General features: G+C 43.9%; 2 long non-coding RNA genes and 1 other non-coding gene across 3 annotated transcripts; 2 read left to right on the top strand and 1 right to left on the bottom strand.

Annotated features, from left to right (window-relative positions):
* Nucleotides 1–12,665: 12,665 nt before the first annotated feature.
* Nucleotides 12,666–12,742, bottom strand: Trnat-ugu (transfer RNA threonine (anticodon UGU)). Its single transcript has one exon. It is a non-coding gene; the product is annotated as a tRNA-Thr (tRNA).
* Nucleotides 12,743–130,610: 117,868 nt separating this feature from the next.
* LOC110599453 (uncharacterized) lies at nucleotides 130,611–234,101 on the top strand. Its single transcript, XR_005735889.2, has 3 exons — nucleotides 130,611–130,839; nucleotides 134,814–134,872; nucleotides 227,185–234,101. It is a non-coding gene; the product is annotated as an uncharacterized LOC110599453 (long non-coding RNA).
* A 4-nt stretch (nucleotides 234,102–234,105) lies between these two features.
* Nucleotides 234,106–252,129, top strand: LOC144375022 (uncharacterized). Its single transcript, XR_013434313.1, has 2 exons — nucleotides 234,106–240,829; nucleotides 242,099–252,129. It is a non-coding gene; the product is annotated as an uncharacterized LOC144375022 (long non-coding RNA).
* Nucleotides 252,130–288,358: the final 36,229 nt, after the last annotated feature.

The following is a 288,358-nucleotide window of genomic DNA, read 5'->3' as shown; positions in this document are numbered from 1 at the left end:
ATGGTTCCTGTGGTCCAGCCACATTCCTACCTTTCTCACAGTTGGGCTGTTCTGTTCTTCCTGGGGTGTCTTCTGCTCCCCACTTTACCATTCCTCTGACCCACCTTCTGTTGTTTATTTGCTTGCTTAAGTCTGAGTTGCTAAGCAGTTCCAGAGCCTTCTCTTTCAGCTGACTCAGCATAGCACATGAAGTTAATTTCCTGTGCTACATGGATGGCAGATAACTGTATTTGATGGTGGCAGTGAATCAATTGTTATCGGTTCAAGAAGAACATCCTAGTATGAGTGTCTGCATGCTTGTGCTCTGGCTATTATGACCTGACTCCACAGGACAAAGTCCATGGTGGCTGGACAATAGCACGGTGCTAGAACTTTCTGAGGAGTTATGTATTATGTTGCTGATGAATTCAGGCTAATGAGTAGACAGATGAAGACTGGTTTTCCTGACAGCTTCTGTCATTCTTTTGTATTGGAGACAGTAAAGATGTAGGTCTGAAAATAACCTAAGAAATGCAAGCCATGCACCCCCCTCCAAAAAAAAACCAAAAAAACAACAAACTCGTCAATGCCTCAATGCCCTGGATAGCTCAGAGTTCTTAGCCTGCTTATGAGAATAGAATTCAAAGAATTTGTGAACATGCATAGAAAAAGCTATCTCTTCATTTTTACTAACCTCTACCTAAAAGTTGCATTTGTGTTAATTATGCACATAGGTAACAAACCATACTTTAAACAGAAAATTGGAAATTATACCTATAGAAAGCACAGATATTTCTGTATCTGTGTTCTTCTCAGGGATATTAATGGGATATTAAAGTATTCCAGATACCTCAAAAAGTTATTTGAGCTCATCATACTCAAATTTACAGTAGCTACTAAGTCCTTTGTTAGATTCTATTTCATATATTCCTCTATCAAAAGTTTCAATATTTTGGTAAGCACATTGCTAACCTAATGAGTGCATTCTATTTTATGCATTCTAAGAATAAGAATGGACAAGGATTCATCCAGGTGTTCCATAGTTTAAAAAAAAAAAAAAAGCCAAGAATTCCTAGTTTATTTGGCTGTCTTGGAAGAAGATTACATAAGAAATAGAAGTTTGGAGGCTGGGGTTGTAGCTCAGTGGCAGAGCACTAGCCTAGCATATGTGAGGCACTGGGTTTGATTTTCAGCACCACATAAAGTAAATAAAATAAAGGTCCATTGACCAGTAAAAAAAATATTAAAAAAAAAATAGAAGTTTGGTAAATATACTATGAATGTGACCTATTGCTCCATAGGACAGATTTTATTTACAATGTTATTCTAATTATACATTGCAGATAACATGATACTTTGAGGCTTAATGTGTTAAAAAAAACAAAGTGGTTTATTTTACACCTGAGTCTTCAATTTAAGCTGCCTCCTCACTACTCCATGTGGCAGCAGCTAGGGGAGCTTGACTATGGCTGGAAGACCCACTTCCAAGATGACCCCCTCACCTGGCCATCAAGTTGGTGCCAACTTTTGAGTGACAACAGCCAGGGGCCACTTTCCTTGCCACATGGACCTGCCAGCTGACCACTGGGTTCCTGACTACATGGTGTCGGTTCCAAAAGAAAACTGGAGATACTGGATGGCTGCCAGTCTCTTAGGACATTAGACTGATAATTGGGACAGTGTACCTGTCCATTATCTTTTCTTATTTAAACAGTCAAAGAGCCCAGTCAGATTCAGACCCAGACCCCTGTCGGGATGGGAGGAGTTTCAAACCATCTGCAGCTATCACTACGGCAACATGAAATAAGTTTGCCCTTGAAATTGCTTCTTTATAAGACTCTAAGTGGAATCTTTTTCATATAACCTTTATTTTATTTATTTATTTTTAAGGATCAGGTCCAGTGCCTCACACGTGCTAGGCAAGTGTTCCACCACCGAGCTACAGCCCCAGCCCCTCTAAGTGAAATCTTTAAGATGGATAATTTAATGGCATTTTGTAAATAAAATTTTGTTAGTGTGATGAATAAAATTGATCTGTGCCATGTCCTTCTTTGCCCCCTCCCCATGCATATTTCCATCCTCAAGTTTCCTCTTCCCTTACCTTTTCCCCTTACTTTCCTCCATTGTTTTAAATCTCCTTCAACAACTAACTGATGGTAAAAATAAAGGAGGAGGAGGAGGAGGGAGAGAAAGGAGAACTAGGAGGAAAGGAGGAAGGCAGAAGAAGTGGAAGAAAGTAGGAGAGGCAGGAGAAGGGGGGAGGGGAAGAAGGGAGAGAGGGGGAGGGGAGGAAGAGTGGGGAGGGGAGGAAGAGTGGGGAGGGGGGGAAGAGTGGGGAGGGGGGGAAGAGTGGGGAGGGGGGGAAGAGGGGGGAGGGGGGGAAGAGGGGGGAGGGGGGGAAGAGGGGGGAGGGGAGGAAGAGGGGGGAGGGGAGGAAGAGGGGGAGGGGAGGAAGAGGGGGAGGGGAGGAAGAGGGGGGAGGGGAGGAAGAGGGGGGAGGGGAGGAGGGAAGAGGAAAGAGGAGGGAGATCAGTACCCCCTTGTGGAAAATAAGCTGAGGAGTCATCTTGCAAATATGTGTGTGTGAGCCAAATACTGGAACCTTGTATTTTTTTTTTCAATATTTATTTTTTAGTTGTAGTTGACAGAATACCTTTATTCTATTTATTTATTTTTATGTGGATCAAACCCAGGGCCTCTACCACTGAGCCACAACCCCAGCCCTGGAACCTTATATTTTTAAAGGAGACAAAGTTACAATCTCACTGTTCATTCATGGGGGTCCCTGGGAGGCAAATTGTGTGTGTGTGCGAGCACACACCCTCACTACTTGATGAACCTGTATTTGTAAGTGTTTACTTGATGACATTTTTTAATAACTTTGAAATTAACACTTGTGCTTTTGAGATTATTTGTGAATTTATGCAGAGCATAAAATTTGAGTTGTCCTGTGTGTGTTCCTGGATGAAGTTAAAGAGGGCAATGCTCTGCCTTTTTCTTTCATTTCTCAAGCTGTAAAGAGGGTCCTTCTCAGGGATATTAAGTGCAGTGTTATTGCATCTCTGGGCTCATTGTTGGTGACTTTGCTATTTTAAATGGCCCCCAAGAAGAGCACTGAACACAAGAAAGCAGTCTAGTGTCTCCAGGTGCAAGAAGATTGGAGAGTATCTTATGGAGAGGGTACGAGTGTTGGGTAAGATTTGCTCAGGCGTGAGTAACCATGCTATTGGCTATTGAGTTCAATGTTAATGAATCAGCACTGCATATAAAATGTCTTTAAACAGAAACACACAGAGTTATATTTGATATATAGTTGTTATATAGTTGACTGAAATGTGACCAGAGTCTTATGGAACCTAACCCCATGAATGATGGTTTGCTTTTGTAACTTAGTATTTGCAGCAACTTTATAGAACATAACAGCTCAGTTAGTAAGAGACAATTGTATGTGTGTTTGCCTATCTATAGAACCATTAAATATGATGTCCAGCCATTTTTTTCCCCTACATCTTTATTGGCGCATTATAGTTATACATGCAGATGGAATTTGTTGTTACATATTCGTACATGCACACAACACACAGTACAACAATGTAATTTGGCCAATATCACTCCCCAGCACTTTTCCCCTATCTCCTCCAAGATACCCCTGGATCCCTTTTCCCTACTGATCTCCCTTTGATTTTCATAAGATCCATTGATCTTATGAGTCTGATTTATTTCACTTAACATAATGGTCTCTAGTTCCATCCATTTTCCTACAATGATCTAATTTCATTTTTCTTTATGGCTGAATAGAACCCCATTGTGTATATATATGCCACATTTTCTTTATCAATTCATCCATTGATGGACACCTAGATTGGTTCTATAGTTTGGCTATTGTGAATTGTGCTGCCATTCTGAAATTTGGAAACAGAATAGAAGCTGAATGTGTTAATAAAAATAGTAACAAAAGAAAAGAACAATAAGATACTATCTTCAAAAGGTTAAGAAAATACAACTATTAACATGCAATTCTAAACTACTTTGACCCATCATCAAAAATAAGGATGAAATGCAGACCCATGCATGGGTATGCATGCATCACTTTAATTCTTCAGGATAAATACTGAGGAGTGGTATAGCTGGGTCATGTGGTGGTTCCATGTCTAGTTTTTTGAGGAACTTCCATACTGATTTCCTTAGTGATTGTACCAATCTATAATCCCACCAACAGTGTAAAAGTGTTTCTTTTTCTCTACATCCTCTCCAGCATTTATTATTATTTGTATTCTGGATGACTGCCATTCTGACTGGTATGAGATGAAATCCCAGTGTAGTTTTGATTTGCATTTCCCTAATTGTTTATGATGTTGGACAGTTTTCACATATTTGCTGGTCATTTGTATTTATTCTTTTGAGAAATGTCTGTTGAATTCATCTGCCCATTTATTAATTGGGTTATCTGATTTTTTTTTATAAAGTTTGAGCTCTTTAGATAGACTAGATATTAATCCTCTATCAGAAAGAGTAGCTAGCAAAGATTTTTTCCCCCATTCTGTAGGTTCTCTCTTTACATTCCTGTTTCCTTTGCTGTTCAGAAGACTTTTAATTTGATGCCATCTCATTTATTAACTCTCGGCATGATTTCCTGATCTTTAGGGGTCCTATTAAGAAAGTCATTGCCTGTGCCTTGATGCTGGAGTCTTGGTCTCACATTTTCTTCTTGGAATTGCATAGTTTCTGATCTAATTCTTAGGTCTTTGGTCTGTTTCGAGTTGACTTTTGTGCAGGCTGAGGGATAAGGGTCTAATCTCATTCTCAGCACTGTTTGTTAAATACGCTATCTTTTCTCCAAAAGATAGTCACACTATAGAAGAATTCAAACAACGTTTAAGTATTTAAACTAAAATTTAAAAGTCCTCTTTTATTCAAATACATCACCAGTCTTACCTCTTCAACTCACATATTCCACATCTTTCTCCCATTTTTTTTTTTTAAATTACGTCATTGTTAAAAGTTTGTATATGTCTTTTAGGACCTTTCCCATGTATATCTTGGTCTGTACAATTTTTTATTTACTATTTAAAGCATTTGAATGTAGATAAAAATTTTACCTTGGAATGGAGTTAGACTACCTAAAGGCATCATTTTGAATAAATATTTTTAAATATTTTCTTTCTTCTTGGCACCTTTGTCAAGGATCAGATGACTGTAGATGTGTGAGATATTTTTCGGTGTCTTGTCTTCTGTATCATTTTTCTATGTGTCTGTTTCTATGCCAGTACAGTGCAGTTTTTGGTACTCAAGCTCTGTAGAATAATTTGAAGTCAGTTATTGTGATGCCTTTAGCATTACTTTCTTGGCTTAGAATTGCTTTGGCTATTCTGTATCTTTTATTCTTCCAAAATGAATTTTAGAACTATTTTTTTTCTAGTTCTGTGAAGAATATCATTGGTATTTTGATGAGGTTGCATTGAAATCTACATTTTGCTTTTAGTAATATGCCCATTTTGACAATATCAATTCTGCCTATCCATGAACATGGGAGGTTCAGCCATGTTTATTGACAGAGATGGTAGCCTGGCATATGTGTGGTAAGGTCTCACAGAGAACTATCAGAATGGGTTATTTGCTAGTTAATAACAGTTATCTTTGATTGATGAGGTTTAAGGTGATTTCTAATACTCTTCTTTAGAATTATCTTTATTGCTTGAAATCTTCACTATGAATTCATGTCATCTTTTATTATTCAAAAAAGTAGATGTTTTCATTCTGGAAAAAAAAATGAACTGTAAGACTACAGGTTAACTCTTTGGAATCTGAAAGAAAGAACTAGAAGATCCCTTTTTTAAAAAATTTTTTTTCTTATTTACATACCACATTAGTACTGAGAACCTACTTTGCTCTAAGCATTGTTCTCTCTCACTCATCCAGAGAAGAAAGCTCAGTTTTAATGTGGTCTAGAGCTGAGCAGGGCTGTCTGCGAAATACTCCCTCAGCTGGAGTCTGACCATCTTCAGTCTGGATGTTCTCAGGTCCTCCTCACCTCCAATCCAGGTGGTGGCTTTACAAAGTGGAGGTCCAAATTGGGGGCAGAAGAACAAAAATCTTTAAACCACACTGAAGCAATAAGCAAGAGCCAATTAATTTAAAATAAGTGCTTACTCTTCAATAAATAAATAAATAAATAAATAAATAAATACTTACTCTTCATCTTGGTATTAACTCTTCCAAGGATGGAAATATTTGTAACAAAAATAGAATGGCCCAATATTTTCTTCATTTAAAAACCTCATAACGATCTCTGAGAACAAATATAATACTGAGTAATGGGTACCAAGGGAGAATTATTTTACTATTCTCTCTACTTTGGGGTAATATTCAAAAGTTTCCATTAGAAAAATTATAACATCAATGTCATTTTGGTAACATTTCTAGGGTGACTAGCAGAAATACAAATATATCCCAGAACATGTGGTTAAGCCAGGCCTCATAAAATTTTCACAGATACTCTCTGAAAATGAGCTCAAAATTCAGAATTACAAAATTCATAAGAATCCAAAATATTAAGAGTGAATTGGTAGGAAAAAAAAACACACAACTCAGCGGCACAGAATCCCAATTATTTTTAGATAGGAAATATGTTTAAAATATTTTAAAAATAAAAGAAGAAATAGAAAATATGAGCAAGGAACAATGCACTATCAAAAAAGTACTTTCATATTTGAGTAAATAACCAAATAGAATTTCTAGAATTTGACAATGTAACTATAGAAATTTAAATCTCAGTGGTTAGGTTGAATAGGAAATTAAACATAGCTAAAGAGAGAACTAGTAAATTGAAAGACAAAAGAACATAATACCAAGAGACAAACAAGTGGGCAAGAAGAAAGAGTTTTAGAGACACAAAGGAACAGCATGAGAAAGTCTAATATATATCTAATTTTAATTCCAGAGATAGGAAAGAGGCAAGAGCAATTTTATTCCGATAGATAAATAGGATTTATTTCTTTCACCAGTTTTGGAAAACTCTCTGCTAAGATTCAGAGGACACAATAAAATCTGCATAGCAAACTTAAAAAAAAAAATTGGGAGAAGTCCAAAGATAAAACAAAAACTTGAAAGCAAGCAAAGAGAAAAATGGATTACCTATAAAAAATAGCTATGAGACTAATAATAGAGCCCTTTTGTTAATAAAAATAGTAACAAAAGCAAAGGACAATAAAATACTATCTTCAAAAGGTTAAGAAAATACAACTATTAACATGCAATTCTAAACTACTTTGACCCATCGTCAAAAATAAGGATGAAATGCAAACATTTATAAACTAACAAAATCTGAAGGATTTACTTCCTAGAAACCTGAACCTTAGGAACTTGAAAGGATATTGTTTTGTAAGGAAATGAAACTTGGAAGAAAGAAAGAATTGAGCAGCAAAACAGAATGGGGCTTGAGGAGTTGGCTCACCCGAGACTGCCAGATGTGAGGCTGCACATCTGGGATGGCAGGTACATTGTTTATTATATACTCTGCCATCGTGTGGTGTATGTACATTATCCAATGAATGTTTTCTTCCTACAGATGGACATAAAGTATTTTGAAAAAGAAGCACCTTTTCCAATTTGCACAGAAATACTATATGCTGCATCCTGGCACAAACATGTGGGTAAAACTCAATAAATATTGACTATGTAGAACAACAGCAATAGAGGTAATAATTTGTGATATAAAAGGAAACGGGGAGGAAAAAAAAATCCTGGATAAAAATAACATTAAAAAGGGACAGGTTGTTAAATTGAAAACATTCTAAGGTCCTTCTGTTGTCCTAGAGTAGAAAGAGATTTGTAAAGGTTGTCTATTTGGAAGAAAAAGGGGGAAAATTAAAAAACAGCTTTTCATTGGAACATTTGGAAACAGAAGCTGAATGTGCAGACTGCACATGCTCTGTTAGGGCAGGTACCTGCATCTGCTTCTCACCACTTAAAGGACACAGGATGAAGAATAGAAGGTGGCATCCAACTCCTGTGAAGGCAGAGAGACAGACAGGTGGAGCTCTCCACCTGGAGCTGCTTCTGCCAGGGCTCCTTGCATACCTCTGAGGCTTCTCTGTCTCTACCTGAGCTTCGTTAGCTCCTGTTCAGTCTTTTCTGGTGGCTCTGAAGGCATCTGTCCAGGGTCTCTGGCAACCCCAGATCCCATCTGGATGCCTGGAGGGCTGAAGGGTCAGGACACTGCAGCCCAGCCCCAGTGAACCACAGCACACCATGCAGGAAGCTCTGTGTGAACCAGAGCCACATATGAAGAATGGATTATTCTCCAAAAACAGATTGTTGAGCACCAAAGTTACAGAAGTTTGCATACATATGTCACTTATTTGAAGTTTAAAAACATGGAAAACATAACTATATGTTGCTTTAGGATATATGCATATGTAGGAAATGTATAAAGACATGCAGGGAATTGATTGGCAAAACTCAGAATAGGGATTGCTGCTAGTATATGGGAAGGAAAATGTGGCTGGGGGAGGTAAACACAGCCTTCAATTGTGTGTGCCATGTTTTATCACTTACACTGAATGATGAGTGCGTGTATATTTATTGTATTATTCTCTATGCTTTTTGGTCAACTTGAACTGCTTTCTAATAAATCAAGGCAGATACAAGAATTTAGATTGGAAAAACTCATCACATACCAACCTGTGTAAGTGATAATATATTGAAACCTTGGCACAGGATAATGGAATAGGAGACCATTAGAGATGGAAGAAAAAAATCTAAACACCATCAGAGAGTAATTGACAAAAAGAGAAGCAAGAACAAATAGCATTAGCCTTAATAAGACATAGTTTTAGATACATAATTTTAAAAAGCATTTGATAATTGAATGCGTATATTCCAAAAATTTTGTAAATTAAAATATTAGCAACTAAAAAGTATAGATAGACTCAAGCAAAAGTTGGAATGTTGATCCATGGAATGCTGGTAGTCAAAGATTCCTTGAAGATTTAGAAAATGCATCTGGTATCCTTAAAAGTGGGGATATTTGGAAATTATAGACAAAAATGTTTCAAAGAGTGCCACTTCCCCCCCCCACTGGATAATATGATCTTAAAAAAATAGACAAAGAAAATACAAGAAAACAAAATGATATACCAAATTCACTTATGAATATCAATGAGAAGTCTGCTCTGAATTTTTTACTATCATCTGATGCCTACATGATCAGGCTTCATAAACACCTCAAAATTAAGAGGCCCAAAACCATCTCTTGGTTTTTCCACTGCTCTCCCATTTATGTCTCTTTACTCTTACTCACTCTGGTTGATGACCTTTTTCCATTTTTTTCCTTTTTTCAGACCAAAGACTCCTCTCTCTTCCTTATACCTCATATTCTCCTCTTCCATTGTGTGAAAGAGATTGTGTAGAATTATTAATGATTTTTTTTTAAAGTTTGGTAAAATTCTCCAGTGAAACCATGTGGGCATGATGGTTCCATTTTGGAGAGAATTTAAATTATGAATTCAAATTTTAATGGTTTCATTCAGATGATGTCATCTTGAATGAGCGTGCCTTTTCTTCTTAAGTTGTCAAATCTATGAACACAAGTTCATTTGTAATACTTCTTTATTTTCCATTTAATTTCTCCAGGATCTGTAGTGGTAGCTCTCATTTCTTTTCTGATGTTGGTAATGTGTGTATTCTCTCTACTTTTGTTAGTCTTTTTTTTTTTTAAGAGAGAGAGAGAGAATTTTTTTAATATTTATTTTATTTTTTTAGTTTTTGGTGGACACAACATCTTTGTTTGTATGTGGTGCTGAGGATCAAACCCGGGCCATACACATGCCAGGCGAGTGCGCTACTGCTTGAGCCACATCCCCAGCCCACTTTTGTTAGTCTTCCTAGAGGTTTTTTCAAAGAATTGCCTGTTGGTTTCACTGATTTTCTCTATTGTTTTATCTCATACATAATATGTATTTAAGTCTTGCTCTTTAAATCCCATTGAAAGGTTTTCATTATTTGATAAGTAAATATATCCTACTGTGTTTCATTTGCAGGACAGAGGATTTGGAAATGTCATTTTAGGTTATGCTTTCTGTTTTTAATCATTCAAAGTAGTCTGTGGTCTCTTAATTTTGCTCATGTGCACATATTTTTCCCTGTAAGAATTTGGGATGTTGAGATTTAATCTATTTTTTTTTCTAATAGTGCTATAAAACTACCTTAGAGTTATATGCAATAACAGACTCATTTTTAAAATATCCCTTCTAGTAGTATCTATGTACTTCCCAGTATGAAATATGAGTAATCATCACACTGTACTTCTTTCTACCTTCCCTGTGTATACCATCCATTACTAGATTGGTGTTAAGTATATTATTATTTTAGTTAATGCTATTTTATATAAGATGCTTATTTTATATATTTGAACAGCATACAAACACCCTGGTTAGTTAGCATGCTATATGTCTCTGGCTTGCCCCTGTGAAATCTGAAGAAAATCAGAGTACTTATGCTCCTATGTACCTACCCCTGGATCTTTCCCTCCACCTCTCAGTTTTTTTAAATAACTTTATTTATTTTTTATGTTGTGCTAAAGACTGAACCATTGCCTCAAGCACTGTACCACTGAGCCACAAACCCAGGCCCACTTCTTAGTTTTTGTTAATAAAATTATTTCACACTCTCATGTTTTTTAATACTGACCTTCTGTTCTGTAACTGACATGTCCCTAGTTAAAGCTGAATACAATAAAGAACTAAGTTCTATGGCTCCAAGCTTCCCAATAGTCTTTTCACCTGGGTTTTTCCATTTGTCTCTTAAAAAGCTGATTGAATAAGAAAGGACTTATTCTATAATTTAGTATGTTTGAATATAATTTTGTGTGGCATTTACTCTCAAATGACACTTTTGCTGGAATAAGTTCATGGTTACATTTTATTCCCTTAATGACTTTATGGACTCTGGCCCACTGTCTTCTAATATTGAATATTGTGTCGACAGATATAAAGTTAATTCTCCTAACACATGACTCCATGGGGAAAAAAATTTACATGCACATAAGCATCTCTTTTGGGGTGTGTGTGTGTGTGTTTTCTATAAGTCCATAGGATTCTTTTCATACCTCTGAATTCTAGCAAATTTAGTAGGATATGTCTTTGGAATGATCATTCATTGTCATTTTTCCTAAAGACATAAGCTTTAAAAAGGTGACGTAAGGAACTGGGATTGTAGCTTGCCTAGCATGTGTGATATACTGGGTTCAATTCTCAGCACCACATTCAAACAAATAAAATAAAGGCCCATCAACAGCAACAACAACAACAAAAAATTTTAAAAGGTGAAGAAAAATCAGTAAAATAGAATAGTTTTGAAAGGTTTTTAAAAGAATCAAAAGCTATCAAGGACAAAGAAGAACCAACACATGCATAATTAGTGTTCTTAAAAAAAAAGACTACAAAACAGTCAAAGTTATATAAGAAAACATAACTAAATTAAAGGAATGTTTGAATCTGGAGATTTAAAACCTTTACCATATTCTCCTAGCCCTGTGCTTCACAGTGATCCACTTTTTAAACATTTTATTTCTACTTTTATTTTTGTAATGCTTTTTTTTCTCTTCTATTGTTTGCTGACATCTGCCACATCAAGTTTCGTATTTTTTGTTACTTATCACCCTTCTTTGTATGCTTATTTTTTTCTTTTGAGCTTTCTTTTCATTTGTGTGTGCACACACATTGAGTGTGTGTATTGTTGCTTTGCATGGAGAAGCATTAATCCATAATTAACTCCTGTCCATTTCATGTTTTCTTGCATGAATTATTTACTTTTAAAGAATTATTTGTCATGTTCATATCATTATTTCACTTGTAGCACTTTGAATCAGTACCATGCTATTTCCTTTCGTATTATTTTTACTGAAGGCCAATATTTTTTCAATCTTTCTGGTAGAAGTTAGCAGTGTGTGGAGGGGGAATCATGGGAATAAACCGGGTCTCACAAGCTTCTCCTGGACTCACAGGCCACCTTGTTTGTGTCTCTGGTTGTGACACTGCTATCCCAATATTCTTTCTCATATCTGCTTCCTCTTCCAGCTGGCCTGGCAGGTGCTAGAAGGAGTCCCTTCAATACTACCTAGTGGGAGGTTCCTTAAGATATGGTCATTCTCCAAGCCCCAGGTGCCTTTACCCAACATTCCTTACGCCACCCTGGGCGGGGGTGGGGGGTGGGGGGGGTGGGGGGGTGGGGGGGGTGGGATTTTACTTCCTGGAAGCTTTTTGTTCTTGAGGTAGTAAGGAGGCTTGGCACCTTCAAATAGGCCAGCTATTTTATTCCACTTCTAGCCTGCATGGTAAGCTAGCATGGCATTCTTTCCATTTTCCTCTTCTCTGTGGGAATCAGAGTCAGTAGATGGGGTTAGGTCTGTTCTTTGGAGCCATGCTACAGAAATAATGGGGAGGAAACAAGTGGTTTCCCTAAGGCACTGTGACTGAACTCAGCTTTATCAGGGAGGCTGCACTAAGGAAGCTGGTTGCAGATTATGGCTGTTATTGAAGAGATATCTCTTCCCATGGGTGTATTTGATCCAGAATCCTGGAGGGGATCAGAGGATAGAAGTGTGGGGTGTAGATACAGACATGAGAACTAATTGTTCAGAGTTCAGTTTTTTTTTTATTTATTTTTAATTTTATTTATTTATTTATTGAATGGGCTGGGGATTGAACCCAGGGCCTTATGCATACAAGGCAAGCACTCTACCAACTGAGCTACGTCCCCAACCTCAGAGTTCAGTTTCTGAAGTCAGAAAACCTGACGCCTTCCCTGTCAGGTGCAAATCTGTGAGCAAGTTATTTGACTTCTCTAAGCCTCAGTCCTTCCTGACTTTTCATCCGAGTATTAATGTTGTTACTGGGGATTGAGTCCCAGTACACAAAATGTTCAGTAGCTCATATGACGATCAGAATTTCCCCAAGTCAGACTTTGTTGCACCATTTTAACCAATATTTAAAGCAATCAATCTCTGTTAATAACTCCACACACCTTTCTCTCCAGTTATCTATCACTGTGGGACATGAATTAAGTGTTAGGTGTAGTCTGTCAGAAGGCAGAGAAAATCTTTTGAGCTATTTCTATGTCCTCTTTCCCCGAACTCTTATCTCTCTTGTCATTTTTAACCCCCTCAGATAGGCAGGATACAAAAATGGGTTTGGGTTTAGGGCAATGTGCCATCTCACAGAGCTGGAAGTTCAAAACCAAGGGTGGGTTCAGGAGTTGGTTGATTTCACAGCTCTGTGATGGCATTGAGGTTTGGGCTCTTCCTGTTTCTGGGGTCTACCCTCCTCAAGGGTTGTCTCCATAATTTGGCTGACGGAAAGATGGCAGTGGTCATCCCAACCATCATTCCGTATAGATGTCCAGATGGAGAATAAAGACAAACTTTTTCCTGTGTGGCTGATTGAAACTCACCCATCTTTTCTTCTGTCTCAGATCTGTCATTGACCCTTCTAGCGAATTTTTCATTTTCAATGTTACCTTGTGATTTCTTCTTTAACCAATGGGTAATTTTGAACTGGTCTGTTTCATTTTCACGTATTTGGAATTTCCCAGATGTCTTTCTGTTGTTAATTTCAAATTTAATTCAAATTGGTCAGGGAAAAAAAAATCATCCATATTAATTAAATTCCTTTATATTTTTGAGACTTTTTAAATGGTCCAGATTATGATCTAATTAGAGGATATTCTATGTGCATTTGACAAAAATATACAATTGTTGGGTGGAGTGATGTACAATTGAGTCGAGTTGGTTGGCAGTGTGTTTCAAGGCTTTCTTGGTCCCATGGATTCTGTCTACTGAGAGGAGAGTTTTGAAGTCCTCCATTGTAATTGTGAGGTTGTCTTAATTCTCTTTTCAGTTCCATCTGTCCTTGGTTTATGTATTTTGAATGTCTCTTATTAGGTATGTATACATTTAGGACTTTTATAAATTCTTGATTCTTTTATAAATTCTCGCTCCCTTATAATTATGAAACTTCCCCCATTTGACCCAATAACAATTGCCCATACAGAATCCTAATTTGATATACATTGAACTCCCCTAGCCTTGTTATGATTATTAATGTTTGCACGGTATCACGTTTTCCATCCTTTAACTTTGAACCCATCTGTGTCTGTGCTTTTCAAGTATGTTTCTTGTAAATAGCACATAGATTAGAATTTTAAAAGCAAAGCTCATCTAACAATCTCTACCTTTTAATTGGAGTGCTTAGACAATTTACATCCAACGTAATTATCTGCATAGTCGGATTTAAACTACCATCTTGCTGTTGACTTTCTATTTGTCCCATCTGTTCTTTCTTCCATTTCTTTCTCTTTTTCTAACTTCTTTTGGATTGAGTGTGTGTGGTTTTTTTTTAATGTTCTGTGATATTGTCACCACTGGCTTATTAGTTAGACGTATTTGGCCTTTCTTCCTTTCTTTCTGAGCATTGTTTGTTTTTGCTTGAGTTCACAAAATATACCTTCAGTGTATTCCAGCATATCTTTCGACACTGCTAAATCGCTTCAGGTATAGTGTAAAAACTTCACCCCAGCATATTTTAATTTTCTCCACCTATCCTTTGTAATATTATTGTCATATATCTTTCTCCCATACATACTATAAACCAGAGAAAATATTAGCACATTACTTTATGCAGTCAATAAAAATGAGAAAAACAACCCTTTCTATTTACTCATATATTTACTATTTCCAGCTCTCTTTATTCCTTTGAATAGAGCCAAATGTCTCTTCTTATTTATCTCTGCCTAAAAAGCAATCCCTAGCATACTCCTGTAATGCAACTTTACTGGTGACAAATGATCTTTTGTCCCTCTCTGAAAAAGTCTTTCTTTTACTTTCAGTTTTAAGACATGAGGCAGGGTGCAGAATTCTAGGTGGATTTCTCACTTTCAGTATAACCAGGTCACACTTAATGTCTGGGTTCGTAGTCTTATTCTTCTCCACTTAAAGTGTTTTTCCCCTCTGGTTGTTTTTAAGATTTTCTTTCAATCATTCATGTGCAAAAATTTGGTTATATTGTTTGATACACTTTTCTTGTGTTACCCTGTTGGGTGTTCACTGAACTTTGTGGATCTATAGGTTTATAATATTCATTAAATTTGGAAATTTGGGGATACTTCTTCAAATGCTTTTTCTATCTGTTCCATCTTCTGGGACTCTTTTACACTTGTTAGATGGCTTGGTATTGTCCCACAAGTCACTGTTCTATTTTTTAAAATTTTTTCCTGCTTGGTGTGTCATTTTGGATTATTTCTATTACTATGTCCTCAAGATTGGGGAACATTTGGTTTTCAATATCTAAGTTGCTACTAATTCCTTCCCATCAGATATGTTATTTTTTGTCTCTAGTTTTCATTTGATTTTTCATCTTTCTGTTTCAATTCTTCATGTGTTTCTGCCTTCCTTTGAATCCTTGAAAATATTTGTAATTCATGCTTTAAAGATCTTGTCTGCTGATTCCACCATCTCTACCTCTTTGCTCTGGTTTCCACTGTCTGAATTGTCTGTGGGTATTGGGTTACACCATTCTGTTCCTTAATCAAACTTAGTAAGTTTTGATTGGATGCTATGCACTGTGAACTTGACATTGAGTTCTGGATTTTGTAATATATCTTTAAAGGGTATTGGACTTTAAGGGCTGAGGTTGTGGCTCAGTGGTAAAGGGCTTGCCTAGCATGGGATGAGGCACTGGGTTCAATTCTCAGCACCACGTAAAAACAAGTAAATAAAGGTTCATTGACAACTAAATATATATCATTTATATATATTTTTTTTAAAGGGGGGGCGCATTGGATTTTTTTTTAATGGCAGGCAGTTAAGTTGCTTGCAGATCACCTGGATTCCTCTGAGGTTTGGGAAAACCTCAGTTGTCTTAAGTTATAAGTAACCTTAATGCTAAGATTCACTGAGCCTCACTAGGTAGACCTGACTCACCTGGGGTCTGCACTGAAGGCCTGAGAGTCTGAGGTCTCTCTACTGTAGCTGTCGGAATTTCTCTCTTCACTCTATGTTTATATGCTTTAGTGTTCAGCAACTGATTCAAGCGATCCTTGTGGAACTTTCTGGAACCATTTCTTTAAATAGCTCCTTCCTCCCTAGTACTCTGCTCCCCTCAGCTTTTCTGAACCAAAATTTCTGTCTCTTCAATTCCAAAAGAGGCACTCTCTGCTCGGTCTACCTCCCCAGTAGGAAGTACCTCCAGAAACACAGAGTGATAATTGCTCACTTTCTTTCATCTTTTTCTTAGGTATTGATATTGTCCAACATATGAAAACTTTTGCCTTGTATACTTTGTTTTTTTTTTTTTTTTTTTAGCTAACAGTGAGAAGATAAGTTTGGTCCCAGCTCTTCTATCATGGCTACCAATAAAACCACTCTTTTTCTTCTGTACGTTTTAAATTATTTTCTTAATCACACAAATGTATGGGATGCCACCCAACAACCCATAGCACTACCCATAAGTTTGGTGACACAGTTAAAACACCGTTGAATAAGATATTAAAACATTTATTGACTGAATTACTCCTCAAAGAATCCATGCCTTTGTGTTTTCATGACATGGTACTAAGCACATGGAAGTTTGCGGTTCGTGGAATAATCTATTCCTAAAAATTCCTCTGATTAAAATTTAAGATAGATTAAAATGTATTCACAAGAAGCACAAAATTAGATCAACTGTGCATAAAAGTGTGGTTTAAATGCATTTAAAACAAGTCCCACTTTCACAGGCATTTAAATAAGTCTGATGGGGTCTCACAGGAGGTGAGAGAAGGGGATGGAAGGAAGTCATGTTGGTGGCAGAAGGGAACAGGGAGTCAAAAATTGTCACTCATGTCCATAGACCGTCATCCAGGGGAATCTGTAAAAACCCTATTCCAGAAACGTTAATCTACTGTATTAAATATTTCTTCACAGATTCTGTCAGGATGTAGCTTTATGTGTTCCGAGGGACCTGGTGTGGCTATAGCAACAGCCCGTTTAACAAGAAAGTTTGCTGACATATTCTTGGAAACATTTGGAAGGTTTTAGTTTTTGCTTCGTCTAGGAGTAAACAGATACTATGCGAATGCTTAAGAACCACCTCTCTTTTTGTATGTTTTTAATTATTTTCTTAATCATACAAATGTATGGGGTGCCATGTGATAATTAGATACATTTGATGGAGTGTGATAGTCAAATCAGGTTAATTAACATTTCCGTCTCCTTAAACACTTGAAAAATTTGGTTAGCACATAATAACTCCATATTTATGAGGTGTAGTTTAATATTTCAATACATGTATACAAAATGTACTCATCAACTCAGAATAATTAAGATTTCCATGTCCTTAACTTTGCTTTGCGATTGGAGCCTTTGAGCTGCTCCCTAATAGTTATTCATAAAATATACAATGGGTTATGGTAAGTTATATCCCCCTATGATTCTGTAGAACACCAGAACTTACTTCTAACTCAAAACCTCTTTTCTGTAGAAGGAAGCAGATGTGACTGTTTCTTCTCTGAAACCACCCCAAATTCTTCAGTGTCACCTGGCCCCAATTGTATCTCCCGCCTTCAACTCTTTTCCCTCATACCCACATATAGCTGGTCTTAGGACCTTTGCACATGCCTGGGGGGGAAAAAAAATCTTCCTCGCCTGTTCTTACTTTCTCTTCTTACTTGGATAGTTCCTTGTAATTTTTTATGTTTCACCTTAATTGCCTCAAAGAGGCTTCTCATGATCATTTATTTAATCAATTTATTTTTTTTTAGAGAGAGAGAGAGAGAGAATTTTTTTAATATTTATTTTTTAGTTTTCGACAGGCACAACATCTTTGTTGGTATGTGGTGCTGAGGATCGAACCCGGGTCGTATGCATGCCAGTCGAGCGCTCTACCACTTGAGCCACATCCCCAGCCCCTGATCATTTAATTTAATAGCATCCTATCTTTCATTCTCCCCTCAAGACTGTTCTCCTACTTCAGAGAATGAACACTGGCATGAATGCCCTCTGATCTCTCCCTGCTCTGGACTCTGGTGGATGATCCCTGTGATGGGAGTTCCCAAATCCCGGTTCTCCCTTCCTTTTTGAATTTGGGAAAAGCCTGAGCCTAAAGGAGATCAGAAAGACAGGAGGGGAAAAAGTGGGACCCCACACACACACACACACACACACTCTCTCTGGGGATTTCCATCTTACTTTCACCAGGGCTGAAGATCCCTGGAGCCTTCCACTCACACCAGCTCCCCTCTGGGCTTCCACTCACACTGGCTAGACCTCACGGAATGGCTCCCCTCTTGATTCCAGTCCCCCCCACAGGTGATCCCCAGGCCTGGCTCAGATAACATCCCCTGCTCTCCTGGCCTCTTTGCTGAATGACTTCCTGCTGGTGGTTATTTCTGGATTCTTCACCGTCTCAGGCTTTCTCAGCATTTTATCAGCCACATTAAGTAACCCAGTCCCTGTGTTCTCGTCTCTCTACACACTTCTGGTGGTTTCTGACTTTCCAGTCGAGCTCTCACTGACACCAGATGTGTCTTGACTCTCTTGAATTGTGGATCATCAATTGTCTTTTGCTTACAATGTCTAAACACTCTCCCACCCCCTCACATACACACTCCTTCAGAACCAAAAATCAAGCCACTACAGAATCTCCAACACCCAGCAGAGGGCTTTGGGAGGCTACCCAATAATATTTGTAGAATAAACACTCAAAAGGTGGCTGCGATTAGATCAAATTTACCATTAATCCAGGCGACAGAGGATATTTTTCTATCCCAGCCTAGGTCCTGCAATTGTCATGAGCAAATCATAGTGAGCAATCCTTTATGGTTATGCAAAGAAAAAGTTTTACTGTGGGGAGGCCAGAATGCTCAGCTCTGCTGCTATTATTATTTTTTCTTTTTTCTTTTTTTTTTTTTTTCAAATTCAACTTTGGTGGAAAGAAAACTTTCTCATTTCCCATTTCAGCTCACTGAATTATTCATCAAAAATGTTCTGCTGGTATTTCCTCCTCTGTCAAGAGTTCTGCAGTTCCAGAAACACTCTGCCCTGGAGTTGCAATCAGAGCAATTAGCAGCCCATTACACGATGCAGCCTGCCCTTGCCCTCCGGTTCCCAGCCTGGGGCTGTACTGATGGAGAGACAGCCCTGCCCTGGAGTCTGATTTCTTTTTTTTTTTTAATGGGGTGGGGCTGGCCTGAGCACCTAATCCCATTGAAACCCAGCAGGATTCCCGGGCTTCCTTTGCAGGATTAGATAATCAAATAGCCTTAAAAGTGAATGGCTCAGGAGTCCAGGTAACAGCATCTTCATGTCTGACTATCTGCTTCCCTCTGCCTCAGCCCTTGCCTACCTGCAGGGCAGCTCTATCAGGACCACCGTGACCCCCACTCTCTCCACCATCCCGGTTCCAATGGGCTTGACTAATTGCATCATTTTGCCTGGAAGTATAATTTCTCTCCAGAAGGCATTTCAGTTTTGCTTCTCAGGAAGGGAGAGCTGAGTCTGCCTTCCTGATGGTGTCTCTCATCTGCCTCTGTCCTCATACCCATTCTCAAGCCTCAATCTGTGTCCTGGCCATGGCACTGAAAAAGGAAAACTGCACCTCAGCTCTTTTCCCTCTGTCATAGATCTCTCTGGGCTTTGTCGCCGGAGGGGGGTGGGGGGTGCATGTGGTGCCTCTAGCTAGAGGACACTATGTCTTTGGGCTCCAGCCCCAAGTTCCTGTCCTCTGCTCAGCGGTGCTGGGCAGGGGCTCTGCAAACACAGCTCCCCTTTTGCCAGACCCTTTCCGGATAGGCTCTGCCACTAGGGGGCGATGGCGAGAGTGGAAGGCTGGAGGAGGCAGCATGGACCCCTTTCCTCCCTCTCTGCTCTCTGCTCCTGTGAGCAGCATCCAGAAACTCCTCTTCCTGGCAGCACCAGCTCCTTCCTAAAGCAGATGATGAATCTACATTGCGGTTTTCCCATTTTCCATTTTGCAGAGCTAGCTGCATCCTTCACTTTCTGGCCAGAGGCACTGCACAAGCTGCCCAGCATCCCCTTTGCAGAGGTTTGTGGGTGCCCAAGCTCACAGACAGGAACACCAGCCAGATAGCGGAATCCAAGCTTTGCCAGGTCCCTCCCCAAAGCTTCTAGGCATTATGGTAATTCTGACCTCTTCCCTTAGTGCCCCCCTGACTCACAAGTCGTGGCTGCTCCACATAATTCTACCTCTGTTCTAGCTTAGAGCTGTCTTCCTGCCTCTTAGATTTCATGATTAACAATTCTGCTTTTGTTTTTGTTTCTGTTTCTGAGATAGGTTCTTGCTTTGTCGCCCAGTCTGGTCTTTAATTCCTGGGCTCAAGCCATCCTCCTGCCTCAACCTCCTAAGTAGCCGAGACTACAGGTACACCACCATGTCTGGCAACGATTCTTTTTTATGGGGGGGTGGGTGCCAGGGATTGAACTCGGGGGCACTCAACCACTGAGCCACATCCCCAGTCCTACTGTAGGGTCTCACTAGTTGCTTAGTGACTCGCCATTGCTGAGGCTGGCTTTGAACTCAAAATCCTCCTCCCTCAGCCTCCCAAGCTGCTGGGATTACAGGTGTGCATTATGGCACCCAGCTGGCAATGATTCTTGATATTAAACTCTTTCTGCTTGAAGAACCGGTAGTTTCTGTCTCCTCGTGGAACACTAATTGGTCCAGAAAAGGAAGCCAGGGGTGGAGACAGGGCTACTACAAGGCAGGAGACGGAGCCTGTGGTGTGCCCTGGTTAAGGGTCAGAGTGGGAGGAGAGTCCTGGCCGCGTCAGGTGGCGGAAACCACAACTGAGATGCCTTCCAGGTAGTGCCTCTTTACCCATCCATCCACCCATTCATTTATCATCCATCAGAACTTAGCAGGAGCTTGATAAGTATTATTGAGTGAATGAAAGAATGAATAGATGTCTGTATGGGTGTATGTATCGATTATACATACAAGTACCTTAAAACAGAAAGGCAGGTGGTCTGGGGTAGGACCATCTAGCTGATTCTTCTGGAGTTGTTGATATCTAACATACCGTCATATGCTTAGGACTGGAATAGAACAATAAGAAACTGTATAGAGGAAGGAAATGCTAGAACATATAAATAAATGATCAGGAGATTTGGATTCTAAACCAATGTGCTCTTTCTGCTTCCTGGCACCTGCTCCTAGTGTCTGAAATTCATCCCCACAGATGTTTCCCTTGGTTCGACATCACACACTCTTACAGTCCTCTTGTGACCTGGCTTCCACAGCAGTTGTGACCCCCAAGTGGCTCCCGGATAGATGGAGAACTTTCTCCCCTGAAGGGGGGAATCACAGACCAGGGGAGTTCTGGGGTCACTGATGGGAAACAGACAAGCCCTGGGGGTGGGGGGGCAAGTGGGGTTGACAAGAAGACAATCCACTTTGGGCCACATCTGCCTGGGCTGAGGGATTGTCATATGGGACAGATCTCTGTAATCGCACATCACATCATTCAAAAGCCACCCTGTAGGTTCAGGCTTTGATACACAAGGTGAAGAGCTGTAGAGAACCCGAGGCTTTGGCCTGCTGCTCCACTCAGGGGCCTGGAGTCAGGACTAGGGCCTGCAGCAGGTCAGACTCCCAGGAAAGCATGCAAGGAGGCTCTGGGTAGTGTGCAGGACTTCATTAGGGATGCTCTTGGGAAGGGATGGAAACAGGGCTGGGCAGAGGGAGGAGGTTCCTGTGGGGCTCTGGAGTTGAGCGACCTTCCAGAATGTTCTGAATTGAGGGAGGTGTGGGCTGGTGTGACTGTCCTGAGGAGCCTTGGGACCTTGGGCGAGTCCTTGTTCCTCACTGAGGCATCTCCAGGAAGGCCAGTTGGCCTCTGAGGGTATGTTCAGGTGCCACCTGCCAAGGGACAGCTGGGGAAATAAACCTTCAACTCTGAAAGGGGTTGTAGGGGCATCTTGAAGAAATGTGTGTCACATGTCCTGAAGAACGTAGTGCAGAGTGTGGTCCCTGCAGTGCCGTCCCAGGTCCCCCAGAGTCTGGGTGAAGTCCCTCTCTGCTCTCCCACCCTGGGTGGCCCTCCCTGGGATCCCCAGTGCCCCGTGCTGCCTCTGCAGCCCTGCAGTCCTGCAGCCTGCATTGCATTAGCAGCTGGCTTCTGCTGTCACAGTCTCCGGGAACATAATCTATCCGGAAAAATGCGTGCGAATTACTAAATCAATAAACACTGCCAACCTTTTGATTCACTGCTTCTCTGCAGAGAGCACCTCAGCTCAGAGCTTCTTGCTTCAATATGAGGCAAGCAGAATGTGCTTAGTGGGCACAACCCACGGGCCAGCAAGGGAGGGGCAGTCACCTTCATGATTAGCAGATGCCCTCCCCGCCCCCCATATTTTCCAAGTTTCAACATGCGCAGAGGTGAGTATAAGAAAGTGTGGGGCCTACCATGAGCTCTCACCACCTTTTCAACCCTAGCCCCAGGTAGACATCACCTTAAAGACCCACCTGGGATCCCATCAATGCCAGGTCTTGCTCTTACCAACTCAGGGAAAAGGTACAAACTTGTTTTGTTGAAAGCAGGAAGGTTTGTCTGCTCACCCAAGGCCAATTCACAAAAGGGAACCATTTACAACATGCAAATTCAAATTATAAAGAGATTCCTTTAATGTTTGATAATAGCAACAGCTAAGACCTGCATGGTGCTGATTGCTTAATCCCTGTGGAATTTTCTCTTAAACTCTCTACATTAACTCACTCCATATGGCCACTCTACAAAGTGGTTATTATTGTGATTTTGTCATCCCCATTTTACAGATGGCAAAAAAAGAGGTACAGAAAAAGTTAAATAACCAGCCTGAGGTCACACAGCTGGAGCATGGAAGAGTCAGAGTTTGAACCCAGAGCCCACACTCCAAAAGGGCCAGTTCTACTCAGCACACATGGCAGCAAGATAACATAGAAGTAGGGCTGGGGATGTAGCTCAATAGCAGAGCACTTGCCTGGCATGCCTGAGGCCCTGGGTTCAATCCCTGGCACTACCTCCCCCACCAACCAAGAAAAAAAGAGATATTCATTATTTCCTGCCTCTTCCCACTTTAAGAAGGTAACAGGGCACTTTGAATTTCCTCTCCTGGGAGCTTTTCCAATCTGCTCCAAGACAACCATGGCTTTTGCCTTTTAGACAAGGTGCAGGGGAAATAAAACCCATACTTTCCTACTGCTCATCTTGGTGAATAAAAAACAAAGGCTGGAGGAGGAGTATCCTTAAGTGTAGGGATTCCAAAGAGCCCAACCCTGCATCCAGAACCCAGACTGTTTACCAAAGAGTTGCCCTTGGAGTCCAGTGTTGCCAGCACAAACAATAGCCAGAGGTGTCCCATAGGCAGCCCTGAGCAGAAGGCGGATGGTTGGTGGTGGAAAGATGTCCCTGGTCTCTGACTGGGAACGCTCTGTGATGTGACCTACATACCCAGCCCCCTCCTGTCCTCACACCCTTGTTTGACCTGATCTCTTACCCATTCCCCCTTCTGCATTTTCCAGGGTATGCTTGTGAATAAAGCAAAGTCTCCCAAGTCCTCCCATCTCCCTGTGCTTCTGGGAAACCTTGCCTAAGACACCAGCCTGAAAGGGCTGATGGTCAGAGAGGAAAGAGCATCTTCAGGGACCAGCAGAAGCTGGAGCTGGGAAGAGGGACAGCAGTAGCCAGGGCACTAGGGGAAAGGGAGGGAGTCTTTCAACCTCTCTCCTGCACCCTGGGTTCCTGCCAGGGCCAACCACTGGCTAAACCCTGCTCAGAACTGGTTCAAGGTCAATTCCACAACATCCTATAGCCAAAGCAAGTCACAGGTCTGTCCAGATTCAGTGGGTGGGGGAAATAGACTCCAGGAAGCCTCACAAACTTGGTGCCATTTTTGCAGGTACCATACTGTCCCCGTCAATATCCTTGCAGTCTTTCTGCTCTCAGTTTCAAAACATCTGGCTTGAATAATTTAAGTTAACTAATGGCACCCAGCTAGTAAGTGGAGTCCTGGGGAATGTATTCCGTGAGGTCTGATGGCCCCACTGGGGTTCTAAACCCACCATGGGCTGCTGTCTTCCTGCATGCCCCCACTCACCCCAAGTATACACTTAGCACACTGTAAGTGTGCGGTGCTTTAAGTTTGCCGCTACAGGTATGCAGGAAACGACTTATTTATTCTTAAAGAAATAAATCTAGACCGAGCTCCCACAGAGTTGAAGAGAAATTCTAACCCCTCCCCCACAATCTGGTGGGTGTTGGTTTGAGTAGAAGAATGTAGGGGTGCAGGGTCTCCTAGGTCAGGTTCCTCAGAAGCAACCCTGGGGCTTAGATTCTTGTGCAGGTGACCGATAGATTCTTGTGAGTGGCTGGGGAAGGAGCATAAACAGGATGTGTTTTCAGCCAGGGTCTAGGGCTTAAGACTAAAGGCCCAGGCTGAATGGACCAGGGTGGGCCAGACTCCTACCCAGGTGCTTCCTGCTCAGCGGGAGGGAGGCAATTCTATGAGTAGCCTGTCAGCAGCGGCACTCACTGCAGCTGGGACTGGGGTCTGGCTGACTTTCAACAGCCTTTACTGCCTATCTAGCACAGAGTCATCCTGACTCTCCCCCTCTGGCTGGTCTGATTGGCCAGTGAGCAGGAAGCCTGGGCTCCTGAGGCCCTCAAGAGCATCCTAGATGGACAGAGAGATGCTCTTCCCAGATAGGAGCAGTTGGAAATGGTGAGCGTGTCCCCACAGGGAGAGACATCAGGGGTCCTGTCTCTGACCTTGTAAAAAGTGACAAGGTCTGAGGGAAGACCTCACAAGGACACACTGACTAGAGGATTTTCTGGGTGACTTTAGAGGCCACCTACCTGCCCTGCTTCACTCCATCAAGGTTGGAAGGGCAGCTGGGATCTCACAGGGCATTTAACCTGTGGGTCTGTGGGGCAGCCTTGGGCCCACGTTTCATTGTTAAAGTTTAGGCCTGAAATTAACTTTGCCTGCAAGAGAATCCTCTTGCCTTACTTCCTGCCTCTCCAACTCCTGAGTGCCAGGCCTCCAGGTCTCCCACAGAGCCCCACCTGAGCCTGGGGACACCACGGAGTGAGGGATTGGAGGAAAAGGCTGAGATATGAAACCTGATGGTGCTTTTGGGCAAGTCGCTTTCCTCATTCACAGTCTGGACCCAAAGTTGGGCCCCCAAAACCCTGTGGAACCAGCATGCCCCCCATCACAGAGGAGGGGACTTAGTCCTGAGGGTCTTGCCTAGATCATACAATTGGAAGTGGTGGACTAGAATTGGGACGCCAGTCAGCTCTGAGTGGCTGGCGCTTAGCCAGTCGGCTCTGCATGCTCCTGGGGCTGTTTGGAGGGTGGAACTAGATGTCATATTTGGAAATTTCATGTCCTGGTGCATATAGTAGGGAGTAGGGGCCTAGCTGCTCATCTCTTTCCCTCCAGGTGCACCCTGTGCTACAACCAGCAGCCACAGTTGCCAGCTCCTGCCTGTCTATGCAGCACCATTTCTCATCATCCCTCCGAACCAGCCAAGGCTTCTCAGGCTTCCAGGCTCTGCGGCCCCTTGTTCAGCTAACTCCCACCCAGACATTAACTCCAGTTACACCCAGTGCCACCCCTCCACCTGCTGCTCTGGGCTCGTGCAGCATCCTGGATTCAGCCTGCCAGTGTTCTGGCCAGTCACGTCCATGCATACAGCTCTCCTGCTAGATGCCCTGCAGAATCCAGCACAGGAAGTACCCAGCACACAGCAATTCCCCCATGACCCCTCCAAAACATAAAGAAATGGCCAAGCTTAAGAGCCTTCAGTGTCCCTGTGGGTCTCAGGGCTGGGGGCCTCTCAGAGGAGGAGAGACCTTCAAGGTACTCCAGGTAGTAGCCAGTCTCAGAAAGCTGTGTGCACCGTCTCTGGGCTAGTGAGCATCCAGGAGGGGCAAGTCTCATCCTGCTGATATCCAAGAGACCCTCGAGCTTTGGGAGGAAAAGCAGAAAGAGGGAGAGAAATCTTAATCTTGGCCTGGCCCATTCTGGGGTCATCATCTGACCCACCAGGCCTGAGCCAAAGCCCCTCCGTGCTCTCCGGAGCATCTTAAGCTACATTTTGAAAGCTGACATCTGAACTCTTCTGTGATTTTTTTTTTTTTAAGGAGGTCGTTGTTATTTTTGGTAATTTTTGTTCCTGTCAGTATGGAGAGCTTCTGACCAGACTCTGCAGGAGTAAAATGGTTTTGGAAAGAAGGAAGAGGAGAAAGGGAGGGAGACAGAAGAATCAAACTGCTGGGTCCTCAAGGCTCCGAGATATCGTCCAACCCAGTTTCCCTATTTGGCAAATGAAGGAACCGAGGCCCCTGAACAGGAAAAAGCTAGCCCGTTTATCCTCAGTCACCCAAGGACAGAGCCAGTGCCCAACCCAGCCGGCGAACGCAGAGCACCCTAGCAGCCAGACAGAGTGAGTGGGCTAAAACCCCTGGGTCAGAGCCAATGGACCTGTGAGTCCACCCCACCCTCTGGAATTTGCTGCTGGAAAGACCAGAGGGTGAGGTCACCACACCCCACCCCCATCACCCCAGCAGGGTCCACCGTTTCCCACCTGTCTGAGCACAGCAAAAAGCTCACTCCTTCTCCTCCCATCCTCCCCGGGAATTTATACACCGCCCCATCACCATGGAGGTTCACAGAGCACAAGACACACCTGCTCTCTGAGGAAAGACAAATGGAAGGTTAAGAACAAAGAGCTCTCGAGTTCCAGCCAAGGTGTGGGCTGTAATGGAGGCTGTCTCCTGCCAGGAGGTGATGGCTGTATCTCAGACCACACTGGATCAAAATTCTGCTGCATTTTGAAGTCCATTTCATCTTATTGCTTGTTCAGCTTCTTAATGCATTAATGATAAAACGTCAGAGTGAATATGTATTCCAAAAAAAAAAAAAACACACAATTAATCAATACTGCACTTATTCCATTTGGCTGGGACTAAGTGGTAAACAGGAGTTGGGCAGGCTGGGGAGCACAGGCTCTTCTTGGTGTCTAGGCCTTTCCCGGCAGAGCTGGGCCCTGAGGGCCGCCTACTCCCAGGAAGGAAGTGGCCGGATGGCTAGAGAACAGTCAGGCCTTCCAAGGAGAACCAGTACCGTGAGCTGGGACCGGGAAAGGTCACAGACCCACTTCTCTCTCTGGCCTTCAGTTACTGCCTGCAATTATTCCTCTCAATGGGGCTGTGACATTTGTCCCATGTCCCAGAGTGTCCAAGTGCCTCCAACCCATAGAGTACCATCCTAATCAGCTCACCTGATCTTACCTAACTCTGAGAGGTGCTTGATCAATGTGTGTGTCATTGTAAGAATTAAGTGGGGTAATAAGATTCCCCTGGTCATAAGTGTGCTGGCTGTGGGATGTGTTCCACGTGAGCGGTGGGTCATTAGAGTTCCCACCCACTCCCACCTCCCTAGCCCCAGCCTCTTCAAGCAAGCACTGCTCACCTGGATTCAAGGAAGGCCCAGGGCAAGGGCTTCTGGGGGAGTCTTAGCTTATCCTTGGGGAGATAAAGGATGAAAGCTCAGAAAGGGTAAATCATTTACTCAATGAGACACAGCTGGTTAGAGGCAAAGTTCAGTCTCCCCATCCTGGAACTCCAACCCCCAGCTATGTCTGATCTAAGTGATGGGAGGTGGGGCGGGGGGTGACAAAGAGCAGGTCCCCTGAATCAGATATTCTTCAGACATTTGTTCAACATCAATTTCTGGGCAGCTGGAGAAAATGAAGAGGAATGTAATTAGTAGTGACTACTAACTCAGCGACACCGGAGCCCTTCGTTGACATACACACATCTATCTGCCCAGGTGGCACCTTAGACACCTTCAGTGTTTCAAGCATTTCCTCAACAGATTCTTACCAGGCGGCTACAGCGTGCCCCAGGGGAGCAGAGCTTCCCCTGTTCCACCAGCAACTTATCAAAAGATTCATTTCCAACACATGCTGCTTGGCATCTCTGCTCCCTGAAAATTCTGGTAAATACAATTTACTCCATTCTGTTCCATCTCAAGCGCCTCTTATGGCTTGGATCCCTGGGCCCTGCTGGCATGATCTGTCTCTTCACCTGATTCAACCCCTGGGCACCTGCTCCACATGAACAAAGGCACATTATACAAGGACACCTTCATTGACCAGGCTGTTTGGGGGTTAATAAAAGGTATTCTGGAAAATCCAGGGATGTGAATAGCTCTTGGGGGTAATTAGATGCTTAGTAGATGCTCAAGAAAGCCTTGTCATTCAATGTCCTTCAAATGGTTAAAGACTGGATCCATTTCCCCCTGTGAGGCAAACCCTCCTGCAATCCTCCCTTCTTCGTCTCACGATTGCTGTATTATCTTAGATCTCACTCCAGCACCATTTCCAACCGGTCCATCTCCAACCATGAGCCTTTCACCCCCATTCCAGCTGCCATCCAGAAGGGTGGTGGCTGGGTGGGGAGCATGTCACAAGATCAAGTTCTCCACTGCTACTAGCTGAGGGCCAGAGGAGAGGTGAGTGGGCAGCCCACAGCCTCCTACTGTGCCTTCTGCCTGGACCCCTGCCCCATGGGCCTGCTGCAGCCCAGTTCCTGTCCAGGGACATCCCAGACAGGCATTGAGCTCCAGCTCTTTCTGAGCCAGTTGCCAGGCTGACAGTTTAACCTGCCCATTGGCCTTGGGAGAAAACTCCAGGCTCAGGGTGCTGCTGTCAGCAGAGTGGCCTTCCCTGGGTGTGGCCGCCTGCTTGCGGTGAGCCCTCAGCAGCAGGGTTAAGTCTCGCCCTGTGCTTCCAGGACCCAGCTCAAGGCAGCCAAATCCATTTGCAGAGGAGGGGCTGCCAGAGTTGCTCTGTGTCTTCCGTAGCTCTGCAGCGTCCTGCATTAGAGCCTCGGCACGCTTCCAGGGAGCCTCGCTTTTAACTTTATTATAGTGGTTGGGCAACTTGGGAAATCTGAATTCCATTGACACATTTACAATCCTCTTGCCTCTCAGCTTGTGGAGAAAAAATCCATCTCCTAGACAGCCACAAGGTCCTCCTGTGCTCAGGGCCTCTTAAAGGGCAAAGCCCACCATCTTGCAGGGCTGGATCCTGGGCACAATGGCGCCTGACACTGAGCACTTTTTCTTTGGGTTTCTTCTCCTCTTGGCTTTTTGCTGAGACAGTGATGGTCTGGAGGAGGCAGTCCCTGGCCACCACTCTTTGGGATGCCTGGTTTACTGAGGTTCCCACCATCAGATAATTTTCTTCACACGTCCCAGGAGCTCTCCAAGGGCTGCAAAAATAAATGTTCCAAGGGCTGAAGGCAGGGGCTGGGGGGATATTGGCCACACAAGAAGAAAACTGTTTGGAGTTAACATATAGTTGTTTTAGTTAGCTTTTGAAGCTGTGACTAAAAGACTTGACAAGAACGATTAGAGGAGGAACCGTTTCTTTGGGGGCTCAGGGTCTCTGAGGTCTCAGTCCATAAATGGCCAGCTCCATTCATGGGGCTCGAGATGAGGTAGAACCTCATGGTGCAAGAGTGTGGTGGAAGAAAGCAGCTCAGGACGTTGCCAGAAAGCAGAGAAAGACTCCACTCACCACATACAAAATATACACCCCAAAGGCATGTCCCCAGTGCCCACCTCCTCTAGCCACGCCCTCCACCCTACAGTTACCACTCAGTTAATCTTCATGAGCGGATTAATCCACGGATTGGGTCGATATTCTCATAAACCCATCTGAATGTTCTTGTATCGTCTCACACATGAGATTTTTGGGGGACACCTAATATCTAAACCATAACAATGGGTAAATAGCTACAAAACATTTTGTCAGCGAGGTCAACTGCACCTGAACATGTCCTCATTTTATGTGCAGGGGCTGAGAGGCCACACTGGCCAACATTCACTGAGGATAAACAGAACCCAGGCCAGGTATTCGAGATGAGGAGATTCCCAGTGAAAAGGAAAGAGATGCAAGGGAGAAGGAGACGGTGAGACAGCCCAGGGCTGAGCTATGCTGGAAACTGCCTCTTTGGGTCAGAGGGGTCAAAGGTCAGGAGGATGTTCCTGGACCCAGCAAGAACTTGGAATGACAGTGGCAGGCCCTGTAGAGAGGAAGGGCTACACCCCTGGAGGACACATAGATACCAGCCAGAGCAGCAGGAACGATAGAGAGAAACACCTGGCATCTTCCTTCCTCACCTCCTCTGATCTCTCATTGGAATCTGACAAGAGCCGCACCTAGCTGGACACCAGCCAGCAAGAGCTCCAAGAGACACTGGTTTGTAAGGTTCATCCCTCTATGATACGGGGAAGACTGAAGGCAGGACCTGGAGGGCTAACAGGCAAGTAGCCCTGACTGCTGTCAAGTGGGAGTGTGCTTGTAGGAGAGTGACAAAGGTCACAGGGGACTCAGGTGCTGATCAGGTAAAGGCAGCACAGGAACCATGAGTGTTAATTGCACATAAATCTTCAGAGCCCCATCTAGGCAATCTTCCTTTCAGAGTGTCCAGAGAGGAAGTGAGCTTCTTAGGAGGCAGTAAGGGATGGAGACTAGAACAGAGGAGCCATCATATAATCTTTTAACCCATTTATTTCTTCCCTGAAATCATGGTGTACTCTGCCACCATGGTGCTGAGAGCTGGGCCATGCGGCACTGCCAAGACTAGAGTGCTATTACGTGCTATTACAAGCAGCAGTGAGAAGTTTCTGCTGCTATAACAAATAGCACCAACAGCTCAATCACCTACAACAACCACCACTGATTTTGTGCCCATGGGGTGCTATTCAGCTGTGACTTGGTCCATCTTGGCTGGACTCAGCTGAGTCTAGATGAGCCAGGATGAAGTCTAGGCTTCAGGCTGTGATCAGGTCTGTCCCATAGGTCTTTATGCTTAGGCTCAGGCTGAGAATCAATGGCTTCATGAGCATGCTTATTCATGGCAGAGAGTGGAAACTCGAAGATGGTTGGCAGAAATGTGCCAGCCCACCTAAGTTCTGGGATCAGAAGGGTACACTCTTTCCATTGGCCAAAGCAAGTGATATGGCCAAAATCGTATGGTCAAGCATAGGAGATCTGCCTGTAGAAAAGTCATATCAAAGGAAGAAAGAGGGAAGTAACAATTTTAGACAAATAATATGATGTCCGATGAATAACAAGAACCTTGTCACAGTGGTGTGGCAGTATGGCAGAGCAGTTAAAAACACAAACGAATATGGGTTTGAGTTCTTGTTCTGCTACTTCTGAACAAAATGACTTTAGGCAAACTCTCTGGGCCCCACTTCCTCATCCAGAAAATGGGAATGTTATTATGCAAACCTTACAGTGCGGCTGTGAGGCTGGATGAGAAGACAGAAAATGCTGAGCTGGGTGCCTGATGTCTAGTAAGAGCTTAATAGATGCTGGCTGGTACGTTGCTAGGAAGAATCTTTTGAAAATCGTGCCTTCTGGGGACAAGGCATGCAATAAGATGAGGCGAGAAACATTTCAGGGAAATAATTTGAAATCTCTGCATGGTAGGCTCATGAAAAAAGGAAATACCTCAGTCACTGAGTCATCCCCTGAGCTCTGGGAACAGAAATCCTGCAGACTGGCACTGTTCTCCACTGCAGAGTTGACAGCTTGTTGGAGGAGGAATGGTACAAGGTGGCAGTGGTGGGGAGGGGCAGGGCAGGGAGTGGAAGGATTGCAGATTTTTCTCTTGCATCTACGGGCTCTGGTTCAGCCACAGCCTATGCACACAAAGGTCCAAATTCTGGAAGCACCCTCGGCCAGCTTGTGAAAATGCTGGGTACCAGGAACTGCCACTCGCAACTGGAGGATTTAAATATATGTAGATACTTCGACTTTTCTTTTAAAGATAGATACAAATCCTTCCAAAAATACATCAGCCTCTATTACTTCTTTATGCTTGGGCCTACCCAAATTAAACCTTAAGCTGTTGAAAGGGAGAGAGCCATTAATAGGGAAAGAGACTCACAAAAACCAAATTGAAATCCCTCCAGTTATGAGATGCCTTTGGTTGGGTACCAGAGAGCAAGTGTGGATGGCTGGGTGTCTATGTGGTCCAGTGATTAGAGGGTTCCCGGATGTGTGACTGGATGAACCAGGACCCACTATTCAGAATCCTCACCCTTTGCAGGGGGGGGCAGGGGGTGGGGCGGGGGGTGGGGTGGGGAATGGGGTAATGACATCTCCTTCCTCCCAGGGAACTGCAGGTCTGAGTGTGAATCTGATGGCTCTTGAAGCACTGATTAGGTTGTGGCCACCTGCATTTGTTTTTCTTTGTGAATGATCAACACAGTTGATAAGCACTCCATTAGCCAATGTTAGGAATTTTATTCCCACAAGGGAAGTGGAATGCTTGCTAGGAGGAAGGACCAGGAGGTGTGGGGGAGGCATGCCAATCAAACAACCACAGGCCAAATTCAGCCCCAAGGCACCAGTCTGCTGGTCTTCCACTTTGGAGACGCAGCATTTGGGTTTCTTAGTGCAACCCTTTTAGGTGGGTTCCCCAAAAGCAGACCCTAAGATGAGGATTTTTCTAGAAGCAGTTTATTAGGGAATAATATTCTTAGCAAGCATTTCCTGGAAAACCTGCTAGGAGAGTGGGGGAGTGGGATTAAGAAGCAGGAGTGTGACCACAAGTCCGGAGGGTGACACTGGGTCATTCCCACAGGGGAGCTCTGGGGACAGTGCAGGTCCTCCTCAGGGACAAGGGAGCTGAAGTAGGTATTAGTGTTTGATTCCAGGGGATCCCAGGAGGATGCCAGGTTTGGGCATTTCCAGCTCCTGGTGCACATAGGTCTAGTGGGTCTCAGTAGCCACCCTTAGGGGCTGGCTGTTGGAGAGAAAGCACCAGGGGCTGGTGGGCACAGAAATGGTAAAGGGACCTGGGCGGAAGGGCAGCAATTGGTATCATGTCCAAAGGTGGCTGTGTGCTGGGAACAGGCTTGTGTGATGCAACTCCCTACAAATGGCCATGTTTCCAGGGAGAGAGAGAGAACCAGCCTGCGCTCCAGCTCTCATGCCCAGGATCATCAGTCTCCAGAGAGGAAAAACCTCAGCTAGGATCAGAGCAGCAGGTGAAGATGCGCTCATAGCCAAGGCTCAGCGGCAGGCTTTTATGCCTGAGTCCTGGAGATGCTGTGGTGATAAGAAAATGACAGGGGTGTTCATGGGTCAGGACCCCACATCATCCTGCCAGCGCTGAATGTCAACACTCCAGACACAGCGGGCCGTGGCACGGACTAGTAAGACACATTCTGTGTCTGGAAATGGGAAGTTTCAAATCCTGCCTCTTTCCTGTGCCATCCACGTAACCTCTCTGAGCCTCATCACTTAAGACGTGACGGACATGGCTGTTGCCACACGCCCTGTGGGGTGGATTCAGAGCCAGTGTCCCAGACCTCCTCTCCCGTGGAGAGTCACGGGTACCTGTTCTATCTTCGGGGACTGTGGCTCTGAAGATGAGTGACAAAAGCGGTGCCTGTGTTCTCCCCTTACCTGGCCTCCTATGTTTTGAGGCTCCCTTTCCCTTTTCTTTGTGAGGACAGAGAGGTTCATCTCAAGCTTCTCTTCAGTGAGTGTCCCCTGAAGCTGCCCACTGGGGATCTCAGCCCAAGTTGCCACATCCCTGCCCTGCCCCACTCCCAGCACCCTCTGCCATTCTCCCACCAAACATTGCTGATAGCATGCTCTTGTGATATGGAATTTGATAAGTCTTAGGAGAAACCAATGGGGATTATGATAGAGCACCGAGCAGAAAACTCAGTGTAGTCCTGGAGATGACCAGGGCATGACAGCAGCCTGCTCTCCCTGCTATGGGCAGGGGGACTTTCAATCACCCTTGGTTTCCTCAGGACTCCCCCCACTTCCCGCCATGGAGTCCCTCTCCTGAGAGAGGCTCCTCTCCAGAGCACTGCACCCCTGGGGTCCTCCCTAACACTGATGTCCCAGGGTAGGTCTCAGTGCCAATAACTCTGTCATGAGGCCATTGCAGCAGTTATTGTAATTTCCTCTTTCTCTCTGGTCCAGGGACAAGAGACTCGGTTTTCTCATCCATAAATAAATAAAAGAAAATAAGAGAATGAAAGGAGACTCCCCCAATTTTTTGTTTTGCTTTGATTTGATTTTTGTTTTAGCAGCGCCTAGGAGGCTAAGAGGACTTTGTATTTTTCCAAGATGCTTGGCTCAAAACAACAGCTTGGTTTTTCCCAAGGGCCTCTCTCTTCCCATGTCCTATGGATGCTGCCATTCCAGGTGCAGTGCTGGGCCCTGGTCCCCTCCTCCTGTATTGTCACCGTTCTACACACACACACACACACACACACACACACCCCAACTCCATCTTTCTCTAGCTCTTGAACTTCTCCAGTTACCGGAAGTCTGCTGCTGCAGCCCTCCTGCCTCTTTAAGGTGACTTGGCATTTCTCTGTGTGGATCCATTTTTGCTTGCTTTATGGTTTCACTGGCAGAGCTGCGTCTTATTTCCTGATTTCCGACCTCTCTCAGGCACGTCTTGGTGGCCTCTCCCCGACTCACCCCTCCCATGGTGCCCAGAGCTTGTCTGCAGTGATCAGCAGTGACTCCATTCCCACTGCCCTCCTGCTTTCAAATGCCACCCTTGGGTTTTACCCCGTCCATCACATGCAAGGCTCTGGGAGGTTTTGAATATTTTAAAGCCTTTTTATTACAAGAAGAATACATGTGCATTGAAGGAGAAAAATTTAAAAACGTAGGTAAGCAAATATAAGCATTCCCCCGTGCAGAAACAGAATCTGGTAAGATTTTGATAAATATTGCCCCAATGATGATTTTGTTTTCCATGAATATGCATGCCTCTTCATCAGGACTCTCCTGGTTGCAGGGGTCGGAAACTGAACTCAAACCCCTCATTGTAGATGCAGTTATCCTTCACCCACCTCATATTCCAAGCCAGGACCTAGGTCCTCCAGATGTGACTAAGTTTGGAGACAGAGTCTGTAAAGAGGCAATTAAGTTAAAACTGATACTGGTCTTGAAAGATCAGGATGGGGCCCTCCTTCCCCCAGGGTTGAAGATTAAACACTTGAGAAATGCTGAGGCAAGAGCAGAAAGTAAATTTTATTTAAGAAACAGAGTGGGGGAGAGCAAGAGCGAGAGCGAGAGCTAGAGAGAAAGAAGACAGGAGGAAGGAGCTGAGACCCAGAGCTGGTGCTTATGGGAGTGGGGGTGTCTTGCCCCATTATATATTACCTTTCTTCTCATGCCCCCTCCTTCTCTTATCTTGCCTACAGGACCAAAGGGCAGGAAAGAGTAACCCCAGGGGGTAATGGCTTGTGTCTTCCTCCCCTGGAGATGTTTCCTTAGGGTTGGTGAGGAAGTGCTATCTACCCATTTCCTTTCCTTTGTTAACAGCTATTTGTCCTTTGCCTTGGCTCAAGAGGAGGTCCTTAGGGTGGGCCCTAACCCTATATGACTGGTGTCCTTATAAGAGACTAGAGAGGGAGGACTCGTGAAAGACAGAGGGAGAAGACACTTCTGCAAGCCAAAGAGGAAAGGCCTCCGAGGAAACTGACCCTGGGGATACCTTGATCTCAGACTTGCAGCCTCCAGAACTGCGAGTCAGTAATTTCTGCTGTTTAAGTCGCTCCTTGGTACTTTATTATGGCAAATTCTAGCACAATATACATCCTTCAAAACCACTGTAGCCCAAAGGGGAATTAGCCCAAAAGGGTATTTTGCCCCAAGGATCATTCAACTGCCAGACAGGCTGAGATGCAGCTCGGTCACATAGGACACCTGGATTCAGGGTTTGAAAGCCACCAGGAGCTCTCAAGTGTCTTCCATCTCTGCCTCTCTTTGTCTCTGTCCTCCTGGCTTCCTGTACGTGGCAGGAAACAGCACCCCCATTTCCAACCTACTGCTTCACTACCAAGAAAAGCTGGCCTTTTGTCTCACTGCTAGTTTAGAAAATCCTAGGAAAGAATTTTAACCAGCCTTATCAGGTCATAAGAAGGACATGTTTGTTAATTTGCTGAGAGCACTCTGTCAGGTGCAGGTAGGGACCTTGTCCCACATCACTCGGGCTGTGGGGGCTATCACTGACTCCAATGTCGGGGTGGCCTGTGAGGACACCTAGCAGGCCCTTCGTAAACCAAGTGAGCCTGTACCAGTCTCCCCACACTCCTGTAAATCTTGCCTCATCTTCAAATATTCTCCACTGTGCAGCTACCCTCCCCGACAAAGCTTGCCTTCTGAGACGTGAGAAAAGGCCAAGGTCCTTTTCATTAGAAGGTGGCAAAGGCCAATGCTAAGAGAGGCCAGCAGGTGGGAACCAATCCTAAATCCAGAGCCTAGGAACCCAGAGAACCCCATCCACCTGCTCTGTCCAGCTGGCCTGCTGTGCGCCCCAACTGGACAACAGAGGGACTTAGCAGAATGTCTACAGGGTGGTGGTTAATTTGTTTTCCATCTCTCTTTTCTCTTTCCTCCTTCCTTCTCTTGTAACTTGTGACTGAAGGCAGGGGTCCACTCTCATGTAACCCGAGAAGCTAGCACTCCTGGGGCTAGCATGGCCACCAGGACTGGTGCTGCCTCTCAGGCCACTGACTCTCTACTTGGGGTGTCTACAGGCTTGGGAAACTGTGCAGCAACCTTGCATCTCAGGGATGCCCTTTCCTCTTCATGGAGGCCTCCCCAGTCAGTAAAGATTCGTTGTATTTATGCTTTTTGTTTGTTTTGTTGTGTGGAGCTGGGGATGGAACTCGGGGCCTCACCCATGCTAGGCAAGCACTGTGCCACATAGCCACATCCCCATCCCTATTCAGGTTTTCAAGGTCATGCAGGGAAGCAGGACTGCCCATCACCATCCTATCATGCCCAGTCCTGCTAGTTGGACTCTGTCTCCGCAGGGATTATTCAGGTCCTGCTGCAAGATAAATAACATTTTCATTCGATATTTTGAAAAATCAAATTGGCAAACTGCGGCCCATGGGCTCTCTGCCTGTTTGATAAATATAGTTTTATTAGGACACGGTCGGCCCATCCATCCCGCAGCACTTTGCTGCTATGACAATAGAGTCGGCCAAAGAGGAAGGGAGCGGCCCTGAGACAGCTCCTCCCTTGGTTTGGAGATGCATCTGTCAGGGTTCTCCAGAAAAACACTACCCACAGCAGGAGAGAAAGAGAAGAAAGGAGGAGGAGAGAGAAGGGAGGGAAGGGGAGAGAAGAGGAGATTTTAAGAAATGGGCTTATGTGAGTACGAAAGCTTAGAAGGTCCCACATCTGCAGGGGACTGGCCGGCTGGGAAGAGTTCAAGTCCACCAGTGCTCTGCTGACCAAATTTTCTTTCCTCTTCTCCCAGGAAGGTCAGTCTTTTTTTTCTTAAGGCCTCATCCATTTGGATCCCGCCTACTATATGAAGGGTATTCTGCTTTACTTTAAGTCTAAAACAAAACAAAAATACCCTCACAGGAAAATCTAGAATAGCATTTGGCAAAAACACCTAGGTATGGTGGCCTGGCCAAGTCAACCCAGAAAATTAACCAACATAGATACCTTCCATTATTATTATTAATTATTAATTATTATTATTATTATTATTATTTGGTACCAGGGATTAAACTCAGGGGTGCTTAACCACTGAGCCATATCCCCAGCCCTATTTTGTATTTTATTTACAGACAGGGTCTCACTGAGTTGCTTAGCCCCTTGCTTTTGCTGAGGCTGGCTTTGAACTTGCGATCCTCTTGACACAGCCTCCTCCTGAACCTCTGGGGTTATAGGTGTGCGTCACTGTGCCTGGTGATACCTTCTATTATTATTGAATTTCTGATTGCCATTTTAAAAAAAAAATGGTCCTCTCAAGAAAATGTTCTCCTCTTGTTCCAGCTTGTGCCTTAAAAATCAGCCTCTAGCACTTGACCTTCGAGAGTACTCCATATATAAGGAATCAAAGCCCCCAGCACTCTTCCTCTGTGGAATGTAAGGACAATTCCTTTTATAATTTTTTCTTCTAAGACTTAATCCTAATAATAATAAACGTGATTTATCAGATTAAGACACTAATTAATCCTGTCTGAACAATTTGATATTATCATGTTTAATTTCAAATTTAATTATTTTGGTATTTAATTACAAAACAGTTAATTACTTTATTGTAATTATTTATCTTTTTAAGTAGAAAGAGGCAAAAAATCCCTGATAATGGGCTACCCTGAGGTATAGCCATTTCCTAGTATATCTCCAACACGTATCAGCCTTGCTTCTTGATTTTCCTGGGACTTAAGCTTCTCTTTTAAATCTTTTTCAATTTCTCACTTCCAATGTGGTTTTAGCCTCTTCTTTATGGTCCTAGAACCAATATCCAAAGCTACATTCTCCTCTTTGCACTGATTTCTGCACCGAGGCCCTCGTGAGCTGTTTTGTTTGAAGAAATGGCCTTAATTGATGTCTTTCTGCTCTCTCCATCTTTTCAGAGCCAGGAGCTTGAAGGGTGTGACATGTGACACTTGAAGGGTGCCCACGCTCAGGATGGGGCAGACAGTAACCAAGTAGGCATAGAGTTAGGTCACGGCTCTGCTCTGGTGCTGCTGGGATTGTCCACTTTCCCTCTTGGAATGAGGGTCCTAGGGAAGGCACAGGATGGCTGATGTCACATGGGCTAATTTGTTCACTGGCACAGAAGTATTTCAACATTTTCACTGGTAAAACTTCACCAGAAAATAACTAGCTCTGTCTCCCCCATTGCCCACCAGGGCCAGGTAAGCTAAGAAGATGCTCGAAGCAGGCCAAAGGCTGTGCATGTGTGGGAACAATAGGGGACCTGAGAACTGTACCCCATACCTGGGAAATAGCCTGGTGATGTTCACACCTGGAGGTTGTTTCTAGAGAAACTAAAAATCAAGATTTGGGGTGAGAAGATTTCAGATTCTAAAATATTCAATGTCTACTTAGGTCTGGGTTCAGACACCTGTGGGTCTACCAAAATTTGACTGAGACTGGAGCTGGCCCATGGTGGCCCTCCCATTTTAAGTCGTGGCTCCTCCAGCCAACACAGGGTTCTGTCTTTCCATCTTCTGTTTAAAAGGAAGGATGGTTCTGTGGCTTCTGCTTAGGATGTCTAAAGCCGGAAAAGCATCATTCTCACCTAACAGAAAAAAAAAAAAAAAAAAAACCTTCACGTGGGGCAAATTCACAACTTTTTCTTGAAGCTGTGAGACCGCTGAGGCCACATGGTAAACAACTAACCGAAAACCTAAAAAGTAACAAGGATTTGCAAAGAAAGATGCGATGTAAGTACCTGTTTACCCAGAGCTGATGTTACCAGATGCTGTACTAGCCAGTAAGAAGAAGTTACCTAAAATTTGTAATGATTCTCTAAAGTGGTGGAAGTGGGAGAATTTAAAACGGAGCCACAGGGGCTGGGACCTGAATATTTCTATCCTCCCCAATTCATATGCTGAAATCCTAACCCCACTGATACCTGGTGGTGGCACCTTTAGGAGGTGAGTGGGTCACAAGGATCCTTATAGAGAGCTAGCTTCCCCTCTGCCATGTGAAGACACAGCGAGAAGACAGTTATCTGTAAGGAATAAGCCCTCACCAGACATTGAATCTACTGGTACCTTGATCTCAGACTTCCTAGCCTCTAGGGCTGTGAGCAATTAATGTCTCTTGTCTAAGCCACCTTGTCTATGGTATTTTGTTATAGCAATCCTAACAGATATGTATATGCATGCACATGCACACCACCACCGCCCTCCCCTCACACACAAGTTCTTTTCAGCAGGTACAGAAGGACCACAGCTGAGCCAGTTCTCAGACAGTGGCCCTGGCTAAGTGGCTCTTGCAGTGGGCTGGGGAGCGGCAGTTGTAGCAGGAAAGGCAAGACATCCTCTTCCCCAGGACAGCAAGGTCAAGCTGCCATACAAGAGGTGAGAAAGAGGCAGAAATGCATCCTGGACCCAAACCACAAATGCTCTCCTACAGATGGGGCCAGTGCAGAATTACCAAGAAGGCCTTACTTCTGAGACATGGGGACACAGGACTTGCCTACTATCCACTAAGACTGAATTAGAGAACCGAGGATGCTCTCTCCTCCTCCCCTATGCTAGGATAGGCCAGGAAGTGTCAAGTGACAAGTGACAGCATCCATTGCAAGGATGAGGCAACAGCATGGAAAGATATTGCCTCTATGCAAAGGAAATATCTGAAGCCAAGGGTAGAGCAGACTGGAAATAACTCAATGTCCTATAACTGGGGAATTGGGGAATGGATAAACAAACTAGGTACATCACACAGTGGCATAAGAAGCACCAGCATAAGGGACTGAACTATGGATACACTCAACCACATGGAGGGATCACGTGCATGGTGCTAATTCCTACATCCTGTAGGATCACATTTATGTGACATTCTTGCAAAGGTGGGACAGCACATAGATCATTGGTGGCCAGAAGCTGGGATGGAGGTGAGGTGGTGATGGTGATTCCTGACTCTATACTTTTCTCAAGACTTACAGATCAGTATGCTAAAAAGGGAGAATTTGCTCTGTGTACATCTTAATCCAATAAATGGGGGAAAATGGGGATGATGAAAGGATCAAATAGCCCATCATCCCCTTTCTTTTGACTATCTTTTATTTGGAGTTAAGAAAGTTGTTCTAGGGGCTGGGGATGTGGCTCAAGCGGTAGTGCGCTCGCCTGGCATGCGTGCGGCCCGGGTTCGATCCTCAGCACCACATACCAACAAAGATGTTGTGTCCGCAGAGAACTAAAAAATAAATATTAAAAATTCTCTCTCTCTCTCTCTCTCTCTCTCTCTCTCTCTCTCTCTCTCTCTCCCTCTCTCACTCTCTCTTTAAAAAAAAAAGTTGTTCTAAGAATATTAGATAACGGTAGCAAAAGATAAGCACATGGATAGATCAGGACCCTTGTACTGTAAATGGCAGAAATGCAACTCAGTGGACTAAAGCAACTCTTAGGAGTAATTTGATGAGAGAACTGCCTATAAGGCTCACAGGCTGGCAGGCTGGGCTCCTGGGATGATGGACACCAACCCATTTCTGCTCCCTCATCTCTCTTCCCTCACTGGGTACATTCTCACCTCACATGGGCTTCTTCTATGTGGAGGTAAACATGGTTATATGCAGTTCCCCAAACCTCACCTGCCACCGCTTCATCAACAGCGAGGAACTGCATCCTTTATTCTAATGCTAGTTCAAAAGATCCAAGGGAAGCACTCAGATTGGCCCAGCTGAAGCCAATCAGCAGTGACCAAGAGGAAGCTATCCTGTGATTGGTAACTTCTATTCCACACAGTTGGGGCAGGAGTCAGAGGCTCTGCTCCGAAGGAGGAGTGCTATGCAGGCAAATTATGAATCATTAGTTGGAGTTCATCATCATTTTAATGCAATACATTTACTTTTTTGTTCTCCAAAAGAAGTTGGAGTTGCCCTCCTGACTATAATTTATTTCAGTTTTGTTTGACAAGTAACTACCATTATTCTGCTCCAAGCTGAGAGGTGGAGAAGCAAAGACAAGGACAAGGTCCTTTGCCTCAAAACCCCCATCACAGTTCAGTAGGGGAAATGGATAATAAATAGCTCATTGCTGAACAAGTGCTGTGAGCTCAGCAGGAGGGGAGATAAGCCTGGGTCTCACATGAGGTTTCCTGGAGGAGCCAATTTTAGGCAATTTTGAAGGTCGAGAAGGAAGATGAAGGGCATTCAAACACAAGTGTAAAATTGGATGAATACAGGGGAATTACTTTCACAATCAATTGATTGTGAATCCCTCAATGGGAGAGGTCAGGTCTTACATGAGAAAGATCCAAAACCTTTTTTTTCCCCTTCTTTAGCACTTTTTCATTTTCAGAACACTTACAAATTCAGTTTTCCCTTTCTAATAGTCTTACTAAACAGAAATGTTATCAAAAACAGGAAAATAAGAACAAAACAAACTTTGTAGGAAAAAATGGGTGGATTTTCCACACCGTGCTCAGCCGCCACACACTCCACCCCAGGCCCAGGTATGGAACTGACTGGCAGGTAGGTTGATTGCTCCAAGGTTGGGGATTTGCAGGTAGGTATTATGGAATCTGAAAATGTCCAGGTATTTCCAAGTTGCTAAGCAATGCATCATGGGACCTAGATTGAGGCAGGAAAGTTGAATGCAGGCCTGGGAAAAAAAGGAAATATGGGAGTTTTAATGAAGAAGAGCCAAAACCCTGTAATAAGGGCACAAAGAATTGGAGGAGTAGAGATTGAAATGTGAGAAGGGTTTCTGAGACTGTGTAGTTCCAGAAGGTGGCCATGCAAGTGGCCCGCTGTGTGTGGGGCCATAGTGTGTGGTCATGTGAGTGGTTCGCTGAAGTGGGTTGGAGGGATGGTAGTTAGCAGTGGTGAAGAGGTCAAGGGACTCTGAGACAAGATGTTAGATGGACATCAACACGAAAGCTGAAGCTGTTAAGGTTTATGGATGAACCTGGAACAGAGAGAAAAGCCAAGAGGCAGATGCTGAAGTCTTCACGGGATGAGAGGGAGGGATCAGGAGTTCGATGAACCAGATGGCCACTGGGAGGAGAGAGGGAAGCAGATCTCACTGTCAGGAGCTTCAAGAAAGAGGCATTGGCATGGGAAGAGCGTGCCCATGAGCAGTTGCAGAGACAGCGGGGACAGCCATCACACCGCTGGCCTGAGGCGGAAGAGCTGGAGAGAAAACGAGCAGCAGCCCATGCTCAGGAAGTACAGGACACAGCCTTGGCCCGGGTTGAAATGCCAATGCAGCAAACATTCGCTGTATGCTGGACACTGCCTGCATATGAAGACGAGCTCGGTATCCTTCCAAGTGTAGCACTGCACCATTCATCATAGCTGAGATGATGTCAGTTGTTCTGGAACGTTCATCTCCTCGATTTAACACCAATAATTCAAGATTAAGGCACCTATTTGTGTGTGTGTGTGTGTGAGCGCGCGCGCGTTCAGCATATTTGCCTGGAGAATTCACAAATATTACTGCTTGAATACAGCTGAGGTTTAAAAGGGTGTCAATATAAAGAAAAAATGCCAGCTAAATAAAAAGACAGGCAGCAGAGATAAGGGGGAAAGGTTGAAGGTTATATGCAAATGCCTAAAATGTGCCAAACCCTGGGTTGTCTCATTGACTCTTTATAACACCTCAGTGAGTGAGATAAAGCTGCCACATCAGTTTGTGTGTCGGGACAGAGAGGCCTGGGATGCCTCTCTGCAACTTTCTTAATAACCAGGAAAAACACAGCGGGGGCAGCGGGGCCTCACAGGTTCCACATCTGATGTTGGGACGCCCTGCAGCTCCAGTTCACACCCAGGAAAGAATGCCAGAGTGGAGGGAGGTCACCGCCAGTCTTGGTCCTGGATATTCTGAGATCCAGTGTGTACTTTTTATATTGTCGTAGTTTAGATATTGGTTCAACCCGATTTCTTCCACAAAACGTAAAAACCCAAAACAAAATCGTGGCCTCACCGTATCCATAATACATAGGCTGTCTTAGGTTCTGTCAATGGACTGTCCACCACCAGGCCCGGCCTCTGCACTGAGAGGCTCCGGGAAGCAGCTCAGAGCTGTCTCTGGCATGGGGTCTGGCTTTCCTGTCTCCTGAAAGAGCCAGGAGATGCAGCCCAGAAGACAGTGGAGCTAACTAACTCCCTGAGAGGACACCCTCCACCCCTGGGGGATGAGAGATGGGAGAGAGATGCAGACCAACGTCCTCTCCACCCTCCACATTTGTTCTGAGATATCCCACAGGGCAAGATGAAGAGAGATGCTGACGCTCTTCTTGAAGCAGGGCCTGCTCAGCTCAGCACCACCTTGCCTTTTCCCCAATCCCTGCCTGCCTGGTTTCCTCCACCCTCCCTCTCTCTCTCTCTCTGCCCTGGAGCAAGATCTTCCAATAGAGTCAGAATGCCCCAGTCCTGCCTCTCTCTTCCCAGGCAGGGAAGTCTGGGCTATGGGAAAACAGGTAGGGACTCCTCCCACTGCCCCAGAACCCAATTCTCAGCCACAGACATTTTAAAAGCTAATTCCAAAAATACAGTGGGTTGGTTACTGTCCTCATGCTCAGACTGCCTAGAGGAGCTGGGAGGCTGCTGCCAGGGGCTGAGAGGCAGACCAACTGCTTGGGCAAAGGGTTAGCAGCACTGACTGGGCTGCTGGGCAGCATTTGGTGTCCAATGGGGCAGACCACGGCCATCAGATGTGCACAGATGACAGCTGGACACAACCTAGTAAGGGCAAAAGGAGCGGCCATGCTGTGGCCTCGCCACCACCTACTCTCCCTGGCCCTGTGGGCTGGGTGGTAGACTGGCAGGAAAGCCCCCAATATTCCTGTTAGGTGGAGGAGGGGAGCACCTTGTGGAGTGAGCACTTTGAACTGGCCAGTGATTGAGTCCCTGGATTAGGCTAACATTTTTATTGAATTAGACTGGGCTCTGCTCGAGTGGGCTGAATTCAGGGTTGCTGCTGCCAAGTGAGAATGAGAGCTCATTAAAGAAAGTACATGCGATTATTATTATTTTTTAAGTGCAGTTGGACTCTCCCAGGCCCCATTTTAATTTGGCCAGGAGCCCTGCCCTTGAGTGTGAGCCCTGAGGAGAGCCAACTAGACTCCAGCACTTGGACAAATGGGGTTTCTGCTTCTGTGTCTGGGATAACAAGGCCTTGGGTGAACCACCAAGATGCCGCTATAGTCTGGTTGCAGAACCTGTTGACAGGAGAGGCCCGTCCAGGTGCTCTGGGCCCCAGAGACAACAGGAATGAATGCAATGTCCACACTCGAGTATGCTGTAATATGCTCTTTACTGTTTGTATTCATGGTGAACACAGCCCCAATATCACAGCTGGTTGGTTTTTGTATAAGTGGTGTGTGTGTGTGTGTGTGTGTGTGTGTGTGTGTGTGTGTGTATGTGTGAAGTGATAGTGAAGAGCTATGAGCAGACAGACTTGGACTTGAGGCCCAACTCCATCACCTTCCAGCACTGGAAGCTGAGCAAATCCTCCACCTTTCCATAGCTGGGCCTGTCATCTGTTCATTGAGGATCATGCATATTCACCTCATGGCCTCATGAGGGAATCCAGACTCCTGCCATCACCTGCCACCTTTGTTCCTGCCACACATCCCACCTTATGCTGGCTTCTCTCTGTTCCTACCCTGTCCCAAACTGGATCCAGTCTTTGCCCAAGTCTGTACCTTGGTGGAGGCTGATCTTTGGACTCTAAAAAGCCTCTAACTGGGGACAGGAGCAGGGATGAGGGTATAGGAGGAGGAAGGCTCTGGTGTTTCTCACCACGCTCCTCACTTGGGTGCCCCGATTCTGTCCATAGCTGTGCCCTATGTGGAGGCTGCAGGTCCCACTGGACTCTGGTTCCCTTCTTCGATCCTTCCAAGGGCTACTCTCTGGGGGCTTCTGTATTCTTCAGGACTCCATTTACCCTGCCTCATGGATCTGCAAATGTCCCATCACCGTGTCTTGCCATAGGTACTGTCAGGGAGGACTTTATTTTCTATCTAACCTTGAGTAATACTTCTGGATTTTGTTTAATGGATGTTTTTTTCTCCAACTAACACTCTTTTAAAATATCTAAACAATTTGTCTTACAGGAATGTTATATCTCCGTGATGCTGTGGACTTGATATGCTGACTTTAACCTTTCCTACTACACATTAAAATAAATATGTAACATGTAAAATTAAGCGTTCAGCCAGTTCCACCTAAAATCACCTCTGGTACCCCATGGCCAGTGCAGCCCACTTCAAGAAGGACCGAGTCACTACATGTGAAGCTCTGTGCTTAGCAACACACTCTTACTATCTGAACACTATCCTTAAAATGAGGACCACATAGTCCCATGACCCCCAACACAGCTAGATGGTAAATGTTCTTTCTCTACCTACACTATGCACATAAAACATGACTTACTATGTTGTTGATCGTAAAGTGCCTGCTACTTCATGAGAACTGTCCTTTTTCTTTTGCAGAAGATACAGGAGTTCATTTTGAAAAAGAAATGATGGCAATTGCTCCTGTCCAAACATAAAGTCTTCCTGATGTTCATCTTCAAACGACAAGCATTTAAAAATACACATGTTGGAATCTCACGGGGATTTTCATACCATGAATAGTTAAGACAGAATATATCACTCTTCATTAAAGAATAGACTCTGCCAGAGCACAGAGCTCAACTTCCTATTGCCCCAGCTCCGCCCACCCCACACCCAGACACACCAGCACATTCACACCCACATACTGTGATTCCCCCCCCCCCCCCCCCCCGTCCTCCCAGTCAGGGGGCAGGATGGGGCACGAGCATATTTGTGCCCAGTAGCACCAGGAGACTTTCTGATTTTTGTGCAAATTGCTTCTGGAATCAAGTGAGCTGGCCTGGGGGAAGAGTCTGCCACATCTGCAGCGGAGGGCTGCTAGGATCAAGCAAGATGGATGGAAAAACTTATTTTTGAAAATCCTTTTGCTATTTAAGTCACATCGAATGATGAACTACACTGAGACACCCAGAGGGGGTACCTTGGTGGGTAGGGAACAACCTTAGTTTGGTTAAGGAAAGTAGGGAGAGAGAAATGACACTGAGACGAGAAATACAGCGTGGTCACCCAGAATCTGATTTTCTCTTAGTCTGAAGCAAGCCTGTCTGGTGTCCAATCCAAGAACCTCTGAATCCCTTCCAGGATGGAGAAAGCTGTACATGTGCATTCATGCCACGTTGAAACTTAGGAAACTCCTACCCCAAGGTCAGGGGGGCCTCCCTGCTCCATCAGATGGAGGTAAGGGGACCACAGACCCCTGATTAATAGTGAAGCATCCCAGCTCACACCCTGGCATGTGGGTGTGAATATGCTGGTGTGTCTGGGTGTGGGGTGGCAGAGCTAGGGCAATAGGAAGTTGAGCTCTGCACTCTGGTATCTTCTATTCTTTAATGAAGAGTGATATATTCTGTCTTAATTATTCATGGTATGAAAATCCCAAATCTTCTTAAGATTTCTGTGAATTCCCAGCCCTCTCAGCACCTGAAATCCAGGATGCTGCCTCTTTACCCTCAGCAACCCATGTACATGCAAAATACCAGTTCACTGATTCCCATGAAATAATCCATTCTCACCAGATACAACTCTCCCCTCCCCCCCACACGTCATCCTCCATATATTCCCCAAACAGGGCATAAGTTCCCAACCGCATGTTTCACTGGACAACCTTGAATTCATTCCAATGCATTTAAGATGTAACGGTTTTTCACATAAATAAAATCCTAATCAGAGAAATCCCTAGTTGTAGGTGAAAAGTATAGATCTCTTACTTTAAATACCAGTCATTTATTTCAATAACTACAGCAGCAGCCAAACCATTCCACATCAAATTTTCCTGTGCACTGGAATTTTCTCCAGTGAAGTCCAGAGTTACAGTACATTCTCTCTGAGAGCAAAACACAGCAAAGAACAAAACCAAACTCCAACAGATGTTCCAGTGGGGTCGCTCCTGAGTCAGGAGTGAGATGAAGTTACAGCTTTTGTAACTCACCTGTCAGTTTATTGAGAAGAGCCAAGGGGCCTGGGGACAGGAATGGGAAGAACAGCTGAAAACCCTGTGCCCAGCGTGGTGCTCAGCATTGTTTTAGAATTTCATTTTATTTCTATCAAAATAGTGCACAAACTTATTTTTAAAAGATAAATAATACTATAAGGCTCTTGAGAAAAAAAATAGGTTTCTCCTTCTCATACCTCCCTACCCCAAGTCCCAACTCCTTGCAAATAATTTTCATATTTACTTCCATTTTCCTAAGTAAAAGGCATATACTATTCAGTCTGGATTTTTTTCACTGTAGATATAATCTTCTGACTTCCTGCAATGAGAAATGAAGGCTTAAGTGAATACACGTTCAACTTATCTACTTTCCCTCCTACATCTTCCCCATATGGTCATCATATTGCATTTTTTGTTAAATCAATATTCAATGAACATATTTTTCTAAGCAAACATCCATCAAGCGGCTCCAGGAAAAATATTACACTTCTCTTTGTATGTGACTTTTTGTTTTCCCAGGAGTTAATAATTGACTTCTTTTTTTTCAATTGCATAATTCCAATATCTATGGATAATTTTCCCCACATACTCTCTAGAAGATGTAAAATTTCCCTCAATATATTTAAACATATCCTTCCCATCTGTAGTTTGGAGACGTACTTCCTGAAACTGTCCTTCCTTCTCCAATTAGAGCTGGTGGTTCATCACCCTTGCTACCCACCAGTTATTCAGGGCTTCACTTCCCTTTGACTCTTCTCTTGAATCCATCTTCTGAGTCATATAGCTTATTTTTTCTTTGCTGACTCCCTTATTTCAGAGAGTACGAGCTTCCAGACACCAGTCTGAGTGACTTGACTGGATACAGAGTTCTAGGCAACAAATATATTTTCCTCAACATTTTCAAAGTCTTTTCCTTTTACCGTACTATATTTCCGTGTTACTGAGGTGATTAAAGCCACTCGGACTCCTAACCGTTTGTGTGTGACCCCTGATCTGTTATTCCCCCGGCCCACAGAGGAGTTTTTAGATCTACTCATTAACCCTGAAATATTTAAATTTCATGAAAACGTGCTTTAGATGGCTTTCCCTTTCCCCCTTCAAAAAATAAACATAAAAAGTCAATTGTGCTGGGCACTTTGAGGGCCTATTTATTCTGGAAAATCATATTCTTTTTGTTCTGAAGTGTTTTAAAAGACTTGTTTATTTTTATTTTGAGACGGGTTCTCACTAAGATGCTTAGGGCCTTGCTAAGTTGCTGAGGCTGGCTTTGAACTTGTGATCCTTTTGCCTCAATCTTCAGAATTGTTGGTATTACCAGCATGTGTCACTGTGCCCTGTATAAAAGACTGCTCACATATGGTGCAACTCTATGTCATTACAACCAGAGAAATGAAAAGTTGTGCTACAATTGTGTACAATGAATCAAAATGCATTCTGCTGTCATATATATCTAATTAGAATAAATAAATAAATATATTTTTTAAAAAGACTGATAATTTCTCCATTTTTTTTTCTCTCTGGAATTTCCTATTTTATATTGAGCCTCTAATAATTGACCTAAAGGTTTTTAAAAACACTTTCTGAGACATGACCTTATCTTTAGCTCCATCCTTTTTTATCACATCTTATTTCTACATTTGTAGGGTTTTTTTTTTTCTTCTCATTTTCAATACCTCTACCAATTCTCAAATAGTTTTGTCTTGGCGGGTGCAGTACCTTCTCTCTCTTCAAGGGTTGAACATCATGTTTACTTCCTCAGTTTCTTTTCTTGCTTGTTTTGGTTTCCACTGAAGTTTTTTCTTGTGATCTTTGCCTTTCCATTTATATTAGGAAAGTGGCATCATGTGGTGATGGCTTGTCAACAGGGTGTTTGCTGAGGATGATCAGACAGGGTCCTGCTGTTCCTTTGGAAGATTCCCCAAAATTCAAATGAGTTTCTGCTCTTTACTCTTAGGGAGTGCACAGCCGAGTTCTGGGGGCCTGCCGGGGAATGGAGACTGAAGTAGGAAGGGGTCTTACAGTCTCCCTGGCCCATTTCTGGCCAGAGTCTCACCTCCAACCCCAGCTGTGCCTAGCATCTCTGAGTTGGCAACTGCCCGGGGTTATTTTGTCCAGAGGGTAAACCTCCAGATGACTGCTGCAATGGAAAGGACCTGGGCTCAGCTGGGCAGGGACTTATCCAAGCTCCTTCCTTCAGCTCCTCCACTTACCCCTTCTTTCAGACATACCTGGTCCTTTAGTTCCTGAGTTTTCTAGGTGTGCATAGAGATTGTTTCTTGTTGGCGCCCCTTCTGCAGGCTCTTAAGAGACAGAGAGTACCCATTGGATCTACTCCTTCCCTTACTCTCCCTTGGGTATATATCACTTTTATTCTTTGAATACAAGCCCTAGTAACTAAATTCCTTGTGTTTTCTCTTTGATCCATTCTTGAGATCCATTCTTTGTGAAGCAGGTACCATCATCAACCCCATTTAGAGAGCCCTGAGTGGGTCAGTAATCTCTGTTATAGCCCTCTGCTGTGCTTTCAACCCAGCTTTTCTGCCCTGAAGCCCTTATTCTGTTCAGCTTGTTAGGCAATTTCCTGGGGGTGCAAAGCCAGAAGATGGGCGGGCATGTGTCAGAGAAGAGTGATTCTAGAAACTTCTCTGAATGCCTGCCATTGATTTACGTTTTCCATTGAGTTTCATGGTGGATATTTGTTGCACGGAAGCTTTCAAGGATGCGGAGCTGTGCCTTTGTGGGAGAGCTCTGTTTGGTGAAAGTAGCCAACATTGTGGCCAGCCCAGGCACATCACAGTGTCTGGGGTTAAACATGGCTTGAAGAGGGACACGTTCTGATCAAGGGTTATCAAACTTACCAAACATGGTAACCGCCTGAGCCTCTGAAAATACAGATGCCCTCCCTCCAGAAACCAAAGAAGTTAGAAGCCCTAGGAATGGGACTCAAGAAGCAGCATTTTGTAAAGCTCCCCCAGGGGATTCCCACGATGTGCAGCCAGATTTAGAACCAACTCTGTAGAGCAGCACGTTACAAACTGTAAAGTGTGCCTGCATCATCTGGGAATCTTGTGAAGTCTACATCTAAGTCTGCATGGGGATGCAGACTCCGATTCACTAGGCACTGTGGTCTCAATGTTGGGGCCCACCCCCACTCATATGTTGGAACTTGATCATTGATGTGATCATGAATGAGATCAAAGCCCCTATAAAAGAGGCTTTGTCTCTTCTACCATGTGAGGACACAGCTCCAAGATACTCTCCATGAAAAACAAACCCTCTCCAGGCAAAGTATGCTAGCACATTGACCTTGGACTTGACAGAGGAACCCCCCCCCCCACCAAAAGAATAATACATTTCTTTTGTTTCTAAATTACCTAGTATATTTTGTTACAGCATCCTATATAGACTGAGACACCAGGTTATTCAGCTTCCAGATGGTGCTGCGGGTCCAGCACCAAACATGTACTGAGGCTATAAATGACCTTGTGCTGCTAAGAAGTTCTGGCCTGGAAGGTGGAATCCAAGGCTGGCAATAGGTGTGAATTTCAAGTTAGTGGTTAGCTTCTTTTCTATAATTGCTACAAAAATTCACATATTGCAAAAAGGAACATTAAATTTTATAACAGAGTTCTTCTAAAAAAATGGAAGGAGAATATTCATTAGCTAAAGAATCTATGATTTTAAAAGCATAGATGTTACTGAAGATTTCATAAAGGGGGTGAGGCAGTGGTGGTGTTCATCTCACATAGTTTTATAACCTAAGCAACCAGGTGAGCATCCCTATCCTCAGCACATCCAGGAGTACTGTGGGGCTTTATGTCCATTCAACTCCTCCAATCTCTTTCCTGCAGAAGTCCCTTCAAAAGCAACACAAATCCCCTCTCCTTGAAAGAAAAAATAACCTACTCTCTCCCTTGGAAGCACCTATCTTGACATCCCAAACAGATCAATACCTGTTCCCAAAGATAGCACTGTTTCTTAAAGGAATTTTGATGTTGAATATTCCTGCTTCATCAGACCAGAAGACATCTTGGCTTACAAAAGTCATTATGTTTTTGTGCATTTATCAAGAAACTTCTGGGGCTATAAAATGACCTTCATTTGCTTAAGCCACGCTTCCTCCCTTCCCCACCAGGCCTCTCATACTCTCTCTGCTCTTCTTCACCAGCCGACATGGGTATCACATATCAAAGAGAAAGAATAGTTCAAGAGAAAATCTGTATTGTCCTTATTTCATAAATTGGGTTTAATAATTCATCTAAAAGAGAATTTTTAGCAACGAGGTTTGCATATAAAAAGAGAATGTGCCTTTCCTAAATAGGCATCTGTTACTCTTGTTGCAATGCTGAGTGGGGAGAAAAAAGGCCAACTGGGTCCAAGTGCTTCTCTCAGATTGCTAAAGACATCATGGTCTCCAGCCGGCTAGGCAAAAGTGGTTTCTAAAGCAAGTCTTGCAGGGAAAGATATTTAAACCACACCCTAAAAGTCTCTTCTTTGTCACTGCAGAAATCCACCTAGAGGTCATTTTGATGAATGCATATTCCGAAAACATCTGCAAATTGTGCGTCTGTTCAGTTCTTGGTCATAAAATGCCACCTGCCCAGACCCCCACCCTGGCCTCAAATACCAAACCAAGGCTGTCTTATGAAGCAGTTGGTGGCAGGTTTGGGGTCTGCAGGTCTCCGAAGGCATACACAAATCTGTTAAGAATGTCAAGAAAATCAGTCATTCTCACAGCTGAGCTGCTGATGCATGACAGGCTGACTTTAAATATTTGTCACTCCAACTTGCTGTTATGGGGGGAGGATGGGAAGCCCGGAGAAGGAAAGGGGAAGAAAATTAACAGAAACCTCTAATTGCCCAGGTTTACTGCCTTGAATATTTCTGCAGTAGCTCTGCGGCAGTCGGCACCAGCAATGTTTTCAGACCCGACAATGGGAAAGTTGCCAGGGAGCTGAGGCCCAGCAAAAGCAGCAATTAATACCTCCTCTTTCATTTGACAGACAGCATCTGTCTCCCTGCCTTGGGGGGGGGGCTGTTTTGAGGATTAACTTTCCTACTTTCTTTTTCCAAAATGTCCCTATTTCACCATGCCCTTTGCAGAGTCTCGTTCAGTTCTAGGAGTACCTGAATTTCCCCAAATGTTTCAAATACCTGCAACCATGTAAAGTCTTTCTCTGGAAACTCAGCACGTTGCAACATTACCTAGCTTTTTTTTTTTTTCCTTCTTCTTCTTTAAAGATGTAATGCAGTTGCCGGAAGGGGCAGAGGAGGCATATGCCTATTCCAGCCACTGTGCAGGAGAAGGAGGGGTAGCCAAGATAGGAGGATCACAAGTTTGAGGCTAGCCTCAGCAATTTAATGAGACCCAGTCTCAAAATAAAAAACAATTCTAAAAAGGAACTGGAGATGTTCCTTTTTAGAATTGTTTTTTATTATTGTTTTTAGCTCAATGGTGGAGCATCCCTGGGTTGAATCCCAAGTACCAGAAAGAAAAAGAAAAAAAAATTAAAAAAAAAACCAAAATGTGTTTATTAATGAAAAGTCTCTCAAGCAATGAGACCAAAATTGAAAAGAAAAATGGGCATATTTATTCTACCTGGAGGTGTATGGACTGAGACCAGCTTTCTGGAGAATAATCCGACCCCTTGAAAAGTATGCTCTTGTTTGATCTGGCAATTCCATTGCTATCCATTTGTCCCAGAGAAATAGTCATGGTATTTCAAAGATTGCATTTTATAATGGCAAAAAAAATTAGTGAGAAACTGAAATGTCAAAATATAAGGCTAGTGATGAGTTAAATCATGGCAAATTCATATGATGAAATATTGTGCAATCATTAAAAACAATTGTAGAAGAATATTTGATATGGGGAAACGATCATGTTGTCCAGTTAAGAAAGATCATAAAAAAATGAAATCTATATTATGATACTGTTTTAAATTTCTTACAATAAATTCATTTAAATTTATTATAATGTATATTTTGGGGAAAAAAATGACTGCAAAGATTTTCAACAACATATAGTACATGATGATGAACGCTGAGATTAGAGGGGCCTTTATGCTCTCCTGTATTGTCCCAATGTAACTCATCACAGTTAGGGGGGAAAAAAAAGTCAGAAACAAAGAATAGATGAGTTATCAGAGCATGTGTATCCCTGCATTTAAAAGATACAGTTTAAAATGCAGGCACCCTTTATTCCAAGAAGTGCCATTTAAGAGATTCTACTTTTGCATGCCAACCTTAGGGGCTTCCATGTTTTCTGTGCCTTTGAGCAGCCTCTGGGTTTCAGATTAGCTGAAATTAGGATGTTTTATGAAGAGAGGTGAAAAGGATTCCTTAAGCAATGCCTTTCAAAGAGGAGTAGGGAGGAGGTCAGGGTGTGTGTGTGTGGTGGGGGATGCTCTCGTGTTGAAGAAATAAGGAGTAGTGGGTTAAGATGTAGATTCTGGAGCCAGACTGTCTGAGTTCAAAGTCTCCTAATAGCTGGGCTACTTAACCTCTCTGTGCTTCCCTTCCTCGTCCGGAAATTGAAGATAATAATAGCACCGACCTTCCTCGGTTGTTGTTGGGGGGTCACCTAAGTGAATCCGACCACAGAGCTCGGATGGGTACCTTGACATACTATAAGCTGGCAGTATTCAGTAGCTCTCATTAGAAGCTGAAAATCTCCCCTCTGGTCTAGCAGAGGCGCCTGAAGTCCTCACAGCACGCTCAGCTCAGCACAGGGATAGGGCATGCAGGTCCCCATGAAATGCAAAGTGCTCCCTACCTCAGTGCCCACTGGGGACCCTGCTGGAGGTAGAAACAATGCGCGCGCACACACGCCCCACGTGCACGTGTGCACGTCCCCGCTACAGAAGGTGTGCGCGCCCCACGTGCGCACACGCCCACTTAAGCGCGCGCAGGAGCCTGCAGACAGCCGCGCTGCGCTCCGCCACCCACCTTGGGTCCCCGAGGCGGGCCTTAGCGGGTTTCAGGCTCTAACTTACCAAGCCACCGGCAGCCGGCAGAAGGTGAAGGGAAAATAAATTAACTGCGACGAAATAAGACAGGTCCTTCCACAGTCTGTCGCCTCTAACAGCCACTTTGTTCCCGACGCATTCTCACAGTCACCACCCCACAGGGAAAAGCCAGGAAAGATGGTCAATGAGAAAGGGGAAAGAAAAGGGGATGGGGAAACAATGGGGGAGCCAGAGACAAAAGTAACCTCCTCTACTACCCCCAACCCCACCGTGCTCCACGGGACACCAGGCGCCCCGGGTCCCCGTGAGGGGCCTGCAGCTCCACCAAGGTGCCCAGGCTTGTTAATGGGACGTGGGTGCCAGAGACCCTGCTCAGCGACCTTCCAGAACTACTGCACGGAACAGAATGACTCCCTGGGCTTCTTCCCAGCCAGTCCGCAGCCACAGCCTCAAGGGACAACTGGCGGCTGGATCTTCTGTTTCCGGCCTCCCGGGAGACAGCAGTCAGCCCCAGGCGCCATCTCCTCGGTCCAGGATTTACCCTGATGATTCAAGAAGGCCTTTTGAAAGAAAATTGAACTTGTCATTGAGAACACTTATACGAAAAAAAAAATTGATAATTGATTTTCGTTTTTATGCTAGAAATATCAGGTACCCCCAAATCACACACACACGCACACACACGCACAAATTTATGTAGGCTTAGGACTGCTTTTTCTCAGCAACCCAGAGATCTTTAAAAGTCAAAATAAAAACAATCCAATTTTTTTCCCTTATGTAGCTTGGGAATGCATATTGCAGTCCTAAATGCCAAAACTCCTGTGGAATTTTAATTATCAGGTGAATTGTACCAACTGGACAAACTTTGAAAGCTACAGACAAAAGTAAAATGTGGATGAGAATTTTAAAAGTGCACTAAGTAATTTGGTAGCTGCTGAGCCCCTGCGTGAAACCATTTTCTTATCCTTTTTCCTCTTTGTCCCCACCCCTAACCCACACATTAGAGTTTCATTGATAAAAGGGTCTCCCTTTGGAGCTGATTTGATCCCACTCTCCTTTTGGCAAAACTTTTATTTGCCTTTTCCTTGTGTTACCAACAGGTCTGTATACTAACAACATGCCTCATTTTTTTTTTTTTTTTTTTTGGCATAGCAGCCTCATTAATTATATCATCAGAGAGCTGGCACGGGGGCTCCTCAGTGCCTAGTCATTCCTCTTGCCTCCCTACTGGGTTTGCTGCCTCCCAACCAACAGCAGTGTTTCCCCTCTGCCTTCCCAACCCCCTGGGCTCCCAAATACCCTCTGGCCCAGCCTGCTCACTTCCCATTCTGTAAGAACAGAGCATGAGGTCCCAGAAGAATGACACAGCAGAACTCTATAAGCAGGAGTAGGATTCTGCCTGAAAGTGATGAATTTCCTAGGCCAGGATCCCAGGGTCGTCTGCCAGTCTTTGATAAGGGAGCATGGGAGAGGAAGAAAGTGATTACCACTTATTTAATAATTACTATGTACCAGCCTTTGAACTTACAAATATATATATATATATATTTGCAGTCCCCTCTTTGACAATATGAAGCAATGCTGGCGGGAAAAAAAAAGTGGCCAGGGGCTAAGAGATGTGCAATTTGGAAGTTAATTCCCAACGTTGAATAGCAAGTGGTGCAGTGGTCAAGCAGAATGTCAGGGAGGGCATCTCTGAAGATGTCAGTTGGGCTGCCACATTCCAGCAAATCGTTGTTAAAGCGAAAACAGGGCTAGGGATGTGGCTCCATGGTAAAGCGCTTGCCTAGCATTGCATGAGATTCTGGGTTTCATGTCCAGCACTACCAAAAGCAAAACCAAGGCAAACCCCTGATTGTGTTGTTAGTTTTTGTTTCCCAAGCTGGCCGAAAAATTAACTGAGATCCTGGTCAGTACTTTTCTCCTTCAAATCTCTTATGCCTTACCCAGTGACTAGATAAGTAGGGCACAAGTGTATTCACAGATATCACTCCTGATTTTTAGCATTTCATAACATAATAGGTGACCACATTCTCTCCCAACCACATCTGGCAACTGGGGCAACATCTGGGTGAAAGCCCTTTGAAGGATTCAGAGCTCCGTTCCTAACTCCCTGAGGACCTGCAATGGTTGCCATATTCAAACAACTCAGTGATCATGAGGAGTCCTGTTCTAGTCAACTTCTTGTTACTATAATAAAATACCTGAGGCAATTAACTTGTAAAAAGAAAATGTTCTTTAACACATGGTTCTGCAGGTTCCAGTCCAAGATTGGGAGGCCCATGGCTTTGGTACCTAGTAAGGATGTTAGATGATAGTAGTGGGGAATCTGTAACTGCTCAGATCGTGAGCCAGGACCTGGAGAGAGACTGAGAGACTGGGGTCCCAAAACCCTCTTTAAGGGCATGCTCCCAGTGACTTAAGCACCTCCCATAAGGCCCCATCTCTCAAAGATTTGACCACCTCCCAATCATGTCACCCTGGGGACCAATCCTTTATTGGACATGTACCTTTGGGGGAATGCTTTTATTCAAACCACAGAAGTCCCTTAACTAATATGAGGGCTCGGCCACCATTCAAAACATTTGCTAAGTGTCGGCTCTATGCCAGGCAGTGGGCCCAGGCACTGAGGATAAATAAGCATGGTGTCCATTCTAATTTCACTTAAAATCAGGGCTTTAAAATAAATCAGAACAGCTGACTCACGGAGCAGACAGAAACCAGGGACGCAGGACCATTCATATCACGTTAAAGAAAGCTAATAGCACAAAGGATCCAAATGCATTCCCTAAAGAGAGGAGACACTGATGATTGGATTTGTCATCAGTTCCCAAAGATGAAGAGGACTTCTCAGTAATACACAGGGTGGTTTCTTGTCCAAACTACAGGCAAAGCCAGTGGTTTATCATGGCAGTTAAATTACTTTATTTTTCAAAGTCACCCAAACAATGCATGTGTTTGACCTCCTCCCAATCATGTCACCCTGGGGACCAATCCTTTATTGGACACGTTACCTTTGGGGGAATGCTTAGAACAATTAAAAAGTAGCAGCAGCCCCTTCACAGACCCTCACTCTGTGGTCTCATCCTGGGGAAAACCACCATGAACACAGTGTTGGATCAAAGGAGTCTAATGCTTCTTCCCTGAACATTTCAGGGAGAGGAAAAAAAAAAAATCCCAAGGAATATTGCCCAAAGGAAAATTGAGGACATAGAACTTGCAGAGTTCCATCTACTGGGTTACAAGATCCTTCCCAGGGGTAGCTTATTCATGCTGTATCCATGACTTCTGTTCTCTGAACTGTAGAAAAGTCTACAATGGATAACATTTGCCTGTTATTACCCAGGGCTCAGCGACAGTCACCAGGCACACTGTTACTGCAACCTCTGCATAAGCTTTACAGGTTCTGCAAGGCCACATGTGCTGCCTTAGCAATATCCATGTCTTTATGTTGCACTAACATTTCAACTTTGTATCACATTGCTCTTTGGGTGATGTTACAGGTACATTTCCAGCAGGGAGGAGAGACAGCCGATGAGTCAATGCCTTGGCTGCGGCACTGTAATTGGGGCTGTGGGTGGATGGAAATCTAAAGTTTGCAATGAAAAGAAGAGGCTATAACTCAAGAAGAGGGCTGAGCTCAGGGCATAAAATTGACTCACAGTTTTGCCCTGGAGCGATTGCAGCAATTCCCATATGAAGTTAGATTAGGATTAATTTTGATTAATTTACATCAACATAGATTTATCAAAGGACCACATACTCTCTCCAGAACACTGACCTTGGAGGGATTTTAAAAAGCCTGAAGACTAGAGTAAGTAGTGGCTACTACTGCCAACAGGCCCCATGATGTCCCCTCTGCCCTGCATGGTCCATTATAGAAGGAAACCACGTGTCTCAGGCTCCTGTGTTCAGTGTGGCCACATGAACAGAGTCTGCTCCAAGATAACGTGTGCAAGGGACACAGGCAGTTCTCTGGAGCGCCTTCTATTTCAGGATGTCCAGGGCCAGAAACTAAATTCTCTGAATTCTAAAATGCTGAGTTTTGCATCAGAATGAGATCTTCCTGGGACTGCAGTGCTGTTGGTGCCGGCCTTGTGATATGTCTAGACTGGGTTATTACCTCACCCCTTGACAGCCTCTAGAAACTGTGCTCCTGTCCTAACATCCAGCCTTCTCCCATTGATGGCTCCTGCTCTGGAAATGTCTTGCAAGGCATGAGATGATCTCCCTCTTCCTTGATCTATTTAATCCGATTAGACACGAATTGTAATATGCCTTGATTCGGAGAACTTCCCTTTGCCAAATTAAGTCCCCCGAGACCTCTCACACATGAGAAACTTCATTTATGAACGCCAGACTCTTTCAGTCTCCTCTGATTTTCTTTATTGAAACCACGTGATGCCAACTCTCAGGCAACAGAAAGCCAGTGATCTTGGTTTCCTACAAATTCAGGATATGCAAGGAACACCAGAGGTCATACAGCTCAAGGTCAGAGAAATCACCTCGACTTTGCTGCTCAGAATAACAATTAGAAAATAACAACTGGACAAGCTCTGGACTTTCATAGGACCCCTGGTTTGGTATTGAGAGAATGATAAAATTTATGACTATTTCCAGTAATTTAGCATTTCACTTATAAAATGTCTCATCCAATCTAAATTTCTCCAATTAAGTATATAGTGCACCCATCCTGGGCCGTAATGAGATTAAAAATGCCATTTACTAAGCACTCCATGTTTCCAATATGGTGCCCCCCAAAAAAACATCTACTTATTTCATCCCCATTTTGTAGAAAAGGAAACTGACTTTCAGAAAGTTAAGTTACCTGTACAAGGTGTACTAGGCAAAAATAATGGCTCCCCAAAGATGTCATGTCCTAATCCCCAGAACCTGTGAGTATGCTACCCGTAAGACAGATGTGATTTAGTTAAGGATCTTGAGATGGGGAGATTATCTTGGATTCGCTAATGGACCCAATGTAATCACAAGGGTCTTCTTTTTTTTTTAAGAAAAATAAGGTGGAAGAGTCAGAGGGGATGTGACAACAGAAGCAAAGTTCAAAGTGATGACATGGGAAGCAAAGATTTTAGGCAGCCTCTAGAAACTGGAAAAGGCATGGATTTCCCCCTAGCGCCTCCAGAAGGAACATAGTACTGTCAACCCACCTTAGATTCATGACCCCCCAGATAACTTTATGCTATTTAAAACCACCAGGTATTGTGGTAATTTGTTATAGTAGCGACAGGAAATGGCTACCTAAGATTATGTGGATGCTGAGTGGTAGAGTTAGGAGTTGAAGCCTGAACCCTATTCCCTCGCAGAAATATGCTGTTCATGTTAAATGGCTTTGGAGTTAAAAATATAGGACTTTAAAATATAGGTTCTATATTAGAGCAAACATGATATTATGAAAAAAATGTTAAATCTTAGGGTTTTGAAAAGATTAAATATGAGATTATAACAGACCAAAGGAATAAAATATAGGGCCTGGAACCAGACTTGTCTGTTTGTGAAAAATTGGAATGTTAATGAAGAAACTACCAGGAAAGGACAGATGGTTCAGTTGATGGTGGTCAGAAGCTATGTGCAATAGCTCTCAACTCCCACTTCCTTTCTGTTGTGGTTGGTGGTGCTGGGGATTGAACCCAGGGCCTTGTGCATGCTAGGCAAACATTCTACCAACTGAGCTATATTCCCAAGCCCCATTCCCACCTTCTAAAGGAAGGTTCTACACAGTGATTAAAGTCCTAAATGTTAACAGGGAAGACAATAAAGCCAACAGATAATAACATATTTATAGCTGAGAGATGGGCAAAAAAATAAAATCAAAAACAAAAACAAAAAAAACCCCACTGGTGTTGATGATATTAGTGAAAGAATTTCTGTGCAGTAGATAAATATAATACACAGGTGTCAACCCGGGCAAAGATATTTACAATGATTTTATTTATTTTTTATTTTTTATTTTTTTTAAAGAGAGTGAGAGGAGAGAGAGAGAGAGAGAGAGAGAGAGAGAGAGAGAGAGAATTTTTAATATTTATTTTTTAGTTCTCGGTGGACACAACATCTTTGTTGGTATGTGGTGCTGAGGATCGAACCCGGGCTGCACGCATGCCAGGCGAGTGCGCTACCGCTTGAACCACATCACCAGCCCTACAATGATTTTAAAAGATAAAGAACTGCTGGAGTGTAGCTCATTGGAACAGCACTTACCTGCATGTGTGAAGCCCTGGGTTTGATCCCTAATACCTAAATAAATAAATAAAATAATTAATTTTTTTCTTTTCTTTTCTTTTCTTTTCTTTTTCTTTCTTTCTTTCTTTCTTTCTTTTTTTTTTTTTTTGTACCAGGGTTTGAACTCAGGGGCACTCAAACACTGAGCCACATTCCCAGCCCTTTTTTGTATTTTATTTAGATACAGGGTCTCAATGAGTTGCTTACCACCTCACTTTTCCTGAGGCTAGATTTGAATTCATGATCCTTCTGCCTCAGCCTCCCAAGCCACTGGATTACAGACTTGCAGCACCTTGCTCCATCTCAAGAATAAAATTTTATACTCTATAAAGGACTTCTGCAAGTTAACAAGATAAAGACAGAAAATCTAATAGAGAATAGATAAAGTATAATTGATTCCCAGATGAGATTCTCAAACTCACTAATAATCAAATGCTGCAATTAAACAATGGACATAACACATTACACCCAGAAGAAGGAGGGAAATAGAAAAAGATAAGGAACAATAAGGGTCAATGAGGTTGCAAAGAGATGAGAAACTGCACTATTATTGGGGGAGTCACTGAGGAAACTTATGTGATATTTGTCCCAGGACCAATGACCCCTCTCCTGGATGAACATCTCAAAGACCCATTCACTCAGATCCGTAAGAGTGTATAATACATGTGCTCACATCTGTGTTGTTTGGGTAGTAGAAAGATAGAGGCCATCTAGGGTCCTGTTCCTGGGAAAATGGATAAAGTGTTGTGCAACCCCAGAGCACACTCCACAGTATCCAGCCACACCACACACTAGCAAGCTGCACATCCATGTGAAGACATTATGGGGCATTACGTTGAGTGATAAAAGAAAGAAACACAGCAAGTTCCATTACCTATTCTTTATTTTTTCCCTTATGGTATCAAGGACTGAATCCAAGGGTGCTTAACCACCGAGCCACATCCCCAGCCCTTTTTATTTTTTTATTTTGAGACAGGGTCTTGCTAAGCTGTTCAGGGGCTTGCCAAGATGCTGTGGCTGGCTTTGAACTTGTGATCCTCCTGCCTTACCTAATTCTGTGCACAAATTAAAACATAAAACAACACTCCATACTCTACAAGGAATATACTTATTTGACAGCTTTTATCAGACACATTGAAGTGGGTGCCTGTGGGAAGGGAATAGAAAAAGGGATAAGGGATAAAAAGGGAAAGAAATCAGTTAAACTCGATTGGTGACTCCTACAGAGCAATGATGCTAATAGGATATATAACTTGAGCTCTTTCTACACCTGAGATATTAGAAATAAGGGGAGAACCCGTGTTTGCAATAAGCCTTGCCAAACTCCAGGAGCAGATCTCCGGGGGCAACCACTTTTCCCTGTCACATTGGTTAGAAAATGTGACGTGTTGACAGTTATCTAATGCCATCTGATTCTCTAAAATACTCTGAGTATTAGGAAGAATAAAAAAGGGTACCTTGTATCTGGAAAAGGCCTGCTAAAGTAAATCCACTTAAAATGAAGACCCAAATGACATTTCAAGTAATGAAAAAAGTGAAAATGTAATCTTTTTAAGTTGAGAAGTGAAATTAAAAATTATGATAGGGTGGGGTCTCTTATTTCACAAAGTTATGTTTCCAGTACAACTCTGGTCTGCTGTATTTCTAGTACACAGAGCCAGAAATGGTACAAATAAATATTTGTTAAATGAATGAATGAACAAATGATGACCAGTTCTTCGAAAGAACAAAAGAATAACTCAAGCTTTATTTTTCTCCCATAACTTGTGTTCTGGTTTGGATATGAGGTGTCTCCCAAAAGTTCCTGTGTTACGGCAGGGATGTTCAAAGGTGAAATGATTGGATTGTGAAAGCTGTAACCTAAACGGTCCATTCTAGCTAGAATGGACTGAATGGTAACTGTAGGCAGGTGGGGCATACCTGGAGGAGGTGGGCACTGGGGACATGCCCTGGAAGGGTGCATCCTCCCTGTGGCCTCTCTCCTCTTTCTCTCTCTCTTCTTTCTGGCTACCATGAGGTGAGCAGCTTTTCTCTGCACACCCTTCCACATTGATGTGCTCCATTACCTTGGGCCCAAAACAATGACTCAGCCATATATGGGCTCTGAAACCATGAGCTGCAAATAAACTTTTCCTCCTCTGGTTGTTCTGATTGGTGATTTTGGACCTGGTGAGGAAAGGCTGACTGAAACCAATTGCCATTGTTTCTTTCCATTTTTAACTGGCTTAACTCCACAAGATGTCTAGTTTCTCGAACTTTGCATGTGACTTTAGCAATTCTCTGACTTACATTTATGATCATCAAATCTTGCATTTTTGCTAAGATTGTGATTTCTCTTTGCAGTTGATCTGCATGCTACTTGCTTTGCAAAGTATACAGATGGGGACGTTTCAATGAGAACCCATTGTGAGTGATCATTCAAAAGTGACCATTTGATCATTATGTTTATTTCTGCTTCCCAGGCAAGCTCCTTCTTCTGAGGAATCAAAGAATATCCAGATTGCAAAGATGCGTTCTCCCACCCTTCTTTGCAATGAAGAAAACTGAGGCTCACAGAAGTTCAACGGCTTACCCAAAATCCACAGCTTGAAAGTGGCAGACCACAGGAATCACAACAGGAGGGAGAACAGAAGAGAGAGGTCATATCCAAAGATCTGCAGAAAAAGTGAAGGAATAGGGTAAGAGTAGTAAAAAGTGTTGGCTGTGTGCGTACACTATTAATAATAATAGTTTGTAATAATAATAGTTCTGGCAAAGAAAATACACCTTCTTCATCTTATATTGAGCTGTCCTTCCTCTTAGGCCCTTTATCCTCCAGGTAGCAAGGAAACCAAAGTTGGTCAGTAACTGATACTTCAGTACCTCTGGGTCTAAACAATGTCCTTTGAGCTTCCACTGTCCCTCCCTTCTTCTCTCCCAAAGGGCTGTAGGAGGCATGGGCTGATTTCTGTATCCAGGGTTCTCTTCCTCTTAAGCTGATCTCTGGGCTTCCCCAGCCTCTGTAGACCTGGTGTCCCTGTTCACCTGGCTGTCCCTGCTGCCTGCCCTGCTGGCATTAGCCCCAAGGCTGTGGCTTCTGGAGCTAGAGATCTACTCTCTCTTGCTTTATTCCAGGGACCTTGTGGTCTTCCTGCTGTAGTCAGGTGTCACACGTAGCCTAAGGTCTGACATTTGGCTAGAAAGGGTCACCGCCATGGAGGGTGGTAGACTGGACCTGAGACCAGAAGCTGAGTCCCAGGCTGTAGTGACAAAAGAAGAAGATGAAGTTGGCAGAGTCCAGTGTCACCTGGGAAAGGTTTCATTACAGCAGACTTGAAGCCACATTCAGTGGCTATAAGAGACTCAGACTGAAGCTGAGAATCAAGGGAGAAACTCCTAGCCTACCCCCAAATAACACCCCCTGTCCAAACCCAGTTGTCCCAGGAACCTGGAAAACAGCCTGCAGGGGATGTTCAGATCTGGAGCAGGGAGGGTAAGGGGAACAGATCTGAGGACAATGGACCTAGGGCCAGTACAACCCCCAAGAGAGACACAGAGCCCCTCTTTCTGATTCTCCTTTTGTGGGAAACAGACTGGTTGAGAAGCAGCAAGCAGCACTCAGAGAGGAGGAGAACTCCAAACTTTATTTCATGCTGGTGGGCCCGGAGGGAAAAAGTAAACTCCAAATTCTGAGCCCAGATTCACAGTTTCTTGCAATATTTATAGGTTATTTGACATCATCTTAGACTCATCCTCTCATTGGGGCTTTTCTCTCTTTTTTAAAAAAAGCAATTCCTAATCTATGTGGCTGAAGGCCTTGTGCAGGGTCTCTAGTATAACGTATGCTTACAGAAACAGATAAGAAGAAATACTCTTTTCACAGGCATCTGTTACATTTCAAGAGGGAGCCTTCAGACTCCTAGGGCAGTTTTTTATAATCCAAAAGGTAGGGACCTGTGGTTCATTAGGCTTCCTGGAGAAAGGCTGAGAGAGGAGATCAGAACGGACCCCTTCCCCAGGCGTTGGTTTCTTACCATAACGTTTTGCAATTTCATTTCACAACCGGGTCTGGTTTTGCCATCACACTCCTTCCTGCCTTCACATCACACCCTTCCCACCTGGTCACCAAAGTTTGTACCTGGAGAAGGAGGACAGGACCTCCATACTTCATCACCCACTTCCTCTCTCTGCTTCCTGCTTCCTGTAACCCACAGGAGTACTGGAAGGAGGCTTCCTGCTTCCTCTGAGTCATCTCAACCTTTCACCTCTGACCTTAAATAAAATCTCAGGGGACTTACCACCTACCAGGCCCTGCCCTTTAGGAATTTAAAAGAAGATCAAAGATATTTTTTTCTTTCTCAAGCCCAGGTTTAAAACTCTGGTCCTAACACTGAACAAGCTGGCTTCAGGTCTCAAGGCTGATCAATGACATCCATTCCTCCTTCCTCGGGGCGATAAACCTCATGGTTCACTTCAGACTCAGAAGTAGCAGGCTGCAAAAGGACATGACAAAGGAGGACATGAAAATACACAAGCTAATAGCCTCAGAAATAGTCCACCCATTACGCTCTTGCTTAGGAGATGGCCACTGCATGACAGGTTGTGCCAGGAGCCCGAGGGCTTCCGCACCTGTCCCCCTCCAGCAACCTGTCAGGGGTTTCCCTCATCAGTCTCACTTTATGGATCTGGTGCCATTGAGGCTCAGAGAGATTAACTGCACATCCAGAACCCTAATAAACAGAATGAGACTTGAACCCAGATCAGTTCTGGATTTGCACTTATGGCTGCTGCTTCCTCGCTCCTCTTCTCCTGTTTTTTTTTGTTTTTTTTTTTCAGTATTAGAGATTGATCCCAGGGCCTCACACACGCTGAGCAAGCACCACCACCACTGATCAATTCTTAATTTTTGTTCATAATGCCACTCCTGCCCTCTTTGTGCCACCATTCCTTCTTAGGGTGAAGGGTCCCTTCCTCCAGCTAAACTGCTGAGTGCTACTGAAAGACAGCAGCCTCATCCAAGGTTGCACGTCCTCCCCAAGAGGAAGCCCACACACTGGCCAACCCTGGGTTATAGGAGCCTGGTCCATACCCCTGAAGGTACTCATGGGGGCCATCCCAGTTTCAGAGATCCCGAGGGTGGGCTCAGGCTTTTGTGGGGACTTTGTCAGAGCTGAGTTCTTTCTCTGACCACATCTGCCTTTGCCACCTCCATCCTCAGGGTAAATACACAGAATACTCCCTAATAAGCATCCCATGGGTGACTCTGCTCCCCGGAGAACCACAGCTCCCTAACTGGGCTGGGGTCAGAGAAGCCCAGCACAAGAAGTAGCACTGGTGGAGATGATAGGAGCACAAAGTGGCAAGGAGTCTCAGCAGTGCCTGTTCACCAGGGCTGTGGCTGCCCTCCAGGCTGGGAGAGCCTGACCCAGAGTCATCCCGTACAATGTGGTGGGAGCCGATTCCCAAAGGGTCAGATCTGCCAACATTAACTCTGGAAACATGGAGGCTCACTTTGGTCAAGCCAGGTACCGAGAGGTCTGTGGAAATGCCTGGGTCATTCTCTGTTAACGTTTTAATGACAGTAAATGACTAAGTTTAACGATGGCCAATTGGGCATCGTTGGGCATTGGTGCACCTAGGTATATAAGGAGATTAGTTAGAAGGAAAAGTGGAAAATTCTGATTTTAAGATCATGATGAGAACAGACACATGGTAAAAGACAGAGTGCACTGGGAACATAGGGCACTGGGAACCTTTTGAGAGCCCAGCAACTGCCTTCCCAGTCTTAGAGGTCTGCCCCCTGTCACGAGGATGAGAAGAACCCAGAAGACATCAGCATCCCATGCACCATGCTCCTGGTGTAGCCTGGAAAACGCCTTGTCACCAAAGAGGGCCTGAGTCCAGGTCTCTTTCCCCCTAGCCACTGAGAAGAGCAGAGGCCCATAATCAGAGAAAGTGAAAATGCTTTTCTCCTTATTGCCAGGGGAATCCTGCCAGAGGATGTAGAGAGGCACAGGAGGAGGAAGGTGATGCTGAGGGTTAGGCCTGGAGGGAGGTAGAAGGAGAGCATTCCTGAGCTGAGGTGGTTACCTAGGCCTTCACGTGTGCATGGTGCTCTGTGTATTTGGTGTTGTTTAAAACTTAAAAAAAAAGAAAAGAAAGAAAGAAAGAAAGAAGAGAGAGAGAGAGAGAGAGAGAGAGAGAGAGAAAGAAAGAAAGAAAGAAAGAAAGAAAGAAAGAAAGAAAGAAAGAAAGAAAGAAAGAAAGAAAGAAAGAAAGAGAAAAGAAAAGAAAAGAAAAAGAAAATCACTGTTCCTACTTTTCCAGCAATTCACTGTAAGGGACTCTCCCAGTAAGTGAATAGCCAGAAGAAGACAGCTGTAAGAAATCCTAATAGGAGACCTAGGAACTTTATTTATTTACCTAAGAAGTTAAGACAAGGAAAGAACATGATAATAATAAAAATAATCCCAGGTATCACTGTCAGACCATAGATCAGCCCAAGAAGATATTAAAGGTCCTTCAAGATAACTAAACCAAAGTTGAGGTATTTAGTCACTGGACTGTGGGCCACTGGCTCCACCCTAATGAATATTTTTGAAATCTGGGGGTCTGCAAATCCAGAAACGCTCCAAATTGTGTCTGAGGTCAGAGACAATTTATCACTTGATAAAACCCCAAAGGGCAATCGTCGTGGAGGGGCATGAAGAGTGGCCAGTGGAATCATCAGCACAGGGTTTTGGTACAGAGCCGAGCAGAATGCAATTTGGAATCTCTTTCTTCTTTTCTGAGTGAAAATTAAGTCAGTGGTATTGAAGAGAAGGAATTTCCACAGATCTCCGAGTACCTGGCTTAGCAAAAGTGAGAGTCAGAATTTCCCACTTGAAAGTTAGTGGTAGCCAGAGCTTCTGGAAAAGTCTGCATTGGGTTTGTCCAAGTCAGGTCTCCACCGCTAGAGGAAAGCACCGCCGAGAATCATCCACATCTCTCTATTTATTGGTTCTTTTTAGTTATACATGACAGTAGAATCCATTTTGACATAATTATCAAAGCATGGAATATATCTTGTTCCAATTCAGTCTCCAGTACCTCTCCTACCACTCTCCTCCACCCACCCCCTGCTCTATTTCCTCTACTGATCGTTTTGCCATTTGCCCGTCGTCATTTTTTAAAATTAATTTCTTGTGGATGTACACAATGGTGAGATGCACTGTGGTATATTCATATATGTACCTAGGAAAGTTATGTCAGGTTCATTCCACTGTCTTTCCTTTTCCCATCCCCATCCTTCCCTTCATTCCCCTTTGTCTACTCCACTGAATTTCTATTCTTTTTTTTTTTTTTTTGTTATCCTCCCCACCCATTATGGGTTAGCTTTCACATATCAGAGAAAACATTCGACCTTTGGGTTTTGGGGGATTGGCTTATTTCACTTCTTAGCATGATAGTCTCCAAATCCATCCATTTTCGTATTCTCTTATCTATCCAACTGAGAGAGACTTTGAATGAATGAGACACAGAGCACGATCATTGACTGACCCTCCTTCCTGGAAGAGCAGCAACCTTTGACAAATTCCCGTGGGCTTGTGAGTTTCTGGAGGGCAAGGACTGTGCCCCATTCTCTGGTGCTGTGCCCATCACGCAGGGCCCAGGGCCCATGCTCAGAGGCTATGGGTGGAACTGGGAAAGGGAAGTGGTAGTTGCAGATATGACTAACTGACCTTCACACCTCCCTCTCTTGCCTGTCTTTCCCTGACCAATTCCCTGCCCACAAATGTCCTGGGGACTTGTTTCTCAAGACATGTTGGCTACTGTTGGGATCTGGTTTGCGGCTGAATTTTTTTTTCTTTTGATATATAATCACACCCAAGAGATCTCCATAATAAAAAGTTAGTGGAAAATAAAGATCCAAAGGAAATAACACCAATGTTCCAACAGAAGAAATCCTAAGCAATTAGAATAAAAATTCAGGAGGCAAGGCAGGGGGAGCAGAGCAGAGGGGGATCAGTAATACGGGTTTTGTAAAATTTAATAAAACATATAATTGACCCTCATTAGATTTATTCACATTACAAAAAGAAAGCTGTTTGCTAATGAGAAAAGCTTTATTCCCCAAATTTCAGATCACGAATTCATTTCCCTTCTTCCTTGCTGGTTTGGCACATTTTAAAATGGCTTTGGTTAAAACAATTATTAATCCTAAATTAAATATCCATGACAATTAATCCCTTAAGAGCCAAGAAAGGTTGCTCCTGCTTCCCACCTCATTTTCTCTATGACCAAAAAGTTATTTTCTTCCTCTAGTGCTACTTGTGAGCTACATTAAAGCAGAAGAAATATTCTCTAGGTTAAAGGGGAGGAAATATTTTTTTAAAAAAAATAGAAAACATTTGTTAACTGGACCATAGACTTTTTAGCTTTGTTATTGTAAACTTCCCATTAAAGGTGCTACATAAAGATGAAAGAGCAAGATTTTTATTAGCTGTGTACCTCATTTGTAAAATAGGAACATATATTGTTGTGAGGTTTAAATGAGCTCAGTGTAAACCGCTTAAAACAGCAGAGAGGACACCCCGAGGGCCACCAACTGCCTTTGTCACTTCTCTCCTGTAACTTCTTCCAGGAAATGTTAGACTACTCTTTGGGCATGACTTTAAATAATATATTTTTTTAAAATAACCATTCAAAATTCAATTCATTGAGGTTCTGAGGTTCTGAGAAACAAATGTTCCATTAATAAACACATTTTTTATTTTTTAAAAAAATAAAAGTAATTACACATATTGGTTATATCCATACTCTGGACCAGAAAAACTAGGCAACATGCTTTAAACACTTGGGTAATAAACCCTCCTCCCATTTAAAATTTTGCCATTTCAAAATTTCAGCACAATAGCTGCTAAGTTGGCTAGACTCCCCGTTGGTGGTTCTGCCACTGATATTGTACCTCTCACAGGTAAATGACAAAAAGGTACACAACAGTTTTGAGCCAGTTTCTTTGGCAAGAACGGGGCTGATTACTTTTTGTCCATTGTAACAAACTTGCAGAGTTGAGGGTGGATATTTTATTTCCACTCGAGGACACTCCCTCTACCCACCCACCCAAGTAAGCAGAATTCACATTTTACCAGTCACACACAGTGGTGCATTTGGAAACCTGCATGAGGAACAGCACATTCCCAGGGAATGTTTCAGCATTCCCTCCTGATGGCCCTTCTAATCAGTTGCCCCAATGGACCACCTTTGAACCTAGCCCCAGAGGACCCAAACTAGCTCCTACCTCATTAACACTCTTCTCAAATTCCCCATCATAACTCTTGTTAGTTTTGCAGACACAATTAGTGCTGTTTCAACCACCAGAAATCAAGGAGAGGGCCACAGGCAGGGACTTTGCATTGGGTAGAAAGGGACGGGCTATCTCAGGGAAAGGGGGAAAGAAGGGCTTATAGGGGAAAATGTGGATGATGAAGTGTTTGAGCAGGTTGGAGGATGGGAAATGAGGAAGCACCCAGATGGGACTTTCGAAAGACCAGGCTTCCCTACGGAGGAATATTAGCTAAACCAATCCTCTGACTTTGTAACAGTGGGGTCTCAGACTGGAATTCTTCCTAAAGGCATTGTTTAAGACACCATCACCCAGAGGCAGAGCCAGGAGGATCACAAGTTGTAGGCTGGCCTCAGCAACTTAGCAAGGCCCTAAGCAACTTAGCAAGATCCTGTCTCTAAATAAACTATAAAAAAAAGGGGGGGGGGCTGGGCACAATTCACAATAGCTAAACTGTGGAACCCACCTAGAGATGTCCTTCAGTAGATGAATGGATAAAGAAACTGGTATATATACACAATGGAATACTACTCATCATTAAAAGAGAATAAAATCATGGCATTTGCAGGTAAATGGAGTTGAAGAATATAGTGCTAAGTGGAGTTAGCCAGTCCCCAAAACCAAATGCTGAATGTTTTATCTGATATAAAGATGCTGACTTATAATGGGGATGGGGGCGCAGAGCATGGGAGGAATAGAGGAACTCTAGATAGGAAAAAGGGGAGGGAGGGGGAAGGGAGAGGACACGGGAGTGGGAAAGGCAGTGGAATGAAATGGACATCATTACTCTTAAGTACTGGTATGAAGACATGAATGGTGTGACTCTACATTGTGTACAATCGGAGATACGAAAAATTGTGCTGTATATGTGTACTATGAATTGAAATGTATTCTGCTGACATATGTAACAAATTAGAATAAAATTTTAATAAATAAATAAATATTTCCTTTTAAAAAGGAGCGGGGGACGGGGTGGGGGCTGGGGATGTGGTTCAGTAGTTAAGTGTCCCTGGGTTAAATCTCTAATAATAAAAAAAAATTTAAAGAAAGACATCATCACCCATAAATTTGCACAATGTTTATATATCAAGAGCTTAAAAATTCAAAACTAAATACCATTGAAGGTTAATTTGTATTTAGGATACAGAAAAGTAGCAAAGCAGGATTTTTAGAGGAGCAACTTCTGACTCTAACATATGCACTCTGCACTGACTTCCGGTGGACACCATCCCACTTCTCCCAGAGCAACAAAAAGCTGGAGGATGGCCAATCCCCTCCATTTTCCCTCCTGTCCGGGAACAGGATGGGGCCTCCCCATCTCCGTGAAACAAAAATGCAGAGCCTGAAACAAGAATTATGATCCAATATTGGGGTAATGGAGGGGCGGGTTTCAGGTCTCAGTCATTTCTAGATCCCAGCGGAATAGCATATAGTCAGCACCCAACAAATGTTTATTGAATCAAATTTGGTCTGCACTTTTGTGCATCTTCTCTGCAAAATCTCCCAACTGGAAAGCACTTTGCAATATTCTGTTTCAGAGCCAATATACACACCATCATTTCTTTTAGCAACCTTCTGGGACTTGGATTGGCTTGGAGAAACTCACTAACATTAGGGAGTCCTGTGAAAGGGTGTGAGGATAAAGAAAGGCAGCGAGCGATCGAGACGATTTTTGCAGACTGGTGTGCAACTGGAGGTGAACTAGTGCAGGTGAGCAGGTCTCACCTGACTGTGGAATGGCAACCAAGTGCCTCGCTTCTTGGGTGAGACTAACTCGAAAGAGGGTATTAGATGAGCTTCCCCTTCCGAGAAGTAAATTGGCAGGGCTGACTAATTAAAGTTGAAAGCAAATGTCTGAGTCACACTTCCTGTCTTGCTGGCTCCCTCCTTTTGGTCTCCCACTTATTTGGGAAACATGTGCTCCTCCACTGGAAAACACTGTGCATAACACATTTGACACTAATGTAGACACTAATGATTTTAAGTTTCTCCAACCAAATCTGAAGATTTTTTTCTGTGATACAAATAAATATGTGCTATGGGCTGTGATTTTTCCCAGCTAAGCTCTTTGGAGTTCCACACACTTGTTTTTTTTTTTTCTCTCTCTCTCCTCTAAAGCACAAGGAGTATCACAAATGCAGGGTGTGTGTCTTGGGGGGCGGTTATGATGCAGGAACTTACTGAATCTTAGGTTGCTAATATCCTGTGGGAATAGGAATGTCACTGTTTCTGTTCTCACAGGTAAATGGAGTAGAAATGTTCAGTTCTTGGTTTCACAGAACACATTTGAATAGGAGCCTCCATTTGATTTTGTAATTGAGTCACAAATAGTTTTTTTTTTAAGTAAAATAAAATTGCAAGTCTAGCAATAAAAGGCCTGGGTTCCTTTACTCCCCATTTTAACCCCCAGGCTCTCCTCCCAGAAGCTAACATTTCTGTTGTTTGTCCTGCATACTCACCTGCTATTTCTAAGTAGCATGCATATGCTGCAATGTCTCTATCAGCTTTAGAAATGATCTACTAACTCCCTGTTAGGTTCACACTGTTAAACTTCACCACTCATTTTCCCTATTCTCCTAATATGCTATTTCAGGACTTCCAATCATTATTATGTTATCCAATAGCCTGTGATTAAGTTATTATGACTGTAAATATTGATCACTGCTGAGGCTGGAGGCACTTTCATCTTTTCATCTCTTGTATGGGTTTATGTTTTTCCTGAAGTTAATTATTGCCTCACTTTTTTCCCCATTTACTTTATTTTCTATGTACTTATTTCTATTTTTCTGGCTCTGTAAAATGCCTATGAATAATAATATCAAGCATGTCAGATGCTCTATTAGTTCTGTTGATTTCCTATATTTCTGTCTATTTTTCTCTCCCAAGCTCTCCACCCTTCTCCTTTATTCTGGACTGAGTATGGGTGACATCTCAGGTTGCTCCTTATGATCCTTTTGAGTTGTTTCTCTATTTTGTTGGATTTAAGGTCTTTCTCTTTTCTTTTTCCTATTCCCTCCCTCCATGTTTTCTCCCTCCTTTTACTTTAGCACAACTTCTAATAGCTTCCCAATAAAGTTTGCTGAAAAAGCAAAAAATAATTTTTTACATTGTACCCATCTAAAAATATTTGCTTTCAAACTTGATTAATAGCTTGAAAATACAGATTCCTTGATGCAAAATTATGTCTCCTCATACTTTAAATTCATTATTCCTTTGTCCTCTGGCTTCCACTATTTGCTTGAGAAATTCAATGTCATTATGCACCCCAGTCTTTTGTATGGAACATATTTTTGCCCCTCCCCAGAAGCTTTTAGAATCTTTTCTTTATTCCTGATGTGCCTTAGTGTGTCTATTTTTTTTTTTTTTGTTTCCTGAGCTGGATGATTAAAAGTTTTGGAGATTTTTCTTGTAATATTTCTGAATATTTTTCTTTTTGCTCTTTCATTTCCCTTTCTGGGATTCTGGAATGATTATCTAATTTTCTCATCTTCTGTGTTCTATTAGTCATATTTTTGACTTTTCATTCTTTTCTCTAGGAGAGTTCCTATTCTTTACCATCTTTTTGTATGTTTGATTGTATTGGGGCTTGAACTCAGGAAAGCGCTACCCACAGAACCATACCCCCAGCTCTTTTTATTTTTAATTTTGAGACAATATCTTGCTAAGTTGCTGAGGCTGGCCTTGAACTTGTGCTCCTGTTTCAGTCTCTCTAGTTGCTGAGATTATAGGTATATGCCACTGCACTGACTCCTATACTTTATCTTCTAATTCTGCTATTTAATTTTAAATATTTAATTTTCAAAGCTGTATTGCTTCTTTTCCACCATGTTCCGTCTTTTTTTTTTTTTTTTTTTTTTTTTGGTTTCCTGAAATATACCTTCTCTCTCTGAGATTAGTTAATGAGTATGTACATTTGTGAGGTTGGGGCAAGGCTGACTTTCTCCACCTTGAGCTTGGGTAAGGGATGGGCGGGGTCTGTGGACTGGTAAATATCAGTGGGAGGATGATCAGGCTGTGTGCAATCCCAATGCCAGGAGTAGGAGGCTTTTCCTGAGGCTATGCAGACTCTCTAAAAGAAACGTCCAGTTTCTAGAAGGTATGCACAGATACCTGCATTTGGGAACAAGGTAAGGAAACAAGAGAAGTCTCAGTTCAGAAGGCAGATTTTCAGCTAACCTGCCCCCAGAGAGCTGCACTCTCTCTCTGCCTGTGCCCCTGAATCTGAACTCTCTGAAGGGAACCACTTTTTCCAGAAAAGATGCCTCCCCTCTCCCGTGCACTCTGGGGGAGAACTAGCTTCATCTCCTGCTCATAACAGGTAAATCTTACGTGTCGCCCCTGCTTACCCTCCGACTTCTGCAGTTTTGCTGTTTTAAGAGACTGGTCTTTTGCAGAATCCCATAAGTGGCCTTACTCTTCCTTGGCATTTGAGCAATGTCTACCTCCACATGCAAAATCAGAGACTCAACTTCCCAAAGGCCTTCTGCTTCTGAAGATATTTGGGAACCTTTTGTCTGTGTCTTTTTGCTTCTTGTTCTCTCTTCCTAGAATGAATGTGATTTTTATTCTTTTGCTCTCCTCTTAAGGGAGTTTCAAGGAAGGAAGAAAGATAAAGTTCCATCTAAAATATTTGCAAATTGTATATCCAATAAGGGTCGAGTATACAGAATATATAAAGAGCTCTTACAACTTAACAATAAAAAGATAAACAATCCAAGTAAGAAGTGAGCAAAGGGTTCAAATAGACGTGTCTTCACAAAGAATACACAAATGGCCAATAAGCAAATGAGAAAAATGCCTCACATCATTAGCCACAATGAGATACAGCTTCATACTGATTAGGATAGTGATGTCTGCATGCACGCAAGCATGTGCGCTCTCTCGCGCTCTTCTCTCTCCCTCCCTCCCTCCCTCCCTCTCTCCCTCTCCTCTCTCTCTCTCTCTCTCTCTCTCTCTCTCTCTCTCTCTCTCTCTCTCTTAAACAGAAAGTAATAGCTATTGCCAAGGATGTGGAAAACTTGAAACCTTAATGCCACCAGTGGTTCAAATGTATAATGGTGCAGCCATTTCCCCCAACAGAAAAAGAGGATCTAGGCTCTGACTATTGATCATCCGTCCATCTACCCAGTAACCTCTTTGTTTTTCAAAAGGTGTTTATTGAGCACCTACTAGTCACCACACTACTACTGAGGATGCAGTTATGAGCAAAAACAGACCTGGTCCCTGTCCTCATATAGCAAGAGTCAAGATGGAGAGATGGACATGAATCAAATAGATGTATACAAAGACTCGATTACAACCGTGAAAATGCAAAGATCAGCCCTGCGCCACCACAGCAGAGTGTAACCGGAGGGTTGACAGGACTTTGTGGGGTCAGGATTTCCTGAGAAAGTGATCTCTGAATTGAGATGTGGAGTTGACGTGGGAGGGGAGGGGAGTGGGGGAGGTGACAGAGAGTGGTCCACCAAGAACAAAGACCCTGGGAAAAGGATGCAGGAGGCATGTTGCAGGAACTCAAGGCAGCCATGGTAGCATAGCCCAGGAAGGAGACAGGTGAGTTCAGAGCAGAAGTGATTCAGAGCAGAAGGACCCCAGAGGACGTCACTGTGATTTTCATTTTCACCTGGAAGGTAATAGTAGTTTGGAGAATGGCTTTATGCTAAGGCATAGTATGATTTGATGCTTGGTTTGGAAAAACCAATTTGGACTTCTCAATGCAGAAGAGACTGTGTTACCTTCTACGGGTGCTGGGTTGGTTGTCTCAGTTCAGCCAAGAATTGAAGAACAGGACACAGACATAGACTTTTCCAAAGAGAAAGGGCCCCAGAGCTGGGAATCCAGTGAGGGAGCTTTGGCCTGTTCTTTTTATGGTCTCTGGAATTTCCTCCTTTCCTTATCTCTACCCCTGTCCACACTTTCCTCACTATTATTGATTGGTGCCCTTTTGTCCATGTGTCTGTTTTAGTTTTTCTATTGGATCCCCTGCTTAGGAGCACAGGTACGGAAGTGTCTGTCTGATCAAGTTCCCCTGCTTGTGTCTAAGAGCATTTGCATCAAGCAGAAAGTTGACCTCATTAGAAGACCCTCTTGCAGTTCAGGAGGCTGAGGCAGGAGGATCTCAAGTTCAAAGTCAGCCTCAACAACAGCAAGGTGCTAAGCAACTCAGTGAGACCCTCTCTCTAAATAAAATACAAAATAGGGCTGGGGATGTGGCTCAGTGGTTGAGTGCCCCTGAGTTCAATCCCTGCTACCTTCCCTGCTTAAAAAAAAAAAAAAAATGACCCTCTCCATGTTCCTTTGCTCTGGCCCTGACTTCCTCAATTGCCCCCTTGCCCTGGCTGCCTAGGCCCTTCTATATCTCCCTCACTTGCAGGGGAAGGCATCAGTAAGAGGTAACCCTCAGAGCGGGTCAAGGGAAAAGCCAGTGAGGGGGCCATGGTGTGTGGTGGAGTTGGAGATATTGGGTGTTTAGGAGATAAGTGATAACAGGCTTCAGCAAGGGACCCAGTGAGCACAGAGGGTGAGGCAGGGTGCACAGAGGAAGAGCTGGCACCGTTTAGTACCCTCTGCGGCAGGTTGCAGGGTGAGAGGAGGAGAGCAGTGTGAGTTTGCTGCCTGGTAGGTGTTTTTGAACGAGAAGAGCAGAGCTGCACAGGGCAGCTGGTCCAGGAGTGGGACTTGGAGGTGAGGCCTGGGCTGGAGGTGCATCTGAGGATGTTGTGAATGTACCCACGGCCTGGCATTTGCCTTCTGTGTGACTCTCATATGTCTTCACGAAGGAGGGGTGTCTTCAGAAGACAGACAGAGCCTTCCATCAAAACCTGTTTTCCTCAAACGAGACGGGTGACCATGAGAGTGTGCTGGAGCCAGGCTGCTTCGTGAGCCGAGCAAGCACCCAGGAGCACGGGGCCAGCACTTGAGCTGCAACACCACCAGGAAACCCAGGAAAGACAGAGGAGTAAAGAGCAGAGCACCGTCGCATGCCATGAATCAGCACCTGGGGGGACCCGGGCAGAGAGCGTGAGGCTTCTCAGTTTTCAGACAGGCTTGGAACAATCACGGTGTCCACCCTCCTGCGTCACCTCCCCTCTGCACACCACAGCACACACCACAGCATTTCTTGGGTCCCCATGCCCCAAGAAGGCCACCCTCTCCCTCTCCTAGGTCCCTCTTCTTGCTTGTTCCCCATCACTAGGCATCTCAAAGCAGAGCTCTTCGCTTGCTCTGTCTGCAGGGGAGCGTGGCCTCCTCAAAAGAGAAGATCCAAAGCTCCTGAAGAGCTCTCCTTGGTCAAGTCAGGCAGAGCAACCGGGGGGGTCACCTGGAGCCCCCTCAGCCTGCCACTCAGACCACACCACCCTCTGGCTTCTACTTCCGAGGCCTGCTTTTGACACCTCTCTTTCCGGTCACCAGTGTCCTCATGGCCACCTCACAGTTCTCTCTGGGTTCTATGAGGATAGATCTGCCTGATTCTTCTCCTAACCCCTGGTTTATTGTTCTCCTACAAACCAAGACCCAGATTTGCTGTCCTGTCCTTCCTCTGATCCCAAGGAGTCTTCCCCAGGGCAAGGAGATGGCGATGCTGGAGCCGGTAGAGCAGGACACTTCTGTCCTGAGACCCCCCTCCTCAGGCCCAGGCTCTGTTTCCTCACCTGAGGTCATCGGGGTGGACTGAGCGTTCAGTAAGAAAGCACGTGTCAAAGCCCATGGCAAGTACTCAAAAAAGTGACGACGATTCCAACATCTAAACTAAACTAGTTATCTTTTCTCCACCTCCAGATATGAATGCAACTCACCAACCTCGGTGGTTCCCGACCACATCTCCCTTGGAAATGCTTCCCAGAGCCACGCCCTGATTAATTAGGGACATTTTCAGAGTATGTAATAAACCCCCCCCCCCCCATTTCCAATACTGAGCCGTTTTACTCACAACACTTAGGACACAGATATGTCTCATGTCAGGAACAGAAAAAAGCTTGTTTTTGTTTTGTTTTGTTTTTCTTTCTTCTGGCAGGAAATCCCTGCTTCCCTGCCATCCACAATCCATCAGGCAAGACCTGAGTCTACCGTAGATCTCACATCACCTGTGTGTCTGCCCATGACTCTGAGCTCAGTGTCTGGTGTGATGTTGGGCAATTAATGTGTTTTTCTTCAATCCCTTGAGCTTTAAGTATCATATCTAAGAAGTCATTGCCTAACTCAGTGTCATAAAGATTAGCACCCATGTTTTCTTCTTAGAATTTAAAATTTAGCTCTCAGATTCATTTGAGTTTAATTTTGGTATATGAGATGAGTGCCCAAATTCATTCTTTTTGATGGGAGTGGGTACTAGGATTGAATTCAGGGTCACTCAGCCACTGAACCACATCCCCAGCCCTATTTTGTATTTTACTTAGAGACAGGGTCTCACCAAGATGCTTAGTGCCTCACTTATGCTGAGGCTGGCTTTGAACTCACAATCCTCCTGCCTCAGTCTCCTGAGCCACTGGGATTATAGGCCTGCACCACTACTCCCAGCCCAAATTCATTCTTTTGCATGTGGATGTAAAGTTGTCCCAGCACCATTGATTGAAAATGATATTTTCCTGCCACTGAATTGTCTTGGCACACCTTTGTTGAAAAACATCCATTGATCAAAAATATTGGGATTTCTCTCCTGGCCTCTTAATTCTATTTCACTAAGCTATACCTATCCTTCTGCCAACGCCACACTGTCTTTTGACAGATGAGGAAGAACAATATGCCAACATACCGTAACTGTCCCTCCAGTCTCTACACTACCAGGAGCTGGTGTTGAGTAGCTTAGGGTATATTAAATGCATTTTTAACTTACAATGGTTTTTGACTCATGATGGGCTTATCTGGACACGATCCCACTTAATTCAAGGATTGTCACTATATTAAAACCACCAACCTACTTTAAAATGGTGAGTTTATGATATGTGTGATGGTTAATCTGAATTGCCAACTTGATCGAATTAAGAGATGCCAAAGATTAAGAGGTTCCCGGTCGTCTCAATGAGGATGTTCCTGGAAGTGATTGGCATGTGGAACAGCAAAGTGAAGCAGAGACCCACCCTAAGTGTGGGCAACACAGACCAATAGGCCTGGATGGAACAAAAGTCAGAAGAACAAGAAAGCAGATCAGACACAGACACCACCAAAAGCTCCTCTTTTTTTTTTCTTTTTTTTTAGTTGTAAATGAACACAATACCTTTATTTTATTTATTTATTTATTTTTATGTGGTGCATTTTATTAAATGCATTTAATATACCCTAAGTGCTCTACCACTGAGCTACATCCCCAGCCCCCCGACAAACTCTTCTTAAATGAGTTTTCGATTGCTGCTATGATCACCTGGGGACGTCAGACTCCAGCACCTTCACTCTTTCAAAGTGGACTCTGCCCAGTGACTCTCCAAGGGATTTTTCAGGCCTTTAGTCCAGGCCTGGGGCCATATCATCAATCCCTCTTGGTCTGAGGCTTCAGCTTCTTGGAATGAGCAGCTACTGGTTCCTCTAGCTCTCTAGCTTGCAGATGGCCATTGTGGACTACCCAGCTTCTGGCTATATAAACCAACCTAATAAATCCTTTTTTAATAATCATAATCATAATCATTCCTATCTATCTATATAGGTATGAGATTTTATATATATATACACACGCACACACACACACACACACACACTGGACAAGCTGATGTAGAGGAAGAATTAATAGACAAAGTTGAGGCAAATATAAATTTTACAGAAAATTCACAGTGGTGAAGAGAAGGAAAACACGAAAGAGATAATGAACAAAATCAAGAGTACCACCAACAGTGTCTCCCAGAAGGAGAATGCAAACAATAAGAGGGAACCATGTTCAAAGAGGGAAAGAATTGAAGGCCCAGAGCTCTTAGACTGAAGGAGAACTTTGTATCTCAAATAGATGAAATGAAAACAAATAGTCACATCTTATTAGATTGTGACAAAATAAAGTATATCAGATTGCAAATAGAATGCCTGATGGTTGTTTTTGGAAGTAGAATTCTTATGAGGAACTACAGAAGCCCAAAGAAATGTGTTCAAAATGCTGACAGAAAACAACTCTCTGACCACACAGTTCTACCTATGATTGTGCTGGCAGAACAGCAGAAGCATCTGGAAAAAAATAAAATGATAAAGTCTGAAATAGTAGAATGGAAGAACCATTAGAGACCAAAGAAATTTGTGAAATATCGGTAAATCCAGATAAGTTGTTCTAAACTTGACCTGTTTGTAATCCCTTTAGGCTGATCCTGCTCCATCCACAGTTACAATAAGAATTTTTATGTCAGTTCATTGATTTTATTTGTGGCCCAGACATGTTATGACAAGTGAATTTTTGCAAAAGACATGAGTTTCTTTCATTCTCAAGCTTTGGGCAGAGATCTCCTTAGCTGACCCCAAGCTCCATGAGGATGGAAATTATGCCCTCCTTGTTCATCACCGCATCTCCCATCCTAGGTCCTAGAAATTGGTTTGTGCTCCATACGTTTTCATTGAATGAATAAATGAATTTAATCAATAGGTACATCCCCAACTTTGTTAGTTTTTTAAAATCAATGGTTGTCTCCTCTGCTTTGCCTGTTCTGTCATTGAATGGGCAGCCTTCTTACCTGCCCTGGGCTCCGACACTCACCCTAGGGTCTCTTCCCCCGGGGAGGAAATGTCTTCCCTGCTTTGCTCAAGCTCAGCCTCATCAGGCCTGGCTACGCCTCCTCCAGCACATTCTCTCCCCAAGCCAGGCCTCCCGACAGCGCCTCTGTGCGCATACCCTCCTCACCAGCCTGGGCTGGTGTGGCCTCCCGTCGCTCTGTCCCAACTCATGGTTGAGGACTGAATTGTTCAAAAAAGGAAGGAAAAGATTAGGAAGGAGAAGGAGGAGGAAAGTGCGGGGGGAGTTTGCGTGAAAGGAGAAAAAGAAGACACGCGGAAATTTTTAAGATATTAATCTTATTTCCATCATTAAAAACTATTTCTTGGCTTGAGTCACAATGTTATTCACATGGGTCACACTCTCTGGAATTGTCTCTGCCTTTGCTCTTTGGAATTCTACTCATTCTTCAGCACAGAAGACAGGTGACAAGTGTCTCTCTGTGGAAACTTCTCTGTGTGCGCTCTCTCTCTCTCTCTCTCTCTCTCTCTCTCTTTCTCTCTCACACACACACACATACACACACACACACACAAACACACACCCTCTGTTATAGTTTAGATACTGTTTGAGTCTTGGTCCTTGGCATGGTGGTGTTGAGAGGTGGTAGAACCTTTAAAGGTGGAGCCTAGGAGAAGGTGGTAATCTCACTGGGGGCTTCTGAAGTGATTGATGTAGTTCTCATGGGACCCTTAGTTGCCCGGGAAAACAAGCTACTCAAAAAAAAAAAATTAAAAAAAAATAAGCCCAACCCTGAATCTTGCTTCCAACATCACCATGTGATCTCTGCCTCTTGTGTACACTCCCACCACGATGCCATCTGCCATGTTGTGATGTAGCCAAGGGGGGTCCCTCACCAGAGCCAAGAAGAAACCAGCGCCATATTCTTAGAACTCCAAGACTGTGAGTTAAAGAAACCTCTCTTCTCTACAGAGTACCCATCTCAGGCATTTTCTTTGACAATGGGCTGATACACACGCGCATACGTATGCCCAAATAAGCGTGCACACAAACAAAAAATGTTCCCTAGGAACCCTGGGTTCCTGAGGCACTGTGTCCATGCTTCTGATACCACATTTGATAAGCTATATTACAGCTAATTTTTTGTCATCCATCAGTCCCCACCAGACAGTGAGTTCTTTAAAGGCTAGAGTCTTCCTTTGCTAGCACAGAGCCCAAGGCTGGCACATAGACATGTGTGTAGAATGAACTCTCCACCTCTCTGGGCATTTATGAGCAATCTTAATGTTGGAGAGCCGATGGGGGTTTTTTGTACCCCTTGTAGGTAGTTTTTCATTGTTTTTATGTTTAAACTTATCTGGAAGCTTGCATGTAACAACCACGTTATTTCTGCATGTGGATATGTTCTATAGAACAGCAGGGGCTGATTTAACTCAGTCTCATGGCGACTACCAACTACCAGAAACCCACCCACAGTGTCCGCATGTGAACTCCAGCACGCAGAAGCGAAATTAATTACTGTGGCTGGTCAGTTTTTTTTTTCTTAAATGTGCATTTTCAGTCTCTGTTAGATTCTAAATAAGTTATCATGACAAGATTTTCAATTCAGAAAACAATGCCAAAATAGAAAGAGCTGCATAAAGAAATCCATGTGCAATTAGACAGGAAGAATCCAATACGCCCTATAGGAATCTTGCTAACCCTGAATTCCCATGGCAGGAAAGATCCCCGAGTGTTCAACACAGGAGCTAATTTAAACCTCTATCCTGTAATTTTAAATTCAGGAACTCAGGTCACCCTGGCGTTCATTGTTTACCAGGCTCAGTGAACTTGGCATCTTCTAACATTTGTGTTGAGTTTCAGTTAAATATACACACCCGAAGCAACCCGGCCACCACCCCCCTTTTATTTCCCTCTTTCTCCCTCCTTTCTCTGTCTTTCCCTCTGTCTTTTCTCACTGTGCTGTGTTGGGTAGATCTGGCTCCGTCCCAAGTTTTACTGAACATCTGGAACAATTTTTCTATTGTTCTTGATCTGAGTTTGAAAAAAAAAAACCACAAATAACTTTGCTAAGCGCCATTTCCCCTCCATTTTCAAACCTACCTAGATTTCAGATGTATTTATTTCTCACGCTTCTGACTCATGGATACCTTACTCATCAAAGGACTTTTTTTTTTTTCCTCTTCTTCTTCTTCTTCTTCTTCTTCTTCTTAGTTCAGTTTTTTAATGAGCCATTTGCTACCCAGAATGCTTGGGCAATCTTTACAGGCGTCGTCAGCATCTTTCCATCGTTTTTTTTTTTTTTCCTTCCAGGAAGGCAGATCATTATCAGAATAAAGGGCCAGGGACCCACGGCACCTCAGCCCGCCCCCCCCCCCACCAACCCCCAACACCACCCGAGAAAGGCTGATGATTGATTCAAAATCCTGAAGCCACATGGTGAATGAACCTTCCCGTTTCCCAAAGTGCCCTCCCAGCCCAGACACAAAACAGGATTATTAATGCTTGGTAGCAATGTATGCAGAGAAACTGGATTGATTAAAGAAAGGGATTTATGAATACAAGCACCCTTGCTAAATGACTTTTTAAAAAAAATCCCCGTTTTCCCTGTAAAATAGGTATGGCATACAATTTACCATTTGAACCATTTCACGTACGCCATTCCGTGGCATAGACTCCGTTCACACTGCTGGGCAACCATCAGCACCATCCATCTCCAGATAGCTTTCATTATTCTAAACTGAAGCCCTGTGCCCATGAAACAAAAGCTATTTCCTCTACCCCGGCCCCCAACCTCCTATCCACATGAGTCTACTTTCTCTAGGCATTTGACTAGCCAACATATTTCATAGGAAGGGGAATGAGACACCATTTGCTGTTTTATCTCTGGCTTATTTCACAAAGTGATTTCGTCTTCAAAATCCATCCAAGTTTTAGGTCAGAACTTCCTTCCTTTTTAAGGCTGTATAATGTTCCATGGTCTCCATTGACTCTTGTGAATAATATGTTTTCAAGAGCTCTGTTTGCAATTCCTCTGGGCACAGACCTAGGAGTGGAATTGCTGGGTCATGGGGAGACTCTGTTTCATTCTTTGAGGAGTCACCTGTTTTTCAGAATGGCTTATACTACATCACATTCTCACCAGCAGTGATGACTGCCTGAGTTTTTGTTTGGTTAGGTTGTTGTTGTTGTTGTTGTTTTTAAACTCAGATTATTATCACCCATGTAACACACCCAACAAAAATAAAAGAAGACAGTAAGGCTCCTTGGCACATGCCTATAATCCTAGTGACTTCAGAGGCTGATGCAGGAGAATTGTGAGTTAAAAACTTGCCTCAGCAACTTAGAGAGGCAGTAAGCAACTTATGGAAGCCCTGTCTCAAAATAAAATATATATTTAAAGAAAAATGGCTGAGGATGTGGTTCGGTGGTTAGGCACCCCTGGGTTCCATCACCAATACCAAAAAAGAAAATAAATAAATAAAAAATAAAGAATGTAAGAAGACGATCTATTTGAACAGAAGAGACAGGGGCTAAAGAAGGTAGCTACTGCCTCTCCCTGGTATGCAAAATATCCTTCATTAAATAAATATCAGAAATATCAGATGCTACAGAAATTTCTAGAGAAACTAAAGAACCCATTAGTATTCTCACCAAATATGAATTTACAGGTACCCAGCACTCTCTAATGTGGTCTCTTATAGTCAAACTCAGAGGTGATTTAGCTGGGCTGAACTATATTTGTATTTTATTTGTGTATCTAGTAATCATCGTCTCAGCTAATGTCCTACTGGGAATGCTCTCTGCTCCTGGCCAGCAAAGTGAACATTTGTATCCAGTTAAGAAGCATCAAGTAGCCGTTGGCCTGACACCAAGCCTAGCCTCCAAGGTTCCCCATCTCTCCTTCCAGGCCTGACCCGCCAGGTTCCTAGGGGGCCCTCCTCTGTAGGACCAGCTGATAAGTGGGAGGGGCTTAATGAATGTCCTAGTAAACCCTCCCCTGGGACTGCTGAGTGAACTCCACACAGACTGTGCTTTACAAGGTCATCTCTGGATCTGCCCCTTTGGTTCTTTCCCTCATCGCCACTGACACACTCCCACGACTTCACCTCCACCCAGCTCCTCTGGGCCAGGAGTGGACACCTATGAGCTTAGGCACAGAGAGGGAATGGGAAATGGACTAAGACAGAGAAGGCCTGGGAGGGACCCCCCCACACACACACAGATGAACTGTGTGTGAACCAGGGACAAACCCCAGTGACCATGCATGGCATCAGGATGTCTCTGGTTCACGTATCTTTGGCTGCACTGGCGACCCTTGACCCTCACAGGGCCAGACAAAAATGTGTTGGATTCCCCTTCTCAGGAATGTCAAGTTCTGTTTCCATTCTTTTTTTTTTTTTTTTTTTTAGTGTGTGTGTGTGTGTGTAGATATGGAGAAAGGGCAGGGTTGTAGAATCACAGATGGAACCGCCTGGCAGATTATAAACTGGGCCAGGGTGGCCCATTTCAAAGGCATCGAGGAAGGGGCCAAGAAAACAAAGAGGCAATTTCCTAGAGCCACATCACAGCAGTGCTGGGCAGGTTGCATCTAAACGAATGTGAAGAGTCTGGAAAACTCCAGGCCACAGGCAAACCACAGCCATGAATAATTACACCCCCTCAGTCTCCGCCTGGGGAGGGTTTCCCACGGGTGCAGGAGGGGAGCCCTCCCAGCTCAGTATGTGGTCTCCAAGCCCGGCCAGAGAGTTGAGGGAGGTAGGTGAATGGAAACTAGATTTGACCCTGGGAGGAGGGGCACAGTCCAGTCAGGGACTGCACGGCATCATGAGTCTCTGAAGACGCTGCGGATGGAACACCAGGCAGAAACGCCAGGGAGATCTGGCCACCATGGTAGACTGAATGGGGCACCATTCGGGAGTCAGCGGGACATGGGTTCAAATTCCAATTCTGCTACCATCTTGCTTTGATGTTCCCTGGATCAGACAAGGTGATTGACTTAGGAGATGACCTCAAGAGACACCAGTTGAAGGTGGTAGGGACTGAGGGGAGATGACCTATATGAAGTGAGTCATCAGGCAGTCACACTGTGTTAGATGAGGCTCAGGGTTATTCTCATTCCCAGCAGTGGCTCCAGAGAGCCACCAACACCTTCCCATCATTAGTTGAGGGCATTAACTCTCTAGCACTTCAATTTGTCCTATATCCCTTGGAGGGGCAAGGGAGCTTCAGGCACATAGGTTAAGGGATTGCCATTATCAGTTTTCAGTGTAGAAAGATGAGAGCTGAGGAGCTACTGGTAGGTCCCAGTAGCTTTAGATACTGAATAGTCCTATGACCATGGCCAGCCCATGTCACATCTCCAAGCTCTGGTCTTATATATAAGGAGACCAGAGCTTGGAGATGTGACAGTTGGAAGCCCATCTTCTTCTGAGGAAAGTAGATCCCACTCAGTGGCAGCCTCTTGTTCTGCCAATGACCTTACCAGCTTGGTTTCATTCTTCAGTGCTAGAGGTGGCAGTGCCCAGGGTTGGGCTGCTCTGCAGAGTACAGGAAGAACTGAGAGCCCTGGGGAAATCCAGAAGGGATGGGATGTGGGAACAGAAATGACAGGGAGAGAGAGAGAGAGAGATGGACCTATGATTCCTGGAATCCAAATGTCTTTGGTAAAATATGCGAAACTTGAGAAGTTGGTGGGAATGTATCTCTTTGGAAATCTATGGAGGTACCATGCTCTGTGACCAAGCTGATGCAAGGACAAAGAAGGACAGCGAGTCTGAATGGATGAGCCAAAAACAGGAAAAACTTGCATGCCCCAAGGAATTAGTGCAATTCTTGGAGAGTTCTGGACCTCTTCAAGCTGCAAAGTGGAGGAAGTCCAGTTCTCCCAAAAGCAGCCTCTGAAATGAGGGAAGGGAGTATGTGAGTGCGTGGGTCTCCGGTGTGGGCAATTAGCGCTCTGCCCAGAGGGACCTTCTGAGGAACTGTATAGAACATACCTAAGAATGGCCCTGTGGAGATGAAAAGATGAATATTTATCTATAGATCCCCAGTTCAGATGGAGAGCTGCCCCCTGAGAGTGCAAACTCCCAGGCTGAGCAAGAGTTCTGTGGTGCTCTAGAGGAAGTTCCAGGCAAAGAGGAGGATAGAGGCATCAAAGGCGGCAGCTGTCAGCATGTGGGGACTGTCCCTGAGGCAGCTCTGAGCGGGAAGAGACTGATTCTGCTACACCTACCTGGAATTCTGAGGGCAGGGTGGTCTCATGACCAGGTGAGACACAAATTTTATGATGCCTCCAAACAGCAAAGACATTTGGAGACCACGCGGCTATCCAGAAGTTCAGGTATTTAAGAAGGCAGGCAGGAGCGGCACCCCTGTCCCCGCAACCAAAACACACACACACACACACACACACACACACACACACACACACACACACACACACACACATGGTTTGGGGACACCAGCAAGGATTCCTGGTCCCTTTCCCCAGCTATTTTTAAATATTGAATTAATTTAAATATAAAATAAATATTGAATTCAGTGGGGACAAAATTAGAACCATTATCTGTCCTAGCCTATCAGTAACAAGAGTCTTCAGTGGCTTAAACAAGACGGAAGCTATTGAGGCTGGGGCTTCCTAATCAGGGGCTGATGTGATGGGCATTTCCTCAAGTCTGCAGGGTCCCCGGCGTCTTCCAGCTTCCCGTAGTGCCATGGTGTGGAGTTGTCCTCCCCTTATGATCCAAACTGGTGACTTTTATACCCAACCCCAGTTGCAAGATGAAGGAAGAGACCTGGAGAAAGGGGGAGGGCAGAGGGCACATGTCTGCTATTCTAATAGAAGACAGTATCCCATTGGCCCAAGCTGAGTCCCACAGCCACGCCCATCTGCAGGAAAGGCTGGGAAATGTAGTCCATTGTGTGACTCTGGGCCCAGCTAGAAATCCTATTACTGAGGAAGAAGGGAAATGTGGATGACCCTTCTGTCTCAGAGACTTTGCTGATCATCTTACATGTGAGGAGGCTGAGAGGCAAGGGAGGTGATGTTTATGTGGAGAATACAGAGGTATAAGATATATATACTATGCACCCCACTCCTGTGGCTCCCACCTCACTCAGAGGGCTCACCCTTGTGGCAGACCCTGCTGATGCCCACCCTGTATCCCCTCAGCCCACAGGAGCTCACTGCAGCCATGGGGACAGTTCCCATGTGACAGCTGTCTTCCTCTCTACCCAGGCTGTTTGCCTCTACCCTTGGCTTTCTTCAGCACCAGGAGAGCCTGTTCTTCCCCAAGAAGACACATCTGAAGTTTGGATGCTTTCATGTTCCTGGAACCACCTTCAAAATAGGGAGATGGGACATGGCTCAAGTCACTCCAGCCTGCATGGGGACAGTTCTGAGGGTGCTCAGCACACTTTCTCAGATCGGCTCAGCAGAACTGAGCCCCAGTTCTGCTCACCTCATTATTGCATTTTCTACATCCCCGTGTCGCTCTCCCTACTCCTTTATCCAACAGGCAATTGCATACTGCTCCCAGATCCATCCTTCAGGATTCACTTATGGGGAACCCAGACTAAGACACCCTGAGATGCCTTCCAGATAGTGGTTACATCAGAACTTGGACTCAGATACCTAGACTGGATCTCTAGTCTGTGGAATTTGGACTCAGATCCACAATACGGGAACAAGAACATAGGATGTGTTTTTGTTTTTGTTTTAAACCAAATACTTTGTCAACAAATTGTGATCTTGAAACTGTCGACCTGGTTTCTGAATCAAATCCTGGCCCACAAAGAATGAATGGAGAAAATTAAAATACAATAAAGATTCAGTCCACATATTAAAGATAATGACCAGGACTGGTTTTGTTAATGAACAGAGCCTGCATCTCCTTGAGCCCCGGCAATTCTAGGGAATGGCTGTTTGATTTGGTTTATTGGTTCTCTTTCTTTATTAGGATGCTATGCATAGCAGCAGGAGCTCCAAGATCAGAGGCTCCAAAACTCCAGCCTACAAACACAAGAGTTTGCTCAATGTAAGGAAAGACTAGGGCAGACAGGTACAATTCTGGGAACTATAAAGGGTCACCTATGATCTTAAGGTCATCTATCATTTGACACTCTGACACAGGAAATGGGCAGAATTAATCTCCCACAGCCAAATGCTGTCATTTATTCTTGGCTAGTACATGTTCAAGGAAAAAGAGACCATGAACTCTCTGGGGTGGGATTCCGGTGTGAAAAAGGAGCAGAACGGTAATGATCAGGCCAGCTCTGCTGAGGAGCCTGGGAAAGCAGACCCTGAGATCCCACCTTGCCCCACCTCAGCTGGCTGCCCTTAGCCCTGCATCCCTGGCTCTAGATTGTTCCTCATGAGCTCAGGACTTAACACACTTGCCCCATTCAGATTTGGTGTCTCCAAGCAAGAATAATAGGGCTTTAACCTTAAGTTAAATAACAACAGTCTACCGGCTTTCTTTGGCTGTTTGTTGGACAACTGCTTTACTATTATTGTTCCTTTTAAGCCTGATAACAATCCACATTTTACAGATGAGAACATTGAGCCTTAGCAAGGTCAAGGTAACTTGGCCAAAGCCACACAGCTAAAAGTCTCAACCTGTCTGCTGCAAGCCTCTTGGTTGGCTTTATGGGGCAATCAGTTATGGAAACTTGATTTTGACCCTGGCCAGTGAAGACCTAGTGTTCCCTGCCTGCATTCTCACCATCCCCCAGCACCTGCCATGCGACTGAGCTGAGCTAAGGTCTTTCAATCCTTGAGATGCAGAAATTCTGATGTGTCATGGCAGACCTGGCTGAAGCAGAGGAGGTGGAAACCCAGCTCCTCTTGCCCTAGCCTCTTCCAGCTGCTTGCTCTTCCCCAAGTGCCTTGGGCAAAGCCAAAGGGGGCAGGATTGCAGAGTGCCTTGAAAGGATCCCAAATTCTTCATGCAGACAGCTTCATTGCAAAGTGGTCCTCACACCTGGGTAGTTCCGAACATTCCAGTTCTGCACACACTAGACCACGTCTACAACCCTGCCTAAAAATTTTCTTAGAGCACGTTCCCAAAATAAGCCCCCTCTATAAAACAAAAGTTGATAAGACAGCAAAAGGAAAGAACAAATGTGGGGGAGGAAGTACTTCTAAATGATCTGGGATTCGTTTCTTCAAGGCAGCAGACTCCTTAAATTTTTATACACAGCAATGTGGTGATTAAGTGCTGCTAGTGCCGGTGGCTTGCAGGAATGAGCAGAGACAGAGCTGGGGGCAGGAAGGGTGGGGGCAGGAAGGGTGGCGCATCTGCCTGAGCAAGAGTGATGGCCGCTGTACCTGGAGAGCCGCCTTGCAGGAGGCCCTGGCCAACTTCCGCCTGGTCTGAATTCCAAGGACGTCTTGCTGCTCCTTTGAGCTCTCGCCTGCATTCCAAATCATCATCAGTCATAAATCTTCTGGCTCCTGCTTCTTTTCTATTTTAAGTGTACAGGGGGGCAGGGGGCGGGAGGATAGAGTACTGCGTCTTGGCTGCTTCTTAATAAAATGGGTGGGTTGGTGAGTGTTCGTGAATAGGAAGGACCAGAGGAGCCAGGGTTTTCCTAATGCTATTAAAAGGCCAGGGAACAGAGGGCTGTCTGCTGGCAGGGTCCAGAAAATGGACACAGTAGCTAATGAGCCTGGGATGGCTGGGGGCTGACTTGCTGGCACCTGAGTTGCAGCCCCAAATGAGCCAGTGACCAGAAGAGGGGACAGTACTGCCAAAGCAACAGGTATGAGCCTCCCAGACCAAGCTACAGTGTGGCATGTGCAGAAGTAAATCTTCCTTTGTTTTTCTGTAACAGAACTAAGCTTGGCCCTCCATAGAGCTATTCAGATTTTACAAACCAGTAACAAAAGGCCAAGGTCCAATGCACAAGCATTGTGAATGTCCTGTTGGTCAGAATGCTGTGTGGTCAAGCCTGTATTCCAGGAGTGCAGAAATGAAGGTCACCTCTTTTTTGATGAGAAGTGGCAAAAGAGGTCTAGTACAGGGATGGGAGGAATTATTTCAGCCATTTTTTTTGCAAACAGTAAACCGCTTACCAGCTCTTGCCTTTAAGATTTTGAAGTGCTCCCAGATTATTTCTCCGTCACCCCAACTCCTCATCCCCTTTGGTTCAAATTTATGTTTTAAAAGGTCATTCTAAGTGAAAATGAATGGCAGCAATGTTACAAGGGCCAGGGATTGAGAAAATAGTATCTGCAGGTACCACATCCTCAGATTCAATCACCCAAAGTTTAAAAATATTCTTGGAAAAAAAATTGCAATTTTTTTCTTGTCGTTATTCCCTAACAATTCAGTATAACCACTATTTGCAGAGTATTTCTATTGTTTTAGGTATTCTAAAAATCTAGAGATGGCTTAAAGTCTATGGGAGGATATAGGGATGTTATATGCAAATGCCATTTTAAATAAGGGACTTGAGCAACTATGAATTTTTGGTATCCACAACAGGTACTGGAACCAAGCCCTCACAGATCCTTGGGACAACTATACTCTGTCATAAGCTACCCACAACTATCTGTGAAGTGGTATAGCACTACCTGAAAATGCAACTTGGATTAGTTATGAATGCATATTGTAAACTCTGGGTCAAAGATTTTTTAAAAATTTTAAATAAATGCAATTGAGCGCTGGGTGTGGTATCATATACCTGTAATCCCAGCAGTTTGGGAGGCTGAGGCAAGAGGATTGCAAGTTTGGGGTCAGCCTAGCAACTTAGCAAAGCCCTAAGCAACTTAGTGAGACCCTGTCTCAAAAATTAAAAGGGCGGGGGTATAACTCAGTAGTCAAGTACCCCCAGGTCCAATCTCCAGGACCAGAAAAAGTAAAAGAGATGAAGATGAAGCAGAATCATAAAATGCTTATGACCAGCAGGCACGTTGTCTGCCCTCTTAAAGCCCCTCTGTATGTGTCCACGCTGAGCTACTCGTTCTCTCCTCTGAGTGCTTACAGCAGGTTGTATCTCTAGCTGTTCTAGAACTGCCCCCTCATGAAGCAGTTTTCCATTTTCCATAAACTGGGAGATCCCTCAGAGAAGAAAGAATAGCTCATTCACCTTTGTATACTCTTAATTCTCCCTCCCCTTCCTATAGTACAGTGGCAGAAACTTATAGGGAACCTTCATAGAATGAGTGGATGCACAGATCAATGTTCTTATTTGGATGTCCCCAAAGCAGACCCAATGTAAGGGCTAGCATGCAAGTGATTTTTCTAGGAGGTGATCTCAGGAAACAGAAATAAGTGGGTAAAGTAAGAGGGAAGGAAGAAAAACCCATAGAAGGGGTATACACAAATGGGTTGCCCTGAGGGAAACAGGGGGCTGTATCCTGCTTGGAAGTCCCTGAGGCAGAAACCACTGAACATGCCTCTGAGGGGTGTCACAGTGGAATATAGAACTGGGACCTTTTTGTGCCTCTTCCCCTCCCCCACCGGTTGGTGTAAAACTGCCCACTCTCCTCCACATCCAGGTTTCTCCCATTTACAGCCAGAGCAACTTCCTATGGCGTGGGAGGAAGCCTCAGGCAGGCCATCCACAGCATCTGCTACAAATGCAAATGTACCAGAAGACTGGGCATCAGTAATGCTGAGCTTTGGAGTGAAAAGATTTCCCCAGCCTGTTCTAGTCCGGACATGTGGCTTTCATCACAGATGAACAACCCTTACTTGCTATCTGCAGTGATACTCTGGCCATGTCATAGCTCCAGCAGGCACCAAGTCATACCCCCCACCCTCCCCAGGAATCAGTGTGAGTCCTTCACCCTGTGACTCCTATCTTCTAAGTCTACTGAAGTTTTCCCTGGATTCTGCTCTGCTGAGCAAATTGAAACTAAGGTCACTATGGTCTTGAGGGTCCACCCCCTCCATGCAAAAGTTCCAAGAACAGAATGGGGTGCCCACCAGGGAATCACAGCCCCAAGCTCCATCAGACAACGGGCAACATGTCCAAGAAGGAAGTGCCATTTTGTGGTAACAAAGCTGAATGCTTTTGCTGATTTTCCTCCTAGATTCAATGGTCTTTCCAGCTGTGAGGAAGATATATAAAGGGGAGAAAGAGCAATTGGAGTGTGTGTGTGTGTGTGTGTGTGTGTGTGCGCGCGCGCGTGTGCACATGTGTGGGAGGGTACTTGTCTAAGAGCTGATAATAGAATTGCTGGGCTAAAGCATTTCCATTGTTTTGTTTTCCTTTTGCATTTTAGGATACAACAGAGGGGGGGTTGGAAGGGCTACTTGGAAGAGAATTCTTTTTCGCTCCAAAAGAAATCTAGTGTCGCTTTCACTTTGTGTTGCTCTTGTTAGTAACTGGAGACTTGTACTCACCTGGAAGCCCCTAGAGAGGGGAGATCCACCCACAGTGGGATCACAGGCACCAATCCCAGAGAACAGGGTCAATTTGCTAATTAAAAATACTTCTTTGGCCATAAATTATGTTTACATAAATACAATTCTCACTGTTAGCTCCATTAAATAAATAAATAAAAATACTTCTCAGGTCACCAGAACCTACTAAGACGTTGAACAGGAGTTCAGCAGAGCCCACCTGCACCAGGTGTGACTTCCTTCAGAAGATGGTTAATGTCCTTAGCTGCAAAGGACTTGGAAGAAAGCAGAGGTTGAGGGACCCTCATTTGCTCCTGCTTTCAGGGAAGCATGAAGGAGAAGGGGAAGTGGTTAAGCAAGGGTCTGGTCTCCTCTGGGGAACTCCAGACCCCAGGAGCTCTGCAGCAGGAAGGGGCTGGCCTTGGCAATCCCACATCCAGGGATTGTGGGGTTGGGGTTGTGGGGGTGGGGTGATTGGTAATCGGGGGAGGGATGGAGCAGGGTGAAGATGGTTCCTACTCTCTAAGCTGAAGCCTGTTGCTGGGGAGTGGAAGTTGGGACATTAGGGACCAAGTCACATCAACTGAGCCCTGGAGTACATTCCTGTGAAAGGGTCTGAGTCAGGTCCAAGCTGTGGCCACTCCTGAGGGAACACCACCGAACTTCAGACTGTCTTCACCCACATAATGACTGATGCCAGTAAACACATCCACCTCCACTGTGAAGACTGACTGATGGTCTTCAGCTTTGCACTGCCCACTCCCAGGGCCTTAACTGCCTTACCTCAGTTCCCATGAGCAAATATAATTTCCTCTAGATACTGCCCGCCCATCCATTCATTCGATTCTGATATTTTTATTATTTTAATCAGTAACAAGACGGATTCCAGGGAGCTCTGCCATCTTGAAATGTGTCTAAGCTAGTGTGCTTAGACATGCCTGGGTCACAATCCAATCGAGCAATTGAGAACCAAACACGGACTGGGTGGGGGAAGGGGTGTTTGCCAAGTTCAAACGGAAACAAATCCATCTTCTTTTAACTGAAGTGTGACTCCAAAGCCTAAATCAGAAGCAAGTCTATATGCTTTCTGAAACTACTGAAACAAAAGAGAAGCCCGAATGTCAAAATTCTCTCAAAAATTGAAAGTGACTGTGTGTGGGCTCCTGCACCTTCAATTTGATTTGAGTCGCTTATGGACATCTGTCCCTGATAAGCAGCTGACTCGGTTCCGTCACATGTTCTTGTCTCCATCTCATTTATTCAGTATTCTCTAAAAACCTCATCATTGACCTTTTTAATTAGCCTCTTGAAGGTGCAGAGGGAGAAAGGCAGGAAAGGAGCATTCGTTTTGGAATTAGTGGGATCTGTTGACAGAACTAGAATTCAGGGGAAGAAATGGCTCTTTTTAACAATAAACTTGCCTGGTTGTTTTCCCTACATGTTAGAGATCAAAATTAACTCTTCCGTTTTATGTCCCCCCTTTCCTGCCCCTTCTCCCCCATCTCTCTTTGTTCCTGTGGGCAAATCACCTGGAGAACAGTTTGGCATTCTTGTAGCTTGTTAAATTCTGGGCATTGCCTGAAGACCTTGGTGAAATGAGTGCAAGCAGCCCTGACAGGTTGGACCTGGGCAGCTCCAGGCCCCACTGGCCATCGCCAGGCAGGTGAGGGGGACCTAAGACCAGGTTGTGCCCAAACTGGCAATGAGTGTCTGCCCAGGCTACAGAGGGCCATGCAGCCTGTTGTTCATTTGGGGGTCTGGCAGGATCTCATCGATTATTTTATAAGGCTGTTGAAAGAAGAGCTTCCCCCTCTTTTCTTTGAAATATTTGCTTACATACACTTTCTCACTTTTCTTTCCATCCTCCCACCCTTCCCACATACACAGAAATAGCTCACTGCTCCAGAGCGGGAGGCTGGGGCTCCAAGCTCTCTGTGTGGGGCTGCGGAAGCCTGTGGTCTCTTCCTGGAGCTGGCAAGCAGCCGAGGAGAGAGAGGGGGTTCTGGCCTTGAACCAAGGACGTAATTATCGACATGCTTAGCATCCAGCATCTCTTCTCCTGTGAGGGCCCTGCTAATGAGATAATCCACCACACAGGTCTTTTGCTGCATTCATTTTAGACAGAGAGAGACAGAGAGAGCCAAAGAGAGAGAATGGAACCCAAAGCCTTTCTCAGATTACCCTAAGAAGGTTGCTGAAAAGCAGAGAGAGAGGCCTCTTGACCTGACATGATTTTTTTTTTTTTCGGTGCTGGGGTTTGAACCCAGGGCCTTGTGCATGCTAGGCAAGCACTCTACCAACTGAGCTACCTGACGTGACTTTTGTAAGGAGCAAGTCCATTTCTGAATCCAGACTCAAGTACCTACATGCCACGGCACATGTTTGCCACAAAAATCTCACACAACCAAAAAGAGAGGAAATGCTCAACCCTCACATTAAGCCAACCCAGTTCTGAAATCCCTGGTTAGAAACCCAGAGAGATGAGAAATGTGCTAGATGACACCTGAGGTCCAATCGTTTCACAGGAGATATTTGGGGACACCAGGTGTGTTCATGGCATTACCATCAATGTCACCAGTGCAAGTGCAAACATTCAGAAAGCCCAGGTACAAAGTCCCTACTGAACGGAATGACATGGGCTGGGGACAGGGGACTGTGGTGAATGGAGAACCTGAGCCAGGTAAGGAAGCCCTTGCCAAGCCCTGCAGGTAAGTTAGGCTCCATGTAAAAACATGGCCCACAGCTGATGCCTTTTGTTCCAGGAAATCCCCCCAATCCAAAATTTTACATGAAACCTCTAATTTTTAACTTTTTGTGTTAAATACTTCTTGAACACTGTACCTTAGATACCAGTCATGAGCTGGAACTGTCCCGGAGCCTTGGAGACCACATTCATATGTGAATAAAAGCTTCCCAGAGAAAATTCTGATGTTCATGAACATGGCTGACTTTCATAGCTATGGTCCACACCAATCCAGAGAGACGATGGATGGGGAATGTATCCACATTACCCGCCATTGGAATTCTCCAGGGATACTGCTGGACTGAGCAAAACTGAAGGAAGCAAGACCTGCAAATGGAGGCTGGATTTTGATTTAGCCCAGAAGATGCAGAAGTTCACCTTGGCTGGAGCCAAAGACACTGCAGACCAGCCCACTCAGGTGACTGCTCCACCTCACAGGAGGGACCAAGGGGACTGGCCTCCACCCACCCACCATCCTTCCTGCAGAGGTTGTTCGGGGAGCCTGAGCTATGTAACCTTTTAGCTAGTGGATTCCAAGCGCAACCCCAATATCAAGCAGGTTCATGCTGGGTGCTAGGTGCTGGGTACTTGGAATTCCAAAATTCCAAGACTAGGACAATGAACACCCAAATGTTCTCTGTTGAGATTTATCAATTTTTAACATTTGGAATATATTTTCCAAATGTGTTTTTCTGTCTCCCTCTCTCTCCACTTACATATGGAGTGTGTGTGTGTGTGTGTGTGTGTGTGTGTGTGTGTGTGTTGGCTTCTCTTCCTGCTCTACAGAGACCTACCTTAAGCCCCAGAATTTCAGCCAATAGGAAGACAGCTGATCAGACTTGGCTCAGCTACCCTATCCCTTTGGAAGTCTGTAGCCTTCCCTCGGGGTCTCTATGAATTCCTGAAGTGATAGTCTTCTTAAAAAAATTTTTTTTAGTTGTTGATAGAACTTTATTTTTATTTATTTATATGCGGTGCTGAGAAACAAACCCAGTGCCTCACACATGCTAAGCAAGTGCTCTACCACTGAGTCACTGCCTCAGCCCCACAATAGTCTTTTTCAATGGAACTCCGGGCCTTCTACATGCTAGGTGGGTGCTCTACTGTCGGGCTGCACCCCCAGCACCCCCATTGAGAAAGGTGGCTTTCTAAATGCCCCTACAGGTTGCCTCTGTCTTGCTCTATGTCTACCAGTTGCTGAGTCTTTGACAGACCCGACTAAAGACCAGAGAATGGCCATGGAACACAGCACACACCTTCCTCAGCCTCCCAGGCACCCTTCTTCCATTGCCACCAGGAGCAAAGCTAACCCATCCCACCTGGCATGCACAGCAACGTGGTAGGCATCCACCAGTGTCCGTACCTCCCCTTGAACCTTACCTGCTCTCCACAGCTACTTGTCCAAGGACAATACTCAGGGCCAGCTTTGTGGGCTTTCAGCCCATGCAGTTGCTCAGGATTCCAAGCTTGAAAGGGCTCTGCACTTAATAACTTAATAACATTTGATTAAGAAGCTCCACACTTTCTTCTCAGTGAGCCTACCAATTCTGTTGCTGGCCCTTGTCTTTTTTTTCTTAAGCCACACATTGTTCTAAGGATTTCAGTAACTAACAAATATCTCCATCTCTCTGGGCCTCCGTTGCTTCACCTATCAAATGATAATATCAGGCCCAAAGGATAGTTGCAAGATTAACTGTGACTAACGTAGGAGAGGGTGGGCACCAGGCCAGGCACAGAGTAGGTGCTTGTAATCACTATTCCCAATAGCACAAGGACAGGGCAGAAAGGAGAGAAGATGGGGAAGAAGCTGTGGGTGCCCAGGCCAGGTGCAAGGGATTCGTTCTACCCTGGGAGGGACTCTGAGCTATAGAACTCTCGAGAAGTTTCCCTGTAAACTGCACTTTCCATTCCCTACAGCCAACCTTACAGCATTCTGAAGGATATGCAGTACGCAGTGTCCCTGTTTTACAGACAGGAAACTGAGTCACAGAAGGTTTCTGCAACATTTCTGTGTTTGGACATGAGGAGGTGACAGGGACTGTACCAGGTTCACATTGGCGTCTAATCCTCCCTAGGAGAGCTGAACCGACTGACCATTCTCCTTGTTTCCAATAGATTTATTTCTATGCTGCTTAAGGAGCCTAAGAAGACATTTGGTGCTCTCTTTTTGATCAAAATGCTTTAAGCTTGTTGCTGGACTGGCCTCTTCCCTGGTTGATTCCTGCATTCAGGACATGCCCCTCTCTGCAGTGGGTTTCCTGCCCATTGAGACTCACACAGAAAAATTCCAAGACTAAGACAATGAATACCCAAATGTTCTCTGTTCAGATTTATCAATTTTTAACATTTGGAATATATTTTCCAAATGTGTTTCTCTGTCTTCCTCTCTCTCCACTTATATATGGAGAGAGAGAGAGAGAGAGAGAGAGAGAGTTTGCAGACAGTTCAGAGAGTGGGTTTATTGGGAGGTAACACCTGTGATCAAAAAAAGAGAAAAGCAGCAGGATTGATGGGCAGGTTGCTGGGTGAGCCTGCCAGTTTGGGCCATTCCAAAGAGGAATTCCAGAACAAGACAACTGTCCATTAGAGGAATTCCAGGCTAGGCAAAAATGGTCAGGCCCTAGCGCCCTTGAATGCTCAAGTCATGGGTTGGGCTGCCTGGAAAGCAGGAGGCTACCCCTTGGAGGCTGAGGGAGACTTAAGAGATTGACAACTGGTCTCCAGCTTGCCCAGCTCCTCACAGCTGCATGGCTAGTCTTTTTTGAAGAGAGGCCCAAGCCAGACACCTCCTTGGCTACCACAGAGTGTCCTTTTCAAAGCTTCTGTTTTCTTGAGGTGCTGGCGGGAGAGGGCTACAGTCTTCCCACTCTCACGATGCCACGATGCCATATGCAGTACGCAGTGTCCCTGTTTTACAGACAGGAAACTGAGTCACAGAAGGTTTCTGCAACATTTCTGTGTTTGGACATGAGGAGGTGAGAGACAAAGAGAGAAAAATCTGCTGTTCTCTTCTATGTTCTGAGCATGGAAGGAAAGGCAAGGGGGGGCCTAGTAGGCCATCATGCTCTACCATTCCAGGTTCAGAGGACATATGGGGGATTTCCTCCCCGTTGCTCACTGAACAAGTTCAAATACACCAGAATCTTGGCCACATCTGCAAGCTTTCTCTCTGCACACAGCTCAAGCGTCCCTGACATGTGGCAGACATGACAGGTGCCCATGACGCACCAAGGGGCTCACCTGGACTTGCCAAGTCCCTGCTTACTGAACACAGGCAGCTCTGCCTGGAGACCTCTTTCCAGGCATGGGAGCAGGCTCTGTGGGTGTACACAGGAAGCAGGAAACGCTGGAGAGTCAATAGCCCCGGGAGCAGCAGATGGGGAGTTGGTGGATAAATGTCTAGATTCCTTGTCAGCTTGGGTTACACAGCTCACAATGTGCTCTGCAGTCTGCCAGAGGCACCGGTGGAATGGAGCCCCATTGCCCTCAGGAGTGACCTGCTCAAAAAAAAAAAAAAAAATGCCCCCTGTATTGATTTCCCTCTGCAGCAGCTTCCTGGGATCTCCTGCCCAATTAACCACTTGTGCTTGAATTCTTGTCTCAGAGTCAGCCTCTGGAGGAACCTGACTTTAAAACAACAGGGATGCATTTGCTGCATTTGCCTTTCTGGTACCCTGCAAAAACGGATTGTTGCCAAGTCGGTAAAGCTAGCAGAATGGAAGTCTCCTCATCCCACTGAGGCCTCCTCGCTCCTATTTAAGGGTTGGAAGGAGGCACTTCCTTTGTCAGTTTTACTCTAATTACATCCTACAGGAACAATAATTAGCCAAATAGGAGATGCAAACTGGGGGATTCTCAAAAGTCTGGGGGTCATATTTCTCTAAAACATCACCTTTTCCACAATCACCACCATTATTTTTCTCTACAACATTCATTTTTTTTAAAAAAAAAATCATTTAGTGAGCACCTACTGATGGCGGGCTCTCCCCTGAGAACCGCAGTCTCATCAGTGAGCAAGAACTGGCTTCTGTCCTCCAGGACAGTCTAGTTCTACTTGCATCTTGTTTTAAACAAGGTTAACACTTCTTTGCTTTTCTTCCTTGGGAAGATGGGGATTCTGTGATTAGGATTTTAGATTGACACTGCCGGGAAGAAGATGCTGCCCAACTTGATTGGCACACAGTTTCATACCAGCAGTTTGATAAAACTTGCTTTGGCCCTAAGAATCCAGACAACATAGACCAGCAGCGGCAGGGTCAGGAGACAAAGGTCACAGGACCAAGGCCAGGGCATGACTATGGGACCATTGCCAGGTCCACCTGGTCCTGTGTGATGCAGATCTACAAGATTCAGCAGCTAGAAATGCCCTGTTTTGGGGGAGAGTGGCTTGGTCTCAATTGGGAGCCCCTTCTGCATAGGCTCAGGGATCTGTAAGTGAGAAAGAGTCCTCGACCCTGGACCACCCACATTCCCCTCAACTGCATGCCATACATCTGTGTAATGTGGATGTGGGCAGTTTGTGCACATAATTTCTCTCCAAGTCTGTCTCTAAATAAATGGCTGTGCTTTGGAGAGCAAACCCTCCCCCAGGAAACGGGTCTGTGAGTGTGTGCAGTCATTGAAAGCATGGGCTCTGGAGCTGGGCATCCCTGACTCAAATCCTCAACACCTACCCATGGAGTGACCTCAGACAAGTCACTTAACATCTCTGTCTCTCAGCGTCCTAAGCTCTAAAGGAGTAATAACTATCATCATCGCCATCATCACACGGTTGTCACAGAAGGAGGGTTAAGTGGATTAAACACCACGAAGGTAGAACCAGCAGAATTTTTCTGGCAGGCTGGACGTAGAGAGGGAGAGGAAAAGAGAACAAGAGGATTAGGACGGGCATGAGCCGAGCTGCATGCACAGAGGATGTAACAGCCATTGTTACAAACCCTTTTGCATGCAGTCTCTCTCTTAATCCTCACACCACCACTAGGAGGAAAACACTCAGGTGACCCCTGCGGTGCTGTCAGTGTCCTGCCCATGTCCCTGCAGCCCACTCAAAAGCCACTAGAGTCTCTAAACATGCGGACTAATGCCTAAGGACTTCTGGCACCAGGCCAGGCCCATGCACAAGGCAAGTCCCAGTGACCCTGACTGGTGCAGGAGGGGAGCTTGGAGAAGATAACTCAGACTCGTCTGATGGGCTAGTCATCACGTGTTGGGGTGTTTGCCCCTATACTCCCTCAGAGTCCCCAGTGGATAGACTCCAGTTGCCAATGAGAGTCTCTTTTGGGCTTTATTATGATTGGGAGCTGAAATGTCCTCCAGAGGCTCAGACATTGAAGGCTCAGTCCTCAACATTCAGAAGTGTGGCTTAGGGGAAGTGATTGAAGTGTGAGGGCTCCAACCTCATCAATGGATAAGATCCACTGGATGGACCACCAGGAGATGGCAGAAACTACAGGAGGTAGGACCTAGTTGGAGGAAGTATGTCATTGGGGGCATGCCATAGAAGGATATATCTTGTTCCCAGCTCCTTTCAATCCTCTCTCTCTCTCTCTCTCTCTCTCTCTCTCTCTCTCTCTCTCTCTCTCTCTCTCTCTCTCTTTCCTTCCTGCCTGTCATGAAGTAAGCAGCTCTGCTCTGCCATGATTGTTCTACCTCACCTCCAGCCCAATGGAATAGGGCCAAACAACTATGGGCTGAAATCTCTGAAACCTTGAGCAAAAATAAATCATTCCTCTTTTAAGGTATTTTCCTCAGGTATTTTGTCATAGTAACAAAAAGCTAGTTAGTATAACCTCTTTTCCAATTTCACCCTCCCTACTTACTCCCTCTTCCTGGGATTACCTCTCAGATAAAACAATTTTCCCCAGATCTTGGTCTCTGGGGGCGGGAGGGAACCAGACTAAGACCTCCCCATTTTTCAGATGAGGACACTGAGGAACAGAGGCATTAAGGAGACTCACTGAGGTCAATGGAGCCAATGATGTCTGTGAGGCCTCAAGAATCGTCAAGGTCACAGGGCTACGATGATAGCCCAAGCAGTGTGGTTCCAGAGCCCGATATCCAGAAACACTAACTCAATCATCACCCAAAATACAAAGCTAAAGCCTCATCATCGTGGCCACAGGGCAGAGGTGAACTGTGGACGACGCGCCTTTGAATGTGGGATTCCTACTTTATCTGCAGTTCATACAACTTGTGGGGCTGCATCAGAATGAAACTCCCATCAGAAAGTCTCGAGTCTGCTGCAGTTTTGATTTCTGACATTGGAAACTTGTTACTTTGCAGTCTTTATTGTGCTGGCAGAAAGAGATTAATGCATGAGATGAAAAGAAACCATATTAATGGAAGGGACAATATAAATTTGTATTCAGGGAGGCAAATCAGCTGTGCTTTGCAACTACAGGAACGAGAGGCAAAGAATGGCATGTTAAATTACCCCTGTCTTGGGCTGTCAATTTAAAACACCTTTTGTGCATTCTTTTCTTTGACCAAATACATGTGCATTTCACGCACGGTGTGAAGGCAATACATGCTAACCTGCAGCATTAGCCCCTCCCCCACACATTCGAGTTCAATAGGAAAGGCTTGTAAGTTTAACTCGAGAAATGGCTTTTGTTGGAAGCATTTCCTGTGTATAAATATAATGTAGCTATCACTGTGTGTGGTGTGTGTATGTGTCTGTGTGTGTGTGTGGTATGTGTATGTGTGACTTAGTTGCAATTAAAAAAAAAATAAAGACTGCAGTGGCTTGAATCATAATGATTTGCAACCAAAAATCCATTAGCCCTGTCTATGGATGATGCTAAATATACCCAATGTCAGGATGTGGCGTACTGGAAGGACAGCCTTAAAATAGTTCCTTTGAAAATAGCCCCTCCGGATGGCTTTTCTCCACAGATCTATCTCCTTGACATATATTCCCGAGGAAATAAAGTGAATGAGCAGGGTGCAGGGCAGATGGCATGGAAGAGAACCAGACACGACTGTTCCACAGGGTAAAACCCTCAGCGATCCCAGGTCAGGGGTCCCCACATCCCACTGACCATTGCTTGCTCCCCGATCCCTGCTCTCAGGACACCTGGATCACATCCACCCTCAGCCCCGTGGCAGGCAGAGAGTCTCAATGTCAGGTGCATACTTGTGGCCACCTGAAGCTATTACTGTGCCATGTTGGGGTGCAGAGAGGGTCAAGGAAGAATAAACAGGCTTTGGATGCTGATCTAAGGGGTGCCCCCCTGAGGGAGCGGTTTGAAGGGTCTGGAGGTTGTCTGGACTCACCTGGTCTTCACCCATACCTGGCATTTAAAAGGGTTGCCTCTGGGCAGGAGTATCAAGTTCAAGGACTCGGTTTCCTGCACTGCAGTTTTTCCTGCTCATGAGGCTGCTATGCAGCAGGCCCTGACACACAGGGAACTCACTCCCCTAGGAGCAACCCACAGGCAAGCAGTGGAATAAACACCCCAGCTCTCTTGCGCAGGTGGCACAGCCGGGGAGCATATTTTATATGTCTTCCCCAAGTTGCTCAAAGGTTAAGTCCAGGTTCTCCCAGTGGCAGCTTGCTTTGTCCCCATGGTCACTGGTGCCTTCCCTTCCTTTACCACTCCACACCCGTTTCCTGGGACCCCACCTCTCCAAATACACCACTCAGTCTTCATTCCTACTCTCAGGAGTAGCTTCTTGGAGGAATCCAAAGTGAGACTAAGTGTATGCCTAGTCTATTTTGTCTATTCAGAGCCCCTACTTGTTTTTCTAGAATGCAGACGAAAATCATAGGGAGAGGGCCAGGTATTTGAATTTTTGATTTGCTCTAATTACATATTATGACCCTTTAGGAGGATCTGGGAACTAGACTGATGGGGAGGAAAGAGCTTTAGTGGATGCAGAAGTACCTGCATCTAAACAGCACTTCTGTGTTTTCCTTAAGTCATGGGGTGGCCTTGACACTTATTCTGCATTTTGGAGGCTCTCATAAGTCAAACCAGGCTACCAGGAAGTCTGATATTTTAATTCCTTTGCCAGAAATTGGAGGAGAATGAAGGGACCATTGATCAAGGTGGAGAATCAGGCTTGGGAAGAACAAGACTGCCCTGTTCCACCTTCCTGTTGGGCTAGACCTGTGCTTAAGGTAGGACTTGGGTCTCACATTCCTTGTCTAAATTCTGCTTCAGAAGCAAAGCCCATATGACAAAGGCACTGTGGCTAGAGGCTCTAACACATCCCTATCGAAGTGTGATCCATGATCTAGCAGCATCAGCATCACTGGGGAATTTGTCAGAAACACAGATTCTTAGCCTCCTCTGTAGACTTGCTGCTACTCAGGGTTTACGTTTCAATATATCACCTGGCCTTCACCTTTATCTGGCATTTAGAAGGGGTTGCCTCTGGGCAGGAGGATGCAAGTTCAAGGCCAGCCTTGGCAACTTAGCAAGTCCCTGTCTCAAAATAAAAAAATAAGGTGGGGGATGTAGCTCAGTGGTAGAATGCCTCTGGCTTTGACCCCTAGTACCAAAGACAAGAAAGAAAAAAAAAAAGTAGTTGCCTCTGGAAAGAGGATTGAGATGGGAGCTGGAGAGTCAAAGACTGGGCTAATGCTTTTAATAGGGTGGACACATGACTCTGATATAAATACAACACCAAAAGAAAGAAAATAGATGTTTTAGAATATTGTTTAGAGCTATAAAATGTATAAACAAAACTAAAAGTTTTAAAATCACAATTGATGTGAAGGCAGGGTAAGAACAAAGGGATAAAATACATTAGCTAAATGCTGTGCCTTTCACAGAATGGAGCCAGAATACACGAGTCAAGAAACAGATATAAGCTGTTATTTAGAAAAATATAGATAACTACCAGCATAAACAGAAACCAGAATCATTTTAAAGGCATGGGCTTCAGGAAATGGGGAGGCTGTGGTCAGGAAAAAAAAAAATTTAAAAAGGTTTTATTTTCTATTTAAAATTTTTGCTGATATGTACATTAATTTCTTTGGTATTTATAAAATTAAGTTTTTTTAAAAAAAGAAGAGAGTTAAAGATAAACAAGGATGTAGGGGAAAAGAGGTTTTTACAGAATACAAAAGATTTGGATATGTTTACAGGCAGAGGATAAAAGAAAAAAGATCTAAAAATAGAAGAAAAGTAGAAGAAACTAAATTCTGGTCCTTTCCTTGTGCTCTGTCTTTGCCTGACCTTCCCAAGAACCTTGACCATGGACTATATTTTCAGATTCTTAGAACACTACTAGGTGATTTTTCTTTGTTAAAATTTATTCTTTTCTTTTTAATCACAAAGGCTATCTTTCTCCTCTCACCTCCTCAAGAGCACTCCATGTTACCAGTTGAATATGTTTCTTTTCTGTAATTGTTAGCTAACGCCATGTAACAAAACCTCAGTGGCAAATAATAGGCACTTACTGCTGGCATGTTGGATGTGGCCAGTTTGGTGGCTGTACTCATTTTGACTGGGTTTGCCCACATGGCTGAAGGTTGCCTGACTCTCACCCATTTAGGTTAGCCTTGACCAGGACTACCGAAGAGGCTGGACTCCACTCCGTGTGTGCCACCAGACATGTTTTCGGAGGAACAGAGACACAAGAGCCAGCAAGCCCCATGGCATCGGTGTCTTCCAAGTCTCTGCTAGCATCACACAAAACTGAATCACACATCCTATTAATCCAAAGCAAATCACATGGTTAAGCCCAGAGTCAGAAGGAGAGGGCAAAACAAAGACACATAGTAGAGGGTAGGAGACAGGAAGGGGCAAAGAATTGGGGCCATCATTGCAATCAATCACTACTGTGTCAGGGGTTGGCAAATTATAGACCACAGGCAGAATACAGCCTGCTATCTGATTTTATAAATTGAGTTTTCTTGGAACACAGCCATGTTCATTTATGTATTGTCTATGGGATGTATTCACACCACAATGTCAGAGCTGAGTAGTTATAACAGAAGTAATATGGTCTACAGAATCTGAAATAATTACTATCTGGACCTTTACAGAAAAACATGTGCAGCTTCTTGTTCTAGGTCTTCTTCTAAGCCTTCTTATACGTGTCTGTTTATACAGAGAGCATGTCAAATGGTGATTTTTTTTAAAAAATAATTTTACATAAAGGAAATACACATTTACTATTTCTATTTCTACTTTAAAATATATCTTAAACTACCTCATTGTTGTTTTTTTTTGTAACTTTTGCAGTTATCTGTTATATAAATAGATCATAGTATATTTAACCATGGACATTTATGTGCCCCACTGTCTGTTTTATCTTCTGTTACTAGAAACAATACTTCAATGACGACCCTTATAAATACATCATGGTACACATGTGAAATGTATTTCTGTAGAATAAATAATTACATATAAATGGAATGGGTCTAATATATGTGCCTGTTTTTTTTTCCCCAACACTTGAATAGGAAACTCAATCAAACAGCAAAGACACAATCAATTTAAGTGACTACCAGCACATTGCTACCTACATTCTACCATTACCATTTTTTGTACTTGTCTCATCGCTTTATCTGTTCATTCCTCTATCAATCTATTATTCTCTTTAATTTTTTGATACATTCCTAATTTGAAGACTTAGTATACTTCCTCCTAAGTACTTCAACTTGTAATAATTAACATCTCAGATATTTTTGCAGAGGGCTACTAAGGATTGAACTCAGGGGCACTCGACCACTGAGCCACACCCCCAGCCCTATTTTGTATTTTATTTAGAGACAGGGTCTCACCGAGTTGCTTAGCACCTCGCCGATGCTGAGGCTGGCTTTGAATTCACCATGCTCCTGCCTCAGCTTCCTGAGCCTCTGGGATTATAGGTGTGCACCACCGTGCTGGACACTTGTCAGATATATTTTTTTAAAGCTTTAATATTTAAGTAAAATTTATATAATAAAATGATCAGATATTAAATGAACATTCATACAGGTTAGGCAAATGTGTATTTCCTTCATATATGCCTGCATCACAAACTATCAAAATAACCCTACCCCAGAAAGTTTCCTCATGCCCTTCCCAGGCAATTTTTACTCATCTCCCTAGAAGCAATTACTTTTCCAACTGTTTTTCATCCTTTGGCTTGTTCTGGAACTTTGTACAGATGGAATCAGGCAGTATACACTCTTTTTGTTACCCTACATCCTTACCAATATTTGGCATTGTTAGTCCTTTTAATTTGAGCACATTTGAGAAACACTCGGTGGAGTCTTATTCTAGTTTTTAATTGTATTTCTCTGAAGACAATTGATATTGAATGTTTCTGTGTGCTTATCGAAAATAATCATATATTTTCTTTTGTAAGATATCTGTTCAAATATTTTACCCATTTTTATTTAGTTATTTGTCTTTTAATTGCTGTCAAAGCTCTTTATGTATGCTGAATGCCAAGTTCCTATGAGATATATGTTTTGCAAACATACTTAACAGACTTTTGGTAAGTATGTTTTCAATTTTGATGAAGTCTAATTTGTCAATTTTTAAATACAAATTGCTTTCTGAGATCTAAGAGAACTTTTTCTACTCTCATTCACAAAGATCATCTTCAGTGTTTTCTTATAAATGATACTTGGTTTTCGTTTTAAATTTAGGTCTAGTAGCTAACTTGAGTTAATTTGGGAGTATGAAAAGAGATAAAAATTAAATTTCCTTCTTTTCTTTTTTTCTTTTTTTGCATCCTGCTTCATTTGAAGAAAAGTTGTTCTTGTTTTTTTGTTTTTTTGTTTTTTTCAGGGATGAAGACTGAATCCAAGACCTCATAAATGCTAAGAAGTACTCTACCACTGAGCTATATCCCAAGGCAAGATGGTTCTTTCTATAGATTTGGATTATTTTAGTACTTTTGTTGAAAATTAAACGACCACTTAAGCTTTAATGTATTTCTGGGCTCACTTATCTTTGCCATCCCATTTGCTGATCTTTATTCCAACACCACTCTGTCATGATTATTGTATAATTATAGTGAGTTATCAGTTCTCTGACTTTATTATTCTTTTTCAGGATTTCTTTCTATATTCTAGGTTATATTTCCATATTAAAAAATTCTAAATCTAGCTATCAATTTCTTTTCTTGAAAATTCTTCCAAGATTAAGATTGAGATGGAGAGAAATCTATAGGTTAATTTGCGGGGATTAACATCTCAATGATATTAGATTTTCCAATTAATCAGCATGATATAATTTTTCATTTAGTTAGGTCTTCTTGAATTTATCTGAACAAGTTTTTTAGTTTTCAGTATAACATTCTTGTATGTCTTTTGTTAAAATTTGTTCTAAATATTTGTCTTATATATGTTTTGTTAAAATTTATTCTAAATATTTATAATAACTAATGTCATTGTTTTTTAAAATACCATTTTCAGTTGTTTGGAGATGGTACATAAAAATACCTCATTCTGGTATATTAAGCTTGAATCTTATAAGCTAACTAAATTTACTTCTCAGTTCAATAGGTATTTTATAAATTCATTCCAACTTTCTTACCAAAAATCATGTCATTTGCAAATGTAAAGCTTTAGTTTTTCTTTCCAATATTTATGCCTTTTATTTCTTTTTCATGCCTTAAATCAATGGCTAGCATCTCTACTACAAAATTGAATAGAAGTGGTGAAGATAGGCATCCTTGCCTGATTCCCAGTCTTAGGAAAATACTCAAAATGTTACCATTAAGCATGATGCTAGCAATTTGTTTTTAATAGATTCAATTTATAAACATAGGAAATACTCTTCTATTCCTAATTTACTGAAAGTTATTATTATGAATGAATGTTAACTATTGTCACATGTTTTGTATTTTGTCAGATGATCATATTTCAACTTTCTCCTTTATGATGAATTATATTATTTTTTAAATGTTAAATTAACCTTGCATTCTTCAGGAAAACACCAGCTTGCATGAAATACTATGAAATAGTATTAAAATAATATTTTAATACAGTCTTGGATTCAGTTTGCCAATATTTCATTAAGGATGTTTATATTTATGAAGAATATTTGTCTATAATGTTTTGTGTAATATTTATGTTCAGTTTTGATATTAGGGTTGTATTAGCCTTGTAAAATTAGTTTACAAGTATTACCTTCTCCCTGTTTTATGAAACAGTTTGTGTAAGATTGGTGTTATTTCTTACATGTTTGATAGAATTTATTATTAAGACCAACTAAGCTTAGAATTGTATTGTCAGGAAACTTTTTATGATTAATTCAACTTCTTTAGTTATAGGACTACTCAGATTTTCTCATTCACCTTATGTCTATTTTGGTAACCTTAAATTCTTTGTCAAAGAACTTAAGGGAATTTATTTCATCTACTTTAGCAAATAGGTTGTCATGTAATTATTTATAATATTCTTTTATTATGTTTGTCATGCCTGTAGGACCTATAGCAATATCCTTTCTTTCATTCTTGATATTGGTAATGTGTTCTCTTCTTTTTCTCTAAATCGGTCTAGTATTTAAAATTCAAATCCTCAACCAACAAAGTTTTGGCACTATTCATTTATATCATTCTTTGTCAGTTTCTAATTCATTGGTTTCTGGTCTTTGAAATTTTAAAACATATTACCCAACCCACTTCATAAAAAGCTACCAATATTCACTCCAAACATGTATATAAGAGTGCAGAAGTCTGCCTTGTTATTCTCAATCCAGATAACATTTAAATAATTGGAGGGGTTAAGACCAATTCCTCATTGCTCTAATTTTTGTTTTCCTAATTATTGTTGAGATTAAACATTATATTACATTAAATATAATTACATAATTATAATCATATTAAACATTACTGGCCATTCGTCTTTCCTTTTCTATGAACTACTATTCATATCCCCCTCTCCATTTTTTTTCCTTTTTGTTTGTGTATAGCTTTGAGATAGGGTTTCTCTATGTTGTCCAGGCTTGTCTCAAACTTCTGGGCTCAGTGATCCTCCTGCCTCAACCTCCCAAGTAGTTGTGACAACAAGCATGCATCACCATACCTGGCTTTTCCCGATTTTAATCTGTGTTCATTTTTTATTGGATTGATAATTTTTATATATTCTCAATATCAATTCTTTGCTATATGTTGCAATTTATTTCAGGCTCATAGCATGCAATTTATTTTCTTCATAACATCTTTTTTATCATCCTAAAATTTTTTAATATGTCCAATTTTTCAATATTTCACATTTTGTGTTTTGCCTTACAATGCTAAATTTTCTCTCAAAGCTATAAATGCTCTCATTTATAGCTCCTTGTTTATTTAATAATTGCTCCTTAATCCACCTGGAATAATTCATCTGTGATAAAAGATAAAATCTAAGTTTATTTCTCTCAAATGGATACCAAATTATCTTAACCATGTTTTTATCTTCCTCTCCGAGTTGAGTGAACTGTCTTTCTCTTATACAAAGTTCTAATGAGATGCAATTACCTCTGATATCCCTTTTCTGTTTTCTTAATTTGTTCATTGCTGAGTCCATACCAGGAATGGACTTAATTATTAAAACTTTTGCTATGATTTGGATGTGATCTGTCCTCCCCAAAACTCATGTTGCAATTTGGTCCTAAAAGTAACAGTGTTGAGAGGTCATGGGACTTTCAAGAAGTGTTTGGGACCTGAGAATGTAGCTCAGTGGTAGAGTGCTTGCTTTGCATGCAAGAGCCCTGGGTTCAATCCCTAATATCACAAAAAATAAAAAATAAAAATGTTTGGGTCATGAAGATGCTGCTCTCCTGAAAAAGTATTGCTGCTTTCCTGGGATGGGGCTAAGTATCATGGGGTGAGAGGGCTTTTGCTCTCTAGGGACTGGATTGGTTACTGTGAGGCCAACTCTCAGTGTGCGACCAATGAATGTGTGCAACCAATCATTATGTAGACCTGGTAATAAATTTTACGAGGATATTTTCTTCACCATTGCTTTTTTTAGATCCTATTTCTTTCCCTTAAATTATCATTTTATTTTTGTTTATGTTTCATGCAAGGGTACTGCTTTCAGTACTTCTCTCATAGGTCAAGGAGACCAATGAGCTGAGTCTCTGCCTCTCAAAATGTCATCATTTCAATCATTCTCTTAAGAGTTTTGCAGTCTATGTTTAGAACCCCCCACACCACACCAGCCAGATAAAACTCAATGAGTTTAATTGATGTTATTCTTCATGGTGTGTTTCCTGAAAAGATCTCCTATTCTCAAATTAGTGTTGATCCCTTCAGAGGCTCTGGGTCTATTGTCTTCCTTCACTTAGGAAAACACTTCTCATTTTAGTGGGAAGTAGATTATGAACATTTGCAAAGAATGCTGACATCCTCCCACCCTCTCTACCTTGACTTCTACCTGCACGTCCGTCCCCAGGACTAAAAAGGAAGAGAGGGAGCCATTGTGTAGTCTAAATGGGCTCCCATTTACACAGTCACAAAACTCACTGTGCTTAAGTCTAAGTTTTCACATCAAGTAAATTAGGGGTAATTTTTTTTTCTTTATGAAAAGTATTCTTTGTTGTACAAAAGGATTCCATTCAGGTTTCCTTTTAATATCCGAGTCTTCTAGTACATTTCCAATATGATTCCATTCCTAACAATTCTGTTGACCGATTTTGTTTTAAAGGAACACATAGATTGCGTAAAACCTATACAACAGGTTTTTCCCATAAGTTCCTCTTTTCACAGGTTTTTACGTGTCTGAAGTCCGAGGATGTAATTCTGTAAATTCACACAAGACATCCAAGGAGTTTTTTATGGTTCCTGAACATGAAATCTTTCACCGAGTTGTTCAGATGAAAGAGAAGAAAATCAGAAGCCACCCTGAGACCCTATAATCTACACTCATTATATATTTTTTATACATTTTAACAGCTATTATCATTAAAGTTTAGTAAAACCACATCTATAACAAGTAATTCCACTTGAACATCTGGAGCCATCTTACCTCCTGAAGGTATTCAAATGAGTAACACTCTTGTTCCCACCCAACCACTAGGGAATCAAGGTATTAAAGAGTGATGAACTGACCAAGGTGACAGATTTATCTGATTACTGTAGAACACTTAGTACAGGATCTGGCACTTAGTTGGCACACAATCGATATTTGTTAAATGAAGAATGTGAATCTTTTTTCCAGCCAGTTTTGTAAACTTGTCACTTTGTTGTGCTGCCTCCCTCATTAGGGACTGCTCATTAACACTTTCTCCTAGTGAGGGACAGGTGGGAAGGCTGACTTCCTGTTTGTGTTATTTGTGCATAAAAATGCAACAGACACACACACACACACATCATAATGTCTCAGCACACCTAGTCAATTGCAACTCTGTTCCAGGAGTGGTGCTCTGGGTGACTTTTTACAGGGTTGTCTTCAAGCTTGTGCAACCTGTGCCCTTGTGCTCAGGAGCGCCTTGTGCTTGGTTTAATGCTCTTCTTCTACTTTGACATTCTTATTAATTTTTAAACAAGGAGCCCTGTATTTTGCACCAAGCCCCATAAATTGTTGTGGAAAATTCTACAAACACACCAGTCATGAAGGGGAAATGCTTAAGACTTTTGGCATAAGTGACACATGGGTAAAATGTTCAAATGTCACATAAAGAATATCTTTGTTGCCAAATATGAGTGCAGGTTGAATAACCCTTATCAAGATGACTGGGACCAGAAGTGTTTTGGATTTCAGGTTGTTTTCAGATTTTAGAATATTTGCCTACACATAATGAGATATCTTGGAGGCAGGACACATGTTTAAAGACAAAATTAATTTTATGGTTCATATACTCCTTATACACAAAGCCTGGAGGTAATTTCATAAAGTATTTTTAGTAATGCACCTTCTAAACTGTAGGTGATAATAACTTGTAAGATGAGGTCAGATGTGGGATTTTCCACTGTGGAATCATGTCAGTGTTCAGGAAGTTACAACATCTATCTTTTTTTTTTTTTATTCTTAGCACAGATATTTTTATTTAAAATAATAGACTGCAAAAATTGCATTTCATCTTCGTGATGGTACATCCATAATAAAGGGAAAAGTAAAAAGTATCAAAGGAATCAAAGAAACTTGAAGGAAAAATAAGAAGATAGACAATTTTCATTTAGTCCACATACTTTTCTTTGAAGAGGAAAAAATCAATGAGGGACAAAGCAAGGTGATTATTCTCCAAGGTTAGTATTGTTTTCAGTGACCACATCATTGCTGCACTATATGGTAATTCTGTTTAATTCTGTCATCTTTAAGTCACTGTGACCAAAATACCCAACAAGACCAACTAAGGAGAGGAAAAGTTTATTTGGAGATCATGGTTTCAGAGGTTCAGTTCACTGTCAGCTGACTCCATTGCTTTGGGCTCAAGTGAGAACATCATGATGGAAGAGCATGCAGAGGATATAAGTCACTGGGGGCTTGCCCTAGTCGATTGTATCCCACCCCCATTCCCACTTCCTGGCTGCTGTGAGGTGATCAGGTTTCTTCAAACATGCCCTTCTGCCATGATCCTCTGCCTCACTTTGGGTTCAGATCAATGAAACTGGTTGAATATGGACCGAACCTCTGATACAGTGAGCCTCCCCAAATCTTTTCCTCCTCTTAGTTGTTCTTGTCAGGTATTTTGATCACAGCAAGAAAAAATCTGACTAAGGAAATTGGAACTGAGAAGTGGAGTCATTTGCTGTGATTAACCTGATCATGTGATTCAGAATCCTTTGGAACTGGCTTTCAGGAAGATTTATAGTGCTGAACGGGCAATTCTGGTGGTACCTGAACACTGATAGGAATGTGGACAGTAAAGACAGTGCTCATGAGGTTTCAGAGGAGAACAAGGACAAGAGGTCACACATATTGCATTCTGGAAAAGAACTTGTCTACATTTTGCCCTTGTCCTGATACTTGTATGTGAAGCTAAATTTATAAGTGATAACTAATTACTCTGGTGAAGAAAAAGTTAAGGCAGCACAGCATTCAGGAAGTGGCAAGGATTTTGTTGGCTGTTTTCAGTCAGGTTTACTGTAAGAATCAAGAGCAAAAAAACATAGCTGAAATATTTTAAAACTTTCAGTTTGGCCAGAAAAGTGCATGTAAAATTGGGACCAATTAAAGTTGAAGAGATTACCACTCTTAAAGAAATTTAAGAACTTTGCACAAAGACAATAGGAAATAGGTTCTTGAAGGAATCTCAGTAATTTGTAAGACTACACCAATTACAGGCTCAAGAAGAGTCGCTGAGGGGCACACTACCCTCACAGAGGTTAGAAAGTTGCTTCCTCTGCATTCCTTTCATGGTGCTCATTCACCCAGGCACTTAGAGATATTTTCCCTTTTGTGCCTTGTTTATTTCACTTAGGTTGAAACTCCCAGGTTCATCCATGTTGTCACAAGTGAAAGAATTTTCTTATTGTAAAGGTTAAGTAATCTTAGATTTGTGTATATATATATACCAAAATTTCATTATCCATTCACCTGTTGATGGACACTTAAGTTGATTATGTAACTGAGATATTGTGAATAATACTGCAGTGAGCATGGAAGAGCAGTTGTCTCTTCTACACTTATTTCAAATCCTTGGTTATATAACCAGAAGTGTTATTTCTGGATCATAGAGCAATCATTCTTAAATTTTTAAGGCCATCCATACCATTTTCCATAATGGCTGTCCTAATTTACATTCCTACCAGCAAGGGTTTCCTTTTCACTACATTCTTGTCTATACAAGTTTTCTGTTGTCTTTTTGATAATAACAATTCTGAGAAGAAAATGGTGATATCTCATGATTTTCACTTGCATTTCCTTAATGATTAGAGATGTTGAATATGTTTTATGTATCTTTTGGCCTTTTGTACATCTTCTTTGGAAATGTCTAGTCAGGTCATTTGCCCATCACTTAATTGGGTTGTTGTTTTTCTTGAATTGAGTTGAGTTCCTTATATAACCTGGAATATTAACCCCTTATCAGATGTATGGCTTGCACATATTGTCTCCCAAACAGTAAATTATCTCTTTACTCTGGTAATTGTTTCCTTTGCTGTGGAGGAGTCTTTAAATTTGATGTAATACCATTTGTCTATTTTTTCTTTAAGTGCCTGAGCTTTGGGGGCTCAAATTTAAAAAAAAAAAAAATCATTGCTCAGACCATTGTAATGTAAGAACTTTTCCCATAATTTTTCTAATTATAGTTTTAGAGTTTTGAGTCCTAAATTTAATCCTTCAATCCATTTCAAGATGATTTTTGTATATAGTATACGATTGGGGTCCAATATCATTCTTATGCATGTGAATGTCCAGTTTCACCAATATGAACATAGAAGAGAGTGTCTTCTTCCCATTGTGTGTTCTTGGCACCTTTGTTGAAAACCAATTGCCTGCAAAACATGGACTCATATCTGTGTGTTCCGTATTCTGTGGTATTTGTTTTGTTTTTGTAGTTCCATGTGAATATTAGGATTTTTTTTATTTCTGTGAAAAGTGACACTAAAATTTTAATAGTAATTGCATTGAATCTGTAGACCACTTTGGGTAGTAGTATATTTTAACAATCATGATTATTCCCTTATTCATGGACATAGAATGTCTTTCCATTTATTTGCTTCTTCACCAATTACTTCATCAAAGTTTTATGGATTAAAGATCATTTATTCCCTGGTTTAAATTTAATTCAAAGGGTTTTTTTTTCTTTTGTAGCTATTGTAAATGGGATTGTTGTCTTAATTTCCTTTTTAGATAATTCATTGTTAGTATATGGAAACACTACTGATTTTACTTTATTGACTTTTAATTCTGTTTCTTTACTTCATTTATTTACTATGCCTACCTATTTTTTGTTAGAGTATTTAGGGGTTTTTTTATATATAAACTCAGGTCATCAACAAATAGACACAACTTCACCTTTTCTTTTCTGATTTGAATGTCTTTTATTTCTTTCTCTTGCCTAACTTCTTTGGCAAGAGAAAGTGGCTATGTTGAATAAAAATGGTTGAAGTGGATACCCTCATCTTGTTCTTGATTTTAGAGGAAAAACTTTCAGCTTTTCAACATAGAGTAAAATGTTAGGTTTGGCTTTTACTGTTTTGGGGTACATTCCTTCTCTACTAATCTGTTGAGAGCCTTTATCATAGATATTGAAAAAGCATTTAATAAGACTCAACATCTAATGAGAGGATCATAGGTTTTTAAATATGGTTTATTATATTTATTGATTTGTTCAATCTAATGATAAATCCCACATGATCATGGCGAATGATTATTTTTAGGTGCTGTTGAATTTCATTTTCTAGTATTTTGTTGCATCTGTGTTCATGGGGGATATTTAATCATAGTTATGTTTTCTTGCAATGTCCTTATCTGACTTTGTTATCAGAGTGATATTGGCTTCATAAAATAAGTCCACAATTATTCCCTGCTCTTTGAGTTTAAAAAGCATTTGTGAAGAACTGTTATAAGTTTTCCTTTAAATACTCAATAGAACTCACCTGTGAAGCCATCAGGTCCTGGGGTTTTCTATGATGGAGATGTCTTACTATTGATTCAATTTCCTTACTTGTTAGTCTTTTCTGGTTTTCTATCATTCATGGTTCAGTTTTGGTAGGTTTTATGTGTCTATAAATTTATGCATTTTTCTAGGTCATTCAATTTTTAGACATATGATTGTTCATGGTGATCTCTTATTATCTTCTGTTCTTCTGCAATACCAGTTATAATGTCTTTTGTTTCTGATTCTGACTTTTCTCTTTTTATTTTCTTAGTCTAAGAATTTTTTCCTTATTTTTTAAGAAAACCTCTCAATTACATCTTTTTTTCTAGTCTCTGTTTCATTTATTTCTATTCCAATCTTTGTTGCTTTCTCCTTCTGCAATTTTGGGCTAGCTTGTTCTTTGCTTAGTTCCTTGAAGTATAACATTAAGTTTTTCATTTGAGAGCTTTCTCCTTTTATGATGTACTTATAGGCATAAATTTCCCTTTTAGAAGCAATTTTCTGCATTCCATAAGTTTTGATTTATTGTATTTATTTGTCTCAAGATATTTCTTGATTTTTTTTTGTACCAGGGATTGAACCCAGGAGTGCTTTACCACTGAGCCACATCCCCAGCCCTTTATAATATTTTATTTAGAGATGGGGTCTTGCTAAATTGCTCAAGGCCTTCCCAAGTTGCTGAGGCTGGCTTTGATCCTCCTACGTTAGCCTCCTGAGCTACTAGGATTATAGGTGTACACTAGCACACATGGCTTGATATCCCTTTTGGTTTTTTCTTTGATCCACTGACTATTCACATATTTGTGAATTTTCATTATTTCTTCTGTTGTTAATTTCTAGATTCATACCATTGTGATCAGAAATAATACTTAATACAATTTCAACCCTCTTAAATTTGTTCAGACTTGTTTTGTGAACTAGTATACATTTTGTCCTGGAGAATGTTCCATGTGTGCTTAAGAAGAATGCATTTTTTGAATGGACTATTCTGCATATGTCTATTAGGTGCATTTGGTCTGAAGTATATTTCAAGTTCAATGTTTCCTTAATTTTCTACTCAGATGGTCTGTTCACTGTTTCAAGTGGGGTAACCCCACTATCATTGTATTGAAATCTATCTCTCCCTTCAGATACTTTACTATTTGCTTTATATATATATCTAGGTACTCTGCTGCAGTCATGCTGGGCACAAAATAACAGAGCTGCCACAAGGCACTTGTAGGTTCAAACAGGAACTACTTTATTGCCAGAACTCTCACAGGCACTCCACACGCCTCCCCGGGAACTCTCCCAGCCCTCAACGGGGCTCTGTGAGAACTCAAAAGTAGCAGGTGCCTGAGGCAGCAGGAGCCGCCCTATTGCCAGACAGCAGGGGTCTATATACAACTGAATACACAGCCTGTTTCAATCCAGCATCATCCAGTCACAGCAATTATACATAGCTTAACTTAATTATCATCATCTTAATGGCTGGCTAGCATCACCTCTCAACCACTCCTTCTGGCAAAATGCCAGGCACCATCCCGACTCTGTGGCTTTCAACAGCACTCTAATGTTGGAAGTATATATATTTATAATCATCATATCCTTTTGATGATTTGATTCCTTTTTCATTATATTCTTATTGGGGATTATTTCCATTTACATGGAATATCTTTTTCTATGGAATATAGTTTTCCATACCTTTTCTTTCAGTCTATGTGTATCTTTTAAAAGCAAGGTGAGACTCTTGCAGACAGCATACAGTTGGGTCTTGTTTGTTTATCCATTCAGGCATCCTAGGTCTTTTTATTGGAGAATTTAATCTATTTACATTCCAAGTAATTGTTTATAATTAAGGATCTACGCTGGGGATGTGGCTCAAGCAGTAGCGCCCTCGCCTGTCATGCCTGTGGCTGGTTCGATCTTTAGCACCACATACAAACAAAGATGTTGTGTCTGCCGAGAACTGAAAAATAAATATTAAAAAATCTCTCTCTCAATCTCTCTCTCTCTCTCTCTCTCTCTCTCTCTCTCTCTCTCTCTCTCTCTCTTTCTCCCTCCCTCCCTCCCTCCCTCTCCTCTTTCTTTAAAAAAAAAAAGGACCTACTACTTCCATTTTATAACTTGTTTTCTGGTTGTTGTAAGATATTTCCTTTCTTGCTGTCTTTCTTTGTGGTTTGATGGTCTTCTATAATTGGATGCTTTGAATCCTTTCCATTTATGTTTTGATCACCTACTATATATTTTTACCCTATGGTTTCCATGAGGCTTACAAAAACTATGTTACAATAGGCTGTTTAAAGTGATGACAATTTGACATCAATTTCACACAACTCTTTTATCCCAACTATATACTTTATATTTTTGATGTCAACATTTTTGCAATTGGTTTTCTTTAACAATTTAAGCTATTAAGAACAGCCATGGCTGAAATAATCTTTAAACCCCATACTATAGATAAAATTGCTTTGCATGCCACAGTTATAGTGCTAGAAGATTCTGAATATGACCCTGTATTGCCTATACCATTGAGTTTTGTGCTTTTATATGTTTTATGTTATTAGCAGTTTTTCCTTTTATCTTAAAAATTTCTCTGTAGCAATTTGTATAACTCAGGTCTACCGGTGATGAAACCCATGGCTTTTATTTCTCTAGTAAAATTCTTATTTCTCCATTATCTCTGAAAGACAGCTTTGGTAGATACAGTAGTCTTCACTGACATTTTTCCCCCCAGTACATTGAATATTTTATCCCTTTCTCTCCTGGTCTTCAAATTTCTGCTAAGAAATCTGCTGATAACTGTATTAATACTCCCTTGTATGTAATATTTCTTATCACTTGCTGTTCTCAGAATTTTTTGTCTTTGATTTTTTTATATACTTTGATTGTTATATGTCTTGGTGAACTTATTTTGGGCTGAATTTGATTAGGGACCACTATGATTCCTATAACTGGATGTTGGCGTCTTTCCCCAGATTTAGGAAATTTTCAGCCATTATTTCTTTAAATATGCTTTCTAGGTCTTTTTCTCTGTGATCTTCTTTTAATTCATAGTAAACAAATTTGTTCCCTTAATGGTGTCCCATAATTCCTATAGGCTTTGTTACTTTTTATTATTTTTCTCCCCACTCCCTGATTGTTTAATTTCAAATGTTCTGCCTTTAAGCTCCCCGATTTTTTTTTTTTTTTTTTTTGCTTCGTCAAGTGTGCTGTTGAAGCTTTGTATTAAAATTTTCAGTTTGGTCATTGTATTCTTCATCACCAGAATTTCTATTTGATTGTTAAATATTGTTTCTATTTCTTGGTCAAACTTGACATCTTGTTTATGCATTGTTTTCCAAATTTCATTTTTTTAATCTTTATATTCTTGTACTTCACTGAACTTCTTTAATAAGATTATTGTGAGTTCTTTTTTCTTTCACTCATTTCATAGATCTCCATTTTTTAGAATATATTTTTGGAATTTTTATTAGTTTTTTATTTTTATTTTTTGCTTATTTGTTCATTTGGTGGTATCATGATTCCCTGATTCTTTGTCATCCTTGTGTCCTTATCTTTGTTTCTGTGCATTCAAGGAGACAGAAATTTTCTCTGGCCATTTTAGGTATTCTTTATCAGGGACAGAATTTCATTGTTGAATCTAGCTTGTGATTTTGAATAGACCAACTGATAATGACCTGAGAAGGCAGAGTTTTCTGATGGATTCTCCAGTTCGCTAGGCTGCTTTCTTTTCTCTGAGATCAGGTGGGGATTAGATCGGGCTGCTGGCTCAACTCCACTCTCCAGCAAAGTCACTGGCTTGGCTGTGCAATCAGGCAGAGCCCCTAATTGGGCATTGTGATCTCCTATCACTGGGTAGAGTTAGATAGTGCATTCCCTGGCTGGGTTATAACACTACTGGAGTTCTGTGGTTAAGCAAGCCTGAAGATTAAGCTCTTGGGTTAGGGGGAATTTCTGCTTCAGATGGAGGGTATAGAGGCTATGCTCTACAGAAATGCACAGTGATTGTATAGTGCCTTGAGATGGGCCCTGAGGCTGGACAAAGCCATCATTTGTATTAAGTCAGACAGGTCTAGTACCTTTTCTCTTCAAAAATGCAATGTCACGGGCATTTCTCTGCCTGGGGTAGGCTTTGAGATGTGTGACTATTTTTAAATTTGGATTATTTGTATTTTTGTTGTTGAATTGTAGAGGTTGTTACATAATCTGGCTATATCTCTTATTACATATATAATTTGCAAATATATTTTCTATTCTGTGGGTTGTCTTTTCATTTTCTTAATAGTGTGTTATCTAAGTTTTTCATTTTGATGAAGTACAGTTTATCTATTTTTTCTTTTGTTACCTATACTTTTGGCTTTCTACCCATGAAATTATTGCCAAATCCAATGTCACATGATCATAAGCTTTTTATTGAACAAAATGAATTTTGGAATTTCACCAAAAAAAAAAGAGAAAACTTTTTAGAAATTTATGAATTTTCAAAGTCTACAATATAGGTCAGTTGAAGTGAAAGGGATGAAAAAGACCTGCCATTAATTTCTTTTTTCCAGTACTGGGGTTGAATCCAGGGTCTGTGCATGCTACATAAATGTTCTACTACTGAGCTGTATCCTCACACCCATTCAAATGTTAATTTTTTTGAAAGTAGGAATAACAATATTGGCACCAGATAAAGTAGTCTTTAGAACAAAGAAAATTATTAGACACAAAAAGAACATCGCATAATGGCATAAAGAATAAATCTAACAAAACAAACCTGAAGCAATATAAGGAAGGAAAAATAAAGATAAGAGAAAAAAATTAATGACATTGAAAATAAGAACACAATCCAGGAAAAGAGATAAAACAAAAAGCTGATTCTTTAATGAAATAAAAAAATTAATAAATCCCTAGAAAGATTAACAAATATTAAGAGAGAAGACACACATCACCAATATCAGGAATGAAACTGGGGATGTTACTACAGATCTTTCACTCACTAAAAGGAAAATAAGGTGAATACTACAGACAACTCCATGTTCAACTTATTGGAAATACCGAACTTAGAAAAGTAAACTGATTTCCTGAAAATTATAAATGAATGACCAAAACTCTACTAACATGAAATAGATCATTTGAATAGTCCTATAACCATTAAATAAATTAAATTTATCATTTAAGGGCTGGGGATGTGGCTCAAGTGGTAGCGCGCTCGCCTGCCATGCGTGCGGCCCGGGTTCGATTCTCAGCACCACATACAAACAAAGATGTTGTGTCAGCCGATAACTAAAAAAAAAATAAATATATAAAAAAAATTTATCATTTAAAAAAAACTTATTTTCAAAAAATTCTAGGGCTAAATGGTTTTACAAGAGAATTCTACCAAACATTTAAAGAAGAATTTTGTACAAGATATTCCATAAAAATTTAAGAGAAGGGAACATTCCCCAATTTACTTGAAAAAAATTCAGTACCAAAACCAAACATTAAAACAAAAATAAAGCTCATGTCAATATCATTCATGAACTTAGATGCAAACATCCTTGACAAAATTGAACCCAAACATATATCTAAGAAGGTGACCAAGTAGAATTTATTCCAGGTCAGAAATTTAGTTCAATATTTGAAAATCAACAAATAATATCAATTTGCCATATCATAAGATCATATCAATTGATGTAGAAAAGGCACTCGACGAAATCTAGCCAATTGTTTACTGTTAAAAAATCTAAGCAAGAAGAGACGGCTGCAACCAGGAAGCCCAGAAGCTTGGGTACTGCTGGAGAAGGCAACACACCTGGGCATCAACCTGGTACTGGCTCTATGGGAATGCAGGATGCTGGAGTTAGGGGTACATGGAGGCTCCCACCAAGATTTCACAGGAAGGCCTGGGAGACAAAGTGCAGCAGTGTCAGAGTCCCTGCAGGCAGCCCCCCAAGAAGCTAAAGTACGGAGATGTGAGGAAGAAGCCAAAGCTGCAGTGGAGACCCCCTAGATTAAGAAATGCCAGTAACATGGGACATCATCCTAGGAAAGCTGCAGGAATTGAGCAGAGACAAGCCAACAGAAAGGCCACTTGGGCTGCACCCAAGAAGGCCACAGGGGTGGAGCTACATAAGCCCTTCGGAGAGGACATCATGCCATGGGCTCCCCATGCCAGGCACAGAACCACAAGACCTATTTGCCCAGATGGATGTCAGTCTTGTTTTGCAAGAACCCAAAATAAGTAAATAAATATTATAAGAATAAAATAAATAAGAAATAAAACTGACCCCTTTTTTCTATGCCCCTGTTTTTGCAAATGGAAATGTTTACTCAGTACATTTATATATGGATTCGTGTCAATTGCTTTTAATTTAATAGGAGCTCACAATGCAAGATTGCCTTGAGCCTCAGAGAAGACTTTGGATTTGAGCTTTGAGCAGTCTTGGAACTGTTAAAACTATAAGGACTCTTGGGAATGGATTAAACGTATTTTGCATTGTCAGATGGATATGAGCTTTTGGGGGCCAGGGGCAGAATGTTATGGTTTAGATATGAAGTTCCACCAAAACCAAATGTGTGAGACAATGTAACAAAGTTCAGAGAAAAAAAATGATGGGGTTGTGAGAATCTTAAACTAATCAGTGTATTGATCCCATGATGGGATTAACTTGAGTGGTACCTGAAGAGGTGAGGCACGTGGGATGTGGCTATGGGGTATATATTTGTATCTGGCAAGTGGAGATCTCTCTCTCTCCCTGCTTTCTGATCATGATGTAAACTGCTTCCCTCTGCCACACTCTTCCACCATGATGTTCTTTCTCACCTTGAGCCCTGAGGAATGGACCAAGCCTTCTATAGACTAAGATCTCTGAAACTGTGAGCACTCAAATAATTTTTTCCTGCTCAAAAAAAAAAAAAATCTAAGCAAGTTAGGAATAGAGAAAAATTATCTCAACTTGAGAAAAAGCATCTTCAAAAATCCCACATCTAAAACAAAGTAAAAGACTAGACATTTTTCCCCTAAGGTCAAGAATAATGCAAAGTTATCTGTTTCACCATTCCTATACAATATAGTACTGGAATTCCTAGCCACTGAAATAAGACAAGAAAAAAAAAACACAACAGCAAAAGATAGCATACAGATTGAAAAAGAAGAAATAAAACTGACCCCATTTTCAGATAACATGATTGTCTACACAGAATATTCCTAAAAGGGACAAGTAAATTCTGTATGGTCACAGAATTCAAGATCAACACATGTAAATTTCAATTTTATTTCTATACATCAACAGTGATCATATGGAAACCAAAATTTAAAATACAATAACATTTATAACTGCTACAAAAAAATAAAATCCTAAGGTATAAATCCAACAAAACAATAAATAAGATCTTTGTGCTGAAAAGTCTAAAATGCTGATGAAATAAATCAATGAAGGCCTAAATAAATGAAAAGATATACCATTTCATAAAAACTTGTCATAGAAAAGATATCCACTTTTCCCCAAATTGATCTATAAATGATGCAATTTCTAGCAAAAATCCCAGAAAGTTTTCTTTTCTTCCTCTCTCCTCCTCCTCCTCCTCCTCCTCCTCCTCCTCCTCCTCCTCCTCCTCCTCCTCCTCCTCCTCCTCCTCCTCCTCCTCCTCCTCCTCCTCCTCCTCCTCCTCCTCCTCCTCCTCCTCCTCCTCCTCCTCCTCTTTTGACATAGAAACACCTTTTCTAAAATATATGTGGGATGGCACAAGATCTAGAATAGTTTTTTAAAAAGAAGAAAAATTAATTCTACCTGATATTGCTTACCATATAGCTACAATAATGAAAATGGTGTGGTGTTGGTGAAGGGATAGACACATAGATTGATGGAGCAGAATACAGAATAAAGAAATATACTCACAAAAGTATGTCAATTGAGTTAAAAAAGATAATCCTGCAAAAACTATTTAATGGAGGAGAAACAATAGCCCTTTCAACAAATGACAAAATTAGAAGAAAACAAAAGAAAAACAGATTAGTGGTTGTCAGGGGTTGCCTCTTCTGCCAAGTAGGTGTAGTTATATATGGCACCGAGAGAGATCCTGTGGTGAGTTGGGTTCTGTTGTCTTGACTGTGATGGTGGAGACATAAAATTTCACAAATGCAACAAATGCTGGGACAACTGGACAACAGGCAAAAAAATACACCTCAATCTAAATACACATTGAAGAAAAATGATCTCAAGATGAATCAGACTTCAATGTAAAATATAAAACTATAGAACTTACTTTTACAATTGGAGAAAATCTTCAGGTCTTAGGGACAGTCAAAAGTTCTTAGACTTGATACCAAAAACTGGATATATAAAAATGATAGATTGCTAAAATGAAGCCCATCAAAACTGGAAACTTTTACTTCACATGCAAAAGCCCCTGTGAAGAGGATGGGCAGATAAATAGAGACTGGGATAAAGTGTTTGCATATCATGAATCTCACAAAGGACTTGTTCTAGAATATATGAAGAACTCTTCAAAACACAACAGTGAAAAATCAAAAACAAACAAAAAACAACAAAAAGCCCCAACCCTAATTAAAATATGGGCAAAAGACTTGAACAGACATTTCATAAAAGGAAAAGGGTATACAGATGGCAAATCAGCACATAAAAAAGATGTTCAACATCATTAACCATCAGGGAAATGCAAATTTCCTTGAGATATTACTAAGTCTATCAGAATGAGTAAAATAAAAAATAGTGACACCATTAAATGCTTCCAATGATGAGATTGTAAAATGGTACAGGCATTCTGGAAGAGTATGGCAGTCTCTTATAAAACTAAAGTTGTGCTTAGCATATAACCTGGCAATTGCCCTCAAGGGCATTTATCCCAGAGAAATCTATGTTCCCATAAAAACCTGTATGCTAATGCTGGAAGCAGCTTTATTTGGAAGAGCCAAAATCTAGAGGCAACTCTTGGAGGAGTCCTTCGCAACGTGAATGATTGAACAAACTATCTTTGTGGTTCTTCCATATCATGACTATTTTCCAGCACAAAAAAGAATGAACTATTGATTACATACAATAACTTGGGTGAATTTCTAGGGAATAATGCTGAGTCAAAAATATAATCCCAAAGACTACATTACTATATAATCACACTTATCCAACATTCTTTTTTTAAAATTTTTTAAGTTGTTGATAAAACATTTATTTATATGTGGTGCTGATAATCGAACCCAGTGCCTTACACATGCCAGGCAAGTAAGGGCTACCGCTGAGCCCCAGCCCTTATTCAACATTCTTGAAATGACAAAATTAGAAGGGGGGTGGGGGTGGGGAGGAAAACAGATTAGTGGTTGTCAGGGTTGCCTCTTCTGCCAGGTAGGTGTAGTTATATATGGCACCAAGAGGGATCCTGTGGTGAGTTGGGTTCTGTTGTCTTGACTGTGATGGTGGAGACATAAAATTTCATGCATGAAAATTATACAGAACTAATTATATATACACACAATCGGGGGGGGGTTACAATAACAATGGAGAAATCTAACTAAGAGGGATTGTATTAATGCTAATATCCTGCTTGTGATATTGTACCACAGTTTGGATAACTGTTACCATTAAGGGAAACTGAGTAAAAAGGTGCATAGGATCTTTGGGTATTGTTTCTTCTACAATTGTGTGGTTATCTTAAATACTTTACTATTTTTCAAATGTGTGGATGCTTTTTAAAAACACAGTAGTCCTGTTAAGCACACAAAAGCGAGGGGCAGAAGGTTATTTCTTAAATTTTGGGAAATCACCTAGCTCATAAGTGCCACCCCCTCAACTTGCTGACAGCGACATGATGTGCGCTGCACAGTGCTGAAATTAGGTGTTGGAGAGGGAGATTACTGGCCCTGGCGCTCAGGTGAACGTATAGGTGGGCGTTGGTGCGAGAGCGTGAGAGAGAAAGCAGAAGAAAGAGGGAGCAAGAGCTATGCATCCCCTACTGTCAGGGAGGGTGGCCGGCTGAAGAAGGTGCTGTGCAGAAAGCCAGAGAAGGATATGAGGAGGGTGCTGGCGCCTAGGGAACACCCTCCTGCTGCACCCTCCTGGAGACTGTGGGCGGCGGGTGAATAGCCCTGGTGCAGTGACTGAACCCCTCCATTCACAGGGAAAGGTGAGTGCTGACCGATCGGGAAGTGAGGCCTCCAGGCAGCGGCCCGCAGGCGTATTGGGCAGTCCCGCTTGCAGAGCGCCGGGTCTTGGATGCTGCGGTGGAGACGCCAAGGAGGCTGCGAATGCAGGGAACAAGGCGTAGCGGCCAGGGAGGGTGGAGCCGCCTAGAAATCCCGGCGGCGCCAGCCCGCCAGCCCGGTAGCATCTGCAGGCCTGGGGTGCACACGAGGGGCACGTGGGTGTACAGGAGCCGGTGCTGTCCTGCCTCCTTTTTGCAGCGCCGCTGTGGCCGGTGCCGGCGCTGGAACAGCGGATGCGGTGACTGCCCTGCTCAGGCAGTGCTCGCACTACAGCCCAGAACCCAGCAGGCAGGGCCAGGGACCGGGACCACACAGCGGCCCGGCGCCTGGAGGCGCTCTCCACGCGTGTTTTTTTCCCCTATGCCAGGGCCTCCTTCGCGTTCCGGTGGAGGAAACTGGGAAGAGGACGGCTTTGTCCGGGGATGGTTGAGGGTACAGGCTTGGAACGAAAGGGGTTTCCCAGCTGGCTAAACCCGGGCTTGGGAAAAAGTGGGGGCTGGATATTGACCAACAGGGGCTCCTTGGGGCTTCTAGGTTACTACACCCGCAGCCGAGACCCAGAGAGTGGCGCCTGGGACCTTCAGGAGCCGGCGGGTTCCAAGTGGGTGGACCCCGAGCTGGTACAAGTGTAGGGTTGTGGATCGCCGTCGTGTGCGCTCCCAATGCCTGCACCGGGACCTTGGCTTCCACAGACCCTGGAGGGGTCGGAGCAGGGAGCTCACTGGGAACAAATGAAGGGGGCGGGGAGAGGTGAGTAGCTGAGGTGTGGCCAAGGGGGAGGGGTCGGAAAGTACTGGAATGCTGTGGCCCCACTGTAGCAGCCTCTAGCCCTGCAGTTGGTTTGGTGCAAAGAGGAGGTAGTGCAAGGAGGAGCTGGTGGGGGCAGCGAGGTATCCATCAACCGCACTGCGGTCCCTACTGGTTTTAGCCTGGTCTAGAGAGGAAAAGGGACCAGGTAAAGGATCAAGGGCCCAGACTTTTGCTGGTTCTAGCCAGTGCTGAGGGATTTGACCGTAGGGACTTGGAGGTTGGAGGGCAACTGCCAGGTGTCATAATGCAAGATGACCTCTGGGGCAGCGGAGCTTCCCCTGGGGTAGAATTCCAGAGAATGCGACCCGACATGGGTAAATTGGGCATACCCTGGATTGTCCTAAAGCTACTATTCCCCCCTCCCCCATAGCTCCAAGGTGCTAGCAGAGAACCATTTTTTTTTTTTTGCACTTAGGACTACTCACTTCATTTTAGGTTAAAAAATCAGAATAAATTCCGCATTTTGTTACCCTCCCCGCCCCCAAGTCACCTTGCGGCAGTTTTCACAACTTGAAGGCGTGGTCACTCCAAACCCACAGTGAGTTGCTCCTGTTCTCAGTTTCTGCTCCTCAAACCCTGGACGATGCCACTGGAGGACGCTAAACGCAAAGATTCAGCAGCGGCTCAAGTGACAGCCTCCGCTGCGGAGGAGCCGAGAGCCAAGGGCCTCGAGACCCCCTCTACCCTGAATGGACACTTGGTCAGTGTCACTCGCTTCCTCTCGGGTGTCCTGCATTTTCTCAACAGAGCTTGACCCTGTAGATAGATGAACTCGGAATCCGGAGAACTCGCCTGACCTTCTCCAGTCTTGCTGTCCCATGACACCTACCCTTCACTGCATCCACTGCTCTGGGTCCATCCGGACGCCGGGGAGCCTCCGTTAGCAGCTCGGCACTCCCAAAGCAGCCGGAGGAGGGCCTTTCTGAGCAACCTGCTACACTGTCAGCAGCCACACTGAGGCTGTCCCCTTCCCACTGCTTCCCAAGGGCAGAGCCGAGGTGCCCGGCACCTCCCTCCGCTTTGGACTTCATGTGGGTGTGTATGTAAGTGAGACCGGGAGAGAGGGAGAAAAGGAGAGAGAGGAGGAGACAGATGCATTCAACCCTGCAGAAAACTCCCAGACGTGCAAGACAAAGCATTTCAAGAATAAAATGGTCCAGAGTTCAAGTTAAAAAACACACCTCTTTGAGGTACTGAGACCAACCGTGTTAGCCTCCTATCTGGGCTTCTGGGGTGTCGCATCCTAGAGAATGGATTTTAAATCCAGATTCCCGTCAGATTTGCTCAGAAATTACCTCTTCTGGAAGAGCCGCAGCAAGTGGCCCAGCCAACTCACCAGCGCACCCAGAGTGCCCATAACACACCACCCCCCCATCACCACCACCACCTGTCCCCAGCTCATGCGGAAGTAGCTGTCGGGGAGGGCAGGGGAAGAAGTTTATTTTTTTAATTGTGAAAATTCTCTGCATCCTGTTCTCTGGGATTCTCTTGTTATAACAAACCTTCCATTTTAACGTGGTGGTTATATAAAAATGAACACCTGGAAATGCAAAACTTACCTGCCTTCCTGATTAAAAAGTTCTTTTTAATAGAGCACCCCCGCCCCACACGGGCTTATAGTTCTTCAACCTTTGTGGTTTGAAGAAATGGATCGAGGGGAGGGGAGGACTCAAGGGTAGCGAGGTGTCACCTGAAAAATAAGATGCTCCTTATTCATTTAATAGGTCCATTTCTTTTTTTGATTAGCTCTCCCCCTACCACTGTCCCCAACTTAACAATGGATAGATTCTCAGCGTCCTCCAAGGTTCTCTTACCTAGACTTTGTGCCTGAAGTCTTACAGGTAAACTCCCTTCCCAAGTAAACCTGCTTGACACTTGTTTTATGCTTGGTGAAGCCCAGGAACAAATGGGTCCAAGTTCCCCCCCACACACACACACACCGCTTCGGTAATGTCTGAGTAACATTTCGGTTGGAAAGTCTTCTAGGGACCAGGAACGCATCGAAGTAGGGAGCGAAGGCAGAACACCCAAAGACCAGGTGCCCGTCGTCTTCTCCCTGGCTCTCCCCATCCGTGCCTAGGGCTCAGGAAAGTGCCAGCCGGGCTTGGCTGGAAAGCGCGTCCCCGCCCAAATCAAGAACAAAACTCCCTTGGACACACATTCGAGAGAAACCAGTGTAGAGACAGACTTCTCCCTCCAATTTGGTTATAATAAATAATAACATAAGCATTCCCATATAACCATCCAAGCGGAGAGCGGACTCCCGGTTCACGGTCCCCACATGTTGCTGGGGTTGGCGCAGGCGTCCGCGGGTTTACCGGCGGACGTGACACCGCATTTTCTCCTAATTCTTGCCTTCTAGGTTGGTGCAGCCAGGAGAGGGGGGTCACGGGGAGGTGGAACGCAAGACTGCGGAATCCACTCTCTCTGCGGGAGAACTAGAGCTTAGAACAGCACGCAACTCCGGGGGAATGGGGGGGCTGTCGCACGACCCCATTCTCCCACATTAGAAAAGCGATGCTCGTTATGGATAATTAACAGCCGGGCTTCCCACGACCATGTGGCGCGTCCCTGCCGCGCCACCAGCTTATGTGTTTTAATTTGACCTTTACTAGCAACATGCTCCCATAGGCTGTGAACTGAAATCGCACCCAGATGACGGTTCTCTCCCCTTGCATCCGGCCTGCTTCTTGGAGGGGATAGAGACACAGCCGACACTACAGTGCTTCTTTCTTCCAAGGGAGCAGGCCCGAGTCCCTTAGCGTTAAGATCTGGGAGCCGCCAGGCATCCCGGGGCGTGGTCGGGGTGAGGGGTCCTCCCAAATCTTGGGACTGGGCGGTGTCTGCCAAGCACCACCTTGAGTTTCTCTTAGGTACAATATGCTGGTGTACACAGGAGGCGGTGGGAGTAAAAGGGGACGAAAAGAGAACACTCTTAAGTGGCACTGGCATCCATGGAGTGGCAGTGGTCTACACTGAGTGTCCGTGCCTGGAGGTGTGGGGGCGGGTACTGCAGCCGAAGGGAGGGTGCAGCGGCCAAGGGCAGGGCGGGAGGACAGTGAAGGCAGGCTGGCTTCACAGTGGGAGCCCTTCCTCCCCGGGTTCGGCGACAGGGATCACCAGCATTGCAGCTAAAGGGGCTGGTAGGCTCGCCTGCACCCGCGTGCTCCCCCGCCTTCTCTGTGTCCCCCGGCTTTTCCAAGAGGAAGATGGGGTGCCCATCGCGGGTGGGGCGCGCGGGGCTGCCCGGCCGGGTGGTCACGTGTCCCCCTCCCCCGCCACTGCGGCGGGAGTTCCAATCAGAGCGCGCCAGGGGGTTCCTCCCGGGCAGGAACCACCCGGCTCGCGGCGGAGGGTGGGCCGCCGTCACCTGACCGCCCGCCCCCGCCCCCCGCGAGTAAGGGGCGGTGGTAGCGTCTGCTCGGTTACAAATGGCCCCTCCCGCCCCGCTCGCCCGCTCGCTTGGGCTCGGCGCGGACCCGCCCGGGCGCGCTCCTCCTGCCGGCTCCCGGCATCCCACCGCCCTGCTCAGCGCTGGCCGGTGATCCCTGCCGCCCGGGAGCATCCAGTGTAGAAGCTCGCCCACCCGAGGTCGCGGTGGAAGTCTGGACCGCCAAGCTGTGTGACTTGTTTACTGGCAGGTGAGTGCACACAGCGGGCGTGGGATGCTGCGGGGACGGTGCGGGGGACATCAGGGTCCTCGAATGCAGACGCGGATTTGTGAGATGCCTAGGTCAAGCTTGCAGAGCGATTCCGAGGTCTCTCGCCCCCTCGGCCTTCTTTTGATGCTCCCACTGGTCCCGGGCTTGGGCGAGAGCTTTGATTTGGGGTGGGGGGTAGGGCTTTGGGAAATTCTTGTCTTGAGATACTTGACAAAGGTTGCAAAGACATCAGGTGGGAATGTGTGGCTGCAGCTGTCAGGGGCTAGACAGGTGTGCTTGAGTGTGTGTGGGGCTGCGTGTGTGGCGAAGCCTCTGTGGCCGGTCATTCCGTTCCCGAGTACCACTTATGTGCTAGAGAGAGAAATTGAGCGACTCTGAGGTGGTCACTAGACGTTGCGGCAGCAAACCAGTGGCCCTCGGTATTTCTGATATGCTCTTGTAGTAACAGAAGTGCAGATGGTTCAGTAAAAGAGTGTGTGAGGTTTTAAGGCACCCAGAAAATATTCTTTTATCTTTTAACTTTGGGGCAGAAATGAGTATTCAAAGTGCTGAATCATGCAAAAAGATGTGAAAAAATAATTTACTTTGTGTTTTGGTAAAGTTTTCCTAAGATAATAATATCTGCTTATTTGACAAATTCTTTAAGGCACAGGTATTTGAATTGTATTTTGAGACTGCCTTTGACTTTATGGCTATCCATTGCTTTCCTTGATTTATGATGAGTTGTATTTATTCATTATTTCTTACCAAGCTTCCTCCCCACTCCAAACAAACAAAAATATTAAGGGGGAAAAAAGGTCTTTTTTTGGTGTGCCTATGATTGTAAGAGTGAAGGAAGCAGTCCTGGGAAACAGAAAACATCCTCCTTTGAGGAGTGCAATGATGGCCAATTTGATTTGTCATATGCCACTGAAGGGAACGTCAAGCTGATAACATGCAGACTGGAGAGAAAATGAAGCAGGAGTTGCCCATTTGGGAATAAATGAGCTCTAATCCAATTGCACTCAGTAAAAGAGCTGAAGGGTAGTAGGTCCACACCCCAGCCTAATTTTTCTTGGTAGAGCTGGGAGGGTGCAGTTTTTGATGCAAGTTCTGAGGTCAGACACCAAAGATGATTAAAAAAAAAAATCAGTCAGGATTAGTAAAATGGGTGTGTCCAAAGACAGCTCTTGCCCATTTACTCTTTCTGCTCCGACTGAACTGCTTAGTGGCCTGCTGACTCATAAGGGAACTAGCATGGCTTAGCATGGTGGGATTTTACTTGTAGACTTGAACTGTACTTGTAAAAAAAATTAATAAATTAATATAAGCATCACCAGAGACATTCATAGAGAAGCTAGTCTCCCCCTCACCTTTCTTCTCCAGGGAGGTATTTCCCAGTCCCTTGACTTGTCACCTTCATTTCAATACCTGTCATCCATGCTTGTGCACAGCACATTTGGTTTGACACAAAGGTTTAAAGCTAAATCCTAATATTAAAAATAAAAGTGGCACTCTTAACAACATGATTGTTTCAAAGGTATTTGTGAAGGATACTGGAAAACTGGAATATGAAGGATTAATTGAGTTTTCTTTACAGCACAGATTCCCTTCCCCTTGCTTTGCAAGACCAGGGCCCCACCCTGTTTCTGAGCATCTGCATGAAAGACCAGGAAAGGAATTCAACAATTGCAGTGGTGCAGGGAGGGGCAGTGTCTAGGCTTGGGTGTTACCTTTATTTAAATAATTACTTACATTTCGGAGGGTAAGCTTTAATCCATAAGTAGTTCTTGAAAGCACAGTGTTATTCCATTTCACCAGTCATCTTGTTAAAATGTACATTTAACTTTGAGAGGTTGATTTTGATGGAAAAAAAAAAGATATGAAGCAAGAGCCGCTTCCGAATTTTAAGATCCTGGGGCTAAAAGACCTGACTGGAAGAACAAATATCGAAGCATATCATGAAGCCCAAAATAATAATTTTTGCTTTATTATTCTTAATAAATTTTTTTTAATAAAAGTAACTTTTAGGAAGAGGGGGTTCATTTTCAGGCAGTGCATGGAATAAACCAGCTTGTGGGATAGACTAGCACCTGGCGTCTCAGTGAGAACAGAGATGCATAACTGGAGAAAGAAATAGATGAATGAATCTATCTTTTACTGCTTGGTCCTTCAAACAGAACCCAGTCATGTCACATCAGATTAGAGGAAGGCCATTTCTGCAACAAGGCAAGGAGATTTCAAATCTGTGAGAAAGAAAATGTTTCGAGCTGCTCTGGAAAAAAAAAAAGACATTATGAATTCACAATTCATTCTGATTATAGCGGTGCTTACCCGCATAGTCTACTGCAGACAGCAGGGCTGACCAAGAGGAAAAGAGATATAAAGACTTTTTTCTTTAAAAGAAAGAAAGAAAACATAAAAAAATAAATTTCAGAAAGATGCCCACTTGGTTTATTTCCCCCCCTTTTTTTTAAAGTTAAATAAATCATTTAAAGAGAGGAACATAATACTTTTCACCTGATGGCTAGAATGAATGAATGCATTTTCAAATCTGAATGTAATGATCATTTGACAGCATCTCAGCGGTTATTTGAGTCTACTTCCCATGAAAATTGCGTGTTCTGTTCTGTACAATAATGTAAGTTCAAAGCTGCTGAAACTACCTTCTGCTTTTTTTTTCTTATGCTATTTTCCCACTCATTTAAATTCTCAAATGACACCTGCAAATCCTAACACGTAGAAGGCTTTGAGAGTCACCAAGAACACACGTGTAATCAGGTAAATTGCCTATGAATGCGGGTCATTCCAAAAATCAAAATAGATTTCATCAGGGCTTCATGAATCAAACTGGAAAAAAAAAAAAAATCAATTGAATCTGGTCCTTTGCTCAGATGCCAGCACCCTACCAGCCTGGTTTCAAAGAGGGTCTTTTCCTAAGATACATGGTGATTATCTTGGGGAAGTTGGCTCTGCCTGCTTGCACAGTTAATTGCAGTGTGAGAAGGTTCCAGAACAGTACCTCCTTGAGTTCCGACAGTAAATATGCACACAGCATTGTATGAGGAACATTCCAGAACACCCACCTCCCGGTGAAGTGAATGTGCGGGGTGAATAAATACCTGGGCTGCCGGAGCCCACGAATGGATTTCATGCCTTACCATTAGAGATGGTGTTCATGTATACTGAGCTTTTTTAGGACACTGGAGAACCTTCTAGGAAGGGGAGAGACATCTGTTTGGCTGCTTTTAGGGTCGCCCTCCAAGAATCTACCCTTTTTTTTTCTGAAGAAAATGTGGTTTGCTAATCCACTTAATTTAGGGGGTTGTCAGGTTGGTAGTATCATTGGTTTTAAGTATTTAAAAATAAATACATTTTTAAAAATTAATAGATTTTAAAATTTTGGGTGTCATGTGTTAGATTGAGGCAGTAGGGAATAAGTAGCCTTTGGAAAAAAACAACTTGAAAATTGCTGCTCCTTTAAATTTACGTGACATTAAATACTTGCATATACATCTCTCTGCAAAATTCAAGAATGTGCTTTGGTGAGCACATTTTGCCACATACATGTGCATCCTACACAAACTAGAATAGCTAGTTAGGATTATTCAATTCTTCATTTTGACAAGACTTGGAGTAGTCGGGAGGGATTTTATTTGTCTATTTCCGAGTGGATGTTGGCCTCTTGATTCTGTTGTACTTGAGTGTCTTAGTATTTAGGACCATCCAGGAGAAGAAATGAATGAATACGGTTATTCTTCTAAGGAAGCGTATTCTTTTCCTATGTCATATTTCAGGTTGCTAGTTTAAAAGCAATCTAGCTCTCAGTTTTAGGACTCAAAATATTACGAGAAATAGCTTTTGTTCGAGCATAGCTTAGGATGTATCTCAAATCACTGCCAATCATCTTCGCTACTCTTGGAATTTTGCAAACTGCCCAGACTACTAATGATCTAAATATTTTGGTCTTACAGGTATTCCTCTGATACAGTGGGTAATGACTCTGCTCTTCAGCCTGAGAGTGGTTCAAAATGTAAGTTCAGCCCGCTAAATAATTAAATATCGATAACTCTGGAGAACTATGCATAACAGTTCTTCCCATTTTCTGTCCTTCGGCCCAAGACTCTAGCTTCATAAGAGCCTAGAAGGAGGTGATATCTTCTCCTGGGGCGATGCAGAACCTAGACGAACATTTCTTCAGTATACGACATTGTGACTATATGTGTGTCACCACAGCCAATGATGGGTGTCCTTCTCTGCCTCTCCCCACCACATTATTTTTCAGAGTCAAACAATATGAACCTTTGGTGTCTGGGTAATGCTGAATTGATGCTTCCTTCCCCCAAGCTTTCTTCCCACATCTTTCTGGGTGGTCCTGCCTGTTCTAATATTCTCCTGGCTCAAGCTGATAGTTTCAAATATGTAGACATTTGGGGTCAGATGAAATCCTCTGGTTACTGTCCTACCACATATTAACCAAGGTGCCATGACCCAGCTGATGAAGGTCACGCGTTGGGATCTGGTGCACGGAAGGTATAAAGTGGAAAGTGTTAAAATCTGCAGGAGGCCCTTGCTATGTTACAGAAACATGTTGGATAGTGAATTTTCTGGGGCTGGATCCGCCTTCTCCATTTTACAGATATTGAGTACTTCCAAATCTGACTCTTTAAACAAGGAACTGCTTGTTCTCAGAAAGGGACTAGTGCTGAGTTAGACCTCTCCCTTCTTCGCAAATCTCAATGTGTAATTTAAGATATTTTTGAAAAAATTCTCAGGCATTTTATGCATTTCATCACTGGACAGGCTCTAGAAAGCTGAATTTTATATAGAAAAGCATATAAAATTGCTTGTCCCTTGATTTCCTGCCTCCTGTCTTTAGCCACTTGCCCAAAACATGGATTTCTATGGAATTCAGTTCACTAAATATCACTTCCATTTTTGTTTCTCTGCAGAGCTTATTGCTAGAGCTGCTAATAGACTTTCAGCACAAATAGTATATTGATCACTTGAAATCTCCTTTGAGCTTGACTGAATATACATAATGGGGTGTCAATCGGGGAAAAATCTCATAATAAATGGCAGGCGACTTATATTCATGAGAAAAAATGTCTTGGGCAGCTCACGGAATATCATGTTTACTGTAGCATGACAGACTGATTTCGCTGGTCTCCATCACATTCGTCGGGCGGATGTTTAATAGCAAAGGCAAGGTTAGAATACCAAGATCCTGGAACCTTCTTTTCTTTGTTTATGTGGGAAGCATTCTTGTACACTCTTATAGAGTATAAACATCTTCTAGAACCACAGCCAGCAAGAGAGATCTTTTCTACCTGAAGAATTCAGAAAATTGCAAACAAATCTGTTTAAGTTGGTGTATATTTAAAATCAGCTACTGATTTATGCAGTCCATATTTTTTAAGTTTTTACCATGTGTGTATCAGCGCATACACTCGCTGTATGCAAATATCATTTTCAATGTGTATATGGGAAAGCATGGTATATTTAGAGAAAAGCCTGCTTTACATAAATTATGTTTAAGAACGACGGAGCAGAGGAGTAGCCATGCGTTCGGAAAGCCAAGTCGTCGTCTTCTTCTTTTTTTTTTTTTTTTTCTCCTTTGGAAGTTTCCCCTTAAATGATAAGTGAAGAAATTGCACTTTAAACTTTCATATGCAATTCCCTGAAATCAATTGTCATGACAGAGCAGTGATTATGGTGATGGGGCTTCTGGTCACTTTCTGGAGCTGATTTGAGAGCTGACTCCATTGCTGCTGGTTAAGTGTGGAATTGGGCCATAGAGGGAACACAGGGGGTTCTATTGCATTCGCTGGACCCTTGTTTCACTCCATAACCGTGTATGATGTATTATGTTTGTCCCAATCTACTGGGTAGGGTACAACCCAGATTTTATCAAGAATTCTTCATCTCCTGTAAATGAATGAAGCCAAATGACTCTTTGCTCATCAAATTTAATTTGCTTTTTTTTTTTTAATGGCAAAAAAAGTATACACACACACACACACACACACACACACACACACAACACTGGACAAATGTCTCTTCCAGCTCCTTTGCAGTATTCAAGATGTTTTAAAATGCGATTGGCCAGGGTTTTTGCTTTTTTAGCCTCAAGTGACATGCAATAGCCAGAAGAATCTACTTATCACAATGAGTATACAAAACAGGACAAGTGGGGCTATGAAGATATAAAAGATGACACGGTGCCTGGATGCTGCTGCTCTTTTTCCATAGCAAGAAATTTCTTTGTGCCTGTGTTCATCTGATTCCCTAAAATGCTTCTGGTGTGTTTTTTCAGATTTCTGATTAGCAGTAAGGAGGAATCCAAAGTTTGCAGACAAAATGGACTATCTGAGAACTCATCAGTTGCAGAAGTTCAACTCTGTGTAGCTAAAAAATATATTGCTAAAATGTGCAGATTTCCTATAAGTAAATCTTATATTTATATAGTCCCATATATACACACAGTTTTATCCAGTTAGAAGCTATTTGTAGTATGTGGCTTTTTACAAAGGTAGTCGATTAAATAGCTTAGGCTTGGGAAATTTCACTGTTGAGACATAAGCAAAAGCTAGTTTATACATAGACTTTAAATTCCGCTATTTGAATAAGCTTCATTAATTTTAACCTACCGAGAAATGTATGTCTTGCAAGTGTTATAACAGGGACTTATTGGTAACATCCAATAAAAGGGAAATCGAAAAGAAAATTGGAAAGGAAAAAAACATCCCAAAGAATTTCAGTCTGAAATCTACCTCTATAGGCCTTGCCTGTTGTCTTAAATTTTATATAGTTTTATTAATTTAACTTAATAAAGTTTTATGAACTAAGTAGAGGTTAATGAAATATTTTCTTTTGTAGTGCTGGGTATCAAATCCTAGCGCTTTTGCATGTGGGGTACATACTCTGCCATTAACCTATGCCCACCATGATTATATGAATTACTTTCAGAGTAAAAAGTATTAAAGATTATCTTTGGTCACATAACACCCTATTTGGTAATATAAATACTCAGTTTTAATGAATTTCTTTCTTACCAGTTTTCAAGGTCTTACAAGCAAAATATTTAAGGACAAATAAAACAACTTTAGTACCTAGCTTTTCTAGGACTTATCAATAGAATTAAAAACAAAAACAATATGAGTATCTTTACCATGTTCTTGGTAAAACTTTTAAATCATTTTAAAAGATATTTAAAAAAACAGTGGAATTTATAGCTGTTTCACAGACAGACATGGATATTACAGTTCCCAGGGTTTAAATTTTTTTTGGGGGGGGAGGGGGGCACCTAGAGCTGGGAATGGAACCAGGGTTTCCCACCCTGCAGGCAAACACTCTACCATTGAGCCACATCCGCAGTCCCTAGGGTTTGATTTTTATGTGTGCCAAAGTGAGGTTGGGAAATAACTGGACCCTTATCGTTTCATTTCCTTGCAACTGCTGTACTTTCAGAAGCCCGAGTTGGAGTTCTCTTCCTTTAGTTGCAGCATATTTAGAATTATGTTCATTTAATTGAAGAACAGAAGTGGGACTAGTTTTTCTTCCACAGTGATTTAAATAAGAACTAGGTTGATGCAGTGGATTAAAGATAACATGCTTTTTAAAAATTGGTAGGTTTTATTTTCACTTTAATAAAAAACACATTTGGGTAAAGTAAAGAAAAATTGCAGTGTACGTACTAATTCAATTATCAGCCAAGTAGTAGTTTGGGATAAATGACTTTAATAAATTTAGCTTTACCTTTAATAAAAAGTTTTTCAGGTTTAATTGCTTGCTAGGAGGAGATCAACAAGACAATTTGTTTAGGTCATGTAACTGCTAAGCTTTATGTAAGTTAGCTTCACTAGGGGAAATAATGGAAGAGAAAAAACCTTTAGCGCTTCTCCACGTGTCTTTTAAGAATCTGTGTTGCCTGTGTAAGGGAAAAAAATTTGTGATCACACTCAGTTGGTGACATTATTATTATGGGTGCTTATTGATGTTTTAATATGTGTATATTCTGTAAGTATATAACATACTTAAGGATATTTTCATACTTCTTCTAATTGATAGTCTCATTTCAAATACATACATACATTTAACTAAGACATTTCTTTTCAACTAGAAACCTAATACTTAGACATGATCAAATATCCTATAGCATTCGAGAAAACAGACTTGACTATTTCCCCCTTTTAGTTTTTGTTTGAGATACATGCTGTGGTCTATTTATTTTACCGATAACCAGATCTACTATGGTTATATAGGAATTTGGTGTGGATTTTGTTGTTGGTGGTTGGTTGGTTGGTTTGGATGTATGGGGAGTGGTTAAGGAGTGAAATTCTCATTTTGCAAAATAAAAAATCCAGTGGAAAAAAAGCCGACTTTCAGATTCAGTTTCCTCCTCCATCTTGCCGTGCCTTGGCCTTAGGTCACAGTGATGTGACAGTGGGACGTGCAAACCCAGTCTTTGAGGGACTTGGTTTGTCTCCTCTAAGCAGAAGGACTACCCAGCCTGTGACTCCTGTCTCCAAGGATTTGAAAGTCCTGTGTCATAGCCAAGTGCTATTCTCCATCAAGGTGGCCACACCCTCTGCATAATATTTGTTTTGTTGGTGTGTCCTTTTATACCTCTGCTAAAACCTGTGCTTTTCCAGAAGTCCTTCAAAAGTGTTTCTCTCTCTTGGAAAAATATTACAGAGTTGAGGATAAGACTTAAAATATGAAACCTGCTACAGACCCCGATTGCCAGGCTTTTCCATTTCTGACATCGACCCTGGAGTTAATTGTGGAGACCAGATTTTTTTTTTTTTTCAACTCAGATGAGGCTCTAGCTACATCACCAAGACTGCACCCTTTGAATTCTCTCAGAATTCCCTCAACCCAGTATTTACAGAGCTGGGATGTTTTAGTACAGCAGACAGACAAACTTCCTCCCAAGCCATGATCAAAATCAGCAGTAAAATAAAAAAAACAAAACAGCTCAAGGTCGACATTTATAGAGATGACTTCTGCCACTTTTTTTTTTTTTTTTTAATGAGATGTCAATAGATACAGGGAAATCAGCCAAATTACAGGGTGGTCTTCTTTGTTCTTTTGTACTACCCAAGGAATACACTAATAGTGACCACAGTGACTAAACATTCTTGGTTTTTCTAGACCTAGACGTGAGGCTGACTGGGTTCTGTCTAGAGCCATCGTCTTGAAGAGCTTCATCTGTGGAATGTTCTGCGGTGACCGTCATGTTCTCTGTCTGCTCGCGCAGCATCCCTAACCACCCTTAGCTGCTGAGCACTTGAAAGGTGGCCATTGGGACTGAGAAAATGAATTTTATATCATATTTGATTTCGGTTAAAACTTCAAAAGACACATGCAACTGCTGCATATTGGTCAGCATAGCCGTAGAAAATGGGAGACGTGAGTCAGCTCTGCCATAAAGTCCTCTTTGTGAACTGCGTGAGCAAAGGGCAGCCCGTACTCACAGGAGCTAGAGACGGGTCCACCCTGAATGCTCTGCACCCTCAGCGTGAGTGGGGGCTGTACTCCTGCCTTCCAAGTCAAGCTTGCTCTTGTTAGTTTTGCTTTCACATTTTAAAATCCTCCTCGTCAGAATGTGATGCAGTATATTGTTGCTGCTCCTGAGACTCCATCCCCTACTGGACCGTCTAATTATTCCAGAACCGCTCCAGGTCTTGGCTGGTTTGTTTGGCTTTGAGTGCTCACCGAAGAGTCCTGGTTTCAGGAGAAGGGGTTTAGAGACCCCTTCCAAGGGTCCTTCTGCTGCTTCTGTTTCCTTTTGCACCTCACACCATTTTTGTTCATGGTGAGTCTTATCATCTGACTTGCATGAAGACTCCTGGGTCTAAAAGAATATGACCCCATGCCTGTGCTTTAAAAAAGGCTTGGTTAGGATAAGACCAATGAAGAAGAGGTTTCAACCATTAACTCACCTGCAGACACAGACTTTTTACTGAAACCGCTGAATCTTTCCCTATCAACATAGAATCTCCTGACTTTGAATTGACTGTGAAGCTTCCAGAGTCTTCAGGGACATCAGCATCCTCAGGCGAGTGAGTGAACTTATTCCTGGTGGAGCTTGGTTTCTTCTGCCCACCCTCCCCCATCCTAAGAATTTAAAAATAGATGTGAAAGGAGGGAAAGGGGGGAAACATGCCCTGTAGCTGTGACCACACCTTTGTGCCGCCCAGCACACATAGGGGCCTTAGGTCTGTGCAAGAAGATGCAGACACTGAGCATAGAAGACAGTCAGGCCACTGTCCTCTGGAAGTTCACAGCCTCCACCTCACCATTTCCCCTGAGAACCACGGCCCTCCAAACTGACCTGCCTCAAAGTCATCCCAGAGAGCCTTTAGAATAAATGAGTCAGAAACTAATTCCTCCTTGCCCGCCCTCCACCTCTCATTTGTAGAATTAGAACATCTCCCTCAGTTCTCTCAACTCTGCCTTCATAGAGACAGCCATTTGCCGGCTTTCTAAGCATGCTGATGCCAGGGTCCCACTCCAACCTGGAATCAGAATTTCTGGGAAGGGCCTGGGCATGGACAGATAGGAAGGGTTCCCTAGGGAACTCTGCACAGACTGCGCGTGGCTATGCCAACTGAAAAGTTTTAGGGTGCACAGTAAGCATTCTGGCTGGGATGAGCACCCACCCCTACCTCTGTAGCTTGTCTGCATTTGTTGGGCAATCGGCTCTCCTCGGCGTGGTGCTGTGTTTCAGTGTCCCTGGCCCGACTCTTCTTTTCTGCTTCCTTTGCTGTCTCATCATGTCTATTCAGCCCATTGGGACAGTGACCCCTATTGCCTGGGTCTCCCTGGGCATTTCTTTCAGTGTGGGCACACCTGAGCCCAGTGCTCTGCCCCATGCCATGCCTCTTCCTGGAAGCTGGGTTCAAGCCTCAGGTGCTCTTCCTCCCACAGTCCAGTTTGGTCCCTTTGTCCTACTCCCTCCACCCCAGGGTCCCCTGTTTCCCTAGTCACTGTGCTGCTGATGTCATTTGGGCCAACATGTGCCTGGGCTGTTTTAAAATGGTCTGAGGTGGGCTCTGCCTCTTTCTGTCACTACCGTCTCTCGCCATCCTTCCCTAGCTGCCGAAGCGTAGCACTGAAAGCTCAGAAGCCTGTCTGCTGAGGTTAGGGTGGTGCATCTCTCTTGTCATCTGCCCAGACCTGCTTCTCATCTTGTCATGTCTTCCCACAGGCTCAGACTGCTCACAGGGGCCCACTGTGCCCTGCAGCCCAGGCCGGGGTAACTGGCCCAGCTGAGCCTGCCTCCTTTCTGTACATCTGCTGATCTGAACCTCAAGTCTGGTTTGCTAGTCACCCCACAAAAGCTTCTCTGATGGCTTTGTCCCTATTCCCATTCCAAGACCCACACCCTCTTCTGTACCCCTCTGCCTTGGCTCTCATTCCTCAATTCTCCTGGCTCACACGCAGGCATTGCCACACAGTGCCTCATTCTTAGTCTCCAATTCCACCCTGCAGGCAAGAGTCATGGTTGGTCACTCCTTCCCCCTCGGCTCTTAGGACAGGGACTTTGCAGAGGCTCTCTGGGCATCACTTTCCCACCGAGGCTGCCTGTGGCATTTTTTTTTTGACTGAATGCTCTTAGTAGTAACAGAGGCCTTTGGTTTTCTCCTAAGTGTGGATGTGCTAGGCCTCCTATTGGGCCCCAACCTGTTGCTGCTGTTCCCCTCGCTACCGCTGTCCAGTGCGCGCGCGCGCGCGCGCGCGCGCACACACACACACACACACACACACACACACACACACGTGCATACATGCATGCACGAGCACAGTCCCTGTGGTGAAGCTTGCCCTTCCTGCAGTCATCACTTACAGTTGCGGTTCATGCTGCTCCCCTGTGCCTGGGTGTCTGCGTTCACAAAGTAACTTTGCCTTGCTTTGGTGGTACTTTTGGAAAAATGTTTTCCTCTTCCCCTTGTACGAAGAAATGAGGACTTGGAGACACAGCTGCTGCACTAATACTGGAGGGGAAAGGGGGCCAGTACCCTCTTGCCATTGCCCTCTCCCCTTCTAGTCTCGGCATGGCGAACCTGCCTTGACAAGTCATGAAGAACAGTGCAGCTGGCCCAGTGCCTCCATTCTGTGCCCTCCTGGCTGTCCCCAGGGGTCTTCTGTCTTTGGCTACTGCTGCTTTGAGGGGGCCTCAGACTGCAGGGCCAGAGCCTCAAAGCCTCCTCAGGGAATGTGGAGAGCACCCAGCTCCTGCTCTGGACAAGTGCATGGAGATGAAGGCCACTGGCTCGGCTCTCCTGGAGGGAAAGGGTAGAAGCTGGTTGGTAGAGAGGGTTGATCCAGGGTGCTGAGGGCCTCATCCTGCCAACCAGGTTGGAGCAGCTTGCAGAGCTCAGTGGTAGAGGAGGAAGAGGAAGAGGAGGAGGAGGAGGAGGCAGCAGCAGCAGCCTTGGAAGCTGTGTATGCAGAGGGAAGGAGGGGGAGGGGGCAGTGCTTATGCAGGAACCACAAGTATGTCAAGTATTTTAGTGTGGGGTGGAGATGGAGGTGGGGCAGGCAAGGACCTTAGTGCCTCTTCTTGGGCCTGCTCTGCCCTGTGCAGATCCTTAGATTCCATCCCCAGCACTGCATTCGCCAGATGGGGCACCTATGGCTGCCTCCCTCATTCTGCCTCTGTCTGGAAGCCTTCTCTAGGCTGGCAGGGCTTGGCATGGCTCCTGGGACAGTGTCATCTGAGAGCCTTGTACAGTGCCTGTGGTCTGATGAGGGGACCCAGGGCTGGGGCTCGGAGTCAGCATGCTGACAGGTTTTGCCATCTCCAGTGGGAAAGGAGCACTAATTCCAGAGGAGAGACATCTGTAGAGCCCAGTGTGCTGTGGCTGTGAAAGAGACAGGGACAGTATATTCCAGACTCTTTCTTCAGCCAAGACTGCCTTTGGCAACTTTGAGGGCCATGGTCAGTCTTCCTCCCTGGCTCAGATGTCCTTGCTGCCATAGCTCCTCCCGGAACCAGGAGCACAGGGACCTTTGTATACCACCTTCCCGGGCCCTGACCCTCAGCAGCCCCAGAGCCCGCGAGGAAGTGGACAACGCTGGGTGGCCCCCATGTGACCGCCTCCTCACGAACACGGCCAGCACCTTCCGGTAGAAGCATGGCTCTTCCCCGCTTTGCTCTCAGTCTTGGGTCTGACAATTAAGCCACTGAAAAGGAACAATTCACAACAGGCTCACACAGAGGCGGCCTTTCATGCACAAGAATGGCCGAATCGTCCACATTAGCACCATTTGTATCTTATTTATAGAAGGTACTGTGCTTGAGGATGATCGAGAAGCCATGCTCTAAGAAGGGTGTTTGGTCATTGGATTTAAAGCACACTGAAGATTCATTGTCCCCAGGCAACACTGTGGCCTGAGATTTGCTGAGTGGGCAGTGGAGTGCACGCTGACATGGGTGGGTGGCAGGGTCACTCTGGCTGGCAGTGCCTCTGTCATTGAATCAGTGGGTTGGGGGAGGTGGGGAACCACCTCATGGTGGCAGGCCAGTGACAGGCCCCACCTAGCCCCAGAACCCTCTGCAAAAGGTCAGTGTGGCCAGTGGGAAGCCATTCTCACCGCGTCCTGTGAATCTGAGGGTTGCCTGGGTTCATTAATGATTTAAAGTTACCATATTGGAACAGAGAGCCCCACACTCCATCCGCTCAGGAGGAGCGGTCGTGAACTTTTCATGCAGACACCTTGGCCTAATGGAGTTGTGGGCACAGACCCAGTATGGGTTTTAGAGATAGTCTGACCTCCAGGGGGATGTAAAGCTGCCAGGAAGCCATCCCTGTGCCCATCCTCTGCTCTACCAAACCAGGTCACGTCTTCTGGTCTCCCATGTCTGCCCGGAGGAACCAGTGGGCAGGCAGGGGTGATCAGGGTCAGAGTCTCTAGGCAGGTCAGGGTCATGACCTACAGCTGGCTGGCTCAAGCTTAGGGCCATTTGGAATTGGAAATGTTCAGGAGTGTGCTCTGTATATTACGACTGGTCTCAAATTGACCACCTAGTCCTCAAGCATCATGATCCAGGACAAAGGGAATTGTTGGCATCTCCCACCACCACCACCGTTCATTCTCTCTGATGCTCTTAACCATCACTTTGTAGCATTTCCCCTTAAGGCGGATGTTTTTATTTTATCTTCGAAACCACCCATGCAGTGAGTACCGTTATCTTGCAAAAGTACCACTTTTGCAAGAAACTGGTTCCGAGAGGGCAACCTGATGGTTCGGGTCACGCAGCCAGAAAGAGGTAGAGCCAGGTCTTTTACTCTCCTGCCCTCAGAGGCCTAGGCTTCAAGCTGCCTCAGTCCGGACTTCTGGCCCCTCTCACTGCACCTCTCCAGGTGTTTCTGAGTCATGAGCTGTGGAAGAAGAAAAAGAAGGATCCCATCTGAGGCTTGGTGTGCTCTGGGTCTCATTTCCGACTGCCTCCTCCCAGCGGAGCCTCCAGGCCTCCACAGTCTGTCCACGTGGTTCCTGAGGCCCACTGCCTTATCAGTGAGTCACTTCCTCCGCGTTTTTTTTTCCCCTTAAGGTTTTATTCCCATTAAAAGAAAAAACTCAACTTCCTTCACGATGGCATATGTCTGCCTCTGCAGATCATTTTTTTTTTTAAAAAAAAAAAGTGTGTTGGAGACTTTCAGAATTATTTTTGTTTGAATATCCGGAACACCTCTATAAAATAGGAAGCCATAGGCTGTCACCTCTAGAGATGGGCGTTATGGAGTCTGCATCATGAGTTTTTTGTTTTTTTGGTTTTTGACCCCAGGACAATAATCAAGCTTTACATCCCAGGATCACCCATAACTTTGCCGGAGAAGGGCCCAGGGAGTGGGGAAGCAGGCTCACACGTAGGAGGACACAATACTGTCATCCTCAAATCCCTGACACCTTGTATCCATGTTAGCAAGATGAGAAATCAGGGCAGACAGACACGGGTTTGGAAAGGGAGAGGAGGGTGTTATGAATAGGTGAAAACTTCCATACAGGGCTGAGTTCCTGAGCCTGTTCAAGAGCACAGTGGAGCACACCCTTGAATCTAGATGTCCTGGGTTCAAATCCTGGCTCTGGGACTTGCTTGCTGCTGTAGGCCTTTGTGCATCCATTTTTGAGTCTGTAAAATAATGATACTGCCACATAGGGTCATTGTAGGGACCAAATGAACCATGTGCATATGGAGCATCCTGAGAAATGTGCTTGGCACACAGTAGGTGCTCAGTATTGTCAGCGCCAGATAACAGGCTGGTTTCTGGAAAGGGCTATTCAGAACAAATGGCTGGGAGTATTTTCCATCCAACAAATAACGGTAGTAATCCCTGTTTTATGTAGACAGAGATGGCTGACAGTTGTAGTGAGGGGCCCATCTAGAATCAGAAGAGGTCCCTGCCAGCCACATCACAGGATTCAGGGAGATGATGTGATTGATTGTTTATTTAATTTATTTATGCCATGCTGAGCTCCACTCAGGGTCTGAGCTGTCTTCCGTTTGCTTTTTCTCAATGTGCTGTTGCTTCCTGATGAATGAGATTAGGACAGGAATCAGCCCCAGTTCTGGCAGCTGGACTGGTCCTCCCCGAGCAAGTTCCATTCTTGTGTTGTCTGCTCTTCCTGCGTTGCTATTGCCTTTGATTGCACGACTGGCAGGTGTGGGGGAAGGCTTTGTCCACCTGGCATTGTGTACACCCCTGTCCTTTTGAACAGCACCTGCCGAGGACAGGACTCTCGTCCCTTTGAAGAAAGCTCCTCTGGAGCTCACACACTGGCCTGGGCCTCTGTGGCCAGCTGGGTAGTGGAGTTTCCCCCCAGCGCTCACTCAGCTGTATCCAGATTCCACAAAGCAGAGGTAGCCCCAGGGCTCACGCCAGGACAGACAACAGGGGGAGTGGTTTAGGGACCCACCCAATCCTGCAAGTCTCCAGCAGCTCCCCTGTGGGGGACATTCTTAACCTTGTGGTGGCCAGGATGTGTCTGTTTCAGGGGACTGGAATTCTTACCTGTATGCCAGGAACCAGGAATCCCAGGCAGACAATTGTGTAAGCCCCAACCCTGCTGTCAACCCCCCCCCCCATTATAGCATCCATTATAGCCATGGCTCAGGGGTGGGGAGAGAAACCTGAAAGGATCTCAAGACAGAGAGAGGGCCGAGAACCCATCTGCTGGAGTAGTTGTTGGAGGTTACTGGGTGGGTACAGGGGGTTAAGAAAAGACGGTCCGCAGACCCACCCACCTACCATTTCTGCTTCTGAGGGCCAGCCAGGAGCTCCCCCCAGGCTTCTGGGGAGCACAGAGGTCACCAGGAAAAGGACAGTAACTTTGGATAAGCTCCTGGCCAGTGACATGCTGGGTGAGGAACGGAGGAGTAACAGTGAATCGCTGAGGACTTTTGGAGCAGGAGATTTCTAACATATTATCTCAGTTCGTCTCTGTCACGGTTTTGTGGGGAACAGCTAACTGATGAGGAAATGGAGACTCAGGGAAGTTGGCCCTTGTCCTGTCCTCTGCAGGGCGGCTCCATTAGCCAAGCCCATGCTGACAAACCACCTAGGAAGCGCAAGTGCCCAAGCCCTGTGTCCCTTAATATGACATTCCTTACCTCCAGATTACAGGCAGGATGGGGTCCCACAGACAGGAGGGTTCAGAAATGATGATGGTCTTATGTGCTAGGTGGACAGTTTTTACCCAAAGTCTGGATCTATCTAGAAGGGGGTTGCTCAGAAAAGGGCTCACAGGGTCTGAACCCCAGGCTCAGATATCTGCAAAACAATGGTGCAGGTAGAAGGGACCACAGCCTCAAGTCTTCCAACAGCCCCATAGGGATGGCCCCTGACAGTGTCAGCATCAGTATCTGGGGACTTTGAGATGCAAGCTGTACAGCTGAGGCTAAGGGGGTGGAATGGAGACTGTGTTGGGGGCAGCTGTGAGAGGCAGGCCGGACTATAAGATGGTGGTGGAAAGTGAGATGCAGTTCATGGAGAAAGGCCAAAGAAATCAGAAAACAACTTTTAGAATTCTCATGGCTATTGGCCATGAAGCTAGGTGGCTTGGTGTCAGGATTCTAGCTGTACCACTCAGTGGCCCTGTGGCCTGGGTCCGTTCCCTAGCCTCTCTGAGCTTCAGCTTCTCATCCATTGAGTGATTGTCAGGTCATCTGCTTCCTGAGGTTGACCAGAAGGATGCCATAAAATGTGCTGCGCCCACATAGGTGAGCACATCATGGGTGGCGGCCGCACTGGCCAATGTTCACCCGCAGGCAGCAGCACCTGGTGCAGTTTTGGCTGGAGCTGAGCTGGCCACTCTTCTGGCCACAGTGTCTGGGAGCCTTACAGGTAACAGAAATGCCCAGGCGCTGATCCTACCACTGATAGGTGCTTAGCAAGTGCTATGGTCACAGTCACAGTGAGCTTCAGTGTTCTCCAGCCCCAGTTCACCCCTCCCTCCCCTTAGCTCTCCTTCCCCCTGCTGTCTGCCAGCTTGCCTCCCTGTTCCCCCACTCCAAGGCTGGCAAGTGCATTGGTGCTCCTCCCTCCCCAGCCAAGCCAAGCCAAGCCATCTGAGCCAAGTCCAGCTCCCCCGCACACCTCCAGGGGCAGGCCAAGAGGAGAAAAAACCCCAGGACCACAAAAGCATCCCAGGTCTATCCCAGGCATGCAACTGCGTAAGCCTTTGCATTCTCCTGAGCTGCAGCTTTTCATTGCAGCCTCGTCTCCAAGCCAAGTCAAACCCTTGACCTTGTAGCTCTAACAGAGCTACAGGAGAAATTTTGAGTCTTTGGAAAAAAAGGAAGGTGGATATGGGACAGACCTGCAGTCCCAGCTACTCTGCAGGCTGAGGCGGAGGATCACCTAAACCCAGGAGTTCAAGGCCAGTTTGGGCAGCATTGTGAGACCCCCGTTTCAATAAAGGAAAAATAGGAAATGAAAAAGGGACAAAAATTGCACCTTTCAGCCTTCCCCCAGCCCCAGGAGCCACGGGTGAGAAGGTGGTTCCTAGGCCTCTCCCTCCTCTTGAGACCGGTCATAACCCTAGAGTCTTGATTCTGGCTCCCGAGCAGGTCCAGTTCTAGATGCTAATAAGTGTCATGCTAATTTGGGTTCTGTTCTCTCCACACAGATGGCATTCCGTGGGAGGGACACTGCACAGGGGTCACCTTAACCAGCTCTTAGGGGGAGGGGAGAGTAATGCAGTACTCCTCAAGCAGACAGTTCTAGCCCAAGCAAGGGACAGTGGTGACTTTTAGGGTAGATTAGGGTGGTAGAGTGTGGCAAGGGCCCCCATGGAGGTCCATCTTTGCTTTCTGGGAGGAGCCACAGAATAATCTCATTTTGAATTTCAAATACTCAAGGAATACCCTGAAATCAGATCTAATCCTGGACAGGGACAGTAGCTTGTTGGGTCAACCTCCTTCTTGTCACTTTGCCTCTTCTGCAAAATAGAACTGTCACCTACCATCACTTGCTACAGTGCCACAGATGTCACCCATGCTTAGTCTGTTGTGTTTTGTTATTTTTCCCAAATGCCAATACTTCAAGGGCTTAAACCATGCTGATCCTATAAACCTGTACAGTAGTGTTGGTTTTATAATAATTTCGTTGTCTGACTCCTCATGAGAGACTCATGGAGCACTCCTGGTTCAACTGGACTGCCTTCAGGGAACAGGGATTGCACCCAGCCAATAAGCATCAATGTCAGGATAAGAAAAATGAGCATCCAAGGGCATCTGGGGAGTGGTGGTGGTAGGGAGCACAGGGCATAGACTGGCAGACAGGTTGTCCCAAGCATCCCACCGTACCCCAGGATTCCCTGAGATGACATTGATAGCACCGTCCCCCATAGTCAACTGCCCTAACTCCTCATTCCTAATTTCCTAGCCAAGTTGATCATAAAGTGGATTCAGGAACTCTTCCATGCCAGGTGATTCTGCCTATATTGATCTATTGGTTATAGACCAATGCTCCAATAATTTTGTATTGTGGCCTGTTTTATGAAAAAAGAGAGGAGCCCTAGCTTGGGGATGATTAAGCTCAGAAAGGAACATGCAGAGCCTGTCCTGCATTCAGGTGGACACAACAGCGGTTTTGATCTGAATAAAGGCAGGCACAGCAGAGACTGAAATCTCAAAATGTTTACACAGCTGCAAATCCTATGAGCAGTGAAATGTCCCCAACATCCTAAGAGGTTTTTTTTTGTTTTAACCATAATCACTACAATAAACATTTTCCCACAGAGGATGAAAAAATTCTAAATTTGAAAACTGTTGCCCGCCTTGTGTGTAATGGCTATGAGAATGGTAAGATCTTCATCTCCCTATAGAAATGGGAAGTTCCTCTACATTCTATTTAACTTTCAAAAATATAAAACAGGAAATTATAATATTTGTTCTCCCAATGAGTTTTAATTTAATATGAATTCTATTTTTTTTCCTGTAAAGCAATTTGCTAACATGAGATGTGGTGAGGTGGTTTTTTTCCTCCCCTCCTATTAAAATGAATTTCTCCATATTTTAAATGGCATCACAAGACAGATGGGCAGCAGTGGTTTTTATACTGGAAATTGTGGTGACCCCATAGCCTCACCAGATAAAATTTATACTCGCTTCAAAATTCTGTTTAATTCTGTTGATACTTTGGTGGAATACTGGAAATGCTCCTGTCGTGTCTAGTAAGAAGCTGGATAGAGACTTGGCAAATCTATAGTCGTTCCTAAATAATGAATTTATTGAGTCTTTCTCTTGAATATAGATGCCAACATTTCATGAGAGAAATTTGATTAATATGTTACCAATGCCCATTACACTTGAAGGAAATACTTTGTTTAGATGTCGAATGTAGGAATAAAATTCCGCAGCCTTTCACGCTCAAAGTTAGATTGTCAGTTGCCCCCCAAAAGAGGAATTTTTTAAAAAGAGAAATTTGTTTTTAAAAATCAGCAAACTAATCAACCAGGATAGATTTAGAATTCCAGTCCCGACTGGGATGCAGGAAAGAGAATTCTCAGATGTACTATTAAGAGGTGGCTGCATATGTAGAGAATACAAATTGATTTTAATGTTAGAATAAGCACAGCATCATCGAAAATGCCATCTAAAAATACACACATCGTCTCTGCATACCTATGGGTGAACCTTGTCATTGCTTGGTGGCAGTATGCATACCCCACCAACACATTCGTGACAGATCCCCCGCCGGCTGCCATGTCGCCATGTTCATTTGTCTCTGAGTAGTGAGAAATAAAGGAATCTGAAGGTGATTTGTCCCATTCTGGGCCTGATAAATTAAAAATTTGCATTTGTGTGACAATTCTTTTGCAGTCCTAGGAAAGCATTAAGAAAGTGAAAAGCATTTAAATGAAGCATTGCCTCTAGTAAAGCTCTTTAAAAAAAAAACCCAGACAAATCTAAATGATATTGATTGATTGAAATTGATTTTTCTGAATGTTTTCTTCTGTGTGGTTCCAGGGAATGACTTCAAGCTTTGGGAGAGCTTGTGAGCTGATAGTGCTGGTGGCTTTCTGTTTTTGTAGGAGCTCTGGTAAATTTGAATGTCAGTGTTTCCTGAACATTCTCGGTTTTCAGGAGACCCACAGGAGCAAACAGCACCCATAAGTGAGGACAATGAAGCAATCTGCTTTGTTTGCGTATAGGGACTGTAAACGGATGCTCCAGCTATAAAACACCCACCATCTCAGCACGCTTCCTTTCCTCATTTCACAAAATTAATTTTAAGAAACAGTGTCTTCTAGGGGGCTCAATCTGTGTGTGTTCTCGCAAGCTCAGGTATTCTCTTCTTGCCTCATTTTCTTAAACTGGCGGATGCTTGCCTGGGAATGAATGAGGAAAATGGTGTGGTCCTGGGTATTTATTTCAGACACTGCCCACGAGGGCTCACCGGCCTGCAGGCTAGATGCCAGCCACCAGCCCATCATTTCTCAGTGAAAAGAACCTTTCAGCTCAGTTACCTCCTGGAGAGAGCTGATTTTCCAGCAGTCAGGCTGATCTGGGTAAATAATTAGAGAGCTGGAGAGCGGAGACATCACCCTGGTGCTGTCTGTGATTCTGCTAATGTAGCCAGACCCTGTGATTCCATCACTGCTACAGTCTCACCGCTGCCTTTCTCTAAAGCTGCGGAGGGAGGAAGGGAGGGAAGGAGGGAGGGAGAAACAGCAACAAAGCCAGTTGCTTGCATTTGTCTTGAAAGAACTAATGACATTTTTCATTCTTTTGGTAAATGCAAGAAAACAGCTGCAGCTCTTTAGCTACACAGAGGAAGGTGAATCATGATCCGCTTTGCTCTCCCCACCACCCTGACCTTCCAGCACTTTCCTGTCCCAGTGCAATTACCTAAGCATATTGATTTATTTTTAAAACTGTTTTACCCCTAGTTTACTGGAATTTGCAGGATTCTGGGGTGTGCAGGCAGATCACATTTCTCATAAAGCAGACCTTGAAGTGGTTAATAGCTTGTTGTTGAACTTTTATAGCTGCTCATTAAAAACCATTTTTTTTAAAAAAAGAGAAAGCACATTAGCTATTGTAAAGCTACAAATATCCTTTATTTCTCTACAAATATCCTTTATCTTGAAACTTCATCACATTTTATCCTGTCTCTCTGTGTGGTGCTCATGAAAGGGGAAGAGCAAAAGTGTGAAGAATTGAGCACGTGAAATTCTAACCTTCTAGTGAAATTCCCAATTTTTCTCTTGTATTTTCAATAGCAGCTTCTATGGTTATCAAACCATTAATTCTTACTGATTGGGAATCAGGTCAAGAAAGCCAATCTGACTTATTGAAAAATAGTAATTGTATTAATGGTGTTTTATTACTTCCTATACATTGTTAGGAATGAATAATAAGAAATAGAAAAAGGTCATTTAAACCATAAACATTCACAACAGGCTGATTGAACGGGGACATGTTAACTACAAAGGCCCTTAACACACAATCCTTGGACCCACAGCTGGAAGACATATTGAAGAAACAAAGGCAGTTAGCTCAGTAGTAGGGGGCTCTCTCTGACAAGGGTGGAAAAACCCCAGTGGCAAGAAAGTTGGAAGTCAGCTGTTCACCTACCCTAGCAGGGCTCAGAGTCATTCATTACAGATTCCAGAATTAGTATGCTCTTCATTAACAGAGTTGAGTATATACTTTTCCAGCAAATAGCTGGATTTCCCATAAAACTCTGTGACATGGCAGGCCTTACTGGGTGCTTGGTTTATGACAAATCTAGATACTCTGGGCCCATCCGGAGGGTTAAATGACTGATTAGCCAAGCAGCACCACAGAGGCTGTATTTTTCCTGCTAAAATGTGTTCAGACCAGATCTCCTGACTCAAGACTCCCCGCTACCTCCATTGAGTAAGTTTGTCTTGGGACCTAAAGCAGCAAGAGTTGACACCTTGGAATGGACTAAACCTTCCCTCTACTCTTGCTTTCTCCCCTCTTTTCCTTCTTTCCTCGCCCCTCCTTCCTTCCCTTTCTCCCTCCCTGCTGCCTTCCCAAACACTAGCGGCTTTTGAAGGCTGTTCTATAGCAGCAAGGTGGAAAGGTCTTTTGGGACTGATGCCCCAAAGAGTGGATTTGTCAAGGAAAAAAAAAAAAAAAAACTGGTGAGGGGGTTGGGGGTGAGGTAGGAGGCTGCCAGGTGCTTTCTGGTTTCTCACAAGGCTTAGGATTGTTTTTTTTTTTTTTTTTTTTTTTTTTTTTTGGAGAATCCTGGGGCATACCCATCCCACTATCACGGGACCTTGGCTGGGACAGTGTCAGGATTAAGCTATCATAGGTCTCAAAGAAATCTCTAAAGGAAACAGTGCACGGGAACCCTTTCTCTTCATGCCACTCGCAGGTTACCGCTTTTCAAAGCAAAGCCAGACTCGGCCCTGCCCGGGGTAGGAAGTCTTTGTCTGCCTGCGCGCCCGAGCGCTCCCGGCTTCGGATTGATTTTGGCCCCCGCTGCCGCAAGTTGGGGGCTGGCGAGAAGCGAGCGGTGGTTAGGGGCGGTGCGGACTGGCATCTCGGTACCAGGGAGCCCACTGCTGCTTCGGGAATTTTTTTTTTTTAACTTGGAATTTCCACATGGCAAAAAAAAGAAAGAGGTTTCTCCTCGATCTAACGGAGCCATTAACATCTATTAATAACGCGCGGACAGGGTAAGTAGAGGAGTGTAGTCGCGCTCCCCGGGGTGCCTCGGCTGGCCTGTGACAGCGGGCAGCTCAGCCCGGTGCGCACCAGGCCAGGGGACTGAGCGTGCTGCCCGCTGCCTGCTCCTCCCCTTTGCCCAAGGTGAGGGGTCGCGCTTGCACCAGAGCTCCTGCGCCCTCCCCTGACTTCTTTGCAAGGCATTTTCTCCAGTGGGCAAATTACTTGTCATCTCTCTCCGGGCATTGGCGGCTCCTTGCTGGAACTGTCCTTTCGGATTTTGTGATACAGCCCAGGCAGAGGCTGGGTGAGGAGGTGGTGCCCATATGCATATTCATTTTGTCTAGTAGCCGGCTGCCCTTCTTGCCATTACAGGCTGATTTATTGATTTATATATAAAGTGTGTTTTATTTTAGTAATTAAGCAGTCCTGAATTCATGGGAGCTGTCTGCCCTTCCCAGGCACGTTCTTTTGCTAGGGATGAAAGACAAAGGTTGTTTGTGCCACCCCCCACCCCTTCATTTTCTAGCCTAGTGACCACTGACTTTTGTTTTATGGAGAGCTCATTAGAAATGGCATATCTTTCTTCCAGAGAAATCACTGAACTAAAAAAAAAAAAAAAGCATAGTGTTTTTTTGTTTGTTTTGTTTTTTTAATAAACCAACATTTGACAGCAGCTAGTGGGATGTGGTGTAAAGATTGTGTGGTGTTTCAGTTTAGGGATGATTCTAGGATGGATGTGTCTGTGGAACAGTCACTGACTTATTTCCATCAAGGTACATAAAAATAAATGTTGCTTTTTTTTTTTTCCCATTACAAAGGATGCTACCTGAGGTGACCGGGAAACATAACTTCAATTGTATTTTCTCTCCACTTATTTTATTCTTCAACTTGACTTTTCACTTTCCTATGCCCCCACCCTTCTACTCATCCATCCAGAACCCCATCATTTCAAGAAAAATGATCTCACAGTCTCTTATATTTTCAAGAACTCTATTATGCCTATAAACTTGACCTGGAGTATGTTACTTAATTTGGTAGAGATATTCTGTCGTGCAGGAAATCACAGTCTGTGGGGTCAATGCATGCTTATGAACCCCTCAGCCAAATTATTTAAATTGTTTTTAAAAGATATTTTTTAAGCCAGTGAACACTTAGCAGAAATATCTGTACAGATCCTAATAAACCTATTTTTAGTCTTGATATTTTAGAAGCCTTGCTCAACCCTACCAGTTCTAATTGATGTAAAATGTGCTTCTAACAAAAGATGTTTTTATTGTCAACAAATTAAGTCATTATGAATTTCCTTTATGGAAATAGATGCTCTCACAAAAGTAGAAATTTTACTAACCAGAGTACCACTCTGATTTTAAACTCCTTCAAAAGTATATATTTAATATGTTCACAGGAAGGGCTATAGAAGAATGAATTAAACCCGGATGGCATTTGCTGGGCTTATGTTTTCTGTAAGCTTATGGTATATCCTCTTTTATATGTTTCCATCGCTTTTTAACAATGATCCCACTACATTTTTTAATATATTCTCCATTTACATGGTATATGAAATAGATGAACATATTATGCATATGTACACGTGTGATTTGCTCTGTGGGTAGAAATGACAGCCATTAGGGTGGGAATAATGAAGCGTCTGCTTCTATGAGAGGGAGTGAGAGAGAGAAAACACCCCGGATCGATAACTTATAAGTAACCAGCAAGAAAAAGGGCGGAAAAAAAAAGCTTTTCTTTTGCTTCAGTTCTCAAACAAGCGTTTCCCTGTGGCCTCACATTCACGTTGTCGTGATTGAGTGAAAACAAGAAGGCAGGACATTGACTAGGAAACGTGGTTTTTTTTTTTTTTTTTTTTTTATTGGTGTATTTACTACAAACATTTTTGAAATGCCTTTATGGTCAGCCGAAAAGTCATCACAGAATTGATTTGATGCATATAGTGTCAGGACAGATTTTTTTTTTTAAAAAACAACAACAACAACAAAAAAGAGTCAGTATAAGGGGCAGCATGATTGTTAAGCTTGTGGGGAGAATATGGGCACAGAGCCGTGGAGTGTTTTGTGTCTTTGTGCCTGTGGGGTGGAAGGCACGTTACCTTTGTCTGGGAACATCACACATGGGCAGACCAGGTGACGACTTCATGCAGTGGTGATAACCTTGAATGTGGTAAGCAGGACTACCTAGATCTTTGGGGGGGTCTCAAGGATAGTAGGAACTCCACACAGACCCTAAGAAATAGGGCTGGGGCGGGGTGGGGGGAGGGAAAGGAGAGTGAGACTGGGTTCACGCCCCCTGTGCAGAGATTCTGTGCCTGTACAGTGAGCAGCTAGTAGAACCCCACCCTCCCCACCACCCGTGGCACTATCTCTATGTGGCCTTTTGTTTATTGTAGGTGGTGTTGATGTGAAGTCCCTGGGGAGGATTATGGTGTGTATGAGCTTTTCCTGATGGTCTGAATTCTATTGTGTTCCTACAAAATGCATACACACAAACACACATTCATTAAACAGCAACCCCCAAGAGTATGCATTCCTGCTGGGCTCTTGAAATTCACTTAAGAGGAATTTTTTTAAAAATCACCACTCCAAACCCTTACCCTTCAGATCACTGCTTGTGATTTTTTTTTTTTCCCCATCTAGAAAGTGACCTTTTCTCTCTTGATCATTAAAAAGGGGGCTTTGGGGTTTGTTTGTTAGTTTGATTGATAGTTTAGGCTTGAATAAAGTGAAATATTCCTCAGTATCAGAAATATTTGAGACAAACATTCTCTTCCTATTTGATGTTCAACTATTCACACACACACACACACAAATCCTCATTTTGATGAATAATTAAAAGGGAACTGTTTAATATAAATGCCTATACATCGTATTGTGGGCTGTCACGGTTGAGTCAAGAAGCAGGGAGAAAGTCATTTCCACTTTGCTTATACTATTGATCTCTCATTTATCAGGGATGATGTAGAGAATGGAAATACTACCAGGGAGTATTCAAAATTACTTGTGTAGGTCTCTACTGGCACAAGAACCCATTCATTATATATATTTTTTTAATGTGGCCAAAACTAAGATGGAATTCTTCAAGTGGCTACTGGTGTTGACCTCCTGTGCCCTGGGATCTAGGATGCTCTGCTGCCAGGAGGAATGTCTCACGTTCCCCTTTGAAAGCAGGTAGAGTGAAAAGACCTGCCCACACTGGTAGAACTGGCCTCCATTCGTAGCCAATGTTCGATTTTTCACATTTTAATTAAAGCTGCCTCTAGGTTTACTTTAACATGATTATTTGGGGGTTGGGATAATTTTTCCCTTAAAAAAAAAAAAAAACCCAAATCTTCAATGTACTTGAATAGGTCTTGATTTTGGTTTAGTTCTGCAGAACTCAGCTCTGGGGAGACAGTCAAATGTCTTCGGGGTTTCTTTTTTTTATGGAATTTACGTATTTTAAGCACTTTATTTCAGGTCAGTGGCCTATTTTACTACGCAAGATGATTGACCAATGTTAACACAGCCGACACATCTTGGAAAGAATAAATTAAGAACGGCTCCGAGAAGCCCCAAGGGCCCTCAGTAACTAGTTTTTAATAGATTCAAAGACAAAAGCTTTTACCTTTCCTTCAAAAAATTTTTTTATCCCAAGTACAGTGCTCTACTGGCTAATAATCAATAATGACTCATGTAGGATCCGATTTGCAATGAGGCCTCGGGTCTCTCCTCAATAGGATTTCTCCATAAAAGTCCCCATTTGGCTAAGGAGTAGAACGGGTGCTGTCCCTACTTTGTACTTCAAGGATAATAGCCCAAAATGAAAACTGTACAATAGCATCAAGGTATTGTTTAATTACTAGTTTGTGGTTTTTGAAATTAAGAGTGGGGTCGTCTCTTGAAATGTCTAAAAAATGCATGAGGAACACTGGACACTAGATACAGTTACACAGCCCAAAGATAAACTTGTGGCATATTCTTACACTTATTTTAAAGCATAACCTTCACACCATTGCAGAACTGTCACCGGCACCTAAGTAAAATGTGGCTGGGTAGGAATAGGAAAGTGTGCAAATCTGGTCTAAGGGCTAAATTTAAGCTTGGGGATTGACCAGTCTTCGTTTCCCTTAAATCCTAAGACTGTCACCGTGCAGATGGAGCCTTGTCTCTACATGGAACAGATAAACTCATCACCTCCCATGGTCAACCTCTCACGCAGACCTCTCTCTTTACCCTGAGGAGTCTCCCTTCTTGCAGGCAAGCTAGAATGCAGGAGGAAGGAGCACTGCTGAGGTCCATTCTCCACCGTGTCATGTCATCTGTAAAACAGACGGTCCTCCTCAGGCAGGGTCGTGCATAGAGGGTTTGCTCTGTGTCAACAGAGTGTGAGTCATGCAACAACTAGGAAGGTGGCAGAAGGGGAACCGTGTCTGAGGAGTCATTTCTGACACACTGCTGCCATGCCTCTGCCATCAGCCACCTGGAAAGTCTGATCCTTTGTCTTGGTTCAGTGACCATGTCCATGGATCTCTCTTGGAAGACCCCATGGTGGTTAGAGTCACCCCAGCCTTAAGACAGTGCCCTCATTCTCAATGACAGCCCAGCAGGACTGGAATCAGGCAGAGCTGCATGAAATTGCCAATGGCCTGCCATTCCTGACCTATAAAAACAGTAGTTCCTGCTTCTTCCTATTGCAAATCTTGCTCTACTTCGTCACACAGCAACCACATCATGTAATTCCCATACCTGAAAATGTTCTACTGGCTTCTCAGTATGCTCAGAATAAAACCTAGGTTCTTGACCGTGGCTTCCTCTGCAGTCCTCTAGGACCCAGCCCCCCTGCCTGCACCTGCTTCCTGTCTCCGTGCTTTGCGGTACCTCCCTCTTTTCCTCTCAAGCTGGCTTCCTAGCTGTTCCTAGAACTCACTAGCCATTTTGTGCCTCAGGATCTTTGCACATGCCTCTTGCATTCCGTGGCTGACGACTTCTTGTGATTCAAACCTCAACAGCAATTTCACCTTCTGGGAAAGGCCATTCCTGTCCTTACATCTAAAGGAAGTCTTCCATCTAACGCCACTAGTCCCATTTTCTTCCAAGTACATTATCCACATCTAAAATTTCCCTTTTTATTTGCTTACCTCTTGTCATTTCCTTCGTGATAATGGAGGAGGTAGCAAGCACCTTGCCTGTCTTGCTCTCTGTTGTGTCTCCACAGGTGCTTATCAGGTATTTATGGAGTAAACCTATTGGATGGCTTATGTGCCACTGCAAATCTTCTTAGCCTTCAGCCACCAATAGAGCCTAACAGTGAGCAGCTTCCTGAAGGTTCAGCTAGGAGAGCCTTGCCTCCCACCCCACCCCGATGCTAGCCATCCCCCTGAGGTGGGACCCCTCAGTGGCGAATGGTAGGGGCTGGCAGAGATCTGCTCTTCCCACTCATCCTCCACTGACAGTTCTGAAGCCCAGTTGTTTAGGTTCCCTCGACTGTCCTTGTCAGATTCAGCTCCAGTCACAGTGACACTCAGTTACTGGATGCATCTTCTACTTCCTTGGTCTCTCCCAACCCCTTGTCCTATCCCTACTCCTGCTAAACTGTCTTCCCAGGAGTCCGTGTCTTAGTCAGGGCTCTTGGGGGAACCCAGCTGAATGAGCTCGATGAACCTTGTAGAGGCCAAGAAGATGCAATGGTTTGCATAAAGTTTAGATCCTCAGTCCTCATTCAATAAGTTGTTATGGTACCTGTCAATCTGGTACCAGCTGACAGTTCATAAGGACCTCTAGTTTTAAGTCAGAACATTTCACCTCACAGCAACCCTGATGGTATCATCCCGTTATGATCTGGATCCGAAATGTTTCCCCCAAGACTCATGTGTTGAAGGTCTGGTCCACAACGCAGCAGTGTTCAGAGGTGGGGAAGTGATTAGATCTTGAGGGCTGTGAACCCCATCAGTGGATTAACCCATTAATGAATCCATAATTGGATGGCATTATTGAGAGGTGGTGGAAACTATAGGCGGTATGACTTATTTGAAGGAAGTAGGTCCCTGTGGCTTGCCCTCCAAGTACATATCTTGTCCCCCACCCCCTTCTCCCTTCTCTTTTTCTTTCTGCTTCCTGGCTGCCGTGAGCCGAGCAAATTTTCTCCACCATGCCCTTCCGCCATGATATTCTGCCTTATCTCAAACCCAAAGCAATGAAGCCAGCCGACCATGGACTGAAACCTTGGGAACCATGAACCAAAATAAATCTTTCTTCCTCTAAATTTTTTTCCTAGGTATTTTGTCCCAGGGACAAAAAGCTGGCTAACACATCCCCATTGAATGGACAAGGAAACTGGAACACAGTGACCTTGAGTCACTGACTCAAGGTCGCCCAGCAGTTAGCAACAGAGCTAAGTGCAGGTGGCCCACCTCCAGGACTGGTTCTCTTAATCTCCCCATATGACCACACTGTCCTATCTCTTGACTTGGCCTTTCCTGGTAACCCAGTCTTTCCTTCTCAGTCCCACTGACCCTGTTTTTCCTCTTTGCCTGAATCCTAAGGTCTCCCAAAGTGGTAGGAGAACCCAAAGGTTCACTTTACCTCACCGGCCCCAGGTGTGAACTTCTGAAGGGACCGTGCAGGAGCCCTCTCTGTGCTGCCCTGGCATTCAGACCAGCTGCATGGACTGTGTCATCCTAAGGATTCTACCTCTGCATTCTGTGTGGCCGTAGGGCTTGGGTGAGTGGAATTTCTGTGCTGCCTGGTCCAGCCCTGGGACAAGCATCGCTGACCCTTCCACGCCATTTCCTCCTCTTTTGTCCTCAGAGAGCCTCTTGCAGGGTTGTGCTAAGGATTAAAAAAGACGATGTTTTAAAGAGCCGATGACACCTGGCTCTGGGAGCACTCAGCAGAGTGGGGCTGTGATTGTTCAGTTATGCTGCGACACTGGACTTGTGCTGGCTGGATCCAGGAAGGGGGGGCTGTCCCCCGAGTTGTATCTCCGAGAACACCATTTTGTTTCTTCCCTGTGTCTGAGTCAGAGAAGATGGCAGTACCAGAAGGAAGGAGACCAGCCATTTTCTTTCCTCTTCTTCCCATCTGTGAACTCCCTACTGCTGTGCTGAAGCCTGCCCTGGCTTTGCTTTCATTGAGCCTCTCTTCTTGCAGCGCATGGCCTACCTGCGGGACAGTTGGGCTCGCAGGGGAGGCACATGCGCAGTGTGAGCAGACCCTGACCTGTGCTGGAACGTGGTCCCTGTGACCACGCTGCTCTGAAGCAGGTGGGTCATCCGTGTCCTCAGATACAGAGTCTCAGAAAGCACATCCACAGGAAGCCCCTTCCAACTGTGGGCATTGCCTTCCCCCATCTGCGAAGGGGTGAAAATCAGCGCAAATGGGTGACAAACGCACTTAAAGGTCTCTTTCCCAGTCTGTGCACACGCAGGTGGATGTGCTGTCCACCCACTTGCTGATCAGAGTGAGGTGGTATTGGAATTTTTAGTTGAGGCTTGGTGGGAGTTTATAGTTGCCGAGGGTGTTGCCCTGCCAGGGACAGAGTACTTACTGGAAGGTGTGTATTAGCTTCAAGAGGCACAGAAATAGCTTGGGGCCCATGGTTAGGGCAGGTCGGCACACCTCAGGCTTCCCCCTGAACTTGACAGTTCATGCTTTAGGCCGTAGTGCATCAGAGAAATAAACAGCATTTATGATACCGCTATAAATTCTATGCCGATCGTGGTATTTACAAAGTCCAGGAATAACAAATCAGACCAATTGATTAATATGAAAAATAAGGGGTCTTTCCTTGCTAGTCTCTTCCTTTGGGAGAAAAAAAAAATAGAACCTTCGAATAAGCAATAGATATCTGTTATTACTTTGGATTTCTAATGTTAAACAAAGTCACCCTTTGAGAAACTCATTTTCCAACTTTTATCCTCAATTTGAATGGAAGATCCCGGAGTTTTTATTGAACATAAGTGGAGGAGAACAGGCCTTCTTCTTCTAGGTCTTCTACCATCATGTCCAGAAAAAAAGTATTCTAAAAGAGTATACTGTTTCTCTACTTGAGCCCCTTTAAATCCTATAGATTCAAATAGTTGCTTTCCTAGTAGAGGAATTTGTTGACTATTTTCTGAGTGTTTTTTTTTTTCTTTAATATTGTCTTTAAATCTTGCTCTTGACTGTGATTCTCATTAGCACATCAAGTCAGGGTTTTTAAAAGCAAGGCTTTTTTTCTTTCTTTCTCTTCCTTCTACCAGGGCGTGTTCATCAATTGTACAGTGCTGTGTGTGTTTCTGCTCACAGCTAGTGAGCAAAGCCTTCAACGTCTTCTGAGCAAAAATCTGCATGTAGTCTCAAGTTTATGTAGATCAGGCCAATCCCTGATCTTTTCTGGGCTTTATAGTTCCAATTTATTCCATCCTCCTTCTTATTTGAGGAAATGTCTCTGTGCTTTCAAGCCACACAGGAGAACTAGGTCAAGTGTTTTAGATCTTTTTCTTTTTCTTTTTTTTTTTTTTGTTTAACCAGATTTTCATGTTTCTAAAAACCTCAAAATGAAAAGGAGAAGCAGGAATGTGAAAGGTGAAATCATTAACTGGTCATCAGATTAGAAGTACAAAATTACCAATAACTTAGCACGCCAGTGTAAATAGGGGAAGTCCAACTGCCATACATAATTTATTCAAATGCTTTCTTCATTATTCCCTGTTTACTTTCAACAGGAGGTGAATTGGTCCCGTGCACAGTGAAGAGGCACTTTGCATATGAAATACTTGACTTTCTCATCCCCCCACTTTCCATCAGATTCTTTGTTCCTGCACAGGACCATTCTGAAATGTATCAGTTCCTCTTGGTTATTGTTTTAAAATCATATTGATATCAATGTGATGTGAGTGCGATGCCTTGCAGATTTGGGTTGTGTTGGGAAGAAGTCAAGCAGGGTAGCTTAGGTCACCCTATACCCACACCAGGAGCACATCTGTTGTTGGCTTGGTTCCTGAAATGGTGGTTTAAATCTGGGTCGGGTAGACTTGCCAGATGAAAGAAGTTCATGGTCAGTCAAGAGACTGTGGGAGTCAGTGGGAGAGGAATGGATAAATGGGAAGACAGAGGAGTGAAGGATCAGGGGTGACTCCTAACATGGGCACAGCCTCCTACCCAGGGACCCAGTGTTCCTATGAGATCACTTGTGGGGAGATTCATGTCAATTCAGATCCACCTCTCCCCAAATCTGAGGTTCTCTCTCGGTAGACCCTCAGGTAGGCTTGGGATTCTGCCTTTTAAGCACTCTAGTGACTGTGACTAGCAGCCTGGTTTCTTAGCTTCAGTTTTCACATCCCTAAAAAAGAGGGTAATAACATCTATTTCACAGAGTTGTTGGCAGGAACTGAAAGAATGTGTGGGAAAGGGCCGTGGGAACCGTGAAGCGAGACAGTCTAGGACTTGCTGGATTAGTGGGTTTGATTCTCAGCCTCCTCCTGAAGGAGTTTCTGCTCTCTGCCCAGATGGAGGTGGACCCTACCCTGGGTCCCGAATGCTGGAAAACATTTTGTCTTCAGAGGCAGCCCATTCTCACTCTTCATCTTTCCTCATCAGAACGCCCAGAAAGACCTTCTAGCCCCTACCTCATGTCTTGCTTCCTTCCTTCTTCTCCCCACTCCCTCCCTCCTGCCTTCCTTTTCTCAAATATATATTGAGTACCCATTGTTCTCGGGAAAGAGATGGTTCTCCCATCATTTTTCAACCCAGCCGAGGAAACGTTGTGATTTGGTCCATGGAAAGAACAATTTCAGTCACGATTTTTTTTGACCACTTTTCCAATAACCTTTAAGATAGTATTGGCCCTAAATATCTAAAAGGAGAGTCCTGAAGACTTCCTAAGAGACGGCTGGTGGCTCAGAGCCCATCAAACCCACAAGGATAGGCTTTCCCACGTGTCATTGTATAACACCTGCCTGTTGCTGGCTCCCATAGGACCCCAAGAGAGACTCCTGCCATGGACCACCCACAACTGTGTTCTTTGTTGGAGACACCATCATGCTCTGTCACCTAGAGTCCCAGGACACTTTAAGATCAATCCCTTGAAATGATATCCCAAGTTATTTTAACTTACTAGATCACAAAAACTACAAACTAGAGATGTGAGCTCATGGAATTGCTTCTCAACCATTGTGGGATGGTGGTCCTTTCTCCAAATACTATTTGATACTAACAATATGGTGGTATATGCTCATCTGTGGAAGAAAACATACGCCGTGCTGCTTACATGAATTATCTTCCTAGGGATAATTGGAAGAAGTATCGGACTCAGGTATTGAGGGGGGCTAGACGTGGAGGTTAGATAGCCTATTTAAGGTTATCCAGCTGGTGAACTAGCATTTTGACACAAGTGCCCCTAACCCCGGGGCTACTCTGCCTCCCCCGGCATGGATCTTAAACGGATTCAGCCTTTAGACCCTTGAATGAGGGATTTAGTCACTAAAATAACAGAAGGAGCTTGCTGAAACAGTCTGACTCAGCCTGTCTCAGTCATTTCCGTGAAGCGTTCAACCCTTGGACATTTGTCACACAATGAGCCAGCTGCTCTCAAGTGCATTGGGATGGTCCCAGGTATGAGCCATCTTAGGAAGATTGAGGGAACAGTCTCTTCAAAGCTTTCCAGTACCTTTAAAAGGAAGACCTAGATCCTCCACACTGCTCTCAGGGCTTTGCCCTGCCTACCAGTCATTCACAAGCCTCATCGGCCTCCTTTCATTTCCTTGGGTGAACCATGCTTCCCCCCAAGGCAAGGTTCTTGCCTTGAAATCCAGCCCCCTTTCTCTATCCCTGCTCTTCACATCTCAGCTCAAAAGGCAGTTCTTCAAGAGAGTCTTCTTTGTGTCACGATTTAAATAGTCCAGTGGGAAATAAAGTCCCATGGGGCTGTCTGCTGACTCTTGTACCTTCAAAACCCTGACAGTGCCTGGCACACAGTGACATGTGCTGTGTGCTTAATATAGGAAGGGAGGCAGGGAGCAATCGGGAGCCCTAAATAGGACTTGGATTTTGTGGCTTGTCAATCATCCCAAAAAAGGGGCTGAGGAGGTCCAGCCATGCATTTCCCTCTGTATTTCCTACCACATCTTTAGCATCCTTGTCCCTGACTGACGGACAGCCTTCTCCCTGGGCCCATTCTTTGGGGCCTCATCTCTGCTAACAGTACAGCCAGCCACCAGGCTGTCCAAGCCACGGGGCTTGGCATCACCCTTGACTTCTCCCTCTCCCCCCAACTGCCCAAGGCCCACCGATTCTGCTTCTGTCACTTCTCCAGCATCTCCCTCTCAGGCTGTCCCCACAACCCCATCTGTACTGGTCACCTCATTCCTGGCCCCCTCTTCCTACCTGTTCTCCCTGCCTGTACCTATGGATCTGATGACCTTTTGAATCCTAATTCAGTCCTCATAAGTCAAGGAGTGGAAACTTGGCCTTGAGAATTGTAGGTGACTTGTAGGAGGGGGGACTATTCCTGGCCCCATTTCTTTCTTGAAAACTGCAAATGCTTTCATTATTCATCTTATATGAATAATGGTGGGGGTGGGGAAGCTGGGTAGTTCAAAGTAGAATTTTTAATATTATCGTTTTATTTTTGGAAATGGGAGAAAAGCATGAGGGGAGCTGAATCAAAGCTTGGCTGGTGGCCTCATGTGGTATATTCCAAAGGACACCACTCCATCTCCCTTGGTATGAGTGAAAGAGGGCATTTCAGTCTCTCACAAGGGGAAGAATGGGAAGGTTTTTGTTATTAAAGGAGGCAAGGATTAAAAGTGACCAAGTAATACTGCATTCATGGCCTTGAGTCGCCCCAAAGGTTTGTTCTTTCTAGGGAATGGAGAGGGTACACTGCACAGCCCCCAAACCTGAAGCCCAGAACACATTTGCTGCATCCTAGGATCAAGCTGCTTCCGTGGGCATGTATGCCTGATGAAAAGGCTGAGTCTCCAGCAGGCAGCGAGAAAAAACCTGTACCCCGCCCCTCCCCGTGCTTCCTGGCATGGTAGCCTGGTTCTACAGCATGGTGCTCCTGGCCTGGTCCAGTTGTGTCCCCCACCCCATCACCTTTGCTACTGAACCTCCCTCTGCTCACTGGAATTTGCCCGGAGTGGGAGGGAGGCAACCAAATGTGAAAATCTGAAGCCTTTCACAGTCCTTGCCTGTGGCCAAGGTTCTCAGATCCCATCAGTACTGTGGATTCCTCCTCTCCAACATCACCAAGCCTGTAATTTTGTATTATAGGATATTACGGGTCTCACATTACAGGTAATTTCTGTTTTACGCCCCTGTCTTCCTCACCGAAGTCAGATCTTCTTAAGACCAGGAATTGATACATCCTGCTTTGTTTCTTTAGCATCCAGCACAGTGAGTGGTACCCTAAAGACTGGATGGATGGATGGATGGAAGGAAGGATGGATGGAAGGAAGGGTGGACTGATAGAAGGAAGCATTCCTGGCTATAAGATGAATACTAAAAGCATTTGCAGTTTTCCTGAAAGACCATCACCGTCCTGATTCTTCATTGTGAAAGGATCAAAAACCTTTGACTAAAAATCTGATTTTGTTACCTGCACAGTTACTCTGTGTGGGAGATCATCTTACTCAATTGGCCTTCTTTGCTGGGTGCCCCTTTCCTGCCTGTCCTCAGAATTCCAAGATACCCCTTCTGCCTAGTTGGTTTTGACTTGCCCAGCCTCTTCTTGATATCACTGCCCTTTTCCTGGAGGTAAAGTCCACATCCTGAGCCCATGGTGGCTCCTAGGTCTGTCTGTGCCTCAGTTTGCCCTGACATCCAAGCAAGGGCAGAACCAACAGAGCCCTGGCAGAGTTCTCTGAGGACAGCAGACCAGCACAGGGCAGGTGCCGGCTGCAGGGTGAGCCCAGGGATGAGTTTTTGGAGGCTGTGGGGTACTAGAGCATCCCCCCCCTTTTCTGACAGTGTGGCTTCAACCACTCTTCCTTAATAATTAAATAGTCCCTCCTCCCCCAGCTTCTTATGATGAAGTTTCTGGGATAAGAGAGAATTCACTTTTCGGCTTTCTTTAATGTGGTCTCCTCAGGAACATTAGACATTTTGATATAAAGACCGAAAATCAAAGATGACATCCTATTTCAGATCTTTCTTTTTGAAAGAAGGAGGTTATAAGTATAAAATCCCACGCAGTAAAAGCACTCATAGCTACAGGGATTTAATCTTATTTTTATTTGGAGATAAAACTCCAATTTCCCATCATTTAAATTCAGACGTCGAAGGACCTCCTCCTACATTTTGAACAACTTACTGTTTTATAAGATAATACTAATGATGATGATAATAAACGATCAGGTGATCCCTGATTGATTTTTGTGCCATGTAAAAATAAATGTTTAGAAACAAGGTCTTCCTCACTGAGAAATTACTGCTGTGAAATTCTAAAATAATTCTTCTCTCTCTCTCTCTCCTCTCCTGTTCTTCATATCTCAATCAGATGGCTAGAACGATTCCTTTTGGCTTTGAGTCAGTGATTTTTATATTCTTAAAACCCAGTTTCCAGCTTTCCTGTCTTGGGAGTGGAGCTGAAGGCTGCATTTTCTCTGGTGATAAGCTGCCAGCAGGTTTTCTGTCCCACAGCCACCCCCACGCCCTTTTGGGAGTACAGTACCTTTGCTTGTGCCTCATTTCCATAATATCACCACGTTTCCCAAGTGCTATGTAGCACACATTTATTTTTTACTATGTGTTTTTCCTATGAATCTAAAAGTAAGATATGTTCATTTGAGACAATTTGGAAAATACAGAAAAGCAAAAGGGAAAAATAAGTGCCACCTACAGCGGTATACCCCCAGGGGATGGCAGGCGCTACCACCTGCATCTGATTCCTCTCGTTTTGGTCTCTGCAGATAGGAGCCGTAAGGTGGAGTTCCACTCCACAGCCATTTCGTATCCTGTCTCCCTCCCACTTTCCATTTTCTGTTGAGCATGTTCTCATGATATTAAATGTTCTCTGAAGACAGATTTTTTTTCAATACATTAGCAATAGCCTACCATGTGGAAGTACCTGAATTTATTTAATTGTTCACCTCCTGCAGGATGTTTTGGTTGTTTCTGATTTTTCTCTAGAATGAATAGTGGCTGTTCATTGTTAGTAAACCTTCATGCATGTCCCCGACCAGGTGCCTCTCCTCCTGTCACATTTGAAAACCGAGGCCTATTGCCCACACAGAAAAACACAGACCTTTCACGTCTGTTTTTACATATAAATGCACCGTTGGTTATGTCACGTGTAAGGCTCTTTTTATGCTTCCCTAGAAATTAATTTTGTGCTTGGTTGTCTGTTTGCCAGTATTCAAACACAAGCTAACAATCACCAGGGACCTTTCATATGTGGTCTCATTTAATGTGTGCAGGCACCCAGCGATGGGGATGCTGCTGTTTCAGTTTTGTAATTGAGAAAATTGAGAGTCCAAGCACCTGAGTTAGTTTCCCAAGGTCAGCAAGCCAGTAAGGTGAGTTAGAATGGGATCCCAATATCGCCTGCATCCAGAGCTTGAGCTCAATATGATGTTTTCTCTGAGACAGTTAGAAATGAAAGCTGTCGCCATCCTTCGACCAGGAAGCCACTGGGTTTCATTGCATTTGTTTTTCCCTTGGAAACTAAAGTTGGGGATCAGTAATTTTGACTGCACCCACTCTTCTGGCTGTGGCTAATAGTTGAAATCAGTAGAGGACTGGCTCCGCTGCTTTCTGGGTTGGGTGGCTGCTTTCTGGGTTGGGTGGTGCTTGGCTCGTACATTTTTTTGCTCAGGGCTGCAAAGCAATGTCGCTGTCAGCGAGTTGCAAGCCCTAGGCACCCCTCCCACACTCAGGCTTTCCCCAGTTCTGTTACCAAGAAGAGGAGCGCTTCTGAGCCCAGAACCTGATGACAGCCAGTTCACAAGTTGTCTCAGGCACGGTTGCCAAGGCACAGAGAGAGGCGGCCTTAGTTAAGGTACACAGTTTAGACTGGGGACATGAGAGAAACTTCCAGTCTATTTTATCCAGCCTGCCCAGTTTTCACATGCACGACACTTGAGCTTGGAGTTGACTGCCTGGGAAGACAATCTTTGAAAGAGAGCCCTGGGACTTGAACCCAGGACCTATTCCTCACAGGGACAGGTGCATGCTGGGGTAGACGGCCTGGACTCTTGAGAGGTCACTGCTGCTGCTTTGAGGACACGGCCAAATGAAGGGCAGTCAGATAACGCAGTGTCCCATGTGCCTTCGCTCTGTTGGGAAATTGAACATGATGGGAAAAAATTGTCTTTCCCAGAATACCTCAGTGTCAATGGCTAGGATTCTAGGATCAGCCATTTGGGGTATGATGGGATGGAGTTAGGAGGAGCCCTCGCCTCAACAAGCAGGCTAGGTTAACAACAGCTGGTTGAGTAAGGACGGTTCAAGGTGTGAAGTTGGTTGATTCCAGGGTTCTGGTATGCTTTGTTGGGCCAGAGCTGCGTAGCAGTGGGGCTGTCTATACCCAGAGGCTCAGATGTGCAGGGAGGTTGGGCCCCGGTTGTCAGTCTACACAAGTCATCCTCCTTGCAGTTCAGCCCAATGCCCCTTGTGTGCCTGGGAGGATGTCACTGTCTTAGGGTTCTTTCTTCCTCTCTGGAAGGGTCACTCAGCTAGCCAGTGGGGATAATAATAAAGCCACCTGGGGGTGGGGCACGAGAATTAGATGAGCCCCTAGATACAGAGCAGGTACAGTGGTGCCATACTCCATGGGTGACAACTGTTGGCTTTTATTATTTTCCTCTTCCCGTTACTGACCCTTCATTCTTCTACATTCCACCTTTTTCTTCTTTCTGCAATTCTTCCACGCTATTAGACTCCTATGTCCATGTTCTTGACAAAAAGCATCAACCATGCCGCTGTGCAATATTCATATTGCTTTATTTAGAGATAAGCCTCCTCCTTCTTGTGTGTGTGTGTGTGTTTTCCCCTAACTCTGCACGTTGTTAGAAGACTTGAACGCCCTGTTTGAAACGATGGAGGCTTTTCCTCTACTGGGCCCTTAGAAAACAGGAACTGCGGGGACCTCAGCATGTGGCCAGGATGTGGCCCAGAGTAAGTGTTAGCAATAGTCAGTGATTTTCCTTACAAGGAACTTGTAGAGTGACAAGGTCACGGAGGCCCATGGACGTCCTCAGATAATCTACAGAGACACACTGGCAGCAGCGCGTTCTCCTCCCTGGCGGCTGCCCTGCCTTCTTCCCTGGATAGCATTAGTTTTCAGGCCCTTTTCTTCCAACAAGTGATCTTCCTCTGCTGCAGATAAAAAAAATAATAATAATGTGTTTTTACCTTGTCCTTCTTCCACTAAGAACATCTGTCTTCTCTTTCCTGCCCGGGGGTTGGAGATGGTGAGAACTAGCTCTAGGGTTTTTTTTGTTTGTTTGTTTGTTTTCTCTCTTCCTTTAGTTTGTGGCATCTCTGAAGCAAATACAATGTCAGCATTTCTTATTTGCCGAACTGATTGCTAGGATAAAGGATCTGAGTGCTAAGAGGTCAGAGTGGAACTTGCCCACCTAAGCACCTTCAAGCTCATACCAGCTTATCTCCCCTCCCCATTCAGGTACCAACAATCCATCTGGGAAATTCTGATAGCATACCTTGGGCTAAATATGGCTCCAGAGTTCAGGGATGGTAGGTTCTAAGGTGCAGATGAAATTTTCTGACAAAATCAAATACATGCATCCTGCTACGGTGCCTTTTGTAAAACTGTACTATGAAAATAATTTTGTCTAACTTTTTCCTCATTATATAATTAAAACTTAAAATTTTCTGGCTCTATAGGAAAGTGTAAGAAAATGTTACATAATGAGTGTGTAGCTCAGTGGTAGAGCACTTACCCAGCACGTGTGAGACCCTCACGTTTGATCCCCAGACATGTGTATACACATACACACACACACACACACACACACACACACACACACACACACACACACAAGAATAAAATATTACATAAAGGGGATCATATCCTATGTGTGCTGTTATTTTTTATTGTGGACCTGTTCTATAATAATTTGGACCTGTTCTAAAAATAATCCCTGCATCTCTGTTTCTCCCACCATGGCCACCAGTATTAATAGCTGCTGGTCTCTTTCCATACTCTTCTACACGGACATAAAGTCATATGTCTATATAACGTAGGTAAAGTATGATATGGTCAATGCTTTATGCAAATGAAGTCGGTTGCTTTATACAAATGATGTCAATATGTCTCTCTACATTTTACTTTTGTCACTTAATAAATTGGGCCGGTCCCTCCAAGTCTACGCAGCCAGCCCTAACCCTCTCTTTTTGTGTGGCGGCAGAATCTGTAATGTAGACGGACAATGCTGGTCAGCATGCTTCGTGGGCTGCATTCCTTGCATTTCCCACTTAGTGCCTTAGCAGACTGCTACTTGGGGCACACATGTGCATACAGTAATGCCCACTCACTTTTCTTTCAGCAATTTATGCTGGCTGGAATCCTCTCTGCTGGAAGTAAGAAAGATCTGACTCCAGCCTGCCTAAAAAGTAAGGGCTTAATAATCACAATAAAAGAGGGATACAAATCCTAAGTAACAAGTAAATAAAATGAATCCAGCAACTTAAGGATTCTATCGTGACTAGGAATCGCAGAGGTGGCTTTCCATTGGAAATCGATCAGTGGAATTGACCATCATCCCAGATTCCAAAGGAGAAAAGGTATTCAGTCATCTCAGTTAGTGCATAAAAAGTTGTCAAAAAAATTTTTATACCTTTATTTCCAATTTTTAAAAAATTGTTAACATGAATGAGGATCTGCTAGAAGACAGTTATCAAAAAGTTACAATAAACATCCTGAATGGTAAAGTGTAATATGCAGGAAATACAGCAAAGATGCTTAGTTCAACCACGTCTCTTTAACTTGTGTTCTTGTGATCCTAGTCATGAAATACAACAGCAGAAAGAAATACCATTGAAAAGGGAAGCGATTTCACTTGTTGAAACCCATATGGTAGTTTACTTAGAAAATTCAAGATGATTTGTGGAATTAGAAGTATTCAGTGAATTGGTGCCAGGTGCAGTAGCACAGGCTTGTAATCCCAGCAACTCCAGAAGCTGAGGCAGGAAGACTGCAAGTTCAAGACCAGCCTTAGCCTCAGCAACTTAGCAAGACCCTGAAAATAAAAGTATTCAGTGAGTTCAGAAATTTTGATGAATACCAGTTCCATGACACTCCTAAGCACTTATAAAAAGAAAATGAAATTGAAAACATTTCATTAACTATAAAAACTAAGAAACTCAGAAATAAAATTATAACCAAAGTGTGCGATATGCGTGGAGATGATATTAAAACCTCATTGAAAGACAAAGAATATCTTGGTAGAAACAAACTAATACTGCAGAAAATGACATGTTTCCCTAAATTAACAGATTAAATTCAATGCAATTTCAGTAAAGCTTTGATAAAGTTTTCCACAGAATTTAATAAGCTGACCCAGAAATTCAAGTGGAAGACCAAAGAGCTGACAAAACCCAAGGAAAAAGATACAGAAGCCAGAAAATGACATTGCACAGCGAGGTTGTCTTCATGAAGATACACTTCTTACAAGAAGGTGGTTTGCAGAGATCAACGTGTTATATTTGGGTTCCATTCCCTTCAGCGTGGGGCACGTCTGAGTTATTTTTCAGGGGTGGCATTATCAATCAGTGGGAGAGGGGCGCCAACTCAGAACACTGTGCTAGGATGACTGTTTTTTTTCATACAGGGAAATATAAACTTAGAGAGCTTTCTCACATCTCACACAAAAATAAATTCCAGATGGATCCGAGACCTAAATGTAAAACAAAGTTTTAAAATGTTTAGAAGAAAAACAGGCAAATATCTTTACAACCTCAGGGAGGGAAGCATTTTCTTCTCCACGAGACCCAAAAAAATACCACCAAGCATAAAAAGATTGATACATTTCATGATATTAAAGTTCAAACTTATAATGACCCTAGGGACCATTTTTAAAAGGTGGGGGAAACAGGCCCCTCATTGGGAGAAGTTATCTATCTGCAGCTTGTGACCAACAACTAATTCAGATGACATCCAGGAACTCCAGGATTCAACGAGAAAACCACTAAGAAGCAGGAGGAGCGGTGGCCAAAGGAGTTGGAAAACTGATTAGTCTTCCAACAGATGAAAAGAGTCTCAATTAGTTAAGTGGGGAAAATGTACGTTAAAACCTCCAAATCCACCATGAGCTAAATGATTAGCTAAAATGTCAAAATCTGATAAAACTGAACCCTGGAGAACAGGCGGGAAACCTCTCATCTCTGGAATACAGCACTATCATTTCAGCAGTGTGGCCCCCACCGCTGAGTCTCAACAGCCAGCTGCACCGTGTGGAGTTCTGCTGTAGAGGAACCCCTCCAGGGGTGCAAGGAGGTGCTCATAGTTGTCAGTCACCATAATAAAAATACAAAAACAATCCACCTATCCATCTATGGGAGATGAAAACATACCTAGGTGAAATGTCCACTCATTGGAATTCTGAGTAGCAATTAAAAGGACAGGGATCAACGTGGCTGAACCTTAGAAGTACAAGGGCGATTGGGCTTGCTGAATTGCGTGTATGTGATCATGCCATTTATTTATTATTTCTTGGTATCGGGAATTGAACTCAGAGGCACTTGACCACTGAGTCACACCCCCAGTCCTAGAGACAGGGTCTCACTGAGGTGCTTAGCACCTTGCTTTTGCCGAGTCTGGCTTTCAACTTGTGATCCTCCTGCTTCAGCCTCCCAAGCTGCTGGGATTACAGGACGGGCTCTATGCGATTTATTTTTAAAGACACTTATCTCTGAGTCAAACTATACAAAATAGGCCTGCCTGTATAGGTTAAAAACAGTCAGTATTGGCTAATACAGTGTAGTTCAACTTAATGCATATATGATGTAAATATTAAAAGGTGAGGGGAAGGGTGCTTCCCAACTTCAGAGTAGTGGTTGTGTTTGGAAAGGGAGAGAGAGGAGCACATTTGGGAGAACCCACCAGGGGAGCTTCTAAGGTGACTGCCAAGTTGGATCGAACACGTGGAACTGAAGTCTGTGGCACAAGGTGAACATGTGTGAACTCTTGAGTTGTGGGCACTTGCATATTTTATATCTTATTCTCTGTACATTTCTCTGTGCTGAAAATGAATCATAAATTATACAGAAAACCAATAAAAGGAATTCGTTGTCAAGAAAGATCAGTGGCGGGGGGTATGCAGAAGTTCTTCATATTTGTGTTTCATTCTCCGACTGAAGGTAAGATGGACACAGTCATTTATGGCCTGGTGACTGAAAGCAACAACAGTCTAAGGAAGAGAGAGGCTTCCAGTGTGAACAAACTCTCCCAGAAGCCCCTAGAAAGCTTCTGCTTCAGTCTCACAGATCTGGAGTAGGTTACGTGTCCAATCCTGAGCTGTTGGGTTAGGATAATGCCGAGAGCTGGTTGGGTGAGACCTGTGTTCCCGAGCCAATCACAGGCAAGGGAGAGAGGCTCCCTCTTAGACCTTAGAAGGAGCAACAGGAGGTCAGATGGATTATATCGGGGCAAGTGGATTCATGAAGAAGTCTAGCATTCTGTTAAAAAGAGAAAGGGAAGTGGGAGCAGAGTAGGTAACCACCCCAGCTGTGTCTTCCAAAAAAAAAAAAAAAAAGATGGCCGAGAGTGAGATGAAATGTAATGATACTTAAAAGTTGAAATCTGGGTTATCGATTGCTTCTTTAAAATTTGAATGAATTTGCATTTCCACCAGTGATGTTGAGATAAACCTTGCCTGACCCACCAACAGGGGGATTTCTCACCTATCAGATTGGTAAAAGGAGTGATAAGTGATGGTGCGTTGTTTTGTGTATTTTCAATGATCCCGAGGGTTGGGCATCTTTCCTTGTGTTTATTGGCCATTTGAATGTGCTCTTCTGTGAACTGTCCATTCATATCTCTTGCCAGAATAAGAGTCCTTGTCATCAAGCTGTTAAACTATGAAAGGTTTGGGTTATGTATTCAAGACCTTCTCAGAATTGCAAGGTGAGAAGAATTGATCATCCATACCTGGAAGCAGCTCAGTGGGTTGATCATAAGAACCACTCAACAAGCAAGACACCCGGGATGATTGTCCCTGCTACTCTGTCCCAATCACTGGTTTGTGGTATCACATTAGGGAACTGAGAGTAGGAAGGTGGTTTGCCTGTGTTTAAAATGAAAGGGCTGCACAGCTGTTTGTAAGGGGCTTTCCAGTTGTGCTTTGTACCACGGCTTTGCACAGGATTGGAGAAGCTTTGGGTGACCTTGGCTCACCAGAAGTTCAAGTTTCCCCTGTTCCTTGTAGTGACCCCTCTCACTGAACAGGGCTATCTCTTGACCAGAACCTGTCTTCTGGGCATCTTGGAATCCCGAGTTCAATCTGAGTTGGGTTTTTGTCTCATCTTGGATGCTTCAGTCAGGAGGCAGAGCCTTTGCCCATATCAACCTTTCCTGGTTGCTCCTTATAGGGTACAGTTGGGAGATTCTGTTTCTGGAAGTAGGCTAGATCTGTATTATCTTCAAAGCAGCCCTGTAACAGCAAAGCCTGACATCAAGGCCAGGGTTTGACATCTAGACTGTAAGGCAACAAACATACTCTCATTAGGTTAGCTCCAGATTTTAAAAGAAATCTGTTGGTGTATGAGGATTCTTAAGAACCCACTTGACACCCTCCTTATTAACATCTGGACGGACAAGATGCAAACTATGGAAGTCAGCCTGCTGGCAGGTGCAGGGGGCGCTGTTAAGAGGAATTGACACAGGCTGGGAAGCCAGCTCCAATGCTCCCGAGTATTCAGAGCCCCCCTGCCCCCTTCCCTCTGTGGCCATGTGCCCACAGTATGGTAAATAATGGGGTAACCTCTGCCAAGGACGACTCCTGCTTCTTGCCTCCCCACAAGCCCTAGATGCTCACCACCTCTTGGTATAGTAATTTCATAAAGCGAAGCCCTTTCTTAGCTTGGAGAACACCTTCTTCAGAGTTCTACCTGTTGCTACCTACAGACTAGAGCAGCTAGAGAATTCCAGTAGTGCCCAAACTGCAAACCCTACCTGTCCTGCAGCCAACACGGGAACTTCCCTTCTTAGTCTCCAAAGCATTTGTGCAAAATGGTAGATGGCCATTCATTCCAGCATTTCTGTGCCTGCCCCTCCTCTGAGGAACTTGCTACCTTTTCCTTGGTGACTATGAAGGACAGAGAGAACCAGAGAAATCATCTTTGTGGCATTTCAGTGTGGATGGTGCCTTTTGTTTCTTTCCTGGATTTTAACATCATAAGACCCGTCTCATTGTTTTAGGAACCTAAGTCATTATTTGCATACAGTTGTTTCATTGAAATACCATCCCGTCAGCACCCAGAGTGGGGATTAGTTACAACACCTATAAAATGCAGGGCCCCTTGGGACTGCGGTTGTGGTTCAGTGGTAGAATGCTCACCTAGCACGTGTGAGGCACTGGGTTCAATCCTCAGCAGCACTTGAAAATAAATAAATAAAATAAAGGTATTGTGTCCATCTATATCTAAAAAAAATATTTTAAAAAACAGGGCCCCTTTAACCTGGTTCTCTTCAGAACCTTAAACTCATATTGTCAATATAACAGATGTCTATGGAGGGTACCCCACATCCAGCTGGGTAATTGATTCTGATCAATCAAAAGGGGACTCTGCCATGCCATTATTAATGATTTGGAATTGAGGTTCTTCTATAGAAAAAAATGATATTTTAATCTATCTTAGCAGATAAGTTATATTTGGATATTTCCTATTATCACTTGTTATCTATATTTCACATTTGAGTTATTTTTTTCCCCCCTCAAATCCAGTCAGGTTTTCAAAGGGTAAGGAAGGAGAAGTCTGTGTCCTACTTAAAGTCAACTTCTGTTAACTCGTTGCCTGCAGGATACAATGAAAATGCCTTTGCCCATAAAGTGCCTCCCAGGCAGCCAGCCTGATCTAGGCTCAAACATTTTGAAATTGTCACTGTACCCAGGCACACTGTACCTGTGCATACCTCACTGGGCATGTGTGTCCTCCCCAACCTGCACAGGCTGACCAACTCCCCCTGCCCAACATCCCGACCCAAGGTAGCTCCTGCCAAAGCCTTTCTGCTCATGCATGTTAAGGGCTCCTCTACACCTTTTTGTGTTTTGTTCAACCCTCATGAGAGCACCCGAAATGCACATTCTCTTCTCATCTTCTTTCTTACTCACTGGTTTGTGAGCTCTTTGGAAGTCAGGAGTCTCTCCTTTGATTTGTATTTCTAGCATCAAGTATATATATTATATATCGAATGAGAGAGAGAGACAGACAGACACTGCAAGGCCACAGGTATCTATAAAACAGATCACTAGAAGAAGCCCATACATCAGTAACATGATCAGGATATCAACTCATTCATGTTGCTTCTTACTCCTGACACTTGGGTGAGATCAGGTTCCGGGAATCTCGGTCATGGTGGGAGCCTCCACCTGGCAAAGGTGAATTGGGAACTGATGAACTTTTTATGAGGCTTTTTTGGAGGGGTTCACATTAGTTTGGATTTTTTAAAATTTTATTTATTTATTTATTTATTTTACATTTGATCTCCATCATCTCTCAGATGTGAACTTTTCCCCATGTCACTCAGCATTTCTAATTGACTGTTTCCAGTCTGGATGCAGCTTTATGCCAAGGTATTTTGACTTCCCTTGATGTCCTAATTGACATCAGATTTAGGTAGAAACATTCAGAAACCTATGAGATCACTACTCTGATCTCTGTCTATTTACACTTAGAGATTTCTGAACAGAAAAAGAGTCACTAAAACTTTCCTATTTAAACATCTTCTAGTAAAGCCAGCTTGGGGAAAAAATAAAATGGAAGCACTTCATTCTTGGAGGTTCCTTGGACTCTATGCATGAGGGTTGAGGTCCCCAGTCCCAGCTGCCCTGAGGTCCTATAGGAAGGGACTCATGGCCCAGGGTAGGACGAGTTCCTCCTGGTAACCTGTGAGGTGCAAGTGCCCAAGTCCATGCCACATATCCAGTTGGAGGTTTCCGAGGTGCTGGCTGGTGGAGCCTTTATTGTCCATTGGGGGATGAGTGTCTCTGGAGCCCATCCTTTGGAAGCCTTCCAGGTGGCAAATCAACATCAGTCATACTGTATTGGACACTTTGCTCTCTTAGCTATTTAAATTCCTGTACTATGATGGTGCAGGAAAGATACAGATCATCAAACAAGAATGTTTCTATTCTCATGTATAATGAATCCAATGTGTTAGTGTAGTAGTACGTATACCTACTTTATATGTGCAGGTATTGGCGGTATGGTCAGAATTTTTCTTTTACCGTTAGGGTTGTGTGCTCAAAAAAGTTTGGAGGCAATTACATTAGCCAGTTGCCGTTAATCTAGACAAGCAAGGAACAGTTTTCAGTTAAATGAATACAAATGTTAAGAGGCTTCAAACTAGGCCTCAATTATGTAAGTCAAGTATGGTAATTTTCCTCACAGCCTCGTGTAGTGTGTTGGTGTGGACTTAGTAGCACTTGGGTTGCTTCCTGCTGAATCCAAGAGTGTGAGATGTCATATTTGACATGTATCATTAGCCTCTGTGTGTGCACAATAACGAAGAATCTTCTGGGGGGAGGGGGTGCAGTACAGCCAATGCTATCATTCTATACAAAAGAAAAACGAGAGGTAGGCGTTAGAGAAGACCACAATTCATATTTTGCTGCCTGGTTCAATAATTTTATTTACATGCAAACATTTTGGGTTTATTAAGTTGGAATTTCGTATGTTTTATAATCCCAGTTTTCACCAATATGTAGCTTTCTTTGTCAAAAGGGTGAGAACCAGGGCTGGGATTGTGGCTCAGTGGTAGATTGCTTGCCCAGCACGAGTGAGGCACTGGGTTCAATTCTCAGCACTGCATACAAATAATAAAATCAATTGACAACTAAAAAAAATATTTTAAAAGTGGGAGTGAGAGCAAGATAATGCAGGGGCTGTGGTTGTGGCTCATTGGTAGCTTGCTTGCCTAGCACGTGGGAGGCACTGTGTTCTGTCCTCAGGACCACATAAAAAATAAATAAAATAAAGGTATTGTGCCTATTAAAAAAAAGATAATGGAGACAGATTAATGATTCCAGATGTCATTTTTGATAATTTAGTTTCTTGATTCTGAGGATCAGACCCTGGAAAGTTGGTCCTTATTTTTTTACACTTCCTTTGTAGAATCCAGTGAGAACCGACTCCACATACACCGTGGTTCAGGTAGACCAGGGAGAATCTTCTCACACTTTAGAAAACCTTATCACCATAGGAAGCCTATGGAAGATGTATAGACTTGATCTGAACCTGGAAGTCCTCCCAGCCAGGTGGGACCTCAGCTTCCCCTGGCTGAGCCCGTCACCAGCTGTGACCTACTTCTTATAGTTTCAAGTTCTCCATCAAAAGACTTCTGACTGCTTCAGAGAAAATCCTGCTCCTCCGCCCCCACCCCAGACATAGGCATTAGGTAATATTGACACGTGGAATATATTTCCTCGGGTAGCCTTAGATTCCAACAAAACCAACAACAACAAAAACATCCTCAGCCCAGGGAGTAAAGCATCAAGGCACTTAGTAATTGCCACCACTATTAACAGGACAAGATTAATGGGCACTCCCTGAGGACCATGGCATCGACAAAGCAAACTGCCAGCTACAAGCAGCTCCCTGGCAGTCACCGAATGTCACCCCCTCTCTCCCGCTCCAGCGGGCTCATCAGAATGCAAGGGATATGATTATGTGGAGAGACCTGACAAAGCCATTTTTAAAAGAAAATCATATTCTTAAATTTTTAACACTTTGTTAACTCTGATTAGATTCAAGTTGCTGTGTGATCCAGCACTGTGCCTCAAAGACGGTAGCTATGGATAATTGCCTTCCGATTATTAATCTCACTGCTGATCATCCATCATCAACAAAACCCACTCCATCCCCACAGGCGAGGGCAGAGGAACCGGAAGGACCTTGCTGGATTCTTACAATCCAGCCAGCGTCCAAGAATGTCCTCAACATCCATGTTTCTTATACACTTTTCAGTGAACAGGGCAGGTGTGTTTGTGGAAATCCAGGGATTCCTGACCCTCTGTCAAACATCAAGTGCAGGATCGAGTGGGGAGGAGGGCTGGAGACAGTCTCTGAGTGGTCCCTGGGTTCCATCTTCAGTAACTGAGGAGACTTGGGATGGAGGTGTCAGAGGTGAGCCAGCCAATATATAAGCAATTACAGGCCCTGTTGACTTTCTTCTTTATCTTTGGAATGCAGTTTAGCAGGAAGGTTCTGGCTTCCAAATAATTCAAGTTTTATCAGTCCTCTCTCGTGGCTGGGCCTTTTATGGCTAATCAGCTCAGAGCAACCCAAGAGGTCTTTGGTGAATGGTCATTTCAGCTCCTTGTAAATACTTCTGAATTGGGACATTTCTCTATGAACAGCCCAGATAAACAAAGGACCCAGTGTATCGGGTTTTGTTGGTATTTTGACCAAGTTCGTTGAGCCAGCTTTCTTCATACCAACCCATTCTTGCAATTCGAAACATGACTGATGGTAGACTCTGGCGGCTACCTTCAGGCACGTGCTTTTATAATCCATGGCCTTTAGCAGTGACCCTAGTCTTGTGGTCGGTCCAAAAGCTATTTTTTGTGTTTAGACGAGATTTTCCTTGTCCTCGTAGGACAATGAGGTGTGCAGAAGTGATCTGCTGCCTGAGGTCCGTGTTGGGAGATCAGGTTGCATCTGATTGATGAGTAATGTCTTCCACAGACGCACATTGGGAGTGATCTGCTGTCAGTCTATCACCCCAGAGCCAACCTTCTAACATAAGATCCCCCACCACCCATCACCAGCCATTGGGAGTTTCCCAACATCTTGGTGAGGGGTCCTGTTAGCGAGGACTCACCTGAGGTCACCAAGAGATAGCCCCTGAACTCAGAGCAAATCAATGTCTGCTCTCCCAAGTGAAAGGTGACTTTTTTCTACCCTGGAGTGTGTCCAGCCTGTGTTTTCAAGGTCTTTTCCGCAGCACAGAGACGGTGTGGTTCTGGGAAGTATTTTCCCCATGCAAGCATCTGAGCGGATGGCTGTTCCGTAGGCAGAACTGTCAAGTGTGATCAGGGCTTCTCCCACAAATCTCTTTCCATCAGAGATAACAACTTTTAAAAACAGATTAAATCCCCCAGCAGCAAACTACGGGAGACTCTCTAGGTTCATCGCATATATAGGACATGATGATGTCAGAATATTGACTGGGGCTCAGAGATACTAATGGAGATCTTCTGGTAATCGTTTTTTTTTTTTTTTTTTAATAAGAGGATTTGGTTTGGGGATAGAATTTTGCTTACGATTTTGGCCCACTTGTGCCTTTGCATAACATCCTTAAAAACTAGAGTAAACACGTGGACATATTTTTATTCTTCTTCTTTGCCTTGGGTATATTTATACATCATTATATAAAGGCCCTTTTAGCTCACATCAGAAAGATCTCTCCTACTTTCAAAGGAACTTTATTGATAAATTCATTAGATAGTTTTCAGTCTTCACATTTTAAGGAGAGCTTAACTCTCGGGTTGGAATACTGAATCCAATTTTAGAACTTCAACTTTCCTTCCACTCAGAAATCAGCATGTTGTTAAGCTACTGAGATTCACGTGTGGAAGGTACAAGGACTGATGTGGACGGGTGTCCGTCCCATGGCATGCTCCGTGGACCATGCTAAGTGGAGAGTACTGGTGTGTAGAGAAAGGAGCATTTGGTGGGGACGCTGGTACCCTCTGGGCATCTTTGCATTTATTTCTGTGACATCCACATTGCTACCTGTCGGAGGCAGTCAGTCACTGCAAGATGCTGCATTATGCACCGACCTGAGCTGGGCACAGCAGTTTGTCCATTGTTCCTGGGTGCCTGTCAAAGGGCACAGCTCTCTGGGCTCTTGACTTGGGGGATCAGTGGTATGCAAGGAGTCCCACTGTTCAGTCCGTGCAGCGGATGCCAGGGGCTCCACTGACTTGGGCATTGTTAAGCTACAGCCCTGGCATGACTGTCCTCTGTCTCCAAGTTGAGTGTCTTGCCCTGCACCTGGTGGGACCTCAATACGTTTTTTTGTTTAATTGAAATGAGTCCTTCATCCCTGGTCCTTATCACTGTCCCAGCAGATGAGACCATCACAAAGGGCTTTCCATTGAGCCATTGGTAGCTATGAATCAGTCTTTGGGACATCCCCAGACATCTCCAGTATTGATGTGGCTGCTCAGCCACCCTCCCAGTTAGCACATCTGCCCTGTCACTGGCACAAAGGACAGAGCCAAGGAGGCCCTGGTTGGAGTCTGGTATAATGTAGTCCAACAAGCCCCTCACTGTCCACGCCACTGCTGGGGCAGAATGCCCCATGCACCTGCAGTCCTGGAGATGTGTTTAGTCTTGAGCTTTAGGTCCCTTTTTTATTAATAAATCTCTGCAGCATGTGGACATAAAATCAGCTTTACAACTGTAAGCCATCCTATAGACTTGCCTGCCCGATTCCTACCCTCACTTTACAGAGAAGCCACTAAAAGCATGATCTGATATGAAATTCCATTTTTTTGAAAGGGCGTTTCTGAGTTTCAAAGACGCTAAGTTAATACACACTGGACTCCGTTGATAACACCTTTAAAAATCATTTGTTGGTCTCTTCATTGCTTTTGGGAATAAGAGGAAGGGAAGCCTCCTGTGTGGGGGGTGCCAGGTCAGGGATCAGAGAGGTGGAGAGTCTCAAGTGTTAGCCCAGGTCCGGGAGGAGGGCTCATGGGATGAAGAGAAGGAGGACAGGAGCTGGAGAAGGACCATGCAGGGAGATAGCCTGGCTTCCAGGCCCTGAGCCTTCCCACTGAGCTTCACTGCTGGGACTCCCTGGGGATTCCTAATCCCCCTTCACAGAGCAAAGGAAATGGTGACCGTGGAATACCCACCGGGGGAGAAACTGAAGATCTTGACTTATCTAAGTGAGTTTAGCTGCAATGGAGTGCTTTTGGGCCAAGACTTTTGCCTTTGTAGTCAGAGTGGGGACAGGGAGTGCTCCCCTTTTAGAGTGGCTCACCCTCCCTCACCTGCCCCTTGGCCCTGCATTCCCACACCCAGGCCAGTACCCACCTTCAGGGAGAGGACGCGCAGTGCCCAAGTGCTCTGCAGACAGACGTGGACTGCACTGAGTATCTGCTGGTGTCCCTGCCAACTTGGGGGAAAGCCATGGCCACACTTCCTTGGGTACCATCTACCCCTGCTCACATGCATAGCCCCCCAGCAGCAAAGCTCTGTGCCCACACCAGGGGATGTTTAGATGTTTTGCAGGTCCATGCTGTCTGGGTCCCATGCCAGCTCTCTACCCTGACCCCTGCCTGCCCCAGGGTCCCTGCTAGTCCCCCAGCTCAACCCCTTGCAGAGCCAGGACCACAGTCTCCCTGACCCTGATACTGTCATCAGTGTGCAGCCTGGGCCCTTTACCTAGACCTCATGCCCCACCAGAGAGGAGGCCATCCCACCACAACTGGACCAGGCCAACAGTGCTGCTGTTTAAAAGAAGCATCTGCTAACAGAAATGGAAAGGTCACACCTGAAACAGGACCCAACCCTGCAGAGACCACCCATTGTGCACCTCTGCCCAGCTCCTGCCCTTCCACGAGGCAGAGGATGTCTGTCTTTCTTCCTGTCCCATCTGGAGAGATGACCAGCCTCTGGAGCTACCAGCCTTGAAGGACCCACCCTTCAAGTCCTCAGTCTGAGCAGCCAACTGTGGCAGTATGAAGGCACGTGTCCCTTAAGAAATACCCTGCCGGCCTCATCCTCTTGCCCTCACCAGTGACAATGTCACCAGCACATTTCATATTGCTGCATGAAGAACTTTTGGACATAGACTCTCCCATCAACTTCTCTGGTCTCCCCTTTGAAGAATGACAGCTCTCGGTACTCAGTGTCTTCCCCGAGTCCAGATCATTAGGTCAGGAGAGCAGTGTGTGTGTGTGTGCCTGCGACACTCAGAGCCCAGGCCTCCTATAAGGAACTTCAGCCACATGGGGCTTGGTTTGCCCTCCTTCCCAGGACCCTGAGGGTGTCCATTGTCACCCCTGTAGGCAGCTGCCTGAACAAGGAAACATCCCCGTCCACACGGAGCTGCACTCCTGACCAGTGTAGCCCCAGCCAGCTCCATGTCCATAAAGGAAACAGAAATGCAGCTTCACTTACAGCATAGAGAAGATCTAAGTTGATTTTTTTTAAAAGGCACCTTTGTTATATATTATTATTTTAATCACATTGATAAAAATATTCCTAATTCCAACAGCCTTTTGTTTAGGAGTGTTGACCTTATCTAGAACAAGGCTCCTGTGAGTCCCCGCCACGCTGGAGGTGAGTGATCTTCCTGAGAAGTGCGCTCAGAGAAGCCAGGCCTCTCCTCTCACTGCCCATGAATAGGAGGCAAAGTCAGGATGGAACCCAAGCTAATTTCATATGCCAGACCCTTCCACAGCTGGACTGATGTTTTTCAAAATAAGGAAAATTGCTGCCCCAAAGATCCTTCCACTCATATCCAACCTTGGAGCCATTTAGAACCAGAGAGGAACAGTAACACTTCTATGCAGGGATCGTGGCAATAGGAGGTAGTGCATACAAGCTCCAGGCAGTGATGGGCACCTAGTGGGACTCACCATGGTAGCCACTTCCCCCCATGCCCATTTTTTTAATGCCAGGACTTGGACTTATTTAAAAACATGTTTTAATTCAACTTAAAGCATGTAAGAAGCCCTTGCCTAGATAATGTGGGCCAAGGGTGGGTCTGTGAACACCGGGACTCCCCTTCCCATGGCAGCTTTTCTGCTCCACCTCTCCACCTCAGGATTTGGCCCTCGCATTCCTACCCCGACCTGCGCTAGAGCCCAGGAGTCTGGTGGTTTGTTGTTCACCAGCTTTGAACAAGCCCACATTCACTCCATGATGATCCACTGCAAGAAATTCATTCTTGTTCCTCTAAATTAAACACATGCTATCTGCTTCTTATTAAATAGTATAACAAAGAGGGCCTCTAAGGAGAGGGCACATAAAAAACTCTGATTGGGCCAATTAAAAACAATATTCTGACTTCATGCCTGTTATGGTTGAGATAGGAGGTGTTCCCCCAGAAACTCATGTGTGAGACAATGCAAGAATATTCAAAGGTGAAATGAGCAGGTTATTCGAGTTGTAACCTAATAAGTAGATTAATCCATTAACTGGATGGTAACTGTAGGCAGGTAGGGTGTGTGTGGGGGGGTCCCTTTGGGGTTTACATTCTGTCCCGAGTTGCCTTCCCTTATCATACCCTTTTGCCATGATGTTCTGCCTCACCTTGCACCCAGAGCTATGGAGTCAGCTACCTGGGGACTGAGCCCTCTGAGACTGTGAGCCAAATAAACTTTTCCTCCTCTAATTGTTCTTGTCAGGTCTTTTGGTCACAGCGACAACAGATCTCACTAAAACATGCCCCTATTGACATGTCATTACAAGGGGAGGGTCTCCCCCTTCCCTAGTTATACAAGGGTTAGGAGGGAGACTGGAACTTCTAGGAAGGGCTGACAGTCCCTACTGATGTGTGTCTTAGGTTGACGACCCAGAGATGCTCACCTTCTCCCTATATGCCTGATTAAGCCTTGGACCTTCCTGGGAGCTCGGTGGCCATGGCCCATAGCAATTAGCCTCTGGCTCCCCAGGGCTTCTCTGGTACCAGGAAGAAGATCCCAGGTCCCTGCCAGCTACAGATGCCTCTTCTGTCTCTACCTTGTCTGTTCAAGCCATGGAAGTGCCTACTACCCTCCCCTATCTAGCTTTTCCCCTTTTGGTTTTGAACACTTAACCATCAAAACCTGTGCTCTCACTCTGGTTGCCAAAAAGCCTCAAGCTTTCTGCTTCCTAGATTGTCCCCAGGGGAAGGGGACCAGGAAACCACCATCTTCCAGCTGGCAAGACAAGGCGGCTGAGTCAGTGTTCCAGTCCACTCATCCTGCTGCATGGATTTGCTTTATCTGCCCCATGAGGTCAGAATCCTCCAGGGGACAGGGACAGGGGCTTATTTTCTTTTGCTTCATTTTGACTCACCACACCTTATTGGATGGGGGAAGTCTCACAAGCATCATTAACTGACAATCCCCTCATCCGCATCCACCTCGTGCACAGGAAGCTCCAGGTTGTGTCCCTATAGGAACACAGTTGCCCACTGAGGCCTCACATCCTCAGGAGAAAGGTAGAAGTTGGCAGTAGACAGGGAGCAACTTTAGAGGAGACAGTGGCAAGGATCCAGTGGGGAGCTGTATGACTCTGCAAGCCCTAGCATGAGTGAAGGGGATGCACACTGCCCAGGACTAAGCCTGAGGTGCTGCTAGAAAGCTAGAAGGGCAGACTGGAGCTTTTGTATATTGAGACTGTTAACAGGGAACCAAAGAGAATGATCTGGAGTTTCTTGCTGTAATGTCCAACTTTCTGCTGTCAGGGGTCTGCCAGAGGTAGGAGGTGGTGAACAGGTGAATGAGACCCACACAGAGACAGGTATGGGGACCAGACAGGATCCAAGAACATCACAAGGAAAGTCAACTAGATTGTCAGATACAATTCTTTTTAAACTGGAAGGAGTAGACTATTGGGGGTGGCGGGGAGGGAGTCAGTGCAGGAATGAAGAAGCATCTAAAAATAAAGAGATGACACTAAAACCAGAAAAATAACCCTGCATTCTTTTTTTCGATAGTGTTGCTTTTAAAAATCTGGATCTAACACAGAGGAGATGAATGGAGCTTTCTTTACACAGCACTTAGGGCAGCCATGGCAGATTGATTGAGCTTGGCATCTGAGATCTAATCAACGCCCAGCAAGAGTCCTGTAATTGATTATTAATGTCTGCCAAGGGCATGGGAAGGAGGAGGGTGGGCTCAATTGCCATGCATCTGCTATCTTCTCTCTCTTGTCTTCTCCAAACCTTCCCTTCTATCCCCAACCCCTAGAAGATTTTTAGTAAAGTAAAAAAGGGAGAGCCTAGTTGGTCTGACTGTATATAGTTGCAGTAAACTAACCTGGGCATTCATTTCATTGTTCACTCATTCATTCCAAAAGTTGTTGCTTGTAACTATGCAGAGGCATTTGGCAGAGTACGTTGGAGAATATTGAAAAGATTCACTGGCTGCTTCAAATACCTTCCCATCAAATTCAACAGATAGAATGTGAAATATAATTAGTTGCCATACAAGGCAATTTAAGATAAAATAAGCATGAGATTGAGTTTCTGAATGTTAGAGCTTTTTGTACAGTACCTCAAGAGCACTTTTTAAATGTTTGCACTTTTTTGTTTTGTTTTGTAAAAATTTGAAAGAAGCTAGTCTTTTCCCTTCCAAGGGCAAAAAAAAAAAAAAAAAGTAATGTTCTGATAAAGAAACATGGTAGAGAAAATTCCCTGAAGGGTCAAAACAAGTAAGCTAAATATACAAACTTTTGACAGAGGTTTCAAATAGGCATATAGAATGCATTTTTTTTCTTTCAGTGATATTTAATTCTTATTTTTAACATTTTTTTCTTTCTAAAACTACTGGGTTGTTTTGGGACATCGGTATTCTATGAACTAGAAAGAACCTCAGATAGACTCTCTGCATTCTTTTAGCTAATCCTTTCATTTCTTCAAACCAGCAGTATTTACCTGATCGCAGCAACCTGAGATGGACCAGCCTACAGTTGTTGTGAGATTGAGGAGAATGGGCTGAGCATTCCACAGAAAAATTTGTGTGTTTATGTAAGAAAGCCAAGTTGCTTTGCGAAGTGAAATTGTGGTCTTTTATCACTTTCCTTTCTTCCACTCTGGAAAAGAGGACAGGAGATTGAGTTAGCCCAGAGCTCACCCCGTGCCAGGAACAGCATATTTGGAATATTTCTTGCATTTTCCTCCTTTGTCAATGAGTCCTATAGTATGAGATAAAATGCTCGGTAGCTTTATTTTGTGGAGACCACCTTACATTGTGGCCATGGGTGCTCATCAGAGGGCTGTAGAGTGTTTGTGGGGTGTGAAGGCCCATGATGCTGGCGACTGCGTGAGCCCCAGGAGCTTTGCAGGCAGGATCTTCAAAGAGCTGTGGCTTCCGTGGAGGAGGTGGGACCATCCTGGTGGTAGTGATGGGCAGGGGATGTGGCTGGAGTGAAAACCCAAGGTGAACATGCCTGATTTCTAGAGCCGCTTTCTTGCGGGGAATGTGGTGATGTTAATAGCATCCTAGTATTAATCTAAAAATAAAGTCTGTAAAGTGTTTGGTGCTTCCTGAAGACAGAACCTGTTTCCTTAATCCTCCCTGGTCAGCACTGGTGGCTCCTTTCCTCCCCAGAAAAGAGCATGGCCCAGCACAACCTTCCCGTCTGAAATTGTGAAATGTAGGGCCTCTGAGTCAGGATGCTGACAGGCCTCTCATCTTTCTTTGGCTTTCACAGTTGTCCCTTGTGCCCCTTTTTATGTTTGACCTCAGGTGCCTCCTTGATGCAAGCTCACTCTGGGTCTGTTTTGAAGCCCCTCAGCATTTGTTGGCACTCTGCAGTTTTGTAATGGCGGGACTTGGGCCTTTCCTATTACACTGGATCATCACTCCATGATGGGGTGAGCAGGGCACAGGGAAGAAGCCAGCCGCCCTGCAGCCCTCGGGCCTCAAGGAGGGAACCACAGTCTGCACCAAGGTGCCTCTGTGTCCTCTGTCTATTTCCTGCCCTGGTTCCACCCCTTGCCCCCACAGTCCATCACATGCACGGTGAATCCCAGCCACCTGCCCTCAGTCTCTGGCTGGAAGACTCACTGTTTGGCTGCCCTTCTCCAGCCCTGGCCTGTAAATTTTGGCCTCTCTGAAGCCTCCTTACTCTGACCATTTCCCTTCCCCGATCACTGCCCTCCTCCTAGTTCTCTCTTTACCACCAACACCCCCATCAACCTCTCACTCTGGGGCCAGTTACCTTCCCCTCTAAAAATCATTTGATGACTGGCTCCTTCAAAGGGGGTCTTAAGTGTGACAGCCCCTCCTACTGTGGCCCCCAGCTCCCTTCCTGGCCTCTGCTGACCACGCATTCAGCACCTGGCTGTCCTCAGATATGCTATCTGCCTGTCTCTCATGAGCCCCACCCCTGGCCACCCCAAACACCTGAATGTCCCCTCAATACCCTCCTCTTTCTTCCCTTTCCCTGTTCTTCTGTATGGCCACATATGCCCCTCCTCCCCGGGGCTCGCCCTGGTTCTCCTGTGCAGAGGCGTTCCCCTGTCTGTTGCTCAGCCCATGCCAACTCAGTGACCTTGTTCTGCACTTTCCTATGTGTGCTCTCCTCCTTCCCAAGATCCTTAGCTTCTAAAAGGGAGCAGCCATCCCTCATTCTTCTCCAAATGTTGGCGGAGTGGACTTGGATCTGTCGTCTGGGGTTGGATTTCCACTTCTGTCCAGGGAAAGCGAAAGGCTCCAGGCTTCTTGGATCTTAGGGTGACTTCCCAGAAAATTGTTACAGGGGAAACATTGAGGGGTTCATTATTCAAAAGGCATAAGGAATAGTAGTTTTTAGCACATTTTGCTCTAGTATTCTCTCCTCCTTACTTCAGCATTTTGGAAGTGAGCTCCATTTTGTTCACCTCAAGTGGCCCAGCATCAGACAGGGTCCCAGCGCAGAACACCTGACATCCAGGTCTTTGGGTGGGCCAGCATCAGCAGTATCTGAGCTCAGCCCAGCCCCTCCTCATTCCCGCCTGCTCCTTGCTTGCTTCCTGCTGCCAGCATGCCCTCTCCTGTGGATTGTGGATCTAGGAGTTGTGTCCTCTTTTCTAGAGGGCTGGGAATGGAATCCAGGGCCTCGCACATGCAGGCGCGCTTCCGGTAGCTCCACCCCCAGCCTGTGGCCATCTTCTGGGAAGGAGCTCCTCCTCCACCTAGAGGTAGTGAGGTGGATGCTGTGAAGTCAGCGGAAGAGCTTTCTGTCCCCTGAGAAGTGCTTTAAGGCAGGCAGGTGTGTTGTTTTTTTGTTGTTTTTAAGTGAGACAAATGTGCTTTTCCAAAGACTCTGTGTGTGTGCTTACACCCCTGAGTCTGCTTGAATATCTAACACCTACCAGCTCCCCGACAAGAACATTTGTGGCAGATAAAAGGCATTAAAAAGTCCTGAGAGTGAAGCAGGATGAGTCACAGAGAGAGGGAGCCTGCCAGAGCCTTTGAGAGCAGCTTAGTTCCCACTTCCCTCAGGCCTCTGCCAGGCAGGGGTTCACAGGTGGGTGTGAGCTTCCCCACTCCTCTGGCTCCCTGCCACCTGCATACCTCCCAGGACCTGCCCCTCCCTCCCAGCCCAGGCCCACTGCATGCCCTGCTGGGCTCACCTGGCAGCTGTGGCTGTGGGAACCAGCCCTGGGCTGCCTTTGCCCCAAATGACAAGACTGAGCTGTGAGTCGCCATGTGTCACCCTGCAGTATTCATGGCAGCAGGGTAGAACGGCAGGGCAACGTGGCCCCCTAAGGCCAGAGAGATTAGACAAGTGCCTGTAAAACGGCTGAGGAGATTTTCAGCAGGGGATCGCAGGGATCCACAGGCTCAGAGTGCCATCTGCGGCAAGGGTCAAGAACTTGGTGGTGAATGCCAGATGGTTTTGCAGGGCCTGATGTTTTTTGAGGTCTTTCTGTAGTGCTCAGAGCCGATTTCAGAAATCCTGGGTTCCCCAGTGAAGTTGCAAGGAGACAGGGAGAATGCCAAGGCTTTGGTGGGAGATGTGTTTGAGAAGTAAGTAAGATGGGGAAGAGGGGGTTGGAGAAGTCTTGGACCCTGCTTCCCCCCAGGGGACCTAGGATTGCTACTGAGCAAGCCCGTGGTCTATGCAGTGGCTGCCTTTCTTCATAACACATTCCAGTTCTTCCCCTGGGTTTAAGTGAAAGGAGATTGTGAGTCACAGGATTATCTTTACCCAGTCTATGGAGAACCAAGGGGTCGGAGCAACATAGGCACACGTGTCCATCAGGAGAACAGAAACTTAACAGATGTTCAGTTAAGCATTCTCTGTTCATCACTGAAACAGCAGCCCTCGAGCAAAGATAGTTGGACAGGCAATGCCTCGATCTCACACTGCTTTGGGGTGTGTCCTGCCCTATGTCCTGGAGCACACCTGGGCACACCAGGTGCAACCAAGCTCCATGGGCTATTTTGTAGTCTGAGGTCAAGCTCTTCTGGAGAACCAGTGAGTGCCTTTGGGCAGGTTTTGTAAATTCAGTTGCAGGTCAGATGGCTGAGCCTCCTGGGATTATGGAAATACCAGGACTCCAGGTTGGACCCTGCATCCCGAAGGTAAACAGGTTCCTTACCCCCTGGGAGTCCCAGTGCTGACTGTTGTAAAGAAGGAAGTGTGACAGCAAAAATGTGTTTTCATTTTTTGTTCATGCAGAGGCAGGAGAAGGCCAATTTTAATCAAACCTGGACAAAAGTTGGGTTGAGCAAAGAGTTGGAATCTTGCCTCGTCTTCTTTTGTTTTCAGATAGGTCTGTTTTTCCTAATTACTAGACTCCATAACAGAACACAGTGTACTTAGTCAGGGCACACAGTTTGAATTATTTGTGGTTCCACCGGAAGTTCAGAAGTGGAACGTGCTTTATTAAAAAAGCCTGAAAGAAGGTAGCAAAATAGGGAAGAGAAGAAAGCAAAGCAGAGAAACTGGCCGCAGATTTGCCTATCAAACAGCCAGTGAGTGTGCCCTGAAGCAGAAGAACAGCACATCCCCGCAGCCAGTTGGCAGCAGAGAGGGACGCAAGCTCCCCTACCTGGCTGTTCATTTGACAGGCACCTCGGGAACGGCATTCATCATTTCGAACTTAGAAAAGGAGCATCGTTGGTAGGGATGGTTTAACTTCTTCACCACTTTTTCAGGCATGGGGTGTGTGTGTGTGTGTGTGTGTGTGTGTGTGTGTGTGTGTTTTAACCACCATACTGCAATTTATGCAGGAAGTTAATTGCTTTATTCTTTTACATTGACCTTGAGAGTATTTCATATCTGAGAAAAGTGACATTTTGGTTTTCTAATTTAGAAGCACAAAGGGAGTTGAGAGAGATAGTATATGAGCCTGATTCACACTTTGGGGAAAAGTGGTCCGGTTTAAATTATAGGCTCTTGGAACTGGGAGCAAAGATAACATTATTAGACTTATGCATTAAATATGATTAATGGCACAATGGGGATAACATCGGTGTCCCTGCGTGTGTGCCACTGTGGCTTGCATTTCATCCCTGAAAACCTGGGCAGGTTGACGGATGTAGGTCTGCAGCGTGGACTCGCTGATTCAAACTTCCCTGCAAGTAGCAAACGCTGGAAACCCTTAGCCTGTGGATTCATATAGGATGCCGTTTTAGAAAAGAGGGACCCCCGTCCCCGCCACAAAGAAGCACACTAATAGAAACGCCAGCCCTGAGGGTTAGGGTCACTTTGAGACAAATTAATGGAAAGAAGAGGATACCAAAAATCAGTAGCCTGGGGATGGGGGGATAGGGAGTTTAAACACACCTGAATCAGGTGCCGTTCTACAATGTGAACATTTATCAAATCACCATGTTGTACACCATATAGATGTTTTACTTGTCAACTCAAGATAATGAAAAAAATTCTTATAGGATAGCCAGTTTGGTTTTACATGTGAAGTGAGCCAGTTGGTCCTATTAGATCCCACTCCTCCCCCAGGCTTGGTAATCTCCGAGGCCGGCACATGCTTCTAGAATAAATTCTGGGGATGCTTTGGGGGCTGTCTCATCTCTCAGTAGGAAGAAGGAGAGTTCTCTCTCAGCTGACAAAGCCATATTTAAAACATCATCATTTTGGGAGGATGGTGGAGGGGCAGGGGTAAAATGTAGCTGTCACCTTCTTCTCCCTTTGGGAACATGTGATGTCTTAGTTTTCACAAAGAAGAATAAAATAAAAGGTGGGGGTGGGACTTTTCCTAGGAGGTTAGCAGGGTGGCAGATGCCATCCTATAAATTACTTTGGGGTTTATGCAACAATCTAAGAGACAAATCAAACTTGAAAATAACTTACCTTCTTTTCCACATCCATATCAGTAACTTGTGATTTTTTTTTTTGTTTCGTTTTGCTTTGCTTTGCTTTTTGTATGCTTGAAAAAATTAACCCTACTGCAAAATTTTTATGCTTCCATTAAAAAAATAGTTTTTTTTTTTTTTGAGAAAGCACCTCTATTTACTGTTTACTTTTAGATTCACTTCTAGATTTTAACTCACTTTCTAGCCATTAAAACAGAAATATAGCTACTAGTCATCTGCTGTTAGAGATTAAATTTACAAGTTACTTTTTTATTATTACTATTATTATTGCTATCATTACCAGCATCTATTTTTCATTCATTGTGATGTGAAGAACAAAACTGATGAAAATTAATTTTTCTCCCCATATCCAAACCTTCCCTGTTTGCCAGTTTCATCAGCAAAGAAACACTTTTGGAATAGGTCTTATAGTTATTTTAATCCTTTCAAAGTGTTGGTTCCTGCCCAGTTACTCCTGAGCTGGCTCTCAGGCACTTGTCTGCCAAAATATGCTGATGGCATCCCTGACAATTGATCGAGTATCATAAACTGCCAGAGAGCTCAGCCGAGGCTGGAGCCAGGTCCTCATAGTCCCCATCACGGTGAAAGGGAGCCTGTCCCCACAGGCAGCTCTGCAAGACACAGGACCTGGCTGTTGTGCAAAGTGAGAATGGGGGTCTGTGACAGGGCAAATGTGCATGGGAGACAGGGACAGAATTAGAAAGGGCAGCAGTGGGGAGCACCAGGGCACATTGAGCAGTGGATCAGAGTCCCTGATGCGGAGCGGATGAGCAGTTACAAGAAGCAAAATATCCAGAACGATGGCTGATAGGAGGCTGATAAACAGGAATGTTTTTGAAGGCTCGTTTTCCACATTGAATGTGGGGGAAAAGTACAAAGTGGAGATAACAGAAAAGTCCTACCTAAAGAAGCCTGTGGGGCAGTCACTGTAGTCAGGGGACAGGGGAAGGGGCAGTGCAGCTCTGCCATCTCTAGGAAGCCAAATGGGAAAAGGCGAGTGGGATGTAACACCTGGATTGGGGGCAACAGCCCCACAGAGGACCGGCCATCCATCCAGCCAAAGCTGCTTTATGATCTGACCTATGTCCATGCAGTCACCCTGCATGCCCTCTTTGGCCCCTTTTGTGATAGTGCCACTCACTGCCTCTTTCCTCTGGGGGACAGGTGGAAAGGAAGCAGTTACAATTCTGTGTGGTAAGCTGGGGGTGCTGGGCTGCAGGAACCCCAGGGAGATAAGCATTTAGCTGAAGCCAGAGCTCAGAGCTGCCTACTCTGAAGGGGGTGGGCGGAGGAGGCTGTGGAATCTCAGAATCTAGGAGAATTTAAAGGAGGGTAGCAGCCCATCTCTCCCAAGAGGCATGGTCTGGTTTAAAAAAAAAATTAATTGCAATTTTTTTTTTTTTTTTTTAGCCTAGACCGGGCATATTGAACCTTCCTAGACCAAGAGGCAGCCAGTGGGAGTTAGGAGAGATCCTGAAATCAGTTTCATTCTAGTGACTCGTGAGCTATGACTAATATTTGCCTCTACTCCCTGAGACCAAGAGGCGCTCACAGAGGTTGAACTCCCCTGGGCTCCTGTGGATACCATGTGGCCCCTCAGGCAGATGATGGGTCTCTACACAGTTGTTTCTTTTAACTCTAAAGAGGAACTTATGTAATCTCACATGTGATAAGATGAAATGAAAGCCCTGGTAAAGTGGAATGCTGTCTCCAGCTTGAGGAAGCCCCAGGAACTGGCGAGCTCTTGGTGCCTGGCTCAGATGAGTAGCTCCAGTGTGGACATTTGCCATCATCACTACCATTACACATCTACAGTGACCCATGGGCTCCAAATGCTTGCACACCTGGCCCTCACTCTCCCCCACCTCATGATGTAGGTCAGTCAATAAGCTCCCTGATATCGAGATGGAGTAGGGAGTGTGTTACAATGAGCAGTTATGAGAAGCAAAATAGCCATTGTACTTCCATACAATGGAGGAGTGGAGGAGGCCAGGGTAAAAGGGAGGCTGGAGAAGAAGAGTACAGAAAAGAAAAGATGGAAGATTGAAGGATCGGGGGCGGGGGCAAAAAATTCCTTTTCCTCTACCCATCCTAGCTTCTCCAGCTGAAGCCCTGTCAATTAGACTGTCAAAAGACAGATTAACAAGAGGAAAGGAGCACTGGGTGCACCCAATGATGTGTACCCAGGGGAAGGGCCAGAAATTGGGCTTTTGTAACATCTTAGACTAAACAACGGGAAGAGGTTTGGGGTTTCTGGGCTGGGAAGGCAAGTCATGAGAAGGAAATGTATGGTAAACCAGGGTTGTTGCCACCTCCATTGATCCAGAGTTGAGAGTCTTCCTCCTCCTGGCCAGGGAGAAGAGACACCTTTTACAAATGGAAACTTCTCTTATTTACCAAAGGAAAACTTGCATTTTGCTTTTCAAGCTTTTCCTTGCTTCTGCTGGTTCTCTTGGCCTTCAGCTTTAAAATAATCCATGCCAAAGAGGTGTATTTGGGGGTGGCATATTCTGGCACTTTTCAGATAGCAGGAAGGAGAATGTTGGAGCCATGGTCCAATTTCTTGCACTTGGCTTTTGCTCTTTTCCCTCCCCATAGCAGGATAGAGATTCAGTAAGACTTGGTTGCCTTTTAAAAATTCAGTGAAAATTTGAGCACCTCCCATATCCCTGTACACATTCCTACCCTCCAGGAGCTTACAATTAAAAAAAAAAAAAAAAAGGAAGGTAAGCTAATTTGTTGATTACTCTAAGGCACAGGGGAAGTAATAAAGGCCCTACCTATGCAGGGGCATAGGGAGTAGACCAAAAGTCCTGAGGAAGTATTAGTGACTGCTAGCTGGGAACCACCCTTAGAAGATGGGGAACTGATGCAGCAGGGTCCTGTGTGGAAGTCCTCGCCCTCCCTTGTGGGGACTGCCTATGGTTCCTTATGGTTTGCATATAGTGTCCCTGGAAATGGAGGGGAAACTGGCAAAAATAAAGTAAAAAAAATGTGGGTTAGGACTGTATTATGAACAGCCCTAAATATCAGTCTAGGAAACAAGGGCATCTTTTTTTTTTTTTCTTTCTTTCTTTCTTTCTAGTGAACATGGAGTGATTGCATCCATATTTTGGAATACCATGCCATCGTGAGCATATGCACCAACATGAATCAGTTTCTGAGACCTGTTGTTCAACGGCAAATACGAGTGGCAGAAAAATATGCCCAGTGTGATATCACCCATGGGGAAAAGATGACACAAAACGATTCTCTATGTTTGTGTGTTCTGTGGGGTCTGGAAGGACCCACACCAGACTGCTCATAGCCGTTACCTTTAGGGCAAAAAAAAAAAAAAAAAAAAAAAACCAAAGAACTAGGGTTTGGGGTGGGGAGTCTTGAAGGGGGTTGTCAGCATTTTGGGTAATCTTTTCGTTTTATTTTAACAAGGAAAATGATATCTTGACATTAAAATGTAATTTTAAAATTCAAAAGATATTGGAGTCATTGGCTTCCTTCCTTCCCAGCTCTCAAATTTTCAATTAGGGCTTGCACATTCTGAGAATTGGGAAGATAGTCTCTGAAACCAAACAAAATCCATGGATTTATAAAATAGAAAAGCCCCTGTGCACTCCCCACCAGACCTAAAGAGAGGAGGAAACTGGAGGTCACTCTCCTCCCAGGGCCTGAGCAGCCTTATATGTTTGCCTTATCATGGTCACATGATAAAGGAAGCTCTTGCCCCACAGTAGTGACCTTACAGAATCCTTCCTGGCCCTGCCTGGGACTGAATCTCACCCGGTGGCAGTGGCTGGCTCCGGGCAGCAGTGGTGAGTATGTTTTTCTCTATCCTGGCACCAGGATCATTTTCTTGGAGAGTCTCTGTGGACGTTGGCAAATAGTTTTGGCCTTCTTCCAAGAGACTGGGTTTATACCAGTCTAAATGAGGCAGGCATTTAATCAGTCACCCAGGGAACAGGCTGGAGGCCCTCTGGTGTCTTCTTTATAATTAATTTTTAACATTTGTTTTCAGTATAAAATTTGGGCCTTTATCTTCTTTGAAATAAAAACATAGCATGCATATTAGACTGTATTGGCACTAAACCTCACACACCATTCTTTTATTCCCGTCCAACTATTAACTCCTATTAAGCAAGACAGAGGGATAATCAGATCCCCCCGTACTCCCCCGACTCACTGGCTTGTGCAATGTCCCATCCTCCCTAATTGCCTTCGGTGGCCGGGTTCTTTCCTGTCATTACTGTGCATCAGAGGCTGCTTGTGGGGACACAGCCACCTTTCAAGCTGCCCTCTTTGCCATGTTTCCCCTTCTTTGCCCCAAACTGTTCCCTGCTCAACCACTGGGAGGCCCTGGCTAACTAGAGCTCTTGTTAATAAGAAGGGAGGTTGGGGTATTTCTGGATTTTTAACTCTAGAATTTGAACTCGAACTGCTAGAGGCTCTATTTTGTTCGTTCTCTTTGCTGATCTGCTCTCGGCTGCCGAGAGCCTAGGACTGGGTCAAGGAAACCAGAAACATCACAGTTCTCAAACCTGGAAGTGATGCCTAGAGTGTTGACTACAAGTTCAGGGTAGGGGGACTCTCTCCAGACCTGCTGAGTTAGCTCTCCAGGATGAAGGGACTGGACTTTCTTTCTAAGCTGTGTAATTATTTGCAAGCCACTTAGTTAAGTGATTATTTTCCAATTTCTTCCACAGAAGTTTCAACTCAAATCTATCTTTAACCCTCAGTACCCTGGGCTTGCTCTCGTTTCTGCCATATCCCCTTTGTGCAAATTAGGAACCATTACTCTCCTGGGCAGTCACAGGTCTCCCTGAGGGCAAGGCTTGGCCTGTGGAGCTCAGGATAAATTTCAGCACCATTTACCTCCCTGGCCAGGAGTCTCTGTGCAGATGCCAACCTACACTGTCACACATGGCAACCCTGCTCACTTTGTTCTCTTGTAACCCAAATAGCTACCCTTGGTTTTGCCAGAGTTTGGATGGAAATGTCCTGTGAAGGTGCCTGTGTTAAAGGCTTGGTTCCCCAGCTTATTGAACTCTTGGTAGGAGGTGGAATCTTTAAGAGCTGAGACATAGCAAGAGGTTGGTCATTGAAGGTGTGCCCTCAAAGTGGTTGGGGGACCCCAGCTCCTCCCTTTTCCTCTCTTTTGTTTCCTGGCTGCCATCCTGTGAGTGGTTTTGCTCTCCACACACTCTTGCCATTAGAGTAATTAGTGCGGCCAACTGAACACCTAACTGGAAACCAAGCTAAACCTTTCTCTTCCTAACAGATTATCTCAGGTGTTTGTTACAGTGACGAAAAGCTGACTTAACGCAACAACATTCTCTAGATGTAAGCATAGGTCAGACGTTTTCTTGCATAGATATTATCTATAATCCTGACAGCAACCCTTGAGATTTTATATGGAGGAATCTGAGGCTCAGAAAATGTGATTTCCCTAACATAACACAATCAGAAAGAGGCTGAGCCAGATTAAGACCTAAGCCAGGCTCTGACGGGGGCAAGAAATTGGATTGATAGAAATTATTTACAGTTAGTGCCTTGCTTCCTCAACAAGGCCCTGGGTAATTCCTTGTCCTTCTTCCCTCTGAGAAAATCATTAACTCAAGAGCCTGGGAAAGGTCCCGCAGGCCAGGAGGTAGCTGCCTCTCTGTGCTGCAGTGTGAGCAGAAGCCTGAGGCTTCCAAATGATGAATGAGTGTTTATAAGATACCAGGAGACCTCAGGGGAAGGCGCATGATGGGTGATGTCGTTGATGATCACTTTTTTTTTTTTTTCCACCTAAAGTGTCACTTTTTCTAGCCAACCATCATGATTAGAAGTTGAGTTTCTCCTTGCTTTCTGTGTAGGAATGTAAGCACAGGGCTGAAATGCAGAGGAATCACAAAATTAGAGTCAGCAATGATCTCTTACCCAAGTTGTCCTGCCCTGTCTCTTAGTGGCTGGGTGATCTGTCCTGTGAGTAAGGAACTGTCCCGAATGGAGTACCAACTTAGCAGGATGGGAGGGGCCAGGACTCGTTGCCCCTTCTCCAAGGCTGCTATACCAGTTAGCCATGGCCACGTTAGGGACTGAAGGCCCCCCGGAAGAGCAATGGGCCCTGCTCATGTACAATTTTCCTTATCTGTAATCGTTCCTCCGGTTGCTCAAGGCCTCTCTCCCTGCCACAGAAATTTCTCCTGCTATGACTCAGCCAAAATTCACCTGCATGCCAAAAGCCTGCCAAAGGTATTTGTCTCGTCCCATGACTTGCTCTGTGCTAAGGACCTATATAACTGACCTTGGTTGCAGCTCCCCTGCCATTTTCTCCCCTGAAAATGCACCCCATTTGATGCTTGACTGATTGATCCCACTGCTTAATTAAAGGCATTGCTGATCCGTCGAGGTCTGCTCCCATTTAGGTCATTTTTGCTTACAGGGACCACTCTAGAACTAGGTGGCCTCAACTAGGGCTGATGCGGGCTCACTGTGCCAGCTCCAGTGCTTTAGGTGTGGCAGGTGATGGCTCTGTCCCCCACCCCACAGAGGTTGGCTGGGTAAGCTCTACTCCTCACATCTATCATCCTCTGTGGACAAACCAGTAGCTAGAGAGGCTCTCATGGTGACACCAGAGGAGTAAGAGGGTAAGTGAATACATATCAGTCCTTTTGAGACTGGGCTTGGATTGCACACTCTGGATCAGCCGCCCTAACCCTGACCCTAAGTTGTGTGGGCAGCCTGAAGTCAAGGGTCAGAGGACGTTCCTCCTACTAGTGGGAGGAACTGCACAATCATGTGACAGAGACCTGGGATGCCATAAGAACCGGGGCTTTCAATGCCCCTGGCCCCTCATCCCCAGAGGTGCATTTGGGGACACCTTCCTCCTGCTCTCTTCTGCAGGCCGGGGGAGATCTGGAGCCCCCTCCATACACTGACCTCATGGCTGTGCATTCACACAGCACAGAATTCACCCAGCAAGCTGCTCATGCTTTCAGGAAAAATCTGTCCCACATCAAATGTTTTTCATTTGATTTGATTCTCTTATGAGGAATGTTGTTTCTAGATATATCTCCCTGCACTCTTTGAGATGACAAATCACTCCTTTTTTTCATATCTGATACATTCTGAATATCTAGATCGCCTTTCCCATATAAATGGTAGCTCCTTGTTGGCCTTTCCTCGGTTTGAGTGGTGTTGATCCTTCTCAGAGTGGGGGTCCCCAGCTGCCAGTCACCTCCTTCAAGTCAACTCTGGGAAGATCCCCTGGCTCTGCCCTCTGATGTGTCCTTAACCCCTTGGCCAGCAGGGGGCACATGAGTGACACTGTCTCCATGATGGTACCCTCCCAGGCTGAATGGCAGTGGCGAGGTCTGCGAATCTGTTGGTGTCTGAAACTGGCTGGGCACTAAAATGACTGGGAGCTGAACACAGATCAGATTCCTGGGTCTGGGCCATAGGATGGAGCTGGAGGGTGAGCCCATCCATAACTGCTAAGTCTTCACTGGGAATGATACTCAGACTATTTCAGAAGCAGATGTTTGCTAACCCTCATACCATTTATTACTTAAATCAGGAAGACATGGTGGCCTCCAAGACATGGTGGCTATGAAAATGTATTCTTACTAAAGCAGGAACTTTGCCTTCCTGAGAATCTGGATCCTTGTCGTGGAACTGTAGGTAATAAGAGAACTCACTTTCTTTGACCCTAAAAGTTAAAAAAATAAATAAATAAATTCAGCCAATGTGGTGACATACACCCATAATCCCAGTGATCTAGGAGGATCCAAAGTTTGAGGCCAGCAACTTAGTGAAATTCTGTGTCAAAAAAATTAAAAATAAAAAGGGCTGGGGATGTAGCTCAGTGGTAGAGCACCCTGGGTTCAATCCCCAGGACCAAAATTTTTAAAGAAAAAATTAAAAATAGCTTCAGCACAAAAAAAATGAGTCAGTCTGAACTTCATTGGCTCAAAATTGGCAATATGTCTTCATCCGAAAAACAGAGTTATTTAGAATCTCATCCAAGTGAAGTCCAAGGGGTTTGCCAGAGACACAAGAATCTGGGGCAATCCCCAGAGGTGCTGAATCGGAATCTGTCGGGGATCTCAGTATACACTACATTTTGAGAAACATCGTTCTTATAAGGTGCCTTCTAGGAGCCTCTAATTCTGTGCCTTTTAAATTTTATTTTGAGACAGCATCTTGCTAAGTTGCTTAGGGCCTAACTAAGTTGCTGAGGCTGGCTTTGAACTTGTAATCCTCCTGCCTCAGACTCCTGAGCCATTGGGATTGAAATCTGTCTAGCCCATGGCCCCTCCAGAGTCAATATTGCTGCCAATTCATTCTAGCATTTTCTAGTATAGTGGTCATGTACTCCCTCTTGTCAAGGCGGAGGGGCCAAGAAACTTGGAGAAACTCACAAGCTATGAAGAATCAAGAAGAGAACCGTAGCTAAAATTCTAAGCAAGACTCATGTAAGTCTGGGTCACTAGACGTGTCAGGATCACAAAATAGATTGAATATTACAGGAGCAGGGAGGGGCAGGAAGCAAGTTAGAGAACCAACAGCAAGGAAAATAGAAGTATTACAGGAAACTTATTTTCCATTACAGCTTGTCAAAAATATAGGCTGATATATGCCCGGGAAAAAGAGATTACGAATTTCCCTGTTCCTTTCCTTTGCGATGTTGAGGAGGAAGAATTTGCCATGGAGCTGGAACTGTGTTGATTGGCAGTTTATTTATGAATTGTTTTCTGAATCTGGGGCTTCTCTTCTCAGCTCTCTGCAGTTGACTACAAAAAACTGTAGGTTGGGTGGAAACTTCCTTTTCCCTGGAGCCAAGCTCCCCATCCCGCCCCTGCTGTACCTACTTCAAAGGATAGGACCATTCAAATAACAGGCCCTTAAAGCTAGTGGGAGATGTGCTTTTCCTTTGGTCTCTCGGAGCCCTCTGATTTTTTTTCCTGCATCTTCATGGTAGCATGTCAGCTACTATTTATTCTTATCTATTATTCTGTCAGGAAAGGACAGTTCATACATTAAAAACCAAAGGGTTATCCTTCATTTTTTGTTTCAAGGCCTACTTCCGGAGCCCAGGGCCTTACAGAACTCTGAGATGCTGAATTAGGGACACTTCCCAGTCTTCTCCAGGCCCAACTGACATCATCCTGGTAGAAAATAAGCTAATCACCTTTTCTGTCCATAAACCATTTTAATAGTCTTTTGTTGGACAGGAACTGGGGAGACGAAGCTCTTCACAGTGCAGATTAAATGACATAGCATGCAGCCACTTTTATACAGAATAGGAGCCAAAGTTTCACTCAGGCCCCATGCCCAGCAAGTGGGGGGTTCATGGTCCAATTCTAGGCCTTCTAGCTCCAAAGCTCACACCCCCGTCTCCTATCTCCCAGTTTCCACTAGAAAACATCCTCCCTCACCAACCTGGTTTCTTGCATTATTTTTTTCTCCCAACTATAAATTATTCCTCCATGTGTTCACAGACTATACGGAGTCTTCTCTCAGATACCCCCGCCCCACTGCTACAGGGTCAGGAGCATCTTTCTCTGACACTGGCACTCCTCTCCTAGTCTTGAATTGAGTATAGGATGCTCATTAAACTTTCCCCACCAGACTCTGACTCTCCATTTGCATATCCATTTGCCTGGCAAGACCATCCGAATCTTTCCCCCACTAAGATGAGGGGATATGAAAGTGCTTTGTGTTAAAACAATCCAAATGGAGGGCCTGGTGCGTGTGCACATGTGTCTGGGTGTTTCTTTACACATGTGCCACGTTCTGTTGTGACCATCGCACCTTAAGACATTTGTGGCTTCTCCAAGGAGGTGGGGCTAAGGCTATTTCAGGGACTCATGAAGACAAAATGAAGGGGCCTCAACAAGGTACCCCTCCACAGTACAGAAAGCCTCTGTCAAAACTCAGAGCCCTCGAACACCCTGATTAACGATGCATGAGATGTCCCTGGCATTTCTCTCCATCATTGCTCTGCCTTTGGCTGTTATTCATGCAAAAACCGCTCAGAACAGGGGGTCAGCAGAGCGTGGCATGTTCACAAAGGTGAGACAACATCTATTTTTTTGTGTGTGTGTGTGACTTCCCTGTGACAGACAGCTGTGTTCTGAGGCTCAGAAAGGGAAGCAACAGAAGCAAAGCACAGTGACCATGTGAGATGCAGAGATCACCCCTGGTCGGGATTCTGGGCAGCTCCTGTGGCCTTCCAGCTAAGAAGGTGGGTGCTGGGATGGCCATCTGGGGGTAGCCTGTCTTGCCACATGGTAGCCACGTGACTCTGGGTGAATTGAGGCAGTGGGCTCCATTGTCTCCTCAGTCTGCCATGGGAGAGCAATATCTTCCTTGAAGCACTGTTTGGGGGTGCTGGTTAGGAGAGCTAAGTGAGGCCAGGAGCTGGGGATGTTGCTGGCACTTTGTTAGTGCTGGCCGCTCCTGGGTTGCTGCCTGTCTGCTTCTTACTAGTCGAGGATACGAGTCAGGCCCCTCCCTCTCCTCAGCACCTTTATGCTGTCTCCCCAGTACAACCCATCAGATGGAAGGTAGGTATTCTATAAGTATTTGTTGGACAAGCAGGTATTTTTCCTGGCTTGGCGAGTAGCTTGGAATGAATTGTGAGGGATGAAGAAGAGCAGGTCCAGTTGCCTCTCCGTATCTTGGGTTCCATGAGCAAGGATTCCATCAACAGTAGATTGAACGTATTTGGAGGAAAATCACATCCACACTGAACATGTATACATACTAATTTTTTCTTGTCACTATTTCCTAAACGATATCACACAACAACTATTGACAAGGCCAATGCCCAGGGTCCAGCCTCTGGAGCTGTGTCTGTCGCCACTAGCAGAGGCTGGGATCCCTCCCTAGGCCTTGTCCTTTCCTCACCAGTGAAGACTCCACCGAGGGACAGATTTTCTGGGTATTGTAGCTCGGATTAATTGGAAACAAGAAGGGAGCTTTCCGGCATGTCTTGGAGCATCCTCATTCAGGTGACTTCCCTCACTCGGAATTCTGTCACAGTTTTATTGTAAAGAAATTGAAACTGGCACTTTGAGGACCTGCTGTGTGCAGGAATTATGATCTACCCTCGCTGCAGGCGGATCGGACCAAAATATCTGCCTCCTGGCTCATGTCTTACAGGCTGGAGGAGGTGGAGACGGGTAATAAGTGACTTTTAGGCAAAAACCCTGCAGGAAAGGTTAATGAGGTTGCTGAGTAGAGGGGGCTTGAGGATTGGGGCAGGCTGAGCCACCTGACAGGGAGTGGTGGGGAGACAGCTTGGAAGGACTGAAAGGTTGGGGTAGAGGAGAATGAAATAAAAGAAGAGCTGATCATGTCAATCTTTCTTGCTACAAGGAGGAGAGTGGATTAGGCAGGGTGAGGGTAAGGAAGAGTGGCCAATTGTGAAGTGACTGGGAACTTTGAGGTGATGTGTATGACCGGGGGGCTTGCATCCTGGGCACAGAGGTGGTGTTATCATCTCACATGAAGGTCTCACATGAAGGTCAGGATGAGGAAACACTCCAGTATCTTTGGAGAAAAATATCTGTACACCATAACCCATATTCAAGTAGAATTTGCAATATATACAGTCAGTTATAATGAGGCCAGATTTAATATAGAAAACAGGAACCAGAAATTGGGTAGTTGGAGGACAGTGGAGGTTGGAATGACTTTCTGTGTACCTTCTCTGGTGCATAGGGCACTGTGACACTTACAAAGGATTTTGCCATCTTGTATTCATTTATGCCCCTGTTGTAAGATGGAAGGGTTTCGAGCACCTTCTGTTTGTAACATGTTCTTCTAGCTGCTGAGAGAGAGAACTCTGCACACAAGCTAAGTAGTCACACCTCCAGGGAGCTTCTAGTCTGGTTGGGGCCTTCAGGTAGGTGCTACTAAAGAGTTAATCTCGTGTCTTTTCTGCTTGTTCAAGGCAGCCAAAAAAAAAAAAAAAAAGTAGGACATGATTAATTGTTTAATGATAAATGGGACAGAAAATAAGGGACTGTAGGAAATGAAAGGGAGAGCCCTCTAGGGTTTTCCCACACAGATCTAGACTCCACGATGATGCCCAGGGTGGGGACGGATCCTTTACTGGGCAATAGCACAAACAAGAGCACGGGGTAGAAAGGCGGTGGTGAGCTAGACTCACGATGGAGGATGATTTCCACAGGGGCGAGGTGAGGCTGCAGGCTGTCTTAGGGATGGGAAGGTGGCAGCATATCCACACTGTATGCCAGGGTGAGGGGCCGTGCACCTGGGACAGTTCCCAGCTGACGGCTGAATGTTCTACCAGTATCTTCAAGATGATCTGCAGGAGGTGGAATATCTGCAGCACCAGAGAACAGAACGAAGAACCCACCTGGGAGGCCCATGAGGGAATTGAGGCTTTGTAAAGAGGCCTGGGCAGAGGGCATAGGAGGGTAGGCGTGCCCCACCAGCCAGGTAAACTTGGCACTTTTCATGTGACCTTGGTGCCTACACTGGGCTGGACTAGAAGTGTGAGGCCTTCCCCTACTGGACGACCCTGTTATTCTCTGACAAGGGCTGGGGTGTGTGGTGGTGGCAGGTAGAAGTCTGGGTGGGGTCAAAGTGGTGATGTCCCTGAAGGGCTGGGAGGGAACAACATGATCTACTTTGGGGATGTTCTGAATGTCATGTTGGAACATCAGATGCAACAGGAAGAAGATAAAGGGGAAAGTAATAGCCACTGGGACCCTCAAGAATGCAAGGTGTGTAGAATAACCTGGGTTCTGGAAGGAGGCAGGTGGCATACTGGAGTTGGGTAACTTGAAGAGAGTTTAATAAGGGGATTGTGTATAGAGGCACAGGAAGCCAGAGAGATGGTGCAGTGTCCCGTCTGGGCATCATGGCAGCCGAGTTTTAGGATCCAGAGGAGGGAGCAGTTACTAAAATCTGAGACAGAGAAGCCTGTGTGAAGAGGGTCCTGCAAAGTGTGCACCAGGAATCTGTCTTGATGTCACACTCCTCTCAATCCGTAGGAAAGGGAGCCACTGATGAAGTCCCCACCCTGTGTCAGCCTCCAGGAGCCAGAGCTGGGTGGCAAATGGAGGAAAGAGGATCTATCTGCAGGGGCAAAAGATGACATCACAGCCAAGCTAAAGGGTGAGAGAGACAGGCACCATGCAGCCCAGATGGCATAGGGCAGGTTGATAGAGACAGTAGAAGCAAAGGTGGTGGGTCTGGGCAGCCTCAGGCAGGTGACCATTGGAGGCTCAGAGCCCGACTGTGATCCCAATCAGATCCCAATGGAGTGGGGTGATGGGGAATGGAAGAAGGGGCACGTGACTAGCAAGTACTCAAGATGGGAAGGATTAGGATTTGAGTTCAGTAACCAAGCACAGGACATAGTCTATCCTCCCTCCAGAAAAATAGAGGTGCTAGGTAAACAGATTTAAATAACCCAGAACCCATGCAGCCTGAGTAACAGTGGTGCAGAATACAACTCCACTCCTAGCCATCGGTGAACTATGATTTGCTTTGGTGAACTTAATAGGAACCAAAATTTCCAAACTTTACTTCCCCTTATATACTTTTCCCTGAAAGTCTGACCCAACTGGTGTCTGAGAACAATTTCTTTAATCTAGAAGTCTCAAAAAAAAAAAAAAAAAAAAAAAAAAACAAGAAGCCTCCTAGGAAATAGCCCTTTCCTCTCTCAGGCCTCTTCTACCCATCAGAGCCTGAAGGTTTGTACCTTTGCTCTGGACAGAGCTCCTCACATCTTCCCATCCAGCAGGTCTGGGGTGGGACTTCAGATCTGCCTTTCTAACCGGGAGGTACGGTTGGTCTCTGGAGCCACTGTGAGTAGCAAGGTCCTGGGAGATTTTTTCTGATGATTAGAATTTAAAAAACAAAAAAACATGAGGCTAAGTGATCACAGGTATGAGAAACAGATGGTAAACCATCTATGTGGAAAAAATCAGGTCCCAGACCCAGACTGCATGGCCCTGGGCCACCCTTCTGAATAAATAAAGTCCTGCATCTCCAGGAGATGAGCTCCACTGGGACACACTGGATGCGACTTAAAAAGCAGGTGATGCTGCAGGCAGAAGCCCTTCACGCACCTTGTAAATTACCTGTGAACGGCAGAGGCATTGAATCACTTGGCCTTGTGGTTTGCCGATTTCCTTCTTGAAACGGTTCTCTAGTTCACAGCCAGATCATTTTTCACCCTCTTCCCCTGCCTGCTGCTCACACGGAACGTGGTTTCCTTCGACTTCTTGGGGCTGACGTGAGACCATGAGTGGAGTCAGATTTTTCATGAGTTCCTTTAAATGCCCTCTAACACCACCAACTACAAGGCTGGCCTCCTTGTCCCTCTGTTACCAATAAGTTTCAGAAAAGGTAGGGCCCCAGCGCCAGTTGCACTTATTAATTGAGAGGGCTGTTTTATAGAGTTTCGATGGATTAGAAAAGCACAGGGGTTCAAGGACAGTGATCTCACAGCCGCTGGTTTTGGGCCCTCCTTCCCATGTGGAGCACAGCCAGGGTTCTGGCCTCTCCACTCCAGGGTCATAATCTGGGACCTGCCTTCCAGTTGTTTTCTATTATGATTTAGTTCTAATCCTGGGGGGGATGAGCAGAAAGGGGTTGTAGTTATTGTCGTGAAATAATAGTTCATACTGAAAATGAAGGTCTGTCGGGTGGGAAGGCCTGTCCAATCTCCTCCCATCCACTCCTCCACCCCATTATCCCACCTCTTCTTAAACTCTCTAAAGTTGTCAGCCATGTGGTCTAGATACCCCTGGGTTCTGTTGTCATTCTCTCCTTTTCCTGGTTGTGTTCTTCGTATCCACTTAACCTCACCAAGCAGGAAAAGTTCCCCCATCATCTCTGGAAATTAGAGAGACTTGCTTTACTCCAAGTGGAATCACCCTTCACACATAGAGATCCCAAAGGGGCAGCACCCACAGCAGCATTCAAATAATGGAGAGTTGCTGAGCCTTTACTGTATACCAGGGACTGTATACAGTACTCTACGTGCAATAGCTTATTGCTATGTCAGACTCCCTGTGAGGTGAGAGTATGGTCACTTTTACATGTGTACTGAGAAGGCACCAGGGACGCATGGATGCATGCATTTCACTAGAGGTACTTGGCAGGGAATAGGTTTTAGACCTGCCTGGCTCTAGAACCCAAGCTCCTAACACCACTTCTAGGGTTAGACCAGCTTGAGCAGCTTGCACCCTAATTCTGTCTTGGGTTTTTAGAAGGGTCTGGACCCAGCATTCATTTATGTCTGATTGAGCTGGGAACCTGCTACCTAGAAGTGTGAGACCCTGACTCAGGCATCTCTAAAAGCTGGGGTGAGCCAGGGTGAGCAGATGTACACTTTGGCTGAAGGATGTTGTGCACCCGTTCAGTGCAAGCCACGGATGGAGTGCAGCGGAGAGGCCAGATAGAGGGACACCTAAGACAGGAGCCCTGTGCCTAGAGCCTCAAGGGCACTGGCAATGGTGACACATCGGTCCATAATGCATGCCATGGTAACTTTACAACATGCACTGGGAGGCCAGGGAAGGACAGAGAGACAGCTGCCAACAGGGAATGTGGAGGAGGTGGCATTTGAGACGAGACTCGAATGAAGCAACAGGACTCAAAGACTTGAGGGGGTGGCACATTGCAGGAGAGGCAAGAAGGCCCCCTTAGAGACTCTGAAGCATGACAGTCAGGAGTGCTTAAAGTCCCAAGGCTATGTGGCCAGCTGGGCTTAGAGAGCACCAGATCTCAAAATCCTCTAAAACCAGAGTCAACTTCTAGCACTACACGGGCATTATCCTTTAATTCTTCCCCAGACCCTCAGTGGTAGATTTTATCATCTCCATTTCACAGGTGGAAAACCTGAGGCCCCGAGAGACTAAGGGACTCATGCCAGGCCACACAACTAAAAAGTGGCAGAGTGAGGAGTGAAATCACAACAGGTCTTCTCAAGGGTCTGTGCTTCTCACCTGGTAGCATGATCTGCTCTGCAGAACCACAGGCCTTGAAAAGCAGCACTGCCTCCTCCACCATGTGTGAACTCGGGCATCTTCAGGCCCATCAGCCTCTGAACCCACAGCCTACATGGTACAGGAGGCAGGGGTGCCGAGAAGGCTCTACCTCCAGCCACCTTGTGCACAAGTGTGCAAAGCCCCAGCCCAGCACTGCACACTAGCAGCTCCTGTCCCTTCTGAGCAGCCTAAGGCAAGGGATGACGAGGCACAGCAAATTAAAACAATTGAAGTCACATCACTTGTGCCTCTTGGAGGCAAACCATAAATACATAAATTCTCGAACCTGCTATTCTGATTCCAGCTAATATGTTGTAACCGCCGTCTGTGCGCCCGGGAAAGCAGCTGTGAGGAGCAGAGCAATAAATTGGATTGTAAAAGCTCAGGATAGAAAAATGATTGCAGCATTTTTACAATTACCTGGTTTTCCTCAGTCCATGGAGGGAAGAGTGCTCTCTCTTTGTACTTCTGCAGTAAAAAATGTATCCAGGTTAAGTCCCTGTCATTATTATATCATCATAATCTAGCATGTATTGATTGCTCGCCACTCCCAAGGCACACAGCCTTGTGGTTAACCCCCACGCCCTCCCCACCAGGCGGGCTCCCTTGGCTCTTCTGCTCTTCAGGTGAGTCAGCTGAGGCAAGTCTCAAAGCCATGGGGCTGGTGACTATGGCAGCCAGGACCCAGGCCCAAGGCAAGCGACCCCAGAGCCCGCTCATCCCATGTGAAAGTTTTGCTTTTTGTTCCATGACTGGGAGAAGGAAAATAGGTCAATTTTCATTTTTCACAACCTATTTCCTTTCCATACCTAAGGGACTTCAGTAGTCTCTGGATCCCCCCAAAACTCAAGCACTTGCTCCCTATAACTGGAGCAGCCAGTCTTCTTTGTACCCAGCGCCAGCCATCCTAAGCCTTGTGTTCCGTCGTCTGCAGGTTCCGTTGTCTCCCTGCACGTTTTTAAGAATCTCACAAAAGTGAACATCTGTCTATTGTACCAAGAACAAGCTGCCTTCTTTTTTATTTCTTTGCTCTTCTACTTAAATTTTCAAAGAATCTAAAATAGCAGTTGCCATTTTTTACCACCTTCCCTTCTGAAATATTTAATTCTTCCTTGGGGCGGTTTAACATTGTGTCGCCCAAGGATTAATTTCCTTTTCTGAAGAGAGTCTATTAGCTGAGGGAAGCAGAAAATGCGTTTCACCAAGTGGCAGAGATGGGGCCGGGCTGCGCAGGTGAAGAGAAAGAGGGAGACTGGGGCTTTGCCTTTAGGAGGCCTCTTGCCCATCCGCCAAGCCAGAGCCAACGGTCTTTATTAAACGCATACTGATTTTTAGAAAGCAAAGTTTCCCTGCAAAGACCAATTTTAAGGGGATTAATACTGGATGAATAATGCATCAAGGAAGAACTACAACGGTAATACTTAATTGGGGAAGTGCACAAGTCGCCTTCCAGATACAGAACAAGTGTGAGGGGCGGATGGGAATGGGAAGCCAGCTCCCAAATGGAGTCTCCAGCCAGGAGAGTGACAGCCAAGATGCCAGTGCTACCATTTCTTAAGAATACCAGGAAAGAAGGGAAGAAAGCATATAAGAAATGAAAGCTTTAGTGATTTTTTTTTTTCCGGAAGGTCCTAATCAAAAGGCTTATTTCTCCCTCTTAGATAATTTAGTGGATGGTGTTAATTTCAGGTAATTCCCCAGAGCTCCTGATTGCCTCTGTCCTTGGCCTCTATTCCCTGCTCCCCTTGGGTCAGTTTTAAAGAATTTGAAGCTTAGCCTCCTCCAGAGGGGCTTTCCCCAGCAGGCTCTTGTGGGTGGCTGTGACAGTCCTACTACCTGCCTTGCATGCCTTGTGTACTAGTGATCTCTTGGTCAATGGTGTGTGCAGTTTTTCTTCTTCTTCTTCTTCTTCTTCGACTGAAAGTATCAAAAGTCACAGTAATAGTTCATTCTAACTCACTTGGTTTTAAAAGAAAGGTTTCTGAGCCATGACATCAGAAACCATCCCACTAGGTCAAGGTAAGGAAACGTAATTCTTGGCCCATGAACCACAAAGCTGATTTTCCTAAAGTCCAAATCAGGTGGGGAGAAATTGCTGTTCCTTGCCAGCTATCATTCTCTTCTTAAAGAATAGAATGAAAGGGGGCCTCCCAAAATTTTGGACCATTAGGACGTCACTTTCAGCACATTTCTACCCTGCAGCTGGCCTCGAGGAGAAGCAGAGGATACCTCCTGTTTTCCACGTTGCCTCGGGATCCCCGATTTATAATACAGAGGTGCAGGAGGCCCTTGGACCTGGGGAGCTGTGAGGGTACGGGGCTTCTCAAGATGTTTCACAGCAGGTTTCTGCTGTAAAGGTGGGCGTCCCTCCAGGGAAGGCTGGTCCCCCAGCTCCTGTGCTCTCCACTCTCCACCGCACCCCGGATGGCAGTTCCTTCAGGGCCAGGCGCAGGTAAAGAGGGTGTGTGGAGAAGGCCTCAATCTGAAATATCTAGGGCGTGGGGGTGCTCCAACCTCGCTGCCATTAGAATTACCTGGGGAAAGAGAATCCTTGCCTTTAAAAGCCATCTTCTATCCAGACATGTGGTGTTGTCCCAGCTGCTGGGGAGGCTAAAGCAGGAAGCAGGAGAAACACTGAGCCAGGAGTTTGGGGCCAGTGCGGACAACATAGCAAAAAACCCACGTCCAGACTCAAAAAGACTGAAGGAAAAGAAGCTGTGGGGGAGGGACACAGCCTCCGTGCTTCCTCAGACAACCTGGTACATCCCCTGTACAGTCATGTTTGAGAACCACCACCCTGAAGGCACCTCCCATGACCGCCCTGGGAAAAAGATGCCCTTCACAGTGTTACCTGCCTGCATCCTGGCTCTCCCGGTCACTATTTTTTCCTGTGGCTTTTGATTTTTGACACATTTTACTCTGTAGCTTCATTTCCCTCCACGGTTTTTCGGGGACAAACTCTAATAGTCAACATTTCTCACCAAGAAGGTGTTTAAAGCTTTAAACTGCATGTGAGCTTACACTCTTTGTCCAACTTAGTAAGTCGATGTCTTTTAACACCAGCAACAAAGTCTTCACAGTTCCATTGCAATTGTTTTGTTGTATTTCACCACTTTTCCTTAATTTCCAAAAGCAAGGGTGTGTTTTGGCTTTGCTATTACCAAGATTTTTTTTTTTTTTTTTTTTTTTTTTTTTGTAAATTAAAGATGCTTTTGTCTTTGGGGTCAGAAGATTCCCAATATTGTTTGTTTAGAAATTGAGCGAGGCGCTCCCACAACTGGAATATTGGGATCTTTAAATTACTTGAGTTGGGGGTCTTAAATGAATATCTACCCATTTTTAAAATTTCTGCATTTAAGGAGAACAGGTGTAAAGTTGCATTCCCTGAAGCAGGAAGAACAGCAGCAACCATTGCCATCAGCCACTCCTGTTTTTGTAACACTGTAACAATGACATGTTTATCATGCACCCAGCACCCCCCCCCAAGAATACTTTTTGGAACACCAAAGCATGGGGTAACGGAAGGCACAAATCTCTGGTTCCGTTTCTGACTCACCTACCCTCTGAACATGAAGTGTTGAGTATAATTCTTAACTTCTTGAGATTGCTTATGTCCTGCCCACTTCACAGGGTTACCCTGTGGTTTCAAAGAGATGTAGGTGAAGACACCCTGAATAGGATCAAGCACTGAGTGATGTGCAGTCGTGCCAATGCAATATGTTATCTGTGAGATTTCGGGGTCCGCTATGTTCTTTTTGTACAAGGCTGCCCTAAAATAGGCACGTTTGAGGTATGATCCAGCAGAACAGAGGTTGAAAGGGAAGCTGGTAACATAACCAGCACCTCTTCGGCACTGTTTGCCTAGCAGCAAGAAAATTCACATTATGACCTGTAAAAGGCAGTTCACTGGCTGAACCACCTGTCCTTCAGGACCATGCTTTCTAAACATCTTCCCCATGCTGGGTCAAATAGAAAGTGTATGTTTAACTTTTGAAGAAACTGCCAGAGTAGCAGTACCATATTACATTCCACTACAGTGTGTGAGAGGTGCAGTTTCTCCACATCCTCTCCAACATTTCGTGTTATCACTTTCATTTTTATCTGGACTAAGAAGTGTAAAATGATCTCGTTGTGGTATCAACTTGTATTTTCATAGTACATAGTTCTGTTGGATATTTTTTCATGTACTTATTTGTTCTCTATCCTTTTCTGTGAAATGTCTGCTTGTGTCTTTTGCCTATTTTCTAATTGGGTTGTTTGTTATTTTATTATTGAGCTCAGAGAGCTTCTTGCATAGGACACAGGGTTTCCAAATTTTTTTTTCCAGTCTGAGTATCAGTCTTCTCTCTTAGTAGAATCTGTTGCAGAGCCAAAGCTTTAATTTGTTAAGTCCAGTTATCATTTTTTTTTTATTTTATGGTGTGATGTCGTATCTAAGGATTCTTTGCCTAGCCCAGATCCTAAAGATTTTTCTCTTCCCCATGTTTTATTGTTTTATCATTTTTATTTGTTCTTTATAGTTGTACATGACAGAGTGTATTTTGACATATACATGGAGTATAACTTCCCATTTTTGTGGTTGTACTTAATGTGGAGTTACACTGGTCTTGTATTCACATATGAATATAGGAAAGTTATGTCCAATTCATTCTACCGTCTTTCCTATTCCCAATTTCCCTTCATTCCCCTCTGTCTATCCAATGAACTTCTATTCTTTTCCCATATGTTTTACAGTATTACCTTTTACATTTGGTCTGTCATCCTGTAAGGGTTAAGGTGTGAGCTTTAAGTTGAGGTTCATTTTTTCCCCTATGAATTTCTAGTTACTCCAGCAGCAGCTGTTAAAATACCGTCCTCCTCCTCCTGAATTGCTTCTGTACTTTTGTCAAAAGTCCGTTGAGCAATAACAGAATTATTTTAGAGCTCTTTCTCCTCTCCCTTTGATCTGCATCTCTGACCTTCCACCAATACTCTGCATTCTTAATTACTATAGCTACATAATAAGTCTTAAAGTCAGGGAGAGGGCTCTGCCTCACTTCATTGTTTCTCAGAATTGTTTTAGCTATTCCAGTTCCTTTGGCTTTGTATAGAAATTTTAGAACAATCTTGTCTGCACTTACAAAATATAGTTATTTTGTTAAGAACTGTATCTATTTGGGCAGACTCAACATTTCTACTATTGAGTTTTTAAATCTGTGAACATAGTACCCCTCTCCATTTCTTTAGATCTTTGATTTCTTTCCTTAGCCAATATGCCATGTAATTCTTTGGGGCTCACAGTCCCAAGGGAGGCAAGTCTTCCTCCTCCTTTCCACCTTTCACATCTGTATCCATGCTACAGAGAGAGATACAGACAACCTGTGTCTAGGCATCTTACTGAACCATCCAGTAGTTGTACCCATTTTCAGGCTGAGGGTTTTGGATTTGGGAAGATAATTGTAACAGGGCTGTAGTCCACAAGGAACTGCATAGAAGACATAGTTCCCTAAGATCAGAGGGGTCTAGTGACATCCTGGCCATCTCAGCACAGGACACCACAGAAATCCATTCTACAATGTTCACACACTCAGCTGCCTCCTGAAGCATTTCTCAGGACATGTCCCTGTCATTAAGTGACACATGACTGCTTTGCAAAGGCCTGTTTCTCCCTGTCTGCAGGCTCACCTCATCCTCCGCCTTTCCCAAGACCAACACAGAACAGCAGTGATGATGATAATGGACACCCATCCCTCTTACTTCTCACCTTTCTGTAGGTTTCTGTAGGAGTAGAGATGCAGTTTTATCCAATGTCTTTCCTGAATTAAACAAGATGATCACATGGCTTCTCTCTCCATCCATTAATGAGTTAGATGAGATCTTTCCAACGTTGATTCATCCTAGCTCTCTTAGGATAAACCCTCCTAGGTCAAGTTGCGTTACCCTCTTAAGACACTAATTTTGGTTTAGGAACTTGCATTAGGATGTGGCTTATGTATGCATTAATAAGCTGGTGCTTATTACCCCTGCCATTCATCACATTGCTGGCCTCTGTCAAATGGGCCATATGTTCTCCCTGTGGACATTCTATTAAATGGATATTCAGTTTCCTATTAAATTTCTTCCTGTTAAATGTCCTACCTGGCTTTGTAAGCATTTCGAGTTGTCGAACTGTGGTCTATTTTCATGCCATCTAGCCACTTGGAATATCCAGCTTATACTACCTTTTCATAGAAAATTGAGAAGCTTTACCTAGTTCCTATGTGCTCTTAGTTCAAGCACAGGAATATGCATTTTAAACTGTAGAAAATCCAGGTGGGTGGGAGACCTAGTTATTGGAACAGGCTCTTGGACCACCTTTTCAATTTTTTTTCCCTATGGTTTCTGATCTTTTCAGGTTCTCTCTTATGGAGTCATATAATAAGTTTAATTATTTGTCTTCAGAAAATTATTCCTAATTTTTTTTTCAAATGTATCAATATTTGCATATATATGCTCTGATAATTTTGAAATCAAATCCATGTCTTTATTATCCCTAATTTTGCTCAACTTTTTGAAAGACTCGTTTCTTTTGAGGTTGAATGATCAAACCAACCCGTTTCTCTTTTATCATCCTATTTTTTCTTCATTGGGTCCACTCTACTTTGTTTAGCTCTCTTCTCTAAAATTTCTTGAGATGATTTAGCGAATTTTCTTGTTGTCCAAAAGCACTTGACCCTGGAGTCCCTCTTTGATGCTACCCTGTAAGTTTAGAACTGAGTGTTCTCATTGTCGTTCATTTCTATACAGTCTCTAATTTCGGCTTTGATTTTCTTTTGTAAATTGCTCTTGGGTTAGAGCTCTGAGAAGCCCGGAGAATCTCTCTCTTGAGGGTTTCATTGAGATTTTTATCTGTAGCCTATACTTGGTCAGATTTTTAAAGAGTTTCAGGGAAACGTAAAACTCAATGTTTTCTGTTATTTGGGAACTGAGTCTAGATATGAAAATATGACTGCGGATGCCAATCCTCTATATCCTTACCTACTGTTTAGGCTACTTGATCCTTCCCAGAGAAAGGTGTGCTCAGGGTCCCCACAATAAATGCATTGCACAGTGGCTGTGCACGTTTCTGAACACTTGTGACAATTCCATGGTGTGTGTTCTTCAGTGACAAAAGGGGTTTTTTGTGGCTATTCCTGAACTGAATCTTCCATCCACAGAAAGTAGTAACTTGGTTTGGCCTTGAATTCTATTGTGGCCTGATAGTCACCGTGCACTATTTTGCTTTCTTTGTAATAATGCTTACTAGGTTTCTCTCTCATTATATCATTTTGTCTTTTGAAAATAACACATAGCCTGGTTCTATACACTCCCACCTGAAAGTCTTTTAATAGGAAAACTTAAACTACTTGTATTATAATATGGGTGCCTTTGGACATGTCCCTGTCATTTATTTTCATCTTCTACTTAATGTGCCACTCCTTGTTCTTTTCCCTGCCTCCTTTTATTGCAGGCTCTAAATTGTGTTTTTGTTTTTTATCCTTCAGTGCTCTGAAAGGTGTGTGTCTTATTCCTTAGTTGTTTAGAGCAGAAGAATTTATAATCCTTGTCATTGGTAGGAAGATATCATTTACACCGAATCTATAATTTGCCCTCCTCCCCATAAGACAAAATCCTTAGCAGGTTTTCATGTGTTTTTAATTCCAAGGATTCTCTCTTGCTCCAATTGTTCTCTTTTCACAACCGTCTATTTTTATTTTACCAAGACTGTATATCTCTGAAGATTTTTATTTTCTTTCTTGCTAAAGGAAAAAAAAACATATGTGCTTGGTCTACCATGTTGAACCGGAAGTCTAGAAAGGATTTAGGATGCTACAAACATGTAGTTTTCTGAGTGAGGAAAACAAATCACAAGAATATTCCTACTACAGATATTCTCCCAAGACACACAAGTCAAATAAATAAAATATAAGAAGTAGTGTCTGTACCGAAAATCAGGTAGTGAGCTTCCCTGCCCGACAAGGCTGGTTTGGGGCCACATCTGCCATGGCAGTGCTGGCCACATATACCCACTGCTGCTGTTCACATGTCACTATTAGCAAATGAAATTAAATACTTCAGTTGCTTAGTAACTAATCCAATCTGAGAAAGAAGCAAAAATAGAATACATAAATTTAGAACTTTTAGGCCACATGCCAAGCAAAATATTCTTGCTCGTATCCTTTCTGATCAGCTGCAAGTTGAATGGAAGAAAGAGTATTTTAGTGTCAGAGAGGCAACATTGCTGTTGACATTTCTTGCTACAAGTGAATTCCCCTCGATGGCTGAATATTTAGGAGACAGTCTGGCTTCCCAGGAACCTCTTGTCACACTAGACCCCACAATAGCAAATGGGGAAATAAAAAAAGATTACTACGAATTTATCTTCCTGTCTTAATTAAAAAGGCAAAGGGTGTTATGCGATTTCGGCCACATTATACTATTAGAGGAAAAGTATAAACTATCTGTATTACCCATTTTCCTGCAAAATAATATCATCATTTTGCTTCCCCAGCAGCTTTTCAACAAGACACAGAAAATTAAGAAACAGAAGTCGAAGGGTTTGTGATCCGTGAAGTGATCATTGGAATGAAGTTTAAAGTAATATCATGATAAATAAATTGACATTAAATGTGGTGTCAGCTACTTTGCATATTACTTCTTTGCCTCCTTAAAAAAAGTGAAAAAAATACACTTGCATGTACTTATGGATGACAGATTTCAGAATAGAAAGTGAAAAAAGGAAATGAAAGATTACTGCCCCCCAAATAAGTATATTTTAGAACTTAAAGACTAGTACAGTGAAATCCCATACGGTCTGAACCCAGATTAATCACTTTCTCATTTTTCTCCTTCTCTTTCATAAACCCATACACTTTTCCAAACCTTTGGAGAGTTAGTTTAACTATCTCAGCATGTAATTCCTGAGGACCAAGTACAATTATGCAATTCGGGAAATTTAACATTGATATAATGTTGCCTGGGTCTTGTTTTGGTTGTGTTGATACAGTATCAGGATCCATATTCACATTTCCCCGCTTGTCCCAGTAATGATTTCTACAGGAATCTTTTCCCCCTGATCCAGGCAGTAGTTGCTTTGACCTTCTGTCATCTGAAGCACTCCTTCAGTCTTTCTCGTCTTTCATGACATTGACTCTCTTGCTTTTGTGGTGCTGAGGATCAAACCCAGGTCTTCTTACATGCTAGGCAAGGACTCTGCCACTGAGCTATAGCCCAGCACAATACTGACCTTTTTTATGAAAGGAGGGAGGGAGGGAGGGAGGGAGGGAGGGGGCGAGAGAGAGAGAGAGAAGGAGGGAGGGAGAGGGAGGGAGAAAACTGGCTTTATTTAGAGTTTTCTGATGTTTATTTATGATTAGAGGGAAGATACATCTTCAGTCATTAATTACAGTATTTTGGGGGATAATCTAAGACCTTAAGAGGATCCTCAAGTACAGATGATTAGCAAACCTCAGAGCCATGACACCCCAAAGCATGGCTCTTGGGAGTTCCCAGCAACACTACCAGCCCAAGCTCCATGTACCCAGGGCTCTGGCCCCAGTTCCCCAGTATGTTACCATTCAGTACACAGTAGACATTTCCTAAAAAGTTTGCAGGGCCTGATCCCAAAATAGGAAAACAGTCACTGGAACATGAGACCTATTTTTTTTTTTCACTCCATTTTAGAGATGTAAAAGCTCAAAGAAGAGGCCACATATATTGGCAAAACGAATATAGGCTTATCTAAATATTCTTCTGTTTTTACTAAGTTAGCAAGCTGCTTTCAACTTGATGCCACTTCAACTGCTGAGAGGCTGGCTAAGAATCATGACCAGAGGTCAGCGGAAAAGAGACATAAGCCAGACTTGAAAGGGACATTCACATTCATGCTGGTGACAGTGTTTGTAGGTAGAGTGTGTATGCACGCACAAGTTTATGTTTATACATGGCTGGATCTAGAAGAAATAGTCCAAGAGCTGCTTTTTGTCCTGGGAACTGGAGGGTTTCATGAAGTCTGACTGTCCTAGGCCACGGGCTTCCACTGGCACAGGCCATTGTCACCCACTTTGTAAACACTTTGTAAATTCTGAAAAGTGTCAGACAGTTCTTCTTGGCTTCTCTGTGTGAGCTCTTTGCTTGGCATCCGTGTCTCTTCCCTTCTGTGGCACCTTCCTGCTCCTCCCTCCCCTTCCCATCTCTCTGCTGTTATTTCCTTTGTTAACAATGCAAACCCAGAACATAGCAATTGCCTGTAGGTTGTGATGCCAGGTTCTGGAGATTTTCGCCAAAGGTAGTGCATCCTTGGGATGCTCCATTTTGATGCAAGACCAGGGATATTGCACAGAACATCGGAGGACTGAGCAGCTCTGTAGAACAGATATCCCTTCCATTTGGCAAGAATTAATTTACTGAGCATGTAGTAAAGGCACTGTCCTTGGCACTGGAGGGATAGTTGTGAACCACTCAGATGAGTTCCCAACCTCACAGAACTTCTGTTCCAGGGGTGGGGGGAACATCTGATACACTAGTAAAGAAATATAGGAAGAACACAGTTCTGGATGGAGGGAAGTGCTTTGATAAGAATCGAGTGGGCTAACAGTACTGCCAGAGAGAGATGGTTGGGGCACTCACCCTGGTGTCCCCAGTCTGTCATCTCAGCTAGATGCCTTGGCTGTGGGTTTTGCTCTGGGGCTTCTCTGCACAGCGGCCTGCCCCCTACCCCTTCCCCCTTGGGCTAGATCCAGGGTGAGTATGTGGGGCTGGGGGTATGACTCAGTGGCAGAGCACTTGTCTAACATGTCTGAGGTCCTGGGTTCAAAACCCAACACCTCAAAACAAACAGGTCAAGTATGTGGAGAAAATGCCAACAGGGCCCCAAGGAGCTCCTTATTGGTAGTCTGTAGAAACGCTGTTATTTGACATTTCTTGGAGGCAAGACAGGGTGTATATCTCTCAAATAGAACCTGGGTCAGAGAACTGAATGAGTTCATTTAGTAAGGTGAGAATTTCCAGAAGATGACTTTAATTTGTTCAAGGGAAAGCTAATAAAAATTAAAAATAACACTTTATATGGAAAAGAATCAGATTTCTGGTACAAATCTTGAATAGACATTTACTTCTGCTTTCTAGACATGATGTGACTACTGTGTATAACTACAGATGATTCAGATGATTTTCTGTAACTCTTACTAATTACCATTCCAGTCGCATCTGCCCCTAAAATCGGGCCATATGCAAGACTCTCTTCTATTATTTATCCTTCAAAATCAAAAGGCAACAGACTGAAATCATGACTTAAAACAGTGTGTTACTTTTCCACGTCTTTTCAAAAGGGTGTGCCTCTGGGCTAAGGTGTGAATTTTTAGAGCGCCTGCAGGTAGCCAGGACCGGGTGTCAGGGGAGGGAACAGCTGTATCTGTCAGGATTTCGTAGGTAACCAGCTCCTAAGCCATAGAATTGGATTCTTTAGTGTCAGCCAGGGATAGAGGTTAGCTGTGAGCAATTTTATATCCTGTAGTATAGAAAGGCATATGCACCCCCCTCCAAAAAAAGTATATTCTTTCACCAAAACTTGACCTAAGGCACTTATGTGGGAAATGGGGAACAAAACTGGGTCCTGACTCTGGTGGGACAGAACCTTGCACTGAGCCTGGATCCCAGGGCACGAGCTTTCCTCAGCTCCTCTACCTTCTGAGATTCAGGGCTCCACCCTTAGCCTGCAGTGGGCTCCCCCAGGCCCTTCCCCTCACAAAGCTCAGGATTCCCTATGCTTTAGTCACTGTGACCAAAACACTCAACAAGAACCACTTAGAGGAGGAAGAGTTTATTTGGGGCTCACAGTGTCAGAGGTCTCAGTCTCCGTGGCTCTGGGCCCAAGGTGAGGCAGAACATCACCCGGGAAGGACCCAGGAGAGGAAAAGTACTCAGCTCATTGGGGGTCGGGGGTGGGGGGGGGTGGTCAGGAAGCAAAGAGTCGGGGAAGGGGCAGCAGGAAGAACAACCCTTCCAGGGTGCACCCCAGTGACCCACCTGCTCCAGCCACTCCCCACCTGCTAACAGTTACCACCCAGTCAGGCCATTCAAACTAGGATGGGCTAATTAGGTTACTGCTCTCATAATGGACTCATTTCACCACTGAACATTCCTACATTACCGGGAGCTTTTGTAGGACACCTCACATCCAAACTGTAACACCCTGTAACCTTACCTTGTCACAAGAACCATGGGCTAATGTGGGTAGCCCCAAACCAGAACCCCCTGTGGCTTACAGTTTGCAAGAATGGAAAGCCCCCTCCAAAGGGAGCACCAGCCAGAGGACCGTGATGCCTAGACCTCACCCGGAAGGGAAGCTAAGTGTCTCTCCTCTTCCTTTCCTCTTCACCCTCTCCCGATTCCAAAAGTCCTAGAAATAGCAGAGGCTCCATGGAGCAGCTAAAATGAACACCTCCTTTCTATTCCAGACAAGGTAGCCCCTGGGACACAACGGAGGCTCACATAAGGCTCATAAAGGTCAGTAAAGCAAGACCAGAAGGTCGGACTTTCTGCCATCAGGGACTTGTGTTGCTTCAAAGTTTGGAGAGAGAAAGCTCAAGAAGCAAAACCCTGAGGTTGGGGTTGTGGCTCAGTGGTAGAGCACTTGCCTAGCACATGTGAGGCACCAAGTTCAATCCTCAGCACCACATTAAAAGAATAAAATAAAATGAAGGCATTGTGTCCAACTAAAAAAAGTATTAAATAAAAAAAAAGAATTCTGAAGTGGTCCTTGAATAATCGATAGATTTTATTACAGTGTAACACAAGACAAGATCATGGATTCCTCCTCCCACCTGCACCTGGATAGCACCAGGATAGTACCATTAGAAGCCTCCAAAGCAAGAAAGCATCAGACTGGCCAAGCCCAGGAGACCCTGTGATTCCCTGGTGACCTTTAACTGGCCCCACCCCATCCTGTAGGTCCACTACTTTGGGTTCTCTTGAATCTCTACGGTCTACTAAGACAGCCAGGCATTGACCTCTCAGAGCAGCCTCCTAATCTGAAAAGAGACCAAAAGGAGGAGGAAAAAAATAAAACAATCTCCCATCTGGGAGAGCCTTTTGTTTTCTAACACGATGTCAAAAGTCATCTGAAAGATGACTTGAGGCACCAAAGAAAATAAAACTTGTGCCACGCAAGCACGACACACATAACATTCCACTCCACGACTCTCAGCCCAGCAGGGAGAATCCTGGTGCCTCGTAACCAGTAACCATGTGCATCCATTAGCATGGCATCGGCCTTAGTGGGAAGCACAAGCACGTGGTGACAGTCTCTCTCCAGAGAAGCACTTTGCTCACATGGGGCCTATAGTTAGATGGCCACAGCATGGCTCCCTGAGAAATGCTGCTGGTTGTACCATATTAAAGGCAGTTAGTTTGTTTGGGTTTTTTTTTTTTTTAAATCTCAGATGCTGGTGCAGGGGTATAAGATGTTTACTATCATTTTCTAGACGCCGCCAACAAAAGCTTTACTCACGAAAGAAAATTAAATGTTAAGGTTTCATGCGTGGGGGAAGGGTGAGCTGCAGAAGATGGGGAAGGATAGGGGGGAAGTGTCATTTCCTTTAGGAAGGAAAAAATGTGGTGCAGGCCATAAACATAGCTTCATTCCCAAGCTGGCAATTCTTACACTTAATATGTTTTGTCAAGCAAGTCTTCAATACAGATTAAAATGAAATGCCAAGTAATTTCCACCTCTCGGCCGCTGGTGTCTGGGAACAATGGAGAGTGTTTTGATGAATGTCACTTAATGGCACTTATGCGCTCAGATTCAGCCCTAGCAGCAAGGACTCAAGAATGGGGGGGAGGGGACATCTGTGGGATGGAGGGGTGGGGGAGATGGGGGCAGAGTGCTCCATAGTTCCTTTCTGACTGACTTGGTTCATAATAACAGGAATTGAAAGTGAATCAGAAACAAAATCGGGAGAGCAAAGATAAAATGACCCTTTGTTGTTCATTAGGCCCAAAGCACCAAACATGATTTCTAAGAACTGGGTCCCCTGGGAGGAGATATGTCCATCAGGCAGATTCTATTTCGGCAGAAGGAGAAGGGATGGCTGCCATGCTAGGGTCTAAGCCCCTGGTTCCCTGGGTGTTTACAGCCAGGCTCTCAACAGTCTGTTGAATCTGTCCCCTTCCCACTCAGTTCCGTCCTGACAGAAGCCGGATGCTGCAAACCCCACAGGCCGCTCCGTGTTGACTGCCTTGGAGCAGCAAACTCCTTCCCTACCCTGCCTTGGCAATTTTGCATTCTAAACTCCCCAGAGTGAGGTAATTTTGAAGAGTAGGATCAAAACTGAAGCACCCGTAGAATTCTGTCACCTGGGGATTTAAATCCTCACCTTCCTCAAGCCTGGCATGTGCCTTGCGCTCATTTCTCTCATCCTGCTCTTAAGCTTGATTGGAAGAATCTGGTTTCTACTTCGTCCCATTTGGAATAGGAGCCTTCCATAGGAATTGCTGATTTTACGGTTGTGTAGGTGACCATCAACCCTGCTAGGCAGGAACCATCGTGTACCAAGTCTCTGGGCTCAGAGTCCTGTAGGTTATGTTGGTCTTCCCCTCAGGGTCACAGTGATCCTGAAGACTTGACGCTGGTTCTTCCACGTTTTGGGTTGTTGATTTTGAAACACTGCCAAATTCTGCGGTATCAAACCCTCCTCTCTTAGACATCGAATCAGAAAGAAATTCCTGCAGAAATTCTTGGAACACGTGGAAAAATTTCTTTTCCTGTGACCAGAATAGAAGTCCCCAAGGCCAGGGGAATAAGACTGAGGCGTCCCTGGTGACACTGTTATTTGTACCCTTTGCTGGCTCCTCCTCCCCCACTTGGTCTGGTTTATCTGAACAAGCGCCCTCCACGGGACACGCTGTCCCCATTCTACCCACAAGGAGACTCGAGACGCCATACAGCTAGGAAAATGACAGAGCAAGGACTCGTGTTCACATGTCCATCTGATCCAAATCCTCAACTCTCCCACGGAAGCTTATTTCAGAAGGTTTCCAACCATAACTGAGGAACTGAGTCTTCTTGCAAAAAATAAATAAATACAAACCCACCATTTGGGGAAAGAGTGATTCTTCTTATGCTTTTACACTGATGCTGAAGTCTTTTTTTTTTTTTTAACCTTGCACACTCAGGTCAATGATTAGTCTCAAGGCACAAAACATGATTTCTGTGAGCACAACCTACCCACCAGAGTAGTGCTTTATATTTAGGGATTATACGCTTTCCCATGTACATTTCAGAAGCCACATGGATTTTTTTTAAAAAATTCTTTAGTGACTAGAAAGGTCCGATTTGCTGCCAATTCTAGGCTTTTCTAAACTATACAGTTAGGAGGTGCTTCTAAAGCAAGAAGAAAAAAAAAATGGAATAGCATGAGGTATTCTTCCCTCTGCATCTAGGGAATTTGGAAGAGCAGGATGCCAGCCAGAGGAGAAAGGAAGGGTGACATTTCCTAAAAATGCAGGGGTCAGAGCTATGGCCAGAGCACAAGTCAACTCCTACAGTTGACCCAGCAGCCTGTACCACTGTCATCTCATCATGATCGGAGGCACACTATCCTCTTCTCATCCAAGGAGTGCAGTGCCAACCTCTCTGTCTTGCTGTCACCACTGGGCACAGGTGTGGATGTGGAGCAAGCATGTGGGTGAGGCCAAGTCTTCCATGTCCTTACCTCTTAAATGGGGTGAGGATACCTACCTCCCCAGGTGACTGCAGGGCTTGGAGAGAGGGTGTGGGGTGCAAGGCAATCAGGCTTGGTAAAAAGTGGTTCCAGAAGTTTTCAGCTCAAGCAGGTATCTGCTTTCCTCCTCAGCAGACCTGCACTCTGTCATTGTCGACTTTCCAGGCTGTCTTGAGCCCTGTCTGTCTCCTGGCACTTGGAGAGAGTGTAAAGGTGAGGTTGAGATGCCATGGAGGTGTTATTGAGTCTTCAACCTCAGCCTGCAAAGACTAATGCAGAAAAAGCAGTTTTGTCAGGTCAGAGAACTGTGGGTCATTTCCTCAGGCTCGTTTTCCCTGGGGCCCTCTCGTGATCAGAAGGATTCTTCGATTTCAAAAATCAAAGTCAAATCTCTGGCGAAACACCAAGGTAGAGCTGAACGTCTGTGTCAGCAGATTTTTGCTGCCTGAACAACTGTTTCACTGGAAGAAATGCCAGTGGTCACCGAGGAAGCAAGAAGATACGAAGACCAGGAGGAATTCTGCCTCGGCTTGGGGTGTGGGCTGCACCTAGGAAAACATCTCCTGGACACAGGTGTGGAGAGAGACCAGGAGGGACTTTTCTCCAAGAGGATTACAAGATTTTGTTAATTAGTGCAAACCTGAGGAATACGCGTAAGAACGGATTCTAAGCATACGAGGTAAAGGAAGAAGGAGTAAATTATTTTGAATTTAAAGTGGTAGCTCCAGCAACCAGGAGTGGCTTAAAGAGACTGTTTGGATGGTTGAGTGAAAGCAGGACTCAGGGATTCTGCAACGTATTTTCCAAAATTTCCTCGGCATAATGGAAAAGGAAGGAATCGGGGGCCTGGCATGGCCGAGACGTTGGAGTGGATTTATCATAAGCACCTGCATATCCACTTCTTGTCCCCAGGGCAAGTTCAGGGACACTTCCTGAATACTGTGTCAGCGAGGGGAGCATCAGTCTCCTTGAAGAGCTCTGGTGGCTGAATTCTGAAGGCTGGGCATGGGGCAGGCACCCTGTCATTGAGGTGGGCACTCTGATTTCAGTGGGCATGAAAAGATGACTACAGGGCAAAGGCCAGAACACAAGCACTTAACTGTCGGGACAAAGCAGGCACAGTTACATAATGAGCACCAAACTTTTCCTTTCGACATCTCCTTCCTGCTCTTCTGCCAACGTTAGTTGTATAACGTTTCCCTTCGCCGTCATTTTTCTTTGCTTTTGCTCTGGTGCCTAAATGTTACGGAGCTTGTCTCGGCTATGACTCAAATGATGTTTTTACCTTGATCCTTATTTTCCTTTCTGATCTTTGATATTGGAGAAAACTGTTTCTAAGAGCACAATGGTCCTACCAACACTGCATCCATCACCTGGCGTGATGGACCCTGAGCCCAAGGGCACCGCTTAGAATAGACGCAGGGAATTCTCTGCCCCTAAAGAGCTGTGACAGAGCTGGCTTAGGCACTCTCCCACCATGGGGTTTGGGCTTAGTGGTATTAACCACTTGTTGGTGAGCTATCAACTGCACTAAGAAAAGGATGATTGCTACAGTTATATAGTAAACCAGAAGATTATTTTATTGCCTCTGTCAGCCAAGGAGGGGGAGTACTGTTACCATCCCATTTTATAGAAAAGGGAATTCCCTTCCTGATAGGGTCAGGACCAAGAGTCTTCAGCTGAGAAGAGCTTTGCTGAGGATTTTCTTATTTCTTTCCCTTTCTCTTCAGCCTCCCTTGAAAGTCCCTCTTTCTCCTGCAGCTGTCACCTGAGCCTCCAGGAGTGAGGTGACAAAAGAATGCCATCATCTAGGTTGTGCACTCAGGGATTTTTCTAAAAAGTTGTGCCATTTTTCTTTCTTTCTTTCTTCTCTAGCAATGTGGAAAGGGAATGCAGAGTGGAGGTGGGAGCGGGAATGGTGTCATGAACACAGTCTGAGAGCGCCTCAGCCCTAAAACAGGAAACTCTTCATCCTCTTACCACCTATGCTTAAAAGGCCCATTAAAACACATCACCAGAAGCATCGCATCAAGTAGGAGCCAAGAGGCACTTGAGGGTGCTGTGATAATGTTAGCTGCACCGTGTCACTTTGTTAAAGAATATACAAGTGCCAGGGAGAACTCAGCATCAAGCACCCTGGCTGGCAGAGCTTCCTGCACCAGACCCATGGTTTAGGAAGCTCCTCTGTGGGCCATGAAATGCAAGTGAATTCCAAGTTTGATTTTGCTGAGCCTAAAAGGACTTGCCCTGAAGTAAGGGTAACTGTGACAATGATTAATTTCTGGAAATTTCTTACAGAATGAGGGATGAAGATGGATATCCCATTTTGTATCCAGACAAGGACCAAGAGGCTGAGCAGAACCAACAGGTCAGTCGGTTTTTTCCATGCCAGCTGAGAGGGTTCGGAGTTAGCTGCAGTCATGGCCTTCAGCCAGGCACATGATGGCTTGTTTTGAGGCTCAAAAGTGTTTTAGCAACAGGAAAACAGACACAGTGATGCAGATTGTAGACTGCTTTATAAGGCTACAGGATGGAGCCAAGAGAGGTGGGGCCTCAGCTCTGGGCATGGAGATGCATCTTAACATCTTGCTGCTCTCTCCCTGCTCCTGAGGATCCACATCCTCAGAGGAAGGGTCCTGGATCTTCTGTGTGCCTCAGAACATGGTCCTTGCCCATATTCAAATACCTATGATTACAGAAATGCTTTACTTTGAGCCAAGTGTCAGGGATATTTGTCTAACAATTCTGCATTCAATTATGTCCATAAATAATTGCACAAAGATCTTTTTAATACAGGGTTTCCAGGGAAGCTCCACGGACCCCTGGTATACCATCTTCTGCCTTGGTACATCTCACCTTCCTGTTCTTCCCAGTTATATTTTTGAATAAGCCCTACCTGGCGCCTCCATTTGCAGGAAAACTGCCCCCAACCACCAGGACCTGGAAGGTACTTTCAAAGTATAGGACTCGAGCCAGGATTCCAGAGGAATTGCCTAGCTTTAGATCTCCTGTAGGGGCCAGCTGAGGTAGATCTGTGAGCTGCTCCACATCAGTTTCTGTGCCTGGTCCCAGGATCTAGAGAGAGGACCCTCCAGGAAGCCACTGCTCCCAGCCCTCAGGAGCCCTGGTTAAGCACACAGAACCATTTGGACTTGTGAAGTGTTCTTTGAATTTGCTAGAGATTTCTCTAAATAATGGTCAGGCAGGTATGAAAGTGAGCCTGAAGCGAGTCTTTGTAGGTGTGAGCATGTACGTGCAATCTCTCACAGCTCACGGCGGCGGATATGAGAGGCGGTGACTCATTGGTTCACTCATTCGAGAAACCTGTTCCCCCTTTCCTTTCCCCTGCTGTTTGTGGTGGTAGAGAGGGAACTTGTTCTGTTCCAGAGCAGGCTTCCTCTTGCCATTCTGGGGAAACTACATTTCATTCAAGAGGATTCACCCCTCTGAGGCTATATGAGTTGCTGCAATTTTTTAAAAGAGAATTTCTTGGGAAAAAAATACTGGAGAGAAGACAATGTAATTTCTCATGATGGAGGCCTTAAGACCTTGCATGAGAAATGTCCCAGAGCTCTATCGCCAGGAATCGTGGGGAAGAAGCAGGACTTTTGAAAAGAAAAATTAGGTCTCTGCTGATCACCAGAAATGTCCCACCAGACAGTTGAGGTCTCAATGTCAGTTAGGATTTTCCAACAGTGACTTCTTTTCTTTCAAGTGAAAAACTGCTTGGTCAAACTTCCCCATTGCATATTTTGTCTGCCCAGAAAGCATTTTCTGTTCTAGCAACAGAAATGCCAGGAACCAAGGTAAGGGAGTCTATTCACCTGCTCCAGAGTTTAGAGCTTTCTAGAGGGCCTCAGGCTGCCCAGAATATCTTTGTCCATGGTCCTGGCAGGACAGGTGAAGTTAGTAACTCTGTGGGTGCTGACCCCCAGGTCAGTGTGTTTAGAAAAGAATGGGGATGAGATTGTCTCGTTTACTTATTAATAGGTGTGTATCACATACCAGCTTGGGAAATATTCCTTTCACTGTCCATGACTTAATCTTTGTGTTGCCAATGTCTCCCTGGGCTTGCAGGGGAGATGTTTTTTTGTTTGTTTGTTTGTTTGTTTTTGTTTTGTTTTTTTCAGAAGAAATCCCTTTCCAGAGGTGAATGCAGATCTGCCTCTCTTTGCACAGTGGGCATGTCCCTACAACAAAGTACCTCTCACATGTGACATTCAGGTGGCAGGAAACTTGCTTTTTAACCAAGTCCTGCGAGAACTCTCAAAGAAAAGTTCCTGTTCAGGGGATTTCGTGTTGTTGGAGGCTTCTGGGTGTTGCGCTTCTTTGAAGTAAGATTTTCCTGCAGGTTGCTTGTGTCTTAAAATAGTAACAAACAACATTATTCAGGAAAGGCAAGGAGCCGACAACCCTGTTGGGAGCTCTTAATGCCTCAAGTCCTTGTCAGGGCTGATGAATGAGGAAGATTCTCACACCCTTGTGATCGCCCCCCACTCCACAAACCTAGTACCAGGATGATTGCGCTTAAAACAAACAAACAAAAATACCCCACCTTTAAGCATTTTTAAATTCTATGAAGAATTTTTAAAATATAGCATCTGAGAGAAACTGTATAAAAATGTCATGTTTAAATCCTTTTCAGCAGAGAAACACAAGCACATCCATCCCTTGGACAGACCATGGTGCTGAGCACATCTGTAAAACCACCAAAGAGACAGGACTTAGCCAACTTTGATTTGGCTAAAAAAAAAAAAAGAATGAGGCGGAGAAGGGGGAACACAACTGAGCCACCTAATTCACATTGTGGAAAAGAGAAAAAGAATCGCAGACTCCCTCCCCAGTGCTCGGTAGTTCAAAGACAAAAGTGAATTTTTCTGATGGTGCATCAACCATTTAAAAAAAAAAAAAATGCTGCTTTGCTCCACATGGCGCCTGAGCAGCCGCCTCCATCCTCAATGCTTATTATCATCTTCTCCCACCCCTCCCCCCAGAAAGCAACACTCTGATACAGCAATCCATCACAGAGGAGCTATGCCTCCCCGCCTCCTCGCCTCCCTGAGATTAATTACAGGCAAGGGCCACGTGTCTGGCTTGGCGTGTGATTGATCCTGCAGGAGGAAATGCAAGGGATGCCAACGGGAAGCTAATGCTGCCTTTTATCCGGTAAGCAAAGTTCAGGGATGTTTGCATTTTTCGAGGTAAGCATGCCTCTCAAGACCCAGGATGGATAGACTGTCCTCTCAGCAGGAATTCTTGCCAAGGCAACACAGAGGTGGGCCTCAGTGGGCCCCACTGGGGCCACAGAGGCCAGACATTCAGAAGTGCTAATTTTGCAAATAGCCTGATTCCATCATGTTTTAATTAGCATGAAGTATTGCAAGCTGATTCTGTTCAAGAGGTTGGCAAGTGAGAACTGGATTAAGATCAGTGCAATAGACTTGGGATATATATATATAGGAATTTTCTAATCACTGAAATGTGCTAGGTGCTGGAATTTCCTAATTTTTGTAGAAAAGGAATCTTCTCTCCCCCCCCCACCCATACCCCTCCCCACAAACAACTTAGTGCAAGATTCATCAAAATCATGAAAAGGCAAATACCGTAGTGGCAAATACTGTAGCTTGAAACAAATAAATGCTAAAGGAGCTCCACCCTCGTCTCAGATGCTCTCCAGAAGAAATGGCATCACACCGAAAATGTATTGTGTAGCCTGCTAGCCTAGAGACAGGCATCTCTGGGCTCAAACAATAGCTCTGTACCCACCTTCTAGCTACAACCTGGGGTAAGCTGATTATCATTTCCAAGCCTCCATTTCCTTGTCCTGACACATCTGATAACATTTAGATTTAATCTTCCGCACTCGAGGTTATCATAAAGATGTCCAATGTGTTGGGACAGTTTCAAATCCACATATGCACACCATCATTTCATAACCACTCACAAGTGTTAGCAGGGTTCAGAGGAGAGTAACACAAAAGGGGGCAGGATGGAGCTGAGGCCGTTTAAAGTAAGAGTCAAACCAGGCTGAGCTACAGAGTTAACAATGAGCACCACTTCTTCTCCTGGGACTGTGTTGGAAGTGGGATCTGTACTGGCAGCCTTCCTTCCATTCTTGAACTCTTTCATCTCCATGAAGGCCACAGGGAGATCAAGAGGATGGAGGATTGGAGAGGGAGGACCTGGTACATTGCAAGGGAACCAGGCCCACAATAGCCATTATTTATGGGATACTTACTGATAGAAACAGACCAGGTACTCACATGAACCTTTTCTATTAATCTGCACAGAAACCTCCCTGAATATAGCACCAGGTCCCCCATTTGTAATTCAAGGATCATAAGAATCACAAAGGTTAAAAAAACATCCTCAAAGTCACATAGCAGCAGAATTCAGTCTCTGGGGATATGATTGAAGATCCTGGGCTTATCCACCCGGAAATGCTTCCTCACACCCATCACTGCCCAGGGTAATGCAGAGATCAGTGGCAAGTAGGGAGACCAGAGAGGGTCCTTGGAGCCAAGCAGGAGACTGCAATTCACATCTGAAGACCCTAAAAGATAAACCCATGTGCTCTGCATATATACTACAGGAAGCTGCAATTGGCAGTGTTTTGACAGATTTCCCAATCTGTGTAAATATGAACCTGCTTTTACCTCATGCTTGCTATGTGCCTGCCAGCACTGTTCTGACTAGCTGGTATATACTAATAACACTGAGTCCTTGTAGCAATCCTGTGTCGAAGGTACTGTGGTTATGCTCATGTTACAGATGAGCAAACTGAGGTCAGGGACATAGAGCAATGTGCTTGAAGTCATAGAAAGTAGTCCCTCTGAGATTGGAAGAGATTTGGGAAAATCTGGCTACAAGGTCCACCCTTACCCACACTGGGCTGTGGGCTAGGGAGCTGTGAGGCCTGGAGGCGTTCCACCCCAGTGGATGTATCACAAGGTGATACCTTGTGACACAAGGTGCAGGAAGGTGGCATCTTTAACAATTCATGTTAATGATTCCACTGAACCTTAAAACAGATGCCAGCAAAGGTAACAGGCAATTGCATGCCCTCCATTCAGCCATCCTCAAGCCCTTCTGGTGCGCAGAGCCTTGGCTGGGGCTTCCTATTTAACCCCTCTTGGTTAGCATGTACGTAGCTGATGGCTGGGTGGGGCTGTAAGAAAGAGTTGGGGGGCCCTCTGAGCACCTTGACATCCTTGTCTGAAAGACATGGGTATTGGCAGGTGTCTGAACACTGGGATTGACTGTCAGATCATTCCATGGAAACCATATTAATTTGAAAAGGGAGGAGTGGGTGCTAGAGTAAGAGAAAGATCTTGGCAAAAACCTGATAGGCGCTTTTCCACCATTGGGTTGACCAGACAGGGCCACAAAGCTGATTCAACAGGATTAGCAAAAATTGCTTTGTTAGACATAGGCACAGCGTGACATGTGCTACAGCAAAGGCATTTGGCAGGATTAACCTGCCAAGGATAAAGATGTAGCAGACAAGGGGCTGAATTAATGGACTGGCATGACCGAAGCGGGGAAATCTATTTGCATGCGATATTAACTGTGCTAATAAACTCTGAACTGGGCTGGGCAGCCTCTTTGAACCAGGGTTTTTTATTTCAAAGCCCACCTGGAAAGCTACTGCCAAGATGGGCTAAAGCAAGCAGGCTCTACAATTTGCCTTCTGGTTTCATTTTTGCCATCATCTTAAAGACATGCCATCTTCAATGCTTGTCCCAGCATGCATGCCTTACTGACCATGCAGAATGATCCTGATGCCTCAAAACTTGGGTGCCAAAAATGTCCTAGTTAGAGGGTTAGTGCCTATGAAATAAGCAATGAAGAAACATAGGTACAGCACACTCCAGGAAATACCTAATCAGAGTGGGCTGTTTTTGTGTGTTCTGGTTCCCTATAAGTCAGAATGGGAATAGGGTAGGTAAGCAAGATATCCAGAATAGTGTCACAGGCCTGCAATCCCAGCAGCTTTTGAGGCTGAGGCAGGAGGATTGCAAGTTCAAAGCCAGTCTCAGTAACTTGGCAAGGCCCTAAGCAACTTAGCAAAACCTTGTCCCAAAATAAAATATGAAAAGGAGCTGTTGATGTGGCTCAGTGGTTCAGCACCCCCAGTTCAATCCCCAATAGCCTGCCCTGCCCCCACCAAAAAAAAAAAAAAAAAAAAAAAAAAAAAAAAACCACAAGATACCTAGGATGGAAAATCCCAGGAAGCACTCATTGTCTGGCTCAGGAGAAATGGAAATCAAGGTCAGCACCTGGGAGAAAGGGCATTCTTTCCTCACTCTCCTCTTCCCCCTAACCCCACCCTGCCACAGGTTACCGTGGGAACAGTGTAAGCTCCACCCATTCAAAAACAAGAGTGCATTTAAATACACTTAACACAGACACGGACTGCACAGCTGAGTGTTGGGAGATGGTCTCAGGAAGCATTCTAGAGATAGGAGTTGAGCCAATAAAAATTGTGTTACCTCTCGGGTAACTGCTGTGGGCAAGTAGAGACCTCTGCAAGCCCAAGTAGAGTATCGCTCAGGTTATTCCAACGGAGGGGCTGGAGAGCCCAGAGTTCATCCAGCAACTCCTGATGGTCGCTGATGTTAACTCCCTGCAGTGTCGACTAGACATACCCCGCAAGGAAGTGGCTGAGTGGAGAATCACACCCTATACACACAAACAGTGGTGCTGGGCATTTACAGTGCCCGCTATGTAGGCACGATCTAATTTTCCTCTGAACACCTTGAGGCTACATCAGACTCTCATTGTGCTGAGGCTCCTTAGGTTGGTTTTTTAACAGAGTCTTGGATCCTATGTCTAGTTTATCAGAATCCCTGGAGTGAGGGATGGATTCCTACACTTCACTCCCAAATAGGCTAAATCAGGATCTTGGTGTTGGGGTAGAGCCCCCAAATCCCCCTGCCCCACCCCACAGCCCTCCTGAGCCAGTCTGATTGGTGTTTAACATCTGCCACTAAATCTGTTGACCTGAGATAAACCTGGAAGTGGTGGATGAGGAAACACCTCCCAACTTTCTGTCACAGACATCTTTTTCTTTCCCCCCCAGCACTAACAAGCAGAAAAGTATTTCCCCAATTTGAAACCTCTGGTGTTATAAAGCCTAGATACATGTCATGTCCTTGATATTGCCTGTACCAAGTGATCCTTGTTTGGTGTCAAAAAAAAAAAAAAAAGAAAGAAAGAAAGAAAGAAAGAAAGAAAGAAAGAAAGAAAGAAAGAAAGAAAGAAAGAAAGAAAGAAAGAAAGAAAAAGAAAAAAAAAACAGAATGAGCTGGATTGACCCTATAAAACTCCTGTCAAATAAGGACATAAGCAAGTCCAAGTGGAAAATAAAGAAGTAAAGGCTTTAATTACAATTGATGAATAATTCCAGAATACTAGGTGTCTTGCATTCTCTTAAAATGCTCCTGAGGTACCTACAGGTCCTTAAAGAGGCAACAGAAAAAAGGCTCTGAGGAGGGAGGGGGCCAGGGTGTGTTCCAGCAGAGCCACTCCCTTTGGGCTGTATGATACAGGGCCTGCAGGGTAAGTGGGGGCTGAGGTCTAGCCCAGGCTCCACTGGGCAGGCGGCACATCCTGTCAAGGGGCACCTCTTGAGCTGACAGAAGGCGCTGTTCGCAGGAAAGGCCTGGCTTCTCACATTGCAGAAGGCACCATATGGTCCAGCCCTGTGCTTCAAGATATGAAAGAAAGAGTGGAGCTGGCATCCAGGAGGAGGGGTGGCAGTGGGTGGGCAGGAGGGCTGGACCACCAGGGGCACGTGGGTTTATACAGGGTGTTCAGATTTTATTCCAGAATGTTGGGAAGCAAGAGATTGGAAGCAGGAGAGTGATGTGATCTGATTCATGTGTCGAAAGGGTCGCCCAGGCTGCTGTGCAAAGAATGAATCAGAGGGACAAGTTCAATTCTTATGTCACCATCCAGGCTAGAGGTGGAGGGAGAGCTCTGGGCTGGAGGTATGGAGCGGCCACAGAGATGAAGAAATGCACTAAAGATGCAAATAATTGGACTTCCCAGACATTTTAGTGATTCATAGGGGACACTAAAAACAAATTTTTACCATCATGGTGCCCACACACACACCCACCTTGCAAGACTTTACTCCGTGAGTGAGCTGAAGGCTCCTGTGCTCCAGGTGCTGTGTGGGTGCTGACTTGCCAGGTGACTCCCTGAGGGCCTCATCCTCAGAGTCACCATTTACCAAGACACACAGAAGAGTTAACAGTAATGGAAGCGTACAAAAAGTGCAAGTCACGGAAGCCAGGCCCTTGGCTGAGCAAAGGACAAGGAAGGCCACCCACAGCTGGCCCCAGAGCCCAGACTGAAGCAGGAGGAGTTTTCTACTTAGAAAGGAACATGCAACATTGCAGTTGAATGTAGATCCAGAGAAGCATGTGTGTGTGTGGTATACCATGGGCTCTACTGCACTGCACAGTCTGGGATAGACAGAAAAGAAGCTAGAGGTAAAAGGAAGGGGCTGTGGAATCCAGGACTCCATCCTGGGAATGATGGGCAATCTTAACGGAGGTTAGGCCAGATCAGGCTGAGCCTGTGGAAGAGTTGATCCAATTCCTGTGGATCAGAGTGGGTTAGCCTAGAGTTAGGGAGATGAATTAGGAAGATCTGTGTACACACTAGCACTGTATATCCCTAAAATGCATGGTACCATCTTGATTCTCCTGATGGATTCATCCGAGCTCTCAGAAAAGAGTAAATGAGCCACAGGGATCTTGGTTTAAATGCTTGATGAATTCCCAGCCAGTATTCATCAAGCATCTCCCGGGTGGCCAGTGCTGGAGATCCACTGGTGAGGTTGGGAGACCACTCATTCCATAAATGCTGTGAAGGAAGAGTGCTGGATGCCCCAAGAACACAATACAGAGAAGTCAGAGCTAGTTGGCAGGTTGGAAATCCAGAAAGTGACTACGGAGCTGAATGAAGTCTGAAGAAGTTGTATCCAACTATGCAACATGAAATGCCAGGTGGAGGAAGCAGCTTGTGTAAAAGCCCCCGGGGCAGGAGGGAAATTCAAGTACAGAGAGCAAGAACAGTGAGGGATGAGGGGGAAAAAAAAGTGGGGCCACACCTGAGCCTTGCAGGTACCTTCTTGCAAGCATTTTAAGTCAAAACATGATAATCGTTTGTTACTTTGAGATGAGCAATTCTTTATCATCTGTCTCTGACCCACGAGGTACTGGTGGGTCCTAGATAGAACCAAGAAGTGGAACTGGATGCAGACAGGAAGCTGGGGTCATGAGCAGAACTGACAATTCCTGAGTCCCCTTTGCCCTTCAGTTGCAGGGGTGGGATAGTGCCGGTACATGGGCTGATGGCAGTTTACTTTCTCAGACTTGTGCAGGTCCCACCCAGTACCAATATACCTTCCCATGCACATGCTTGAACAGAAGAGCACATCGACTTTGCTGAAGGCTCTAGCCATAAGCAGTGTCAAGTCACAGTCCCCTTGCTTACTTTATAAAAGACCTCATCCCACTATCTGCAGCTTCCTTATTCTCAGAGTTAAGTGGTTTTTGGTCCTCAAGACAGTCCACAGAAATTTTAGTCCCATAAGAAAAAAAAAATTCCAGGTGTCTCTCTACCTGACGGTTGGAAAGCCAGCCATATTAACTTGATCAGCACCAACACCATCAAATATGCACACTTATTGAGCACTTTCTGTGTGCCAGGTTTTCTGATCTTATCACATTTTTTCAGATACTGAAATGGAGGCCCAGAAAGGTTCAGTAACACAGGCACAAAGGGACAGTCGCAATGCAGCCCAGACCCACTTGCTTCTAAAGTCCTGGTGTTCAACCAGGGTGCCACACAGCAACCCATTCCCCATACTGGATGTCCAGTAAGCAGGCTCCGAGATGGAAGAACTGGAGGTGTGGGGCCTAGAGACCACCTGCTCCAGGGCCCCCCCTCATCCAGTGAGCAATCTAAATGGGACGAGGTACCCAGATTTGCTGTGTCCACCCAGGGAAGGTGGTAGCCAAGCTAGAGCTGGAACCCTCTCTACCCTGGTTCCTCCTGCTGTTCCTTAACCCCACTAGTTCTTTCATGCCTCCGGACTTCCTGCTCCTAACACAGTGGACACAGTATGACCTTCACAGAGTTCAGGCATCAACACCTGGCCCCAGCACCAACATTCCTTCTGCCCTGGCACACAGAGAGCCACACACCTGGTTCCATGTCCTTCTTGGGAGTCTGGGATGCACAACTCACATTTGATATAAATCCTCAGCTTGGCAGGTCTATGGATCACAGAGACCCCAGTGTAGCAATTACAGCCTAAGACCCCAATAGGAATTGTAGACAGTAAAATCCAGATATTTCCGGACTCCAAGGCCTCGGTGGTTTATGGGGCATGGTGTTAAGTCATGACTGATGAATTACTCAAAGTTTCTGCTTCCCCCAACTCTGGCAAGAACTTTGGCAGAACTTCTGTGCCACATCCAATACCAGGAACTTGCCAAGTCTGTGTCCTTAAAATGAAGCGGGTTCCAAGATAGATGGCAGGAAGTGGAAAATGTGATTTTTCTTGATTGGGTAACTAAGAACCATGCAGCAGGCAGGAGCCATTTGAGACCAAAGAGCTGTTCATTTAAAGTGTTTATTGACACCTGGAAACAGGCATTTAAATGCTGTTTTCACGTCAGTTTACACTACATAATTTCATAATGGTGATGAAATCCAGGCAGACACCAAAAGGAGAGTTCCAAAGCCATTTTTTTTTTCTGCTGGATTTCCTTAGCAGAAACACTCAATATCCGAGATGGGCTAAAGCTGGGGAAAGGATGAGCCCAGCAGGTCACTAGCTAACAGAAAGGCAAGGCACCCCGGGGGCTCCTTGTTTGGTGGGCCACCTGGTTGCTTTCCAGCTAGCTTGTTTTTGTTGGTTTGACTGCTCCAAATCCTCAGTGATCACTCTTATTTTGTGTTTGGAATGTGTTCCCCAATCAGTTGAAGACTGGGTGGGAAGATTGTTCTCTCCATCCTTGAATGATTCCATTTTGACCTCCTCGATTCTCCCCAGAAGACAGGGGGGCTGGCTCTGAGTTCAGCTGTCAAGGTCTGGGACCTTGACAAGCATATGAATCAAGACAGCAGTGGTCCTAGTGAAGATATTACTTAGGATACAAAGTGAGAACCATCTCCAGTTATCTACGTTTGGCCAGAGAATAATGGAAATCCCTGCATTCTTTCCCAATACCAATGGGGAAAATAGCTTTACCAATGGACCTTAAAAATTACTGGTAATCACTGTACCTTGTGGGGCAGAGACACTCAGGCTGTGAAGGGTTGTATTCTCCTCTGAGGGTTTGTTGAAGGCAGATTCTCTACCCAGAGAAACACTAATGCACTGGGTAAGTTTGTATCCAAGGTGCAGGATCCCCTCGGGATGGGGAAGCGGGCAAAAGATACAAGAAAGAAAAGTGTCTCAGATGGGACATAAGAGAGAGGGAGATGGATGATGGAGACTTTTTGCATCCCAATCCTAACCCTGCTGCTCTCTCTCCTCTCTCAGCAACAGCACAGCAGAGATGATCGTGTGCCCTTCAGCCACCCCAGGATGTCCCAGCATGGTGCGGTGGGGCAGCTGGTGTTGTGAATCAGGCCGTTGCCAATCAGAGAACGGCTACTTCACAACACCAGGGTCACACCCCACCACAGGCAGCTCTGCACCAGAACCAACAAGCGTCCACCACGTCCACCACGAGGCAGCCAAGCCCTTCACAGAAGGTCATCCCAGGACACCTCCTCCCAGCTCCAGAACCCGGGCCTGCAGCTCTCTACTTCCTGTCCTGCTGCTGTGGCTGCACCACAAACACTAGCGTCCTGTGGCTGCTATTTATCTGAACATGAATAACTCCAATTTTAAAAGAAAAATCCAATCCCGGCAGGATTAACTTTCTATGGAGATACTGGTGCTACCAGACTTCCCACAGGGAAAATGGTGTCAGGGGGCCATCAGAAGGGTTAAGCACCACCAATAGACATTTCCTCCTAAGTGCAGGAGACACAGGTGTTGAGGAGCTGAGACCTTTGCCTTGATCTTTAAGGATAGTACCTTGGAACGGAGCAAAGTAGAGAGAGGCGAGGACCCAATTATAGGATGGTAGCCTCAGGGAACAGTTCCAGAGAGATGGAATTCTTTAGAGCCACACATGTGGGGACCATGTCTGTTTCCTAGAGGGACCCAGGTTCTCTGAAGAGTGAACTCCTTTCCAGGAGGAGAGCCCCACAGCTCTCCAGCAGGCACATGGCCCAAAGACATGAATGTCAGACGACAGCCAAACACAAGACGTACCTGAACTGAAGGTGGGCTTTCTTTCCTCAGGTCCTGATAGTCGGGGACCTCAAAAAGTTGGAAATCTAACTGGGGTCTCCAGAGCTTGAGTGTTTTTATGCCTAGTAGATCTCACATGAGATGCCACCATTTTTGAGACTTCAGGCAGAATTCCCAAGATGGGGTGGTGAGGTTGCCCAGCAGTCTTTGTGAAGCACTAGGGAAAAGGAAGATGACCATCTCTTTGCCTTTGCATAGACGAGAGATCCAGACCCACTCTGATCCAGCTTTACACTGTGCATTATTTGTACAAGGCTTTGCTTGGTGTCCCATTGAAAGCCAAAGAGACGGACAAAAATCAAGCCCTGCACAAACCTTGTACAACATCGAGGTTCCACAAACAGAGCCTGGGTTAATCAGTGCCACCTTGACCTTGGTCACCTTAGAGCCTGGGAGGTAAATCTGCTCCTGAGAAGTTCTGTCTCTTACCCCATCCCCAGAGCACCAAGAGCATCCCTGAAATTTGTAATAAATTGTGTTTACCTCTCGGAATAAAAGTCCAAGATTTTAGAGAGGTCCCCCTGCTATCTCCTTAGAACATACAAACTACATTTCTGAGAATTCATCCACCACTGACTCCATGACCACCAACAGAGTTCAGGCTAGCATCACTCACAAAGTGGGCTTTGGAGACAGCTGCCACATGTGGGACAAGCAGAATTCCTGGCTTCATCGCCCACTGCTATGTCACAGTCTCCAATGGGGACAGTGACCCAGGCCAGTAACTACACGTGAACAAGCCCTCTAAGGGATTCTTCAGGAAGTCTTTTTGGCCTCCCCACATTCATTCAGCATGATCTTCTTAAAACCTGCCTCCAAATCATGCAGACTCTATCTTGACCTTGAGGAAGCTGCCTGCAAAAAGTTGGCAACTTTTTCAACCTCACTACGGTGCGACCCATGATTGGCAGGGTCTCCCTTGTGTGCTCCCCATCCCCTCTTTTGATGCATCTTGCTCCCTCCACAAAAACCCTTCCTCCTCTTCCCCTGTCCCAAGGCCTTTTCCAGGATGCCCTCCGTCTCCACTATCCTCCCATGATCAATGCCAGTCTGCCCTCTAGATTTCAGAGAGAGCTGAGTCCACGCTCTTCTGACAACCCAGGTCAGGTAGCCGCTGTTCAGCGCACTCTGCAAGCTGAATTCTGGCCTTGCAGAGCATTCATCTCAGTCTGGCGTTCTGCATTCATTAGCAGGACCCTGCTGCATGTGTCTTTCCCTTTGGCCAGAAATTCCTTGAAGGCGGTGACATTCGCCTCCACTCACCGCTGCAGCTGCACCCCAGCCCCTTGTCTGTGTGTGCATGGAGCAGTCACTCTGCAACAGAATGTCCTCTCAATGAATGAATGAATGCACACAGCCCGAGCCCTGAGTGTCCTTCAAGGCTCTCGTTCTTCGGAAGCCCCGGGTCTTTGTCTTCTTTCAGCAGCATAACAGCAGCAGGCACTGCTGAGGAGACACAGGGTGCCAGGCACTGCCCAGAGCACTGTGTACTGCCAGCCATTGACTTGGGGCCCAGTTCCTCCTGACAGGCAGGCCCTGGAACCACCCCAGCAGGTAAGTGCCAAAGCCACGCCATCATACCGTTGGTAATTGACGACACTGCTATTTAAACTCAGGCCCCACAATCTGTCCAGAGCCTCTGCTCCATGCTACTAAGGAGCCAAGATGACAAAGCTGAACAGGGAAGCCCCTGGGGCTTGCTTCCAGGGACCCAGCGAAGCCCTCTCCATTCTCAGAGGCTTCCACTCTGATTTCCTAAACTAGGCAGTGTTCTCTCCCTTCATGAATCTGTAAAAGGTTAGATTCTAACCTTGTTTCAAGCACTTAGTAATAGAACCTGATTAAAAACCTCATAAAATATAAAACGGGGTCATGTCCAGAGAGAGAATGAGGGAACTGTTTCAGATCCGCAGGAAGCTCTATTTAATTTTGGTGTCAAGCTGGTGAATTCTTCCGAGGTTTGCACAGTGACCTTCAGTGACCTACAAAGACGGATGTGCATTCCCCAGAACTGTTTTGGGGAGCACGACCCTAGGGCTCCCTTCCCAGTTTTTGACTTCAGCCAAAGCCCCAGCCCTGGGCCATATACCTCTGCCCACAGCGTGGCTTCTTTTCCAAAAATGCATCCTACTTGAGAACAGCCTCCCCCCAAGAACATTCTGGACCTTCTATTTAGGTAGATTTGACACCCTCCATAAGAACCAAGAGTGTCCCGCTCCTTTTTTCTGGAACCTTGCTCTAACAGGTTCTACCATCTGAAGCCCTAAGTTTAAAATCTCTGCCTTGTAACTTCCATAGGGTCCTACAGCTGTAGCTAGCCATATTTCAAACCTTAGAATTCTCTGAGGAGGCCCAGTGCAGACAACCAAAAGCTTTGGATATAGGGGGCTTGTCAGACACACACTTTACAAACTGGTCATCGTCTGCTGACCCCGGTTAGCACATCAGGTGAAAGCTGGGTTTAAAAGGAACTTACTTACTATCGAATATCAAATAAACAGCAATGGTTCTTAGAATGTGGTCCTGGGGCCTATGGCAGCACCAGTATCCCTGAGAAATTGTTAGTAATGCAAATAGAAATTCCTCTGGTGAAGCTCAGCAGTCTGTGTTAACCAGCACCCCAGGGGTTCTGAAGTGCACACAAGTTTGAGAACCACAAAAAAAAAAAAAAAGGAGTGAGAGATGGAAATAGAAAAGAATCTCTAGTACCAAGTGATAAAAGGGCATGGTATTGAAATTTCCATTCCTATCAGCAGTAGCCAGTGAAACATTTAGGGCATTTACTGAGTGTTTGAATAATAATTTTTAAAACCCATTTTTCAGATCTTAAAAGTAAATCTCCAGGTGTTCTAGGCTGTGGAAACCTGACCCTTCCCATCTTCACACTAAACATGCCCAGGAACAAGCTTTTATCCCTCGCCACAGGGAGGACAGAAGAGGTTTTCTACCGATACAAAGTCTTAGGAATTCAATAAATTATGAAAAAAAAAATCTAACAATGCAGGACATATTTTAAAGGATTTATATTTCTCTACTCTCAATTCACAACAATCCCATTTTAAGAAAGGCAGCAAAGAGTTCTGGTAACTGCCCTGGGGATAGAAGTATCTACTTGCTGGGGCAGAGATTGGAGCCCCATGGGGTCCAGAAAAGCAGGCAAGCCCAGCCCAAAGCACCTGTGTCTGTCTCAGCCCTGAGAAGCCATTTATGGATGGTACCTAATGAAAATCCTGAGCCTAACATAACATCATGAAGCTGACACAGGACAATGATTCCATTTAAACTTTTTTGTTGTTCTTTTACCTTTTGGTGGTATCCCTTTTTGGCTTGTTTTCCGGATAATCACTGCTAACATTTGCCCTCTTTCCATGGGGTGGTCTCCTGTGTTCCTTGTACAATAGCCAAAAATCTTTTCAACTACAAGTAACTATCTTGGTAGGTACCGACTCCAGGCAAGTGGGGTTTTTTTGTTGTTGTTTTGGTTTTTTTTTTTTTAAGAAAAATATAGTAATTTGAGGATTTGAGGCAAGAGTTCCTCCCTATCCCATTTTACCTACCATAGTAAGACCCTCAGGGAAGCTGTGCATCCTCTCCCCAGGAAAACTGCATATGACTGGGATTTCAGAAAGAGTTCATGGGTCTCAAGGACATAGTTGAAATCAAAAGTTTTCACCTTGACATTGATTGGGGGCACATTTTAAAGCAGGGACAAAAATGTTCCACTATTCCCTCAAAGCCCTAATTTTTTTTGGGGGGGGGCGGGGACTCGAGCTATAGGGATTGAATTCATTGAGCCACACCCCCAGCCCTATTTTGTATTTTATTTAGAGACAGCATCTCACTGAGTTGCTTAGTGCCTTGCCGTTGCTGAGGCTGACTTTGAACTCACTATCTTCTTGCCTCAGCCTCCTGAGCCACTGGGATTACAGAAGTGCACCACTGTGCCCGGCCCTCAATGCCCTAAATATCCTCAGAAGGAGCTTCACACAGACCAGAGAGAGAATTCAAAATTGCTATTTTAAAAGGCAATAGCAGGGGCTCAGGTTGTAGCTCAGTAGAAGAGCACTTGCCTAGCGTGTGTGTGAGGCACTGGGTTCAATTCTCAGCATCACGTATAAATAAATAAAAGCCCATCAACAACTAAAAACTATAAATAAATAAAAGGCAATAGCCCCCCCTCCCTCCAAAAAAAATGTTTTAATGGAGAAATAGACCAAAATGAACAAGCAGGAAAACCAAATTTCTGACATGCTTTCTAGAGACTTGACCCACGGCTTCCTGTTTCCAGCAGGGGACACGGGGCCAAGACGAGGGAGACCCAAAGCTGAAGCCCACAGAGGATGAAGCTTGGGAGCAGCCTCAGGTTCTGGGCACCTGGTGGCAGTCTTAACTGTCATGGTTGTAGATGAGTGGTACCAGGCAAGAGCCACTGAGGCAAGCAAAGGTGCTACTGTCAAGGCTGTGAGGGACACCTGTGGCAATGCCCACTGCTGGGCCATTGCAACTCTACCTTTCAGCTGTGGATCAGGAAGGTTAAGGAACCTGCCCTAGGACACATAAACTTGCCCTGTATTTCTGTGCTCCAGGACAAAGAGCATTCCCTTGCTAGCATTAGCCCCGAGCCATGCACTTCGCCTATGCCATCTCACATAGACCCATCAGCCCTGGGAAGGAAAGCAAGCAGGATTATCCTTCCCATGTTTCAGGTGAGGAACAGACTCGGGTGTGAAACTCCCTCAAGGTCTTGCCAACTGTACATTGTCAGAGCTGTTCATCCTCCACCTTTCTGAGCAGCTCTTCTGCCATCTAACGAGAGATTCTGTAGAAGTGACCAGCTTCTACCTGCCTCCACCTTGAAACACTGGAGCTAGGGGAGAAAACAATGGCAGTGGAGAAAATTAAGCACTGGCTTCCTGATGTGGACCTCAGGTCCTTCCCTATGCCTGCCTCCACTGGAGGCTGCATTGCGGGCAAGGCTGACTTCAAAGGCTGAGCTCAGTGCTGTCAGCCCGTTGCTGGGTCTGGTACCCTGCATGTTTAGAGGCACAGAATGATAAGCAACAGCACTGTTGAAGAACCACACTTTAAAGATTACAGACACAAAGGATGGAATGTGAAAGTCCTCTATAATCCTACCCCCTGAGGGAACCTCTAGCCTTTATTTTTAATTTGGATATTTCTCGTGATTACAAAAGTCATGCACATTTAAAGACCCATCAGATCAAACTCAAATGACAGCCTCCTTGCTCAGTTACCTTGGTGGGCAAAGCCTCCTGAGTCCATATCCATCAGTGCAACTCGCTGCATGGGTTACCAGGTCTCCCGCAGTTGACCACCTTGATTTTTTTTTTTTTTTTTTTTTTTTTTTTTTACTCTGAGAGCTAACAGACTGGGCAAGGGCTGTCCTGAAATCCTTTTGAAACATAAGTCGGGTCCTGGGGCTCTGATCTCCACAGGCCACATCCACCCAGGATTCACGGCCACCCTGCTGGCCTTCCTGCTGTTCCTCAGAAGACCTGCCTCTGAGGCTTACTGCACACTGTCCCCTGCGGCGGCTTCTCTTGCCCCAGGTATCAACTCCATGCCCTCTGTCCCTCCTTCGAACCTCAGGAGAGTTTCCTCTTGGTGGAAGCCACTCTCCTCTCCCCATTGAATGTGTGCCACCATCCACATGTCACCTCCCCTTCTTGCCCTGCTCCTCCTTCCTCCCTGGCAGGCATCTCCCTGACACCCCCACATACGCTGCTTGTGATCTTATCTCCTCCCATTAGACCTTAGCGGCCCAGGGGCAGGGAGACTGGCTCCTTTGTTCATTGATGTGCTCTGAAGCACACAGAGCAACCCTTGGCACACAGTAGGTGTCCAACATGTATGATCTGAATGAACGAACATGGGACCCTTTCTGCCAAGGCTGGGAAGGAAACAGGCCCCTGTGTCTGCACTGTTCCCATGGATGGCTCCTCTCGGCGCCGTCTCATGTCAATCTAAGCTCTGCAAAGCTGGGAGTCCAGTGCACCCGGTTCTCCCATTTTACCAGTGTACGCAGTCTAGCCCACAGGGAAGGGCTTTTTGTCAAACGAAAGACTGCTTTCCATCGGGCACTGTGACCCAGAGGCTGTCACACACAAGCCCAGGAATTTTGGATACATCTTGCCGAGTTAAAGACACAGGAAAGAGCTCCCAGGCTGCATTCCCTGAACCTCAGAGCCAGTTGGGCTCCCCCATTACATTCTCACATAGCACCACGTACTTCAAAACCGCACAACCATCAAGATGCAAAGGAATAACTGTGGTGTTCCAACATCCCTCTTCTCCACCAAGACAGGAGCCCAAGGTGTGGGGCTCTGGCTCTTTTTCCTCCCTAGTGCAATGTCCTGCACAGAGTTAAGAGTCCTAAAGGCCAGCTGGCTGTCTCATGCAGTCCCTGATCAGTTTGGAACACAGGACTCTTACCTTATTCCCTTTGTCAGAAAAGACATGTAGTGTTCCTCTCCTCCAAGAGCCATCAAACAAATTCAGACCAGTGACAAATTGAAGGCACAGCCAGCTTGGGGGAAAATGCCTGGATGAGAAGTCCCTTGTTTCTCCTTGAGGTAGTGAGGAATGGCTTGGGGACAGGGGAAAGGCACTGATTCAGGGCCTAAAGGAAAAACTTTAGCTCTGTTGCTTGTAGCCCAAAGCATTCATAAGTGAACTAACCCAAATTAATATATCAGAATTATCACCCACTGCAAGAACCTGGCTGTAGGGAGGTGTTGAAATAATCAAGGATGCCATCAAAAGCCTGGACACTACCCTTCTGTTCTACCACCCTTGCACCTCATGGTTACAAGAGGGCTGCTGACATTCAAGTCAACACTTCCACATTCCAGGAGGGAGAAAAGGAAGGTGCAAGAACCCTTTTATCTGAAAACAGTCTTTCCAGAAACATCCACCTCCACCCAGCAGATTTCCACTTCCACTTCCACTGGCTAAAACCATATCACTTGAGCACCCCAGCAGCCAGGGAACTGGGAAAGATTCTAGTGCAGAAGGTGGAAATTTTTAGGCAGCAAGAAAGGAAGGATTAGCAATCACTGAAGAGCCCACCGACCAGCAACATCTGCCAAATGAGGTAGATTATTTTCTAATGTAACACCTGTTTCTATGGGATTTCTTATTACAAAAGCAATGATTTGTAGTGTGGCTTCACAAAATAAAAATATAAAATCTCTACAATCCCATCACACTGAAGTAACCACTTTTTCCCCCGGGTATCCTGTAAGCTCTTTGTATTTTTTAACACGGAGAGAACCACACTGTGGGTTACTCTGTAATTAGTCTTCTAATATTGTTTAAAAAAAATGATTTCCAAGTCACTAAATGTTCTTTGCAGAATCACGTTTTAGGACCACATGTTCCCCTGAATAAGGTACCATGATTTGTTGATTCAGTCCCTTGGTGTTAGGCATTTTGATGTTTACAGAAGTAAAATGTGAGAAGACAACGATAGCAACTCACCTCCTCGCTCAACCTTGACCCAGCAATTCCCTTCTGGGAATGTACCATGAGAGAAGAATCCTAGATGTGCACATTCTTTGGAACTTTTGAAATATTTTATCAAATTGCTCTCCTAAAAGATGGATTATACGTTAGAACAGTCCTCACAGGTAACAATACCCATTCCGCCGTGCCCTCCCCGGAGTTTTCACCAATATAAAAAAACAGGGGACAAATTAAAAAAAAAAAATTTTTTTTAAATTCTATTGTCATGTATAATTAGAACAAATTTTAAAAAAAATTAAAAATACACAGGGGGAACAGGTCTAGGTACTGGTAGCCTAACCCACTCCCTTATTTCCCAGATTGAGGGAACAGAGGAAGCACTTACGAAAGGCCCACAACAAGGTCAGGAGACCATGGGGGCGTGATGTCCAGAAGGCCATTGGTCTGGGCAGTCCCCAGGTGTGGGAGTCATCCTGGACAGATTTACCTCTGACTCGGCACCATATTGCCGTGCTAGCTGTATGACCCTCAGCTTCTCACTTAACTGTTTCTGGGACCAGTAAAAAGAGGAAGTATGGCTCAGCCAGCTCCCCTCACCAGTCGTCAAGTCAGTTATGGGCTGAATTATGTCTCCCTCGCATCCTATGTGGAAGCTTTAACCTGGGATGCGATTGCATTTGGAATAGAGCTTGAAAGAGGTCGTTCGAGTTAGACGAGGTCGCGAAGGTGAGGTCCTAATCCAATAGGACTGGTGTCCTCCTAAGAAGAGGACCCAAGGAGGAGCACTCAAAAGGAAAGACCTGGTGAGGAGATGACAAGGTGACCATTTGCAAGCAAGGAGAAAGGCCTCAGGAGACACCGAGCCTGCTGGTGCCTTCCTCTTGGACTTCTAGACTCCAGAACTGAAATAAGTGCATGGTGTCTTAGCGGCCCCATTTGTAATATTTTGTCATAGCAGCTCTAGCAAACTAATGCAGTGCCCTAACAGATATGGTGAAGGCTCCAGAATCCTGAGCCACAGGTATCAGATACCCTGAAACTACAGTCAGATTCTTTATGTAAGCCTTGAATATGTGGGTGACAGATGCCATGGATGTCCCCACCATCGTCCCAGCCACCTCTGAGTGCCCTGTCGCCATAATGGAACGTGTCCCTGAGGCTGACTGTATCCACTCCACCCAAGTGCTGGACCTGAGGCTGTTTCTGGAGCCACGGGGTCTGCTCAGTCTAAGTGCAGGCTCTATCTGCTGGGAAGTACCTGGGAACACCCCTGGGGCTGCCTTCCACCAAGCAAGCATGGAAGACACAGTTGCCCCAACATTGTGCCCAGTCCTCAAGTGGTTCCCCAGAAAGTTGGAGCCCCCATTGCCCATGTGACCACCGATGCCCGCTTTATTGGCTCGTAACTCCTCCCCTCTCTCATACCCTCTGCCATGCCCCGAACGCCCGCTTCTTGGGATGTTCTCCCAAATAAACTACAGGTCTCAGAATCTGCCTTTTGATGGAATCTAAACTAAGGCACATGAGAAAGAAAACTGGGGATTTTGTTATTTTTATTTTTCAACTTTGTTTTAGTAGATTTAATTCATTTAGAGCAATTTGGGGTTCATAGAAAAAAATCGAGTTGCAGTATATAGGTTTCCAGTATCCTCCCTCCCCACACACTCATAGCTACTGCTGCCAGCATCCCTCACCAGAGAGGTGCGTTTATTACAACTGAGGAACCTACAGTGACACATGATTGACACCCAAAGTCCATTGTTTATGTTAGGGTTCACTTTTGGTGGGGCGGGTGAGGAGGGACCAGGGACTGAACTCAGAGGCACTCAACCACCGAGCCACACCCCCAGCCCTAATTTGTATTTTACTTAGGGACAGGGTCTCACTGAGTTGCTTAGTGCCTCGCTTTTGCCGAGGCTGGCTTTGAACTCGCAATCTTCCTGCCTCAGCTTCCCAAGCTACTGGGATTACAGGTGTGCACCATTGTGCCCAGCTTAGGGTTCACTCTTGGTGGTGTATCTTCTATGGATTTGGACAAACATAGAATAACATGTGTCTCTCACAAGGTTCATTGTCCCGGGTGTCCTCTGTGCTCTGTCTGTTCATCCTTCCCATTCCCTAACCCCTGGCAACCACGGATGTTAGCTTTGCCTTTCCTGGAATGTTATGTTGTTGGAATTGTACAGTATGTAGCCTTTTCATTAATTTATTAATATGCATTTAAGTTTCCTTCATGTCTTTTCATTGTTTGTAGAGCGCCAGATGACCTTGGCTTAGGTCATGACTTTTTAGATACACACTATGAAAGAAAACATTGGTAAGCTGGACTTCTTTAAAATTAAATTTTCTGCTCCATGAAAGACTGTTAAGAGAGCAAAATGGCAAGCTACAGACTGCCAGAAAATATTTCCAAAAGACATAATAAAGGACCCTTGACCCAAATATACAAAGAACTCCTAAAACTCAGCATTAAGAAAACTCAGTTTTAAAATGGGCAAAACACCTGAACAGATACCTCACCAAAGAGACGAGATGACACATAAGCAAAGGAAAAGATGCTGAACATCGGGTCATCAGGGAAATGCCAAACAAAACAGTAATAAAACCCCACTGCACCCCCATTAGAATAGCCAAAATAGAGAATATGGCCCCCACCAAATGCTGGGAGGACGGGAATCAACTGTAGCTCCTCTCATTCTCTGCTAGGGAAATGCCCAATGGTACAGCCACTTTGTAAAACAGTTTGGCATTTTCTTCAAAAAAAAAAAAAAAACTAAACATGTCTTACTACAGGATCCAGTATTCCAGTATTCATAGTCCTTGGCATTTTGCCCAAAGGAGTTGAAAATTGAGGTCCACACAAAAACCTGCATATGGATGTTTATAGCAGTTTCATTCTTAATTACTGAATCATGGAAGCAACCAAGATGCCCTTTAGTAGATAAATGGTTGATAAACTGGCACATCCAGACAATGGAATATTAAGAAAGCTGTGGGTTTGGGGGGGTGGGGTTTGTTGTTGTTATGGTTGTTTTTAGTACCCAGGGGTGCTTTACCGCTGAGTTGCTGAGGCTAACTTTGAACTTGCAATCCTCCTGCCTCAGCCTACCCAGCTGCTGGGATTACAGGTGTGCACCACCGTGCCCCGTGAAATCTGTGTTTTTAACCCCAAACAGACTCAGGTGCATTCACATACATACAACCCAAACAGAATATGCCTGGGGCACAGCAAGCTGCCAGTAAGCTCCAGAACCCAAGTTCTGATCACAGGAATGACACGGTAACAGTAACAGCCATCATCGTAATGTTGAAGCAGCCCAACAGACCAAGGGACAAATCCCAGCTCTAACACGACTAATCTCAGGGATAAATAACTTTGCTGGGTCTGAATCTGATAAGTCAGAGCCCTGAGCAAGACAAAATGGAGAGTGTCTGGCACATGGTATGTGCTCAGCAGAAGGCAGCCTTGGAGCTGTGTGGCTCAGATGTCCCTATGAGAAAGGACTTGCTGTTCAGCCACAAGGAGCACAGTGAGCCCCCAGCTACAGCACCTTCCAATATGGCTCAGCTTCTGAGCTGAGGCCAGCTCTTTCCAGGCAGCCTCCAGCTAATGACTAAGCATAGCAGAGAACTGGGCCAGGCCAGTTCCATCCAACAAGGAACTCCCCCAAGTAGACATCTGTGTCGGAGCTCCCCCTTGGACTGGTTGAGAACATCCCGAGTCCTCCTTGCCTAGTCCTGCTTCCTTCCCTTTTTATCACTCTCAGGCCTCCCTTTCCTCTGCCTCCTCTTCTTGGGTCCTCTGAAAAGATGATGCTAACACATCTTTCTTTTCCTTCTTCTTCTGTTTCTGCACCTGCTGCATGAAATAGTAGTAACAGAGACAGATTTTCATAGAACTTTGCTTGAGGGCCTTCAGGTTTTTAATCCCCTTGTGTTTCTCCAAAGTAATCAGGAATAGTCAGGGATCTTCTGTGGCAACCAGTGGAAACAGACTCTAGTGAATTTAAGAAAAGGCACAAGAATGCACCAGAATGCCACAGGATATACTCAGAGAACTTAAGAAGTCAAAGTACCAGACTGAAAAAGAAAGAACGCAACAGTTTGTGATCTCCTGGAATTAGTGAGCTCTTTTCTTCAGAACACCACTGTTGACGTCAAAAAACTCCAGGCAAATTTTGGTGCTTCTAATGTCCCTGTGTTCAAATTCCAAGGAGAAGGTGTCTCGTTGGCCAGGTGGAGGCAGGGCATTTTGGAAAGCAACCCATGGAAACAGAAAGCAACTCTCCCTCCATTAAAGCAGCATCCAAAGCAAGATCAGAGTGTGAGAAACATGCTCACCTGTCCAAACCCAAAGAATGGACTGACACACAAAGGTGCAGTCAGGCTTTAATGACAGTCTTGCAAGATCAGGTATCAGGGGCAGGGGGGAGCAGGTACACCCCAACCTGTTACAATCAGCATTTTATCCCCTAGAGCACAAGGTCACCCCCTGCCTCCTCCTTCCTCAATGGCTTGAGTACTGTGGGGTACACAATCTTCCAGGATGTTGGAACGTCCCCTAGGTTTTACTGTCTCCTTATGGGTTGACGAAATAGACCTTTAGTTGTTCCTACTTCCCTTTGTTTTGTTGTGGCAGGAAGGTTTTGGGGACTGAGTGCATTTTGGCACATGGGAAGTTTATCTTTGTTGGTCAGACCAGCCCTTTCCCCCCTCACCTCCTGTTTGTCAAGGGGCTGTGAGGCTGTCACACTCCGGTGTTAACTGCTGGTAAACATTTGTTCTATTTCCTCTTCAGTTGACTTTCTCACATCCTAAGACTAAAAACTGTATTCTGACAATGGACCACTGGACTTCCTATTTCTCACTAGGGTACCTGTCATCAGAAAGTGATTAGATCTACAAAATGGCTAACTCTACCCAGAGAATTTCATAGAACCCAACGGGAAAAGGAAAAATGTACCTTGCCTCAATTCTTACCAAGAGCTCAAAGCAACGTCTCTCTCTGTATATGAATTTCATTTGACACGACAGGAGCCATCTTGAATGTTAACCTCCAGGATTTCCCCCAGAGTGACCCTAACTGGGCTCCCAGCAAACTATAAATAGACAAAACAATTAGCATAGCGTATGAGACTTTACAACAGACCCTGCCACCAGGAATATGTACGACTCTGATGTTAACTTACAATAAGCCAGGTAGGTGCATTCTGGCTAAGATTTAAAAGAAAAAAAATCACTTCTGTCCTAGCCATATATAAATCCCTTCTTTCTGACCCAGATTGCAGTGATCCAACTGATCTTGCTGCTGCCCAGGACCACCCTTCTGTCAGTAAGTGTCTGAATAAATTGCACTCTGTGCCATCCTAGATCTGCCTGCCTTTTTTCCTTTCGCCTCAGGGCACCTTGGAGTCAGTTCTGCTCTGGGACTGGGTTGTTTCAGAACAGTCAGTAATGCATTTCTACCGCTTCACTCCTGCCTAAGCCACCATCGGTTCCTCCCCTAAGTGTCTGAGCCTCTTGGTTACATTGTCATTATGTCTAATCTTAAAATTTGTCATCCCCCACAGTATCAATAAGGACTTGAGAAGGACATACTCAAACACTTTCAAAAACACTGATTTTTTAATGTAATAAGCCTCCCTCCCTTCCCCCCCCCCAAAGAGAACAGTCCCTCCCCACCCAATCCCTCTCCGCTTCTGGGATGGAGAACAATCTACCTTGAGAGTACTGATTGGATTTCATCATCAGGCCCTCAGAGATCTCAAGATTTATCGAGATCATTAAAAGTCATTTCATATCCCTTTAATTTTGATGAAACTCCTCATCTCCACACAAAATGACTTCCCACGGTTGGGGAAATCCATTAGCTTGCAGCAGCACCTACCAGGAGGCCCATAGCAGGTGATGTGGTACCCTGCCCACATGGTCTGGGCAGGTGTTCACCTTTAAAGGCTAAAGGTTCCTGCCTGCCCATACCCTTGGCGCTCTATCTAGGTGTTTTTGTGGGGTTTTGTTTTGAGGGAATCAAAAAATCTAGAAGTACAGAGTTAATGATCCTGAGAGCTCTCATCCAATGACCCACAGGGATTTGCTAAGTAAGTGCACCAGCTCCCTTGCCCCTGGGGGAGGTGCCCTATCCTACATGGTCTCCCAAAGTTGCTCAGCAGTTATTTTTGAAATTGATCTTTACCAAGAGCCTCCCCTTTCCTACCTCCCCACTCTATGGGTGTTTATTTGGGTCACCTCCAAATAGATTATTTGCATGTAAATCCTTGTCTCAGATTGTGTTTCCACAGAAGTAGACAAAACCCATTTTTATTAAAGTTTCTCCCAGAAAGACTTAGAGGACTGCAGCACCCCGCCCCCTACTGCTGGCTGAAGTCCAGGAGGGAAGTCCCAGGCAGAGCCCCCGGCAGCTGAGGGAATCCTGCCTGTGCAAACCACCCACCTTCTCCCCAAAATGAGCCAGAAGCCCAGTTCCTGTGTCAGAGCCACAGGTTCTGCTCTCAAGACCTGGGGGTGCCCACAGAAAGCTGCTGGGAATGGAAGGGATGCAGATGCCAAGAGCCTTTCACCGCCTATAGGCACATTTCACACTGACAGGCTACTGGGGGTGTAGCACTATTTTTATTTAAAATGCCAGTTGCCATGGTAACATTCACATGACCCAATACTTATTCTAAGTCACACAGAAAATACCCTTGGGAAGGAAGAGAGAAGCCCCATGTGAATGCAGTCCAGCCCAATGCCTAGAACAACAAGTCAACCCAACATACCTGTCTCCAGTTGTCCCCACAAAAAAATCTGCCTGCCTGTTTCTGCAGTGTCACTTTGCAATCCATAAAAAGGTTCAGAGACAAATGGGGAGTGTTGGGTTCTGTCCAGGTGGCCTGGAGAGCTGCAGCATCTCCTTGGACGTCATGAATTTCCTCCAGAGTAACCTCAGCCACATGTCAAGACTTGGTCAGCCCTGGACATAAGGTAGTGAAGCTGCCATTGAAAGCCTGCAGACCACCTTGCTCAACTTCCCACAGCCCATAGGGAGTTAGCATCCCCAAGGCCCTGCAGTGGAGAAACCAGGGTGCCCGGAAGTCTGGGTAGGACCAAGTCACCTGGAGGGCACCTCCACCCCAAGGAGGAAAGGGGAAAAAATTCTGAAAGAAATTGTCTTGGAAGGACCCTAGGGAAAGTTTGTTCTATAGCAGCCTCACTTCTGCAAGTCCCCCTTGCCATATCCCTGGCCCATGCGGATTTCAGATTTCTTTGTACCTTGAGTGGTGTCCTTACTTCTCCATTAGCAAAAGCCCTTACTTCTCCATTGTGCAATGCTAACACAGCTGAAGCGTTCAAACACTGAGGACCTGGTGGGCTTTGGACAGAGGCTACAGTGGTTTATCACAGTTTGGGCCTCCCCACCCTACCCTGCTATGCTAGTTAAGTTACTTCCTAGTTCTAACCTTGAGATTTTATCCATGGAGTGGGCATAACAAAACCCAACTCACAGGTTTTTCAGGAGACTTCAGTAATAATTTAAGGCACCTGATGCACAGAGTACCTAATGAATAATTGTTAATGATGGTGGGATGTGGTGGGCTCTGACCGTTTTGTTTTCCCACTTTTTTGTGACTATAACAAAATGTCTGAGGCAGGCTAACTTTCTAAAAAGGTTTATTTAGCTATTTTGGAGGCTGAAAGCCCAAAATTAGGTAGTTTCATGGGTTCAGACTCTAGAGAGGCCTTAAGGCAAATGGATGATGACACACTGCTGGAACATGTGGGTAAGAAATCAATTCTCCAAAACATGAAGGCAGAGAGGAGCTGGAGTCCCACAATCCACTCAAGGGCATCTGCCTTCAGTGACCCAAGAACATCCCACTAGGTGTCAATACTTTTTTTTTTTTTTTTTTTTGGTACCAGGGATTAAACCCAGGAGCACTCGACCCCTGAGCCACATCCCCAGCCCATTTTTGTATTTAGAGACAGGGTCTCACTGAGTTGCTTAGAGCCTCTCTAAGTTGCTGAGGCTGGCTTTGAACTCACAATCCTCCTGCCTCAGCCTCCTGAGCTGCTGGGATCACAGGCGTGCACCACTGTGCCTGGCCCAGTCCTCAGCTCTTAATGTTTCCATCATCTCTGACATCGCCACACTGACGATACAGCCTCCAACACAGGAACCACACCCACACCATTGCAACCATCCTTGAAGAGCACCAAGTGAACAAAACAGTCTTTCAAAGGGGAATGAGGGGAAGGGAGAGGGTGCAGGAAATAGGAAAGACAGTGGAATGAATCTGACATAACTTTCCTATGTATGTATTTCAGTAGACCACAGTGAATCTCACCATCATGTACATCCACAGAAATTAGTTTTTAAAAATAGTAACTACAGGTAAATGACAGAAAGATCCATAGAGGGAAGGGAACGAGGGCGGGAGGGAGGGGGGGAGATGGGGGGGATGGAAGGGGAAGGAAAAGTCCTGGGGACTGGATTAGAATAAGATACACTTCATGCTTTCATAATTATGTCACAATAGATTCTACTGTCATGTATAACTAAAAAGAACCAGAAAAATAAAAAACAATTGACAATCATTTTTAAATGTTTATTTTAAAATAAAAATAATGTTTAAAAACAAGTCTGACTCAGTCTGTTTTGGAGAGACCCCAACCTAAGATACCACATCACATGATATGGGGAAAATGAGGGAGATGCATATCAAGCTCTCAGCACAGTGACCACTTTGTTAAACATCTAGTACCAATTATTAAATGTAGTCCTTGGGGATGGAGTGGAGTTTAGCTATGTATTTACTTTGTACATTTGTGAGCCCATTAGTTATTCTATATATCCCTTGATCTGGGAGGTGTCTAGCTCAGGATTAAATCTGGCTATCAATGCTATAAAGCTATAAATGCTCCTCCAAATTATTATTTTTTTTAAATTTTTGATACAGAGGATTGAACCCAGGAGCACTTTACCACTGAGCTATACCCCTAGTCATTTTTATTTATTTTGAGACAGGGTCTAAGTTGTCTAGAGCCTAAATTGCAGAGGCTGGCCACTTTATCCACTTTATCCTCCTGAGACACTGGGATTATAGGCACCCAGCTCCTCCATCAAGTTCTTGATACTCACACAGATCATTGAGAAGAAATCTATTTTGTAGATCAGTGTTTATAATAAAATTCCCACATAATTCAGAACAGAGGTTGTATGAAGCAGGTAAGATTTTAGGCAAAATTACAATCAGCACCCTCCTCCTCTTATCTTTCAGGCAGGCTCACTGTTCTCCCTAAATCTGCCTTAGCCCAGTTATCAAAAATAAAACTATGCATGAACCTATTCATACTAAGGTGTGACTGACCACCTTCCATTGCAGCAGGGATCCCTCACTGAGGAGAATGAGCATGTGCCTTGGCTGTCTCAGAGGAGGTCTGGAAGTAGATCGCACTTTGACAAGGCTTAAAATTTCTTTTGAATACCCTGCTTCAGCTGGGCGTTTCATGTAGCTTTTGGAATTCTACTCTTTAGAGGACCCTTATTTTAGAAAATAGAATTGGGGTCAACAAACCTACAAACATGTTCACTAGGAGTCACATTTTTCAACCTCTAATAGGAAACTCCTTGATTTTGTTTTATCTGTTGACTTTTGTGTCCTCAAATTCTACAGGGCTGCTTTGTTGTGTTTTAAGAAAATAAATCGGACACATGCAACAGAATATTTGAATTAGAAATTTAAAGAGAGGTCTGCCTTCTCCACCCACAGCTCCCTTTCCTATTTAGAATAGAGATACTAAAACTTTAGTAGAGAGGAAGAGTTGTAGAGAAGGGAGGTTTTTTAAAAAATGCAATTCCCCAGTCCACACCAGGAGGCCAATTCTGTGGGTCTAGGATAGGCTTTGAGATTCTTTTACAAACTGAGATGCTGGCCATTCCAACAAAGGTCATCTTTAGATTCTCATTTTGTCCCTTTAAATTAGCATTTCTTAAAGAGAGGTGTCCCTAGAACACCCCTCTGCCCACCTATGCCCTGGTTCCCCTAACCTCCCAGAGGTATTTGAACAGATCAGAGGACACCGCTTCTTGCCTGTCAAAGGTGAACAATTTAAAAATCCAGTGCTTCACAAAGAAATGTGTACCTCAAGGATTAAAAGCCCACAAATGAACCAGTTGGCTCAGTTCTAGTCTATTGCATGAATATGATTTTTTAAATCCGTGATTATTTATAGACATTCCAGGAGTAGGAGCCTGCCATAATGTACATCCTCTGAAAAGAGCATGTACTACATCAAATAGGAACAGAAGGCACAGGCTGCCCCTTGGAGGTGTTTGACATGGACCTGGCAGGTATATGCTCTGCAGACAGGAGCTCTTGGAATTTTTCTGACATCAGAAGAACAACCCTGCACTCCATCCAGTATTTCTTCTTAGGAATACCAAACATGCGCACCCCCACTCTTCTTATTTAGCACACAATAATTTCCATTTGGATCAAGATTAAAAAAAAAAATAGAAACTATTGGCATCAAGATAGCTAATGATAAAATAAAATTTTCAAAAGGATTATTACTAGAGAATCCATGATCGATCACCTTTCAACATGACCCAGGGCTGCCACACCACCCAGCTCATTCCTTGGCTCCACTGGGTCTAAACAGAAGCTTCCTCCTTCACAGTGGGTTAAGGAGAGACTCTGGAGAATGGGAGCCTCCAGGTCTGCACACATATTTAGTGCTGCAGACTATACCAAGAGGAAGGCAAGGACCAGGAGCCAGGAAGTCCTGTGATTACAGTTAGAGAAAAAGCTCCAATATGTTCCAATCTTCCTCAATCAATGCTGTCACAGACACCCAGGGAGCCATAGACCCCCAAGCTGATACAGAAGATAACTCTAGGTAAGCCTTCTTGGTCCCAAAGAAGGGGTAGGTCCACCCATTTCTGGAAAGGAATCATTCTCATAATTAGAAGAAATCAACCACATTACAATACATCATGTGATTCATCTACCACATTTTCCACCAGCTCCCATCGGACAGGGATCCAGACTACCATATCATTGTTTAGCACCAGCTTCCTTCCTCCCTCCCTTGACTTCCCAAATCCCATCATTTTTCCCCTCCCTCCCTCCTTCCTCTTGGTTCTGTTGCTAGAAGAATCTCTCCAAAACACTTTCCCTTTGGAAAGTCTCCTCAGTACAAAGCTTGGGCAACTCATGGCTTTATTTGGGTTCTCTCAGCAGAAAGATCCTGGATTTGGGCGCAAGAAATTGAACTTGAGAAGTGATCCAGTAAACACTGGGTCACTTCCCAACAAAGGGAAATGGCAAAGTGAGACATGGAAGGATCCTTTATCAGGCTAGTTTACCCCTGGGGCCACTGGAACTTAATGTCACCCACAAGGATGTTATAGGAGCTAGTGTCAAAGAAACACCTCAAAAAACTAAGTATCCATTAGTTTGGGGGTACTCTCAGGGACTGTTAATTCCTTGAGCTTTGGGCAATCGGGGGGGGGGGACTTCTGCTGCCAGGACAACCTTCAGGTGGCAAGATGCATGTGTAGGCAACTAGAAGTCTGATGGCAGGGTGGCAAGGACAAGTTGATGTGGGCAGTGCACCAGCAACAAGAGCTACACTTAAGGCTAATAATATTCTATGGCTCTTTACCGTCTTATCAAAAACAACTTCCTGTCAGTAGTGAGACTGGGGGAAGAGAGGGAGGCCAGAAGGAAGCATAGACAGAAGTGAAAGAAGGAAATCTACTCTCATCACCATATTTCTAATGTAGCAATCCTTAACATGAAGGAAGAAGACTGATCCCTGGGGTAAGTCAATATGTACAGGAGCACTGTAATATGATTTCAAGTGGACTGGAGTGTAAGGCTTTTTTAGAATGCAAGTGTAAAAAGAAAGGTTCAGGGAATTCTCACTGAGGAAAATAGAGAAGTGGCCCCTGACATTGGTGAGCCTTAAAGAATAGACAGGACAGGTGGCAGGTCCTGAGAAGTTTGATGGTTTCCATAAGCAGCATGGACTTCAGAAGTTTGGGAAGTGCTATCAATGTGGGGAAGATCAAAAAGCTAAATACCACGTGAACAGGGGCCCGGTGTAGTGGATGAGAGTCACCTTGTGATTTAAAAAGAAGAGGCCACTCAGGAGGCTGTGGCAAGAGGATCTCAAGTTCAAAGACAGCCTCCGCAACTTAGCAAGGCCCCAAGCAATTTAGCAAGACCCTGTCTCCAAATATAAAAAGGGCTGGGGATATTTCTCAGTGGTTAAGCACCCTAGGTCCAATCTCTGGAACCAGAATAAATAAAAAGGTGAGATACTTTAAAATAGAGTGTTGGGCAACTCAGCCTCCTTTAAGAAAACAAGTCAGTGTAGCAGGCCACTCAGGTCTCCACAGAACCCATCGTGAGGGATGTCTCTGGCTGCCTCACCCTCATGTGCTACAACACTTGCCCAAGGTCCACATTTTCCCCTGAGCATTCCCAGTCAACAACTGAGTCCAGTAAAGATAGTGGCAACAGGTCTCCCTGTTGGCCAGGGCAAGAGTGCGTGTCTCAGAACTACTCTTTCCCAAGTGTCTGATCTGTATTACTGACTGAGGCTCTCCTTACCGACTCCTGCTTTCTCCACTTTTTCGCCTCACTGGTGCTCCCCAGTAAATCTCTTGATCCTCTAATCCTGTTTTAGCCTCTGCTTCCAGGAGGACCTGAAAGTAACACCATCAGTGGGGCTTTGGAACTGTCCGTTGCCGTGGTGCTGAAATAAAATAGGCCAGAGATGCAGAACAAAATGTTATCTGTCTTCTCCCTCCGTGGTTGGGCAACCATCAAATGGAGCAGCATATTCCTCTTGGTTCTTCCTAGCTAGGGGAAGTAGGTGGTGTGTTCAAAGGACTTATTTAAGTGCCAAGTGGGGGGAATGAAGAGATTGCCACAAAACCAGATAAAGGTGGTTTCCATGGGTGCTGTTCCCAGAAACGTGAATGCTGAAGTCTGAAAAGTCACTGTCAGTCCATCACAGCTTTAGAACAAGGATCAGGGTGACTACTATTTCCCCTCCTTCCCAGCCTCCAGCAAGTGTCTCATATTTTCAAAGCTTGCAGAAATCCAACTGGAAAGATTAACTGGAAATGCAGCTCCACACTTCCAGGCTTCAGTCCACATGGCAAAGGTGAACACGGAAGAATGGCAATGAGACTGAGGACCAGCAGACAGTTCATGGTATGGAGAGCAATGTACCCTGTAGGTCACCAGATGGCACTGTCTCATGTGGAGTTAGGTCTCTTTGATCCACAGAGGTGATGAAGTAGAGAGGGGAGAGCTTGGATTTTGTCAACAAGACTTACCCATCCATGTTAGGGACCAGCTGTAGGACACTTCTGAGCTTCAGCAACTTCCTTTGTAAAGCAGAGGGGGGAACTAGATCAGAGATGTTCAAACAGTGCTCCAAGGAACCCTAGGGAACTTCAGCCCCTTCATAAGTTACTAAGCAGTTCAGGTCAAGTTCAAGTCAAGAGGAGGTCAAGTCAAGCTAGAGTAAATTTGCCTTTATCTGGTTCCCAATTTAGAGTTTTCCTTTGAAACTTAGAAGTTTGAAAATTTGGGGCCTATTTGATATTTACCCTGCTCTTTCATGAGGATATGGGACTTTAAGCTAAATCTGGGTCCTGTCACATATAAATGTCTAATCTCGGGAAGTCACCCAACATGTCTCATTCTTATTTGCAAAATAATGCAACCACCATTAGATGAACACCTGTGAAGGGTTAGGCGATTCTCATACATTCTTATTCCATACACATCCAAGACAGCCTCACATCAGTATCCACATCTGGCAGCTGAGGAAACAGGCTCAGAAAGGTAGATCACACATATATTGAGCCATTTCCTGGCTCAGTAATGTCTATCAGGCTCCAGTGACTATGCTTTTTCAACTGGGCTCGCCGCCCATTATAGAATGGCATAAGGAACAAATGAGATTATGAATGTAATAAGGTGTTTTACAAACAGTTCAAGTCATGGATGTAAACAGAATTATAATTGTTTTATAGTCAGAATTACTTTTATCCAAGTGGACCTAACTCCCTATTGAGGGTTCCATAGCATAATATTGTGGTAAAACGTTTCTGGTTTAAAATTACTTTGACAGAATTTGAATTTATAGTCGTTGCTCATCCCATGTTCTGGACCTAGTTCCCAAATATTCCCAACCTACTAGACCCTGCCCCCCCTCCCCCGCAACCTTTTCATCATGGGCTATTGCCTCTTTGCTTGCTTATGGCTGGTGCAGCCCAAGCCATGGCTCACACTTATTCCACACTTGTAAAGGACTGGCCCTGCTTCTGCTGCCATTGCTATAGACAGAAGAAAAGTCCCCCTGCCAGAAATGCCTGACAGGGAGACTCCGACTGCTATGCCTCCGCATTGGCTACACTGGACACCCAGAGCTCCAGCTTCCCTATGGGCTTCCCTGGAGAATGGGAAAGTTCATGCCCTGTGAGGAAGTCTTTGGCGGATCAGAGACAGGAGGTTGGGAAGTATCACCAGATCAAATCAAAGCCACCTTTTGTCCCACAATAGACTGCTCCAAGATGCAAGCTTTTCCTATACCAACTTTATGTATTCAATTAAAGTTTAGATACTGTATTCACGAGCCTTTTTCCTACAGCTCTATTTAATACCCTTAACATTCACTTGTTTCTTTTTTTAGGATCATCAAACTCATGGCAAGACAGATTTAAGTTGTTATAGTTACTTTTAACTATACTTCTCTTTGAGACTTCTAGCTGTCACAACACGGCCAGTGGGAAGCCCTTTAAATTGACCTCCTTGTCCTTTCAGGGCTATCACAGACATCCTTAAAAGTAGTCTTGCTTTTCAACAATAGGGTAGATGTTCCAGGATCACAGTGATTTTCCCTTAACTGTATTAATATGATTTTAATTATTTTCTGTCTTCTGCTGATTTGGGTATTTATGTTTAGGCCTTTTTCCCTAGGGCCTTATGATGTAATGTTATGGATTTGTTATCTTTCTGTTCTTTCAATGTATGAGCTCAATACTGTGAACTTTCCTATTAGAGCCACCTTCATAGTGTCCCAGAGATTTTGATATGTTGTATTATTCTCATTTACCTCTAAGCATTTGATTTCATCTGTTTTCTGCTATCCATTCATCATTCAGAAGTGAATTACTTAGTCTATAGGTGTTAGAGTAACCTGTATTTCTTAACTTATCATTGATTTCTAATTTTATTCCATTATGATCTGATAAAATTCAGGCTATTATCTCTATTTTTTGAATTTGCTAAGAGTTGCTTCATATCCTAAAATATGGTCTATTTTAAGAAAATGCTCCATGTGCGGCTGAGAAGAAAGTGTATTCAGTTGCTGATGGATGAAATATTCTATATATGTCTGTTAAGTCTAAATTATTAACTGTATTTTTTTTTTAGTTCTATAGCTTTTCGTTTTTGTTTGGATGATCTGTCTAGTATGAAAGAAGCATGTTAAAGTCACCCAGTATTATTGTGTTGTGGTCCATTTGATTCTTAATATTGAGAAGGGTTTGATGTACATAGGTGCTCCACTGTTTGGGACATAGATATTTATGACTGTCACTTGTTGGTGTATGACTCCCTTAAACAGTATGAAATGGCCTTCTTTGTCTCTTCTGCATAACTTGGACTTAAGTCCACTATATCAGGTATGAGACTAGAAATCCCTGCTTATTTACAAGATCCATGTGAATGATAGGTAAAGATATCCACAGACTGAAGGTAAAAGGATAGGAAAACCTATGAAGTGAGTCTCTTGGAAACAGCATATCATTGACACAGAACTATCAAACATAGGTCATCTGAGCCTCTGCTGCCCCTTTTGTTTATTGGGGTTTGATCACATATTGTCCAGGTGGCTGACCTTCAGTCAAGGGCTGGAATTTAGTTTTCAATTCCGTCAAGAATCAAAACTGATACTGCATGGCCCAAACTCTCCATCATAAATCACATTGTTAAACTATCTTGGGACCAAATCTCCCAAGCAAATAAGGAGTCCTGTCAATAAAGATGTTCCTGGGGGCCTAGAGATGTCTCAGTGCAAAGGACAGACCTCTCTTTGGGTTCACTTAATCTTTTATCACCTGAGAATAATAGTTCCTATTTTGTGGGGTGAATGTATGGATTAAATGAGATAATAAAAGTCTACCAGTGCTCACAAATCCAAAATCCCAAATGCTCTGAAAACAAAAGTTTTCTCATAAATCATTCAGTGGAAAATCTTATGAGACATATCTTTTTCTTCATTAGTGGGAATTTCATACATTTTCCTGGAGAAACATTTCTCTGTGATTTCAGGGACTGTGCCACTCCAAACCCGGGAGGGGAGTAATGAGCAATCATCCCCCATATTGCCTACTGGAATTTAATCCCATTGAATGCCCCTCATTGTAAGGCATTGTAACATGAAGGGGAACATAGAGTGCCACCCTCAAGAACCAGGAGGTTAAGGTACTTGCCCTCCGAGACCAAGGGCATGACATACCATCCATGACTAAAGACAGACACCCACGCTGTTCCTGCCACTCCCCCTCTTTCTTGTGCCCTGCTCAGGCATCTGTAACTAACAGGTGGGAAGGGAACAATAGGTTCCCACAGCTGCAACAGGGGCATGCTGAAGTGGCCTTGGGGGACTCCATGACTCCAGCAGTCACACTGCCTCGGAATGCCCATGACTAGAGAGTGCAGAGCGCAACTTTACCTGGCTCCTGCTGAGGTTCTGCTCCTGGGAAGTCACTACCACCATGGCAATAGAGGAACACCACTGCGGGAAGCTATCCATGAACGGTGCATGAATTAAAATGATGTTAAATTCATTAGGCAGGAAAGCCTGGTATCAGGAACTCCCGGCAGCAACCCCATGGGTTTGAGACTGCCTAGTACATGTGGCATCCTGCCTTTATCCATCTAAGTTCAGCATAGCACTGGAGATGGGGTGACCTGCTGGAGCCACATCGCGCCTCTGGGTGTGGCTTGCCAAAATGCCAATCAACTTGTTTACTGCAAGATCCCTGCCACACCGGGAAACAAGCACAGAACCAAGATGCCTTCTGAAGCCTTGTCCCTGCCTTTGATGTGCTCCTCCATAAAGAAAGAATCAGGGCCCTTTTTCAGTTGTTCAGTTCCAGCTCCCATCAGGACTGGAAGACCCATCAGGCACTCTGCTTTTTCATATCTAATTTCTGGCTCTCTTTATTTTTTACTAATTATCTCAGATTTTTTTTTTTTAATTTCCCAGGTGGCTCCCACCTCCTGAGCAGAAACCTACCCTGGCAGAGTGCTGGTCCCCTTGCAATACACCATGGTTCCCACCACATCCTCACACCCGGTCTGACCGTGTTGAGTGCCACAGAGGAGGGGCTGAGGTTCCCACCACAATCTTTCCCTGTTCAGGATCTGGGCCATATTATTAACCAGACAGAAGTCACATGCTTCGGGGCTCCTCACCCCTGCTATGGCCAGTCCCCTCCTAGAAGTAGAGATAACATCAACCATGCCTGAAGAAACCCCCATTGTCTAATACGGATTACTACTACTGTTGTGGAGTAGCCACACGACAAGTTGTCTATACCACACCTGAAATAATTGTTAGTGTCCTTACTCTCGTGTGACCTGCACAGATAGTGGTTCTCTCCAGCACTGTTACAATATACACCTTACCCAAAGTCATAAATCGTAGCCAAAGCAGCTAGAGAGAGATTATACTATGGTTTTATCTAGAATTGAAGCCAATACTACATACAAACCAACACCTGAATACATACATTCAGAAAAAAAGCCACATACTACAATGGTGACCCTATAGAAGTGGCAGAGATAGCCAATTCACCAGATGCACAAATCTCAACATAGGAACACAACAAATATGAAAAAAATAGGGTGATATGACAACTCCAATAGAACATAATAACTCTAGCAACAGATTCCAAAGAAATCAAAATGGATAAATTAAATGTCTGATAAATGATTGTAAAAAATGATTTTTAGAAATCTTGGTGAGACCCAAGAGGACACAGATAGTTAAATGAAAATTAGGAAGACAATGCAGAGCATGACTAAGAAATTCAGAAGAGAGATCTGGAAACTAACCAAACAGAAATCTTAGAAATGAAAAACCTTAGTAAATACAGTTGAAAGCCTCAATATAGATTGGGTCAAGGGGAAAAAAAAAAAAAAAAACGGTATCTAAACCTGAAGACAGATCTTCTGAAATATCCTATTCAGACAAAAGGAAAAGGAAAAAAGAGTGAAGAGTGAGTAAGACCTCTGGGACACCACTGAATGAATAAACATTCACATTTTTGGAATGCCAAAAGACAAGAAGAGTAAAGTTCAGAGCACTAACAACTTATTCAGTGAAATAATTAGAGAAAATTTCCCTAATCTTGGGTAAGAAAAAGACATTTATGTAGAGGCAGCTTATAGAACTCCAAATAGACAAGAAAAATCTTCACCATAGTATATTATGATCAAACTGTCAAAGTACAAATCAAGGAATTTTAAAATCTGCAAAAGTGCCAAGTCACATTTAAGGATCTCTCTATTAGACCAAGAGCAGATTTCTCAGCAGAAACACGACAGGCCAGGAAAGAAAGGAATGACACATTCTAAGTCCTAAAAGAAAATAACTGCCAACCTAGTATACTATACCCTATAAGGTTAGCCTGCAGAAATGAAAGCAATATAAAGACCTCTTAAGATAAGCAAAAAATGCAGGGAATTCAGGACCACCAGGATCAGTCTTTCAAAAGATGCTTAAGGAAGTTCTGCATCCAAAACTGAAAGAAAGGGTAACTCCCATTAGTCAAAGCGTAATTCCCACTAGAATAGTAGAGACACAGAAGAGAAAAAAGAACAAAGAATATTCAAAACTAGAAGAAAATTAACATGACAGGAATAATTCCTATAAATAATAACCCTGAATATAAAGGGAGACACAGACTGGCTGAGTGGATTTTAAAAAAAAAACAACAACAAATAAGATCCAACAACAAGATCCAAGAAACTCATTTCACCAGTAAAGAAACAGACTGGAAGAGGAGGGATGGAAAATAATATTCCAAGCAAGTGGGAAAAAGTGAGGAGGAACTATGCTCATATCTGACAAAGTAGACTTTAAGACAAAAACTGCACTATGAAACAAAAATATCATGATATAATATGAAAGGATCAATTCAACAAGATAATTATTGCAAATCTATGTGTACCTAATGTCAGAGAACCTAATCATATAAAACACATGAGAACTAAAGGGAGAGTATAGTTTCTAATGCAATAAATAGTGGGGAGATTTCATTGAGAGAGAGAGAGAGAGAGAGAGAGAGAGAGAGAGGGGCTACTCTAACACCAGGAGACTAAATAATGTGCTACTAAATGACAAATGGATAGCAGAAAAAAAATCAGGGATAAAATTTTTAGAATACTTAGAAGTAAATGAGATATCACTACAACATATCAAAATCTCTGGGATTCTCTGAAGGCAGTGCTATGAGGCAAGTTCATTGCATTGAGCTCACTCATTACAAGAATAAAAAGTCAACAAATAAATAACCTAACATTAAATCAAAAAGCCCTAGAAAAAGAACAAATCAATACCAAAAGCAGAAGACAGGAAATAATTAGAATCAGAGCTGAAATCAATGAAAAACAATCTAAAAAAATTTTTTAAATCAAAAAGTTGGTTCTTTGAGGAAAAAAGAAACAGTAAAATTGATAAACCCTTAGCCAAGCTAACAAAGAGAAAATGAAAATTAATAAAATTCACAATGAAAAAGGAAATATCACAATGATCACTACTGAAATACATGAAAATCAGAACCTATTTTGAAAATTTATACTCTAGACATTATTTTTTTATAGACACATGACCTACCCAAATTGAATCAGGAGGAAAAAGAAAATTTAAACAGATCAATTTCAAGCAATGAAATTAAAGATGCCATCAAAAGCCTACCAATTAAGAAAACCCCAGAACCAGATGGATTCTCAGATGGAATGTACCAGACCAACCTTCAAAGAACACTAATCCTTCTCAAATTATTTCATGAAATAGAAAAGGGGAGAACCCTTCCAAACTCATTCCATAAAACTAGTATCACCCCGATACCCTGAAATCAGACAAAGACACATCAAGTAAAGAAAACTTCAGACCAATATCTCTGATCAACATAGATGTAAAACTTCTTAATACTGGACAATCACATACAAAAACATTAAAAAGATAGTGTACCATGATCAAATGGGATTCACCCCAGGGATGTAAGGTTCGTTCAACATACAGAAATCAATAAACATAATTCATCACATCAATAGACTTAAAGAATCACATGATATAATAGATGGATACATTAACAAATGCAGAAAAAGTATTTGACAAAATACAGACATCCATTCATGTTTAAAACACTAGAAAAACTATGGATGGTAGGTATATCCCCCAACATTGTAAAAGCTATATATGCTAAGTCCAAGGCCAACATCATTCTAAATAGAGAAAATTTGAAAACATTTCCTCTAAAAACTGGAACAAGACAAGGATGTCCTCTTTCACCACTTCTATTCAACATAGTCTAGGAAACTCTAACCAAAGTAATTAGACCAAAAAAAAATTAAAGGGATACAAACAGGAAAAGAAGAATATAAACTATCCTGCCGCAGTCTGGCTGGGCACAATTCAGGAGCCACTTGTCAAAAGAAACTAACTTTATTTTTAGCACTACACACGCCAAACAAAACAGCTCCTCAGGAAAAAACCCTCAGAGCCCAACTGCCACCACCGGCTTCCCACAAGCCTCTCACACCAACACCAGCCTCTCCACCTTCCACAATCCTCCTGCTCTTGAGGCCAATTGGCTGGGTCGCGTGGGCGGAGCCAAAGAAGTCCCCCAATGAGCAGCTCCGGGGTCTGAAAGGGCAGGGAAACAGCCCAATGAACATCATCGCAGAGGAGCCAATCAGCTAGATGTTGCTGGGGCCGCTGTGAGCCAATCATCAGCCGGCAGCTGGAAGTTTGCTGGCAACTGGAAGTTTGCTGGGGCCCCTTTGGCTGTGGCTCTCAACACTATCCCTATTTGCTGATGACACTCTATATTAAGACGACCCAAAAAACTACACCAGAAAATTTCTAGAACTCAAATGAATTTAGGATATAAAATTAACACCCCTAAAGCAATTGTGCTTCCTATACATCAGTGATGAACCCATTGAAAGAGAAATTAGGAAAAAAGCCTCAAAAAAAAAAAAAATAAAATACTTAGGAATCAATCTTAAAAAGAGGAGAAAGACCTGTATAATGAAAACTACAGAACAGTGAAGAAATAAATTGAAGATGACCTGAGAAGGAAAGATCTCCCATGTTCTTGGATAGGCAGAACTATTATTGTCAAAATGGCTATACTTCTGAAAGTACTACATGGATTTGATTAAATTCTTCATAGAAATAGAAAAAGCAGTCATGACATTTATATGGAAAAATAAGAGGCCCAGAATAGCCAAAGTAATCCACACCAAGAAAAGTAAAGCAGGAGGTATCACAATACCAGAGTTTAAATTATACTACAGAGCTACAGTAACAAAAATGGCATGATATGGGCCCTGGGTTTGATCCTCAGCACCACATAAAAATGATTTAATTAAAGATATTGTATCCAACTCAACTAAAAATAAATATTAGGAAAAAAAAGAAATAGAAGGGGATTTCAACATCCCTTTTCTCAGTAGATCATCCAGACCTCCTCCCCCAACACACAAAAAAAATCACCCAAGAAGCAGAGTTAATCTATACTATAGCTCAAATTAACAGACTTTGCAGAACATTTTATCCAATAATTTCATAACATGCATTCTTTTTCATCAGCACATGGAAATTTTTCTAGGATAAACCTTATATTAGGTCACAAGTTTTAAATTCAAAGCAATCGAAATCATATTCTGTATCTTGTCTGATCACAATGGAATAAAACTAGAAGTCAACTATAAATTTTAGAAATTATACAAAGCCCTGAACAAGTTAGGTATAGAAGGATTGTACCTCAATGTAATAAAAGGCTGTATATAACAAGACCACAGCCAATATAATACTGACAAAAAAAAAATCAGAAAAATGATGATCCATCTTACCATTCTTCTTTATATACTACTAGAAGTTTTAGCCAGAGAAAAACAAAATGAAACAAAAGGAATGCAAATGGGAAGTCAAATTACCCATGTTTTCAGATTATATGATCATATACATAGGACATTCTAAAGACTCCACCAAAAGACTATTAGAACTGATAACTGAGTTCAGTAAAATAGCAGTATACAAAAAAAAAATCAGTAGCTTTTCTGTATACCAATAATTAATTCACTAGGAAAGAAATCATGAAAGCAATTCTATTCACAATCACATTTAAAAAATACTAGGAATAAACTTAACCAAGAAAGTGAAAGACCTCTACAATGAAAATTATAAACTGACAAATTGAAATGGCACAGAAATGGAAAGATATCCTATATTCATGAACTGAAAGAATATTGTCTAAATGTCCATATTAACCAAAGATAACTACAAACTCAAGGCAGTTCCCATCAAAATACCCATGACATTCTTCACAGAACTAGGAAAAAATATCCTAAAATCCCAGTGGAAGTACAAAAGACCTCAATTGCCAGAGCAACCTTCAGCAAAAAGAACAAAGCTAGAGATTTCAAACATATTACAGAGCCATAGTAATAAAAACAGCATAGTATTGGCATAGATGCACAGACCAATGGAACAAAATAGAGATCTAAGAAATAAATCTATAGCCAATCACATATATATAGCCAATTGCTTCTCAGCAAAGGTGCCAAAAACATACATTGGAGGAAAAGACAACATCTTCAATAAAAGTGATGGGGAAAACTGGATATCCATATTCAGAAGTTTGAAATTTGAAATTCCTATCTCTGTACAAAACTAAGACAAATGAATTAAAGACCTGAAAAGACTTGAAATCGTAGAACTACCAGAAGAAAACATCAGGGAAATACTTCAAGATATTGGTATATAGGACCTTCTGGATAGGACACCAAAGCACAGGAAATGAGCAAGAATTGCCAAGTGGAATTACATTGAATTAAAATGCTTTTGCTGGTCAACTTTTGGTTGCTGTGACCCAAATACCTAACAAGAACAATTTAGAGGAGGAAAGGTTTATTTTGGCTCAGTTTCAGAGGCTCACTCCATGGTCAGTAGGCTTCAGGGCAGAAAGGCATCATGGCAAAGGAAATCTTCTCAGCTAATGGCAGACAGGAAGGAGAAGGAAAGAGAAGAGCCAGAGACAAGTTACAGTCCTCCAGGGCACACTCCCACTGACTTACCTTCTCCAGGCACACTCACCCCCCTGCGATTATCACCCAGTAATCCATTAAGTGGATTAATCCAGTGATGAGGTTACAGCTCTCATAATCCAATTTTTTCACTTCTGAATACAGCTGCATTGCCTAACACATGAGCTTTTCAGGGGATATTCCTAGATTCAAACTAAAAATGAAGCATTGGCACAGTTGAGAAAACAGTCAACATAGGGAAGTGAGAGTCTATAGAACAAGAAAAAAAAATGTTTGCCAACTATTTATCTGAGAGAGGGTTAATATACAGAAGATATAAGGAACTAAAAAAAAAAAAAACCCAAGTAATCCAGTTAAAAAGTGGACAAATGACCTGAATAGACGCTTTTTGAAAGAAAAACATATACATGGCCTAAAAAACACATGAAAAATGCTCAATAGCTTAAGCCATCAGGGAAGTCAAAACCACAATAATATACAATCTCACCCTAGTTAGAATGGCTATAATAAAAAGTTAATAAATGCTGGTGAGGAGTTGGAGAAAAAAGGAATTCTTATTCACTATTAGTGGAAAGGCAAATTGATACAACCACTATGGAGAACAGTATGGAGGTTCCTCAAAAAACTAAAAATAGATCTACCACATGATTTATATATGCCATTTCTGGGTGTGATTCCAAAGGAAACGAAAGCCGTACACCAAGCAGATACCTGCACATACATGTTTACCCCAGCACTATTCACAATAGCCAAGATAGGGAATCAACCAAGGTGCCCATCAACAGATGAACAGATAAAGCAAGTGAGATACTTTTCAGCCATAAAGAAAAATTAGTGTATATAACTGTCATTTGAGGCTAAACAAGTAAAACTGGAGATTAGGTTAAGGGAAATAAACCAGACACAGAAAGAAACCATATTTTCTTTCCTATGTAGAAGCTGGGGGAAAAAAAATAACTGGCCTGAAAATAGAACATATTTGGAAGCTGGGGGTCGGGTGGGAAAAGAGTGGTTGGATTTGATTAGTGCATACTGCATGCATGTAAGGAAATATGTATTAACTATAAGCATTAATATGATGTTAATATAATTTTCAAATAAATAAAAATAAAACCCCAAAATGCAGCCGGCCCTGAGCAATTTAGAAAAGGAATCTTTGAGCCTGTGAATGTAGGTACTAAACAGTCCATACAGTAACTGCTCAATAAACAAGAACTGTTTTTTTCTACAAAATAAATGTGAAAGTAGTAAAGAAGAAAACACCTCCAAAAGTGATCAACATCATTGGTTTACTATCCCTTTGTCAAAATTTTACCCCAAGTTTTCATTACAAAATATTTTCACTAGAAAATTTCAGAAGAATATGTGATAGCAACAGAAGCCCATAAATCTGTACATTTATCTTGTTGGATATATCATTGTAAGTATTATTATTGGGTTTTTTTGATGTTGTTGTTCTTATTGTTTGGTACCAGGGATTGAACTCAGAGTCATTCAACCACTGAGCCACATCCCCAGCCCTTTTTTGTATCTTATTTAGAGACAAGGTCGCATCGAGTTGCTCAGTGCTTCTTGTTGCTGAAGCTGGCTTTGAACTCATGATCTTCCTGTCTCAAGCCTCCCGAGCTGCTGGAATTACAGGCGTAAGTCACTGCACCCAGTTTATTATTGTATTTTGATGTAACAAGCAAAAGTGAACCATTGCCACAGGCGGATGCAGTTAAGCAGGAACTTCTCAGCATGTGGGGAGTAGAGGGATCCAGGGGTGCTTGGGGGTTTTGCCAAAGGCTTCCAACTCCCTGTGTATATTAATAAGCTTTTGCTGTGTATTTAGTTCTGAAATTCCTGAAACTTGACACTCAAAGGATTTTTTTTTTTTTTTAGAATTTTCTACCAATTTTTAGCCAATTCAATTTATTGCTTAATGTAATCCATCAACGGTTGGTAGGTTCATTACTTTTGTTTTTGTCTCTAGAAATTTCTTCCCCCCGTGTGCTCAGTTTGTGACAAAAGGGTAGAGTGATCTGCAATCAGGCTAGAAGAAGCAAATCAGGATCCAAGTGTCAAAGAGGCCTGGGATGGTGGCGCATGTCTGTAATCTCAGCAACTCGGGAAGCTCATGCAGCTGGATCACAATTTCAAATCAGCCTCAGCAATTTAGCAAGGCCTTAAGCAACTTGGTGACACCCTGTCTCAAAATAAAAAAAATTTTAAAATGGGGGCTGGGGATGTGATTATTGCCCCTGGGTTCAATCCCCCATACCAAAAAAGTGTCAAAAGCTGACAAAAGCCCATCCATGTCAGAAGCAAGGAGGAAAATAGGAATGTGAGAAGCCAGCCCTTCCAGTGCCTCTTGTTGCTGAAGCTGGCTTTGAACTCATGATCCTCCTGTCTTGAACCTCATTGGTCCTTCCTGGTTCTGCCTGGAAAATAGATAGGCAGAGAGACCATCTCATTGCAGGGCCACAGCCTCTGGTTCCTCTTGTCTACATCCAAAGAGATCTGAAAGATTTGTATCTCAGTTCCAAACCTTGCCCTCAACTGATGGAAGGCTATTTTTAATCTTACTGCCACTCCGCGTGAATATTCATAAGTTTGGCTGTCGGATGATAGGCTGCTTCTCTGTACTCCACTGGGGGTGTTAATAACATGGTACATACGTTGAATTGTCTTCCCCAAATCCAAAAAATTCTGAATTCTGAAATACATGGAGGTTTTTCAGATAAGGAATTTTAGACATACTACATGGAATCACAGGGGATAAGTATTATCTTCCTTTTTAAAGATAAAAAAAGATTTGGAGATGTTAATTGCCCAAGGTCGCACAATATATTACAAAATATTATGCACTTTGACAAGAACAAGTATATGTCAATTGACTTCCAAAGGATGATACCGCATGGCCCAGTTATGGAGCCGATTATAACTTAAAGAGGGGCTGGTGCTTTTTAATAGACTGAAAATTACAAAAAGATATTTTGCTGCTGGCAAAATTATGCTGTTGATATTTCAGAACAGCTCCCAGAGAGGCCACCCCATCTCCACTTTCAAGGAAACTGTGCCCTCTGACTTTAAGAGATACATTTCTTCTCATCCCTTAAAAGCAGAGGAATTTGATAAAGAAGTTGCCTGGCAAAGAAGAAGGGGAAAAAAAAAAAAAACCACTAGACCGAAATCAAAACAAATCATTTTTTTGCATATTAATCAGGTGCCTGATTGAAACTATGCTAGCTGCTTCGAGAGAAGAATATTAAAAGTAAAGCGCTGCTAATTTAAGCATAACTAATTTTAAAAGATGTACCTAGAAACAGCCACATGGGAGAATCACTTAAGCTCCTATTAACTACTCGCTTCATCTGGTAGGCTATGCCTGGGTTGGGAGGTCTAGTGTCATGACATTTGCCTCCCCCTGTGGGTAGACAATGAAGTCAGCCATCCCTGACAACATGCAAGGCCCTGGTTTCATGGATCTATGCTGATTTACTTCTGCCTCCAAAATAAAAGAGGGACCCAGAAGGAAGATCCTGATCTGGGGTCAAAACAAAGGTCCAGGGAGCCTCCACAAAACTTGAGTCCCACCCCCCACAGCACAGGAAGACCAGTCCTTCCAAGAGGGCAGTCCCACAGAAATAGCTACTGGGCTCAGGAGTAAACCTTGCCTGCAGGAGACATTATTGGGGATTTTCCTGGATCTCCTCAAATCTCTTTTCCTGGTTTGTAATCTACTTAAAGCTCTTGGGATGGCTATGCAGAGGCTACAGGGCAACTTTGCCTGCAGGCATTGAGAACTTGTTCCCTGAGGCAGCCCTTAGCCTTTGCCTCAGGGAACAAGCCCTTAGCCTTTCCCTCAGCTCCCTTGCTTCTAGCCCAAGTATAATTTATGTTCCGCAAGTTCTCTGCAGTGTCAAGTGAAGGCTGAGCTTCCCCAACTCCTTAAATGATTTCTGATTAAAAGAATAAAAGAAATCAATGCTTCTGGCTTATCCCACCCAAGACCATTTGGCCCAACATGCTGAGCTCTCAGTATAAAAGGTAAATATTATATTTTATGGTGAACCATCACCATCTAGTAAATTCCTTCCACTTCCAGGAAGGATCTTCTGAAAGATCAACTCTTCCACTGGTGAGCTCATCATTTGCCTAAAGGAGGACAGGAGGAGAGAGAATAAGGTAGAACCAAAGCAGAGAACATGCCCAGGTAGGTGCCAATTCATTCTCTATCCAGAGCATACCTGTGGCAGGGGCCACTAGTTACCCCAAAATCTGTTCTTCCTTCTGGCTCATAATCATGAAGCCCCAAATTATAGGCTGGACAATGCGTACCTAACCAGCCTCCATTCCAATTAGATGTGGCCATGCAGTCAAGTTCAGACCAATGGAGTATGAACGTAAGCAGGTGTCTCCTTCCCCATTTCCCAGTGTGGAGATGGTAGAGTTCCATGGTGGTCCATGGAGATGAAGGCCACATCCAAGGAATGGAGGAAAAACAGTACAGAAGGATCCAGCTCTCGGCATCATCGAACTGCCCAGATTATTTCAGGAAGAGAGAAAGAAACATCTATCCATGTAAGCCAAATTATTTTGGGTACGGTGAGTCAAACCACTATTATAACAAAATTCCTTAGAAAATTTATAATCCTATTGCACTCTGAGTGATGGATTAAAGTTGAATTTCTTATAAAAGATTCTGATGTGAGGGTCCATGTCAACGTGATTTACAATTTATTATAAAACATTTCTACTAAAAAAAAAAAACAACAAAAAAAATGGTAGCTGATCTGGAAAGTGAGAAGACAGCCAAGCAACAGCATCATCTCGGAAAAAGTCCCATGGAGAGTCACCAGGCTCCATCCCTGGAGGAGTTCTGGGGACAGTACAGGCAGTACAGGTCAGGCCCAAGTTGTTGCAATCACAGCCAGGGAGCTACAGAATTTATACCCTACACTCACATCATTAGTGAAGCTATGGCCCCAGAAGAACATAAATCCCTGGGGCCTTCCAGACATCCAAGGACACCAGCAGAGCAGGGTCCAGTAGCCTGCAGCAACCCTCCAACAGAAAAACCCAGCACTGACTATTGGGAAGGAAAGGACTCTGGGAGCCCACGTGCATAAAACTGGTGACTGAGGGCTGGTGTTGTGGCTCGTGGTGGAGTGGTTGCCTAGCATGCATGAGGCACTAGGTTCGATCCCCACCATCACATTAAAAAAAAAAAAAAAACTAAACAATAAAGATAAAGTGAATCAAGGGGATGTAGATGAAGGTCTCATCACCTGCTGACAGAGGTCCTTTCTGAAATTTTTGCTTGGAGGTCCATGGCATTTTTCCTGTGACTCTGCATAGAGAACAATTTTGCCTCTCGTCTTCACCTGGAACTTTCTATTGGTTGTAGCTTATGTTTTCAACCATTGGCATTCTTGGGGCAACTATATGATAGATAATTACATTTCAGGGGTCTCTGTTAAGTCCTCAGAGAAATAAACAAATTCTTTTTAGGAGTTCCTGATTTCATAAGAGTTCTTTGCTCCTTGCTCAGATATTAAAAAAAAAATCCAACATGGAAATTATCTACCTTGTTTCTGAATACAGAATGACCCGACTGCCAAATGTATTCCATCACTACTTAACAAGCACAGACGTTTCATAAATATAAAAAGACGTTCGAGGATATAGCCTGAGATGGATTCATGCAAATGCAAATAAACTAGGCTTGGATATTGATTGTTGTACCCACATATAGTCTTTTTTAAACACTCACCTAACATTTACACCTATTACACTGGGGCAGGGGGTGGGGAAGTAATAAAGGACAACAAATGCCAGGCAGGTGAGTGAGGGTAATGGAGCACAGGTATTCTTAGGTGCTTCTCGTGGGAGAGTAAATTATTGCAATCCTTCTAAAGGTCAAAATGGAAATATGCTCCAAAAGACTTAAAAATGTGCATATATTTTGACACCCCCAAAGTCAAAATATATGCAAGAAATTTTGGGGGGGTGAATAATTCAATGACTTTTAATATCATGTATAGATTAATATAATCAAACACTACATGGATATACCAAAACACTGTTCTGTGTTTTGTTTGTTTTTTAACAGTTACCTTCTCTCCCATTCCCAAGCCGCTGGCAACCACTGATTTATTCTTCTTTCTAGTTTTGTGTTTTCCAAAATATCATCTAAATTAAAGGGTATGTAACTTGCATTCAGCTTAATGTGTTGAGAGATTCACCTAAGTTATTGTACTTTTAAATTAGTCATTGAGAATTGTATAGATTTCCTACAGTTTATCCATTTACTAATTGAATGAATTTTGGGGTTATTTATCATTTGGGGCAATTATGAACAGAGCTGCTATTCACAAATAGGTTCTGTGTGAATATAAGTCTTTTGTGTGACTATCACTGGGGTAGAAAACCAGGCGTAGGATTGCTGGATCATAAAGTACAGTCAACCCTCCATATTTGTGGATGTTGAATCTATAGTTTCACAAATCTTGGTTGGAAAATGAAAAATTCCCCATGCTCAATATGTACAGGCTTTATTGTTCCCTGAACATTATATTAATTATTTATACAGCATTTACATGTTAGATGGTATAAATAATCTGTGTATAATTTAAAGCATTCAGGAAAGTGTGCTCAGGATATATATGCAGATACTGTGCCATTGTATAAGGGACTTGAACAGATTTTGTTATATGCTGGAAGTAGGGGGTCCCGGTGCAATCCCTACAGACAGAACTTTTTTTTCTTCCTCCTTGGTACCAGGGATTGAACCCAGAGGTGCTCAATCACTGAGCCACATCCCCAGCCTCCTTTATTTTCTATTTTGAGACAGGGTCTCACTAAGTGGCTTAGGGTCTCACCAAGTTGCTGATGCTGGCCTGGAACCTGCGATTCTCCTGCCTCAGCCAGCCAAGTCACTGGAATAACAGGTGTGCTTCACCATACTCCACCTATGTTGAAATTTTATAAGCTGTATTACAAATAGCCAAGCTATTTTCAAGATTTGTATTCCCACCAACAAGGGAAGGGTGCCATTTGCTCCATATCAACTGTATCAACATCATCAACTATCAATATTTTATTCCTCATTTTTGCCATTCTAACAAGCAGTGAGCTGATAGATCTTCATGGAATCAATTTGCATTTCTTTCGGGGTCAATGATGTTGAACACACCTTCGGTGCTTATTTCCTACCTGTCAGTGATGAGACTTCTTTTCAAGGGGTTTGCCCATTTTTTAATTTCATTGGTTGGTTTTCTCATTAGAACTTGAGTTCTTTGAATATTTTGGAAACAAGTCCTTTGTCAGAGAAGTCTCTTAATGTAGAACTCCTGATCTGTAAAGAACACTGTTAAGTCCAACTCACCTTGTTTTATGGCTCATGCTTTTGGTGTCATACCAAAGGATGCTTCACCTAACTTCAAGTCAGAATAGAACATAGGAAAAAATCTGAGTTTTATTGTCTAATTTCATAGCCTTATCTATGATCACTTTCAGTTAACTTTTGTATAAGGTATGATGTTAAGGTCTAATTTTTACTATTTGTATTTTTGTCTATGGATATCCAATTGTTCCAGCACCATTTGTTGAAAAGACTGTCCCCGCGCCCCGCCCCCCATGGAACAGATACTTTGTTAAAAATAAATTGTGCATATTTGTGTGGATGTATTTTTCCACTCTCCAATCTACATTCCATTGATTTGTCTATCACTTTATCATCCTATCAATTCCTAAAAGTCTTTAGTATAATTCATCTATATTATGCTTCTTCTTCCAAATTGTTTTAACTATTCCATTTTTTCCCATAGTTAGCTTTTTCTTTATCTACTATAAACCCTGCTGGTATTTTGATTGATATTGTAATAAGTTTACTGATCAATTTGAGCAAAATTGACATTTTTATTATGTTGAGTCTTTTAACCATGAACAAGCTCTCTCCATTACCTAGGCTATCTTTGACCTCTTTCATTAATGTTTTGTGGTTTTTGGCACACCGGCCCATTACATTTTTTTTTTCAGTTGCACACAAAAGTACTTTACTTGGGGAAAAGATATTGAAAATTATTTAAATTTTGAACACTGCTAGTATGTAGAAATGAAACCGATTTTTGAATGATGCCCTTATATCCTGAAAACTTGCTTAACTCATGGGTTTTTTTTTTTTTGAGATTCCTTAGGATTTTTTTAAGAAAGAGTGGGAGAGAGAGAGAGAGAGAGAGAGAGAGAATTTTTTAATATTTATTTTTTAGTTCTCACTGGGCACAACATCTTTGTATGTGGTGCTGAGGATCGAACCCGGGCCGCACACATGCCAGGCTAGCGCGCTACCACTTGAGCCACATCCCCAGCCCCTCCTTGGGATTTTTTATATAGAAAAAAATCAAGTGGTCTGTGAAAGAAGATTATTTCTTCCTTCTCAATCTATATAGTTTTATCTTGTAGTTTGGTTTGTTTTGGTTTGTTACTTTCTTCCCCTCCCCCTTAGCTAAGTCCTCTAGTGGTGAGACTGGACATTCTTGCTTTATTTCCAAAATTAGGAAAAATCATTCAGTCTTACAAGTATGTTATTAGGTATGAGGTTTTTTTTTTTTTTGGTTTTGTTTTTCTTTTTCTTTTTTGGGGTGTGTGTGTATGGTGCTGGGGGTTAAACCCAGGGTCTTGTGCATCCTAGGCAAATACTATGTTATAATTTAGAGGTAATGACCCCCAAAAGTTTACATGTGAGACAATGCAAGAAGGTTTGGAAGAAAAAAGATTGTGTTTTAGGAGTCTTAACCCATCAGTGAATTAATCCCCTGAAACTGAGTGCTTGGGTGTGACACTACCACCCTAAAGTAGAAGGGTGTGGCTGGAGGAGGTGGGAATTGGAGCATGGCTTTGGGGTATATATTTGTATCGGGCAAGGAGAGATCCCTCTCTGCTTTCTGATCATTATGTGTTCTTTCTATAATTGCCCTTCTGCATGCAAGTTAAAATTTTTGTGATTCTTCATATGTTGAATAATTCTAGATTGTACCCTGGACACCTTAAATATTATGAGACTTGTTTAAATTCTTCATAGAATTTAAACCAAAATAATTTTTGTTTCAGCAGACAATGGAACTGGTTGGGTTCAGGTGGGTTCAACATTAACTCAGTCATCAAAACTTTAGCAATGCTTTTCATATCTGTCACGAATGTATACCACTCACTCTAGAGCCCATGGGATAATCTATCCATCCTTTTAGTTCTCAGCATCTTTGGTATACCAACTATAATCAGATGCACACATCATGTCTCAGGAGTGGGACTTGGGAGCTCAGACAACTGTTCACAACAGCTCTCTCACAAACACTTTCCTGAGCTCTTTATAGTCTGCCTGATACTTTCTGGGTTTCTTAGGTCTCCCCATTTCAGTCTTCTAGGCAGAAGCATGAGGGTGTAATTGTCCCACTCTGCCTCATACTTCCATAATTGATTATATATTTGGGTTAAGTGGTAGGAAGACAGATTAGAAAAAGCAACAACAGGGGCTGGGGTTGTGGCTTAGTGGTAGAGCACTTGCCTAGCACATATGAGACACTGGGTTCAATCCTCAGCATCACCTAAAAATAAAGGTTATTGTGTCCACCTACAACTAAAACAAATATTTTTTTTTTTTTTAAAAAGCAACAACTAGCCATACCCTCTTGGTACAGAGGATCCACCCACCACTGCCCCTGTACTATAGGATCACCTTGGGGCTGGGGTATGAGAGAATAAAGGTTAAATCCAGGAGGGTTTCTACACACAGTCTCAAACATTCTCTAATTCCTCAGTCCAAAAGAACTGAAGGATTTCCCCTAGAGCTCTTCTGAGCTCATTTTTTTCTTCTTTTAAGTTTCTAGCAGCAGTGAATTCCACTGAGGGAAACTGGAGGGGAAATTTTGGTCAACTGTAAGGTTGGTGGTACTTCAATTTCTGGTATTTTTCTCCAATCTACCCATTGCTATTTACTTTCCAAAGTCCTAAAATAGCTTCTCTATGCACACTCCATCTAGATATTACAGTCATATTCAATGGGAGTGATGGACAGAGTGTTTACTCCATTTTACTCAGAACTTAAAAATCCAGCTTTAAGAATTTATCATAAAATTTTGGGCTGGGGATGTGGCTCAAGTGGTAGCGTGCTCGCCTGGCATGCGCGGGGCTCTGGGTTCGAGCCTCAGCACCACATAAAATAAAATAAAGATGTTGTGTCCACCGAAAACTAAGAAATAAATTAAAAAAAAGAATTTCATAAAATTTTAATTAAAATTCATTTAATTTTAATTCATAAAATTAATTGTAAGAATTAGTTTAATTTTAAAATTAAAAGGTGTGTGCTGAGAAAATCCATTGTGTAACTATATAGGTTGTTATTCTTTGGAGGGAACAAAATCTGGTTATTTAACTTTAATCAGGCTGATTTAAGTTTTTAAAAGAATATTGATTATAGAATGTCAAGGAGGGTTAGAATCTAACCTGAGAAACAATATACATGAACAATGCCCAAATTCATGTTCTACATTTGACTTAGTGGCTACTTAATAGCACTATTGTTTAGTTGTGGGCTCTAGGAATTGTAGTGGACTCCAGTTATCACTAATCAAAATGTTACCATTGCCACCGCCAAAAAATTGATCTTTCTGCCTCTGACACTGCCTACCACCAAGGACAATTCTGTTGTTCCCACTTGTTTGCATCCTTCTGACATATTCACATCCTTCTCTGTTACCCTCCTGTGAAGCTTCTGAAGACTTATGTTTTTAAATTTCTTCTAACATATTAACTCTAAGCACTAAATTATGTACCAAAGGTTAAAAAGGCAGAAGAATTTGAGAAGGAGGACACTATTGAGAAAACGCTTTCGAGACAGTAGAAACACAGATGGGTTGTGAACTATGATCTCACTAAAAGGGCTGTATCAGTCAGCTATTGCTGCACAACTGAGGTACAACAAGTCACCCCTGGATATTTTTCACTCATGGATTTAGGGATCAACTGAGGCAGCTGTATTTCTGATTTTAATATTGTCATTCCCAAAGCTTCTGTGGCTTATGTCCTCTTATCTCCCATAGCTTTCAACTGACAGTGTAGGTTGTCCCACATTTGTGCAGTATCAATCCGACCTCACCAGTTCCCACTAGAATCTACTCACATCAAGTAGTTTGTGATTGAACCACACTGCACCAGGGATTTCAGGGGTCATGCACAAGGTCACATCTTAGAACATGGCCTTCTGCCATCTTGCTGGTTATTCCCTCTTTCTCCCTCAGCCTCTTCCATATCTATTCACTCCCTGCTTCTCCAAAACTCAAATCCATCTGCACACACTCTCCCTCTTCTTTCACAGACTATTCTATTCTCATTCATGTTCCCCCCCCCCAGTTTCACCTGCTTCTTAACAGCTTAACAAAGCATTTCTTTCAAACTCATCAAGTGCTCCTGTGAGAAAATATCTGACAAATAATGCATTCTCTCAAAGTAACCATCCTTATTTTTTCTTCTTATCCCCGCTACCAGTTATTTAACTTATTCTTATTCACGGACTAGACAAGCAACAAGCAAATGATCTGTGGAAGATTTAACCTACTTAAAAGGGAGAGAAATGAGATGTGGCTACCTGTGTGTTATCCCTTGAAGAATCTTATAAAAGTATAACCCCAGTAGTCAGGATGCACTGAGGAGAACCCCATTGGGGAGAACAATGGCTAAAAATAGAACTTGACCCTGGGCATCTGAAAGGAAAATGATGAAAATGTTGACCAAAGAGTTTAAAGTGTCTTTGAAGAAAAAAGAAAAATAAAAGTACACCCAACTTTTTTAAACTGCACGGAAGTCACCTTCTGCACTTTCTGGAAGGGAAAAAGTGTTCAGTCAAGGTGTGGGCTTTCAGGCATGACTTCCAACAGGCAAGGGGCAGCCACTCTGTGAATCAAGTAGATGGTGGAGGTGACAGAGTGGCAAAGGAGATGCCCCCAAACATTGGAGAGAACACAAAAGGAAACAGCTAGGTCAGGAAGCAGAGCCATCACCATGGGGTCCAAAGCTTCTTTCACTGTCAAAGATTCAGTTCAGATGGGCTGCAGGCTCTGGGATGGATGCCACTCATGGGAACTGAATGCTTCCATGAAGGAATGGGGGAAGAGGAATCCGATTCTAGCATCTTACTATAAATGTGTTCATGGTGCCAGCACTCTAACCCCTTTGCAATGAGATTCTTCTCTTGTGAGAAGAGATGGAAGGTTCTGGGGGTAGGAGGGGCCTCCCTTGATTCTCACACTCCCAAGTGCTGTCTTGCTGTTACCTTCCTCTTGAACCTCCCTTAAATAAGTGTTAAAGCTTCACCCCAAGCCAGGAGCTCAGAAGAATTCAGATATGAGAGAGGGGCCATGTTTGTGCCCTTAGAAGTGTGGAGTCTCCCAGGAAGAAGTGGCTTAAGCAGTGTTCCCAAGGTTGGATAGGTTGGAATGGGCTGGAAAGAGGGGTCATTTGTGGGTCAAGAATATATGTATATGCTAAGCACCAGTGTTTTCCTTGGGTTATTTTAGTTAAACTTTTTAAAAAAAAAATTTTTATTGAGTGATACTGGATGTCAGATTCCAGGAATTCAATATGAACAGAGGAGTCACTTTCCTCATGGGATTTCACATCTGATAGCATGATAGACATGTTCTTATCTGAATCCACAGAAGTTGTAAGCATGTTCTGTCACATGGCAAAGGAGAATTAAGGTGAATTTCAGCTGATCTTGAAACAGGGAGATTATCCTGGACAATGTAATCATGACAATCCCTAAACGTGGAAGAGGGAGACAGAAAAGTAAGTGTCACCGTGATGGATGGGAGAAAGACTTGATCAGCCATTGTTGACCTGGAAGATGGAAGGGAGCTATGAGCCAGGAACCCTGACAGTTTCTAGAAAAGGCAAGAATGTGGATTGAGTCCCTGCCCCAGAGTCTTGAAAAACAGAACAGTCTGCTGAGGCCTCGATTTTAGCCCAGTGACATCCATTTCAGAATTCTGACCTCCACAACTATAAAATAATAGATCTCTGTTGTTTTAAGCCACTTAAACCCTGCAGCCTTGCAGAAACGACAAAAATGTTGTTTTTTACCTGGCAAGGAGTGAGGCATCAGGGACTGTGCAAGTTGTGTAGCAGTAACAGATAGGGGGCCAGGGTGCTCTCCTGACTCTGCCATTAATTTATGGATTTACTCATTCAGTTGGAACAATGTGCTGGGCAAAGTAACAGATCTAGAGTACCACCAAAAATAAGCTCCTTAAGAGTCAAGTCTCACAGTCTAGATGGAGAACAGGTAAGATGTTAACAAGCGATAACCCAAGGTTAGTAGTAGCTCAGTGGTAGAGAACATGCTTAGCATGTGAGAGGCTAGAGTTCACTCCCCAGCATCAAAACAAGGAAGAAATATAACCCTGATAGTAATGAGCATTATAAATGAAATTAACATTATGGTGCATGAGAAATAGCATAGTCAGGGAAGGCATCTCTGAGGAGGTGACATTTAAATTACAATATTGAAAGGAAGATAACCATGTGAAGGAAGCATGCAAAGAGGGAAGGAAAAAATCAAATTCTTGAGGCTGGAAGAGTGTATTGGTGTGGACTAGGATTTGACACATGGCATAAGGGACAGAATAGTGAGCAAGGGGAGAGATGGGGTAGGGGGCAGATCACAAAGGCCTTGTAATTCGTAATAAGAAATTATTCTTGATAGCAATGGGAAAATATTGAAAAATTATAAGAAAAATCTACTTCAAATTATTAACTTTATTTTGAAGTAATCAGATTATCAGGAAGCTGAAAAAAATATACAGCAACCTTTACTCAGTTTTCCCTAATGGAAACATCTGGCATATCTATAGCATAATATCTAAACCAGGAAACTGACAATGTAAAATCTTCAGGACTTTCTCAGATTTTACCAGTTTTACATGTACATGTGTACGTAGCATATATAGTTCTACTCTGATTTTATCACAAATTCATATACAACTATCACAGTTGTGATACAGAATTTTTCCATTACCACAGAGTTCCCTTGAACTTACCCTTTTATAGCCACATGCGTCTCCTTTCCCACATAACCTTCGGCAACCTATAACCTGTTTTCCATCATTATAATATTATTTCAAGATTGTTTTACATAAGGTACCACATGGTATGCAACTATTTGATACTAGCTCCTTTTGCTCAGCATAATGCCTTTGTAAGCTATCAAGTTGTTGCAAATATCAATAATATGGTCCTCTTAATTGTCAAATATTACATGATATAAATGTACTATAATTTTATTAGCTATTCACTTACTGAAGGACACTTGGGTAATTCCTCCTTTTTAGCTATCACAAGTAAAGTTACTATGAACATTTGTATAAAAGTTTATTTAAATGTAAGTTCTCATTTCTTTGAGACAACATTTTACCAAGAGTGCAATGGCTGGACCATATGGTAATTGCACATTTTCTGAGTTCAGTCAATCTTTGTGTCTAATGCCCCAGAATATGACATTGGCTTGATTACTATATCCATACAATAAGTTTTGAAGTTGGGTGGGTGGATTCTCCCAACTTTATTCTTGTCATATTTTTTTCTAGCTATTCTAACTCTTTTGTCTTCTCAGTTAAATTTTTAGATTAAGTTCATGTATTGCTATAAAAACAAACAAAAGAGGCGCACACCTGTAATCCCAATGGCTCGGGAGGCTGAGGCGGGAGGATTGCGAGTTTAAAGCCAGCCTCAGCAACTTAGCAAGGCTCTAAGTAACATAAGAAGACCCTGTCTCTAAATAAAATATAATAAAAAGGGCTGGGGGTGTGGCTCAGTGATTAAGTACCCCTGGATTTAATCCCCAATATCTAAAAACAAAGTCTTGTTGCGACTTTGGCAGAAACTGCATTAAACCTATAGATCAGTTTAGGCAGAACTGACATCTCTACAATGCTAAGTCCATGAACACATTATGCTTTCCATTTACTGAGGTGTTCAGTTTCTTGCTCCAGCATTGTGTAATTTTCAGTATACAGTTTCTGAACATGTTTTGTCAGATTTATTCCCAAGTATTTCATTTTGTTTGGCATTATTGTAAATGGTATTATGTTTTAAATTTTAGTTTCCACATGTTTGTTGTTAGTATTTAGAAATGCAATTGATTTTGTAGGTTATATATACCCTTGTACCCTGCAGCCTTGCTGAAACCACTTATTAGTTCCAGAAGGTTTTTGTAGACACCTTGGGATTTTACCTCCCCCATAGAAAAACATGTCATCTGTAAATAGGGGTAGTTTCATTTCTTCATACCCAAACTGCTTGACTTTAAGTTTTTTTTAAAAAAAGGTTTTCTGTTTCTTAACAAATGGATTATAGGTCAACCCGTTTCTGGATGTAGGAAATGGAGTGAGAATGGAGCCATTTGTTGATATTGCAAAGACTAGAGAAGGAGAAAAATCAGTTTTACCTGTGGGACTTCTAAGTGGAATTTTGAGCAGGTAACTGGAGGTTTGAGGCCAAGGTCTCAGAAAAGTCAAAGGCAGAGATAAAATTCAGGAAGAGTCAGCAATTAGACAGTCCAGGGAAGAATGAAAATGTTGGCCAGGAGAGAAACCAGAATTGAGTCCTGAGGATCACAGGTATTTAGAGGTTGGTTCAAGCCAGGGACTTAAGGAATAAACTGGGTATTTTTCTCTCAACAATTTAGTTTACTCGCTGAAAAGATGGGAGTTTGGGTGAGAGCACAGAGTTCTTAGCTCTTCAGCAGAATATTCTTCAGTTTGGGGGCTCCCAACAGCAAAGTGCCAAGTGGAAGAGGGTCAGATGCCAGGGCATTCCCTCATTGACTCATTTTGTGGGAAGGAGAGAGAGAAGATTTCCTTGGAAAGATGGCATCTATCATGAGGTAAGAAGACAACCATCCACCACCTCTTTTGCCAGGCTTTCTTGCCATTATAAATAAGTGAATCCAAGACAATGCAAAGCCTTCTTCAGTCATCACAGTTTGGGTCTTGGATGCTCCCAAAGGCCCATGTGTTGAAGCCTAGGTCCCAGCCTGTAGTACAGTTGGGAAGAAGTAGAAACGTTAGGAGGTGGGGCCTAGTGGGAGAAGTTAGGTCACTGGGGGGCGAACCCTCAAAAGGGATGATGGGACCTTGATCTCTCACATCATTTCTTTGTTTCATAGCCACCATAAAGTGTGCAGCTTTCTCCACCATACACTCCTACCACGATACATTGTGCTGCCACAGGCCTAAGACAACAGGACCAAGCTACCATGGACTGAAATCCCTGAAATTGTGAACTAAAACAAATCTTTCCTGGGCTGGGAATGTAGTTCACTGATCAAGTGCTTGCCTAGCATATGCTAGGCCTTGGGTTTAATCCCCAATACTGAAAAAATAGTCAAATTTAAAAGCATAAAAGGAGGAGGAGGAGGAGGAAGAAGAAGAGAAGAGGGAGGAAAAGGAGAAGGAAGAACATTAAGTAAAACATGCTTTTGTTTAAAAAAAAAAAAACTTTCCTCCTTACAAGTTGTGTATCTCAGGTTTTATAACAGTGATGGAGTGCTGACAGTCACATAAATCATAAGTCAGAAATATCTCAATGCTCTGTGAGCCCAACCACATCCAAAAACCATACCACTGCTCCGATGCTGGCAGGAGAGATCTCTAGTTGGGAGGCCTATGTAGCTCCCCACAAGCTTCCCCAATGTTCTCTGGATCACTCTTTTAGCAGCAGATGAGACTCCTGGTAACTACCATTAGCCTGTGATCCCAGGAACTGAGATGCTAGAATTTGCAATGGTCCCATAGAGAAACAAGCCCTCAGATGACCAGGGCCTTGCTGTATCACTATCAGTGCTATCAGACACAGAACGCAAGTGACTTTTCCAGGCAACCCTTGCCCCTCCCCATGTCCCACATGTTCACACCTGAGCACAACACCCAGATATAGATCAGTCGAGACAGCTAGGATTTGCTATGATAACAAAATCTTTGCAGCCTCTCAGTAACTCAAAACAAAACCTCTTATTTATGCTGCATGTACCCTGGGTCAGCAGGGAGGTTCTAGTTTGGCACTGTAGTTCAGGATTTTAGGATGATCAAAGACCTATGTCAAAAAAGGTTTCCAAGATCATCAAAGCAGGAAAGAGAATGGAGGCTACTCACACACTAGCTCCTAAGGCATCCACCTAATGGGGGGAAAAATCCCTTTCACCCACAATCCCTCTGCCAAAGCAGTCATGAGCTCACTCCAGATTTCAAAAGGAACAAGGAATTATCCTAATCCTGTATTAGCAAATGATGTTGGCACCCCACCCAGATGTCCTTATGTTCCTTTGGCTGCTTTGGCTGGCATCCCATCCTCTGCCACCACATGTCCTTCAGTTCATGACTGACCCTGCCTGTCTTCTGCAGAACTGATCATCCCTGGGCAATTGCACGTATCTTGCCACAAGTGTGTAGAGCTACACTGATATCCCAGGGGACCCATGGGTAGTGGCTGAGGCAGGCTAGAATATAAATCCTTCTGCTTGCCTCAGGCCAAACAGATTCTGTGGTGCAATTATCACTCCAGAGCTCACCACAGGATCACTTTGAAACTAGATTTCACCCTAAAATGTTTTTGCATTTTTCCTTCATCTTTCCCTGTGCCATATCCCTGACTCCATTACTGATTTCTGTAGAAAGCCCTCCCTCTATAAACTACATGCACACAAATCTCCACCTCAGGGACTGAGGGAACCTGACAAATCATATATTATAGCATGGAAGAAGAAATGAAATATTTGGGGTCAGTCCTTATGGCTGTTATACCAGTATGAATCAATCCTTTCTGAAGATTAACATGACTGGAACATCTTGCCCTGAGCTCCTCCAAAGCAAGACTTGAAACAAAGTCTTAGAGAGTTTATTTGGGAAGTAATTTGAGGAAGCAGGAGTGACAGGGAAGTGAAGCCTAGAAGAAGGAATCGTATTATGGAATGGATATGAGGTGTCCCCTAAAGGCTCATGTGTGAGACAATGCAAGAAAGTAGTTCAGAGGAGAAATAATTGGATTCTGAGCCTTAACCCAATCAGTGAATCCCTGATGGGTTAACTGGGTGGTAAATGAAGTGTGGCTGGAGGAGGTGGGCACTAAGGGCGTGCCTTTGGGGTATGTATTTTGTATCTAGTGAGTGGTCTCTCTCTGCTTCCTGATC

This window comes from Ictidomys tridecemlineatus, chromosome 2 (assembly GCF_052094955.1).
Source record: "Ictidomys tridecemlineatus isolate mIctTri1 chromosome 2, mIctTri1.hap1, whole genome shotgun sequence".
NCBI classification, from domain to species: domain Eukaryota; kingdom Metazoa; phylum Chordata; class Mammalia; order Rodentia; family Sciuridae; genus Ictidomys; species Ictidomys tridecemlineatus.
This window is presented reverse-complemented; position numbering and strand designations above follow the sequence as displayed.